Source organism: Microcaecilia unicolor, chromosome 12 (assembly GCF_901765095.1).
Source record: "Microcaecilia unicolor chromosome 12, aMicUni1.1, whole genome shotgun sequence".
NCBI classification, from domain to species: domain Eukaryota; kingdom Metazoa; phylum Chordata; class Amphibia; order Gymnophiona; family Siphonopidae; genus Microcaecilia; species Microcaecilia unicolor.
This window is the reverse complement of record NC_044042.1, coordinates 9,824,263-10,112,620: the sequence shown is the minus strand read 5'-3', so window position 1 is coordinate 10,112,620 and position 288,358 is coordinate 9,824,263. Positions and strand designations below refer to the sequence as shown.

Here is a 288,358-nt window from a genome sequence, read left to right as displayed (position 1 = left end):
AACCTTCCCGAGCCCTTACGCCAAGCCCCCTCCCTGCCCATCTTCAAGTCTTTGCTTAAAGCCCACCTCTTCAATGCTGCGTTCGGCACCTAACTCTTTCAGGAAATCCAGACTGCCCCAATTTGACTGCCCCTATCAGACTAACTGTTCACGTGTCCTTTAGATTGAAAGCTCTTTGAGCAGGGACTGTCCTTCTATGTTAAATTGTACAGCGCTGCGTAACCCTAGTAGCGCTTTAGAAATGTTAAGTAGTAGTAGGACTAGGCTCTGACACCAAGGCAAGTAAGTCTCTGGATGGGCAAACTGGATAGACAGTGGTTCCCAATCCTGGTCCTGGAGGCACCTCAGCCAGGTTTTCAGGATATCCACAATGAATATTCATGAGAGAAATTTGCATGCACAGCCTCTACTGCGTGCAAATCTCTCTCATAAATCTTCATTGTGGATATCCTGAAAACCTGGCTGGCTGGGGTGCCTCCAGGACCAGGACTGGGAACCACTGCCATGTGGTCTTCATCTGCCTACATTCTTCTATGTTTCTATGTTATGTTTCTATAGATTGCTTAAAGTTAGGCGGTGGATGATGTGCGCTAAGCGTGAATTATATAATGGTAATTGTGTGCAGAATCGTCATTATGGAATACTAAAATAAGTGCACAGAGGCATGCCTAAGTTCAATACGAGCACTTACACTAGCTCAATGGCTTGTGTGAATGCACGACCTTAACTGTAAGCCAGGGTTAATCAATTCCAGTCCTTGAGGACCACAGGCAGGAGAGGTTTTTAGGACATCCACAATGAATATACATTTATTAATACAAGGGTTGCATTCATAAGTACATAAGTAATGCCATACTGGGAAGACACAAAGGGTCCATCGAGCCCAGCATCCTGTCCACGACAGCGGCCAATCCAGGCCAAGGGCACCTGGCAAGCTTCCCAAACGTACAAACATTCTATACATGTTATTCCTGGAATTGTGGATTTTTCCCAAGTCCATTTAGTAGCGGTTTATGGACTTGTCCTTTAGGAAACTGCCTAACCCCTTTTTAAACTCTGCCAAGCTAACCGCCTTCACCACGTTCTCCGGCAACGAATTCCACAGTTTAATTATACGTTGGGTGAAGAAAAGTTTTCTCCGATTTGTTTTAAATTTACTACACTGTAGTTTCATCGCATGCTCCCTAGTCCTAGTATTTTTGGAAAGCGTGAACAGACGCTTCACATCCACCTGTTCCACTCCACTCATTATTTTATATACCTCTATCATGTCTCCCCTCAGCCGTCTCTTCTCCAAGCTGAATAGCCCTAGCCTCCTTAGTCTTTCTTCATAGGGAAGTCGTCCCATCCCCGCTATCATTTTAGTCGCCCTTCGCTGCACCTTTTCCAATTCTACTATATCTTTCTTGAGATGCGGCGACCAGAATTGAACACAATACTCAAGGTGCGGTCGCACCATGGAGCGATACAACGGCATTATAACATCTTCACACCTGTTTTCCATACCTTTCCTAATAATACCCAACATTCTATTCGCTTTCCTAGCCGCAGCAGCACACTGAGCAGAAGGTTTCAGCGTGTTATCGACGACGACACCCAGATCCCTTTCTTAGTCCGTAACTCCTAACGTGGAACCTTGCATGACGTAGCTATAATTCGGGTTCTTTTTTCCCACATGCATCACCTTGCACTTGCTCACATTAAACGTCATCTGCCATTTAGCTGCCCAGTCTCTCAGTCTCGTAAGGTCCTCTTGTAATTTTTCACAATCCTGTCGCGATTTTAACAACTTTGAATAACTTTGTGTCATCAGCAAATTTAACTCAATTGTAATTAGTTACACTGTATCAGCTACACATTATTCCAACTAATTGTATGTCATTAAACAAATCACAGTATATATATCTTCAATATTTATTGGTGACCGTATCCTTATTCAAACATATCAAACCTTATATATTTCCTCATCCAGATCTCTCAAACATCAATCATCTGAACCTAATAATCTAGGAATGTCCTGGGTCATATTAAGGTTCATAATAGTTCATTGTGATACCGTTCACCTGATCACTCCACATCTGGTGGTGTTTGAGATCAGAATTACAGCGAAATAATTTCAGTTTGTCATCATTTGAACTGTTACTGTTTGGACAGTGGATTATATGCCTGGGATACATTTAAGGAGCAACAAGTGGAGTGGCTTACATGGTACCGTAAAGGCGATGGCCAATTCCGGTATGAACAAATACAAAGTGATGTAATGGTAAAATAAAGTTCATGTGTGACACACACATTAGGGATTTGTAGAGGGGAAGGGTTAATTTATGTCCAGTACTAGCTTTGGTTTTGGTGTGTTGCAGTTGATCAAGCATTTAAATTGGGTCAGTAGGGTATGCCTTTCTGAACAGGTTGGTTTTTTAGTAATTTCTGGAAGTTTAGGTGGTCATATGTGGGGGTTGTCAGAAAGCCAGGATTGGCATAATCTCCCTCTTGAAAGCTCTGAATTGACACATTTATTGATTTAGATTTGCTCACACCTTTTTCAGTAGTAGCTCAAGGTGAGTTCCATTCAAGTACTCTGGATATTTCTCTGTCCCAGGAGGGCTCACAATCTAAGTTTGTACCTGAGGCAATGGAGGGTTAAGTGACTTGCCCAAGATCACAAGGAGCAGCAGTGGGATTTGAACCGGCCACTTCTAGATTGCAAGACTGGTGCTCCAACCACTAGGCCACTCCTCCACTAGCAACATTCCATCTAGAACCTCAAATAGTAGCAACATTCCAGAATCTCAAAAAGTGGCAACATTCCATGTAGAATCTTCAATAGTAGCAACATTCCATGTATTTATTTATTTAGATTTTGCTCACACCTTTTTCAGTAGTAGCTCAAGGTGAGTTACATTCAGGTACTCTGGATATTTCTCTGTCCCAGGAGGGCTCACAATCTAAGTTTGTACCTGAGGCAACGAAGGGTTAAGTGACTTGCCCAAACTCACAGGGAGCAGTAGTGGGATTTGAACCGACCACCTCTGGATTACAAGACCAGTGCTCTAACCACTAGGCCACTCCTGCACTCCACATTAGAATGCCACTCTTTTCCCATTACTTGCTCTTTGGTTGTGGCCATATTCTTGCTATGAATTTCCAGAGAATAACCCGATGCAGCTAACATAACTTTTGTTATATCTGACAGTGCATTCATCCCGGAGCAAAAGCCTGCATTAGTGGGTAAAGAAGGAGGAAGTGTGAAAGCTGGACAGAAACTGCGGAGACTTGATGTGCTAGAGACAGTGTCTGGTGCCAGGGTGTTGCTGACTCGGTGTAAAAGCTGCAGGGTGTTGTGAGTGGCAGGAGGAAATAAAACAGAATCAGATCATGATTGTGTATTATGGTTCCAACCAGGCTTTGTGTTTCTCTGTTGCCTTAGAAAAGATCACTTTGGGATTAGGATTACCAACCAGTTCAGGGGTGGGCAACCTGCAGCCTGCCATTGAATTTCATGTGGTCCCTTGCTTGAGACCGTGGGAAGTATAAACACAAAACATCACAGACCAGAGTTTTGATGAGTTTAAAGACTGTATTTCACAAACATTTTCGCAAGAGTCATCTAGCTGCTTGTTATATTGTTTTTTTTTAGTTAAATTTGTACTTAATTATTCATTTATCACTGAAGGTCTATGGAACTCTGTGCATTTCCAAGTAATGTTGCAGCCCACCAGGGATAGTACTGACATTCATGCTAGGGTTACCATATTTGCTCCCCCAAAAAGAGATCACTCGGCCCACCCACACCACACACCACCCTGCCTCTCATCACATACCGCCCCCCCCCCCTCCCCATCACACACCCCTAAGGGTGTCCTATCCTCCCCTCCCCTTACCTTACTGTACTGCCCTGGTGGTCTAGTGACCTCTTCGGGCAGGAAAGAGCCCCCTCTTTCCTGCCCCCAGCGCCTGCATGCTGTTCCATGCTGACTCCGGTCCTGGCACCAATTAAAAATGGCTGCCGAGAGTTGAAGTGGCCTCGCGAGACTTCAACTCTCGGTGGCCATTTTGAATCGGCACAGGGATCGGAGTCAGCATGGAACAGCATGCAGGCGCTGGGGGCAGGAAAGAGGGGGCTCTTTCCTGCCCTGAAGAGGTCACTAGACCACCAGGGCAGTACAGTAAGGTAAGGGGAGGGGAGGATAGGACACCCTTAGGGGTGATCACGTGATCTAGCAACCTACATATTACGATACAACATTACGATAATCTATCTGAGATAAGGCAGGGCAGATACTATAAATGGAACCCAAAGTTAGGCGTGGAATTTTGTGCCCGGTCTTTGTTTCCGCACATAATTTAATTGGTCAGTTGGTGCTAAGGATCTATTAATTGGCCTTAACAAACGCTAATTGGAGCTAATTAATAGTTATGCACGGAAATGGCTTACGCAGTGTTCAATAAGAACTGCACTTAACTTCTATGGCTGGCAACTTCAAACTGGGTGCTGCCATGGGTATCTCCCCCTCCCCTCGACTGGTACGGTGCTGCCATGGATGCCCCCCCCCCGACTAGTGCGGTGCTGCCATGGGTATCCTGCCCCCCCAACTGCTGCGGTATTGCTCTTCCTCCTTTCTTCATCCCCTCCCCCTTGCCCACTGCAGGCCTTTGAACTTCCAGGCCTCTGGCAGCGTCAACATCAGCTATGTAAGTGCTTCTTTTGGCCATCCCCAGAAGTAGTCTCTGTACAGCGTCCCACCTATACGGGAAGCTGTACAGAGAAGGCTTTCAGGGCAGGCTGAAGGCAGCGCTTACATCACTGATGCTGCTGGTGGGCTTGGAAGCTTGGAAGCCTGCAGAGAGGGTTGGGTGTGGAGAGAGGAGGTAAAGTGATGCCAGATCACAGGGAAAGGGAAATGGAAAAGGGGTGGAGAGAAGAGGGAAAACATTGCAATGCCAGATCACGGAGGAAGGGGAAACGGGTGGAGAGAGGAGGGAGAGTGATGCCGGACCAAAGGAGAAGGAGGAAGCAAGAGCAAGGATGAAGAGGGGGCGGAGAGATGCCCCCCTTCTTTCTTCCTCTCTCCTGCACTCCCACCCCAGGGCCAGCAACCTGGGAACAGAGGGGGGTGGGGGGTGGAACACAGAGGGCAGATGCTGAACATGGAGGGAATAGGGGCAGGGACACAGAGGAGAGTTTATAGACTGGAATGATAGGGAGCCAGAGGGAATGATGGTGGACATGAAGAGAGAAAAAAAGTCAAATAGGAGAAACTGGAAAGCAGAAGATGGATATGGATATGGACGGAGAACAGAGGAGAGATAAAGATGGAAAGAGGGGGAGATACTGGAATGCATCGTGTAAAAAGGAGAGGGGGCATAGGCTGGATGGGAGGGTAAGAAGGGGCAGGCAGTGGATGGAAGGGGTACAGAAAGCAAGCAGACACCATATGGAAAGGGGGGAGAGGGCAGACAGGATGGAAGAGAGAGAGGGCAGGATAGAAGGGACAGAGAAAGCAGGCAGATGCTAGAGAGAGAGAGGGCAGATGCTGGATGGAAGGGAGTGAGTAAAGAGAAGATGAGGAAAGCAAAAACCAGAGACAGCAAAGGTAGAAATATAGATATAGATTTTATTTATTTATTTATTTATTTTGGCTTTAAGATAAAGTAGTATTGTGGTAACAGAAAATGAAAATAAGGTGATTGTTTTATTGGTCTAATTTTAATACATTTTTCACTAAGTTTCAGAGACCAAAACCCCCATCCTCGGGTCAGGACAGGATACCGTAACAGCAGTACACTGTACTGATCTGAGGAAGGAGGTTGTGGCCTCTGAAAGCTTCTAGAAAAATGTATTATCTTATTTTCCATTTTTTGTTTTATTTTTATTTCTTAATCCGTAAAGCAGTGACTGATATTTGACAGGTTGTTCTTTCTTCAAATTTACAACTGCTGTCTTTGTATTTATATTTTGCAGAGTACTAGGGAGGATGCATCACTGTTTCTGTGGTGTTGCACTGTATGCAGAACCTGGCTTCTTGGGGGGTCAGTTTAATTTTTGTCTATATATTTCTATTTTAGTTTGTGGTTACTTATTCTGTACTGGGTGAGGATATATCTGTGTTCTATGTTTGTGAAAAGGACATGATCATCTTTACTAACCTGGCTTGTTTAATTTTACAATGGGTGTATTGATGTTCTAGTCAGGGACGTAGCTAGTAGATTTGGCCCTGGACCCCCCTGCCGACGACCCTCTTGACCCCCCCTCCTGCCGCCAACCCACCATCAACCCGCCATCGCCATCTGCTACCTTTGCTAGCGGGGGACCCCAACCCCCGCCAGCCGAGGTCCTCTTCTTCCTTTCTTCCGTTTCTGAGTCTGACGTCCTGCACGTACAACGTGCAGGTCGTCAGACTCAGAAACAGATCGAAGGAAGAAGAGGACCTCGTCTGGTGCCAGCAAAGGTAGGTGTCGGCGACGGTGGGGGGAGGGTTGGCGACGGGAGGTGGATCGAGAGGGTTGTCGGCAGGGGGGGGTCAAAGTTGGTGGTGGTGGTGGCGGGGGGGTCGACAATTGGAGGGAGGTTGGCGGCACCGGGGGGGGGGGCTAAAATGTGCCCCCTCGCCTCGGGCTCTGGACCCCCCTCCCGCCAAAGTCTAGCTACGCCCCTGGTTCTAGTGCTCACTGCAATGTTTAAGGTGCTGCCTTTTCCTAGGTGCACCCTTGTTGTGTGACTCATGGATTATTACTAAAAACAATTTCTTCACATAGAGGAGGTGGGTGTTTAAAAAATGATTGGCCCGTCTTCAAATATACTAGGTATGCCACTGCTAGCAACACTGATTTCAGGGACAACAATTACCACACTGCATTGGGATGCAAGCTTAAAACCAGCACTGGCCCACACGTCTGCCTCCTGGAACTGGGTAACTTGGCAGCTCTGATGTATATTTATCTTGCTGGCTAGCATTAAAAGAAAATGATGAGATTATAATTGTCCGGGGGAAAACAAGATGGCTGCCGCACTGGTTGATTGTTGAAGCGCACTGCGCGAGACTGAGCTGAAAGTTTCCTTTTTACTTTTTGAAAATGCCTCATACTAAATGTAAGGGATTGTTGAGGGTAGTGCCTCCACCTAGCTCAACCTCTTCCCCCGCTCAACTGTCGCTGGAGCGCTTCTTCCCCAGTGTTTCCAAGTCTCAACGGGGAGAGGATTCCATAGCGGGGGCTTTCGGAGAAGCGAACTCCCCGCCGGGAGAGGAAGTCTCCCTGTCTCCACCATCTGCAGTGCAGATACCTCCGTGTCTGGCGTCGAGAGCGGCCCTGGCGGGAAACCCCGACGACTCTGATGATGTGTCGGTTGGGGCGTCCGGTGAGGACCCAGGCAAGCAAACGGCGATACGTGGAGCTGAGGGAGGTTTGTCTTCCACAGCAGTGAACTCGGAGGTGACTCTACAAACGCTGAAGGTGATGTTGGACCAGATTACTACCACTTTACAGAAGACGTCAGGTGATGTGCTCAACTTAAATGTTAAGTTTGAAGATTTAAAAAAAACTGTAGACTCTGTTAAATGCGAATTAACTACTCAAGTACAATCTTTGCAAAAAGAAGTGGAAATACTAAATGCCTTTAAAAATTTGGCTAGCAAGGACTCTATGGATATAAGAAGAAAAATAGAGCAAATAGAGAATTTCAACAGGCGCCTTAATCTCCGTTTTTTGAATTTTCCAATTATCGCTGGGGTAACTCTAATAGATACCTTTCATAGATATTTGTCAGAAATTTTGAATATTCCTGCTGAGGCAACCCCACCGGTAAATAAGATATACTTTATTCCTAAACCTAGAGGAGGAGTACAAGGACCTGAAAAGGATATTGCTGACTTACAAAACATTTCAGATATAAAAGAAAATGATGATGCTACCTTGCAGCCAGTCAAGACATTCCCTGAAACTCAGTTTTCATTACAATGTCATTTCCTTAAATAGAACGACAGTCTTAAGGAACTGATTCCTGAAAGAGGAACTGATACTGAAAGAGGAAAAGAAAGGGTTTAATAAAAGCCCCCAAAACTTGGTTTTCCCCTACGTGGAAGTACTTATTAATTAAAAAAACAAAACAAACAAACAAACAAAAAAAATATATATATATATATAATTCAGAAATAACTAGCCAGTTATTCAAGCTTATTCATAACCGAGCATGGAGCCCTTTTACTGGAAAGCTCTGCGTTGGGAAGATTTTTTATGCCTGCGTGGGTTGTATTTTTTGGCTTTGCTTTTCTTAAATGGAAAATACTGCCACTCTGTGGTTGATGAAAGATTAACACAACAGTACCAGTGCCGAGTGCAGACATATCAAAATGATTGGGGGGGGGGGGGGTTGCCAAATACAATACAAATTACCCCTCCCTGGACACAAATGAAGGGGCTTCCTCGATATTGGGAATGCTCAACATGCCCCGTGGAAGTGCTTTTTGCCCTGCGGTAGGCATGAGCTAGTCCCTACTGCGGCTAAGTAAATGAGCCCCAAAATGACTTAATACATCAAGGACCCTGTTTACTAAGCCGCCCTCGAAGTGCGTTAACTGTTAGCATGCAAATCGTGTACATGGCCATAATATTCCTATGAATCTTAATTGACCAAAAAGTTTTTTTTTTTAAAGGAGGGGGCTAACGCTCATAGAACATGAAAAAAGCCCAGCGCCCAAATGTCGATATATTAATAACTCTCAAAATCTAGCAGGCTCATGTAATATTATATTATGACCTCAGCGGCAGCTCATTTAACAAGGGCCACCTCACCCTTGACTTGCCTACCTCCTCATAGGTCCAAGTTTATTTAACACATTTATTCTCAAATTCACTCATTTTTTTCAGGCATATTTTCAAACATATAGTTTTGTAAAATTTATTTATTTATTTATTTATTGCATTTGTATCCCGCATTTTTCCACCTTTTTGCAGACTCAATGTGGCTTACAGAGTTGTTGTCCTATATAATAATTCTCACCTCCAACAGGATGTGCCTGCTGGAAGTGGTCTGCTAGGCAGGCACGCACTGACCTCAGTGACATCAGTGACAGACAATTTGGCAAAGCAAAACAATCTGAGTGCTGGCCATTAGGACACAGGGTTGATAGGAGAGTTTTAAAAGACTGAAGGAACCGAAAGTGTTAAATGGGGGGAGGGGGGAGTTCTGACCAACTGAAAGACATGAACATTTGGGAAAGGAAAACAATCTGAATGCTGGCCATTAGGACACAGGGTAGATATGAGAGTTTTAAAAGACTGAAGGAAAGGAAAGTGTTAAACTGGAGAAGGGGGGGAGTTGTGAATGACTGAAAGACATGCAAATTTGGGACAGGAAAACAATCTCAATGCTGGCCATTAGCACACAGGGTACATAGGAGAGTTTTAAAAGACTGAAGGAACCAAAAGTGTTCGGGCGGGGGAGGGGGGGGGTGGGGGTGGCAAGTTCTGAATGAGTGAAAGAAATGAAAATTTACGAGAGGAACACAATCTGAATGCCGGCCATTTGTACACAGGGTAGATAGGACACTTTAAAAAAAAAATGAAGGACGTGAAAGTATTACATCTTGGGGGAGGGGTGAGGAGGAAAGCGGTGGGGTATCCGGATACTGGGCGTTAGGGCCACAGGGGGAAATAGACTTTTGAAAGCCTTAAGGAACCCAAAGTGTGGGAAGGAGGAGGAAAAGGAGGGGAGGGAACGGGGTGAGGGGCATTAGGAACAGGGGAGGGGGGGCCCCGTCACACACTCTCATTCTCACACACACACTGTCACACAGACAGTCTCACTCTGTCACACACCCGCACATTCACTCTGGCTCTCTCTCTCAAACATACACACTCCCAGGAAAACCTTGCTAGCGCCCGTTTCATTCGTTCCAGAAACGGGCCTTTTTTACTAGTTGTTACATAAAGAATAGCATAATCGAGAGTTAACAAGTGGATGTAAGAAGCAAAACAGTATCGATAATAGGTACAGGTGCCATAGAAGGTCACGTGGTCGAGATTTAAACAAGCAGATATAAGCAAAAACATTGATGATAATCGGTAAGCGTTGATAATGGGTAGGCAAAGATGTCATAGAATATAGCGTGATCGAAGTTCAAATAAACAGATATAGACATACACATTGCTGATAATAAGTAGGTTGTGATGATTACATTTATGTATTTATCTGTTGCATTTGTACCCCACATTTTCCCACCTATTTGCAGGCTCAATGTGGCTTACATAGCACCATGAGGCGTAAGCCGCCTCTGGTGATAAAACAAATACAGAGTGATGTGGTAGAGAATGAGATGTATGTGTTACAGACACATAATAGAATCGAAAGAAGAAGACTTATATAATGTTCGTTGGTTTCGTTGAGTTGCTGAGTCCAGGCACTTAAGTTGGATCAGTAAGGTAGGCCTTCTCGAACAGGTCGGTCTTCAGTGATTTCCGGAAGTTGAGGTGGTCGTGTGTTGTCTTTATGGCTTTTGGTAATGCATTCCATAGTTGCATGCTTATATAGCTTATTGACGATGAATAGTCTTTCATCTCCGGACCGTTAGCCGACATGCGGCATGTTTCGCGAGTCAAGGGTAAGGTAGCCCTTGTGAACAATTAGAAAATAAAGAATTATGTTTTGTGCTGATCCACTGTACATTTGGCCGTCCCTGATCGTATTATCAAAACGAAAGATGGACATCCATCTTGTTTCGAAAATACAGGTTTCCCCGCCCCTGGATGGGGATGTTTTGCGAGGACGTCCCTTTCGATTATGCCCCTCCACGTATGCAAGGGCAGGAGCGATCCTTAATGGATTTCTATAATAATCCCCAGGAGCACAGAAATGCTTATACATAGTAACATAGTAGATGACGGCAGAAAAAGACCTGCACGGTCCATCTAGTCTGCCCAACATTTAAACTCATATGTGCTACTTTATATGTATACCTGACCTTGATTTGTATCTGCCATTTTCAGGGCACAGACCGTAGAAGTCTGCCCAGCACTAGCCCCTGTTGAATAAAAGCATAAAAAAATAGAAGTGGAAAGCTTCAAAGAACATGCAGAGCAAGCTGTTTCAACACTAAATCTCCTGAGACATGAGGCCCACATCAGCCAAAGGCACGGCTCCAGAAAGTCTGGCAAGTAGGGGGAGCAATAACAGAAAGCAGATGTTCTGCACATTTAACAGTTTGTGGTATTCAGAGACTTGCACAGGGATGTTGTATAGTCAGATGCCAAAGACAAATGCTATATAAGACCAATGAGAGATCTGTACCTTAAGCATTCTGACTGCTTTGTCTGAACATGCTTCCTGCATACCTCATTAAAAGGTATGCAGTATAACTGTAAATAAACATTTTATATTGAATATGAAATTCGTCTAACCTTTTCTTCAAAGTGGCGAGCCAGCCAGGAGTGAAGATTTATGCCGCACACGGAAAAGAGAAGGCGAGACGAATGACAAATTAAGTGTTAACGAAGTTTTTTACAGGATTTTGAGAGAGAGCAAGCGTTGTTTACGCCTGATTTCTGTGTACCACGGATTTGGGAGTGATCAACCTATTGACGTGGACATACAGGTGACGACTCCTGGGCTTGCTAAAGAGAAATAAGAAGACGCGTGAGTAAGCTTACATTGTGGACTTATTAGTAGTATATTTGTTTAGCTTTGTAGTTTTCTTTTTTGTATATTTTCTTTGTTTAAGTGCACTAGTATATTTTTGTAGATTGTGGCTTTATAGGAGAAATTTTAATAGTCAGAATAAAATGGAAGGGAAAGGGGCAGAGAAGAAAGAAACTCCTGTATTTACTTTGTATTTAGATTTAGATAGTCAAAAAAAATGCTCCCCTTTGCAGCATGTCATAGAATTATTCCCGTTAGAAAAAAAACAGATTGAAAAAATACATGAGAAATGGGTCAAATATGATGCAAACTGGTCTCAGTATGGATCGTTTGATCGTCCAAAATTATTATCTCTCCTGAGCTACTTACAAGAAAATAAAAATAAAACTAGGCAGAAGAAAAGCTTAGAGAAGCATCTTACAATTTGGAATTTATTTTCTTTAGCAGCAGACCTTTTTCATGCTGATGTAGATAGGATACAAAAAGAGGCAGAAAGAAATAATCCCCCGTCATATGAATCTAGCAGGGACACGTTGTGCCCCATAAGGGCGACTGATAAAATGAAGGAATCAAAGTCAAAGCGCTCTGTGCCATGCGCTGGGTATTCGGCTCTTGATGACCCCCCCAGTGATTCAGAAAGTGAAAAGGGAGGGGATAATGAGGACAGTGATGTGGGGACTGGGGAACAGAAAAAGGAAAAAAAACGGGTGAGACAGAAAGAAAAAGGAAAATCTAGTGCAGAATCAGGCACTTACCCTGATTTGAAAACTTTAATTACATCAGAACAATATGACCTGGCAACACAATTTGAAATTGAGGGACGACTGCGGATGTACTCCGAGCCTCCCATGACCATGTCAACCCCAACTCATAAGCGAACAAAAACTATGCCAACATCTTTAACCCCAGGGCCCCCCAGGCCAATTTTTCGAGGCACGCATGTGGCTGCAGAGCTTATGAGACTCAATAATACTAGATATGGTGAGGAATGGTGGGGGGCTACTAGACACTGGTTAGATGTAAAACGGCTCCCCTTGCCGTGCGATGAAAATGGTCCTAGTACACATGAGGACATTCAGGAATTATTAGAGGTTGTCAACAAAAATTGCCCGGGTATAGGGACTGGAACATTTGTAAAAGAGGGATTGGAATTCTGGGATAATTGGTTCCACCAAATAAAACGTGATTTGGAAGAGGAAGGTAAACAGGAGATTTGCAGCGCTTTAGATAGTAGTGCTTTACACATGCCAGTTATGACGCGCTTAGACGCAGCTGGCAATCGAATACAACAGTACAAACCATACACCCCCGTAGATGTTACAACTTTAGTTGCAAAAATTCCCAGTATAGTGAAAGGAGCTCGTATGTGGTTAGATGGGATAGAACAGGCAACTGCAGGGACTCAATTGACTATTGGAGATTTTAAAGCCCTGTGTGCAGCGTCAGGTATTAGTATTTCTCAACTGGCAGTGCAGTGTGGATATCAGCGCCTGCCATCACATACTGTGGATGGGGATGTATACGCAGGGAATAGTAAGGCTGCTCTTTCTGCAGCTCTGCATGTGATGTATCCAACCCCGATTGATTTTTCAGCCATAACAGCAAATAAATGGGACCCTAAAACTGATTTTTCGGCACATTTGACAAAATGTATAAATTTGTATAAGGCTCAAACAGGGCAAGATGCAGATGTGGATCATAATGTAGCAGTATTTTTACACCTATTTATGTCCACACTGCCTGATAATATGCGTAAAAATTTAGACGCTGTCATTGCCCTGTCCTCAAAGCCATGGCCAGAAATAAGAGAGACATTGATGCATTTTAGTAATGTGCATCGTAAACTGATAGAGACCCCACAAAAAGAACAGGCTAAATTAACTTCTAAGTTAATGACTATGCAGTTAAAAGATTTGGAAAGTAAGGAACAGGATAGAAATAAAAAACAGGAAACAATGGTGATGCCCTCTGCCTCACCTCCACAGGTCATTTACTATGTACAACCGGGATATAGCCGGCCGTACCAACCAAGGGGACGAGGCATGGTTAGAGGCAGGGGTAGAGGTCGAGGGATGCAAGGATCAGGACCATCACCTAATAGAAGGGCGCATGTACAATGTTGGGGCTGTAATCAATTTGGTCACTATGCCTCAGAATGTTATCAGAATGCAGGAATGCCCCAAGTACAAATGCAGACGCAGCAAGGATTAATGCCACAAGTAGTAGGGATACCTGCGAGTGCCCCGCAGACTGCAATACAGCAGCCAGTGACGCAATCACAGGGACCAGGAGCGGCAGTACAGAGACAGGGTACTGTAAATGCTTTTCCAACTTGGCAGAATATTCCAGACCAATGCTATTGACTGGAAGCAAACCTGTGTCAGGAAGAGGGAATGATTTTCAGATTAGACACAAGGGAACCCTTTATTACATTGACAATTGGCAAATATGGAACTCCTGTGAGATTTTTGATAGATACAGGGGCGAGTACCTCTGTGTTATGTGCAAAACCGCAGGGAGTTAAGCTTTCAAATCAGTATAGAACAACAGTGGGATTTACGGGGATAGAACAAAGAAAAAGGCTAACAGAACCAACTCTGGTGCGATTGGAATGCCAACCGCACGGTTCAAGGGAGGCTGTGGTACCCTTCTTAGTGGCACCTGATTGCCCAGTAAATTTGTGTGGTAGAGACTTATTGTCTCAATTAGGATTGTGTTTAGATTTTGGAAATAAAGAAATACCAAGTTTGCTCACTATGGTCCAACAGTTGAATAATGAAAATAAAGTAAGGGTTATGGAAGAATTACCACAACATATTTGGAGTACAAGTGATTCACCATATGGACTAGCCGTAAATGCAAAACCCCATAAGATAGAATTAATAGAAGGGGCAAAGGGGCCGAAGCAAGACCCTTACCCCATACGACCTAAATTAGTATCCAAAACCCTGGAACACATTGGTAAATTATTGAAATGTGGTATTATTGAACCTTCAGTATCCCCGTATAATACCCCATTGTTTCCGGTCCCAAAAGGAGAAAACAATGTAAGGATAGTACATGATTTAAGAGAGCTAAATGAGGTTACAAAAAATCAATTTCCGATTTGTGCAAATCCTGCTACACTTCTGCACACTCAGAATATATATGCATATAACACTGTTATTGACTTGTCTAATGCATTCTTTTCAATACCTCTTCATCCAGAGTCTAGGGATTTGACGTCATTTATAGTACAGAATGAGGCATACAGGTGGACTAGGATGCCGCAAGGCTTTACTGATAGTCCATCGGTATTCTCAAAACAACTAATGATGGATTTAAAGGATTTCAGGAGTCACTTGCCTGACACGGTGTCATTGTTTGTCTATGTAGATGATATTCTACTGTCTGCTGAGACTGAAACAGAATGTCTAGAATGGACTAGAAAATTATTTTTGTTATTAGGAGAGTTAGGATATAAATGTAACAGGGAAAAATGTGTTATAGCTCAGTCTACTGTCACCTTTTTAGGACAAAATGTTTCAGCAGAACATAAGGTCATTATACCAGAAGTTATATCTATTTTAAATGAAACCCCGGTACCGCAAACAGTTACCCAGTTACGTGCTGTTTTGGGAATGTTAAATTACTGCAGACAATACACAAAAAGTAATGAGACTTTATAAACATTTGAAACTGCCCGCAGCCACACCAAAGAATACATTAATTGTGTTGGAAGAGCAGGATAAGATGGTACTGGCTAAGATTGTGAGGGATTTGTTATCCCCAGGACCCTTAGCAGTAATAGATATACAATCACCTGTGCATTTGTGGGTAAAAGACATGGGAAACAGTTGGGCAGCTATGATTAATCAAAATAATGAAGTAAATGCACCAGTAGCTTTTTTGTCAGGCTCTTTTAATCATGTGGAAAAGGGAATGAAAGAAATACCAAAGTTATTGACAGCTATTGTGGCAGCAGTAGGCAAATGGAGAGCACAAATGCCTTTTGTTCCTATTGTAATACATACCAACCACACGATTAAAACGCTGTTGAGCCCTAGCCAGACGGCATTGACAGCCACTAGATTTGGAAAATATCAAGCAGTACTTTTAGGACAAGATATAAGAATAATACCATTAACTAAAGAACAAAGAAATAAGATAGATCTGCTTTTTCCTGTCGATCAAAAGGGTGAGATCGATACTATAGAAATCCCTACATTTCACTGTCTTACTTTTGAACCCTTATCTGATGGATTAATATGGTTTACAGATGGAGCTTGTGAAAGGACTGTTGCAGGCTTTGCCTGCGTGCAGGTAGATGAGAATCTAAGAAAGATAATGCAAGTACAATATAAAACCCCTCCTGATCAGACTGCACAGCATGCTGAACTTTTAGCCGTTATTACGGCCTTACAACACACTGATATGACTCAAAATGTCACTATATATACTGATAGTGGTTACGTTGCAAGTTCACTACAGTATCATATATTAAAATGGCAGCGCAGGGGGATGATAACCAGTGCAGGTAAAAATCTACAACATTACACATATTGGAAATTGCTGTTTGAAATTTTGGCAAGAAGGGAACGTGAAGGTAGAAAAACTGCAGTTGTGTGGACCCCGGCCCACACTGAAAGGCCAACCTTTGAGGCACTAGGTAATGCAATGGCTGATGCAGCAGCAACGGAGGTGGTTAAGCAAAGTGAAAAGATTTTGTATAATACTAGACAGACACAGGAAGGGCCACTTACGAATGTAGATAAGATTGAAATGTAGCAGCCAGAGGGACAGGAAAGTGAAAAATGGTTGAAGAGAGGATGTATGAAATTGGGAAGTGAATGGTTTAATGCAGAAGAAGGATTACCTTGCATGCCAATGAGTCAGGTGATTAAGGTATTGGCTGAGTGGCATGCAACCATGCATTGGAATAAGGAAACAATGAGGCAACAATTTGAGCAAAGATTTTGGACTTTAAAAATTGATAACCTGATTCAACAGGTTGTGCAAAATTGCATGGTATGCAATATTAACATACCTAAACGAGGTCCTAAAATATCACCTGGGACACTTCCAATACCAGAAGGCCCAGCAAAAGAATGGTATATGGATTTCACTGATATGATTGTTCCAGTGCAGGGAAAAAGATATTTGTTAGTTTGGGTGGATGCTTTCTCAAGGTGGATAGAAGCATTTCCATGTAAAAGGGAGACAGCACATGAGGTGGTACAATGCCTGGTAACTCACATTATGCCAAGGCATGGGTGTCCGTCTAGAATAATTTCTGATAACGGGACACATTTTAATAACAGTGTTTTGAAAGAAATGGAAACGATTATGGGTTTAACACACAGAAAAGTATCAGTGTATCGCCCCACCTCCAATGGTTTGGTGGAGCGCTACAATGGTATTTTAAAAACTAAATTGAGAGTATTATTGAAGGCTTTAAACAAGGAAACAGCAGGTAAACCATATACCTGGCTTGATTTGTTACCATTAGCTTTGATGGTTATAAGGGCCCAACCTAATGGGCGTACTAAATTGACCCCATTCCAAATTCAGACAGGACGTCATTTCTTCCCGATGCAGACAGCAAGTACTGATAGCACAGCTCAGTACTGGCAAAAGCTACAACCTATGTTGAACCTGACAAGTGATATGATCCGAACAAATGTAGCATCACAGGCAGGGACTACTAATGATGTTTGTGCTTTTAAAGTAGGTGATTTAGTACTACGAAAGAACTTTACACATAAAACATGGAAGGATCCTGTGTATGTAGGACCTTTTGCTATCACAGCCCTTACTCAGACCGCTGCCCGTCTGGAAGGTCATACTTCTTGGATACATTTATCAGATATTCGACGAACTAATAATATTGAAATGGACAAAGAATAAACAAACATCATGGCCCTAAACATGATGGTATTGGGATGTTGTTGTTTTGTTGTTGTTTGTTAATGGACAATGAACACATATAGACTTGTTACAGCGGCCAAGATGTTGAATTTGACTGATTGTATCATATGTGCCCACTGACTGACATCATCCTTGTCCTTGCCAGCTATGATATATGGGACTACAATGATAAAATCATGTCTGTTATCCCAATAATACCTGTGTAAGGGATGATGGAAACCTTCATTGGACAAATGAGACTATTTATAAGCAAGCCTTGCTTATGGACAAGTACCCACAGACATCATTTTGGTGTCTAATTAATAGTATGACAACTGAAAACATTCCCCTGATAAAGTGCAATTACACGCACAATGTTGTAACAGGTAATTGGTCTATAGAAGGAAGTACAGTGATTGTAAATGTCACAGCCACCAGAGAAAAATGTGGCAATAAAACAAGCTGCAATAAGACTTTAACTCAATGGTATGTAACAACTGATTCAATGAATGTTAATAACCTTGGAATATGCTTTTAATTTGTGTAATTTTTAATGCCACATCAGCTAATGAAAAGTAAGAATGAATGACAGTGTATTCCCCTTTGATGAAGCTCACTGTCCTATAAATTATATACCTCAAGAGATATAAATTTTGTACCCTAGTACAGTTGAATCTGTTTAATGCTGTGTAACATGTGTATTAGCATGTTTGCAAAGATGTGCCAGGATGCTTTTAAAATGACAATGGTAACTGAAATCAAGAATGAATAGAACTTTAATATGTCAGCCAAAAATATTGAAAAAGCGTGCAGAAACTGAATGCCACAAACAAGGGGGGTGGAGATTTAGAAGGGAGGTAAGGAAACAGACTGGAGCTGAAACAGATGTGTGAGGCCTGAAACAATCAGTCCTCAAAGGGAGGATGTTGAATAAAAGCATAAAAAAATAGAAGTGGAAAGCTTCAAAGAACATGCAGAGCAAGCTGTTTCAACACTAAATCTCCTGAGACATGAGGCCCACATCAGCCAAAGGCACGGCTCCAGAAAGTCTGGCAAGTAGGGGGAGCAATAACAGAAAGCAGATGTTCTGCACATTTAACAGTTTGTGGTATTCAGAGACTTGCACAGGGATGTTGTATAGTCAGATGCCAAAGACAAATGCTATATAAGACCAATGAGAGATCTGTACCTTAAGCATTCTGACTGCTTTGTCTGAACATGCTTCCTGCATACCTCATTAAAAGGTATGCAGTATAACTGTAAATAAACATTTTATATTGAATATGAAATTCGTCTAACCTTTTCTTCACCCCGCCGCCCAACCACTAACCTTGCCTCCCCACACCGACTCTGCCACCCAATCTCCGCTAAGCTCCTGAGGATCCATTCCTTCTGAACATGATTCCTTTAGGTTTATCCCACGTATTTTTGAATTCCGTTACCGTTTTCATCTCCACCACCTCCCGCGGGAGGGCATTCCAAGAATCCACCACTCTCTCCGTGAAAAAATACTTCCTGACATTTTTCTTGAGTCTGCCCCCCTTCAACCTCATTTCATGTCCTCTAGTTCTACCCGCCTTCCCATCTCCTTCCCATGTACAAAATTGCACCCGCACCAAGACAGATACAACTTTTCCTGTTTGCTCTCTGTGGATACCTGCATATTTTTTACACTATACTTGCACCTTGCGATTCTGCCCCCAGCTGCACACAAACATTGCGAATAGCACACATGCTATTTTGAAATGGCCCCGAACAAGAGCCATTTCAAAACGCCATTTAGCTAAGTGCATGCACTAACAGATCAATTTGCACCCTTCCTGTGGGGAACAGTATTGCTTCTCTGAATTTCTGTGCCTCTCAGAACCCTTTCCTTTCCTCTGACTGCTGCTGCTCTTTGTCTCAACCCCCCCCCCCCCGCCCTCCACCCTAGAAGCTGTCACCCTAGGCCAGGGGTAGGCAACTCCGGTCCTCGAGAGCCGCAGGCAGGTCAGGTTTTCAGGATATAGATTTGCATACCATGGAGGCAGTGTATGCAAATCAAGTTCATGCATATTCATTGTGGATATCCTGAAAACCTGACCTGCCTGCGGCTCTCGAGGACCGGAGTTGCCTACCCCTGCCCTAGGCGATTTCCTAACGGTTGACAGCCCTGGGGCAGAATGCTTGAAATGGGGAAGGCGGTGCAGGCCAGCACTGTATTTACTCTTTTAAAACTGCTTAAGTACAAACTGTTGGATTATTTGTAGTAAATAATTAGCAGATTTTAGTACACACAGCTTCAGCTTTAGAAATGTTAATTTCTTTCTTCATCTCTCTCTCATTCACCCCTGAATAATTCACTGCTGAGTCACTTTAAAGTTGAAGTAACAAAACATCTGTTTACTCACAGTTTGTAGTTAGATTATAATCAGACAGGCTTATATATACATATTACTATACATTTGTCTTATCAGCTCCTTCCATGTGCTTAGATGGTAATGGATGCTCACACCACCATAGATCCTCTCAGGTTAGGAGAGATCATGAGCTCCATGTGCTCCATGTGCTCCATGTGCTGCATCTGCCGCATCTAACCCCCACAGGAAGTTACATAGCTGTGTGACCTCTCTAAGTAATTTACATCAGAGGTCACAGAGTAATCACAGAGAAATAATAGGTGACAGGCAATGCATGTAAAAAATACAATTACATTCCAACAAACCCCTTCTCATGCATAACTGTCATGCAATTATTTATTCATACAAAGTCCAAGCTTTATACGCAGATTCACAAAATGTTCTCTGGGTAACGGTTTGGTCATGATGTCAGCTGTCATCTCACTGGTGTGACAATAGTGTAGACTGATGACCCCTTCTTTCGCCAACTCTCGCACGTTGTGGTATTTCGTTGCGATGTGCTTGGTGCGTGACTGAACCTTGTCATTCTGTGACAGTCGGATGCAGCTCTGATTATCTTCCATTATCTGGATTGGTCTCTTTTCAGCTATTCCAAAATCCAGCAAAAGTTTTTCAATCCACATCAGTTCTCTGCACGCTTCCGATACGGCCACATATTCAGCTTCTGTAGAAGACAAACTCACAATACTTTGTTTATGACTGGCCCATGAAATTTGTACATTTCCATACATAAACACATATCCACTTGTGGATTTATAATCAGAATGATCCCCTGCCCAATCTGAATCACAGTAACATATTAGTTTTGGATTACTATTGGCTGAAATCTTTAATTTACAATCAATGGTACCCTTTAAATACCTTACCATCCTTTTAACTGCAGTCCAATCTGATTTGGTAGGTGAGCTGACCCTTCTGCTCAAAATTCCTACTGCATTTGCTATATCAGCCCTGTATGTGGTAGCTAGATATAAAAGCTTACCTATGGCTGATCTATATTGGATGTTATCTGGTAAAGGTTCTCTTACTGTTTCATCCTTCAGAAAATCAGTGATCATGGGAGTGCTTACAACTTGGGCATCTTGCATACCTAAACTTTCAATAAGCTCATTTATTTTCTGCTTCTGGCTTAGAAGATAAGAACCATCATTTTGTTTCTCAATTTCTATACCAAGATAGTATGACACATTACCCAGTTCTTTTATCTCAACATTGAGGTTTAAACACTTTACAATGTCCTTGTACTCTTGCTCACTTTTGCTTGCAATGAGCAGATCATCAACAAAAGCTAAAATGTATGCATATTGTCCATTTGTGCACCTAGTGTACAAGCATTTATCTGCTTCACCTTGCTTAAATCCTAAATTTGTCAATATTTCATGCAATTTGTCATTCCAACATTCTGCACTTTGCTTTAATCCACAAAGACCTTTGTTTAATTTACACACTAGCTGTCTTTGTTTTGTATTTATGAAACCTGTTGGTTGTTCCATGTACAAGTCTTCAGTTATATCTTCATGAAAAAACGCTGTTTTCACATCAATGTGTTTGACTTGCATGCCTTTTGAGACTGCAATGCTCAGAAGTGTTCTTATTGTCGTGTGTTTCACTACAGGTGCAAACACTTCATCAAAATCTTCTCCATATTTTTGAAGATATCCCTTTGCCACTAATCTTGCTTTATACCTTTCCACTTTTCCTTGTGCATTCCTTTTTAACTTGAATACCCATTTGCATCCTATAGCTTTCTTGCCAGGAGGTAATTTTGTAAGAATCCAAGTATTATTTTTATCCAATGCATCAATTTCTTCTTGTGCAGCTTTATGCCATTCAGCAGCTTCTTCTGCTGGCATTTTCTCAATCTCATCCCATGTTAAGGGCTCTTGAGCTTCTGCTGACTTTGTTAGGTAAGACAGTCTTGGGGGTGGAACACCTTTGTTTTCCCTGGATGAGCGTCTGACAACAGGTTGGTCTGACCTTTCTGCATCCTCTAAATCTGAGAGTCCTTCTCCAATTGATTCCCCTTCTCCAACTGTACTGTCTTCTTCAATGATCCTTTCTGTGTCTGCTTCCTCTGCCTGTTCCTCGTTAGATACAGGTGAGTTGCTTTCAGACATCTGCCTTGGTATGGCATTTATATACACTGGCATGTCTATTATGGTTCTAGTTTCATATTCTGGATGATAAGGCTCATCTGGGATAATCCAGCCTTTATCAACCCTTTTGTTTTCATCAAAATATGTAACATGTCTTATGCCAACAATGCCAGTTTTCAGATTCAAAATTCTATATCCTTTGTGTCCTGGAGTATAGCCAACTAAAATGCCCCTTTCTGTTGTGGAATCCAGCTTATGCCTTCTTTGCTTTGGTACATGAGCATATGCTGTACTTCCAAATGTTCTTATGTGTGACAGGTTTGGCTTCCTACCATGCCATGTCTCATGTGGTGTGCGCTCAGCGCCTTTAGTTGGCATTCTGTTTTGTAGGTACACTGCTGTGAGAATGGCTTCCCCCCATAGTCTTTTAGGGAGATTGCTATCTGACAGCATACATCTGGTCATTTCCACAAGTGACCTAAATTTTCTCTCTGCAACAGAATTTTGCTCTGGTGTATAAGCTACTGTTGTGATATGCTGAATGCCTTCTTGTTCTAGAAATGTGCGCATGCTTTGTGAAGTGAACTCACCACCATTGTCGGTCTGAAGAACCTTTGGTTTTCTTTCAAATTTATTTCTCACCATGGCTACGTATTTCTTCAGCATGTCTGTGACTTGACTTTTTTCTTTCAGCAAATAGGCCACACAATATCTAGAGAAATCATCCAAGAATATTAGCACAAATCTGTTATTTCCCAATGATGGGATATTAAACGGTCCACATAAGTCACTGTGTATTAAGCCCAGCACTTTATTACTTCTATTTCCTGTGTATGCAGGAAATGAGGGTCTTACACCCTTTTGAGTAACACAGTCTATGCATTTCTCCATTTTACCAGCATCTGCACTTATCTGAATGCCGGTGGCCAGTTGCTTACTGTAAAGATCCTGGATCACCTTAAAATCACGATGTCCCAGGCGGCGGTGCCAGATTTCCAGACTACATTTACCATCATTCTTCCTTACTTGCGCCATATGTGAGGCTTCACCTGAAATGTTCAGCTTATAAACATCATTATGCATAAAAGCTTCAGCATACACTTCATCATTTTTAGAGATTGTGCACTTACTGTTTTCAAAATGAATCACAAATCCCTTCTTATCTAATGTAGATACACTAAGCATATTGCAAACTGCTTGGGGAATATACAAGACATCACTTACAGGAATTTCTTTAACTTCATTAGACACTTTGCATTTTAAGAATCCAATACCTTTTGCTTGGATCTTAGCAGTCCCTGCGTTTGCAGTTTTAAGAATACCTTCCTCTGGACACATTTCCTGAAAGAAATCCTTACAATTGGTTAAATGGCATGTGCTCCCCGAATCCAAAATCCAAGTACTTTCATTTGAATTATTATTTACCATAGTCAAAGATTTTTCTGCCATTAGAAAGCCCTTGTGTTTATCTTTGTCCTTCATACATTTCCTGGTTTGAAAATTCTTTAGTTCCATTGGCTTAGGTGAGCTAGAGGGAGTGTTTTGTGTTTCCTTACACCATTTAGATACATGTCCCTCCTTTCCACATGAGTAGCAAATCAGCTTGCCCTTGGGTGGAGTTTTCCCATAGCTCCGCCTTCCTCTGTTCTTTGCCAAGAAATTTGTTTCATTTCTCTCTGACTGACTTTGAGAACACATCTCCTCAGAATCATTTATTATGCATTCCTGCCTTAGCTTTGATGTTGCCTGTTCAAAAGATTGCCCTTCAATGGCCTCATTTACAGACCTAAAAACATCAAACTTCTTTGATAGTGAGGTAAAAAGAAATGCTCTTTTCAATGCATCACACATGGGAATTCCAGAAAGTTCTAGCTTTTGAAATGAAGACATAAGATACATAATGTGATCATTACATTTACTTTTATCCCTTAATTTGGTTTCATTCAACTCTGCCAACCAAATTGGTTGCTGCTTTGCATATGTAGTTGCATACATAGTTCTCAGTTTATATAAAATGTCCTTTGGTGTATCTTTTCCCTCCACTAATATGGCTTGTTTCTCTGAGAGAGCTTCCAAAAGCATGCACTTCACATAATAGTTTGCATTGTCCCATTCAGCCATATTTTCAGCTGTTCTGTCTTGGTCTAAGCATATATCTAATCTTTTTGCTCGAAGGAAACATATGAATCTTAATTCCCACTGCTGATAATTAAACTCAGTTAATCTAGGCACCTTGAGAGAATAGAACAATGGTGAATTTCTTCCCTCAGCCATTTTCTTAGCCTTCTGTCTGCTGTGTGGGGGGAGAGAGAGACAGACTGAATCTTTCCTTTAAAACTTAAGAGAAAAATGTGGCCTTTTTTTCTGCCTGGTAATATTTCTCTTCTTTTTCAATTCCTGGCCCCTGGGCCCTTAACCTTTTTGTTGGATTATTTGTAGTAAATAATTAGCAGATTTTAGTACACACAGCTTCAGCTTTAGAAATGTTAATTTCTTTCTTCATCTCTCTCTCATTCACCCCTGAATAATTCACTGCTGAGTCACTTTAAAGTTGAAGTAACAAAACATCTGTTTACTCACAGTTTGTAGTTAGATTATAATCAGACAGGCTTATATATACATATTACTATACATTTGTCTTATCAGCTCCTTCCATGTGCTTAGATGGTAATGGATGCTCACACCACCATAGATCCTCTCAGGTTAGGAGAGATCATGAGCTCCATGTGCTCCATGTGCTCCATGTGCTGCATCTGCCGCATCTAACCCCCACAGGAAGTTACATAGCTGTGTGACCTCTCTAAGTAATTTACATCAGAGGTCACAGAGTAATCACAGAGAAATAATAGGTGACAGGCAATGCATGTAAAAAATACAATTACATTCCAACACAAACAGCCTCCGAGGTGAGTTACAACACAATATAGAAGGAAGTGGTAAGAACAGAGCCGATAAGCAGGGTACATGCAATGGTGGGGGAACTAAGGGAAGGAGCTGGCGTTTAGATACAAGAATTTTTATGTTTACTCAAAGAGGTACAGAGCAGAGAGGAGGGCAGTTAGAGAAGATGCAAGGGGGAAGAGCCCCGCTGATGCTCTTTATCTGCTGTACTTAAAGCGAAAAGATAGGCGCAGTGCCCCATAGGTGCACGGAGCCGCAGATAACATGGCGCCGTGCACCGAGGGGCATGCGCGTTCGCGCCAGCGGGGTGCCATGGAAGCAGGGTGGGCTCGTTCCCGCCGCCAAAGGGCACCCCGCTGGTAGGGGAGGAGAGAAAACGGGGTTTAAAAACCCCGGGGCGGTGCCCGGACGACCTCTTCTCGCGTCCGGGCTCCAGGTGCAGCAGCTCATCGGAGATCTCCCCGCAGCTCACCGGCATCGGGCCACCTATCGGTCCAGGCATCCGATCCAGGAATAGTTATGCTTTATTCATTTCTATTCTGCTTAAATCAATGCATGAGCAAACAAACTTCCGAAAATTACTACAAGCCAACCTGTTCAAAAAGGCATACAACAATTGATCCATCCTAAATACCAGACAAGGTAACCGATACTTTCAATACCTGACTACTTCACCTGCACTGTCAATTACTGAACTTGAGCACAATACCACTTGATTTCTTACCCCGGAAAAAACTTTTAACACTTGACTACTTAATTTACTTTGTCATGTACGAGCTTTACTACAATACCACTATGTATTTCTTGATCCGGAATTGGCGATCGCCATTACGGTTACAATGTAAGCCACACTGAGCCTGCAAATAGGTGGGAAAATGTGGGATACAAATGCAACAAATAAATAAATCTAGCCAGATCATACTTTATACTCACATACACCCAAATTCTGGGCTCCTTTTATTAAGCAGTGGTAAGCCCAATGCATGCCTACCGCTCGCTATCCAGGAAGTACAGACAGGCTGCCGCAGCAGCCTAGCAGCACTTCCCACCCCTAGCGCGTCGTCATTTCCGGCGCTACAAAAATGTATTTATTTTTGCAGCGCTGGAGTGTACCCGGCAGTAATCAGTCCGTGCTGCGCGCTGCCCGGTTACCACCAGATAAATGTGAGAACCCTTACCGCCACCTCAATGGGTGGCAGTAAGGGCTCCCACCGAAATGGCCGCGCGGCAAATTCTTTACTTGCCACATGGCCATTTCCTGTAAGCAAGCGAGACTTCCCTTTTACCAGCGCAGGTTCCCTTTTGCCACAGCTTGGTAAAGGGGGCCCTCTGTAAAAATGACATGCCCAATTTGCATGCGCAATTTAATTAAATAACAAGTCAGCTAGTAACATAGTACATGACGGCAGAGAAAGACCTGCACGGTCCATCCAGTTTGCCCAACACGATAAACTCATATGTGCTACTTTTTGTGTATACCTGACCTCGATTTGTATCTGCCATTTTCAGGGCACAGACCGTAGAAGCCTGCCCAGCACTAGCCCCGCCTCCCAACCACTAGCCCCGCCCCAACCACCGCCAATAATTGACTTTTTAACAGGCAATTATTAGCACTAATTAAATTTAATAGGACTTTATGTGCATAAATTTAGGGGTGGGATCCTTGCCTACATTTTATGCCAATTTGAAAAAGGGGGCATGGAAATGGGAGTCACATGGGCAGAACGGGGGTGCGCCTAAAATGAACACGCATTGTCATTTATTTATTTGTTGCATTTGTATCCCACATTTCCCCACCTATTTGCAGGCTCAATGTGGCTTACAATTTTCCGTTATGGCTTACGCCATTCCAGAGTACAGATACAATTGGTATTATATAGAACATGGATGACATAATAAAAGTAAACAATCCGGTACAGGGAGAAAATATTCCAAATATTAAGTAAGTGATGGTGCATTACAGTTCCTATTATGAGTCATTATGGTATGTCTTGTTAAAGAGGTGAGTCTTCAGTGCTTTACGGAAGTTAATTAGGTTGTGTTACAGAATAAAGGGATATGCGTCTAATGTAGGCACCATGTTTCAGTTGGTGCAAATGGCTGTGCTTAAAGGGCTCCTTTTACCGCTCGCTATACATGAAGTACCACCGGTGGTACTTCATGTATAGCGAGCGGTAAAAGGAGCCCTTTAAGCACGGCCATTTGCACCAACTGAAACATGGTGCCTACATTAGACGCATATCGACCATTAAAATTGTATTTTTAACTGGATTTTTATTTGAAGCGTCGTCCCTATTTATTTTTCAGTCATCTTCGTTGTAAAGAACTAAAGCCAGTGTCAGGCAGACTTCTACGCTCATGTCCCGTATATGGCAAGACACTTTAAGATGGGTTGGAGAGGGCTTCACAGGGATCAACCACCAAGGTGGAGAAACTGGATCCACTACGAAAGGAGCAAATTCAACAACAGAGAAGTAGTGTGTGATCAACAAGGCTCTTCCAAAAAGCCAAGGGGTCGGGCTGAAGAGATATTCATTTGGTAATAAGAATGGCACCATGTTTCGACAAAAGCGCCTGCCTCAGGAGTCTGTATATAGTTGTAGCTCGAGAATAAAATTGCATGGATGTACAAAGCGGAAATGAGCCAGATCAAGTCTTTAAAAAGACTGGTGATAGGTTAGGCTGGTGATGCGATACAAAACGGAGTAGAAAAGAAAGGGAAACCAGTCAACTGGGCAAGTATGAACTGGGAGCAGAGCTGGGTAGTTACAAAGTACTTGTACTTCCTTACAGTACGTAAGTACAGTTTGCAGTACTTTTACTTGTAACAAGTTACTTATTTTTTGCGATACTTTTTACTTGTAACTCGTTACAAATAAACTGCACTTTTGTACTTTGTAGCGAAGTACAAGATAAGAGTATTATTTTAAAAAGTATTCTCCCTTCCTCTGCTTGAACCCAGTTGGAAACCGTGGGAACAGGGACTGTGGTATCCAACTGGGTTCAAGCAGAGGCAGGGAAAAGAAAAGGAAGGCTGTCCACTCCTCCCCCTGGCCCTGCCCCCCCCCCCCCCAGGCCTCAGTGTACCCTCCCAGAGTCTACCTTTACCACAGCCTGGTGGTCTAGTGGTCTCTTCGAAGCAGGAAGGAAGTCCACTCCTTCCTGCCTGCTGCCCCTGCCCTCTGCAACCCCACCGCATATTCAAAATGGCCACTGAGACTTTAAGCAGCAGTCTCGTGAGGCCACCGCTTAAAGTCTCAGCAGCCATATTGAAAAAGTAGCAGGCAGGAAGAAGTAGGCTTCCTTCCTGCCCTGAAGAGGCCAGCGAAGCCAGCCAGCCATGCCCACCTGGTAAGGGGAGGGACTGTAAAAAAGAGGAGGTCCAGGGCCAGCAAGCTAGCCAAGCCAAGCCCAGCCAAGCCCATCTGGTGAGTGTGTTGCGTACACCTTGTAGCGCTATAGAAATGCTAAATAGTAGTAGTAGTAGTGTGTGTGGGTGTGGGGGGGGGGGTTATAAAAAGGGGATACCTGATACCAGCCAGTCAAGCCCATGTGTGCAGGAGGGCTGTAAAAAAGGTAGATGGGGTGTCAGTGCAAGGAGGGGGGCTGAAACATTGTGACAGCTGGATGCAGTAGGACACCTTGGGAAAGAGCGGGAACGTCAGGAACGTCGGATGCTACGGGGAGGGAGGGAAGGAAGGAAGCAGAGAGAGAGAGGCCCATTTTGAGCAGCCCACAGTTCTGCCAAAGTGCCCTGTTCCTGTTTCTTTGGTTTTGCACTATATGCAGAGTGTGGCTTCTTGGGGGTTTAGTTTAATTTTTGTCTACCTATTTCTATTTTTAGTTTGTGGTTACTTGTTCTGTACTTCATTAGGGGCTACCTCTGTTCATGTGTGAAAATGGCCGGGTGTTCTGTTAGCATCAAGAGTCTGCGTAGGACTGGTCTGTACTAATTCAGGGCTTAGTGCAGCAGTACTGATTCCCACGCAGCAAATGCGTGGAAATTCAATTCCTGTGGCTGCCTTACATATACCGCGGCTTTTTAAAAAGGAACCCTCGGCTTGTTTTGTTATTAATGTGCTTCTGCCACTGCAGTGTTCAGAGTGTGACCCCCCTGCAAGTGAGCTTGTAAATATACTAGATCCTGTGGTCCAACTTGTTAAGAATACTTTTTACTTTGTAGTAAAAACAAATAAGTAGTTTTAAGAGCTGTACTTTATTACTTTTACTCAGTGGCGTTCCTAGGGTGGCTGACACCCGGGGCGGATCGCCAATACACCCCCCCCCCCCCGGGTGCATTTTTACCTGCTGGGGGGAGCCGCGCGCCTATCGGCTTCGCTCGTTCCATGCTCCCTCTGCCCCGGAACAGGAAGTAACCTGTTCTGGGGCAGAGGGAGCACGGAACGAGCGGAATCGACAGGCGCGCGGCACCCCCCCCCCCCCCAGCGGCGTGCACCCAGGGCGGAACACACCCACCACCCCCCCCCCCTTGGTACGCCACTGCTTTTACTTAAGTTTTTTAGTTTTTTTGGTCAGATTTTTTTTACTTTGACTTCACTACTTTTGAAGCCAGCACTTTTTACTTTTTACTTAAGTACTTTTAAAAAGTAACAAACCCATCTCTGACTGGGAGCCATGGATCAACCACTTCCACGTCACCGCCAACTCCTCATTTTTAAGTGGCAGCCTTTCTCGGCAGATGCAGATCATGTAGGGCATACTCCTACCAGAGAAATGAGCTTCAGGGATACCACATCTTGAGCTGCAGAAGCCTCAAATAACCATTGTTTCTCCCTCTGTAGTTGTCCCCTTACGTTCTCGCCCGTAACCTCCGTTCACAGGACAAATCCCTCCTCTCTGTACCCTTCTCCACCACTGCCAACTCCAGGCTCTGCTCATTCTGCCTCGCCTCACCCTATGCTTGGAGCAACCTTCCTTACGCCAAGCCCCCTCCCTGCCCGTCTTCAAGTCTTTGCTTAAAACCCACCTCTTCAATGCTGCGTTCGGCACCTAACTCTCACCGTTCAGTAAATCCAGACTGCCCCAATTTGACCGCCCCTATCGGACTGACCGTTCACTTGTCTCTTAGATTGTAAGCTCTTTGAGCAGGGACCGTCCCTCTATGTTAATTTGTACAGCGCTGCGTAACCCTAGTAGCGCTTTAGAAATGTTAAGTAGTAGTAGTAGTACTATGGGAGATTCTGTTGCTACTATTTGAGATTCTACATGGAATGTTGCTATTCCACTAGCAACATTCCATTTTTAGATTGTAAGCTCTTTGAGCAGGGACCGTCCCTCTATGTTAATTTGTACAGCGCTGCGTAACCCTAGTAGCGCTTTAGAAATGTTAAGTAGTAGTAGTATACAAATAGTTATCAGGCAATCAGCTTTAGGTAGCTATCGGTCTTTTAATCAATAGCGTGTTAGCTGCATTTCTTGTGAAAGACATGTAATCCTTACTATCTCTGAGCAGAGGAAGTCTGGGTTCCCATGCAGTTATATTCTGTTCTGGTTTCTAGTGTCTGCTGCAGAGCATGATGAGAGCTTCCTTGTAGAAAAGCATCTGGCATCTTTCATAATAGGTGTGGAAACTCCCTCTCAGATCTCCTGGGCTCTGCCGTCCTCTTCAAGATCTGTCAGTGGAACAGTTCCAGCTTTTGCTCTAAAGAAGAAAGACAGGACCCCCCCCCCCGGCTGCAAAACTGCTCTTTGAAATATCAGAATGGGACAATAAAAGCTGTCAAAACTTCTCGCTCTTGGGACTCATTGAAGTTATTGCTTTCCAAAAGATGGATTAAGACCTCCAGACCTTCAGTTTAACCCCAGGCCCGTTGACATTTCTACCAGTGGTCTCCGATGTCTTCTGGAACATGACCAACGACACAGGAGAAGTGATGGATGCTGTTAAAGCGATTTATATCACCATGGAATTGATCATAGCAGTATGTTCAATTATAGGCAATATACTAGTGATATGGGCTGTCAAGCTGAACCCTGGCCTTCAAAACACTACCTGCTACTTCATGGTCTCCTTGGCATTGGCGGATATAGCGGTGGGAGTCCTGGTAGTTCCTTTGTCCATTGTGCTGAGTCTGGAGGTGGAAGCCCCCTTCTATTCCTGCCTCTTCATGTGCTGCCTGCAGGTCGTCTTCACCACGGCCTCCATCCTCTCTCTCTTGGCTATAGCTATAGACCGTTATTTGAGAATTAAAATATCAACAAAGTGAGTTAACGATCATTACTCTGTGTTGTTAATCTTGCTAAGTCTTAACATTTCGGTCTCGGGGAGAAGCTGGGGAGCCAGTGACCGCTGGGTAAAGGAGGAAGCCATGAGACTATTTCACTTTTCTGTGGCTGTTTCACTTGCAGTGTTGGCTTTCGTTGTTCCACTTTTCATCATATTTCTCCAACCTTACGATGTCCTACTTCTCCCTTATATTTTTACACTTCTTTGTAATCAAAGAGCTGCTCTTTTTTCCCTCAAAGTTGCATACCGGTTTTGTTTTGCTTTGGGGGTGGGAGCATGGGAGAGGAAGGTTTCAGTCCCCTTAGTTGATTTATCAGAGTTTCTAGTTTCTGATGGTGGTCAGCAGTGTCTTCAGTTACTTAAATCCATCACTTGAGAAGGGTGAACAGCTAAGGAGAGTTTTCAGATCCATTAGCTATTTCTTCTCAGGAATCTTGATGGGTTTTTTTTTGTGATATTAATTCAATTTAGTTAAATGAATGTGCACTATAATATGCTCCCAGTACAGTCCTGTTACCTTCCATTCTGTAAATGCTAATTTGGAGATTTTAAAACACATGAACTCAATTTAAGTACTGTTGCTTTAATGCAGTGGTGTTAACCCTCAGTCCTCAAGGATTGCCAATAGGTCAGATATTCAGGATAATCCTAGTAAATATGCATGAGGGAGATTTACATGCCTACTACCTCCATCGTATGCAGACGCCTCTCATGCATATTCAGGTCCAAGCAGCCATTTTGAGATTGGAGTTGGCATGGGTAAGAGTGACTAGGGATCACTCCTGCCCTGACCAAGCCACTAGATCACCAGGGCTTCTAAGGAATGCCTGGGGAGGGCCTGAGGGTGTTGGGGGGGGGTCCTTCTTTCTGTTGGGTGATGGGAGGGTGACTCTTTTGCTTGGGGGAGGGGGTGTTTCAGTTTCAGCTAAAAATGTACCAGAATTTTCAACCAAAACTGAAAAATGGCCAAATCCAGATTTTGGGCCAATTTCAGTGCTGAAACTGGAATTCATTTGGCCTCTAATAGGAATGGGTAGCCTTCATGTCATTTCCTGTGTTGTTTCAGAGGCTGTTTATTTAATTCCTTTTTGTTTGGCCGTGTTGTTACTGTAGGAGCAGAGCCATTGAAAGCGCACTCTCTGGAAAACGCACACTATCCCCAAATTCTATCAATGCTGCCTGACGTTAGGTGTGTAATTGTGTGCCCAATTAGAGAATAGAGTCAGTTACACGTGTAACTTTGAGGTCCTTTTACTAAGGTGCGCTGGCAGATTTAGTGTGCGCTAACGATTAGCATACGCTGAATGATCAGATGCCCACAGGAATATAATGCTAATCACTACCGTGGGCTAAATTCATTAGTGTACCTTAGCAAAAGGACCCCCTACTTAGTTAATTGGCACATAATGGGCGATAAGTACAAATAATTGGCATTCATTAGCAGTTACGTGCTTAACTGAGTTATGCCCCTATTCTGTAAACTAAGCACCTAAGTTCTACTACTATTAATCATTTCTATAGCGCTACTAGATGTACACAGGTACTTTCTTTTTCCCTAGAGGGTCATAATCTAAGATTTTTGTACCTGGGGCAACGGAGGTGGAGGGTTAAGTGACTTGCCCAAGGTCACAAGGCCCTGTAGTTGGAATTGAACCCAGGTTGCCAGGCTCAAAGACTGCTGCACTAACCATTAGGCTACTCCTTCACTCCAAGTTCTGTCCTGCATAACTGCAAAGAGGGTGTTAATGTGGGAGGCAAATTGGACCTGCTTTACTTGCTTTTATGCACCCAATTGCCACCTTCAGGTGCCACTATTTACACCGGCCATAGACATGGTGGTTGCGTGTACAGTTTAGCATGTTCCTGCAGACTTACACTAGGATTCTCTGACTGATTTGACATGTAACTGTGCAAATATATAATACTGGCTTAGAGCCTGGTTTTTGGTGCCTAATGTTTACTGCCATTTCTAGAACTGCCCCTTATTTATTTAGATTTTGCTCACACCTTTTTCAGTAGTAGCTCAAGGCATTGGAGCCGACTCTGTGGGTGCTGTGGGTGCTTGAGCATCCCCAATATTGAGAAAATTCCTTGTATGTGTCCAAGGAGGGGTTATTTTCATTGGACTTAGCACCCCCAATAATTTTGAAAAGTTGGCTCCTATGGCTCAAGGTGAGTTGCATTCAGGTACTCTGGATATTTCTCTGTCCCAGGAGGGCTCACAATCTAAGTTTGTACCTGAGACAATGGAGGGTTAAGTGATTTGCCAAGATCACAAGGAGTAGCAGTGGGATTTGAACTGGCCACCTCTGGATTGCAAGACCAGTGCTCTAAGCACTAGGCCACTCCCCACTAGCAACATTCCATCTAGAATCTCAAATAGTAGCAACATTCCAGAATCTCAAAAAGTGGCAACATTCCATGTACAATCTTCAATAGTAGCTACATTCCATATATTTATTTAGATTTTGCTCACACCCTTTTCAGTAGTAGCTCAAGGTGAGTTCCATTCAGGTACTCTGGATATTTCTCTGTCCCAGGAGGGCTCACAATCTAAGTTTGTACCTGAGGCAATGGAGACTTGCCCAAGATCACAAGGAGCAGCAGCGGGATTTTGAACCGGCCACCTCTGGATTGCAAGACCGGTGCTCTAACCACTAGGCCACTCCTCCCCTCCATTATATGCAAAGAAATCGCATTCTGTTCCCAGTAGCGCCCCGCGTGCATAGTATTTGCTCCCAGTTTGTTTTTCGCTTTTGGTTAGGCATATGCTTACTGAATTCTATCTAAGAAAATGCATTTGCTTTCCAACAGGTACAGGATCATCATAACTGCAAGAAGAATTTGCTTGGCCCTTGCGATTTCGTGGGTCACATCTGTCCTCGTTGGAATGGTGCCAATGTTAGGCTGGAACAGGAAAACAGAACACGATGAGGGGCATTTAACGACATTGAAGTGCGGGTTCATTTCAGTCATGAGAATGGATTACATGGTATTTTTCAGTTTCTTTGGATGGGTTCTCCTCCCTCTCTTAATAATGCTCGTTTTGTACATTGAAATCTTCTACAAGATCCGGAAACTGGTGAAAAAAAATGCAATCAAGCTGAGAAAGAGACGAGCTGAGGGGATATTTTATGGCAAAGAGTACAAAACTGCAAAATCATTGGCCCTCGTTCTCTTCCTGTTCGCACTTTGCTGGATACCTTTGTCCTTCATGAATTGTCTGGATTATTTCTACCCACCTGTAGTTCAAATGCATTTCTTCCGCCCTGTTATGTATTTTACCATTCTTTTGTCTCATTCTAATTCAGCTATGAACCCTGTGGTCTATGCTTTTAAAATACGCAAGTTCAAAGAGACCTACATTCATATTTTACGAGCATACGTCTTACACAGGTCAAGCCACTCTGTTAGTTCTAGCTCTGAAGATTCACTGGATCAGCTCCAATGAAGTGTACCTGGGAAAAGAATAAAAGGAACAGGGGCCTGGTTACCTGGTATTCATGAATACCCTCGAACTTAGGAGGAATTCAGTTAATCCAAAAGAACGCAGAGGTTGGCTAGTGAAGTCTCCATAAACAAATACCCTACTACTACTATTTAGCATTTCTATAGCGCTACAAGGCATACGCAGAGCTGCACAAACATAGAAGAAAGACAGTCCCTGCTCAAAGAGCTTACAATCTAATAGACAAAAAATAAAGTAAGCAAATCAAATCAATTATTGTGTACAGGAAGGAGGAGGGTAGGTGGAGGCAAGTGGTTACAAGTCAAAAGCAATGTTAAAGAGGTGGGCTTTCAGTCTAGATTTAAAGGTGGCCAAGGAAGGGGCAAGACGTAGGGGCTCAAGAAGTTTATTCCAGGCGTAGGGTGCGGCGAGACAGAAGGCGCGAAGTCTGGAGTTGGCAGTAGTGGAGAAGGGAACAGATAAGAAGGATTTATCCATGGAGTGGAGTGCACGGGAAGGACGAGTGTGGAGAGATACTGGGGAACAGCAGAGTGAGTACAAGCAAAGTAAGAGTGGAAATGAAACTGCCACAAAAAAAACGCACATCCAATATGAATATAACTTATTAGGGAGAACGGAGAAGACAGAAAAGAAAGACAGCGCCTCGATGCTGTCAAAATGATACTTTTAAGGATTCACTGTGGGGCACATTATCATCAGTGACTGACTCATGGACATCTTTGCTGGCGGAGTAAAGTTTGCAGCACATGAGCACTGATGCAGTCCACACGGGCGAAACTTTGGCAGTTGGCACTGGTGGTTTTTTTGCGAGGGAACGGAGATCTGATTGAAAATTGCATCTTATTCCAGATACGAGGACTTTATTGGGTTTTATTGCCTGCATGTTGTTTGGTGAACTCTATAAGATTTTATGATATGTATGCCGCATGGATTTGAAATTATTCTTTGACAAAACATTAGTTGGACGAACAGAGTTTTTTTGAGGCCAGCGATGGTGCTGTGCCCCACAATGAAGCCTTTACCTTTTTCTTCACTCGACGTGTAATTAAACTCTGGAATTCATTACCAGAGAATGTGGTAAAGGTGGTTAGCTTAGCGGGGTTTAAAAAAAAGGAAAAAGTCCATAGATCATTATTAACTTATGCTATAATTAACTCTATCACTCAGGAACCTCTATGCAATATCAAATTGTCTCATATTTTACCATGTATGCACCTATCAAACGTATGCTATAATTAACTCTATCACTTAGGAACCTCTATGCAATACCAAATTGTCTCATATTTTACCATGTATGCACCTTAAGATAACATCATTTGTAATTCTCGACCCGGAAATGGCGATCGCCATTACGGCATAATGTAAGCCACATTGAGCCTGCAAATGGGTGGGAAAATGTGGGATACAAATGCTACAAATAAATAAAAATAAAATGACTTGGGGAAAATCCACTGCTTACTTCTGGGCTAAGCAGCATAAAATGTACTGAAATTTTGGGGGATCTTGTCAGGTATTTGTGACCTGGATTGGCCACTGTTGGAAACAGGATGCTGGGCTTGATGGACCTTTGCTTTGTCCCAGTGTGGCAACACTTATGTGCTTGGGATTCTGAATGGAATCTTGCTACTCTTTGGGGTTCCACATGGAATGTTGCTACACTTTGAAATTCTGCATGGAATCTTGTTATTCCTTAGAATTCTAGAATCTTGCTATTCTTTGGGGTTCTACATGGAATGTTGCTACTATTGGCTACTTGTGACCTGGATTGGCCACTGTTGGAAACAGGATGCTGGGCTTGATGGACCTTTTGGTCTGTCCCAGTATGGCAATACTTATGTACTTATGGAGGACAAGGTGTGGGCTGGTCGTGTACTGGGAAAGGAGTCAGGAGGACACACAAGGTTGATGGGGACCACCACTGGCCCTGGGGCCTTCAGTGAGAACACTGCTTTCTAGAACACACCTTATCATACACAGTTTCCAGATGTTCCCATGTAGGTGGGAATGTTTCTTCTTTCAGTTATAATATTACCATATACTCCTTCTGTGTCTCTCTAAAATATTAACAGTTCAACAAATTTCCCTGGGGGTTTTAGACATTTTCTTCTTTCCTCCTACTAATATCCCTCCAATTGTTATCTATACCCCCTACTACTCTAGCTACATTTTCAGTAAATTCCCCTTTACAGAGGTTAAATCAAATAACAACATTGATGTATGAGTAATTCTGGTTGCTAGGGTAGGTCTTCAGTAGGAAGAGTAAATCTTAATCCCACTTGGTGATCTTAGTAACAGATGCATCCCTATGGAATCCACTTAGTCTGCAATGCTTTTAACTGAACCAGCATAACCTATGTTGATGTTGAAGCGCTTGGATTTTCAATACTGCATAATAAAATGTTTCACTACCTATAGAATATCCAGTTTTCTCCAAAACCAATATGGCTGCCAGAACAGTACATACCTCTAGTCTATAAGAAACACTTCAGGACAATGAAAATCCAACTTGCGTAGATATGGACAAAGAACGTCAGCACTTTCCAGGAGACTGAAGCTAGCATATGGTTTTAGGGGCCTGTCGCCATCTAACTGGGGTCAGGTGTTCGGTTTTTTTTTTGCAGTGTCGGTTTCAGGCCATTTCCTGTTCTCTAAGATTCTAAAATAGTAGCATAGTAGATGACGGAAGATAAAGACCCGTAAGGTCTATCCAGTCTGCCCAACAAGATAAACACATAGTATAAGGATAGGTATACCTGATCTTGATCTGTCCTTGCCATTTTCGGGGCACAGACCGTAGACGTCTGCCTCGTACTGTCCCTTGTTCTCCAACTACTGACGTTGTCATCGAAGCCCGTCTAAATCTGCCCAGCAACTTTGTTCTTTCTCTTTCCTGTTTTTCTTGTAGTTCTTTAACTTTTAAATTTATAGTAATTTGTAGCACTTTTTTTGTAAACCAGTTTGATAGGACTTTCCAAAGCAGCATGTTGAGTTTGAAATAAACTTGAAACACCATGCTTTATTGAAGCCAATAAATAAAAAAAAAAAAAACAAGATTTATGATCAAGAATGAGAAAAGCCCTACACTGATGCATATCATGTGCCAGGATATCTTGGGGAGGGAAAGAAGAGAGTGTGTTATGATTACAACCATTTATCAAGAAAAAGTCAAGCCTATCTCTACTATCATCTCTCTTCTGAAATTCACAAAACCCACAATACAAACTAAAGATTCTCTGATCAGATATTTGCACAAAATTCATATTGAGCTCTGGAGTGCAAAATGCTTATCCAGTCATATCCACCTCCATTTAATCCATCCACTAACACATTTCTAGATTTTTTTTGTATTTCTTCCTCCTGTTTTCCTCTGCTCTTTTTTGCTTCCAGCTGAATTTGAACGGGTCTCTTTTGGGCTACAGCACCATCAACCTTCATTTATATACAACTACCTGAGGGGGGGGGGGGAGAATTTCACTTATTTTTACATCCCTCTTACAATCCCACGCAGTCAACACAACTTAGTTGTTGGCCGATGGCCACTGACCGTGCCTTGTTCTAAAACCCAACAAATGTAGGCCTTGAGTTGCTGTTGAAACTCATCCTCCCAGGGCTGTGAGCGCTGCTGTTGTGGCATCACTAGGCAGCCCTGAAGGTGGAAACCTGACCTAAGAGTCAGCCTTAGGTCTTCTGCACGGCAGTGTCGACCGCCAAACAAATAGCCAAATGGTCAAAAATATTTAAGGTATTTATAAAATCCCACTTCATGTAAAATTGAGTGGAGGAGTGGCCTAGTGGTTAGGGTGGTGGACTTTGGTCCTGGGGAATTGAGGAACTGAGTTCAATTCCCACTTTAGGCACAGGCAGCTCCTTGTGACTCTGGGCAAGTCACTTAACCCTCCATTGCCCCATGTAAGCCGCATTGAGCCTGCCATGAGTGGGAAAGTAACAAAAAAAAATTCTTTGCTTGTTTTGGCAGCACATATACTAAATTGGAAAATTAAGGCTTGATGCTATGGTGCATTACGCTGATCCATCTGAACCACTACAGGTACCATCCATGCATTGTCCATATACTGTATAGAGCTGTTTGGTTTTTCAGGTCAGACAGCTTTGAATGTAACATTCCCTTATTGTTGATCTAGTAGGGCAATTAGCTAGCTTGTGTCTTGGTTTTCTCACAGACCATAGACAAGCTTGTTTAACCCTAGTGATGGGCTATAAAACAAGTGTCTATTTGTTTGTTTCAAACAGGCTTTGAACATAACACAGGTATATTTTCAGTGAAGGACCACAACGAGTGATAGGTATTCAAGGGTCAGAGGTTACAAAGGGCAAATTATGAATATTTGAGAAAAATACCAAAGAAACAGAATTATGTGAAGGTGGCCTTAGAGGTCAGAGTTGAAGAATACCAGATAAGTAAGAGAGAAAATATAAGGCATTAAGTGATTGCACAAAATTAAGCTTCAGTTTTCAGCCTGGGTACCTTTTGTACTAGGTCAGAATCTGACAGCTTCCGAAGGGAAAACAGAGAGAGAGAGAGAGAGAGAGCGAGAAAGAGATCTTATTTTCCTTATACTGAAATTTGACCTGATATAAATAAGAATTCAATTTTCTGTAATACTGGGATAAAAGAATTTTTATTGTAACCATTTATTTACCCTAATAAATTTTAGCATTATTATAAAAGAGAAAAAACTGAACTCTAAAGTGTTTTTCCTTTGCCAGAAGAGCTTGCTTTTTTCTAGTCCCTTCTGTTCAATACCTTAAACAAACTATGTCTCAGTTTTGGTTCTAGCTCAATCACATATGGCTGTGACTTCATGAACCAATGAGAGCCTCAAATTTGCAAGAACTATTTTCGGAAGCTATTACTTTATCACAAGTAACCACTGTTCCCTCTAAGCTGAACAGGAATCCTCCACCTATAGTTTCACGATCACATTTTCAGAAGTAAGGGACAGGCAAGCTCTGCAGGACCCCAGGAAACCTGGCCCTAGTGATTGAAAACATAATATTGAAGCATCACCCCTATGTAGTTGGAGCAGGGCCGGTCAAACCTGGTAAGCGGGGTAAGCACCGCAGGGGGGCGCCTGCCTTCAAGGGGGCCACTGCGTCGCCATACCACACCGCCCTTGGGGGTTTAAATCTTTTATTGACCTCCGTTCCAGTGGCCGCATCATTTCAAAGCTCTAGCCTTCCCTCCCTTCGTGAGTTCGTTCCCTCAGAGTCCCACCCTCGAAGAAAGAAGAAATGATGTCAGAAGGCAAGACTCTGAGGGAACTCACAAAGGGAGGGAAGGCTAGAGACGGGCAGGGCTTTGAAATGATGTGGCCGCTGGGACAGAGGTAAAGACTTAAACCACGCAAGGTGGCTGAAAGAAAAAGGGGGATGTTGGGGGGAGTCGGAGAAGAGGTGGCCATAAATGGGAGGGGATGGAGGCAAAGGAGAATCGCACTGGGCTGAAAAAGGAGGCAGGGTGGGAGAAAAGGGAGGGAGATGAGAGAAAGGAGATGCTAGATGGGGGGGGGGTGCCAACTGATAGTCTGCAGGGGGGCACCAGAGACCCTAGGACCAGCCTTGAGTTGGAGACCTTCAGCTCAGCTTAGAGGGACCAGTGCAAGTAACCAATAACCTCCACTGGGATTTTGCGCTGTCATCCATCCAACCATTTTTTTTTCCAGGCAAATATAAGATTGAAAAAGGTCTGATAAACAGCAAATAACAACCTGACAACATCAAATTTCTGCTTCTCCACATGCACCAAAGAGTTTAAACAAAGAAATCGCCAACTCACTCCCTACAAACACAAAGATATGACCAACATCCCACTCTTCTTAATGATAAAAGCTTTACTCCCTACAGTCATGCTTCGTTATTATTATATCTTTGAGGAAGGTGCTGTCTTGGTCCACTTGGAATATGTAGAAATGAAAGTCAACAATTTGGAGGTGAAACCTTTCTCTTAGACCAGGTTTTCTCAGTCCAATCCTCAGGACACACCCAGCCAGTCAGGATTTCAGGTGTGCATGAAATAGACTTGCATACAATGGAGGTAGTGCATGCAAACGTATTTCATACATATTCATTGTGGAAATCCTAAAAACCTGACTGGCTGGGTGTCACCTGAGGACCTGGCTTAGACTAACTCAATAAATTTTTGACTAGCAGGCTTATTTTCAAAAGAGAAGGCGCCCATCTTCCGACACAAATCGGGAGATGGGCGTCCTTCTCTCAGGGTCGCCCAAATCGGCATAATCGAAAGCCGATTTTGGGCGCCCTCAACTGCTTCCCATCGTGGGGATGACCAAAGTTCATGGGGGCATGTCAGCACCGTAGTGAAGGCGGAACTGGGGCATGATTAAGAGATGGGCGTCCTCGGCCGACAATGGAAAAGAGAAGGGCGTCCCTGACGAGCACTTGGCCGACTTTACTTGGTCCATTTTTTCTTGCAACCAAGCCATGAAAAGGTGTCCGAACTGACCAGATGACCACCGGAGGGAATCAGGGATGACCTCCCCTTACTGCCCCAGTGGTTACCAACCCCCTCCCACCATAAAAAAAACTTTAAAAACATTTTTTGCCAGCCTCTATGCCAGCCTGAAATGTCATACCCAGCTCCATGACAGCAGTATGCAGGTCCCTGAAGCAGTTTTAGTGGGTGCAGTGCAGTTCAGTCAGGCGGACCCAGGCCCATCCCCCCCTACCTGTTACACTTGTCGTGGTAAATGTGAGCCCTCCAAAACCCACCCGAAACCCACTGTACCCACATGTAGGTGCCTTCTTCACCCCTTAGGACTATGGTAGTGGTGTACAGTTGTGGGGAGTGGGTTTTTTGGGGGGGTTGGGGGGCTCTGCACCCAAGTTAAGGGAGCTATGCACCTGGGAGCAATTTGTGAAGTCCACTGCAGTGCCCCCTTGGTTGCCCGGTTGGTGTCCTGGCATGTGAGGGGGACCAGTGCACTACAAATTCTGGCTCCTCCCATAACCAAAGGACTTGGATTTGGTCGTTTTTGAGATGGGCGTCCTCGGTTTCCATCATGGCCGAAAACCAGGGACGACCATCTCTAAGGTTGACCGTCTCAACATTTAGGTCGACCATCTCTAAGGTCGACCTAAATGTTGAGATTTGGGCATCCCCGACCGTATTATTGAAACGAAAGACGGATACCCATCTTGTTTCAATAATACAGGTTTCCCCGCCCCTTCACGGAGCCGTCCTGCAAGGACGCCCTCATGAAAACTTGGGCGCCCCATTCGATTATGCCCCTCTAGGTTTCCAGAGCTCTGCTTCCTTCAGGTCTAGCTGTGCTTCTTCTTCACTGACCCAATGAATGGAGTCTTGAAAACTAGGTGTACTAGATGTATTGGGTTTGTCCAATAGAAATCCCTCATCTCCAACTAATTAATGCCAATGGTAAGCAGCAAAACTCACAAGCACACTAATCTCTGACAATCACACAGGAACCTGTCAGCCAAGAAAACATGGGTAATGGCAAACCACAGCTGATGTTGTTAATGCCTGATTTAACTCCTTCCTTGCTGGAAGCCCGTGTTGCTTGCAGAGCTGATGCAGCATACGCAGACAGATAATCTGTGTGCTCTCAGCCAAAACACACTTGGCTAAACATTTACAAGCTAGGCTGAATCCAGAACACCTGCAAGTCAGCATGGTAGACATGGGAGAGCTGAAAGCAGGAACTTAACTGAGGCCACTGAATAAAAATGAAAGAGGCTTGGTTGTAGAAGGAGGGGGAGAGCGCTCTCAGGGGATTTTCTGTGTCCCAAAACCATACATACAGTTTCATTTATACTTAGGAAGTTATTCTACGAGAACTTTCCCTCTTCTGAGCCCACAAGAAAAAACTGTTATAAAATAAGACCCGCAGATGTGCCTGCCCACTCCCTATTCAAACTGTAGACACTGCCAAATATCTCTATCTATCTATATCTATATCAATAGATAGATAGATAGATAGATAGATAGATAGATAGATAGATAGATAGATAGATAGATAGATAGATGTAAAGGGGAAATTGCATAATAAACCCCAAGACTGCTGAGTGTCCAGTCTCACATTGATTTAGAAAGGGAAGTGCTGAGTGAAAGAACTTCTTTCAATCAGTTGATTTTTACCCTCCAACCTGCTTCCAACTCCCTTCTGAGACATGAAGTCCTACGCAATTGTTTTAATTCCCTTCGTAGCAGGTAGGAAGCAGGATACAATTCAGGAGTCTGCAATTCTTCATCCGTGGATGAGACAAGAAGTGACAAGAGCTCCATCAGTCCATCAGCTTTGTCTGGACTCCCCTCCTTGTTGCTTGGATGGTGGCTCACTCCAGCTTCAAGCCATCTTCATTTTAGAAAGCTTCCCTGGATTTCTATAACGTGTAGAGTGTTGTATCTTTAGAAGATTCCCAAGGTTTCCTATAACTGTACTGAGCTGTCTAACCTGTTTATGAGGTCCAGAGGTTTCCTATAACTCAGTAGGTCTGCAAAATGTGTTTATAAATTTCTGAGGGTTCCCATAACCTGTGCCAGCTGAGCCTTACGATGTTGTTTTTAAGGCTCAGAGGGTTTTTACAATTGTAAGCAGTTTTCTAAAATGTTTAAAAGATTTTCAAGTTTACCTTTAATTGAATCAAGTTCTATAATTACTTTTGTAGGAGCCAGAGGCTTCCTAAAACTGTGTAGAGCTGCGTAATATATTTATAAGTTTGTGCAGTTTCCTATATACTGTGTTTAATAATATTCTTCTAAGGTCATAAGTCGTCCTTTAAGTGCACAAGGTGACCTTTATAATGTGTTTATAAGGCTCGAGGTTTCTGAAAACTGTACAGACTGAGCTTTATAATGTGTTTTCAAGGCTGTACACAGCTTTCTAAGGTGTTCAGAAGATTTCTGATAACTGTTGCATGCATGTAGACTCCCAAGCTTTCCCATAACTTTATAGCTCGTTATTGTGTTTACAAGGTCCCAAGATTTCTATAACTGAGTATATAGCTTTATATTGTGTTTAGACTGTTCTCAAGGTCCCTGTAGTTTAACTATGTTCTATAAGGCTTTTAGGCTTTTTCTAGTTTGTTTATTTATTTGTTCTGTTTGTTTCCCACATTTTCCCACCTATTTGCAGGCTCAATGTGGCTTACATAGTACCGGAGAGGCGTTCGCCGACTCCGGTATGAACAAATACAAAGTGATGTGGCAAAATAAGGTTCATGTGAACAGACTCATTAAGGAATCGTAGAGCGGAAGAGTTATGTTATGTCTATTACGTGCTTTGGTTTCATTGTGTTGCAGAGTTCAGGCATTTAAGTTGGATTGGTAGGGTATGCCTTTTTAAACAGGTTAGCTTTTAGTGATTTCCGGAAGATTAGGTGGTCATACGTTGTTTTCACGGCTTTTGGTAATGCGTTCCACAGTTGTGTGCTTATGTAGGAAAAACTAGATGCATGTTGATTTATATTTAAGTCCTTTGCAGCTTGGGTAGTGGAGATTTAGATATGTTCGTGTTGATCCTGTTGTGTTTCTGGTTGGTAGGTCTATGAGGTCTGTCATGTATCCCGGGGCTTCGCCATAGATAATTTTATGAACCAGGGTGCAGATTTTGAAAGCAATACGTTCTTTGATTGGGAGCCAGTGCAGTTTTTCACAGAGGGGTTTTGCGCTTTGCAAATCGCGTTTTTCCAAATATAAGCCTGGCTGCTGTGTTTTGAGCGGTCTGAAGTTTCTTTAAGGTTTGTTCTTTGCATCCCGCATAAATTCCATAGTCTACGTGGCTTAGTACCATTGATTGTATCAAGTTGCGAAATGTTTCTCTCACGAAGAATGGTTTCACACGTTTGAGTTTCCACATAGAGTGGAACATTTTCTTTGTTGTGGATTTCACTTGGCTCTCTAGTGTGAGGTTACAGTCCATTGTAACGCCGAGGATTTTCAGGGTGTAATCTGGGGTGTTTATACTTGTGGGGTTGTCCGCACTGTATTGGGATGAGAGGATGAGACAGTGTGTTTTTTCTGTATTGAGTTTTAGTTGAAATGCATTTGCCCATGCGTCCATGATGTTCAAGCTAAGCTTGATTTAGTTGGTGATGTCTGCCAGGTCTTGTTTGTAAGGAATGTATATTGTGACATCTTCTGCATAGATGAAAGGGTTAAGGCCTTGGTTGGATAAGGACTTGGCTAGTGGGGTCATCATTAGGTTGAAGAGGATCGGTGATAGTGGTGACCCTTGAGGTACTCCACAGTCTGCTTTCCACGGTGATGATATGTTTGAATTTGATTTCACTTGATATGTTCTAGTGGTTAGGAAACCCTTGATCCAACTAATTATATTTCCACCAATCCCGAAGTAATCTAGTAGTCTTAGTAGTATATTATGGTTTACCATGTTGAATACACTAGACATGTCTAATTGGAGGAGAAGTATGCTTTTACCTGTTAAGTTATAGAATTTTTTCATAACTTTGCTTGGAAAGAAGTGCACAGATCCTAAGACATCCCTTAAATCAAATCCATGGGGAACGTTACTGGTCTATCCTTAGTGGACATGCGCAGTGCCTGCTGTGTACAGATGTTTCTGCAGTACCATATAAAAAAAAGTCATAGTTTAAAAGATGTGTTAGATGACCGAGTCACATTTATACATGTTAAACTTATTAAAATATATCAGTGAGAGCACAGTGGGAGGTGGAACACCTCCCTTAATTATAAAGGCCAAACAGATTAGAGCTTTTCAGCTTGGAGAAGACCTGACTGAAAGGAGATTGATAGAAGTTTATGAAATGATGAACGGGGTGGAACAGGTAGGGAACCACACTCACACACATGTCATGATGCATACATGCACAAGCCTACCCCCACCCTCAATCTCTTCTGCCCATGGCATTAGATATGCACATCAGACAATAAATTTCGAAGATAGAGATCACTTAAAGTAAGTTCCCACTCAAAACAGAAAATACTGACCACGATATCAGCTGGCGTACTCAGGAGATAATTAAGAGGTAATCAAGCACATCCTTAAGAAGGAAGAAAAAGAGTGCCGAGATCAGGATAAGAATCTTGATGAAAAATTCCTTCAATCAGCTGGATTCTATCCTTGGCTCATATATAAAAAAAACCTCCAAATTTGGATTTATTAGAATAAACAAACCCAGTTAAGTCTTTCTCAGTCTCTTTAAAGCTCATTGTACATGATTTTGAGCACCGTGATTCAAACAATGGATAAGCAACTATGAATATTGCAATGATGCCAATCCATATTAGCTGGTGATATTCAGGTTGATCAGAAAACAATTAGATAAAGCAATGAGTTTCAAATTAAAAGTAAAAAAAAAAGAAACACAAAAAAAAGTAAAAGAACAATTTTGTTTATTCTAATAAATCCAAATTTGGAGGGTTTTTTTTATGAGCCAATGATAGAATCCATCTGATTGAAGGAATTTTGCACCACGATTGTTATCCTGATCTCAGCACCAACTGAGGCTCTTTTTCTTCCTTCTTAAGGATGTGCTTGATTACCTCTTAATTATCTCCTGAGTACGCCAGCTGATATCGTGATCACTATGTTCTGTTTTGATTAGATATGCACATACCGCTAATTCACAGATACATATGCACTCAACGTACACCATCAGTCTCTACCAACATCATCCTCACTCACACTCCCCCTGCTTCCTTACTGAGACACACTTAGCATGGTTATTTCAACTGAGTGCACCGCTCAGACGTGCCGGAGTCTGAAAATGCAGGGAAGAAAAGTGCCGCTATGTCACGCTGAAAGTGTGTGCGCTTTTTGGCTTGTTAAATGATCCTTGCCTCCCTGACTTGGCTCTGCTTCCTTACCTGTAGACTGCCTTCAAATCACAGCTAAGATCAAGGATGTGGTAGAACTTGCAGCCCTGTCCGTCACCTGCACCTATGATCCAGGGTACCAGGACTATGTCAAGTACTGGTGCAAAGGTTATTACAGGACATCCTGCGCCGTTGTGCGTAGCACAGCTGACTCACAGAGTACTGGCCATGTAACCATCCAAGACAAGCGTGCTGAAGGCGAACTGATCATTACCATGAGCAGTGTAAAAAAAGATGATGCTGGGTGGTACTGGTGTGGCATTGAGAGACATCATCTCCTAGACATCATGGATTACATGCACCTTACTGTGTCTGAAGGTAAGGAATACCTTGGTTAACGTGGATCACTTTCCTTTTCAATGTTCCACTTAAGATCATAAATGGCGAACAGTAGAAATCTCTTAAGGCCACACATATGAAACTAGCTGAACACATTAGAGATACAACAATCTAAGACAAAGAGTGCAAAGCCCTCATTTCCCATGAAAACACTCTAAAGTGAGGGGGAAAAATAGAAAGCAGATCATCTTGTTTTTTGGCCACATCAAAGAGAGTTTTCAACATTAAAGCGATACGAAACTGAACAGTTTCAGTGATCTTTCACTGTTTGTACAATATATATTCTTCACGGTCAAATATTTCCAACATTTTGCTAATTACAAAGCATTCAAGATGATTTTTATGTACTCTTTCATTTGCTCTTTGGCATTGCCATTGTACGATATGCTTCTCCTTAATTAAGGCCAGCAAAATCTGAAGAGTAATGTTCTTCATCGGTCTCCTGGAACTCCAAACTTTGCTCTGGAAGGAAGCAAAGTGAAAAGCTGTCACAGAAGGCTGTGAGTTCCTCTAGAAGCGTTCCCGTCATTGTCCCAAGAATGGCATTTCCCGAGATCAGTACATCTTGCCATTTTAAAAAGTCTATGACCAGCGGGGCAAACATTTTCAGTTCATTCTTGGTTCCTTCAGCCTTTTTGGATATTCTCCCAGTTTCTTTTACACATTCATTTTAATATAAATGTTGTAAAACACATTAGAATTTTTTTAGAATTTTATTTTTCTAACATCAATACATAAATTACAATAAATACATCAATTTATGCATCAATTTAATACATCAATTACAATAAATAAATAAAATAAATAAATACAAAGGAAAAACAATATACCATAAATTGTGTGCATTCTCATGCCTCAATTAAACAACTCGGCACTAGCTGTACAAGTAGACCTGCTTTCTCTCTATTAACCCACCATATTTGCAGCCCCTCTTACCCAGAACCAAAAGTCCCAGAACAGTCCTGACTATATTTCACAAAAGGGCCCTTTTACTAAAGGGTTGCCATGTGGCAACCCGGAACTACCGACAGCCCAACGCGGGTGCTGGCAGTGGTTCCACCCCCAGCGCGTGCAATTTCCGGCACAGGGAGTTACCTGGCAGTAATCGGGCAACGCTGTGCACTGCCCAGTTAGTGCGAGAGCCCTTACTGCCACCTCAATGGGTCTCAGTAAGTGCTTCCCCCCCCCCAAAATAAAATGGCTGCATGACAAATGCGAACTTACCACATGGCCATTTCATTTTTGGTTATTTTCTGCTGCGGTAAAAGGGGCCCTGGCTCATGGCAAAAATGGCTGCCGCAGCTTGCGCAAGACCCTTTTTACCGCAGCTTAGTAAAAGGCAGGGGCGTAGCCAGACTTCACGGTGGGAGGGGGCCAGAGCCTGAGGTCGGGGGCACATTTTGAGTGCCGACCCACCGCCACACCTCGCCTCCTGGCCCCCCCCCCCACCATCTTGCCTCACCTCGCCTCCTTGAACTTCCCCTCACCGCCTCACCCCTCGCAAAAACAAATACCTTTGCTGGTGGGGGTCCCCAACCCCCGCCAGCCGAAGCCTTCTTCAGCGCCGGTCTCCGGCGCAGCCGCATTCACTGCCCTGCTCTTTTCTTCTTGCTCCTCCTGTGCACGCTGACGCCGGAGACCGGCGTTGAAGAAGCCAAAGCAGGGGCCCGGACAAAACTTGCGGGGGGCCAGGCCCCCTTGGCCCCCCCATAGCTACACCCCTGGTAAAAGGGTCCCAAAGGCTCTCCAGATCAGATCAAAAACTTGCTACGGTCCTCTCCGTCTGGCATGAAACTTTTCCTTGTCAACTTTACGTATGTTAAACTGTAGGTTAACATATATTAAATTGATATTGTCAGCACTAAGGACTCTGTTTACTAAGGTGTGCTAGCATTTTTAGCGCGTACAGAAAATTAGCGCGCTCTATTGATTAGCGCGTGCTAAAAGCACTAACGCGACTCTAGTGCTGCTTAGCAAACGGGGCCCTATACTTTTTAATAGGGGTCTGCGGCCTGAAAAGTTTTGTTTCATATTGTTTTTCATGTCATTATGTGTGGGAATTTTCGTTTTCTTTAAAGCGTGTGCACTGTTTCAGAAGAATACATAATAGTAAGGCCAGATTCAGTAAATGGCATCGGGATAAATTCACGCTCAGCACTATTCTGTAAAGGCACTCCAGGCTGAGCGATATTTATAGATTAGCATTTAACGTGTATTCTGGCGCCCAACTTAACTGAAACCTGGTGTAAATCCTGGCACACATCTTGGGTGTGCATCCCCCTATTCTATAACACTGCCCATTAATTCCTAGGAATGCCCCAACCTGCCCATGCTCCTCACATTGAAAACAACAGGGTAATCGATCTGCAAACTCCAAGATGGAAAACAGATGAAGCAGATACATACGTGGAAAACAATATTTAATAAATATAGATCAATAAAAAATTAGCAAGCCCGACACAGGCCAGTTGGGCGAAACACAGTCTGTGTCGGGCTTGCTAATTTTTTATTGATCTATATTTATTAAAAATTGTTTTCCATGTACGTATCTGCTTCGTCTGTTTTCCACCATGCTCCTCCCATAGCCACACCCCTTTTGGGTTGCACATGAGAGGATTTGGGCATGGATCTTTATAGAATTGTGTGCAGGTGTAAAACAGTAGAGGAAAAAAAGAACCTCTCGCAGATGGTGTCCAAGAAACTTATATTCCAAAGGTCTTCAAAAACAATAAAAGAGACCCGACATGACCAGAAGCGGAGCCAGGATGAGGCAGGTTGACGGCGCAGAGGGAGGAGCGAGAGCGGACTTCCGCCGGCGCACATTTTCAGTGCAACAGGACGAAAAAAAATAGGCACCGGCAGAACTCCGTTTGGGGGAGTGGCCGCTCCCCTGGTGGCGCCCCACCTAGCTACGCCACTGGACATGACTCATGTTTCGGCCCTACTGGTCTGCATCAGGGGTCTGGAGAAAATACAGAAAATACAATGAAACAAATGCATAATGCATAAAAATGTAAACATATATAAAAATAGATACATAATCATATAAAAACAGTATAAAACAATATAAAAAAACAAAGACCAAAAAAAAAAGGGTGGGGGTTCAAACCTAGGAATTGGTCTTGTCATATGTATTCCCAGAAGAATCATCAAGCAAAAGCCTCCTATTAATAATACGAAACCATGTTTTGTAACTAGAATTGTGTGCGGCCAGATCCGCGAGCAGATCCAGATCAGAGCTGATTAGCATCAATAATTCATTGTTAACAGCTCATTAATTAATTTGCATGCGGATCTCCAGGATCGCATGCAATTTTGGACACCATGTATAGAATCTTGCAGTTAGTCGCATATGATAGAACGCAAAGTTTTGTTGGATTTTTTTTTTCGTGTCATTTAAGGAAAAAAAATTACATGAAACAACAGGGGAAATTCTCCTGTTGTTTCAAATGAATGCACATCCTGCACTTTCATGGTGTGCTCACAAGCAGAATTCACGTTAACAAAAGCGCATCCCTAGACAGAACACAGTTTCTCAGTGCCTTTCATCATTAAACTGATCAAACATTATGTGCTTTAAATTTACAGCTCCTTTGGATACCTTTGAAGAAACAAAACTGTAAGTTTCATTTTTCACATCTGAATTGAATACTGCGAGTGATCTATGAATGATCATAATACTGTCATGTAAATCGAGGAGTAAGGTCGTTGAGCACGTGACCTTTACACAAAAACGTCTGCATTGCAATTTTCAAAACTCAGAATTGGGATGTTTTACTCCGCAGGTCATCTAAGTCACAAGGGTGCGTGTTGGAGGCACGTTTTGGGCGGGACTTAAAATCTGCATTTTTTCAGTGATAATGGAACAGAAAAAAAAAAGTCCAGGGCAAAAAAAGACGTATGTTTTTTTTTTTTTTTAATCTAGACCTGTTTCAGTCACGACTAAGTCACAAAAAGATGCCCTAACTGACCAGCTGACCATCGGAGGGATTGACCTCCCCTCAATCCCCAATCGAAAATAAGCAGGATTCTTGACCAGGCACAACCCCAGGAGGGATAATGTTTTTCTTTTTTAATTTAAAATGTTAAGGAGCTTTTTGACTAAGCTGCATTAGGCATTAACATGTGCTTAATGCATCAAAAATGCCCTAACCTAGGACATGCTAAAGCGTTCTGTGTTAATTATTGCTAAGTGTGAGGCCCTTTTACTAAAAGGTTGCTGCGTGGCAACCCGGAACTTCCGCCAGCCCAAAGCGGACTCAGGTAGTAGTTTCACCTCGAGTGCGCTCCATTTCCAGCGCAACAGAAAATATTTTTGTAATTTTACTGTGGTAATCAGGCAGTGCAACGCGCTTCCTGGTTACTGTAGGGTTACCACGGGAGCCCTTACCATCACCTCAATGGGTGGCGGTAAGTGCTCCCTGCCGCATGGTCATATGGAGGGGCATAATCGAACAGGGGTGCCAGTCTCTAAGGACGGCCCCTTAAAGGGGCGTCCACCCATCTTTCGTTTCAATAATACGGTCGGGGATGGCCAAATCTCAACCTTAGAGATGGCCGCCCTTAGTTTTCGCCGATAATGGAAACTAAGGACGTCCATCTCAAAAACGGCCAAATCCAAGCCATTTGGTCATGGGAGGAGCCAGCATTTGTAGTGCACTGGTCCCCCTCACATGCCAGGACACCAACCGGGCACCCTAGGGGGCACTGCAGTGGACTTCACACATTGCTCCCAGGTGCATAGCTCCCTTACCTTGGGTGCTGAGCCCCCCAAACCCCCCACCAGGTCCGCCTGCCTGAAGTGCACTGCACCCACTACAACTGAGTATGGCATTTGAGGCTGGCAAAAAAGTATTTTTAAACTTGTTTTTTATGGTGGGAGGGGGTTAGTGACCACTGGGGGAGTAAGGGGAGGTCATCCCTGATTCCCTCTGGTGGTCATCTGCTCAGTTCAGGCATCTTTTCACGGCTTGGTCATGAAAAAAAACAGACCAAGTAAAGTCGGCCAAGTGCTCATCAGGGATGCCCTTCTTTTTTCCATTATCAGCCGAGGACGCCCATGTCCTAATCACGCCCCAGTCCCGTCTTCGCTACCCTGCCGACACGCCCCCATGAACATTGGTCATCCCCGCGACGGAAAGCCGTCGAGTGTGTCAAAAAATCAGCTTTCGATTATGCCGATTTGGGCGGCCTTGCGAGAAGGGCACCCATCTCCCGATTTGTGTCGAAAGATGGGCGCCCTTCTCCTTTGAAAATAAGCTGGATGGTAAGAGTAATCTTACGGTACGGCCATTTTTTAAGGGGCTTTTTTTTGCCTGCTGTGATATAAAGGGCCCTGACATGCGGGAAAAGCGGCCTCCGCCACCACCGCAGGACCCTTTTTACCGCAGCTTGGTAAAAGGACCCCTGTGTGCATTAAATACGCGCTGTAAACATTTTGTGGCGCGGGTGGGGCAGGGAGACGGAATGGGCAGAGAGTGGGTGTGGAAGCGGTAACCAGTTAGTTTGTGCAGATTAGCGCATGCTAAACTGGCTCCCACAGGGTTAACGCAGGAGCTATTACTGTCTCCAAAATTGGAGGTGTAAGGAATCCCGTGTCAATTTTTTTAAATGGCTCCACGCTATTGGTAATATGTATGCACGAATGCTGTAAAGGCGAATCTCATCACGCACAATGTGCAGGGTAACAAAATGTGGCAGAAGAGGGGAAAGACCTCAGAAAGGTGACAGGCAGCAAGACTGCTGAAATTATTCCCAAAGGAGTCACCGTACTCTCTTTAATCATTGGTCTTGTCTCCACCTCCTCCCTATATGTGGAAATATCAACAAAAAAATGTTTGTTAATATGTTAAATGTTTGTTACCTACGTTAATATGTTTGCACGGCCATAAATGAAACAAGAAGACAAAAGGCTTTTTTACAGCCACGCTAGAAATGGGTTTAGGACCCTAAGCCCACTTCCGAGCACAGCTTAGTTATAAGGTCTCTAAATTTCTTTTCTTTGACTGGGACAATTTTGAAAACAAGACAAACAAAAAGAAATACAACTTTGCTCTTTTTTTTTTTTTCATTTTTAAAACAAATTGAAATACAGTGAAAAATGTTAACATTTCCTACTTAGTTTCAGGAGTGTGGTAGCCGTGTTAGTCCACTCTTAAGGTTATCAATAGAAATCAAACAAAAGAAAACATGGAAAAGAAAATAAGATGATACCTTTTTTATTGGACATAACTTAATACATTTCTTGATTAGCTTTCGAAGGTTGCCCTTCTTCCTCAGATCGGAAATAAGCAAATGTGCTAGCTGACAGTGTATATAAGTGAAAACATTCAAGCATTACTATGACAGTAAAATAGATACTATTGGAGATTCTACATGGAATGTTGCTATTCCACTAGCAACATTCCTGCGCAGGCTTCTGTTTCTGTGAGTCTGACGTCCTGCACGTACGTGCAGGACGTCAGACTCACAGAAGCAGAAGCCTGCGCGGCCACATTGGTGATCTGCAAGGGCCGACTTCTACATGGAATGTTGCTAGTGGAATAGCAACATTCCATGTAGAATCTATAGAAATCAAACAAAATAAAACATGGAAAAGAAAATAAGATGATACCTTTTTTATTGCACATAACTTAATACATTTCTTGATTAGCTTTCGAAGGTTGCCCTTCTTCCTCAGATCGGAAATAAGCAAATGTGCTAGCTGACAGTGTATATAAGTGAAAACATTCAAGCATTACTATGACAGTAAAATAGATACCATTGGAGATTCTACATGGAATGTTGCTACTATTGGAGATTCTACATGGAATGTTGCTATTCCACTAGCAACATTCCATCTAGAAGGCTGCGCAGGCTTCTGTTTCTGTGAGTCTGACGTCCTGCACGTACGTGCAGGACGTCAGACTCACAGAAGCAGAAGCCTGCGCGGCCACATTGCTGATCTACAAGGGCCGACTTCTACATGGAATGTTGCTAGTGGAATAGCAACATTCCATGTAGAATCTTAAGTAGAGGAGTGTGGTAGCCGTGTTAGTCCACTCTTAAGGTTATCAATAGAAATCAAACAAAATAAAACATGGAAAAGAAAATAAGATGATACCTTTTTTATTGCACATAACTTAATACATTTCTTGATTAGCTTTCGAAGGTTGCCCTTCTTCCTCAGATCGGAAATAAGCAAATGTTGGTAGATGACAGTGTATATAAGTGAAAACTTATTTCCGATCTGAAGAAGAAGGGCAACCTTCGAAAGCTAATCAAGAAATGTATTAAGTTATGTCCAATAAAAAAGGTATCATCTTATTTTCTTTTCCATGTTTTATTTTGTTTGATTTCTATTGATAACATGTAGAATCTCAAATAGTAGCAACATTCCATGTAGAATCTCAAGTAATAGCAACATTCCAGAATCTCAAATAGTAACAACATTCCATGTTCCACTACACTAACCACTAGGCTACTCCTCCACTACCAACATTCCATGTAGAAGTCTGCCCTTGCAGATCAGCAACGCGGCCGCGCAGGCTTCTGTTTCTGTGAGTCTGACGTCCTGCAAGGGCAGGCTTCTACATTACTACTACTACTTATCACTTCTATAGCGCTACAAGGCATACGCAGCGCTGTACACCATACACAAAAGACAGTCCCTGCTCAAAGAGCTCACAATCTAAATATGGAATGTTGCTAGTGGAATAGCAACATTCCATGTAGAATCTTAAGTAGAGGAGTGTGGTAGCCGTGTTAGTCCACTCTTAAGGTTATCAATAGAAATCAAACAAAATAAAACATGGAAAAGAAAATAAGATGATGCCTTTTTTATTGGACATAACTTAATACATTTCTTGATTACTTAGTTTCAAAAAGCGCATCCCCGCTGCGAGGACGCACTGCTGGATACCACGTTAATGTGTGGGAGGCTATTACAGATTTATATCCTTGTAATCCTTTAAAGGGTTGTAATGGTGGCATTTGAAGGATTTGTCTCTAAAATGAAGGCAAAGCCACATCATTGCATCTTCTACACCGAGCTTGTCATATGTCTCTCTAGTCACTCTGCTAAAATCATCCTTCCGCTAGTCATCGTGTCACTTGTGATGTTTCTCGCTGCCATGGCCATCTTGATTGTGATGAGAAGGAAGAAACAGAAAAGAGAAGCTGGTAAGCCAGAGACTGAATTTTCTACAATAAACTGACATTGCATCCAGGGGCGTAGCCAGACTTCGGCGGGAGGGGGGTCCAGAACCCGAAGTGAGGGGGCACATTTTAGTCGTCGTCCCCGGCGCAGCCGCCCCCCCCCCCGCTGCCGCTAACAACAACAACAACTTTGACCCCCCCCCCACTGCCGACAACCCTCTCGACCCCCCTCCTGCCGCCAACTCTCCCCTGCCATCGCCGTCGCCTACCTTTGCTGGCGGGGGACTGCAACCCCCGCCAGCCGAGGTCCTCTTCTTCCTTCGTTCTGTTTCCGAGTCTGACGTCCTGCAAAGGTAGGCGATGGCAATGGCGGGTTGATGGCGGGTTGGCGGCAGGAGGGGGGTCGAGAGGGTCATCGGTAGGGGGGTCCAGGGTCAAATCTATAGGGGCCCAGGCCCCCGTGGCCCCACGTAGCTACGCCCCTGATTGCAACATCTACTGTTAATTTCAATAAAGAGTATTTAATGTTAGTACTTATGTAGGAGACTAGATTTCTATGTAGGATCCATCAATAAAGAGATCACTCTTGAAAAAATCCATTATTTTATTTATTTACTTATTTACTTATTAGGATTTATTTACCGCCTTTTTGAAGGAATTCACTCAAGGCGGTGTACAGTAATAATAGATCAAACATAAGCAACAGACAATTACAGCAGTAAAAATATGCAAATAACAATACAAAGTATGGCCTAGTAGACTACTTACAATGTCAACACAATACGTAACAGAACATTTTAATTGACAGCTTAGGGTATAAGCAAAGATGGAACATATACATATACTGGTCTCCGTATCTCAAAAAAGATATAGTAGAATTGGAAAAGGTACAGCGAAGGGCGACGAAAATGATAGTGGGGATGGGACGACTTTCCTATGAAGAGAGGCTGAGAAGGCTAGGGCTTTTCAGCTTGGAGAAGAGACGGCTGAGGGGAGATATGATAGAAGTGTATAAAATAATGAGTGGAATGGATCGGGTGGATGTGAAGCGACTGTTCACGCTATCCAAAAATACTAGGACTAGAGGGCATGAGTTGAAGCTACAGTGTGGTAAATTTAAAACGAATCGGAGAAAATTTTTCTTCACCCAACGTGTAATTAGACTCTGGAATTCGTTGCCGGAGAACGTGGTACGGGCGGTTCGCTTGACGGAGTTTAAAAAGGGTTAGATAGATTCCTAAAGGACAAGTCCATAGACCGCTATTAAATGGACTTGGAAAAATTCCGCATTTTTAGGTATAACTTGTCTGGAATGTTTTTACGTTTGGGGAGCGTGCCAGGTGCCCTTGACCTGGATTGGCCACTGTCGGTGACAGGATGCTGGGCTAGATGGACCTTTGGTCTTTCCCAGTATGGCACTACTTATGTACTTATGTATGTACATAGGTAAGAGAGTAAGAGAAAATAAGGGGGCCCTTTTACTAAGCCGCGTAAGTGTCTACGTGCGCCCAACACACGCCAAAATGGAGTTACCACCTGACTACCGCGTGGCTCTTGCGGTAATTTCATTTTTGGTGCACTTCCAATACACGTGTCTGAAAACGATTTTTTTATTTTCGGGTGCGCATAACGGACACGCGCCAAGAGGCATTTGACGCGCGTAGGTCATTACCGACCGAATTCTTTACCGCTAGGTCAACGGCTGGCGGTAAGATCTCAGACCCAAAATGGACGCGCGGCAATTTCCATTTTGCTGCACGTCCAATTTCGGCAAAACTTTTAACAAGGTCTTTTTCACAGGCACGCTAAAAAAATGGATCGGCGCGCGCCCAAAACCCGCGCCGACACTACCGCAAGCCATTTTTCAGCTCGCCTTTCTAAAAGGGCCCCGAGGTGACTAATGAGGTCGGAGAGATGGCTAAATATGATCTCAGCTAGGGTAGGAGTGTCACTCCTTGTACGTGTGAGTGACACTAGCATTAATGCTGTGGCTCTTGACCCACAATGAATAGTGTCTGACACAGATTTCCACGTGTAACAAAGAGAGAGAACTAAGCAGAAAACAAAGTCCAAGCGAAAAAACAGCACAAAGAGCCTTTAAAAATGAAAGGGACACAAAAATTATATTGAAAAACCTTTTAATGATCAAATCTGACATGGGCCGTGTTTCGGTGCTACCGCACCTGCATCAGGGGTCTACATAGAACACAATATAATAACATTAAAAATTAAAACATAATCAACTTGGTATATACATATAAATACAAGCATATGTTTAAAAATGTAAATAAAAAGGAACCAAATAATATGCACATTCCTTATGTATCTCCTGAAATCCTGACTGGCTGGGTGTGTCCCACGGACTGGGACTGACAGCCCCGGCTTTAGTCAACCTCTGTACATGGAAACTACAAGATGATATAGTAAGATCTCTGAAGGCTACAGGAGCTGTGCATTCAATTCTGTGAAATTAGATTCTCTGCTCCTCTGGGCTCAGATACCACAGAGCTTCCTGAATTATTTCTGTAACTTAGGAAGTCGGTCCTCAAGAGCGACTGTGTATGTGCCCTGTGTACATTCTCAAGAACACTCTCCTACGCCCATGTGATCAGAGCTTACCACATAACAAGAAGTTCAGACACCACGTAATGTCTGCCGACCCAAAGCTTTTCAGTCACCCAACAGTATAAAAGGAAATGGGACTTGATATACTCCCTTTCTGTGGTATTTTGCAACTACATTCAAAGCAGTTTACATATATGCCGGTACTAATTTTGTACCAGGGGCAATGGAGGGTTAAGTGACTTGTCCAGAGTCACAAGGAGCTGCAGTGGGAATTGAACCCCGTTCCCCAGGATCAGCTGCACTAACCACTAGGCTACTCCTCCACTAGCAACATTCTATGTAGAAGCCTGCCCTTGCAGATCAGCAACGCGGCCACGCAGGCTTCTGTTCCATTACGTTCTTTAGTTTTGTTGTGTTGCAAAGATCAGGCATTTAGGTTGGATCGGTAGGGTATGCCTTTTTAAACAGGTTAGTTTTTAGTGTTTTCCGGAAGTTTAGGTGGTTGTTCGTAGTTTTCAAGGCTTTTGGTAATGTGTTCCACAGTTGCGTGCTTATGTAGGAAAAACTGGACGCGTAAGTTGATTTGTATTTGAGTCCTTTGCAGCTTGGGTAGTGCAGATTTAGGTACGTTCGTGTTGATTCGGATGTGTTTCTAGTTGGTAGGTCGATCAAGTCTGTCATGTATCCCGGAGCTTCACCGTAGATAATTTTGTGAACCAGAGTGCAGATTTTGAAAGCAATGCGTTCTTTGATTGGGAGCCAGTGTAGTTTTCCGCGGAGGGGTTTTGCACTTTCAAATCGCGTTTTTCCGAAGATAAGCCTAGCTGCCGTGTTTTGAGCGGTCTGGAGTTTCTTTAAGGTTTGTTCTTTGCATCCTGCATAAATTCCATTGCATTAGTCTACATGGCTTAGTACCATTGATTGTATCAGGTTGCGAAATGTACCCCTCGGGAAGAATTGTTTCACGTGTTTCAGTTTCCACATTGAGTGGAACATTTTCTTTGTTGTGGATGTCACTTGGCTCTCTAGTGTTAAATTACAGTCCATTGTAACGCCGAGGATTTTCAGGCTGTCTGAGATAGGGAGCGTGTTGATATTTGTGGGGTTGTCCGGGCTGTGTTGGGATGAGAGGATGAGACAGTGTGTTTTTTCTTTGTTTAGTTTTAGTTGAAATGCATTTGCCCAAGAGTCCATGATGTTCAAGCTGATCTTTAAGCTCTGAATATCGGAACTTAACCACATAAGTGATTCCGCCCCTGAACCACACACAAAATGGCCAGTTTGGCCTTAGGTGCTAACTGAGCATATTAGGTGGCACTGTCTGGTTAACTGCTGCCAAATATGCCCAGCTAACCATGGGCAAGCGATTGAAACATCCTAGAGCCTTTCCTGGCTGTTTAAATTGCTTTGAATATCAACCCCATAACTAAATAAGCAGTTAACTGGTTTTGTGGTGAGCCTGCAGTGTTTCACAACTGCTGCTTCGTGAATTCAGGCAGGCACTTTGGAGAAAGGTTTCACAACAGATTCCTTTTCATACCAAACAGCAAACTCCAGAAGTGAGAAGGAACATCACATTCATTATGATTTGACAGAAAGATAAAATGGTGTCAGGGGATTTGGCTTTAGCTTATGTCAAAGTCAGTGGCAGAGTCAGGCTGCATCCTGGGATCTTTCAGCTTTATTAGCTACAAGAGCAGGTCTTGCCCCAGTATAAAAAAAAAAAAAAAAAAACACTTAATGATGGCGGTATGTGAAGTCACAATGGGGCCAATGCAGAAGACCACACATTGAACTGTGCATCAATGGCTTCTAATATGAAAGTACATAAGTATTGCAATACTGGGAAAGAGCAAAGGTCCGTCAAGCCCAGCATCCTGTTTCCAACAGTGGCCAATCCAGGTCACAAATACCTGGCAAGATCCCCAAAATGTACAAAACATTTTATACTGCTTATCCCAGAAATAATGGATTTTCCCCAGTCCATTTAATAACGGTCTATGGACTTTTCCTTTAAGAAGCTGTCCAAACCTTTTTTAAACTCCGCTAAGCTAACCACCTTTACCACATTTTTTACCACATTATTTTATAGACCTCTATCATATCTCCCCTCAGCCGCCTTTTCTCCAAGCTGAAGAGCCCTAGACGCTTTAGCCTTTCATCATAGGGAAGTCGTCCCATCCCCTTTATCATTTTCGTCACCCTTCTCTGCACCGTTTCTAATTCTAGTTTTATTCACTGGTGTAATAAGCTAATCGTTTGCAAACTTGAAGCATGCAGCAGAACTTCCACACCAGGGTTACCAACCTTAGTCCTCGAGACAGTGGCATAGCTAAGGGGGGGCTATGTCAGCCTGGTTCCCCCAAATTGGCTCTGGGGTCCCCGATTTGGCTGGTGGTGGTCTCGCTATATTGGCTACCCTGCTTTTCTCAGTCACACCGTGCACACTCATTTCAGTGAAACTGAGCATGCGCGACACTTCGCGCATGCTCAGTTTCATTGAAATGAGCATGCACAGCGCGACTGAGAACAGGACAGGCAATGTGAGACCAGTGCGGGACAAATGCTTCAGCTGGCCGGGATTGGTGACCCCCGCCAGCTAAGGTACCTTCGTGCAGTGGCAGTGGGAGGAAGCAGCGGGGAGGCGGGCCAAAATGTGCCCTCCCCCCACTTTGAGCTCTGGCCCCCCTCCCGTTCAGGTCTCGAATCGCCCCTGCCTCGAGAGCCACAATCCAGACCGGTTTTCAGGATTTCCCCAATGAATATGCATGAGATCTATTTGCATGCACTGTCTCCATTGCATGCAAATAGATCTCATGTATATTCATAGTAACATAGTAGATGACGGCAGAGAAAGACCTGCACGGTCCATCCAGTCTGCCCAACAAGATAACTCATATGTGCTACTTTTTGTGTCTACCTGACCTTGATTTGTTTCTGCCATTTTCACGGCACAGACCATAGAAGTCTACCCAGCACTAGCCCCGCCCCCCACCCCCACCGGTTCTGCCAATCAATCTCGGCTAAGCTTCTGAGGATCCATCCCTTCTGAACAGGATTCCTTTATGTTTATCCCACGCATGTTTGAATTCAGTTACTGTTTTCATCTCCATCACCTCTTGCGGGAGGGCATTCCAAGTATCCACCACTCTCTCCGTGAAAAAATACTTCCTGACATTTTTCTTGAGTCTGCCCCCCTTCAATCTCATTTCATGTCCTCTCGTTCTACCGCCTTCGTATCTCTGGAAAAGGTTCGTTTGCGGATTAATACCTTTCAAATATTTGAACGTTTGTATCATTTCACCCCTGTTTTTTTTTTTGTTACATTTGTACCCTGCGCTTTCCCACTCATGGCAGGCTCAATGCGGCAGGCAATGGAGGGTTAAGTGACTTGCCCAGAGTCACAAGGAGCTGCCTGTGCTGGGAATCGAACTCAGTTCCTCAAAGTCCACTACCCTAACCACTAGGCCACTCCTCCACTACTTTCTCCTTTCCTCCAGGGTATACATGTTCAGGTCAGCAAGTCTCTCCTCATACGTCTTGATACGCAAATCCCATAACATTCTCGTAGCTTTTCTTTGCACCGCTTCGATTCTTTTTACATCCTTAGCAAGATACGGCCTCCAAAACTGAACACAATACTCCAGATGGGGCCTCACCAACGACTTATACAGGGGCATCAACACTCCCTTTCTTCTGCTTTCCCACTCATAGCAGGTTCAATGCGGCTTACATATTATATACAGATACTTATTTGTACCTGGGGCAATGGAGGGTTAAGTGACTTGCCCAGAGTCACAAGGAGCTGTCTGTGCCTGCAGTGGGAATCAAACCCAGTTCCCCAGGAGCAAAGTCCACCACTCTAACCACTAGGCCACTCCTCCACTCCATCATGACTGCAAATGTCTTACGTTCCTGGATTGTTTAAAAGTTAACTTTTAGTATTTTGACCATAAAAATCATGGATGTATGCCCAGGTGTTGTCCTTATTTGTTATATGCTGTTTGATACAGTGCCAGTGTGAGCCGATTGTCTTTAGCATCTGTCCTGTCTCTCCAATATAGCACGCTTCATATTTTCTGCGATGAATAATAGACATTTGTGGATGAGAATGAGTAGGATCCCTTTATGTTGAATTTTTTCCCCATGTGGAAAACAGTGGGATCCTGAGATCTGTGCTAGCACAATTTGCCATTGGTTATATTACAAGAACTAGTGTCATTCTCTATCTGAGCTTCTGTTGAGAGTTTTTCCACTAATTTTTGCTACATAATTGGCGATTGTCAGAAGGCTAGTATTGGTGGAGGAAGCAATATGGAAATGGTAAATTAGATTTCTATCCCGCTATTACCTCACAGTTCTAAGTGGGTTACAACTATTTAAGAAGCCAGTTTCATTTAACTGGGAAGAAGGGGCATAATAGTAAATTTAGTGATGAAAATAAATTGTAAATCGGTAGTTAGCGTGGGACACATATCTCTTTTAGCAATTCTTTTAGTAGTGGCTGTAAATCTTTTACAATTCTTCTCAGTTTTTCCAGCTTCGGATTGCATATCATTACAAGAGGCAATCTCTCTGAGGTTTTCTTTTCTTTGTCTGGATATGTTAAGCGGTAACCTTCCTTGAGATCATTTTGGGGTTGTAGCCTTTTTGAAGGATTCAGTCAAGATTTTGAAGTGTTTATTTCTGCCTTAGGTCTGTGCATATACAATGGTATTATGTGGCTTGGCTATGCATAACAGACTTTTTTTTTGCATGTGACTATTGGAAGCTGGAAATGTGGAAAGAGCTGCCATCTGTCAGTTGGTTTCTCCCCCTCTATCTTCACATAGAAAGGTCATTTGAGAAGGGAAAATTAGGTTCTTACCTTGGTAATTTTCTTTCCTTTAGTCATAGCAGATGAAGCCATTACGTATGGGCCGTGTCCATCAACCAGCAGGGGGAGACAGAGAGCACCCAACCTTTCAGTGCCCCATGGCCAGCCAGCTCCACCATTAGTACTAATACAGTTCTGATGGTGAATCTTTATGAAGGATTTTTTATATAAGTCTTGTTGAATAACTTAGTTTTCACCGATTTCTGGAAGGCTGTCAGATCATATGTTGATTTTAAGGCAATCGGTAGTGCATTCCAACGTTGCGTGCAGATGTATGAAAAGCTGGATGCATGTAGTGATTTGTATCTTCCACCCTTACAGTTGGGGTAATGGAGGGTTAAGAAAGTGCCTGATGAGCTTATTGTGGTTCTGGCTGGTCAGACATGTATCTCGGGGCCTCTCCATAGATGATTTTATGAGCCAGGGTGCAGATCTTGAATGTAATTCGGTCAGTTAATGGAAGCCAGTGTAATTTTTCTCTAAGGGGCCTGGCGCTTTCATATTTCACCTTTCCAAATTTAGGCATGGATCGGGTATATGCTATAACAGCGCGTGTAAATTTTCAGAACGCCCAAGCCCCTCCCATAGGCACGCCCCCTTTTGAGATCCACACGGTCCGATTTACATACATTGTCTTATAGAATACACTTAGCTAGCTATGTGCGTAAATCCTACTGAGTGCCAATTAGTACCGATAATTGCTTGTTAACATCCAATTATCGGCGCTGATTGGCTTGTTAACCAATTAAGTTCCACGTGCAAAAAGGCTACGTGTGCTGATTTGTGTATGGAACTTTAGTTGCCGTTTATAGAATCCGAGGACTAGCGTGTAAACTACTTTGATGTCTCTGTATGAAGGTAGTCCAGGGGCTCATTCTCAAGGCACTTAGGGGGTCCTTTACCTAAGGTGCGCTAAACAAAGGGCTGCGCTAGTGTAGGCGCGTGTTTTGGCCATGCACAGATCCATTTTTCAGCACGCCTGTAAAAAAGGCCTTGTTTTTTATTTTTTTGCCAAAAACGGACATACGGCAAGATAAAAATTGGGGTGTGTCCATTTTGGGTCTCGTGTTAACCGTGCGGTAATCGCCTATGCGCATCAAGTCAGAGTTACCGCCCAAGTTTCCCAATGCAAATATATTTTCTGGCGTGCATAGCGGACATGCGTCAAAAATGAGATTACCGCACAGGCCACATGCCAGACTGACGTGCATTGGGAGTGCATAGGTGCCTACACGGCTTAGTAAAAGGACCCCTCAGACTTACAAAGTCCCATAAGAACCTATGGAACTTTCTAAGTGCTTTGAAAATACGCCTCATAGTAAATTCAAAACAAGCATTACATAAATACATAAGTATTGCCATACTGGGTCAGACCAAGGGTCCATCTAGCCCAGCATCCTGTTTCCAACAGTGGCCAATCCAGGCGTGGGGTATAAATGTTACAATACAATAGAATACAAATACCTGGCAGAAACCCAAACAGTAGAAAGATTCTAGAATTCTAAGGAATAACAAGATTCCATGCAGAATTTCAAAGTGTAGCAACATTCCATGTAGAACCCCAAAGAGTAGCAAGATTCCATTCAGAATCCCAAGCACATAAGTACATACGTGTTGCCATACTGGGACAGACCAAAGGTCCATCGAGCCCAGCATCCTGTTTCCAACAGTGGCCAATCCAGGTCACAAATACCTGGCAAGATCCCAAAAAGTACAAAACATTTTATGCTGCTTATCCCAGAAATAGTGGATTTTCCCCAAGTCCAATTTAATAATGGTCTATAGACTTTTTCTATAGGAAGCTGTCCAAACCTTTTTAAAACTCTGCTAAGGTAACCGCCTTCACCACATTCTCCGGCAACGAATTCCGTACACATTGATAAACACAAGCACACCAGGCACAAGCTCAGAAGGTTCTACATGGAGGGCAGCAAGTACTATGCACCTGTCTAAGCAAAATAAAAGTGCCAATATGCATTTGTGTGTGCCTGGAATGTTACTGTGTGGATAAACTTGTGGGACCCTTTTACAAAGCGGCGGTAAGCCCAACGCAGGCTTACTGCTCGCTAAAAGGGAAGTATCGCCTGGCTTCCGCAGCAGCCTGGCGGTAGTTCCCACCCCCAGCATGCATCATATCCAGAGCTACAAAATTATGTTTATTTTTGTAGTGCCAATGTGTAGGGTTACCGCTGGGTTAACTCAGGAGCACTTACAGCCACCTCATTGGGTGGCGGTAAGGCAGTGGCGTAGCCACAGGTGGGCCTGGGTGGGCCGGGGCCCACCCACTTAGAGCTCAAGCCCACCCAACAGTAGCACACATTTAGCGGTAGCTGGTGGGGATCTCAAGCTCTGCCAGCTGAAGACTTCCCTCTGATGGTAATGAAAACGGTACTCTCCATGATACCAGCACCTGTGCATGCTCAGTTTTCAGCGCATGCCTGCTGCAGACTGCCATGGTGGAAGGAAGCATTTTCCTGCCAACTGAGATATATTTTTGGTGGGGGGGGGGGGGGGGGGGACAACACTTGGTGCCCACCCACTTCTTGTCTAGGCCCACCCAAAGTCTGTTATCTGGCTACGCCCCTGTGGTAAAGGCTCCCCCTCCCACAAAATGGCAGCCCAGCAAGTGCTTCACTTGCCAAATGGCCATTTCCTGAAAAAAAGAAGGTGCAGAGAAGGGCGACAAAAATGATAAAAGGGATGGAACGACTTCTCTATGAGGAAAGCCTGAGAAGGTTAGGGCTCTTCAGCTTGGAGAAAAGGTGGCTGAGGGGTGATATGATAGAAGTCTACAAGATAATGAGCGGAGTAGAGCGGACAGATGTGAAGCGTTTCTTTACACTTTCAAACAACAACAAAACCAGGGGACACAAGATGAAGCTAGAATATGGTAGATTTAAAACAAACAGGAGAAAGTTTTTCTTTACGCAGCGTGTAGTTGGACTCTGGAACTTGTTGCCGGAGTTTAAATGGGGTTTGGACAGATTCCTGAGGGAAAAGTCCATTGAACATTATTCATTTTTTTTTTTTGGGGGGGGGGGGGGGGGGGGTTTGCCGGGTTCTTGAAGCCTGGATTGGCCGCTGTCAGAGACAGGATGCTGGGCTTGATGGACCCTTGGTCTTTTCCCAATATGGCGGTGCTTATGTGCTTATGTAGCCGCTGTGGTAAAAGGGGGGCTTGGCGCGTCAAAAACACGTGCAGACGCCAAACTCAGGCCCCCTTTTGCCGCAGCTTCGTAAAAGAGGCCCAGTGTGCATAACACAATACCACTCTGTATTTCTTATACCGGAACTGGCGATCGCCATCACGGTACTACGTAAGCCACATTGAGCCTGCAAATAGGTGGGAAAATGTGGGATACAAATGTAACAAATAAATAAATAACATTTTTAAGATGCTGATATTTATGTGCAAAACAACATTTAGATCATGCACAGACCTGTGTGCAGACGCGTCACATTCTGTTTCGTCTTAAAAGTTGTGGGTACTGTTATGCTTGCAACAGAGTGGAGGAGTGGCCTAGTGGTTAGGGTGGTTCACTTTGGTCCTGGGGAACTGAGTTCGATTCCCACTTCAGGCACAGGCAGCTCCTTGTGACTCTGGGCAAGTCACTTAACCCTCCATTGCCCCAAGTAAGCCGCATTGAGCCTGCCATGAGTGGGAAAGCGCAGGGTACAAATGTAACAAAAATAAAATAGATACTATTGGAGATTCTACATGGAATGTTGCTACTATTGAGATTCTGTTGCTACTATTTGAGATTCTACATGGAATGTTTCTATTCCACTAGCAACTAGCAACATTCCATGTAGAAGGCTGCGCAGGCTTCTGTTTCTGTGAGTCTGACGTCCTGCACGTACGTGCAGGACGTCAGACTCACAGAAGCAGAAGCCTGCGCGGCCACATTGGTGATCTGCGAGGGCCGACTTCTACATGGAATGTTGCTAGTGGAATAGCAACATTCCATGTAGAATCTCAAATAGTAGCAACAGTGGAGGAGTGGCCTAGTGGTTAGGGTGGTGGACTTTGGTCCTGAGGAACTGAGTTTGATTCCCACTTCAGGCACAGGCAGCTCCTTGTGACTCTGGGCAAGTCACTTAACCCTCCATTGCCCCATGTAAGCCGCATTGAGCCTGCCATGAGTGGGAAAGCGCAGGGTACAAATGTAACAAAAATAAAATAGATACTATTGGAGATTCTACATGGAATGTTGCTACTATTGAGATTCTGTTGCTACTATTTGAGATTCTACATGGAATGTTTCTATTCCACTAGCAACTAGCAACATTCCATGTAGAAGGCTGCGCAGGCTTCTGTTTCTGTGAGTCTGACGTCCTGCACGTACGTGCAGGACGTCAGACTCACAGAAGCAGAAGCCTGCGCGGCCACATTGGTGATCTGCAAGGGCCGACTTACTACTACTTAGCATTTCTATAGCGCTGTCAGGACTTAGTGGAATAGCAACATTCCATGTAGAATCTCAAATAGTAGCAACAGTGGAGGAGTGGCCTAGTGGTTAGGGTGGTGGACTTTGGTCCTGAGGAACTGAGTTCGATTCCCACTTCAGGCACAGGCAGCTCCTTGTGACTCTGGGCAAGTCACTTAACCCTCCATTGCCCCATGTAAGCTGCATTTAGCCTGCCATGAGTGGGAAAGCACTGGGTACAAATGTAACAACAACAAAAAAAAAGCAGAAACAGGCATCAAAACCTCACAGAGGATCACACTAACCCCTGTATGCCTCCTCTGAGCTGGCGTTTAAACTTCCTGCCTTCTGCTCAGCCTTAAATTCTTCTGGGCACTTCTCTGTATCAAGGCTGAAAGTAACCTCATTAACATTCATTTTAATTTGCTGTGCACAGGGGGTCCTATGTGCAGAGCTACATAGTTTCATCTTCTGCATGGAGCACTTCTCTGCATCACACACCTATACAATTTCACATTAATCCTACACCAATATCTGCACAAGATTTCTGCATTGGTCCCCGTTAATACTACCGTAGCAGGAGGCAGGTTAGGAGAGCAAAAGGTTCTGCTCATGAACATTTTCATTTGTTGAGAAGCGCTTTCAGGGGTGAGCAAAGGAAGCTGTTATCCCGTGTTAATATTTTGTATTTCTCCAGACAGAAACCCACAGCAAGTTTCCAGTTTCAACAGAGTAAAGGCAAAGCAGATCAGCAACAACCCAGAAACATTTACAAAGCTGGTGAGTAATGCAAAAGGACTTGTACCTGCAGGGTCTCCTAGACAGGGCCGTGCCAACACGGTAAGCGAGGTAAGCATGGCAGGAGGGCGCCATCCTCTGGGGGGGGGGCGCCCTGCCGCACCATGCTTAACTCGCCCTCTTCTCCCCAGATCCTTTTCCTTTTTTTTTTTTTTTTTGTTTAAATTTACCTCTGTCCGGCGGCAGCGTAGCGTTAGTGAGAAGGAGGCGGCGCTCCCCCGCCCCGACGTGTCAGTCTTCCCTTCGCTCAGTTCCGCCTTCTTCTGACATCAGAAATGACATCAGAAGAAGGCGGGACACTGAGCAAAGGGAAGACTGACATGTCGGTGCGGGGGAGCGCCGCCTCCTTCTCACTAACGCTACGCTGCCGCCGGACAGAGGTAAATTTAAACAAAAAAAAAAAAAAAAAAAAAGGAAACGGGTCTGGGGAGAAGAGGGCGGGTAGTGTAGCGATCATTTTCGGGGGGGCGGGGCCAACTGCAGGGGGGCGCCGGAGACCCTAGGCACGGCCCTGCTCCTAGACCTTCAAAATAATCCTTTAAAGGGAAGAGTTTGCAGGAGATGGGGAAATATTTCTTAATTCTGCCCTAGACCCACCCAAACCATGCCCTCTTGTAAATCTGCAATACATATATAATGCATGTGTAAATTCCAAGCTTTTTAAAACTGGGGTTTCAATGTTTATTTATAGTGACATAGTATATGTTATATAGTATGTGGGTGAATTTCTTCATAAAGGCGGTTAATAAATCCCAATACATGAATAAACAGCATGACAGATAAAGACCAACGTGTCCTGCGAGGTGGCTGAGCCATACCTGTCACTCTGTCTGTGCAGAATCTGCAGGATGCCACCTCTGTACCTTTGCTTAGGATTCTACCTCTTGCTCTCTGAAGGTTACACCCCTCTTTGTCATTTGCTTTGCTTTAATCCCATTCCCTTGCTATTTAGGGATCTTCTGTGTTTATCCCAATGGCGTACCAAGGGTGCAGAGAGCAGCCGCGCGCCTGTCGGCTCCACTGATTCCCTGCTTCACTTGCCGCACAGCCATTTCCTGAAAAAAAAAAAGTCTTACCCGCTGCGGTAAATGGGGCCTCGGCGTGCGTGAAAAACAGGCGCCGACCCTTTTGCCTCAGCTTGGTAAAAGGGGTCCTGTGTTTGTCCCAGCCACCTTCAACGGGAGGGCGTTCCAGGCATCCACCACCCTGTCAGTGAAAACGTATGTCCTGATGCTGCTTTTAAATTTACCTCCTTGCAGTTTCATTTCCTATCCTCTGGTTCTTTAGTTTCTCCATCTTTGCTCATTAATATCTTTCAAGTATTAAACATTTATATTATACCCCTCCCGGTCCTACCCCTTCTCTCCTCTAGGGTCTATTCTGTACATATTCCGGTCTTCTCTGCTCACACATCTTCTGGCGCAGACCTCATATTATTTTGCTCACCTTTCTCTGAACCATTTTAACTCTTTTTATATCTTTAGCAACATGTGGCTTCCAAATCGGAACACAGTACTCCAGGTGCGGCCTTTCCTCCTATCCTTTCAGCCAAATCACTCAACACAATGAGTCCCAGGACTAATCCCTGTCAGGGACGTAGCCAGACAACAGATTTTGGGTGAGCCTAGGCGAGAATTGGGTAGGCGCCAAGTGTTCTACCCCCACCCCCCCCAAAAAAAATTATCTGAACTGGTGGGAAAACGCTTCTTTCCACCTTGGCAGCAGGAATGCACTGAAAACTGAGCATGCGCAGGTGCCGGTGTCATGGAGAGTAGCGTTTTTGTTACCATCAGAGGAAAATCTTCAGCTGGCCGAGCTTGGGATTCCCATCAGTTACCACTAAACATGTGCTACTGTTGGGTGGGCCTGAGCCATAAATGGGTGGGCCCTGGCCCACCCAAGCCCACCTGTGGCTACGCCAGTGCCCTGAGTCACACCACTGCTCACCCTTCTTTCTTCCAATTGAATTCTATTTACCATCAGCCTCTGTTGTCTGCCAGTCAACCTGTTCACCATCTTGGGAGCCACCCCTGGGCATCCAGTTTCCTTATAAGCCTCTTATGAGGAGCAGTATCAAAGGCTTTGCTGAAATCTAAGCAGAACGCATCAATGGTCAAATTTCAGTTGTAAAGCCAACACTTTATTTCTTCATGTTTCTGTTTTCCAGCCTTCAAATCCCGTGGAAGATGGTGTCACGTACAGCAGTGTGGTACATCATCCAAGCAAATTTACCACGCCCTGCCAGTTTCCTGTCTCCACTGAGTATTCAACGATTTCATACAAACAGGCAGTGTAAACTCATCAGTCCCCTCAGCAGTAACTGCTAACAAAGACCCACTACCCCTCCCACCGCCTATGAAATAAAGTCCATTGTTCTTCATGGGTTGATTATTCACTGAAGATTATTCTTTATTGCAAAGAAGACTGATAGGGGCCCTCTTACTAAGCCACGTCCTACACGCACCCAACGAGTACATAGGTAATGCCACACTGGGAAAAGACCAAGGGTCCATCGAGCCCAGCATCCTGTCCACGACAGCGGCCAATCCAGGCCAAAGGCACCTGGCAAGCTTCCCAAACGTACAAACATTCTATACATGTTATTCCTGGAATTGTGGATTTTTCCCAAGTCCATTTAGTAGCGGTTTATGGACTTGACCTTTAGGAAACCGTCTAACCCCTTTTTAAACTCTGCCAAGCTAACCGCCTTCACCATGTTCTCCGGCAACGAATTCCAGAGTTTAATTATGCGTTGGGTGAAGAAATATTTTCTCCGATTTGTTTTAAATTTACTACACTGTAGTTTCATCGCATGCCCCTAGTCCTAGTATTTTTGGAAAGCGTGAACAGACGCTTCACATCCACCTGTTCCACTCCACTCATTATTTTATATACCTCACGGTATAACGAGCGCCAATTCGGAGTTACCGCCCGGCTACCGCATGGCCCGGGTGATAATTTCATTTTTGATGCGCATCCAAAGAATTATTTTTATTTTTCGATCGGCATTCCACGCACGTAGGTCACGACCACCCGGTTAACGCGTGAGACTTTCCCGCTAAGTCAATGGATGGCGGTAAGGTCTCAGACCCAAAATGGACGCGTGCCAATTTTTATTTTGCCGCACGTCCATTTTCGACCAAAATTGTTTTTTAAAAGGCCCTTTTTTTTTTTACAGGCATGCTGAAAAATGGATCTGCGTGCGCCCGAAACCCACGCCTACACTACCACTAGGCCGTTTTTCAGCGCACCTTAGCAAAAGGACCCTTTAGTCAGCTGCAAGATCCTGCAGGCAGAATAAAACAAAATAAATAGTGGTCAATCTGAAATATTAATAACTAGTAAAAAAGGCCCGTTTCTGGGAGAGATGAAACGGGCGCTAGCAAGGTTTTGGGGCAGGGGGAGATGGGGTTTGTAGGCTGTGGAGGCATGTGCAGTGACGCAGCTGTCCCCGAAGCACCGTGCAGGCACAGGGAGGTAGCGTTTGTAGCCTCGCGACCCGTGTCCCCCGACCCCCCTCGAGGTAGCTGCGAGGTCCGTGATGGTGTTAGATCGCGTTTGTTTAGTTTCCAGCAGTGTGCTCCGCAGATCGCGTGGAGGTCCGTGATGGTGTTAGATCACGTTTGTTTAGTTTGCTGCAGTGTGGTCCGCCCTCCGCCCTCGTCGTCATGACGTCGTGACGCGAGGGCGGGGCATACGGCGCTTCAGAGTTCTGACTTCCGTTTTCGAGGCATGGGCAAACCGGATATCTCTGGCGCCTCACAGTTCCGGCTTTGAGGGGCTTTTGAGGCTTCATTTAGAACGTTGGGGTTGCGAATTATGTCCGGAAGGGGCGTGGCTGAGGGCGGGTCCAGAGTGACAGTGAGTGGTGCAGAGTGAGTGTTGCTGGGAGCCAGCCTAGCCTTCAGTGCTTCAGTGTTTCCCTCCCACAGAGTGAGCCAGGTGAGAATTATTATATAGGATATGCTCAGGGGTTTATTAAAACAGAAGAATACACAGTTGGAGCTTCAGGTCTGCAGACATTTAGCTCTGGGTCGTTCAAGCAGCCACCTGATGAAGCAACTTGCCTAAAACTCAAAGTGGCATAAGACATGTCACCCTCCTGGAGTCCTGAGTCCTAGAAGACAAAAAAAGAGATGGAAGTGATTTGGAGGAGAAGGAGAAACACAATGATGAGAAGAAGTTTGTCAAGTATTCACAATTCTCCATTACACAAGTTGGCAAAAAAGCAAAGTGCAAATGACACTATATTATTATTAATGAATAATAATAATATAATATGTCTGTCTCGCTTAACGTTTCACTTCTAAATGAGTTATATAATAAGAACGTAAGAATAGTCATATCGGGGCAGACCGATTGTCCATCTGGTCCATAAAGGAAGAGTCTATAGACCATTATTAAACTGACTTGGGGAAAATCCACTGTTTATTTCTGGGATAAGCAGCATAAAATGTATTGAGCTTTTTTGGGATCTTGCCAGGTATTGGCCACTGTTGGAAACAGGATGCTGGGCTCGATGGACGTCTGTCCCAGTGTGGCAATACTCAGGTACATCTTATGCACTTTATTGTTTGCTTATAAGCCACATTGAACTTGAATGTATTTCGGGCTAATGTGGGATTTAAATGTCATGAATGAATAAATAAATAAATAAAAAGCCTGCTTCCAGCAATGGCCAAACAAATCAGCACAATATAAGCCCAGGACAGACGCTAGGGAAGGGCCCCCAAAGCTTGCTTGCAAATTGTCCCTCCTTCAACTTCAGGCAGGTTTGGGGTCCCTAGTAACATAGGGGCCCAGGGCAGTTGCCCTGTTTGCCCACCCCTAACGCCGGCCCTGGTGTTAAAGAAGCAACAGCCCTTGCATTTCTAATTATCCATTAGAAGCAGTTATTGGGATTCCAGCACCTGCTATCCGGATATTACTAATGGACAGAACCATCTGGCGATGTTCACCGCACTCTCTGGATAGTCCAACTGAAAATTATTAGTGACCGCCCTGGCACTCTCCAGATAGCACCAGGGCAGCGTGTGGGCAGAGCTGATTAAGGGACCCGTCAGCTGGATATTGTGGTTACTCGTTGCTCCATTCAAGATATTCAGTACTTGACATAATCCAGATACCGACATTGAATGTTCAGATTTTAACCATTTAATTTTAATTAACCATCTCTCTGACCTCATCTACAACTTTCTTTAAATCAGTCACCTTACTTTCTAACTCTTCCATCTTTGCTTTACCCTTCACTATCAATTAAAATGTACTATTACGTATTGTCTATTGCTCATGTTTGATCTATTCTTACTGTACACCGCCTTGAGTGAATTCCTTCAAAAAGGCGGTAAATAAATCCTAATAAATAAAATAAATAAATATTGACCACTGCAGCTAGTATTTAAAAAAAATACCGACTGTGGCAACTTACTATCGGCCTGTTAAGTTTTACATTTAAATTTCCTTAGCAAGAGAGGGATTAGAGGAAAACAGGTTTAATTGGCGTAATGCAGTCAGCGTTTTCCCCTGGACACTGTAGAAGGAGCCTATTTACAAAAGTGAAATAAAGTTTTGCAGTTGCCACATATTAATTGCCTAAACTAATACTTGGTAAAAAAAAAAACAGCACAATGGAATCCGTCACGTTAAAAGTTAACATGTGTAACTACCTCTGCTGAAATTCTTAAGGCACCTTTCCTACCCATTCCCCGCCTCATTCTGCATTAGGCAGTTAGGGCCTCTTTTATAAAGCCGTGCCTACCGATTCTCGGTGCGGCAAATGAGAGGAAGCCCATTCAATTCCTATGGGCTTCCTCTTATTTGCCACACAGGAATTGCTAACATGGATTTGTAAAAGAAGCCCTTAATGTGGGAATTAGCAGATGCTTTCAAGTGGCTGCACTGATACTGCACGTTAATTCATGCGTTAATTGCTTAGCACCAGGGCTTTTTTTGAGGGGGTACTGGGGGTACTGAGTACCGGCACCTTTTCCATTGTCTGCTAAAAATGATCCATGGAACCCAAGTTTTAATGAAAAAGCTCAGGCTCTACACACCAATTCTGGCTTGTCATAGATTCTGTGACTGGTTGCAGGGGGCCTGGCTATTGTGGGGTGGGTCCCTCAGTGATCATCCCACTCCTGAAGGGTGGCCTTAGCATTTGAGTACCAGCACCTTTTTTTGCTAGAAAAAAATACACTACTTAGCACACACTAGTAAATAGGCCCAAAATGGGAAAGCCCCTTTAGTACAAACTCAAAGAGGCCTTGCAGCATAGACAAAATGGAATTCTAAGAGAAAGAAAAGCATTGTGGGATTCTTGAATGGAATGTTATTGTTTCATGATGTCACTTCCTGTCAGACTCATCCTGTAGAAAACAGGAATTTTGACTTGTAAACTGAGCAAATTCAGCCTGTACAAATCACAGAACAGCCTCACATTGTCAGCGACTAATAACTGGAGAATCCCCAAGCTGCAGAGTGCACCGGAACACAACAGGCAACCAGCCCCTACCTTAGAGTCAGCAGTTTGGGTAGACGGAAATCTAGGCGGGTTTCTGCTGCCCTTGGAATGATCTGCAGTTTGTAATGAAGACAAATTCATCTTATATATTAATATTATGATTATGATTAACATTTATTTATATACCGATGGTACCGCAAGGTTCTAAGCATTTTACAATCGGCAAAAAAAAACACAACATAATCACTTAGAAATTACACTCACAAACAAAATATAGGGAAAATATTTTTAAATACAAAATATAAAAACATCATAAAATTCCATTCACATTGAAAATATCTTTTAAATAAAAAAAAAAGTCTTTACATTTTTCCTGAAAGATAGATAAGAATTTGAGTAATTTCCGTCCAAATGTTTGGAGCTTGAAAGGCTAAGGGCCCTATTTATTAAGCTGCGTTAGTGTTTTTAGCGCGTGTGCTAAACATGTAGGCGCCTATAGGGATATTGTAGGAACATACATGGCTAACATTCATACATGTTTAACGAGCGTTAAAAACATTAACTTGCCTATAACGCTGCTTAGTAAACAGGGCCCTAAGAGATTTTCATAATGTTTAAGTCTTTTTTTTCTCTTTCGTTGAAGGAAAGGAGAAAGGGGAATTATTATACAATCTCCTATCCCTATTCTTAATGGAAAATTGAAAGTGGGAAAACATATATCCTGGACAGTCATCATTTCAAACTCTATATAATGTACAAGCAAATTTAAACATGATTCTCGCCTTAATAGGCAGCCAGTGGAGCTTGACATAATATTGAGAGATCCTATCAAATGTGATTAAAGGAAAAAAATTAACCGATATGACGTCTAAGTCCGACTTTAGACGTTTTGCAAAAAACGTCCAAAATCTGAATAGGAAAGAAGTTTGTTTTCAAAAAAAGAAAAACGTCTATCTTTTGTTTTCGAAAATACTGTTTTGTGCTTTCGGCGTTTTGTTTTTTGGTCAATTTAAAAACAAACAAAAAAAAAAAGGTCCAAGTGAAAACCGTAGAAAATGAAGCCATAAGGGATGTAGGAGGGACCAGCATTTTTAGTAGACTGGTCTCCCAGACATCCCAGGAGATAAATGGAGCACCCTAGAGGACTTCAAAAACATGCTTCCAGCTACACATCACACCGCTGCTCCCTTATCTTGTCTGCTGAGCCCCCCAAAACCCACTGCCCACAGCTGTAAAGAAAAGTCCTTATGGGTGAAGGGGGCACCTATATGTGGGTATAGTGGGTTTCTGGAAAGTTGTGGAGGGCTCACAGTTTCCTCCACAAATGTGACAGGTAGAGGGTGATAGAGACCAGAGTCCCCCATGCCATGGTACAATGCACTGCACTGACCACTACAGTACTCCATGGACCTGCATGCTGTTCTAATAGACCTGGCTCTAACATCTCAGGCTGTCATAGAGGTTGCTAAATCATATTTGTATTCACATTTGTGGGAGGGGGTCAATGACTACTGGGGGAGTATTGGGGGGGGGGGGTCACCCCTGATTCCTCTTTAACATTGCTTTTGACTCGTAACCACTTGTAACCACTCGCCTCCACCTACCCTCCTCTCCTCCTTCCTGTACACATTAATTGATTTGATTTGCTTACTTTATTTTTTGTCTATTAGATTGTAAGCTCTTTGAGCAGGGGCTGTCTTTCTTCTATGTTTGTGCAGCGCTGCGTACGCCTTGTAGCGCTATAGAAATGCTAAATAGTAGTAGTAGTAGTCTCTTGTAACCAGAGCTAATATTGTGATGTCATAATGCCTCAGGCCACCAATAAGAGCCAACCTCATCAGTGATGTCACAATGGCTTGATTGTCCTATACTTGGCTCACTTTTATTACATAGCTCTTTGAGCAGGGACTGTCTTTCTTCTATGTTTGTGCAGCGCTGCGTACGCCTTGTAGCGCTATAGAAATGCTAAATAGTAGTAGTAGTAGTAGTAGTAGATTCCCTCCAGTGGTCATCTGGTCATTTAGAACACCCTTTTGTGCCTTATGCGTTATAAAAACAGGTCTAGCTCAAAACGTCTTAGATTTGGTCCTGGACACTTTTATTTTCTTCCATTATGGCTGAAAAACGTCCAAGTGTTAGGAACGCCCAGATCCCGCCCTTAACATGCCCCTGACACGCCCCCTTGTGATCTGAACGCACTTCCGACGGACTTCGTAGAAAAACGTCTAAAAATTGGTCTTGAAAATACCAGTTTGGACGTTTTTCTGAGAAAAAACATGCAAATGCAGATTTATGCCACTGTTTTTCTCTTCTGAAAACGAGCTCCTTTGTGTAGTCTGCAATGTTTGTAGGGCTGGTTTACAGAGCTTATAGTCCGCTATTACCAAATGTAGTTCAAAGCAGATAACAATAAGAGGAACTAGACCCAACATTATCAACGGAGTTATAACTAATTCACTGTATTCAAAACATGGTTCCCACAAAGGTACGTTTTGAGCATCTTCTTAAAGCTAACAAAATTGGACAAAGCTTTAATCCCATTTGGAAGGTATGACCAAAAACATAGTAACATAGTAGATGACGGCAGAAAAAGACCTGCACGGTCCATCCAGTCTGCCCAACAAGATAAACTCATATGTGCTACTTTTTGTATATACCTTACCTTGATTTGTATCTGCCATTTTCAGGGCACAGACCGTAGAAGTCTTGCCCAGCACCAGCCCCGCCTCCCACCACCAGCTCTGGCACAGACCATATAAGTCTGCCCAGCACTATCCCCACCTCCCAACCACCAGCCCCGCTTCCCGCCACCGGCTCTGGCACAGACCGTATAAGTCTGCCCAGCACTATCCCCACCTCCCAACCACCAGCCCCGCCTCCCATCACCGGCTCTGGCACAGACCATATAAGTCTGCCCAGCACTATCCCTGCCTCCCAACCACCAGCCCCGCCTCCCACCACCGGCTCTGGCACAGACCATATAAGTCTGCCCAGCACTATCCCTGCCTCCCAACCACCAGCCCCACTTCCCACCACCGGTTCTGGCACAGACCGTATAAGTCTGCCCAGCACTATCCCCGCCTCCCAAGCACCAGCCCCGCCTCCCACCACCAGCTCTGGCACAGACCATATAAGTCTGCCCAGCACTATCCCTGCCTCCCAACCACCAGCCCCGCCTCCCACCACCGGCTCTGGCACAGACCGTATAAGTCTGCCCAGCACTATCCCTGCCTCCCACCACCGGCTCTGGCACAGACCGTATAAGTCTGCCCAGCACTATCCCTGCCTCCCAACCACCAGTCCCGCTTCCCACCACCGGCTCTGGCACAGACCGTATAAGTCTGCCCAGCACTATCCCCGCCTCCCACCACCGGCTCTGGCACAGACCGTATAAGTCTGCCCAGCACTATCCCTGCCTCCCACCACCGGCTCTGGCACAGACCGTATAAGTCTGCCCAGCACTATCCCCGCCTCCCAACTACCAGCCCCGCCTCCCGCCACCGGCTCTGGCACAGACCGTATAAGTCTGCCCAGCACTATCCCTGCCTCCCACCACCAGCTCTGGCACAGACCGTATAAGTCTGCCCAGCACTATCCCTGCCTCCCAACCACCAGTCCCGCTCCCCACCACCGGCTCTGGCACAGACCGTATAAGTCTGCCCAGCACTATCCCCGCCTCCCACCACCGGCTCTGGCACAGACCGTATAAGTCTGCCCAGCACTATCCCTGCCTCCCACCACCGGCTCTGGCACAGACCGTATAAGTCTGCCCAGCACTATCCCTGCCTCCCACCACCGGCTCTGGCACAGACCGTATAAGTCTGCCCAGCACTATCCCCGCCTCCCAACTACCAGCCCCGCCTCCCGCCACCGGCTCTGGCACAGACCGTATGTCTGCCCAGCACTATCCCCGCCTCCCAACCACCAGCCCCGCCTCCCGCCACCGGCTCTGGCACAGACCGTATGTCTGCCCAGCACTATCCCCGCCTCCCAACCACCAGCCCCGCCTCCCGCCACTGGCTCTGGCACAGACCGTATAAAGTTGATGCTTGATGCATAACAATTGTCTGAAATAATTTCTAATAGCAAACTCCTATAGGACTAGAAAATGTAAAAAAAAAATTAAAATGTCTTACCAGATATATAAGTAAGGGGCCCTTTTACAAAGGCACGGTAGGCTCCACGCACATGCTGCTCGTGCCAAAACGAGACTACTGCCAGGCTAGCGCGCCCTCCTGACAGTAATTTCAGATTTGGCGCGTGCCCATACCACCAGGACAAATTATTTTTCCTGCCCGCTGCTCTGTCTGGCACCGTCGCATCTTCAAAATTGCAGCCGAGACTGCCGAGGCCCACGAGACTCCCCCAGGAAGTCTCACAAGCCATTAGAGTAGAGTAGTGGCAGCGGGCAGGAAAGAGGGGGGTTCTTTCCTGCCCCTTGAAGAGGCCACTAGACCACCAGGGCTCTTCAAGGTAGGCCCGGGGGGGCTGTAGTGTGCAGGGGGATGCTGGAATCCAAGGGGACAATGGTGGGAGCCGGGGGGGGGGTCCAATGACCCTTTCTTCCCAGTAGCCCAGATCAGGGCCCGGGGCAAGGCCGCACCCCCCCCCCCCCCCCAGGATCGCCGCCTCCCCCACCCTTCAATCGCTACTGCTGTTGCCTCCCTCTCCTACTCCCATGCCGCCGGCGCCACAGTTCCCCGTCTCCACCTACCTACCCTCTGCTCCCTTCTGCCTGCCATCCGACCCCTTTCATTTAAAATTTTTTTTTTAAATCTCTAAAGCAGCAGGCGCAGCGCCTTCTCTGCGAAAGCGGCAGATCACCTCGGGCAGGCCTTCCCTCACTGTGTCCCGCCCTCGCAGAAATAGGAAGTTACATCAGAGGATAGCGGGACACAGTGAGGGAAGGCCCGCCTGAGGCGATCTGCCGTTTTCGCAGAGAAGGCGCTGCACTGCTGCTTTAGAGATTTTTTTTTTAATGCAGGAGGTCGAATGACAGACAGAAGGGAGCTGAGGATAGGCAGGTGGAGACGGGACTGCGTTGCCAGCGGCCTGGGAGCAGGAGAGGGCGAGAGACTCCGGGGAATGTTGCTCCCCCTGCCCCCCCTCTCGGCGGCCCTGGCCCAGATCACTGTTCTTCTACCTCTACTCCCTAGTAGTATCTGCATAGTGCCAAGGCAGTCTGTAAGGAAATTCAGAGGCACCATCTGGATAAGTAATTTTAAATATTGACCCACATATAAGAAATGTTTTATTTTGCATAAAGACTCTGATTTCCTTTGCACAACACATACCCCCGTCAGTGCTCTGAGATCCCTGCTGGTACATTTGTTTCTTCCGTCTGCATCTTAGTCTTCGCACGTACAAGACAACTGTGAGTAGCAACAGCGTCAGCAGAACTCCAGAGAAAAAGGCCAAAACGACGTGGAGATATTCAAGGCTATTTGGTTTGAGAAAAAAAATCAAATCCGCCCATTACAAAAAATAATGGTTGGACAACCCTGCTGCCTGTATCTATGAAGCGAACTGTTACCTTTCAGTTAACTGTTCAGTGGAACAGAACGTTATATTCTCGTATCATGGATTACCACACGCAAGAATTTCATAACTATTTTATCAACTCGCAAGTAAATGATTTAAAAAGTTTTGCAGAGGAAGTACAGTACAGTACAACTGTGACATGAGCAGAAGCTCTGCCCAGAACAAAACAGGAGGAATGGAAGGGGGAAGGGGAGTCTATGACAAGCTGAACCACTATACACCATGTACCTGCAAATCGGACTGGACTGGCTTGGTGAAATCACTGGAGTTGCTGTAAAACAGAGACCGGATGTGTAGAGTTCATATTTAAAGAAGCAATCAATCAATACTAACCTTCTCAAACCAATAGGGATACGAATATCTTTTTAACCAATATTGAAATCCTGCCTCTGAGTTACAGGCGCACTATACACTGTAAAAGACACTGTCCCCGGAACGAAATGAAGACCAACCAAACCCAAACAAAATGAACAATGCTGCAAACTCAGGAAATGAAACTAAAAGTTTTGTGCAGCCCAACCCTACTGGATGCTTGAAGCCTGGACTGTGAGAAACAGATCTACTTTTTGAGATCTGCTTGGTAGTTATAACCAGTCCAGTGGCATAGCAAGACCTATCATTTTGGGTGGGCCCACAGTTAAGATGGGTGGTCTATTTATTTATTATTTAAATTTTGCTCACACCTTTTTCAGTAGTAGCTCAAAGGGAGTTACATTCAGGTACACTGGATATTTCTCTGTCCCAGGAGGGCTCACAATCTAAGTTTGTACCTGAGGCAATGAAGGGTTAAGTGACTTGCCCAAGATCACAAGGAGCAGCAGTGGGATTTGAACCGGCCACCTCTGGATTACAAGACTGGTGCTCTAAGCACTAGGCCACTCCTCCACTCCACTAGCACGTTCGCCCCCCCCCCCCTTTTGCCCTGCACCTTCCTCCACCTCCAGCATTTGCCACCCACCCGTGGTCCAGTAAACTCCCCCCCCCCCCCCAGTTTATCTCAGCAGCTTTGATGCAGCAGCAATGCACATCTACTGCCTGTGCCAGCCTCACAGGCTTCTGTCTGCCGCATCTCGCTAGAAAGGAAACAGGAAGTGATATCAGCAAGAGCATGTGGGGTCGACGCAGGCAGGAAATGTGCATCGCTGCTGCACCAGCAAAGATGCTGAGGTAACCTGGGGTGGGGTTAGGACAAATGCTGGATCAGGGGGCAGGAGAAAGGAGAGTGAAGTGGCTGTCACTGAACTCTTTGATGAGGCAGACAGGGTGGGAATAAGCCAAGAATGGGTGGGCCTGTGCTCACCCAGACCCACCCGTGGCTATGCTACTGTTTATAACTCAAGCTGGTCTGACTCAGGTCCAGATGCACTAAACTTAACAAGCCATTAACAAGCAATTAATGAGCCATTAACGAGCAAGTAGTAAACCGTGGCATGCACAAAAGGCTTCTCCGAGCCATTTCCGATCACGGTAGCAGCTAACGAAAACGGAATGCAGATGATCCAAAGGCTATTATAATGAGCTGCACTACCATTTTCCGATCCCCTTACCGTGGAAAACCTAATGGGAGGTCTACACCTCTCGTTGGGGCAAAGGAAAGAATCGGAAGAAAAAAATGTCGTCAGGGACGTCCTTTTTGGACGTCCTTCACTTAAAACAACAACAAAAAAGGACATCGTACTTCTTAATTTTTACTCTCGCTCTTCTGTTTTAAATCTTCCTTTGAGACATTTTTCCCTTCCTCATCGGCAGCTGAAGAGAGGGCTAATGGACGATTGTTAGGCCCCTCCACAGCCTCTCAGCCAATCACAGTGCGTTTAGCTGACACCAGTGACAGCTAAACGCACTGTGATTGGCTGAGAGAGACCTGGAGGAGGGGCATAATCGAGCACCCTTGAAGAAAAGCCCGTCCTGATCGTCAGGGACATCCTTTTTTGGTTTAGTGAAGGACGTCCATGTTAGGCACTTTAGAAGGACGTCCCTGACGAGCAGGACGGGCTTTTCTTCAAGGGTGCTCGATTATGCCCCTCCTCCAGGTCTCTCTCAGCCAATCACAGCGCGTTTAGCTGTCACTGGTGTCAGCTAAAAGCACTGTGATTGGCTGAGAGGCCGGGGGGGGGGGGGCTCACAATTGTCCATTATCCCTCGCTTCAGCTGCCGATGAGGAAGGGAAAATGTCTCAAAGGAAGATTTAAAACAGAAGAGTGAAAATAAAAATTAAGAAGTACGACGCCCTTTTTTTTTTTGCTCATCAGAGACATCCTTTTTTTGTTTGTTTGTTTTTTAGTGAAGGACGTCCATAAAGGACGTCCTTGGCATGCGCAGAGCAGCCAGCATAACGCTTGGCTGCTCTGCGCATGCTCGACCGGCCAACTGGTTTCCGATGGAATAGAGAATGCAAGTGAGCTACAACGAGCAGCTCATTTGCATTCCATTTCCTTGATGCACGGCCGTTCCCTACCGATTCGCTATGGAATCGGTAAGGGAACGGCTCTTCCGAGGACTTTAGTGCATCTAGCCCTCAGAATGGCTTTTTCTTATCTTTTTCTCGAGTCCCATCGCTGCTTCAGATTATACAGACATGCAGGGGTGTTTATGTATCTTCTCGCTCTATCTTCAGATAATAATCATTTGAATTTACTTAGGAGTCATTTTACTAAGCTGCTGCAAGCTGAAGTGTGTGCTTACCACAGGACGCACTGAGGCATCCCATGACAATTTTACAATGTGCGCAAGCAAACTGCGCACTAAAAATTAAATGTATTTTATTGCTGAGGGGGCACGTCCGGGAGGTGGAGAGTGGGCGTTTCTGCACTAATCAGTTAGCATGTCTGCATTCCCACATGCTAACTGGTAAGCGCAGTGTTAGCGTGTAAGCCCATACCGCTTACAAAATAGGTGGTGGTAAGGGCTCCCTGGCTAATCTTTTTTAATGGCCACGTGCTATTGGCAACATTAGCATGCGGCCATTGATTCAGAAAATGGAAAATCAGCCCTTTTCCGGCTGTGGTAAAAATGGCCTACGCGCACGGGAAAGACCTGCGTAAGGTTGCGCTAAGGTCACTTTCTAGCGCAGCTCTGTAAAAGGACCCCTTAGTAGCGTTCAGTCCAACAAGATTGCAGAGTGCTGAAATTGTAGCATTTTGAAAATCATACGTGCGTCAGCCAATCCGTGGGTGGAGGTGCCGGTAGCATAGTCTTGGCAAATGCATTGCGTGGAAGCTTCCAAAGAGGAGGAGATAAAAAGAACAATATTACTCTATGGTTATATTTTGAAGGCCAATCAAATAACTGCAAAACAATTAAATACAGTGGGGGAAATAAGTATTTGATCCCTTGCTGATTTTGTAAGTTTGCCCACTGACAAAGACATGAGCAGCCCATAATTGAAGGGTAGGTTATTGGTAACAGTGAGAGATAGCACATCACAAATTAAATCCGGAAAATCACATTGTGGAAAGTATATGAATTTATTTGCATTCTGCAGAGGGAAATAAGTATTTAATCCCTCTGGCAAACAAGACCTAATACTTGGTGGCAAAACCCTTGTTGGCAAGCACAGCGGTCAGACGTCTTCTGTAGTTGATGATGAGGTTTGCACACATGTCAGGAGGAATTTTGGTCCACTCCTCTTTGCAGATCATCTCTAAATCATTAAGAGTTCTGGGCTGTCGCTTGGCAACTCGCAGCTTCAGCTCCCTCCATAAGTTTTCAATGGGATTAAGGTCTGGTGACTGGCTAGGCCACTCCATGACCCTAATGTGCTTCTTCCTGAGCCACTCCTTTGTTGCCTTGGCTGTATGTTTTGGGTCATTGTCGTGCTGGAAGACCCAGCCACGACCCATTTTAAGGCCCTGGCGGAGGGAAGGAGGTTGTCACTCAGAATTGTACGGTACATGGCCCCATCCATTCTCCCATTGATGCGGTGAAGTAGTCCTGTGCCCTTAGCAGAGAAACACCCCCAAAACATAACATTTCCACCTCCATGCTTGACAGTGGGGACGGTGTTCTTTGGGTCATAGGCAGCATTTCTCTTCCTCCAAACACGGCGAGTTGAGTTCATGCCAAAGAGCTCAATTTTTGTCTCATCTGACCACAGCACCTTCTCCCAATCACTCTCGGCATCATCCAGGTGTTCACTGGCAAACTTCAGACGGGCCGTCACATGTGCCTTCCGGAGCAGGGGGACCTTGCGGGCACTGCAGGATTGCAATCCGTTATGTCGTAATGTGTTACCAATGGTTTTCGTGGTGACAGTGGTCCCAGCTGCCTTGAGATCATTGACAAGTTCCCCCCTTGTAGTTGTAGGCTGATTTCTAACCTTCCTCATGATCAAGGATACCCCACGAGGTGAGATTTTGCGTGGAGCCCCAGATCTTTGTCGATTGACAGTCATTTTGTACTTCTTCCATTTTCTTACTATGGCACCAACAGTTGTCTCCTTCTCGCCCAGCATCTTACTGATGGTTTTGTAGCCCATTCCAGCCTTGTGCAGGTGTATGATCTTGTCCCTGACATCCTTAGACAGCTCCTTGCTCTTGGCCATTTTGTAGAGGTTAGAGTCTGACTGATTCACTGAGTCTGTGGACAGGTGTCTTTCATACAGGTGACCATTGCCGACAGCTGTCTGTCATGCAGGTAACGAGTTGATTTGGAGCATCTACCTGGTCTGTAGGGGCCAGATCTCTTACTGGTTGGTGGGGGATCAAATACTTATTTCCCTCTGCAGAATGCAAATAAATTCATATACTTTCCACAATGTGATTTTCCGGATTTAATTTGTGATGTGCTATCTCTCACTGTTACCAATAACCTACCCTTCAATTATGGGCTGCTCATGTCTTTGTCAGTGGGCAAACTTACAAAATCAGCAAGGGATCAAATACTTATTTCCCCCACTGTATATATATATACACACACACATCATAAAATATATACAAAATATAAAAACATCAAAAAATTCCATTCACACTGAAAATATCTTTTAAATAAAAAAGTCTCTACATTTTTCCTAAAAGATATATAAGAATTTGAGCAATTTCCTTCCAAACGTTTAGAGCTTGAAAGGCTAAGAGATTTTCATAATGTTTAAGTCTTTTTTTTTCCCTTTCACTGAAGGAAAGGAGAAAGAGGAATGAGATATGTAAAATAATGAAAAAGGAATACGACGGGGCTCGTTTTCACAGCACTTAGACTTACAAAATTCCATAGATTACTTACCTCTCCCCCCTTTGAATGGGCTGTGTCAGCATTACCGCACCGGCAGCCGCTAGCGCAGCTTTGTAAAAGGAGGGGGGGGGGGGTGTAAGTAACATAGTAACATAGTAGATGACGGCAGAAAAAGACCTGCATGGTCCATCTAGTCTGCCCAAGACAAACTCATATGTGTATACCTTACCTTGAATTTGTACCTGTCCTTTTCAGGGCACAGACCATATAAGTCTGGCCAGCAGTATTTCCCGCCTCCCAACCACCAGTCCCGCCTCCCATCAGTGGCTCTGGTACAGACCGTATAAGTCTGCCCTCCCCTATCCTCGCCTCCCAACCACCACCCCCTCTCCCATCAGCGGCTCTGGTACAGACCGTATAAGTCTGCCCTCCCCTATCCTCGCCTCCCAACCACCACCCCCTCTCCCATCAGCGGCTCTGGTACAGACCGTATAAGTCTGCCCTCCCCTATCCTCGCCTCCCAACCACCACCCCCTCTCCCATCAGCGGCTCTGGTACAGACCGTATAAGTCTGCCCTCCCCTATCCTCGCCTCCCAACCACCACCCCCTCTTCCCCCCAACTGCTCCGCAACCCAATTTCAGCTAAGCTCCTGAGGATCCATTCCTTCGGCACAGGATTCCTCTATGCATATCCCACGCATGTTTGAACTCCGTTACCGTTTTCATCTCCACCACCTCCCGTGGGAGGGCATTCCAAGCGTCCACCATGGAACTTTGTAAGTCTAAGTGCTTAGAAAATACACCTCTATACTTCTTAACGGGAATATCTGAGCAAAGAATAATCTTCCAGGACATAAAGCCATAAAGGCATCAGAAAAAGAAGACCAAAGCCAAAGCACTGAACAAGCTTATCCAGTCCTGGTTTTCTGACCTCCTTAGGATACATACAGGCAACTTACAAAGTTATGTGGAGGGGCATTTTCGATATGACGTCTAAGTCGGACTTTGCACTTTTCCCGCTAAACGTCCAAAATCCAAATAGGAAATATGGCCCATTTTCAAAACTGCAAAACATCTTTTTTGTTTTTGTTTTTTTTTTTAAATTTTTTATTTATAACCATTTGAATTTTTACAAGCGATAAAACAACTTGCTGGAAATACAGAGAAAGTAATATGTAGGAATTATTTCAGTCAGGTAATTCTATTCTCTTCCTTAGACCACTAAATAGGGAGAGTGAAACAAGATAAGGAGATCAATTAAACAGTAAACAGAAAAAAAAAACCGTGGTATTAACCCGATTATCCACAGATATTACTCGTCTAATTCATTATTCCACATTGATCATCTGGTTGGCTTCTTCAAGGCCAATACGGTGTAAAGTCAAATCATTTCATTGAAAAACATACTTATTGTCCAATATTAGTTAGAAATAATACATCTGATTACATTCTCTCTCTTTTAAAAACCAGAAATTATTTAACAATACATATACTTAAGCCTCTAATTCAAAATCCCACTGATTAAAGTAATCCCACTTTTCACAGGCTTCACTCCTTTTAAAGTAATAATTTGAGGAAATATCTTTTTTTGTTTTGCAAAGTATTGTTTGTAACAAGGTTTTATGCTCTGTGCGTTTATCTTTTCAGGCCATTTTCCAAAAAAAAAACCCCAAAAAACGTACAAGTTAAAAATGTAGAAAATCAAGCCATTGGGATGTAGGAGGAGCCAGCTCCAGACATCTCAGGAGAGCAATGAGGCACCCTAGGGGGCACTGCTGTGGACTTCGTATGAATGCTCTCAGGTACACATCTCGCCATTGTTCCCTTATCTGGTCTGCTGAGGCCTCCAAAACCAACCCAAAACCCACTACCCACAACTGTACACCACTACAATAGTCCTTATGGGTGAGGAGGGCACCTATATGTGGGTACACTGGGTTTCTGGTGAGTTTTGGAGGTCTCACTGTTTCCACCACAAGTGTAACAGGTAGGGGGAGGTATGGGCCTGGGTCCACCTATCTGCAGTGCACTGCACCCACCACTAGACTACTCCAGGGACCTGGCTATAACATCTGGTGAATACTATTTTTGTTCACATTTTAGGGGGTGGGAGGGAGTCAGTGACCACTGGGGTAGTCATCCCTTATTCCTTCTTGTGGCCAACTGGTGTTTTGTGCTTTATTCATTATAAAAACAGGTCTACACCAAAATGCATTTCAGTTTGCTCCATAGCTGTTAAACGTCCAAGTGTTAAGTCTGTCCTAATCCTGCCTCCGTAATGCCCCCCGACACCCCCCCCCCCTTGTGATTTGGACGTACTGCAGACAAAATGCATAGATAACTAGGGTTACCATATTTTGTCCTCTCAAAAAGAGGACACATGTCCCGTCCCCTCTGCCAGGCCCCTTTTGCATCCTCACCCCGCCCCCTGTCACATATTCCCCTTCCCTGCCCCCCCCCCCCCGTCACCTTCCCTCCCCCGGGTCACCTCCCCTCCCCTTACTTACTATCTACTGCCCTGGTGCTCTAGTGACCTCTTCAGGGCAGGAAAGAGCCCCCTCTTTCCTGCCCGGAACGCTGTCCTTGCCGTGCATCCTGTTGTTGTGACAGCCTCGGGATTCAAAATGGCCGCCAAGAGTTGAAGTCTCGCAAGGCCGCTTCAACTCTCGGCAGCTATTTTGAATCCCGACACCGTCACAGCAACAGGATGCACGGCAAGGACAGCATTCCAGGCAGGAAAGAGGGGGCTCCTTCCTGCCCTGAAGAGGTCACTAGAGCACCAGGGCAGTAGATAGTAAGTAAGGGAAGGGGAGGCTAGGATAGGCCCGCCGCCCGCCGGCCCATTTGTCCAGAAATCTGGACAAAAGGGCAGACATGTTCTCAAAAAGAGGACATGTCCGTGTAAATCCGGACATATAGTAACCCTATGGATAACCGTCTGCAAAATCGGTTTCAAAAATACCGATTTGGATCTTTTGAGAAGAAATTTGTCCAAATGGTGCTTTATGACTCTCGTTGGATGTTTTTCTCTTTCAAAAATGAGCCCCGTAGTCACATATGGAACTTCATAAGTCTATGCAATTTGGAAATGAGCCCCCATAGAGATACAGCCCTGAGTTTGTTTCTTAGGGAAATCAACCGCCCTGTGTTTTAGGTGTCTTGCAAATGTTGCACGGATAATCGTGCAGAGCCTTGTTCCCACTTTTACAGGTCCTGCCATTTCACAGAGTTTTGCCTGGTAGAAAGTTTTTCATACTAACATGTTTGAGAGTTTGTGCTTCCCATTGCTGCCTGATCCAGCCCCTGTGAGGAAAAAAAAAAAAGAGCGGATCAATCACGTTTGACTCTCCATTATACCTGTGTTTCACATCTCAGGCTTGACTCTGAAGTACAACCAACATTTATAGATTTCAAAGCATTACTTCGAAGTTATGGTGATGTTCCATTTTTCCCACTCTGACCTAGGGGTGCACCTGGGAAAAAATGTTGTTTATTTCACTTTTTTTTTTGTTTCTTTTTACAAATTCATTGTTCATTTCATTTGATGTATATTTCAGTTCACTTCTTATTTTTAGTAAAGGAACAAAAGGGGGAAATGGGACTTGATATACCACCTTTCTGAGGTTTTTGCAGCTACATTCAAAGCGGTTTACATCTATTCAGATACTTATTTTGTACCAGGGGCAATGGAGGGTTAAGTGATTTGCCCAGAGTCACAAGGAGCTGCAGTGGGAATTGAACTCAGTTCGCCAGGATTAAAGTCCACTGCACTAACCACTAGGCTACTCCTCCACTCATTCCACCAATAAGAGCCAACCTCATCAGTGATGTCACAATGGCTTGATTGCCCGATACTTGGCTCACTTCTGATATTGTGATGTCATAAGGGAAAGGGGGAATGGAAATGGGACTTGATATACCGCCTTTCTGAGGTTTTGGCAACTACGTTCAAAGCGGTTTACATATATTCAGGTACTTATTTTGTACCAGGGGCAATGGAGGGTTAAGTGACTTGCCCAGAGTCACAAGGAGCTGCAGTGGGAATTGAACTCAGTTCCCCAGGGTCAAAGTCCACTGCACTAACCACTAGGCCACTCCTCCACTCAAACAAAATGAAATGAGTTGCCCACCTACCCCCACTGAGTCCCTGCCCAGGCCTTCCCCTATGCTTTCCCACTCCTTCCCCTGGTCCTCACTTACCACGTCTGTGGGGTTACCATAGTTGAAATGAGGCTGAGGCAATCCCCAGCCACTCCTGGCCCACTGCATCCCATTTTTAAAATGGAGCTGAGGCCAGTGCCATTTTCAATTTAGGACCATATGCTGTAACACAGCCATAAAACGGTGGGCAGGAGTGACTGGAGCTCTTTCTGCCCCATTTGAACGACAGTGACCCCAGGATTGGGACTGAGGGTTTCAGGAGGAGCAGGGTCATAAGGAAAAACTTGGGGAGTTGTTTGTTTGTTTTATTTCCCAAATAAAATGTAAGCACACATTTTAGAGGGATTTTGTTTTGTAAGGAAATAAAAGGTTTTCACTGTATCTTCATTTTAACATAACAATTTATTTTAGATTCCGCAGTAAGCCTTACAGTTCTATGCAGATGACAGTGGTGTAGCTACGGGGGGCCACGGGGGCATGGCCCCCACAAATTGGCTCTGAGGCCCCCAAATTGGCTGGTGGGGGTCTCCAATCCCCACCAGCTAAGGTGTTTGGCCCTCGCTGGTCTCACATTGCCTGCCGCCCTGTCCTATTTCATTAAAACAAGCGTACACAGTGACTAAAAACAGGACAGGGTGCCAGGTGGGGGAGGGGGGAAGTAGCGGTGGGAGGTGGTCCCTATAGGCGCCTACATGGTTAACGCGCGTGCTAATTGTAAGTGTGTTAAAAACACTAACGCACCTTAGTAAACAGGGCCCACAATCCAGTTTCATAAAACAGATCTAATTCTTGACCATTAGAAATTCCCAAAACAATTATGACTTAATCTGATGCCTCGTCTAATTTTGCAGCCTGAAAGGAAAGCAGTTTGTCCAATCGCTCCAGTCGTTTCTTACCCCAGATAGTCCCAGATCATCCAATAGGAGCTGCAAAAACAAATCGCCCGATATGCAGCGCTATTTAACCGGCCAGGAGCGGCTCCTGGCCGGTTAAATAGCGCTTAACCGGCTATCCATCAATATTCAGCAAGAGATAGCCAGTTATCTCCCACTGAATATTCGCGGTCAGCGCTTAGGGCTACATTCTGTATGTGATGCCTGAAAAATCTGTGCAGACAAAAATTACGCCTAGGCGTATTCTCTAAACTATGCCTAAATTTGATAGAATAGACTTAAATTTCTGCGCGGTATACAGAATACACGGCACTGAAAACAGGACTGGGTGCCAGGCAATGTAAGACCAGCGTGGGACAAACTCCTTAACTAACGGGGGTTGGGGACCCCGCCAGCGAAACCGAGGGCCCTGGAGCCAATTTTGGGGGGGCCCAGCCCCTCGTGACCCCCCCCCCCCCCCCATAGCTACGCCACTGATGTAGACACTTGGGAGGTAAAGAAGGGTAATGGTAAACATAAGGAGGGGGCATCAGACACCCCTTGGCCAGCCTTAAAAGCACATAATTCTTAAATCTAAAACGTACACAGCATAAAATACAGTCTGTAACATGTATTGCAACATACACAGACACCTTTTGGAAAATATGGATCTATTTTCTTTATGTCTGGGCTGCTCTAGTGCTAACTGAGATCTTTCCTCACCAATCTACTACATATCTTTGAAGGGGTGAACAAACGTGGATAAAGGTGAGCCGGTCGATATTATGTATCTGGATTTTCAAAAGGCATTTGACAATGTACCTCATGAGAGATTCCAGAGGAAATTAGAGAGTCATGGGATAGGAGGTAGTGTCCTACTGTGGATTAAAAACTGGTTAAAAAATATAAAACAGAGAGTAGGGTTACTCAACACCCTCACTTATCACCCCTACCACTGCAGTTTCCCCACCCCTAGCTGTCTGTTCGTCTGTCCAATTTAGATTGTAAGCTCTGTTGAGCAGGGACTGTCTTTTCATGTTAATTTGTACAGCGCTGCGTAAGTCTAGTAGCGCTATAGAAATGTTTAATAGTAGTAGTAGTAAATGGTCAGTATTCGCAATGGAGAAGGGTAGATAGTGGAGTTCCCCAGGGGTCTATGCTGGGACCACTGCTTTTTAACATATTTATAAATGATCTAGAGATGGGAATAGCTAGTGAGGTAATTAAATTTGCTGATGACACAAAGTTATTCAAAGTTGTTAAATATCAAGAGGACCTTACGAGACTGGGAGACTGGGCGTCTAAATGGCAGATGACGTTTAATGTGAGCAAGTGCAAAGTGATGCATGTGGGAAAGAGGAACCCGAACTATAGCTACGTAATGCAAGGTTCCACATTAAGAGTCAAGGACCAGGAAAGGGATCTAGGTGTTATCTCATAGTAACATAGTAGATGACGGCAGAAAAAAGACCTGCACGGTCCATCCAGTCTGCCCAACAAGACAACTCATGTGTGCTACTTTTTGTGTATACCCTACTTTGATTTGTACCTGTGCTTTTCAGGGCACAGACCGTATAAGTCTGCCCAGCACTATCCCCGCCTCCCAACCACCAGCCCCGCCTCCCACCACCGGCTCTGGCACAGACTGTAAAAGTCTGCTCAGCACTATCCCTGCCTCATTGATGATACGTTGAAACCTTCTGCCCAGTGTGCAGAGGCAGCTAAGAAAGTAAATAGAATGTTAGGTATTATTAGGAAAGGAATGGAAAACAAAAATGAAAATGTTATAATGCTTTTCTATCGCTCCATGGTGCGACTGTACCTTGAATACCGTGTGCAATTCTGGTCACCGCATCTCAAAAAAGATATAATGGAATTAGAAAAGGTACAGAGAAGTGCAACGAAAATGATAAAGGGGATGAGATGCCTTCCCTGTGAGGAAAGACTAAAACACCTAGGGCTGTTCAATTTGGAGAAAAGACAGTTGAGGGGAGATATGATAGAGGTCTATAAAATAATGAGTGGTGTGAAATGGGTAGACGTGAATCACTTGTTTACTCTTTCCACAAATACTAGGACTAGGGGGCTCGCAATGAAACTACAAAGTAGTAAATTTAAAATGAATCAGAGAAAATTTTTCTTCACTCAATGTGTAATTAAACTCTGGAATTCGTTGCCAGAGAATGTAGTAAAAGCAGTTAGCTTAGCGGAGTTTTAAAAAGGTTTGGATGGCTTCCTAAAGGAAAAGTCCATAGACCATTATTAAAATGGAATTGGGGAAAATCCACTGCTTATTTCTAGGATAAGCAGCATAAAATGTATTGTACTGTTTTGGGATCTTGCATTTGTGACCTGGATTGGCCACTGTTGGAAACAGGATACTGGGCTTGATGGACCTTTGGTCTGTCCCAGTATGGCAACGCTTATGTTCTTATAAGTTCTGAAAAAATCTGTTTAACTGAAAACGGGACACTGCATCCAGGAAGAATGATGATTTTATTCCTCATGATGAGAAGTATTGAAATTCTATCTCTGCCTAGAGTAATCTCTTGAAAAAGTCCTGACTCTGAAAAGCATGAAAGAATTATAAATCCGTCAGCAGAAAAGGAATATTCAGTCCACCCACAGTCTGGCCATTTGTACCACCTACTGTACTATTACAGGTGTTCTCTGAGCTGAGATCTTCCCCTGCTTTTTCTACTAAGGTCCCTTTGTGTCCGACCATTGGCAGTTGAATCTTCACCCATTTACATCTTAGCTCCATCAGCCTCTGTACAAATACAATCATCTTTTTTACATCCTTAAATACATCAATGATTAAACAGGAGGAGACATTTTATTTTTAAAAAATTTTTTATTTATCATTTTCACATTATTACAAGCATTACTACATGGATAAGAAAAACAGTTAGAAAATCTTCAAATTAACAAAAATCCAGGAAACCATTACAAAACTTGCATTAGACCACCAATTCGGGGCTAAGAGCCGTTAACTTAGGAGAAAGTATATTCAATAAAACACATTTCAGGATGCAATAAAGCGTTAGCAGATTATTATAACCCCCCAAATCATATCATATTGCCCTTTATTTAAATCTTGAAGCTAAACAAGATGGTTTAAAGTCAGCAAGTACTATAATAATTTTTTCTCAGAAATAAATTGTTTTAAATGTTCAGGATTAAAGAAAACATATTTCGTCCCCAAATATTTTATGTTGCATTTACACGGATAATTCAAGTGGAATGAGGCTCCTAAAGACAAACTTTCTGGTCGAAGTGCTAGGAAATCCTTCCTCCTAGTTTGAGTTAGTTTAGTAACATCTGGGAATACCCAGATTTTCCCTCCATAAAATAGAGTTTGTATATTCTTCAAAGCCATTTTCCTGACAAGTTCTAAATCTTGGAGAAATACAAATGAAACCAACAGAGTCTGTCGCTCAAGTTCATCAGACAACGACGTTTCCAACAATTCAGAAGGATTCAATTCTGGTTGTTCCAACCTTTGCCCAGTTTTCTTTATAGGAAGGTAATAAATTTTAGTTACTGGAGGTATACTTTCCGAAGAAAATAGGAGGAGACATTTTAGATGCTTGCTATTATCCAGGATTTCTATATATATATATTTTTTTTTTTAATTGTTTTTCAATTTTCTGGGCCGTCAATGTGTCACTATGCTTATAATCTATTTGAAAAATTAATCTGCAATAAATGACCCAGTACAATTATACCAACTGAGGGGAGATATGATAGAGGTCTATAAAATAATGAGTGGAGTTGAACGGGTAGATGTGAAGCGTCTGTTTACGCTTTCCAAAAATACTAGGACTAGGAGGCATGCGATGAAGCTACAAAGTAGTAAATTTAAAATGAATCGGAAAAAAATTTTTCTTCACTCAACGTGTAATTAAACTCTGGAATCCGTTGCCAGAGAATGTGGTAAAGGCGGTTAGCTTAGCTGGGTTTAAAAAAGGTCTGGACAGCTTCCTAAAAGAATAGTCCATAGAACATTATTAAATTGACTTTGGGGGAAATCCACTGCTATTTCTGGTATAAGCAGCATAAAATGAATTGACATTTTTCAGGATCTTGCCAGGTATTTGTGACCTGGATTGGCCACTGTTGGAAACAGGATTCTGGGCTTGATGGACCTTCGGTCTGTCCCAGTATGGCAATACTTATGATTATTTTAAAAATACCCTAAAACAAAGGGCCATAATAGGACTGAAATCAAACTGTAAAAAAAGAAAAAAAGAAAAGAAAGAAAATGGGCTGTGCTAATCTTACAAAAAACAAGATGCTTCACCATATTGGAACAGTAAAATGGACCTGCCAAATTTACACTGGACTCTTCAAAGTATTTTCCTAAAGTATAGCAAATATTTAGATTACATTATTTTCTTCCTCTATTTACTCGGAAAGGTGATATAAGAAAAACAATCTTACCTGAAAACGTCCTGTCTCGTTTTTTCTATGTTCAGACAAATACAAAATCCACCTCTTCTGTACTGGAAACAGATCACAAGCTTGACCTTGTGGTCTTAACTATGGCTAAGCACATAAAACAAACAAAAAAAACCTATGAATTATGACACTACCTGCTTAAGCAACGAGAAATGAGGATGTGAACGTTTCTGAAGCAAGCACTGCCCTACGGAAGCATCATGAAACTGCTTGCCAAATATTCATTAATGACAACATTGTTCAGCAGAATGTTAACATTAGTTCATAAGAGCCCTATGGCTCAGCTTGCACTAGGAGGATAGTGGAGGACCGTAGCCTCACACTCGAGACCCAAGTTAACTCTACAATCAAGAAAATGTTCTACTCAACGTGGAAACTTAAACGCGTGAAACTATTCTTCCCGAGGGTAACTCTCCGCAACCTGATACAATCAATGGTATTATGTCATGCTGACTATTGCAATGGACTTTATGTGGGATGTAAAGAGCTACTCTTAAAGAAACTACAGACTGCTCAAAACACAGCAGCCAGGCTTATATTTGGTAAATCCCGATTCGACAGCGCCAAACCCCTACGAGAAAAACTGCACTGGCTCCCAATCAAAGAATGTATTACTTTCAAAATCTGCACCCTGGTCCACAAGATTATCTACGGCGATGCCCCGAGTTATATAGCTGATCTCATAGACCTACCAACCAGAAACACAATTAGAACATCACGAACATACCTAAATCTTCACCACCCTAGCTGCAAGGGACTCAAGGACAAATCTCCTATATAAGCACACAGTGGTGTGCTGGAGCAGGCGCTCACAGGCTCTCGAGAGCCATTTGTTAAGTTTTTAAGAATTTTGGGAGCCGGTTCTCCATGGCTACTTTAACAAATGGATCCCAAAATGTGGGCTTGGGCCCCTCCTGAATTCTCTTTTACTTTGCTGGCGAGAGAGAGCCCCCTGTTAACAATTTACCAGCACACCCCTGCACGCAACTATGGAACGTATTACTGAAAGCCATAAAGACAACGCAGGATCACCTCAACTTCCGGAAATCACTAAAGACTGATCTGTTCGAAAAGGCATACACTACTGATCTCTTGATTCTCTAATGTTCTGTAACATCACTCTGTATTTGTTTCATCACCGGAGGTGGCCAACACCTCACGATACTATGTAAGCCTCATTGAGCCTGCAAAGAGGTGGGAAAATGTGGGGTACAAATGCAACAAATAAATAAAAATCAGTAGTCATTAAAAGGGTCATTTTGGGGCCCTTTTACTAAGCCGCGTAAGCACCTACACACGCTCAATGTGTGCCAAAATGGAGTTGCCACGTGGCTCTTGCGGTAATTTCATTTTTCGCATGTGTCCGATACGTGTGTCCAAAAAATATTTTCAGATGGTTGCCAAGTGACATTTGATGCGCGTAGGTCATTACCACCCAGTTACCGTGTGACCCTTTACCGCTAGGTCAATGGCTGGTGGTAAGGTCTCAGACTCAAAATGGACACGCGCCAATTTTGATTTTGCCGCACATCCATTTTCGGCAAAAAAAATTTTAAATGCATTTTTTTTGCAGGCACGCTGAAAAATGGATCTGCGCACGCGCATACACTACCGCAGGATATTACTCAGTGCACCTTAGTAAAAGGACCCCTCTATGCTGGATGTTAGGCACCAATGGGGGCACTCTATAGAGGTCACCAAAGTTAGGCACCAGAATCAAGGAGGTTTTATGACAGAAGATGGCATGAGTCTATCTGGCCCATTCTGTGGGCTGAAGCCAGTGGGCGGAACTTGCCACCACATTGTGTGACCCCCAACATTTGCAGACACTATTGAAAACAATAGCAAACTTGTGAGGTTTATGACTGCCTAAGTGTGTTTTCTTTTTTAATTTGAAAACTTCCCATACGTAACTCAAGGGTTTTTTTAACCTTTGGGGAGGTCCTGGGTGCCGCGGTCCACAGGGTTAAAATGAAGACCTGCCGGACGAGTGGAGGGATCGCTGTGGGGTTTCACGGGGTTCCCCCGTATCCCTGCTTTTATTTAATATATACATGGAACTAGAGAAGCAAGGGGGTTTTTTTTTGTTACATTTGTACCCCGCGCTATCCCACTCATGGCAGGCTCAATGCGGCTTACATGGGGCAATGGAGGGTTAAGTGACTTGCCCAGAGTCACAAGGAGCTGCCTATGCCTGAAGTGGGAATCAAACTCAGTTCCTCAGGACCAAAGTCCACCACCCTAACCACTAGGCCACTCCTCCACTGTTGCTACTATTGGAGATTCTACATGGAATGTTGCTATTCCACTAGCAACATTCCATGTAGAAGTCGGCCCTTGCAGATCACCAATGTGGCCGCGCAGGCTTCTGCTTCTGTGCGTCTGACGTCCTGCACTCACAGAAACAGAAGCCTGCGCAGCCTTCTACATGGAATGTTGCTAGTGGAATAGCAACATTCCATGTAGAATCTCCAATAGTAGCAACATTCCATGTCGAATCTCCAATAGTAGCAACATTCCATGTAAAATCTCCAATAGTATCTATTTTATTTTTGTTACATTTGTACCCTGTGCTTTCCCACTCATGGCAGGCTCAATGCGGCTTACGTGGGACAATGGAGGGTTAAGTGACTTGCCCAGAGTCACAAGGAGCTGCCTGTGCCTGAAGTGGGAATCGAACTCAGTTCCTCAGGACCAAAGTCCACCACCCTAACCACTATGCTGATGACATAACCATTCTTATCCCTGTTCCATTTTCTGTCTTTTTATAAAGTACTATGATTCATAAAGTTATTAATACTATAGAATGCTGGGTGTAGGTGCATAAATTAAAATGAAACACAGAGAAGACAAAATGTTTATTTGTTAACAGCTCCCCTGGTATTAACGAGTCTAGTAGTATAATAAATAATAATAAAAAAAAAGTATCAGTGTTCTTCACTGATACTCTTTTAGTCTAGTCTTTCATTACAACCACAAGTCTTGGATTCTAGTCTTTCATTACAACCAGAAGTATCTATACATCTAGCTTCATCTCTACCTGTTTTCAAATCTATGCTGAAAACCCACCTTTTCACTATTGCTTTTGGCTCCTAGCCGCTACTCAATTGCCCTCCCCCTTGTCCCTTCCTTCCTTCTCACCTTTACTTCTCTCACCCGTAACTGTCTCGTCTGTCTGTATTATTTAGATTGTAAGCTCTTTTGAGCAGGGACTGTCTCTCTTTATGTCAGGTGTTCAGCGTACTGCGTGCGTCTGGTAGCGCTATACAAATGCTAATAATAATAAGTCACTATGATGGTTCAAAGAGCATTTGTACTTCTGCATAAACTTTGCTGTATCTGGAAATAGTTTGAGGAAGAGCCATTTCGCCTAGTTGTGGAGACTTGGCAGCATAATGCGTGCAATTCTGGAGACCGCACCTACAGAAAGATATAAACAGGAATGGAGTCGGTCCAGAGGGCGGCTATGAAATTGATAAGTGGTCTCCATCATAAAACATATAGGGACGGGCTCATGAACCTGAACATGTATACGCTGGAAGAGAGACGGCAGATGATAGAGACGTTTAAATACCTCTGTGGCATTAATGTACAGGAATTGAGCCTTCTTCAAATGAAGGAAAATGCTGGAATGAGAGAGCAAAGGAAGAAAGAGGAAATAGGCTTAGGAGAGATCTAAGAAAATACTCTTACATGGAAAGGGTGGTGGATGCGTGGAATGGCCTCCCAGTGGAGGTCGTGGAGACAAGGACTGTGTCAGAATATAAGAAAGCTTGGGACAGGCACGTGGGATCCCTTAGGAAAAGGAGGAGCTAGTGGTTACTGAGGAATGGCAGACTGGATGGGCCATTTGGCCTTTATCTGCTGTCATGTTTCTATGTTAGTACATGTTATAGAGTAGGGCGTAGGGCAGATCCACATGTAACTCCTCCTGACTGCTAATTGTTTGTTACCACCAGGGGTGTAGTCCAGAGCCCGAGCTGAGGGGGCACATTTTAGCACCCCCCCCACTGCCACCACCACCACCAACTTTGACCCCACCTCCTGGCACCAACCCTCCCCCGCCGCCTACCTTTGCTGGTGGGGGACCCCAACCCCCGCCAGCAGAGGTCCTCTTGTTCAAGTGCAAGGCTTCGTTCTGTTTCTGTGAGTCTGACGTCTTGCATGTACAACGTGCAGGACGTCAGACTCAGAAACATGATAATAGTATAACAAGCAAGTATTATAAGACAGTTCAGAATATATGTGGAGTAATTGTGTATATTCACATTGGTTGATCCTTGTGGTATGCCTTGTTAAAGAGATGGGTCTTCAGTAGTTTGTGGAAGTTCATTAGTTCGTAAATCGTTTTTAAGTTGTGGGGCAATGCGATCCATAGCTGTGTGCCGAAGTTGGTGAAGTTTGACGCGTGCATTAGTTTGTATTTTAGGCCTTTGCAGTTATAACATCTCAGAGTGGCACTAAGAGTTGCTGAAATATTACCATTCAATATTTTTAAAACTAACAATAAAATGTTAAATTCAACACGAAATTTTACAGGGAGCCAGTGCAGTGATTTCAAGATTGGAGTATCATGATCATAGCAAGAACCTCCTTTGATCATTCAAGCTACAGCATTTTGAACAACCTGCAATGTCTTCAGCATAATACCGGTAATCCCCATTAACAAACCATTACAATAATCTAACAATGGGCAAACTACAGACTGGACAATTTTACAAACGTTTTCAGCAGAAACCAGTGATCTAATAAGCCGTACAATCCTTAATTTATAAAATACCTTTGCTATTATATTTCCAACCTGATTTTTCAAAGACAATGTAGTGTCAAGTTGCACCCCCCAAACTTCTAATCTGATGGATAATGGGGATATTAACAGAGTCCATGTTAAAAAGTTTAGGACAATTTACTCCTTTTGTACCAGAAAGATATAACATATCATAACAACCTAATTTATATTCCACTAACACCTTTCACTTCCAAGCGGATTACGGAACAAGAGAACCAGATAAACTTCTTAGAAGATATCTGTTCAAATTAAATACTATTTCCTAGACTGAACTTCTGAAACAGCAGTTTAAACCGTTTTCCAAAATATAAGAGACGAGTTGGAGGATGAAAAAAAATGTAGCAAGTTTCTTGCAAAGTCTAGCAGCTTGAAATGCCAGAGTTAATTTCTTACCTCTAAGTGAAGGAAAGGAAAACAGATAAACATAATTTCATCTTCTAAATATTGAAGAAAATAGCAAACTGGAAATATGAATAGAGTGGCTGATCCATGCAGATTCTTAAATAAGAAACAGGCCAACTTAAAAGAATCCTCACCCCCATGGGCAATACTATCATAGTTGGACAAACCAAAAATTAAACGTAGAGCTGTATTTAGAACTGTAGAAAAAAAGACGGCTGAGGGGAGATATGATAGATGGCTTTCCAAAAATACTAGGACTAGGGGGCATGTGATGAAGCTAAAAAGCTGTACATTTAAAATGAATCAGAGCTCAACGTATAATTAAACTCTGGAATTCGTTGCCAGAAAATGTGGTAAAAGCAGTTAGCTTAGCGGGGTTTTAAAAAGGTTTGGACGGCTTCCTAAAGGAAAAGTGCATAGACCATTATTAAAATGGGCTTGGGGAAAATCCACTGCTTATTTTGGGATCTTGCCAGGTATTTGTGACCTGGATTGGCCACTGTTAGAAACAGAATGTTGGGCTTGATGGACCTTCGGTCTGTCCCAGTATGGCACTACTTATGTACTTATGCACTAGGATTATTGAGCTCAAAAGTGCTTTAAAAAGAGGGATAAAAGAAAAATCAATGGTTGAAAACGTGATGGCCAAAGGGCACAAGTTTGAGGACTTTAAGTTTTGTTCGCTGGAGTGCAATATTCACAGAGCAAAATAAATAGCAATAAACAGCAATGCTATGACAGTTCTGAATAAATCATGGAGAGGTGGCCCACTAGATATTCCATTTTGAAGTTAGAACAAAGATTTATTTTCAAAATAAATGTTATCTCCAGGAGGTTTAAATATGGACACTGATTTGTCAGTTGTTCTATGAATTTTGCGTTTTCATTCAACTAATTCATTCCTTCAATTTAGTTGAGACTGCAATTTCAATGTGCACCACCAGAGGTCCTCAGCTCTTCTCTTTCTTTGTTATAATGGGATTGAAATGTATAAGGCTAGCGTGAAATATATTAGGGATTTTATACCTTTTTTATATGTTTGTTATAATTGATATTTTTAATATGGTAAGCAGGCAGGATTATCAGTATGACGGAACACTGTGTTTATTATATAATGCAAACACTTTATATTAGACTGCAATGTCAATGCACATCACCAGAGGTTGTCAATTCCCCATCTCCTTTTTATATATTGAAGGGAAGGTAAATGGTACTTGATATGCTGCCTTCCTGAGGTTTTTGCAACTACATTCAAAGTGGTTTACATATATTCAGGTATTTATTTTGTACCAGGGGCAATGAAGGGTTAAGTGACTTGCCCAGAGTCACAAAGAGCTGCAGTGGGAATCGAACTCAGTTCCCCAGGATCAGAGTCCACTGCACTAACCACTAGGCTACGCCTCCACTCATTCCACCAATAAGAGCCAACCTCATCAGTGATGTCACAATGGCTTGATTGCCCAATACTTGGCTCACTTCTGATATTGTGATGTCATAAGGGAAAGGGAACTGGGACTTGATATACCGCCTTTCTGAGGTTTTTGCAACTACTTTCAAGCAGTTTACATATATTCAGGTATTTATTTTGTACCAGGGGCAATGGAGGGTTAAGTGACTTTCCCAGAGTCACAAGGAGCTGCAGTGGAAATCAAACCCAGTTCCCCAGAATCAGTCCACTGCACTAACCACTAGGCTACTCCTCCACTAGCAACATTCTATGTAGAAGCCTGCCCTTGCAGATCACCAATGTGCGCAGCCTTCTGTTTCTGTGAGTCTGACGTCGTCAGACTCACAGAAACAGAAGCCTACGCACATTGGTGATCTGCAAGGGCAGGCTTCTATATGGAATGTTGCTAGTGGAGTAGCAACATTCCATATATTTATTTAATTTAGATTTGGCTCACACCTTTTTCAGTAGTAGCTCAAGGTGAGTTACATTCAGGTACTCTGGATATTTCTCTGTCCCAGGAGGGCTCACACTCTAAGTTTGTACCTGAGGCAATGGAGAGTTAAGTGATTTGCGCAAGATCACTTTACAATTTTGTTCCTCCTTATTGCAGTTTTAAAAGGCTTTAAAAAAAAAAAAAAAAAAACACATCTTTTCCTACAGGCTTTCAAGGGAACATAATGGATTTTTTTTGTTCCTGTGGTTATTTTAAAACCGATGAAGGACTATTGAAAAACTTCATGCCTGTGATCAATTTATTATATGTAAATTATTTTATGTGTGTTCGCTTGCTGTGAGCCACTAAGGGCCCTGTTTACTAAGCAGCGTTATAGGTGCATTAATGTTTTTAACACGCATTAACCATGTACGTGCCTACAATATCCCTATAGGCGCCTACATGATTAGCATGTGAGCGCTAAGTGTAGGCACGCTAAAAAACACTAATGCACCTTAGTAAACAGGGCCCTAAGGGACTTGTTTACTAAGCGCGCTAGCATTTTTAGCATGCGCTAAAATTAGCGCACGCTAAATGCTAGAGACACTCGAAGGAATTTATGGGTGTCTTTAGCGTGCGCTAAAAACACCAGAGTGCCTTTAGTGCAGTTTAGTAAACAGGGCTAGTTTATTAGGTGGGGTATAAGTTTTAAAAATAAATGATCACCGTCTGATCCTTCCAAACCTCAAATTCACATACCTCGAATCAACTAGAAACTGTGCCTTCTTTCACCGCACATTTGGAATAATCTCCCATTCTCATTACATAGTAACACCTGATTGAAATGGTTTAAAGCAGAGCTCAAAACCTGGCTTTTCATACAAGCTTTTGGAGTCCCGGACCCATAAGGTTTGCCACCTACCCTTTCCCGTCAGACCTTGCTCGTGTTATCAATACTATCTCACCTTCCTAACCCTTATCCTAATGTTAAATTGTTATTTGATCTTTGTTGTGTGAATGCCCTGCTCGTCCCTATCGAACAATGGAGTTCCTTTTCCTTATATGTACTGTAGATTCTACACTGCTTTGTCCTGTCCCATCAGTCTAAGCGGTATAGTAAGTACCAATACTTCTAGTTATACAACACTAGCAAAACTGCCGATAGAGCATCTTAGCGCTTAACTTCAAGCAGTGTTTTTTTTACAGAATTAGCCCCATAATGTATAGATTTCCCACAGATTTTGCTATGTACAGGAAGAATACGACCATTCAAAAAGTAAACAAGACTGGACGTGAGAAATATTTTTATTAACATTCCATAGAGAGTATAGATTTGTTTAACAAACATCTTAAAATGTGTTCAGTCACCTATAGTAAAAGGCCAAGTTAAGCTCTGGCCTGTGCGGTTTGCGACAGCCTCTTCAGGTCAGAGATACACTTGGCGATACTCTCCTTCTCCTGCGATTAAAAACAAAAAAAAAAAATCACCAGAACATGCATGAGGACAACACACATAATAGCATTAACATAAGACCATAGTCACACTGATACATAAAGAAACAAACATGCTAACTCAAAGCTAAGAAGTTGACATGAGCCAGGCCCTCACTTGCACCCCCCCCCCCCCCCCAAAAAAAAAGAGCAAACCCCAGCTACCTTCAAGACTTTTTTTTTTTGTATTTGTTTTTGTTACATTTGTACCCCACGCTTTCCCACTCATGGCAGGCTCAATGAGGCAGGCAACGGAGGGTTAAGTGACTTGCCCAGAGTCACAAGGAGCTGCCTGTGCCAGGAATTGAACTCACTTCCTCAGTTCCCCAGGACCAAAGTCCACCACCCTAACCACTAGGCCACTCCTCCACTGTTGCTACTATTTGAGATTCTACATGGAATGTCGCTATTCCACTAGCAACATTCCATGTAGAAGTCGGCCCTTGCAGATCACCAATGTGGCCGCGCAGGCTTCTGCTTCTGTGAGTCTGACGTCCTGCAGGACGTCAGACTCACAGAAACAGAAGCCTGCGCAGCCTTCTACATGGAATGTTGCTAGTGGAATAGCAACATTCCATGTAGAATCTCCAATAGTAGCAACATTCCATGTAGAATCTCCAATAGTATCTATTTTATTTTTGTTACATTTGTAACCTGCGCTTTCCCACTCATGGCAGGCTCAATGCGGCTTACATGGGGCAATGGAGGGTTAAGTGACTTGCCCAGAGTCACAAGGAGCTGCCTGTGCCAGGAATTGAACTCACTTCCTCAGTTCCCCAGGACCAAAGTCCACCACCCTAACCACTAGGCCACTCCTGTATTTTACACCTGTATTAAAAAGTTTGAAAATATTTTTTTAATTTTAAGACAAGGAACAGTTCAACCTAGGGATCAGCCAAACTGAATTAACATAATACACATTAAAAAGAGGGGAGGGAGGGGAATAAAAAGTCTGAAAAATCCCAAAACCAGCCCCAGTTAACGGTAGTTCCTTAAAAAGACATGTTACTACTAGAGTTTCTGCCAGGTACTTGTGACCTGGATTGTCCACTATTGAAAGCAGAATGCTAGGCTAGATGGACCACTGGTCTGACCCAATATGGCTAGTCTTATGTTCTTCTGGCTATTCAGTTGGCTGTACCGTTGTTATGAAGTAAGAAAATGAATGTGCTTTTTTTTTTTTTTTTTTGAACGCTTTAATATTAACTTATATTTTGATATTAGTATTACATAACCCTTTCATAGGTTGATAGATGGATAGAAAGTACTGCTGTTTCTTCACGTCTAAGGCTTGTACATGCTACATAACCGATTTTGACTGATAAAAGGCCCATTTGGCTCACCCAGTCTGCTTGGCTAGGATATCAAAAGTGATCTTTTGCTGATTCCCAGCTGTGTCTGGTGTTGGTGTTTACAGCAACAACACTTCCGTCATACTGAATAGCCAGAAGGACATAAAAGTCATACTGGGTCAGACATAGTAACATAGTAGATGACGGCAGAAAAAGACCTACATGGTCCATCCAGTCTGCCCAACAAGATAAACTCATATGTGCTACTTTTTGTGTATACCTTACCTTGATTTGTATCTGCCATTTTCAGGGCACAGACCGTTGATGTCTGCCCAGCACCAGCCCCGCCTCCCAACCACTAGCCCCGCCTCCCCCCACCGGCTCTGCCACCCAATCTCGGCTAAGCTTCTGAGGATCCATTCCTTCTGAACAGGGTTCCTTTGTTTATCCCACGCATGTTTGAATTCCATTACTGTTTTCATGTCCACCACCTCTCTCGGGAGGGCATTCCAAGTATCCACCACTCTCTCCGTGAAAAAATACTTCCTGACATTTTTCTTGAGTCTGCCCCCCCTTCAATCTCATTTCATGTCCTCTCGTTCTACCGCCTTCCCTTCTCCGGAAAAGGTTCGTTTGCGGATTAATACCTTTCAAATATGTGAACGTCAAATAGTAGAAACATGTCTTTTTAGGGAAACTACCATTAACTGGTGGTTCAGAAGCACTGTCCTGATGAATACTGGCTCTTATTTCCAAACTCCAGGTTTTGCTACTTAGGACAGCCTTTTTGGCGAGAAGTGACAGGTGCCTCAGCCAATGACAACATTTTTTGGTCACACTCAAAATTCTAGGAGCCATAACCTGTAGCTCTGCCTCGAGACCTAATATGTGGCAAAACTTCTAAGAGTGGACAAAAGAAAACATACGATGAATGCCAACAGCATGACAGTGCAACGGAAGAGAAATATAAACTATGAAGAGGGAGGCCGTGGCTTACGTTATTTCTACAGACATACACATTTTCTCCAGTACCTGCTGTGCCGTGATACTCTGAATAACGCTCTTCTCCACCCAGTTTATCATGTGATCTTGCTCCTTGCGCCGTTTCAAATGCTGCAGGTCAATCTGATAGTCCAAACGCTTTTTCACCTCATGGTAGACATTAAGCAGCCTTTCCCGGTAATTGGTTTCAAGCAGCATCAATATATTGTTCTAAAAAAAAAGTGAACAGGAAAATATGGCTTGAGAACTGTTAATTGCTCTTTAATATCTTAGGAAATGCAGTGGTGGTAGCAGTTAGATCCTATCAAAGGCTCTTCCCATGACCAAAATCACATCAAAAGTACAAGCAGTATCCAAGATAGCATATAAGGATGGGGGGGGGGGGGGGGGGGGGGGTCATGGATTTCATATACTTTTAACACAATTGGGTTCATTTACTGGTGCAAAATGGATCTTAAACAATCCTAAACATTTTTTTTTAATAGTGTACTGTTCCAGACTTTGAGCTGACACTTAAAGTGCCAACACTTAATACGTACATATGTTCAGCTCTGCTATCCAGATAATTAGCAAAGCTGAGCGTATACGCTGACTAATGACCGTGTTGGCACTATCCGGAAAGACTTAAGCCTGCTTTTGAGCAGGCCTGAATCTATCCGGATAGCAGCTGAAAAGCACTCTTCCTTCGCCTGGCCTCTTTTCTATATAATAAACCGTTCTGCAATTTCAGTAGCTAGACATTATCTGGATAACTTATAAAAATATCTGGCTGGGAGAGTTATGCGTTGGTCACTTAATGGCCAGTGCATTAATTCCCTTTAACTATCGGCCCAACTGAGTTTTAGTAAAGAGGAATTTTTGCAGGTTCTGCTTTCTGTCAGACCAGCACAATGGTTGAGACCTTCTAGTACCCAAATTACAGACAACCTCTCTGTGGAAAAGAGGCCAGGTGAAGGAAGAGTGCTTTTCAGCTGCTATCCGGATAGATTCAGGCCTGCTCAACTGTAAGACACGCAGCTACTCAAAAGCAGGCTTAAGTCTTTCCGGATAGTGCCAACACGGTCACTAGTCAGCGTATACGTTCAGCTTTGCTAATTATTTAGAGCTATGTACGTATTAAGTGTTGGCTCTTTAAGTGTCGGCTCAAAGTCTGGAACAATCCAACTACTGGAACAGTATACTATTAAAAAAAAAATGTTTAGGATTGTTTAAGATCCATTTTGCACCAGTAAATGTACCCAACTGTGTTAAAAGTTAGAATGAAGCCCAGCCAACGAACGGGCCAGGCTGAAATGCCCCATGCCCTTTCCCTTCAACTGCCAGGGAATCAACTGAATAAATGTACCCTCTTGGCATCAAACAGAAAATGGCGGCCTTCCACTCGCCACTGCTCCTTCTTCTCTCCCTCGATGGCTTGCTCAATGCTCTCCATGGCACAGTCTTTCGTTTCCTGAGCATTCGCACGCTTTTCCTGAAATTAATCAACAGAAGGAACTTAGGAGAAAAATTGCTTCCCCTTTGTTTTGGCTCTTGTTGGTCAAGCCAAAAAAAACAAACAAACAAACCCCAATGAGGTCAAGTTTCAATCGCACTTAAAACGTAAGCGGTAAATTCAGTACTCAGTGTAAAAATGATAGCCACTATTGATGTGTACCACTAAGACACAGAACTTTAAAAGCCTACATCGGATGTTGCAAGTTATACTGAAAATTCAGCGGCGCTGCTCAAAACGAATAGCACCACCGATTATACAAATCTGAAACTAAAGGTGTTTCAAATTCTACATTTGCCCCTGAGCTGAATGTTTGACCTTGACATAATAAATACAGCAGGATACTAACACAAGCCTTAGCATGGCACCACAAAGCTACCAGGGTGGAAAAATGCGTCCAACTTCTCTTACATAAGCACGCGCCTGTGGAACGCACTGCCACAAGTGGTGAAAACAACTTACGATCACCTAAAATTCAGAAAATTAGTAAAGACTCACCTATTCGGAAAGGCATATCCGACTGACCCAACTTAAATGACTCAACCCTGCAACACTTCACTATCAAAGATCGTACTGGACATTAACAAACCCTTTTACCTCAAACCCAACTTGATTGAATCTTATCTTCCCTATCCCAATACAACATTTTGTACTTATCCCGTACCGGACTTGGCGAATGCCTTCACGGTACTATGTAAGCCACATTGAGCTTGCAAATATGTGGGAAAATGTGGGATACAAATGTAAAATAAATAAAATAAATGCATTGCGCTATGATGGACTGAAACGGACAAAAGAAAGAAGCACATCAGTGTTTTCCAGTTATACGACTTGTACCTACGAGTACTAGATGCTATCACAGAAAAAGAGACATAGCAAAATATACAGCACTATATGTAGAGTAAGTACAAGTGTCAAAATATTATTTATTTATTATCTCATTTGTACCCCACAGTTTCCCAACAGCGTCAGGCTCAATGTGGCTTACACTGCACCACAGAGGCAGACGCCAATGCGGTAAAAAGAAGCTAATACAGCAGAAAAACCTACACAAGAGATAATGGGGAGGAAGAAGGAGTAGGAAAACCAGGAGAGAGGTGGAAAGGGGAGCGTGTCCAAAATTCTCTCTATTAATTGATGCGCATCCAACAGTGGAGACACATGCTGAGTCCTTGGGATAAGCGTTTCCAAATAACACGGTCTTAAGTGATTTCCTGAAAGTTAGGTGGTTGTTGATGGTTTTTATGGATTTCGGCAAAGAACTCTGCCCCCCCCCCCCCCTCCTGTAACCGCCATGGCACTCCAAGTTTAACAAGTAAAGCGGTTCAGTGGCTTCACCATGATAAAAAGCTCCAAGCTAGGTTTGGTTGAGCAACTGTTCAAAAATGACAAAGACGTACACAAACTGCAACACGTGCGGACGACGTCCATACGATCTGCCAAATCTCTTTTCAGTCTGACTTGAGGATTACAGCTAGAGAAGGTCCTATTTTCCTTACCTCATTCAGCTTATCAGCAAAAGCTGCTACTTGAGGCCCAAACTTCTTAATTCCATAAATGATAACACCAATAATGCAGGCGCCTGCAATGGTTTCATGGTTAACAACGTAGATTTCCTTGGATAAGAAGTAGAGCAGGAGACCGGTGCCTAGCACATAAGGACCTGAAGTGGGAAGAATTAAAAAAAAAAAGAAAAACCCACCACATTATAGGATTCTTTTTTCATATCACGCATTCAGAGTAATACAGTAAGAAACACAGAAACATGAAGGCAGATAAAGGTAAAATGACCCATCCAGTCTGCCCATCCTATGTAACCCCTAATTCTTCCTGTTCGTAAGCGATCCCACATGCTTATCCCATGCCTTTTTAAATTCTGAAACAGTCCTCGACTCCACCGGGAGGCCATTCCACGCCTCCACCACCCTTTCTGTGAAATAGTACTTCCTTAGGTTACTCCTAAGCCTATTTCCTCTTAACTTTGTCATATGCCCCCTCATTCCAGAGCTCTCCTTCATTTGGAAAAGGCTCTCTTCCTGTACATAAATGCCCTTGAGATATTTAAACGTTTCTATCATGTCTCCTCTCTCCCAGCGTATACATGTTGAGGTTCATATGCCTGTCCCTATAATTTTTGCATTCAAGACCGCTTACTAATTTCATAGCCGCCCTCTGGACTGACTCCATCCTGTTTATATCTTTCCGTAGGTGCGGTCTCCAGAACTGCACGCAGTACTCCAAATGAGGCCTCACCAGAGACTTATACAACGGCACTATCACCTCCTTTTTCCTGCTGGTCATGCCTCTCTTTATGCACCCAAGCATCCTTCTGGCTTTGGCCATCGCTTTTTCTACCTGTTTGAAAGCTTTAAGGTCATCAGACACAATCAGCCCCGTCCCGCTCTTCCTTTGCATACTGAAGCACTTCACCCCCTATACTGTACTATTCCCTCGGATTTTTGCAACCCAAGTGCATGACCCTGCATTCTTTGGGATTAAACTTTAGTTGCCAAATATCGGTCCATTCTTCTAGCTTCGCTAGGTCCTTCCTCGTGTCATCCACACCCTCCAGGGTGTCCACCCTGTTGCAGAGTTTAGTATCATCCGCAAAGAGTAAGAGATTGACTATATACATACGGACATGGCCCAACCACTTTATATAATGCTAAAAATAGATTTGAAAAGAGAACAAATACATATTTTTAAACATAATCGGATGAAAACTACTGAAAAACTGGCATACTGGGTCAGACCAAAGGTCCATTTAGCCCAGTATCCTCCTTGCAATAGTAGCCAATCGAGGTCACAAGCACCAGGAAGAATCCCAAACTGTAGCAAGATTCCACGCTAATGACCCCAAAGGTACGCAGTAGCTTTCCCCAGGTCTACTTTAATAACTGTTTATGGACAAATAGTTTTAAAACTACTACTATGTAACTTTATGGTGGGTCTCATTGCCTTCATAGTTTTTGAAAGAGTAGACAATTGATTCATGTTTACCTGCTTTACTCCATTCAAGATTCTGTAGATCTCTATCATATCCCCCTTCACCCGTATCTTCTCTAAGCCAAAGAGCCCTGACCTCTTAAGCCTTTCCTCACATAGTAACATAGTAGATGACGAAAGAGAAACACCTGCACGGTCCATCCAGTCTGCCCAACAAGATAAACTCATATGTGCTACTTTATGTGTATACCTGACCTTGATTTGTATCTGCCATTTCAGGGCACAGACCGTAGAAGTCTGCCCAGCACTAGCCCCGCCTCCCAACCACTAACCCCGCCTCCCACCACCAGCTCTGCCACCCAATCTCCACTAAGCTTCTGAGGATCCATTCCTTCTGAACAGGATTCCTTTATGTTTATCCCACGCATGTTTGAATTCTGTTACTGTTTTCCTCTCCACCACCTCCCGCGGGAGGGCATTCCAAGCATCCACCACCCTCTCCGTGAAAAAATACTTCCTGACATTTTTCTTGAGTCTGCCCCCCTTCAATCTCATTTCATGCCCTCTATTCCTACCGCCTTCCCATCTACAGAAAAGGTTCGTTTGCGGATTAATACCTTTCAAATATTTGAACGTCTGTATCATATCACCCCTGTTTCTCCTTTCCTCCAGGGTATACATGTTCATGTCAGCAAGTCTCTCCTCATACGTCTTGTAACGCAAATCCCATACCATTCTCGTAGCTTTTCTTTGCACCGCTTCAATTCTTTTTACATCCTTAGCAAGATATGGCCTCCAAAACTGAACACAATACTCCTCACCTGAGGAATCCAATCCTCTTACTCATTCTAGTCACCCTTCTTTGCACATTTTCTAATTCCGCTATGGGGCTCATTTTCAAAGCACTTAGGGCCGTTTACTAAGCAGCATTATAGGCACGTTGTTTAATGCACATTAACCGTGTATGTGCCTACAATATCCCTATAGGCGCCTACATGGTTAGCACACACACTAAGTATAGGCGTGCTAAAAACACTACCGCACCTTAGTAAACAGGACCCTTAGACTTATAATGGAAATTTGTAAGTCTAAGTGCTTTAAAAATAAGTTTCTATATCTCTTTTGAGTTGCGACGATCACAACTGCACATAATACACACAAAAAGATCAACACGAACATACCTAAATCCACTACCCAAGCTGCAAAGGACTAGAATATAAATTCTCCTACATAAGCACGCAACATGCTTGTTCAAACATGCATGGGATAAACATAAAGGAATCCTGTTCAGAAGGAATGGATCCTCAGGAGCTTAGCCGAGATTGGGTGGCAGAGCCGTTGGTGGAAGGTGGGGCTGGTGGTTGGGAGGCGGGGATAGTGCTGGGCAGACTTATACGGTCTGTGCCCTGAAGAGGACAGGTACAAATCAAGGTAGGGTATACACAAAACGTAGCGCATATGAGTTTATCTTGTTGGGCAGACTGGATGGACCATGCAGGTCTTTTTCTGCCGTCATCTACTATGTTACTATAAGCACACAACTATGGAATGCACTACCAATCGTCATGAAAACAATGCACGACCTAACAAACTTCCTGAAACTTGTTCAAAAAGGCATACCATAACGATCCAACTTAAACACCTGAACCCTGCAACACAACGAAATCTATACCAGAACTGGACAAAACTTAACTCTCCCTCCTTGATTACCTAATTTACTCTGTCACTCATGGACCTTAACGCAACACCACCCTGTATTTCTCATACCGGAATTAGTGATCGCCATGACGGTACTATGTAAGCCACATTGAGCCTGCAAATGGGTGGGAAAATGTGGGATACAAATGCGACAAATAAATAATACTCAAGTTGAGGTCTAACTATGGAGCGATACAGAGGCATTATAATCATCTTTGTTTCATTCTCTATTCCTTTCCTAATAATTCCTAACATTATTTGCTTTTTTAGCTGCTGCCACACACACCGCACAAGATTTCAACTATTGTCCAGGTCAACACCTAGAGTTGTTTTCTTGGGTGGTGACTCTTCACATGGAACCTAGCATCATGTACCTATAATTTGGGCTATTCTTCTCAATGTACATCACTTTCTCCACATTAAATTTAATTCGCAATCTGGATGCCCAGTTCTCCAGTCCAAGACCATGTGATATAACTATTAATCCACTGTATATACATTGTATGAAAAAAATCATGATCACTGGAGTCAGCAAACATAAGAATAGCCGTACTGGGTCAGACCAATAGTGGCCAATCCAGGTTACAAATACCTGGCAGAAACCCAAATAGTGGCAATATTGCATGCTGCCAATTCCAGAGCAAGCAGTGGCTTCTCCCATGTCTAGCTCAATAGCAGACTATGTACTTTTCCTCCAGGAACTTGTCCAAAACTTTTTTTTTATTAGGACCAAAATATAGAAAAAAAAAAATAGCGAAAAGGAGTTATACCTGTATATCAATGATTGTCACAACCTTATAACCAGCAATACCTCAGTAGAAATTGGCAATTTCTTTACACAAAAAGACACTCCCCCTTTCCCCCTCCCAAACTACCAAACTCTCAATGACGCACTATCCAAGGCCTGGAGTACATATGTTGTTTCTTCATGGTGATCCATACCCCTTTACCAGTTCAGAACAAATAACCCCTTCCCCTCTCACTCCACAAGTAGCCAAACCGTTTTTTTTTTTTAATTCAGATATGCTAACTGCTGTTACCACATCCTCCGCAGTGAGTTCCAGCGATGCGGTGGTGAGCTGGAACTGCTCTCCCAAACGCATATGCAGTTCCAGCTCACCACCGCATCGCTGATATTTGACTACCCCACCACCTGGATGAGCCAAATTCAAGACCCCTGATGACGCTTTTATAGCGAAACATGAGCATGTTGGGTCCTGGTCGTACGGTGGAATACTATAAGAATTGGAGAGATTGAAACTCTAATACAAATGTAACTACATTTTCAAAAAATATATATATCTGGAACACATGATACTGCTAATGGTGAAAATGGACAGTTTTGGATGTTGCTGACTGACATCATCAATGGTTGTTCAAGATTTATCACTAACGTTACAATGGTTTGTTGGAAAAAAGGACAGAACTATTTTACAAGTTGGCGATTCAATGAGTCTGATTTGAAGCAAGGCTGAATCTTGTGGGAGACTCTGGAGCAGGGGCGTAGCCAGACACCCAATTTTGGGTGGGCCTGGGCCCAAGATGGGTGGGCAGAAGAACCTCGCCCCGTCCCACAGGTGATTTGGTCTCTCCTTCTCTCGCCTGCATGTCATATGGTCTCTCAAACATCCCCCCTCTCCCATATACCTTTTAAATAGCAGATTTTCACCAGCAGCGAGCAGCAACTAATACACACTGCTCATGTTGGCCCCACACCCTTCCCTCTGATGCAACTTCCTGTTTCTGCCTAGGCAGAAATACATCAGAGGGAAGGCTGTGGGGCCGGTGCGAGCAGTATGTATGTCACTGCTCACTGCAGGCGAAGATCTGCTACTTACAAGGTATGCAGGAGGGGCACTTGTTGGGAGTTTTCGGCTGGTGGGGCTTGGGGATCCCTGCCAGCCACATCATAGGTATGCTGCTACTGGGTGGGCCTGAACCCAAAGTGGGTGGGACTGGGCCCACCCAAGCCCACCCTTGGCTACGCCACTGCTCTGGAGCAGTGGATTAACACATGACTAAAGAGCTATGATCACACATTGATGTAAAAGATTGCCAGATATATGCTATTTGAATGTGTATTGAAAGAGTATTGTGGAGAATTGTTTGGTTTTAAATGGATTGGTTAATAACTATGGGTTAAGGGAATGGATTTTATTTTAGGAAAATTGTATTGATCTATTAATAAAGAAATATATTTTAAAATGTTAAACAGTTACTAGTGAGTAATTTGTAATATAATGTGTAACTAATTATAGAGTTGAGACCTAGATTGTAATTGTGTTTTCCAAGCTGAAGAGTCCTAACCTATTTAGCCTCTCCTCATGAGAGGAGTTCCATCTCCTTTATCGTTTTGGTCGCTGTTCTTTGAACCTTTTCTAGTTCTGCTATATCTTTTTTGAGATATGGCGACCAGAACTGAACACAACACTCATGGTAAGGTCGCACCCTGGAGCGATACAGAGGCATTATAGTACTTGATCTAATTTACCATCCCTTTCCTAATAATTCTTAACAAAAACAGTCAGATGTGTAGAACAAACATATTAAAATACCACACCTACCCGTGACTCCTGTTTTGGGGTACAGGAACTGGAAAAATTCTTCAGGGACCAGACCAAAGCGCACTTTACCTCCTTTCTCTGGCAGGGGTGGTAAGGGAGCCAGACATGGCTGAGCTGTATGAAAGGGTCTGGATGCATGTAACAAGCTGGCAGAAATAGAAACAAAAGTTTGGTAAGATTGGGCTTCGGTAAAATAGCCACCAATCTGTGGGTTCAGTAGCCGAGTTTCTTTTCTTTGTATGACATGAGCCATTAAAAGATCAAATGCAATCTCTATATGGGGACTAGGTTCATATAAATATAATAAATCTTTCCTCTCCTAAATAAATAAGATGAGCAGTAAAATGTACACATTAAAGGAGAAATCAACTCAATAAAAAGTATGAGGTATAAAATTCTTGCAAGGCCAGTACTTACCCAATACTAAGTGGGGCTGACTTTTTAAGGGCTATGGCTGTATAGGAGAAAAAAGCGCAAAGATACTTTAGGATTAACAAAGATATTCAAAATAATTAGTTTTTAAGACTCATCTCCTGCAACCCCCCCCCCCCCCCCCCAAAAAAAAAAAAAAAAGTTCATCCTTGCAGTTCTATCAAATCGAGCTGCAGAAGGGCTGAATTATCATCATATGCATGGAATTTGGAGATTTAAATCACTCAGGTTTACCTCCGCTCCTGTTCCATACCAGTCACTTTTACAGAGCTGCCAAGTTCCCCAGTTCCAGGACAGAGATCACTGGCCAGCCCTGGTTTTCAATTTGCATCCCAAGGCCTTATGGAACAGTTGCTGTACTATGGATACACTGCTGCTACCCACTGCAAGTGTAAACGACATGAAATCCCATTGGCTCCAAGCCTCCTCCGAGTCAGTGCTTCTGAACCCAGTCCCCCCTCAAGTCACTTCACTGGCTTCCCATCCGTTTCCGCATACAGTTCAAACTCCTCTTAATGACCTATAAGTGCATTCACTCTGCAGCTCCTCAGTACCTCTCCACTCTCATCTCTCCCTACATTCCTCCCCGGGAACTCCGTTCACTGGGTAAATCTCTGTTATCTGCACCCTTCTCCTCCACCGCTAACTCCAGACTCCGTTCCTTTTATCTTGCTGCACCATATGCCTGGAATAGACTTCCTGAGCCGGTACGTCAAGCTCCATCTCTGGCCGTCTTCAAATCTAAGCTAAAAGCCCACCTTTTTGATGCTGTTTTTAACGCCTAACCCTTATTCACTTGTTCAGAACCCTTATTTTATCATCCTACTACTACTACTATTTAGCATTTCTATAGCGCTACAAAGCGTACGCAGCGCTGCACAAACATAGAAGAAAGACAGTCCCTGCTTAAAGAGCTTACAATCTAATAGACAAAAATAAAGCAAGCAAATCAATTAATGTGTAGAGGAGGGTAGTAGGTAAGGGGCGAGTGGTTAAAAGTCAAAAGCAATGTTAAAGAGGTGGGCTTTCCTCACTTTAATATTCCCTTATCTCTTGTTTGTTCTGTCTCTCCTAGTTAGATTATAAACTCTATCGAGCAGGGACTGTCTCTCTATGTTCAAGTGTACAGAACTGCAAACGTCTAGTAGCGCTATAGAAATGATAAGTAGTAGTAGTAGTCTTGGGATTCCGGAATCTTGCTACTCTTTGTCCTTATCTCTTATTTGTCCTGTTTGTCTGTCCTAATTAGATTGTAAGCTCTGTGGAGCAGGGACTGTCTCTTCATGTTCAAGTGTACAGCGCTGCATATGTCTAGTAGCGCTTTAGAAATGATAAGTAGTAGTAGTCTTTGGGATTCCGGAATCTTGCTATTCTTTGGGATTCTTTACAGAATCTTGCTACATTGGGATTCCGGAATCTTGCTACTCTTTGTCATCCCTTATTTGTCCTGTTTGTCTGTTCTAATTAGATTGTAAGCTCTGTGGAGCAGGGACTGTCTCTCTATGTTCACGTCTAGTAGCGCTATAGAAATGATAAGTAGTAGTTTTGGGGATTCCAGAATCTTGCTACTCTTTCTGCACAGAATCTTGCTACACTTTGGGATTCCGGAATCTTGCTACTCTTTAGGATTCCGCACAGAATCTTGCTACTCTTTCAGATTCTGGAATCTTGCTACCCTTTGTCCTTATGCCTTATTTGTCCTGTTTCTCTGTCCTAATTAGATTGTAAGCTCTGTCGAGCAGGGACTGTCTCTTCATGTTCAAGTGTACAGCACTGCGTATGTCTAGTAGCGCTTTAGAAATAAGTAGTAGTAGTCTTTGGGATTCCGGAATCTTGCTATTCTTTGGGATTCTGCACAGAATCTTGCTACATTGGGATTCCGGAATCTTGCTACTCTTTGTCATCCCTTATTTGTCCTGTTTGTCTGTCCTAATTAGATTGTAAGCTCTGTGGAGCAGGGACTGTCTCTTCATGTTCAAGTGTACAAAGTCTAGTAGCGTTTTAGAAATGATAAGTAGTAGTAGTAGGGCAGACTCAGCCATTGGGTTTTCAGGATATTCACAATGCATATGCATGAGATAGTAGACAGCGCGTGCAAACCTCTCATGCATATTCATTGCAGACTCTTTAAAACCGGAGGGGCCGAGTAACTTTCAAAGTCACAAACTTCAGCGGGGACCGGGGGTGGGGGAGGGGCGGCCTTGGTCCCCGGACGGTTCAGGTCTTAGGTCTGCGCTGTCGCTTACCCGAGGCCAGCGCTGCTCTGGATAACATTGGAAGTCTCCTCGGAGTGGCCGACACTGCCGCCACCGCTTCTTCCCGTGCCCTCTACGTCCCTGAGGCTGACAGGAAGAGCACCGGCAGGCAAGATGGCGCTACGCTTCGTTTCGCTTCTCGCGCGACCTAGCAGCTGCGTTTCAACCCTCGCTCTGACGCTGGAACGCGTTCAAAGAACTTCTCTGCCGCCTTTCTCTCCAAGCCTCGTTCCGATATAGAATTTTCACGCTTTCTCTTTGTATCTCTATGATTGGCTCAACGTGGGCCCGCCTTTTTTATCTTAGTCTCCTGATTGGCTGATATTTGACGACTCCACCCCCTGTCCTGGAGTAAGATGGCGCCTCTGTCCCTGTGAGCAGCGTGTGAAAGCCTCGTTCCGATATAGAATTCTCACGCTTTCTCTTTGTATCTCTGTGATTGGCTCAACGTGGGCCCGCCTTTTTTTTTACCCGAGTCTCCTGATTGGCTGATGCTTGACGACTCCGCCCTCGCTCTGTCCTGGAGTAAGGTGTCATGGCGCCTCTGAATCTCTGTGAGCAGCGTGTGCGGGTCTGAGTGGTTCCGGGAGACAGTTAACGTTAACGGAATTTGGCGCAAAAGAAATCCTACAGAGCCCCTGGGGGCCTGGTGTAAGGGAGGCACCATAGGAGACGAGAGGAGAGCAGAGGAAGGAGGACAGGGCGCCGCCATGATTAAGGAGAATGAGTGGAAGATCCCTCCTAATGCCCCGGCCTGCATGGAGCGACACCTAGAGGCGGCGCAGTACCGGTCAGGTGAGCCTCATGGACGGAGGTCATCATCACACCCACTGACCATTTCGGATTCTTTTCCCTCCCCAATTTAGGACCAATCCCAGACCCTTTCATTGCCTGTTCATGACTCCTTCCTCCCACTCCCCCCTGCAGGGTATTTGCTTTCTTAACTGCTTCTTCAGAATGATCCCTTTCCCAATCCTGAAAATCTAAGATTCTCTTCTGCTATCCGAGACTACTACTACTACTTAACATTTCTAAAGCGCTACTAGGGTTACGCAGCGCTGTACACTTTAACATGGAAGGACAGTCCCTGCTCAAGGAGCTTACCATATCAGCCCTCATCCCTCTCGTATTTACTTTCTTAACGGCTTCTTATTCAGAATGATTTCTTTCCCTATCCTGAAGTAGAGAGGTGTGGTAGCCGTGTTAGTCCACTCTTAAAGGTTATCAATAGAAATCAAACAAAATAAAACATGGAAAAGAAAATAAGATGATACCTTTTTTATTGGACATAAGTTAATACATTTCTTGATTAGCTTTGGAAGGTTGCTCTTCTTGGTCAGATCCCTTAGGTTGTAAGCTTTTCTGAGCAGGGACCGTCCTCCGTTAATTTGTACAGCGCTGCGTAACCCTAGTAGCGCTCTAGAAATGTTAAGTAGTAGTAGTAAATCAAAGTAATGCTTTGATGTTTCTCTTATATATACTATCTGCTACCACATTTGCTTATTTCCGATCTGACGAAGAAGGGCAACCTTCGAAAGCTAATCAAGAAATGTATTAAGTTATGTCCATTAAAAATGGTATCGTCTTATTTTCTTTTCCATGTTTTATTTTGTTTTATTTCTATTGATTTCCCTATCCTGAAAATCTCTGATTCTTTTTTTCTTCCCTCATCTGGACCAAGTCCTCCTATTCTAGGCCCCAACCCAATCACTCTTCTTCATCCTCCTCCTCCCCCCACCATACACACACATTCAGGATATTTTCTTTTCTTAACTGCTTCAGAAAGATCTCTTTTCCCATGCTCAAAATATAGAATGATTCGTTCTCATCTTTATCCCCATTCTTGCTTCCATTGAAGCTATCTCTTTCTCTGCTGCCCCAATTTCAGGATCGCATCATTCCTAAATCATTTCATCCAGGATGATTTCTTCCCTTACCCCCCCCCCCCCCCCAAAGCTCATAAGTAGAAATAAAGAAAAAAAAAGTCCCTTTTTTATTGTACTAATGGTTAGTGCAGCGGGCCTTGATCCTTGTGACCTGGGTTCAATTCCCACTGTATCTCCTTGTGACCTTGGGCAAGTCACTTAACCCTCCATTGCCCCATGTAAAGACTGAAGCAAATAATTTATTCTCTCTGCTATGGTCTTGTCCGCCCTGAGTGCCCCTTTTGCTCCTTGATGATCTAACATTCCCACAGGTTCCCTCGCAAGTTTTCTGCTTCTGATCTACCCGAAAAAGCTGTTACCATGTAAGCCGCATTGATCCTGCCATGAGTGGGAAAGCGCGGGGTACAAATGTAACAAAAAAATTACTGTGAGGTTTTTTTTTGTTTTTTTTTTGCCTCTATGGCAAGTTTCTCTTCATTTTCTTTTAGCCTAACTTGCCAGTACTTATTTTGCTTCTTACTTTCTTCATTTGGATCGTTTTTCCATTCTTGAAGGATGCTCTTTTGGCTTTAATAGTCTTTCACTTCACTTTTTAATCATGCTAGTTGTGGTTTGCTCTTCTTTCCACCTTTAATACATGGAATACATCTGGTCTGGGCTTCCAAGATGGCTTTTTGAACTACGTCCATTCCTGATTTAAAGTCTTAGCCTTTGCAGCCAAACCTCTTAGCTTCTTTTTAATTTTTTCCTCATTTTTGTTTTATCAGTTGCCCTTTTGAAAATTAAATGGCGGCTACAGTAGATTTCCATGGTGATTTATAAGCTCAGATTTGATTATGTTTGGTCAGTGTTTCCCAGCAGACCCAACACCTTTACCTACTATGCCCTGCTTTTCACTAAGGACTGAAATAACTCCACCGCTTGTCTGTTCCTGAAACATTTCCCTTTCCCAAGAAGCAGTCATTTATTAGGTTTAGGAATTTTTACCTCTTTAGTGCTCCCTGATGTAACATTTATCCAGTCAATATTGGGGTAATTGAAATCACCCATTATTATAGTGTTGCCCAATTCGCCAGCTTTCCTAATTTCTTTAAACTTTTCTTCAGGTGTCTGTTTGTTCTGTCCCTGGGGACGATAGCACAGTCCGACTAGTAAACTCCTTTGCATCCCACATGGCATTTCTATCCATAAGAATTCCACACTGCTCTGTTTCATGTAGAATATTTGTTTTGTTTGACTCAATTCCCTCTTTAACATATAACAAACCCCTCCCCCCTAGTTTGGTCCACTCTATCATTGTATCATTTTGTATCCTGATAAGAGTCCCACCAGGTCTCTGAGATGCGTATTAAATCTCTATTTGGTGCATTGGTTTCCAAACCTGGTCCTGGAGGCACCCTAGCCAGTTAGGTTTTAAGGATGTCCATACTGAATATGAATGAGAGAGATTTGCATGCAGTGGAGGCAGTGCATGCAAATTTGTCTCGTGAAAATTCATTATGGATTTTCTGAAAAATGATTTAGTGCTATACTAGCCATTGAGCCCGTTAAAACGGGCTACTATTGGAATGGGGGTTTTCCAAGGCCCCCCCCCCCCCCCCCCCGAGGACGCCACTACCGGTACCCCCCCCCCCCCCCTCCGGAGTCGCCGCCGCCACCCCTCCACCCAGCCCGGGCCCTCTGTTCGCTATTAATTCAACTTACATCGCCGCAGCACAGCTGAGCTCCCGTCGGCCTGGCCTTCCTTCCCTGCCTGTGTCCTGCCCTCGTGTGATTTACTGCCGGCGAGGGCGGGACACAGGCAGGGAAGGAAGGCCGACCGGAGCTCAGCTGATCTGCGTGCTACAGCGATGTAAGTTGAATTAATTGCGATCAGAGGGCCCGGGCGGAAGGGTGGCGGCGGCGACCTCGGGGGGGGGGGGAGCGCAGTCTCCACTGCGCATTTGCGAGTGAGTTCGGTCACTCGCCGTTTATATGTTTGATATCCTAACTTTTTTTTTTTTTTTTTGGGGGGGGGGGGGGGGGGGTGTTAGGCTTCTAGCATTTGTGTACTGACACTTCAGATTTGTGCTTTTTCCCTGCACCTACAAGCTGCTTAGAAGTTGACAGGGATAATTTGCTTCCTTTGCTCTGCTCGCCTGCCTTTCTTTCACTATTGTTGACATCTCTGTGTTTAGGATTCCATGAATGTTTTGTTTCAATAGTATCCTTCGAGGGTACTCCACAGTGAACCATGCGCTTCTGGACGACTGTCAGCTCCCCCCCCCCCCCCCCCCCCCCCCAAAAAAAAAAAAAAAATTTTCATTTTAAAAACTATTCTGTCTCCATTTAAAATGTTTGTGCCAGCAGCCTGGGCCTGTCCTTTCGGAATAGGCTCCTCTTTTCCCAGAATGTTGCCCAGTTCCTAACAAATCTAAATCCCTCCTCCCTGCACCATCGTCTCAACCATACATTTTCTTCTCTTCTCCAAAATCTAGATCCAGCTCTTCTTTCTCAATCCAGGAGTATTTTTGCCATTTCTCCCCCCTACCCTGACCTAATCCAATCTATTTTTCTCCTCCCCTCCCCACCCCAAATTCAGGGCCATATCTAGCTTTAGGTATTGTTCGTAAAATCCCTTTTTAACATAGGTTTTCAGCAGTAATGGAAGAAAAAAAGAAAGTTCTTCATTCTGTTTGTTTTCAGATGGGGCTCTGCTCTTGGGAGCGTCTAGCCTGAGTGGTCGATGTTGGGTGGGCTCCATTTGGGTATTCAAGGATCCCAGTATGGCTCCAAACGAAGGTTTTTGCTGCGCAGGAGTTCAGACAGAAGCAGGAGTGGCAAATGCAGCTTGGGTGTCTAACCAAGGGATCCTTGTGGCCTCGGATTCGGGTAGGTAAACTACAGCTTTCCTACTACTACTTAGCATTTCTATAGCGCTGCTAGGGTTACGCAGCGCTGTACAAGTTTAAACATGGGGAAGGACGGTCCCTGCTCGAGAGCTTACAATCTAAAGGTAACAAACTACGTAGTCAGTGTAGGTATCTTGAATGGGGAAGGTGGTTAGGATATTATAATTAGAATAGTAAACAGCGGGGATTAGGGATGTGGTTTGATGTATTGCCTTTCTTTGGTGACAATCAATGCCGTTTACATATTATATACAGGTACATATTCTGTACCTGGGGCAATGGAGGATTACGTGACTTGCCCAGAGTCGCAAGGAGTTGCAGTGAGAATGACACGGGGATAAAATTTGTTCCCGTCCCCCCGTGGGTTCTGTCTCCGTCCTCACCCTGTCCCTGAGTGCTCTGTTCTCATCTGCAGAAGCCTCAAACACTTATGATTTTATATTTAAATCATTTTTTATTAAACTATAAAAAAGGAACAATATGCTGTGCAACTGTTGTGTATAAATCACAAATAGAAAACAATAATAACAGCGAGCATATATAATAACCCTCCTCACCACCACCAACCCCCAAAATAGCTGATTTGTACTACCCCAAGGAATCCTAATCCACTCTGTTAAAATGTTCAGGGGTGCAAAATACAACCCATTGTGTATGCCCTAGAGGGGAGAAATATGACCTATGAAGCCCAGTTATGATTTTTTAATCTGTGGATGAATAGGAAGTCATCAACCATCTCAGGATTCAGTCTAGCTCTTCTGTCTTCCACAGTCCCTCCTGCAGTAGAAGATGATGTCTTAGAAGATGTGCTGGTAGCAGGATGTACAGGATCCCCCCCCCCCCCCCCCCCACCAACGCAAATTTTGCTAGCTGTGGCCAGCACGTTTGCTTGTTTTTCCAAAAAATTAAAAATATTATTTGCATCAATCAAACTTAAATAACAGTCCAGTTCATTAACAGGCTTCAAAGTAGAAAGTGACACGGGGACAAAGTTTGACCCCATCCCCGTGTCCTCTAGTGTCATCCAGGTACATTTAATGGGCAGCTCTTACATGGATCTTACAGTCTACTTATAAAGTATTTAAGTAAGGGGGAAAAGGGGGGGGGAAGGTTCTTCGGGGGGGGGGGGAGGAGAAAGGTTGGGGGGGATATTAATAGAAATAAGTTTTGGTTACCATGTTTCTGTATTCACAATGTTTTCTTTATTCAATAAAAAAGATTAAACATAAAGTATTTAAGTATTTAGTTGTTTCCTTCTGTAGCCACCTGGGAGCAGTGATTTGCATGAACCAAACTTGTTAAGTTTTGAAAGCTAAGTAGGTATAGTGAAAGGTCACAGGCAGTACAGTGAGGATATGATACCTAGAGCTGAACAGAGGATGGGGGAGGGGCAACTAGTGCTACTTTTATACTAACCCGTGAAAACACAAGTCTTGAGATTTCTGACCAAGCATCAAATGGGAATAGCTTAGCAACACTGATTTATGTGGACTCTACGTAATTGACAGATCTGTTTTGAAACGCTGTTGCCTCTTTATCGTTGTTGCAGGTGCTGTGGAGCTGTGGGAGATGGCAGAGAATGAGACTTTAATAGTAAACAAGTTCTGTAAATATGAACATGATGATATTGTTACTACAGTGAGCGTGCTCGCTTTAGACACACAGGCAGTCAGTGGTAGCAAGGACCTTTGGTGCGTTCAGCTTTCCAACTTCTGCAACATACTACAGTCTTATCCTTTAGCTGTGAAATCTTGGGTCTAACTGATCATCTGTTTCTTTTATCCGTAGTGTGAAAGTTTGGGATCTTGCACAAGGAGCTGTACTGAATACATACAGAGGTGGGTTTGGGCACCAGTTCTAACCTATTAATTATTAAAATGCTTCCCCTATTCAAAGCTGTGAATGCTAAAAGGTTAGAAATACAATCTACAACAACAGAATCAAAGCACCCGATCAACAACAAAACCACATCTTGGGGTGCCCCAAATACAAGAATCTGCCTCTCTATCCTGCTGATGAAAGGTGAACGGAGTTTTGGCATAAGGGTGGCAGACAGCTGTGCAGGGTTTTGGGTTGGTTCTTTCCTTTGCTGTTTTTAATTGTGCCAGAAGCACTTGTTGTTTTTTTTTTTAATTTGTGCCCCGCGCTTTCCCACTCATGGCAGGCTCAATGCGGCTTAGGTACTTATTTGTACCTGGGGCAATGGAGGGTTAAGTGACTTGCCCAGAGTCACAAGGAGCTGCCTGTGCCTGAAGTGGGAATCGAACTCAGTTCCTCAGGACCAAAGTCCACCACCCTAACCACTAGGCCACTCCTCCACTGTTGCTACTATTTGAGATTCTACATGGAATGTTGCTATTCCACTAGAAGTCGGCCCTTGCACATCACCAATGTGGCCGCGCAGGCTTCTAGCAACATTCCATGTAGAATCTCCAATAGTATCTATTTTATTTTTGTTACATTTGTACCCTGCGCTGTCCCACTCACGGCAGGCTCAATGCAGCTTACGTGGGGCAATGGAGGGTTAAGTGACTTGCCCAGAGTCACAAGGAGCTGCCTGTGCCTGAAGTGGGAATCGAACTCAGTTCCTCAGGACCAAAGTCCACCACCCTAACCACTAGGCCACTCCTCCACTGTTGCTACTATTTGAGATTCTACATGGAATGTTGCTATTCCACTAGCAACACTCCATGTAGAAGTCGGCCCTTGCGGATCACCAATGTGGCCGCGCAGGCTTCTACATGGAATGTTGCTAGTGGAATAGCAACATTCCATGTAGAATCTCCAATAGTATCTATTTTATTTTTGTTACATTTGTACCCTGCACTGTCCCACTCATGGCAGGCTCAATGCGGCTTACATGGGTCAATAGAGAGTTAAGTGACTTGCCCAGAGTCACAAGGAGCTGCCTGTGCCTGCAGTGGGAATCAAACCCAGTTCCCCAGGACCAAAGTCCACCACCCTAACCACTAGGCCACTCCTTCACTCAGATCTTCAGCTGCTTTTGGTATTGTAATGTCAGCTCTGAGAGTTGGACTGTCTGCTGTTTTTCAGACTACAAGGTTTATTTCTGTTGAACGGACCCAGTCTGCTGTGAGCAAGCTCTGGGGTTTCTGATTTCAGTTCTAAGTTCTACTGATTCAGGATACTACAAATTGCAGGAAACCAATCACTGCAGTTTAACAACGATAGACACATATATTAAATGGCAGCAGGCCGGAGGAACAGTAATCGCGTGTGCATGGAAGTTAATGCATAATTAATAAATGTGTACAAAATTGAGTAACTCCTTCCCAGTGTAGGAAAATTCAGACTGTGCATCACACAGTACGGCTGGGCACAGCGGAAGCAGGCAAAAGTAAGTGCCAGGCAGCCTGAGCTAAATCAGCTGCCATGTGTTCCTGCCTATGTTCATGTCAGCAGGTGGAAGAGGGACCAGGAGGACCCTGGAAGGTTGTCCAAGAGCCGTCTCGAAGGGGAGAAAAGTTGGCTTCTTGCATGTTCTGTGGATCCACCTCACTGCTCGACACTTTTGCCTACTTCACAGTGGAGGAGTAGCCTAGTGGTTAGAGCAGTGGACTTTGATCCTGGTGAACTGAGTTCAATTCCCACTGCAGCTCCTTGTGACTCTGGGCAAGTCACTTAACCCTCCATTGCCCCTGGTACAAAATAAGTACCTGAATATATGTAAACCGCTTTGAATGTAGTTGCAAAAACCTCAGAAAAGCGGTATATGAAGTCCCATTTCCCTTTTCCCTTTTTGACCTTGTTTATTGTATATTCCTGGGGGATTTCTGCACAAAAGTTACGAAAATTCTGTTATTTGTAGTGTGTTTTGCACTGAATTTCTTATTTCCCTCTTCAGACTTCAGGCTCTGCGCCCCCCCCCCCCCCCCCCCCCCCCCAACGTCGTATTCCTGGAGCTGCAGAAATTGCAGAGAGGAGGAGGAAGCAAACTGGTGCACATAGTCACTTCTTTCTCCTCTGCCGGCTTAGACTCGACCACTTATGTGACCTGCGGGATCCTCGCATTCACGGTGTAAGCCAGAAGAGGAGGAAGAAGTGACTCGATGTGCAGCAGTTTTGTTTTCTCCCCCTCCCCCTGATGTGCAATCTCTGCCGGGGGGGGGGGGGGGGAGACCAAATTGCTGGCACAGAGCAGAATTCCGCATAAGAAGTGCCAAATTCTGCGCGTTTTGCAGGGCGGGGGAATTCTGCACTTTGCAGTTGTGGGATGTAGAAAGGTCGAGGGAGAGAGGAGACCTGTTGGGGAAGGGGGATGCCTGATAGGGAAAGAAAAGAGGAGAAATGTGATAAGGAAGGATGGGGACTTGAGGGAGAGCATTTCCTAAAGAGGAAAGGGGTGCCTGAAAGGGAAGGTGGATAATGAGGAGATCCTGATGGAGAAAGGGGGTGAGGAGCAGTATCTGATAGGAAAAGAAGGTGGAGAGGGGGTATTGAGGGAAAAGCCACCATCCTCATGGGAGAAAGGTGAGAGGCTTAGAGGGTGGGAGGGGTACCTTATGGGTAGGGGGGGCCCAGAAGAGGGATATATAGAGGGAGGAGGAGGGGGCCCAGAAAAGGCGAGCATGGGGGTCAGGGAGGGAGGCATGGGAAAAACACGAGCATCATAGGAAAGAGGCAGAGCTCTGGGATCAGGTTGACAGCCTTGGTTTCTGTAGCAACATGTGCCCTGCAACAGATTTAAAAAAAAAAACACACACAAACCCCCCCGACGTGCTGTGTGAAAGTAATGTAACTGTTTTGTTTTTTCTGTTCATATGCCAGTTCATTAAACATTTGGATTCAGGGAGGAACTGTACTAAGTGTTTTGTGTGGTTGCTAAGACTGGCTTTAGCTTCCCTTGTGGTTCCCCGAGCTTATATGCTTATACACTCCTTTCTTAGCACATTCCAGCCAAGTGACCTGTGTTGCTTCCTGCCCTGGGAAAGAGACCATCTTCCTTTCATGTGGTGAGGTGAGTAGGGATTTGGTTTTGAATTTCTCACACCTTTTTCAGTAGTAGCTCAAGGTGAGTCACGCTGAGGTACACTAGGAATTTCCCTGATTCTGGAGGGCTTATCATCTAAATTCGTACCTGAGGCAATAGAGAGTTAAGCGACTTATCAAAAGAGACAAGGAGCTGCAGTGGGATTTCAAGCCAGGCCTCTGTGGCTCTCAGCCCACTGCTCTAAACATTAGGCCTACTCCGCTCTGTAAACGCCTGCAGTATTCTAATAGTCATTAGACAGTCTTCTGTTTTTGGCTGTATTAAGGGAGTAAATCTTTTTGTAGGGGTTTTTTTTTTTTTTTGTACATAAACTGCCTGTTATGCACAACCTGTGGGGTAGTAGTATGCGGTGACAAGAAGGCACCTCCTTTTCTGCGTACCCCTGTGCATGTTTGTTTAGAGGTACAGTTTGGGCAGAGAGCAGCTGTAAATAAACGCAAGTGCATTTTAGCCACTATTCTGCCAGGTAAGCACCTAGAATAGGCGCTTAATTGGAGTCCTAACCTAGATGATATAAATTACCCTCTCTAAACGTAGTATACAGAGTTCATTGTAAATTTAACATTTTGTAGAAAGGGTTCAGTATCCCAACATTATAGAAAGCTATGCATACATTGGATAGTAGACAGACACACCAAATTAATTCATGCTTAAATTGTATTAATTCTAAGGCCTCCTTCAGGGTGATCAGTCATGGATACACACCATTTTTAAAGATCTTGCTAATTTGGCCATTCCTTCTTTGAATTGTTCTGGGCTTGATTACCCAGTAGCTTGGTATGCGCTGCTGATAATGGTTTAATTCAGGTTTCTGTGCAGTGAAGGAAAGTGTCATTTTAATGGAGTCCAAAAGTGAAAACATCATTATTCTTCAGTAGAGGTCCACTGGGCAATTGCATCTCGAGTATTGTGTGCCTGTTTTCAAAGAGGATATAGTAGCTCCTAGAAAAGGTTTCAAGGAGGGTGGTGATTATGATAAAGGGGATGGGAACACCTGCCTTCCAAAGAGAGACTAAACCGGTTACAGCTGCTCAGCTTGGTAATGAGACTTTTAGAGAGGGTATATGAAGAATCATGAGTAAGATTAATTGGGAACGGTGAGTGGATTTTATTTTTGTTTTGGGGGGGGGGGGAGGGTTGTTTGTTTGTTTTTAATCTTTTGGACACAAAAAGAAAAACTACTGATCAGCAAATTGAAAACCGGTCTTAGAAAATTGTTGCAGGATGGCAGTTCGTTTATAGCCTGCTAAAGTTGACAAGCAGTTCTCAGCGGATAACAGATCAAAGATCTAGGATGTAATAAAGAATTGTATATTTTAACCTACATTATAAACAATTCGCCTAGCCAGAATATGTTTAAGAAACAGTTTTGGTTTTTAACACTTTCATGAAGTTTGGAGGTTATCAATAGAAATCAAACAAAATAAAACATGGAAAAGAAAATAAGATGATACCTTTTTTTATTGGACATAACTTAATACATTTCTTGATTAGCTTTCGAAGGTTGCCCTTCTTCCTCAGATCGGAAATAAGCAAATGTGGTAGCAGATAGTATATATAAGAGAAACATCAAAGCATTACTTTGACAGTCTGACAGAGTGGGTGAGTAGGAGGTATGCATGGGGACATCAAAGCATTTCATTGATATTCTAACAGGATGGGTGTTGGTAGGTGAGAGGAGGGTAATAAACAGAGAAATACAACTTTATGGTTTATAATGGGTTAGAAAACCCAGATCCTTATTAAGTCCTGTCTGTTGGGTGTTAAAATATTCAATCATTCTTATTTCAAAGGTCTTACGTTCCTGTATTGTTTTAAAATTACCTTTCAGTATTCTTACTGTGAAATCACTGGTGCACTGTTCTGGTCTTGTAAAGTGTTGGCCCACAGGGGTGGGGGCTTGACTGGCACCGGCTATTTTCATGTGATGTCTGTGCAGATTGAATCTTGTATTAAGTTATGTCCAATAAAAAAGGTATCATCTTATTTTCTTTTCCATGTTTTATTTTGTTTGATTTCTATTGATAACCTTTAAGAGTGGACTAGCACGGCTACCACACCTCTCTACTTATGAAGTTTGGACAAGTTCCTGAAGGAAAAAACATAAATTGTTAGCCAGGTAGACTTGGGAAAAGCTATCAATTTTATCCCTTGACCATAGACATGAAAATTTTGTTCTGTGTTTTTGGGATGTGTCAGGTACTTATGATTTCAGCGTGGGTTTTCTTTTCTTCTGAATGTTACCCTCATCAGTAAAGTCCATAAGGTTTTCTTGTGCAGTAACTGGCTTGTCCACCAGATGGCAACAATCAAATGTTAGTTTCCCTTGTGGAGCACAAATAATTCCGACAGTCCGGTCGCAAAATCAACCAAAGGAACGACTTCTCACCTTCCAACTAGATATCACAGATCTGTTTTCTCATACTTTGTGTCTGCTGCAGATATCATACTGCGGTTAGCCCAGCCGCATCTTGAACAATGTTGGTTGCCAAAAAGGTGCACGATTCCTGAATCTGGGTCTTGTGAAACACTCTGGGTTGATATTCTGTAGTGAGTATAGCCCTATGTAACTTATTTGCAGCTCACAGGTTTACACAGTTTGCTTTAATCTGGAACCTCTGCTGTGTCGGTTTCACCATTTTTATGAATTTTGTGTTCCTGAAGAGGTGTAAATAATGGGTTACTTTTTTTTATTTCTGTTCATACTGCAGGATCATAGAATCTTACTTTGGGACACCAGAAACCCCAAACCAGCTTCTCGGATTGGTGAGAGTTTTTTCATAGTACCAGATTGTTTTCAATGCATAATAATTTGGGAGGTGTGGCAGATCAAGGCGAAAACCAGTCAGCTCATGTAGGCTGCCCGTTTGCTTTGGCAGAGAGGTCCAGAATTAATCTGTTTTGTATAAGTGCTTATTCTTTAACAACTGATAACATCACATGCTATCCAAGTCCATATTATTGTATTTTTTCATGGGCTCTTTAATAAACCTAAGTGTTTTATAGTGCCTGGTTCCTCTCCTTCCCCCTCCCTCCCCCCTGTTTTTTTGCATAATCCTAAGCAGCACCAGAACTTAATGAGGCCTGCTGTTGCAATGTCTGGTCATCTAGGGCCTGTAACCTCATTGGCCGATACCTGACTGGATCTTTCTCTCTGCGAACCCACGTTGTCTAGTGTCCTGTAACCTCCTGGTTTCCAGATCTGTCTTCAGGGCCGCCGGGGGGGGGGGGGGGGGGGGAGACAAAATTCCCCGGGTCCGGGCCTACAAGGTCTCTCTCCTCCCAGGCCGCTGGCACCTCAGTCCCCGGTCTCACCTGCCTGCCCTCGGCTCCGTCAGCAGCCCCACCCCGTCCGCCACCGGGTCCCCTGCATTCAAATCGGCAGCGCCTCACCTCCGTGTGAAAGCGGCAGATCGCCTCCCTTTGGGCCCTCCCTCACGGTGCCCTGCCCTCGCGGAAACAGGAAGTTACATACTGTGCCCCGCCCTCGCGGAAACAGGAAGTTACATCAGACGAGGGTGGGACACAGTGAAGGAAGGCCTGAGCATTACAAGGCATTTCTTGTGGTCTTGGGTTTCTTTGAGAGAGTTGCCCGTCCCAAACAGGGTAACGTAGAAGTAAACAGCTGAGCGGTGGCTTAAGTTTGTAGTAAAGCAGCAGCCAATCCTGAAGACATCGCTCTTAGCTGGTGAGTGCCTATGTTGCTTGGCCGAGCCTGCATCATTCATTCGCTTTGTTTAAAAAACAAAACAAGAGGAAAAAAAACTGCTGCTGTTTGTTCCCTCTTCCCTTCTCTATCGTTGCACGAGAATCGGGTGTGTGGAGCTGATATGCTGTGTCAGAGTATCCCAAGCGTTCAGTCTATTGGGCAGGAAGGGTAGTTACCAGGAGCGGTGATCACCAGGGGTGGATGTGGGGGAGAGGTTACACGGCAGCTTCGTATGGTCTATGTGGTTATCGCAGTGGCCAGTGCAGGCCGCAGGAGGAGAAACTGTTGCAAGGGCCAGGGATAGAAAAGGGGAAAAATAAACGGGGAAAGTAGCCCAGTCATTTCTAGAGGTTCTTGTTAGATTAATTTTCATTATATTCTGTATGCTGCGGTAGATAGATCTTTTGAATAGGTTTACCCCCGAGAGAAAGTGTGTGTGTGTGGCCCTGTCATTGTTGTGGAACATATGTATCTAACCATGGGAGCAGACAAATTTGTGCAATATATTAATCTTTTAAATAGGAGGAAAAAAAAAGCAGGGTTCAAAATTTCTGTTGATTGGTATGTAGAGGTGAGTGTTGCCAGATTATCAATGGGAGGGGGGGGGGGGGGGGGGCTTGCCCCGGGCCCGGCTCAGCCTCTCGGTGGTCCTGTCTGTCTTTAGTTTTGCTTCTCGTCATTTTTGCCAGACTTGGCCAGGCTAATGCCTCTTACCTTTCCCACATTGTAATAGCAGAGCATTTTTGCTTTCCACCCCCTTCATAGCCAGGTAGAACAGAGCTGCAAGGGGTGGCCAGCACATTCTTGACCTCTTTAGCATCTTGAGGGGGGGGGGGGGGAAGGATAGTCGTAGCATTTACTGCTACAGTACCATGTATCAGTCTGATTATTTCTGTACTTGGAAAATGGACCTGTAACAGCTGTAGATGTTCTGGAAAATAGACAAATTTGGTTCTGATGCTCTTAACACGAGCTCTGCATTGGCCATCTGTCCCATCTCCTCTCTCGTGGGAACAAGAAACCATTTCTATTGCATGCTTATTTGATGGCATATTCCAAAGCTATATCCCTTAAAGAGAAGGCGTGGTATGAGATGGGGGTCCCCAAACTTCATCTGAAAGGCCACACAGAACATCTTGGATCAAAGAGAACGTTGGATGAGGGCAGGGTCGTCCTCTGCAGAAGATTTGCTGAGCAATGGAAACATTCCCCCCCCCCCCCCCCCCCCCCCAGCCCTGCCTTTCTTGGCCCATGATCGTAGAGATTGAAGGCAGTTTGCCAGCCCTACCAAAAGGTAAATCTACCCACATTGGGTCACACCAAAGGGTCATCAAGCCCAGTATCTTCTTCCCAACAGTGGCTGATCCAGGTTACATGTACGTGGCAGGACCTCAAAAAGTAGAGATGAACCTGGAAGACCTGGGGAAGCCAATAAGTGTCTGGACTCCTCCATTTGAGACTTGGCCAGACCTTTTCATTCTTTCCAACTCAACCAAAATTAGAAAGAACTACACAAAAGGTTTTGAATGTTTGGGGCACAATTAATTTTCTGAAAACTTAATGGAGTGAGATGAAACTTGGTATGTAGGGAAAACTGGTAAAGACACATTGAGAGAAAATTAGGCCAGATGAGACCAGAAATTCTATAAGAATTCCCCCCCACCCCATACCACAGAAATTTAGGAGCCCTGATACACATCACTTGGAGAATTGCATAAGTACTTCATCCCTTTTGAGGGATATTGAGTCATTCCCTGATCTATATTTCATTTTTTGTTAATTCTAATATGAGTTGTATGGCCTGAATTGTACATACCAACAAAAATTGTATTGCCAATTAACCTGTTTCCATGGGCAGAGCTAGATTAAGGCTTACTTTGGGGCCCAAATGTATGGACGGCTTTGTGAGATGTGCTCAGGACTCAGGAGATTAAGATTTGTCAGTTGTTTGGCTTTTATAGGATTTGTTAGAATTTTGCATTTATGTTAAGATACTTGGTCATCCTTCAACCTTCTGGACACCTTTGAAAGTTTACAAACTTGATCTGCAGTCATCTGATTTACCCCCCTCCCTCATGTGAGAGTCTGGTCCGCCTGCTTCCAGTGTAACTTAGGGGAGAGAGTGGGTAGGATCCAGGCAATGGGAAAACAGTGGGCGCAGAGCACTGGAAAGCAGTCTAGTGAGACTGGGGGGGTAGGATCCAGCCAATGGGGGCAGAGCAGTGGAAGGTGGCTGTAGGATCCAGGCAATGGGAAAACAGTGGGGGCGGAGCACTGACAGGCAGCTCTAGTCACAGGAAGGGAGGAGGAAAGCTGGGGGAGATTCATGAACTGTACTAGTAAGGTTTATATATGGGTGGGGAGAAAGGACCCCCCCCCCCCCCCCCCCCATTGCCCAATGCATTTCTGAGGGGAGAGTGAATGAGGAACTGTACATTTTCAAATAACTGTTCCCTCTCGACTTCTTTAGTCACATAAATGTGGAAAACCAACACGGGTATAACTAATATACATAAAATTATAATGCAAATGTGAAAACGGGCACAAACTGCTGTGTAATATCCACAATATCGCTTGTTACTCTTTTAGGAGAATTGTTAAAGGTTTTGTTTTTACATATCTGACAAGTATTTATATATTTAGAATTAATATAAACTATGATAATCCCTCTTAACCATTATGGAAATGTACTGTTATATCTATTTGGTCTGTGTCTTGATTGTGATCCACCCCAGTAAAGTGGAATAAATGCATGTGTTCGCAGAAGGGTGGGATAGAATTCCATGAGCGATGCTGTGCGTGCTTTCCCTACTTGATTAAACTCGGCTGCGCTAAGATTGTAAGCTCTGTCGAGCAGGGACTGTCTCTTCATGTTCTAGTATACAGCGCTGTGTATATCTAGTAGCACTATAGAAATGATAAGTAGTAATTAAACTCTGGAATTCGTTGCCAGAGAATGTGGTAAAGGCGGTTAGCTTAGCGGGGTTTTAAAAAAAAAAAGGTCTGGACAGCTTCCTAAAGGAAACGTCCATAGACCATTATTAAATTGACTTGGGGAAAATCCACTGCTTATTTCTGGGATAAGCATCTTAAAATGTATTGAACTTTTTTGGGATCTTGCCAGATATTTGTGACCTGGAATGGCCACTGCTGGAAACAGATTGCTGGGCTTGATGGACCTTTGGTCTGTCCCAGTGTGGCAATACTTATGTACTTACAACAATTCTATAAAATTGGAGACGCTCATTTTATAAAATTGTTGTAAGTACATAAGTATTCTGTCTCCGTTAGGTGTGCCCATGCCGTGTGCTGAGCACCAATTCTGTAATGACATCTGTGTGCCAAGATGCTGTTACAGAATACCAGTATTGGCATTGGTGTATTAAAAATGAGGCATGATGATTAACGTCAGTGGCAGGCGTAAGTGGGTGTGCCTAAGACTTCCACGTTATGCCGTTAAATTAGAGCCAAAGAGTGTCGTGCAATCACGGGCCTTCATGTGTTTTTGACATCCTCCTCCATCTCTTGACACTGTCTCGCCTTGTTCCCAGTAGAGGGAAAGGTGAGCCTCGAGAGGGGCTTAGCAGGGAGGGACAGAGCGTGACTGAGGCTGGACTGTGAACAGTTTGCCGGCTGAAAAAGGTAGGGTGCAGTGTAGAAGCCTATAAACCAAAGCACAGCTTGCTGTGAGGGCCAGATCTGATCCATGGAACAGGAATAACATGGACACCAGCAAAACTTTCCCTTCTGGGGCTGTAGTTTGGGGACCCTGTTACGGCACCAGATACTGACATTTATAGCAGCTGTTTTAAGGTACAGATGAACTAAACGGGAACATTCCCCTTGGTGGAGTTAATGACGTCATGGGGTTGGTGTCCAATTCTCTGCAGTAAGCTGGGAGCTAGTTGGCTTGTTAACTTGAAGGCCTAGGGTTAACCTTGGTGAATCAAAACTTCAGAGGTGATCACCAGTAACGTGGAGGAAATGCTGTTTTTTTTTTCTCTATCTCTCTGTCTCTCAACTTTACCAAATCTCTTCCCTCCAGAGATTGGCACTTCCAAGAGCTTTCCTACCTCACTGGCCTGGCACCCAGAGCAGAACGATAACTTTGCATTCGGTAAGGAGCCCGATGCCGCTCTTAAGCATGCCTGCTAGCATTGTATATCTTTTTTTTTTTTTTTTCAATGAAATAATGGGTTGAGCGAATTGTTCAGAATGCTCCTAATTATCCTGTGACAGGCGATGATACTGGAGCCCTTTCCATCGTGGACATAAAGAACCCAAAGGCCTTCGCAACCTCGCGCGCACACTCCAGAAGTGTCACAGGCCTGGCCTTTTCCACGCACAGGTACGTGGTGTGCAGTTTGCCAGATTTGGGAATGGAGTTTGGGGGAGAGAAGTTTGCTATTCCGCTTCTCTTGCATGCAAAATGAAACGGTTTTACGAAATAGAACTGGGACGGTGATTATTTCTTCATCCTTTTAATCTATAGTCACTTTATTTCTGAGCCACTTTTTTCTTGTTTTGATTATTGAATTGATGATACAATTCACAATGGAGGAAAAAGGCATAATACTAAAAAGGAAACAGAACAAAAACAAGTGAGCTGATATTACAGAGAGAAGAGAAAACTATCAAACCCTTAAGGAAACAGAGGGTAAAACCCTTCGAAACTATGGTGCGATAAATCCTCATTTTAAACCCTTAGTTACCCATTAATCCACCTCCACCCATAACGAAATAGAAAAGCAAAGTCCTGATGACTTATCCTGCAGAAACTTCTCAAGCTGCGTTGGGTCTAAAAACCAAATTGTAATTCACAGTACATTTGCAGGGCCAGCGTAAGTAAAGCAACATCCCTGCCGATACATCGGAGATTTATTTATTTATTTCTTTTAGCACGTTTGATATACCGCTGTGGCCCACGCACGGGCATGAAGCAGTTAACAATGAATAAAAACAATAACTCAAGAGGAAGGAGAACCAGAAAAGCCCTTCTGCACTGCTTGAGAAGCAGCCAGAAAAATCAGCAATTTTAAAAGAAAGTTTTAAGAATCGTAAGCATATCCTGTTCCTTAAATGTAAGTAGTAGGGTCAGCAACGACAGCTGAGAAGTGTCCCAAAATGCAGTCAAATCAACCCCCTCCCCCCCCCACACACACAGGTGATGCCAGAGCTGCCAATCCACCACCATCCTCAGCATTCAAAAGAATACTTCTAGGCAGTCAGTAACATCTAGAAATCCCAATCTCATCTGAACTAGGCAAGAGTAGGATTTCTTTAAGCTATTCATACTCTAGAATACAACAAAATTCAAAAATCCATAAATTTTTACATGGGTAACTTTCTCCATCATTTCACACTTTTTCTGTACAAGCGTAAACATGTCCTTGACCCCAGAAACCCCTGTATCTTGAGGGGTTTGTACCCAGGTTTCCAAGGCTGGAGCAACCCTGTTATTTAACTCTGCAATTTTAGAAGTGGAATCCTCGAGAAAGTTCTTGACTGTTGAATGATCCCCTTCCCGTGGGACTTTGTCGTCATCATCTTCCATATGTCAGTTAAAGAAACTGTATTAGAATCTTCAGAGGTAGGGAATGAAACAGCTTGAGCCACATTAACCTAGCTCTCTACTTGAGAAAGACAGAGACAACTCAAACTCGGGTATGCATATAAAGTACCACATAAAATGAGTTGGGCAGACTGGATGGGCCGTGCAGGTCTTTATCTGCCGTCATTTACTATGTTACTCTCTGGGGTTCTACATGGAATGTTGCTACTAATTGGGATTCCGGAATCTTGTAACTCTTTAGGATTCCAGAATCTTCAGAACTTTTAGTACAAGAACAGCGTTGGGCAGACTTCTACAGTCTATGCCCTGAGAAAGGCAAGGACAAACCAAACTCGGGTATACATATAAAGTATCTTGTTGGGCAGACTGGATGGGCCGTTCAGGTCTTTATCTGCTGTCATTTACTATGTTACTCTTTGGGGTTCTACATGGAATGTTGCTACTAATTGGGATTCCGGAATCTTGTAACTCTTTAGGATTCCAGAATCTTCAGAACTTTTAGTACAAGAACAGCGTTGGGCAGACTTCTACAGTCTATGCCCTGAGAAAGGCAAGGACAAACCAAACTCGGGTATACATATAAAGTATCTTGTTGGGCAGACTGGATGGGCCATTCAGGTCTTTATCTGCTGTCATTTACTATGTTACTCTTTGGGGTTCTACATGGAATGTTGCTACTAATTGGGATTCCGGAATCTTGTAACTCTTTAGGATTCCAGAATCTTCAGAACTTTTAGTACAAGAACAGCGTTGGGCAGACTTCTACAGTCTATGCCCTGAGAAAGGCAAGGACAAACCAAACTCGGGTATACATATAAAGTATCTTGTTGGGCAGACTGGATGGGCCGTTCAGGTCTTTATCTGCTGTCATTTACTATGTTACTCTTTGGGGTTCTACATGGAATGTTGCTACTAATTGGGATTCCGGAATCTTGTAACTCTTTAGGATTCCAGAATCTTCAGAACTTTTAGTACAAGAACAGCGTTGGGCAGACTTCTACAGTCTATGCCCTGAGAAAGGCAAGGACAAACCAAACTCGGGTATACATATAAAGTATCTTGTTGGGCAGACTGGATGGGCCGTTCAGGTCTTTATCTGCTGTCATTTACTATGTTACTCTTTGGGGTTCTACATGGAATGTTGCTACTAATTGGGATTCCGGAATCTTGTAACTCTTTAGGATTCCAGAATCTTCAGAACTTTTAGTACAAGAACAGCGTTGGGCAGACTTCTACAGTCTATGCCCTGAGAAAGGCAAGGACAAACCAAACTCGGGTATACATATAAAGTATCTTGTTGGGCAGACTGGATGGGCCGTTCAGGTCTTTATCTGCTGTCATTACTATGTTACTCTTTGGGGTTCTACATGGAATGTTGCTACTAATTGGGATTCCGGAATCTTGTAACTCTTTAGGATTCCAGAATCTTCAGAACTTTTAGTACAAGAACAGCGTTGGGCAGACTTCTACAGTCTATGCCCTGAGAAAGGCAAGGACAAACCAAACTCGGGTATACATATAAAGTATCTTGTTGGGCAGACTGGATGGGCCATTCAGGTCTTTATCTGCTGTCATTTACTATGTTACTCTTTGGGGTTCTACATGGAATGTTGCTACTAATTGGGATTCCGGAATCTTGTAACTCTTTAGGATTCCAGAATCTTCAGAACTTTTAGTACAAGAACAGCGTTGGGCAGACTTCTACAGTCTATGCCCTGAGAAAGGCAAGGACAAACCAAACTCGGGTATACATATAAAGTATCTTGTTGGGCAGACTGGATGGGCCGTTCAGGTCTTTATCTGCTGTCATTTACTATGTTACTCTTTGGGGTTCTACATGGAATGTTGCTACTAATTGGGATTCCGGAATCTTGTAACTCTTTAGGATTCCAGAATCTTCAGAACTTTTAGTACAAGAACAGCGTTGGGCAGACTTCTACAGTCTATGCCCTGAGAAAGGCAAGGACAAACCAAACTCGGGTATACATATAAAGTATCTTGTTGGGCAGACTGGATGGGCCGTTCAGGTCTTTATCTGCTGTCATTTACTATGTTACTCTTTGGGGTTCTACATGGAATGTTGCTACTAATTGGGATTCCAGAATCTTGTAACTCTTTAGGATTCCAGAATCTTCAGAACTTTTAGTACAAGAACAGCGTTGGGCAGACTTCTACAGTCTATGCCCTGAGAAAGGCAAGGACAAACCAAACTCGGGTATACATATAAAGTATCTTGTTGGGCAGACTGGATGGGCCGTTCAGGTCTTTATCTGCTGTCATTTACTATGTTACTCTTTGGGGTTCTACATGGAATGTTGCTACTAATTGGGATTCCGGAATCTTGTAACTCTTTAGGATTCTAGAATCTTCAGAACTTTTAGTACAAGAACAGCGTTGGGCAGACTTCTACAGTCTATGCCCTGAGAAAGGCAAGGACAAACCAAACTCGGGTATACATATAAAGTATCTTGTTGGGCAGACTGGATGGGCCGTTCAGGTCTTTATCTGCCGTCATTTACTATGTTACTCTCTGGGGTTCTACATGGAATGTTGCTACTAATTGGGATTCCGGAATCTTGTAACTTTAGGATTCCAGAATCTTCAGAACTTTTAGTACAAGAACAGCGTTGGGCAGACTTCTACAGTCTATGCCCTGAGAAAGGCAAGGACAAACCAAACTCGGGTATACATATAAAGTATCTTGTTGGGCAGACTGGATGGGCCGTTCAGGTCTTTATCTGCTGTCATTTACTATGTTACTCTTTGGGGTTCTACATGGAATGTTGCTACTAATTGGGATTCCGGAATCTTGTAACTCTTTAGGATTCCAGAATCTTCAGAACTTTTAGTACAAGAACAGCGTTGGGCAGACTTCTACAGTCTATGCCCTGAGAAAGGCAAGGACAAACCAAACTCGGGTATACATATAAAGTATCTTGTTGGGCAGACTGGATGGGCCGTTCAGGTCTTTATCTGCTGTCATTTACTATGTTACTCTTTGGGGTTCTACATGGAATGTTGCTACTAATTGGGATTCCGGAATCTTGTAACTCTTTAGGATTCCAGAATCTTCAGAACTTTTAGTACAAGAACAGCGTTGGGCAGACTTCTACAGTCTATGCCCTGATCATCATGACTGAATAGCTATGGATGGGCTTGAGTGTAAATTTTGAGGGGCTTCTATGTTAGCTTCAGAACTTTTAGTACAAGAACAGTGCAGGGCAGACTTCTACGGTCTGCCCCGAGAAAGGCAAGGACAAATCAAACTCAGGTATAAAGTATCACATACCATGTAAATGAGTTTATCTTGTTGGGCAGACTGGATGGACCATTCAGGTCTTTATCTGCCGTCATTTACTATACTATGTTACTTAAGGAATCGGAGCCATATGCAAAAGATATTTATAAACCCAGTGCTGTGGACCATACATGATTGCTCTGGCTGAGTTGGGGGGGGGGGGGGGATTCCTCATAGTAGAGTTGATAAACCGTTCACAAGTCAGGTTGTGGCCCCCTGCCTGTGGGGCCTACTGTGAGAAGAGGTCAAATGCTTGCTTTTATCTTGCACATACCTGTGTAATCCAACAGGAAGATAAATTCACAGTCCCCTGAAGAGCACGAATAAAATGGCGTTCTCCTGAGCCCTTTGTGTTGGGGAAGAGCATCCCTTTTAGCTCACACCCTGTCGCATTCTGCAGCACGTTGCTGGTCTTACCAGCCCAGCCCCAGTTGATGTGTCAGTGGGGTCATATCAGGCAGGCACGATCTCCGAGCTGACGTCTGCACCAGGACCTCTCCTTTTCCTCCCAAGCCACCTGATTTTTAACCTTAAACATAATGTGCAATACTTTACTGCACATCAGTAACCCTGCTTACCTCCTCTGATTTTTTTTTTTTACCTTTCTGGCATTTCCCCAGCCCTTGCCATTGATTGATTTGTGTTTTGTATGCATTAGACCTGCAAACAAATGTATTGAATGACAGCACTGCTGCTCTTACAAAGATTTAGAAGCTAAAGTACAAGTAAGTTTGAAGCTTAGTGTGTCACACACAGTCAGAATTGGAAAGCACTCTACTGGTTAAAGAATAAGTTGGGATTTATTGACGGCTTCTGAGCCCTGGAAGAATTATGAAATTGTTTTTTTGCCTGTGATTGTGCAGGGCCCACAGTTGCATCCAGCAAGCCATTCACAGGGCCCTGTCTCCGTGCATATCTGCGAAAAATGAAGGTTGGTTGGGGCCTTCAGCTTAACATTTGCCCAATATTTTTTTTTCCTTTTAAGTTCACCCCTTCTGGCCTCCATTAGTGAAGACTGCACTGTGGCTGTTCTTGATGAACACTTTTCAGAGATGTAAGTAACATACCAGCACCGCTTCCTTTTAATTATTGTTTTTGAAGTTTGACTTTCCTGTTAACAGCAGAAGGTACAGTGGTAGGGTAGAGATTGTACAATGTACAGACTGAAACCATGTCGCTCCCAACTTCGCTGATTCGATTTACTTTTGATGGGCGCTGGAGTATTTGTCACCTACAACAGCCAGCGCCAACATCCCTCTCAATGTGTCCAAAGGGCGATGGATTTGGAAGTTAATTCTGCGAGTAGGTGCTGTTTTTCAAAACTATTGTACGCAAATAGAGGGGTCCTTTTACTAAGATGCGCTGAAAAATGGCCTGCGGTAGTTTAGACGCGTGTTTTGGGCGCACACAGAATAATTTTTTTAGCACACCTACAAAAAATGCCTTTTAAAAATTTTTGCTGAAAATGGACGTGCGGCAAATTGAAAATTGCCGTGTGTCCATTTTCAGTCTGAGACCTTACCACAAGCCATTGACCTAGCGGTAAGGTCTCGCGTGGTTAACCGGGCGGTAATGGTCTACGTGCGTCTGAAAATAAAAAAAAATATTATTCAGACGCACGCCAAAATTGAAATGACCGCAAGGGCCACTCGGTAACCGGGCGGTAACTCCAATTTGGCACCCGTTGGACACGCATAGGCGCCTACGCGGCTTAGTTAAAGGGCCCCAGAGTTTGAGATTCTACTTCCCCTCAGGGCTTGCCTGCACATCCTTTGCAGAGAGCTGGTCCATACAGCAAGATTGATCACATATGTATATTTATTTTAACCCCTTCCAAATGTATTGTAGCTACCACAGATGTGTATTTGTTTTTCGTGCCTCCCTAATTTCTAGGATTACAATATGGGGGGAAAATGATATGTTCATGGTCCTGTTATTTTTCAGTTTCAGAAACACCACCCACTGGGACTTTGTTCGGGGATTATCATGGTCACCGCTGGATAAGGCAAAGCTGCTTACTGTGGGTTGGGACCACCAAGTCCTCCATCACAGCATCCCGACAGAGAACAATACAGCATCCGTTCCAAACAGTGCCCAGGAGTGAAATTTTCCTGTGCCTGTGAAACTGTGAAAGGAGAGGTCGCAGGCAGGCGTCCCTTGGTCCAGCTGTGCCTGGGTTGGTCTGGTAGCAGAGTTTGTGTATTCGTAGAGATTTGTTACAAGCGCCAGTGAGGAAACCTCACCCCGTTCCTCTCCTTTGTTACTTTTAAGGTGTATTCACTCCATAGCTCCAGCCTTCCCAACTTCTTTAAAAAAAAAAAAAACCAGCCTGTGTTGTCTGAAAACATGTGTCTTTTAGCTTGTTTTTTGAAAACTTTATCTGAAATAACGTATCGTCATTGAATGTATTGAAGAGAGAGGTGTGGAGGCATTGGATCGATGTGCCAGCTCTCGCCTCAACTTTTGTCTTGTGCTGTGTTGGCAGAAGCGGCTGCTGCTGTGTGGTTGAGCCTTTCTGCAATGTATTTTCTCTCAAACCTTTCTGTTGTCGTGAGTAGAAGTGAGAAGAAATCATAACCTGGCTCTGCGCTTAATTATTACAGGGTAGAGTAGTGATCTGGTTTTGACTGCATCGAATGGGAGCAGTTGCCTTTAAAACTGTGCTCATGTACGGTTTAAGCCAGTGCCTCGCCTGAAGCAGAAGCAGTCAGGGCCTATCTGCTGTGCCTGGTTGAGTATGTATGAAAGAAAGAGTGGATCTGTTCTAGGTTGGTAAGAAAACAACAAGGCAGACCTTGTAAAAAAAACAGACTTTATTAATAGATTAAAAGCTCCCAGAAGTTCAACATAAAATTCCCCGACATGCCCTGCTGTTAGCTGCAGAGTAAGAAAAGGAGCAGGAACAGACATTCAACAGCAGAACATCATTAATAACTCGCTGGAAAGCTCGGACAATGAATTCTTTGACGCACAAGTGACCTACTGTCCCTGATGCAGCAGTTTGTACTGGTGAGACGTGGCCAAGTCGGATCTTTTATGCTGAACTTCTGGGAGCTTTTAATCTATTAATAAAGACGAGGTCTTCCTTGTTGTCTTACCTTCCATATTGGATTTGGCGGACTGCCAGCCTTGCTAGGTTTTTGACTTCTGTCCCGGGTTGTCCTCTGATCAGAAGTATCTCCAGTGTCTCACAAGAGCCAGTAAGAGCAGGGTTGTCCTAATTCCTTATGCTTGTCAGCGGTGCATTGGTGGTTTATATCTTGGTGAATCTGACTATTCTGTGGTGTTCTGTCCTTAAAAGTAGGAAAAGGATTGGGGACTTAATATACCACCTTTCTGTGGTTACAAGCAAGGCAGTTTACTTATTACGTACAGGTACTTATTTTAGACCTGTGGCAATGGAGGCTTAAGGGGGTTGCCCAAAGTCACAAGGAGCGGCAGTGGGAATGGAACCCACTGCCCCAGGATCAGAGTCCGCTGCACTAACCACTAGGCTACTCCTCCACTAGCAACATTCCATGTAGAAGCCTGCCCTTGCAGATCAGCAATGCAGCCGCGCAGGCTTCTGTTTCTGTTAGTCTGACGTCCTGCACATACGTGCAGGACGTCAGACTCACAGAAACAGAAGCCTGTGCGGCCGCTTTGCTGATCTGCAAGGGCAGGCTTCTACTTAGAATGCATGTAGAACCTCAAATAGTAGCAATAGAACCTCAAACAGTAGCCAACATTCCATTTAGAATCTCAAATAGGGGAAGGGAACTGGGACTTGATATACTGCCTTTCTGAGGTTTTTGCAACTACATTCAAAGCAGTTTGCATATATTCAGGTACTTATTTTGTACCTGGGGCAATGGAGGGTTAAGTGACTTGCCCAAAGTCACAAGGAGCTGCAGTGGGATCAAAGTCCACTGCACTAACCACTAGGCTACTCCTCCACTCATTCCACCAATAAGAGCCAACCTCATCAGTGATGTCACAATGGCTTGATTGCCCAAGACTTGGCTCACTTCTGATATTGTGATGTCATAAGGGAAAGGGAAATGGGACTTGATATACTGCCTTTCTGAGGTTTTTGCAACTACATTCAAAGAGGTTTACATATATTCAGGTACTTATTTTGTACCTGGGGCAATGGAGGGTTAAGTGACTTGCCCAGAGTCACAAGGAGCTGCAGTGGGAATTGAACCCAGTTCCCCAGGATCAAAGTCCACTGCACTAACCACTAGGCTACTCCTCCACTCATTCCACCAATAAGAGCCAACCTCATCAGTGATGTCACAATGGCTTGATTGACCAAGACTTGGCTCACTTCTGATATTGTGATGTCATAAGGGAAAGGGAAATGGGACTTGATATACCGCCTTTCTGAGGTATTTTCCAACTACATTCAAAGCGGTTTACATATATTCAGGTACTTATTTTGTACCAGGGGCAATTGAGGGTTAAGTGACTTGCCCAGAGTCACAAGGAGCTGCAGTGGGAATCGAACCCACTGCCCCAGGATCAGAGTCCACTGCACTAACCACTAGGCTACTCCTCCACTCATTCCACCAATAAGAGCCAACCTCATCAGTGATGTCACAATGGCTTGATTGCCCGATACTTGACTCACTTCTGATATTGTGATGTCATAAGGGAAAGGGGGAAAGGGAACTGGGACTTGATATACCACCTTTCTGAGGTTTTTGCAACTACATTCAAAGCGGTTTACATATATTCAGGTACTTATTTTGTACCAGGGGCAATGGATGGTTAAGTGACTTGCCCAGAGTCACAAGGAGCTGCAGTGGGAATTGAACCCAGTTCCCCAGGATCAAAGTCCACTGCACTAACCACTAGGCTACTCCTCCACTTCAGAAGCAGGGTCTACTGACTCCCTGATATCCTTGGAGGAATGATACATCTTTACTGCTAGACCCAGTGCCAAACGTTTGTATGGAGACTAGTGCATGAAAGATATGAGAAAATGAGTTGGTTAATGCATGGATTACTTCCTTTCTGCATTCACTTTTTTTGTCTCCTGAGATGGATTAGAAAGAAGTGACTTGTAATTTGTGCTGCTGCCCAGAGGGTAGGGTTTGGGGGTGTAGAAATTCTGGTGTTTTTTTTTTTTTTTTTAAATTATTTTAGGCCTGAGGTGCACTAGGCATTGGTTTAAAATATATCCATGTTTGCGAAAGAAGAAACCAGTTGTAGATGGGGGAGAGGGTGCCTGTCCAGATATCTCCACTAGGTGGCGGTAGATGGAGAATGAACAATAAGGGTTCATGTGGCAAAGGCCATTTCCCGTGTTGTGTCAATGGTCCTATCATTTTTTAAATAAATCTGTTTTCATTTTTTTTTTCTGTTCATGGTTTTTGTTTAGTTTTTGTAATGCTGAAATATAAGTGCAGAAATGGAAAAGCTTCCAGCTCTTTCACTCGATCTTGGCTCTCCTGTAGCCACTGATGCAACTCTGGGTTTGTGTTTAAAATGTTTGTCTTTTTAATTGGGTACCAGATCAAAACCAACAACAACAAAAAAAAAAACTTGAGCTACTGGCTCTTGCCCCGAGCAGGACTCCCTTAAGCTTATCTTGTTGCCAAAGCTTGGACTTTGGGGTTGAGCACAGACTACAGGTACTAATACTACAAATCACTTTTATAGCACTACCAGTCGTGCGCAGCGCTTTACAATTGAACAGTCCCTTCTCAAAAGAGCTTACAATCTAAATCAGGACAGACAGACAGGACCAAAAAGGATAAGGGAAGGAAAGACAGAAGGACACATAAGGATAACTACCCCTCTCCTAAAGACCCTTCACTGGCTCCCTATCCGTTTTCGCATCCTGTTCAAACTTCTTCTACTAACCTATAAATGTACTCACTCTGCTGCTCCCCAGTATCTTTCCACACTCGCCCTTCCCTACACCCCTTCCCGTGCACTCCGCTCCATGGATAAATCCTTCTTATCTGTTCCCTTCTCCACTACTGCCAACTCCAGACTTCGCGCCTTCTGTCTTGCTGCACCCTACGCCTGGAATCAACTTCCTGAGCCCCTACGTCTTGCCTCATCCTTGGCCACCTTTAAATCTAGACTGAAAGCCCACCTCTTTAACATTGCTTTTGACTTGTAACCACTTGTAACCACTCGCCTCCACCTACCCTCCTCTCTTCCTTCCCGTTCACATTAATTGATTTGATTTGCTTACTTTATTTATTTTTTGTCTATTAGATTGTAAGCTCTTTGAGCAGGGACTGTCTTTCTTCTATGTTTGCGCTGCGTATGCCTTGTAGCGCTATAGAAATGCTAAATAGTAGTAGTAGTAGTAGTAACTACTACTACTTAAGATTTCTAGAGCGCTACAAGGGTTACGCAGCGCTGTACAGATTAAGAAAAGGACAGTCCCTGCTCCAAGGAGCTTACAATCTAATGGGCGAAATGTCAAGTAGGGGCAGACCAGATTTCCTGAATAGAGGTATGGTGGTTAGGTGCCGAAGGCGACAGTGAAGAGGTGGTCTTTTAGCAAGGCTTTGAAGACGGGCAGGGAGGGGGCCTGGCGTATGGGCTCAGGGAGATTATTCCAGGCATGGGGTGAGGCGAGGCAGAAAGGGCGGAGCCTGGAGTTGGCGGTGGTGGAGAAGGGTACCGACAGGAGGTACCACTACTCTTCCATCATGAAACCTGACTAGCACCAGCCACTCATCGCTTATGCTAAAACATATCTGTTCCCACAACCAGTTTCAGCTCCTTCTGGTGGTTTCCTTCCCATTTGAACAGACCATAACTGCACAGAGCAGTAGAATAATTTTACTTAGAAAAATAGTCTGATTGTAGGTAGCTGCTGTACTGGTTAAAACAAAAGGCTCCATCAAGTCCAGTATTGTATTTCTAAAAGTGGCTAATCCAGGTCACATGTACTTGGAAGGATCCCAGAAAGTTATCAGGTTTCCATGCTACTTTCCACCAGTGCTACGCCGTGGCTTTTGCTAAGACTGCCTGAATAATTGAGTGATGGACTTTTCCTCCAGGAACTTATCCCAAGCCATTTTGAAAACCCAGCTATACGGGCTGCTTTTACCACAGCAAAGACTTCAAGAGTATAACTCTAAGGTACAAATTATAATTTCATAGACACCAGTTGCTCTTTTTACAACCTGGGATTCTCAGTGCTTAGGGTTGCAACGCTTATGGGGTTAGAGCCCAGGCCTAGGTCAAAATGAACTGTAAGGTCCAGCGTGCAGCAGGAAGTCATTAGACTCTGACCTCCCCCCCCCTCCATAAAAGTGTTCAGTTTGTGTGAAATGTCTCACAACCTACAAAGTATATGTATAGAATTCATCACTTACTATCAGATAAGACATTTTGGTAATTTTTTGAAGCTTAGGTTAAGTGTTGAACTTTTAAAAAGGAATGAACTAGTTCCAGGAAATGGCAGCCATTTTAGTTTCTGAAAGCCTTAGGCAGTCATGATGTATTGCAAATACTACGCCCCCATCTTCCCTCTCTCCCTGCATTAGAGGCAAGTTATTTTTATTACATTTGTACCCTGCGCTTTCCCACTCATGGCAGGCTCAATGCGGCTTACATGGGGCAATGGAGGGTTAAGTGACTTGCCCAGAGTCACAAGGAGCTGCCTGTGCCTGAAGTGGGAATCAAACTCAGTTCCCCAGGACCAAAGTCCACCACCCTAACCACTAGGCCACTCCTCCACTGTTGCTATTATTTGAGATTCTATTCCACTAGCAACATTCCATGTAGAAGTCGGCCCTTGCAGATCACCAATGTGGCCGCGCAGGCTTCTGCTTCTGTGAGTCTGACGTGCAGGACGTCAGACTCACAGAAACAGAAGCCTGCGCAGCCTTCTACATGGAATGTTGCTAGTGGAATAGCAATATTCCATGTAGAATCTCCAATAGTATCTATTTTATTTTTGTTACATTTGTACCCTGCACTTTCCCACTCATGGCAGGCTCAATGCGGCTTACATGGGGCAATGGAGGGTTAAGTGACTTGCCCAGAGTCACAAGGAGCTGCCTATGCCTGAAGTGGGAATCGAATTCAGTTCCCCAGGACCAAGGTCCACCACTGGGCCACTCCTCCAACAGACACAGGATAGGAAGCAAATATTTCTGGGATCAGACATGCAATAGGAAATGGAGGAATGCACCCGTCTGCTGAGAAAAGAGGTGCAGAGAGATACATGATTCCTCCCTGCTGTGGCCATGGACATCAATAACTACTTTTGTCTGCCTTCACGCAGCAGTGCTTGTGCATTGATGTCAAGGGACATAGCTAGGTGCCACACTGCAGTTCCCTGAGAGAAAGAATTGCACCGACGCTGGAGGCAAGCATGACACAGTAGGACAGGGGTACTCAAACCTGTCCTGGGGGTCTGCAGGCTGGTTGGGTTTTTAGAATATTCCTAATGAATATGCATGAGCAATTTGCATACCTGTCACCTCTATTAAATGCATACGGATCTCATGACCTGTGACCCCCTGCGGTAGGAGGACAGAATGGAATGATTCCAGAGAGTTTTTAGGCTTTACCCCTCACAGCTAAGGATCGTCTCTGCCTCTCCCAGGCTGTGTTCAAGTCTGTCACTGGTTATTGTCTTGGATTAACTTTAGCAAGCACCTATTTCAGACAGGATCACATCCTCACTTTAATATTCCCTTATCTTTTGTTTGTCCTAATTAGATTATAAGCTCTGTGGAGCAGGGACTGTCTCTTCATGTTCAAGTGTACAGCGCTGCGTACGTCTAGTAGCGCTATAGAAATGTTCAGTAGTAGTAGTAGTTAACACTTTCTTACTGGTATCACATAAGAATATAAGTGTTGCCATACTGGGACAGAATAAAGCTCTATCAAGCTCAGTATCTTGTTTCCAGCAGTGGCCAATTCAGGTCACAAGTACCTGGCAAGATCCCAGAACAGTAAAACAGATTTTGTGCTGCTTATCCTAGGCATAAGTAGTGGATTTTCCCAAGTGCATCCTAATAATGGCTTATGAACTTTTAGGAAATTATTCAGTCCTTTTTTTTTTTAAACCTTGCCAAACTAACTGCTTTTACCATATTCTCTGGCAATTAATTTGAGAGTTTAATTACTTGTTGAGTGAAGAAATATTTGTTCCAGTTTGTTTAAAATTTACTACTTAAGTACATAAGTACATAAGTAGTGCCATACTGGGAAAGACCAAAGGTCCATCTAGCCCAGCATCCTGTCACCGACAGTGGCCAATCCAGGTCAAGGGCACCTGGCACGCTCCCCCAACGTAAAACATTCCAGACAAGTATACCTAAAATGAGGAATTTTTCCAGTCCATTTAATAGCGGTCTATGGACTTGTCCTTTAGGAAATCTATCTAACCCCTTTTTAAACTCGTTCAAGCTAACCGCCCGTACCACGTTCTCCGGCAATGAATTCCAGAGTCTAATTACACGTTGGGTGAAGAAAAATTTCTCCCGATTCGTTTTAAATTTACCACACTGTAGCTTCAACTCATGGCCCTCTAGTCCTAGTATTTTTGGATAGCGTGAACAGTCGCTTCACATCCACCCGATCCATTCCACTCATTATTTTTATCACTTCTATCATATCTCCCCTCAGCCGTCTCTTCTCCAAGCTGAAAAGCCCTAGCCTTCTCAGCCTCTCTTCATAGGAAAGTCGTCCCATCCCCACTATCATTTTCGTCGCCCTTCGCTGTACCTTTTCCAATTCTACTATATCTTTTTTGAGATACGGAGACCAGTACTGAACACAATACTCCAGGTGCGGTCGCACCATGGAGCGATACAACGGCATTATAACATCCGCACACCTGGGACTCCCATACCCTTCCTAATAACACCCAACATTCTATTCGCTTTCCTAGCCGCAGCAGCACCCTGAGCAGAAGGTTTCAGCGTATCATCGACGACGACACCCAGATCCCTTTCTTGATCCGTAACTCCTAACGCGGAACCTTGCAAGACGTAGCTATAATTCGGGTTCCTCTTACCCACATGCATCACTTTGCACTTGTCAACATTGAACTTCATCTGCCACTTGCACTTAAAGGGGATGGGATGACTTCCCTATGAGGAAAGGCTAAAGCGGCTAGGGCTCTTCAACTTGGAGAAAAGGCGGCCAAGAGGCGATATGATAGAGGTGGTCTATAAAATAATGAGTGAACGGGTAGATGTGAAGCGTCTGTTTATGCTTTCCAAAAATACTAGGACTAGGGGGCATGCGATGAAGCTACAATGTAGTAAATTTAAAATAAATTAGAGATACTTTTTCTTCACTCAACGTGTAATTAAACTCTGGAATTTGTTGCCAGAGTGCGGAGTTTTAAAAAGGTTTGGACGGCTTCCTAAAGGAAAAGTCCATAGACCATTATTAAATGGACTTGGGGGAAGGTCCACTATTTCTGGGATAAGCAGTATAAAATGTTTTGTACTTTTTTTGGAATCTTGCCAACACAATCTAAACAGGATGCTGGGCTTGATGGGCCTTTGGTCTTTCCAGTATGGCAGTACTTATGTAGCTTTGTTGCGTAGCCCCTGGTCCTAGTATTTTTGGAAAGAGTAAACAAGTGATTCACCTCTACCTGTTCCACTCCACTCAGTATTTTATAGACCTCTATCATATCTACCGTGAGCTGTCTCTTCAAGCTGAAGAACCCTAGCCGCTTTAGCCTTTCCTGATATGAAAGTCATCCCATCCCCTTTATCATTTTCGTCTCCTTCTCTGTACCTTTTCTAATTCTGCTATATCTTTTTTGAGATGCGGTGGCCAGAAGTATACACAGTATTCGAGGCATTGGCATCATGGAGTGATACAAAGGCATTATAACATTCTTATAAGAAGCTTGAGGAGTGGTAAAATGCCTGTCAAGCTGGTATTCAATGGAAAAAGATTACAGTCATGCATTTGGTTCAGAAGTCTAGAGACATGGTACATAATGTGGGGAGAGGAGGAAATTCAGACCTCTAGAACTTCCTATCCGTTGTGAAAGGTGTAATAATGTCTGATGATCTCAGAAAAGCAAAACAGTGTGACTAGGTGGTGGCTAAAGCCAGAAGGATATTGTGATGCAGAGGGAGAGGCATAATTAAGAAACAAAAAGGAAGTGATCATTCCACTGAACATGTCATTGGTGAGGCCTCACCTAGCGTTCTGGAAGCTGTCCATCAAAAGGGATAGGTTAGAAGTGGTCCAGAGAGTCTACATCAGAAATCATATGGATGAAACAGGGAGTTTAAATATTTATTTGTTTATTTTGCACATTTATACCCCACATTTTCCCACAATTTTGCAGGGCAAAGTGGCTTACAATGCACTGAATGGCTATTGCCAGATCAGAGATGATATGGTTACAATAGATAGAATAGTGGAAACAGGGAAAGTAGTTAATAGGGAAAGGGTAAATGAGTCTAAAATGGTCCGTAGATATGCTGGTAGGAAGAACTGCAGGTCATAAGTTGAATCCGGGGAGTAGGCTGAGCCTGTCTGGCTGGAAGAGAGGTAAATCAACTGGACACACCAAGATGACCCTGCTTGATGGAAATGGAGTCCATTAACCACCACTCCTGCTCCCATGGCAACTGGCGCAGCGACCCACACACTCTCCGACCCCTTCAACGATAAACAGCTGAGAGAAAGCGAAAACCGAGAGCATGTCAAATCAGGTCGCCTTCGCAGCTGGGATCGGCAGGGCAGCACCCTCCAAGATGACCCAATGGCGCCGCCACAACCTCCAATGGCCAACAACCCGACCAAGCGGTAGGCCCAGCGATGGGGGAAGAACCACAGCGCCGAAGAAGCCAGCGGCGTGGAGGAAACAGAGAGATGCTAGAAAATATGTTGATGCTAGAGCCATTAAATACCTAATGTGTATTAATAATACAACAGAAGTAACCTTTTATATGGACTAGTAAAAAAGGCCAGTTTCTGACACAAATGAAACGGCACTAGCAAGGTTTTCCTCGGAGTGTGTATGTTTGAGAGAGTGTAATGTGAGAGTGAATGTGCGAGTGTGTGGTGTGAGAGAGAGTGAGTCTAGGATGTGTGGATGAAGAGAGTGTGCAAGTGCGTATGTGAGACAGTGTGAGAGAGAAGAGTGTGTTTCACACAGATACAGTGTATGAGACCAAGAGAGTGTGTGAGTGACTCTGTGACACATAGAGAGTGAATGTGATACAGTGTGAGAGACTGTGTGAGTGAGAGGAGAGAGTGTGTGTGTGTGTGTGTGACAGAGATACCTCCCCCCCCCCCCCCCTCCCTCTCTCTGGTGTCTGAGCGTTACTGTGCAGGACGCTGAGCTCTGGCTGTGCTTCAAGGAACTGACCAATCCTATTTAATAGAATGCACCTCCAACATTCAGAAGCCGAGAAACCGCGTGTGGTTGGTCACTTCTGCTTGTGAGGAACCCGAAGTACGTGATGTCAATTCAGGAGATGGATACAGAGAGCAGGAATGCCTCGGCCATGCAGTCAGCTTCAGAATGTTGCAACCACATTTATCTTATTTATTTATTTTTTGTCTATTAGATTGTAAGCTCTTTGAGCAGGGACTGTCTTCTATGTTTGTGCAGCGCTGCGTATGCTTTGTAGCGCTATAGAAATGCTAAATAGTAGTAGTAGTAGTAATCAGAGGTGATATTGTGATGTCAATATGCCTCAGGCCACCAATAAGAGCCAACCTCATCAGTGATGTCACAATGGCTTGATTGTCCTATACTTGGCTCACTTTTATTACATAGCTCTTTGAGCAGGGACTGTCTTTCTTCTATGTTTGTGCAGCGCTGCGTATGCTTTGTAGCGCTATAGAAATGCTAAATAGTAGTAGTAGTAGTAGGAATGTTGGAGGTGCGTTTTATTATATAGGATTGGATGTTCAAGAACTGGAGAGGGGGTTAACATAGGAAGCTTCAAGGGGGCAAACTCAGGATTAGAAAATATTTAATTGTGGAATGGATGGTGGATGCCTGGGAATTTCCTCCCAGAAGAAATGGTGGAAACAAAAAAAACAGTAGCCTAGGTCTTAAAAAGCATGGGATAAAACAGAGGATTCCTACTGGGAAGAGGATGGAAATGACATACTAGGGTAAACCTGGACAGAGCAGCAGGTACAATTCAGAACAGCAAGATTTCACTAGTGTAACCTATCCAGAGTGGCAATTTCAGCCCAACACAATGTAAAACAGCAAAGATAGCATAGGGGCAGAGGACAACCTGGGCCAGAGTGACAGCTACAACTCAAACAGGAAGACTACGCTAGTGTAAGCAAAACAGAGTGACCATTACAGCCCAGTACAATGAAAAACAGCAGAGGTTGGCAACCTGGACTGAGTTGCAGTTCCAACTAGTGTTGGTCAGGAACAGAAATTTCACCCATCCCCAATGGAGTCTAACCCATACCCACCCCTACCCGCTAAGATTCATTCCATCCCCATAATTAATATCCTCCATCCCTACCTGCAGGAGTGAAAAAAAAAACCTATTATTTACTTCTCACAGCCCTCTGTTTTCTCGGAACCCCAACAGCCTCCTGTGTATTTTTGGATGTCATTTACCATTCAAACAGTGAGTGTCCCTAGCACCTCTCTCGGTGCATTCCAAGCCTCTTTCTGGAGTCGCCAGAAATTTTGACTATCCTCCTGCTAGAATTCCGCTACAACTTCTTCCATCCCCACGGGAATCCCGTGGTAACTTTTTCCATACCTGTGGGATCCCCACAATCCCCATTCACATGCAGTTCTCTAGTTCCAACGCTACAACCAGTAGAATTACATGTAGAGGGGCTAGGGTTGCCAATTAGATCCAGATTTGCTTGACAGGGTTGATCCAGTCCTAGCCTCACCCCATTGCATGCAGGGATGTGGTTCTGATTTCCCTGTTGGCTTCTCTAAGAAAGCCAGGCCACAAGTTCCTGCATGCATTGGGGTAGGCCAGGACTGAATCAACACTGACTGGTGAATCTGGAACTAATTGGCAACTCTTGTGGGGGGGGGGGGGGGGAGCAGGAGCAACCCTGAAATGCAATGGTGCTGCTTTGATAGGTCAGGTGAGGAATCTGGAGGTTGAGATTTTGTATGTACAACTTTCCAAAGGGTTCAAATGGCTGCTGGCAGACTAAATGAGCCATTTTGATCTTTGTTTTCCCATATTTTGCTTAGGCGGCAAACCACTGGTGTAATATTTTTTGTAAAACATTGCACTGGAGCATCCAGTACACACACAGTGAGTACACTGTGGGCACTAACTGAATTTTGTTTTGCTACATAAGGAAAATTAAATCTGTGATTTACCAATCAGTGTGGTTAGGGAAGGCCGTTGCCAAGCATCAGTAAACTGAATTTTAAAAAAGTTCAAATCCCAAGAGTACCACACAGCTGCAGCCTTATGCTTACAAGTGTGTCTAACACAGAAACCTTTCAAACCAAGTCTGGGTTCCTAGCTCTAGAGCAATGTTTTTTTAACCCAGTCTTCAGGTAGTTGGGTTTTCAGGATATCCACCGTGAATATGCATGAGAGAGATTTGCATGCACTGCCTTCTTGGTATATCCTGAAAACCTGACCTGTCAGATGGGCCCTGAGGACTGGGTTGAAAACAACTGCTCTAGAACAGGGGTTTCTCAAACCTGTTCTGGGGCCTACCAGCCAGTTGGGTTTTCAGGATAACCCTACTGGATGCGTATGAGACAGATTTGCATGCCTGTCACTGCCATGTATAGTCGGTAGGGATATCCTGAATACCTGACTGGCTGGTGTTTCCCCCAGGACAGGTTTGAGACCCCAACAATCGAGTGAAACTTTTGAATCCCTGTACCTGTGTTGCAGTGGATATTAACATTATTTAGGCCCTGGGGCTTTAAGGGTCCATGCTGATGTTTTGCTCATCTTTGAGGCAAAGAAACATGTATTGAGGTGTTTTTCCAGTAAGTCCAGCTTCAGCTAAATAGATGTAAATGTCTTTCGCCGTAGGATTCTGACAGGAGATGATTATTTTCTGCCAACCCAACCCCATGTTCCTGCCTTTACTTGTTGTGTTATTTATAAAGCATGAGGTTGCCTCTGACTCACACTTTCCTTTAGTGGTATACTGGTTATTAGTCAGTCACAGTGGCCACGTTAACCAATTTGGCTGGCCTGGGAGGAGTTGATGCTGGCAAAACTGTGCATTCTGCACAGTATAGATGTGAGAAGAGCTCTGACACCCTCATTTATTGTTTTCGTTTCACTCTGGATGTTTCCATCATCCTATTTGTGCTGCTCTCACACTGTCATGAGCATGGCCATGTGGCCAATTTCTGTGGCCATGGCAATGTGAGGATCATTAGCCAATCAGTTTGGTGTGAAAAACCTTTAGCCACCAACATCACCTTAAATATTAACACTCAATACATTACTTGGCCCATAGAGATGGAATGGAAATGCCAAAATCGATGTCGGCTTCAGTAGTTGGAGAATAAGGCCAATGCCATGAAAACGGAAAGGACAAATGAAGATTAAGTAAACATATGTAGTATCTCATCATACCTGAGTTTATCTTGTTGGGCAGACTCGATGGACTGTACAGGTCTTTATCTGCCATCATCTACTATGTTATATTCCTATTGCTGGGAGTATGTCTTTAACTATAGCAGGCAAAGAATTCAAAAATGTTTCAGGCTAAATAGCTCAGAGAGAAAGGATGAGGGTGCGGACCTGTTGTTGCAGGGAAAAAGCACGGTAGCAAATACACTTAGCAACAAGGTGGATAAATGTATTACTGACAATGGTTCTTTCCATATTTACTGTAAGAGCTCTAAACTCTTTGAAAAAAAATCTGACTATAAAGTAAGTTAAATTAACATATTTTGAGGCTAAAAGTACAGTCCCTCCAGAGAGTGAATGAGTATAGTCATAAAGAGATAATTTATGTACTTGTGGGTGTGTTTTAAGGTGTGTGGGGCGGGGGAAGGGTAAAATGCGGGGAGAGAGAGAAGTGAAAAAGTCCCAAAGACTGAGCCCCGAGGTACACCGACTGATAGGAGAAGCCACCACAGCATACACTAGAGGTCATGAACTACGCCAGTGAGCGGAAAGTCTTTAAAAGTGATTCTTTTGGGTGATGGTGGAGTTGGGAAAAGCTGCCTCATAAATCGTAAAATTTCTCACACAAGCGGTGTAGAGATTTTAAAACCGAGACCTGGAGGGAGGTGGGATAGACAGATCTGGGATACTGCTGGTCAAGAAAATGCCTAACCATGGGATTTCAAAAGTATCCGTCCTATTTTAACCCCCCCCCCCCCAACTGTCCACACAAATAGCAAGTAAGTTAACTCTGTCTCTTCATTTGAAACCAGACTTTGAAACTACTAATTTTCAAAATAAAATCATATCTATGGAAAACAAAAATGCTTTTATATACAGTTTATTACAAGGAATACACAGTATTTGACATCCTTTACACAGTGCATAGTTACATTTTTAAAAGCATTGTACCACTGATTTATCTGCTGTGTTTCACAAAACACTTACAACCATATGACACTTCCCTTGATCAAGCTGTTAACAGAAAGGTATGCTTTATAAGGCTGTTTATTTTCCAATGACATTTAACACTGATAATCTCAATGATAAAGCACTTTGTTTCCTGTACAAATGAGTAATTCTGATACAGTATACTGTAATGCATGGCAATGACTTCCCAAATCCATCTGTTTGTCGCACGTGTGATGACTTTGCACGGCCACCACGAGCTGCCAGTTTCATCTCGGCAGGGGCAGAGGTGATGTGGCTTACAGAACACCAGCAACTGGGCATGGGAAATCCTGGGTCCTACGGCAACTCAGTCACTCTGCAAAGTTCCACGACAGCCGATGCGCTAATCAAGCAGTCCGTCTCACAGGGAGTGACAGAATGGGTTTTACGCTGTATTAATACTGTTATGGCTTCACAGATCCCAGAAAGCTATGCCCAGGTCACCGCTAAGCATAAATCCTAGATTGGCCTTTATTGCAAAATTATTAGCCAGCGTCTCTGCTCTATGAAGGCGTAGCCGGCAAGCTTTAATAACAAAAAATAAAAAAGCAGGCTTTAAATTGAGCTGTTGAGTGAGTGCATTGATTTTAATGATGCTGTTTTATGAAAGTTTCATTTTTTATATCTTAGTTTTGATCAACAAGTATGAAGTGAATTGGAGCCTAATTAGTAAGCCTAATACATGTCAAAGGTGAGATCAGCAGACAGAGGGTGGTTTTATAAAGCATTCTAGGCAGGCAAGTGGACTCTGGAACTCATTGCCGGAGAATGTAGTGACAGCAGCTGGCCTTACGAAGCTTAAGGGGGGTTTGGACAGATTCCTGAAGGAAAAGTCCATTGATCATTATTATTTGGGGGGGGGGGGGGGGGGTTGCCGGGTTCTTGAAGCCTGGATTGGCCGCTGTTGGAGACAGGATACTGTCCTTTTCCCAGTATGGTGGTGCTTGTGAGGTCATGCCTAAAGTCTGAATGGCCCAAGCAGCATGGAGAGAGGTTAAGCCATTGCATGGGTATTAGCCATAGTTTACATGCATAATTTTATGTCAGCAACTAAAGTATAGCAAAGTCTGCTCTTAATATGAACCAATTTCAGTAATTATTTAGGTGGAGGAAAGACCAGCAAAACCAGCACTAAAAATAATAGGAGTCAAAAACCTTCCCCGTCCTTTAGTAAAGCGGCTTTGCAGAAGTTGAGGTCATCCGCTTATATTTCAAATTTGATTTTAAGGAAAAAGTTACACATAAAAGTACAAAAAAGTTATTTTAAAATGGAATAATAAAGAGTGGGGGGAGGTTTTTGATTCATGATGTGCTGATAGAGTAGCTATATTACATTTTTGACGCTGGTTCTGCTGAAGTCTTTCCGCCACCTAAATAATTATTGAAGTTGGTGCATAAGTACATAAGTAATGCCACACTGGGAAAAGACCAAGGGTCCATCGAGCCCAGCATCCTGTCCCCGACAGCGGCCAATCCAGGCCAAGGGCACCTGGCAAGCTTCCCAAACGTACAAACATTCTATACAATCAAGCCATTGTGACATCACTAATGAGGTTGGCTCTTATTGGTGGAATGAGCCACTATGACATCACAATAGCTTAAATCACTGCTCTATGTAATAAAAGTGAGCCAAGTAGAGGACATAAGTACATAAGTAATGCCACACTGGGAAAAGACCAAGGGTCCACTGAGCCCAGCATCCTGTCCACAACAGCGGCCAATCCAGGCCAAGGGCACCTGGCAAGCTTCCCAAACGTACAAACATTCTATACAATCAAGCCATTGTGACATCACTAATGAGGTTGGCTCTTATTGGTGGAATGAGCCACTATGACATCACAATAGGTTAAATCACTGCTCTATGTAATAAAAGTGAGCCAAGTAGAGGACATAAGTACATAAGTAATGCCATACTGGGAAAAGACCAAGGGTCCATCGAGCCCAGCATCCTGTCCACGACAGCGGCCAATCCAGGCCAAGGGCACCTGGCAAGCTTCCCAACGTACAAACATTCTATACAATCAAGCCATTGTGACATCACTAATGAGGTTGGCTCTTATTGGTGGAATGAGCCACTATGACATCACAATAGCTTAAATCACTGCTCTATGTAATAAAAGTGAGCCAAGTAGAGGACATAAGTACATAAGTAATGCCACACTGGGAAAAGACCAAGGGTCCACTGAGCCCAGCATCCTGTCCACAACAGCGGCCAATCCAGGCCAAGGGCACTGGCAAGCTTCCCAAACGTACAAACATTCTATACAATCAAGCCATTGTGACATCACTAATGAGGTTGGCTCTTATTGGTGGAATGAGCCACTATGACATCACAATAGGTTAAATCACTGCTCTATGTAATAAAAGTGAGCCAAGTAGAGGACATAAGTACATAAGTAATGCCATACTGGGAAAAGACCAAGGGTCCATCGAGCCCAGCATCCTGTCCACGACAGCGGCCCAATCCAGGCCAAGGGCACCTGGCAAGCTTCCCAAACGTACAAACATTCTATACGTTATTCCCGGAATTGTGGATTTTTCCCAAGTCCACTTTTCCAGGAATAACATAAGAGCAGACTTTGCTATACTTTGTTGTTGACATACAATTTTGTCCTCAAACCAGATAGCATTGAGTATAGTTACCATCATCATGCCTATTTTATAAATTACACACGCCCAAGTGTGCGCTAATATTTGTGCCCACTCAATCAGATGTAATGTTTATACTAGCGGCATACAAACTACAAAATTAATGAGGAAAAGAATCAGATGTTTAACCATATCAATGCAAAGAGATTATTTATATTCTTATCTGCAAGCAATGAGGAAAAAGCCTCAAGAAGCTGATAGCTGAAAGAGCTGGCCTCCTTCATCATTGGCAAAATTAACCTCCCCGGGTTTCATTTCGTTTTGTTAAGCTGCGTCGGGGTCCATCGATCACAAAATGTCAACTCCATTCAAAAAGTCTTCACTTTTTGAACAGAGTTTATATTTTCTGACCTATTGACCCTGCCGCAGCTTAACGAAACGCTGACCATCGTTGGTCATGGTCTGATTTTGCTGTAGCTGGAAGAAAAGAGACTGGAGACTATACAGCCAAGTATTTTAAGCTGTTACTTTTGACAACTTTTGGTCAGTTAAACTTTGCAATCAGTAATTAAATTTACCAGGGAGGTTTTTTGCCAATGATGAAGAAGCCCTGGTATTTTAGCTATTAGCTGAGATCTTCTTGAGACTTTTTCCTCCCTGTTTATTATTAATTTCATTGCTAGCAGATAAGAATATACTAGTGGTATAACCATTGGGGGGGGGAAGGGAGGTCCATGGGGCCTGCCCCCTACTTTGGACTCAGGTCCACTAAAAATTAGCTGTCTCCCTTGTGGCTGGCAGGTATCCCCAAGCCCCACTATCTGATGACCTCCTCCTTTGGTCTAATGGCCAGAACTTCATCCATAGTATCCCCAAGCTGATGCTGCATCCCCCCACACCACCACCACCACACACGCACAAAAAACGAGCAGGTACAGCGAAGGGGGGGGGAGGGCGAAGCAGCGGCTTGAGGACACTGCCACCAGCTGCAGAGTGGCTGCAGGACCAGAGCAGAAGGAGGTCTTTAGCTGGAGGGGCCTGGGGATCCTTGCTAACTCAGGTATTTATATTTTGCATTCAGGCAGGGGCAAGGAGAAAATTTGGGGCCCACCCAAAACAGCACTGGTTTATACCTTCCATCTAGGCTCCATTTCTGCTGGAGTTGTACCAATATTTTATAAAATCACATAGGCACCTATGTGTCTTTATAAAAGACCAGCAAAACGGGCACCTTCCTTTTCACTTAACCCAGGTGGCCCTGTTACAAAACTACTCCCTATGTGGGTTCAGCTGCATGGAATACCTTAAAAAGTCTTTTTCTCCTTGAATTTGGTGGAATAAAAAACCAACACGTGCCAAGATAGTGCAGTGATTACAGAGGAGAAAGCAACATTCTCTTTCCATCAAGATGGAGTCATTTTGCCCATCTGTATATAAAGGAGGTTGGTTTTAATTCTGCTAAAAGTCAGCCCAAGAAACAAGGTCACGGGTGGCAATGCATTGGCATAGATTTGCCAGAATGTGTTAACTTCATTCTTACTGAAGATCACATCGTCCGACCTCAAGAAGACAGGTGCTTGCGTTCAGTTCTGGTCACCATATCTCAAAAAAAGATACAGCGGAATTAGAAAAGGTTCAAAGAAGAGCGACCAAAATGATAAAGGGAATGGAACTCCTCTCTATCAGGAAAGACTAGGACTCTTCAGCTTGAAAAAGAGATGGATGAGGGGAGATATGATTGAGGTCTACAAAATCCCGAGTGGTGTAGAACGAGTGGAAGTAAATCGATTTTTTACTCGTTCAAAAGTATAAAGACTAGGGGACACTCAAGGAAGTTACATGGAAATACTTTTAAAAGAAATAGGAGGAAATATTTTTCACTCCACGAAGAGTTAAGCTCTGGAACTCTTTGCCAGAGGATGTAGTAACAGCAGTTAGCGCATCTGGGTTTAAAAAAAGGTTTGGACAAGTTTCTGGAGGAAAAGTCCATAGTCTGCTGTTGAGACAGGCACAGGGAAGCTACTGCTTGCCCTGGGTTTTGTAGTATGGAGTGTTGCACAATTTGGGTTTCTGCCAGGTACTTGTGACCTGGCTTGGCCATCGTTAGGAAAACAGGATACTGGGCTAGATGGACCAATATGGCTACTCTTATGTTTTTAATTATTATTTTAAAAAATGGAGTTTTCACAGACATTGTCACATCGCTGAATGGGCAGACAGAAGGCCAGATTGAACTAGATTCTAAATCAACGTCTACAAAAAGTGTTAAATATGTATTACAGATACACAGGCCTGCTTTAGATAGAAAAATAAAGGTCTGTTGATATATCAGAAGTGCATCGGTAAAAATCTCTCCTTTATACAATATAGTTAGTGATAACTTAAAATGTACACTTTTCAGTGCACATTTGAGAAAAAAACATATTTAAATCCCTGCAACCAGCAATATGGAACCTACAGCTTTATCTTTAAAGCAGAACAATATGAAAAAAAACCCCTGCTAATTCAATGGCAATGTATTTCAGTATAATTTATTTATTTATTTATTGCATCTGTATCCCACATTGTCCCACCTTTTTGCAGACTCAATGTGGCTTACATTATGCCGTAATGGCGATCGCCATTTCCGGAATGAGAAAGTAGTGTTACATTAAAGATCATAGATGTTAAAAGTAAATTATAAAGTAATTTAGATAAACAGTTCATTTCAGTCTTAAGAGATAAGGGGGCGATGCCTTAATGTTCATTAGTAACAAATTGATTGAAGTAGTCAGGCGTGGAGAGTAAATTATAAAGTAATTTAGGTAAACAGTCAAATTTCAGGCATAAGAGATCATTAAACTTCTGATCATGGACACTGTGTTAATTAAAGGTCTTCCATATAGTACTGCAGATTTTTATATCAACGTAGACCTCAGCAATTGATTTGCTGTTTTATTGCAGTAGCTGTGATTTCAGAACTGCCGAGGAGGCCTGCTTTTTCTGCAGGAGATTTAGAGCATGTCCCCCGGCCCCAGTGTTGCCAATTGGGCGGTTTTCCGCGACCCGCCACGGGAAATTTTTGCCCGCGGCGGGTTGCGGTTTTTTGGGCTTCTTTTTTTTTCTTTTGGGCGGTTTTCGGGCGATTTTTTCGGCCGCGGGGGGCGGGGTTAGTGACGTTTTGGGCGGGGTTAGTGACGTTCTGGGCGGGGCCGATGACGGCGGGGCGGGGTTGATGGGGGCAAGGGTGATGACGTGGGGGTGGGGGTGTCAGGGGCGGGGTTTGAGTTTGGGCAGGTTTTGGGCTGGATTTAGGCTGGTTTGGGTGGGAAAAAATTTTTCCACCTGGCAACCTTGCCCGGCCCGTCCACAGCTCCTCCCCTGAACACACTGATTTACGACCATGGTACCAGAAGTGGCCTCCAGCAGGAGACACCTTAAAACGTCATCTCCTGCTGCTGTGGAACCAGGCCCACAGCTGTTATCGTGAGACCGGGTCCGTAGCACTAGAAGACGATGTTTTGTTAAGGCGTCTCCTGCTGCTACTGGAAGAGGAAATTGCTCAGTGGGAAATCCCAGCTCTTTCGCTGGAGGTGGTCTGTAAAAGTAGAAACCTACCCGCCAAATGCACTAGGCAGATCTGCAATAGTTCCGTGGAGATCCTGTGGACAGAATTTTAGAATAAATGTCTGTTCTTTACTGTGTCACTGGAGACTTTAGGGGTTGACAGGTTTTTTTTTTTTTTTTTAAAGGAGATAACATCATAAGGGGTATTAATACCTCACCAGCCTGTCTTCAGATGGCCATCAACAAGTTTTTTTTGTTTTGTTTTGTTTTGTTTTTTTAAGAAAAAGGATCAGGTTTTTTTTGTTGCCAAAGCTCTTTTCAGTTTGCAATTACCTAGAATTTTCATTCCTCCATATCTTAATTCATGCAGTTGTGATATCGCGACTCGATGACTGCAATGCAGTTTTATTCAGACATTTCTAAAACTTAACTCTGTCACCTTCAGACTCTTCAAAACTCAGCTGCCTGACTGCTCTGCCGAGGCCAGAAACTTGGCCATGCCTCTTCTCTACTTATCAAACTTCATGGTAACCAGTATCAAACATATAAATGGCGAGTGTCGTACTCACTCGCAAATGCGCAGTAGAGACCCTCTCTGCCCCGCCCCCACGTCAATATGTGATGATGGGGGCGGAACAGAGAGGGTCTCTACTGCGCATTTGCGAGGGATGAAACCGCCATTGCTAACGCTCCCTCCAGCCGGCCGGGCCCTCGCTCCGCTATTGAAACAGCGAGGGAACGCAGCACACAGCTCTGCTGAGCTGCCGGCCTTCCTTTTTCTCTGCCTGTGTCCTGCCCTCGACGACGTTACATCACACGAGGGCGGGACACAGGCAGAGAAGAAGAAGGAAGGCCGACGGCAGCTCACCAGAGCTGTGTGCTGCGTTCCCTCGCTGTTTCAATAGCGGAGCGAGGGCCCGGGCCGGATGGAGGGGTGGCGGCGACTTGAGGGGGGGCCTTGCAGCGGCGACGGGAAGGGGCTTTCATCCCCCCCCCTTTCCTATACTAGCCCGTTTTTACGGGCTCAACGGCTAGTTACCCATAAAATGATCCATCTAGGTACACACTAAATCTTTCATTTTCACTAATCCCTTGCACTCTGACCCACCCTCTCAGATCACACGATGCACGTCAACTTGTGTTACCAGTACTAAAAAGAGAACACCATGAAGCCACTGGAAATTCAGCTTTTTTTTTTCCATAGCTCCCAAACTAGGGAATGATTCCCTCCCCCCTTCCATAAGAGGAGAAATTGCATTTCTGAAATTTAAATCCTGCCTAAAACCTCTTTTTTTTTTTTGAGCTGGCCCTTGGACTTCAGGGCAATGGCTAAGAAGGGACTTCTCTTGTGCTGTGAAATGATCCACATTGGCTGATGCCACTGACCTAACTGTAGCCTCTTCTCTAAGGGGCCCTTTTACTAAAGGGTTGCCGCGTGGCAACCCAGAACTATCGCTGGCCCAACATGGGTGCCGGCAGTAGTTCCGCCCCCCAGCAGCGCCATTTCTGGCGCTACTAGAAATGTTGAAACAAATATTTCCGCAGGGGGTTACCCAGCGGTAATCGGCCTGTACTGCACACTGCCCAGTTACCACCGGGTTAGCGCAGGCGCCCCTATCGCCATCTCAATGGGTGCAGTAAATGCCCCCCCCCCCCCCCACTACCAAAAAAAATGGCCGTGCAGCAAGTGCAAACTTACAGTTTGGCCATTTCATTTTTTTCTATTTTCACCCACTGCGGTAAAAGGTGCCCTAAATTTCTACTTCAGTATGTGGTATAAGCAATTCCTGTCCTGTATTTTGGTGCTCGTTTCAAAAAAAAACAAAAAAAACTTTGGTTTTAGTATATAAACTGCCATGACCTGTGCACCAGAAATGACTGTCTATCAACGAACAAAAAGTGGCCAGTTGAGTTCCCCTGGCATGGGTGCCATGCTGAACATACCCTCCCCTGGTTTCCAACACAGCTTTCCTTTTAATTAGAACTACAGATTCGTTGATGACAGCCAACGCCCGCAGTAGGAGATAGAAGGTCTAGGTTTTGACAGCTTCTGAAAGAAGGGGAGGGAGGGTGGGATGGGGTATTGCCTCTGGAGATCTCGGTTGGGTTGTGATACCTTAATAAAAAACATGTTGAATATAATAGGAGAGGGAGGGAAGGGATGTAGGATGGGATGGGGGGGAGGGGGCTACTGTTTAAAACTATTTTATGATATAACCACTATCTTGTATAGGTACGGATGGTTTTGGATACAAATTCTCTTTATTGTCTGAATGCTGACGGTGGTGATTGTTTAATCTGTTCAGTCATCAATGAAAATTGTTGAAACATAAAATGAGAGGGAGGGTCGGGCGAAACTGTTCAAAAAATATTTGATGATGTAACCATTATCGTGTTAGCACTCAGATGGTTTTGTTAACAATGTTCTTTTGTATATTGAATGTGGTGATTGTTCATTTTGCTGAATCATCAATAAAAATTGTTGAAACATAATTAGAACTACAGGGCTCCTTTTATTAAGTGACAGGAAATAACGCTCGCTGTACAGGAAGTACCGCCAGACTACTGCAGCAGCCCGGCGGTACTTCCCACCCCTAGCACACCGTCATTTCCGGCTCTACAAAAATTTATTTTTGTAGCGCCGGAGTGTACCCGGCGGTAATCAGGCAGTGCCGCGCTCTGCCTGGTTACCGCCAAGTTAACATGGGAGCCCTTACTGCCACCTCAATGGGTGGCGGTAAGGGCTCCCCCCCCAAAAAAAATGAACGCACAGAAAGTGCTTTACTTGCCACCTGGCCATTTCCTGTAGGAAAGCGAGACTTCCCTTTTATCAGCTGCGGTAAAAAGGGGGCCTCGGCGTGCGTGTAAAACACGTGCCAACGCCAGCCCCCTTTTGCTGCAGTTTGGTAAAGGGGCCCACATTTTTTAAATGCTTTAGCTATAACTCAGCACAAAAACCTTTGGATGATAAATTTACAAACCAAGTGAATATTTTCAAAACAATACAAGAGACATTGGAAAAAAAAAGGATAAGGCATTTTATGTGCACAAATTATTCGACACTCTCCAATACCAACAGTGGATATAAGTCTAGTCAAGAGCAGTTGAACTGGCGCTAAGATGGATTCTTTCACTTGTCCTGTAATGTTATCATATTTTCCAAAGTAGACTTCCATATTTTTTTTTTATTTGTACCCCGCGCTTTCCCACTCGTGGCAGGCTCAATGCGGCTTAGGTACTTATTTGTACCTGGGGCAATGGAGGGTTAAGTGACTTGCCCAGAGTCACAAGGAGCTGCCTGTGCCTGCAGTGGGAATTGAACCCAGTTCCCCAGGACCAAAGTCCACCACTCTAACCACTAGGCCACTCCTCCACTAGGCAATTTGAACAACTGCAATGCAGAGTTTTACTCCACAATTCTTAATTATTATTATTTTTTTTAATAAATAAGAAATAATTGTACTTACAATTATATACAAGGCATTCAATAACCAATACATTGGTTTAAGTATATATTGCTGACATCAGAAAAGTGCTTTAGATAGAAAAATAAAGGTCTGTTGATATATCAGAAGTGCATCGGTAAAAATCTCTCCTTTATACAATATAGTTAGTGATAACTTAAAATGTACACTTTTCAGTGCACATTTGAGAAAAAACATATTTAAATCCCTGCAACTATTTCATAACTATATAAAAACTATGTTCTGAAATAATGCTCCCTGTGAACATTTTCGTTTATATACCTGTACATTAAAAAAACAAAACATGATCCCTACAAGTGACATGCCTACTGGTGCGAAGAGGAGACTGATTTTTTAAAAAAAAGCATATTGTGAATTGTTTTAAGCAGCTGAACCCCAAAACCACTCATTTCTAGTTTAGTTAGGCTTTGAGCACACGATAGGAACAAATACAGTCTTAGTCAAAGCAGAGTGAGGCGAAACATCCATCCACATATAAGGCCCAACATGCTGGTTTCAGGGTCCATGACGTTCACTTGCCTAATTATTAAGGTTTAATCAGAGTCAGATGTTGAGCCAAGGTCAAGTGTTAAAAAGGTCACATTTTCAATTTTGACAATGAAATCAGGTCAAAGATCCAGTATTCTTTTTTTTTTTTTGGGGGGGGGGGGGGAAAGATGGTGATCTCTGCCTCATATTTATCATAGTAATGACACTATTGGTGCAAAAGTTATTTAGCCATCCAGAAATAGAGAGAAATATATAGCCAGAGACATATGTGGACCGCATGTGTCTGAAACGGTGCAGCTCTTTGGAGGATCTGGGCGGCTTCCTCGACTTTATGACGGCCTTGAAAGGTCCCCGTGCACGAATGGTTCCCATTAGACGGACCTCAGTAAGGATTATTTTGGTGCGAATAAGAAATAGGTTGTCTTGTCCCTGGCCTCACGGTGAAAGTTGTCACTTGGTATGGGGAACTGTGATGCTGTGTTCTGCAGAGGAATAAATTGGATTTGTCAGAACCCAGACACACAAAAAAAACAGAAGATCAAGTCCTGAACAGAGGAAACAATATTGTAGCACCTTACAGAAAAATGGCTGAAATTTGAGCAATCACGCCATCTAGGCAACCATTTAGTGTAACTCTTCAAATATTACACTATTAATATTGCTATATAGGCTATCTTAAATATGTTATTTAACAAAAGTTACATCCACAGACTAATTACAAATTAAGGATATTGTGTACAGCAGGGGCGTAGCCAGACTTTGGCAGGAGAGGGGTCCAGAGCCTGAGGAGGGGCACATTTTAGCCCCCCACCCCGCCATTGCTGACCCCGCCGCCACCAACAACTTTGCCCCCCCTCCTCCCACCGCCAACCCGCCATCGCCTACCTTTGCTGGCGGGGGGACCCCAACCCCCGCCAGCCAAGGTCCTCTTCTTCCCGCACAAGGCTTCCTTCTGTTTCTGACATCCGACGTCAGAAACAGAAGGAAGCCTTGCGCGGGAAGAAGAGGACCTCGACTGGCGGGGGTTGGGGTCCCCCGCCTGCAAAGGCAGGCGATGGCGGGTTGGCGGCGGGAGGGGGGTCAAGAGGGTCATCGGCAGGGGGGTCCAGGGCCAAATCTACGGAGGCCCTGGCCCCACGTAGCTACGCCACTGGTGTACAGTTAGATCCTGAAGTTAGTTATCTACCAATATTCAACTGCAGCAGTATTTTTTTTTTAATTTGTACCCCGCGCTTTCCCACTCATGGCAGGCTCAATGCAGCTTAGGTAATTATATGTACCTGGAGCAATGAAGGGTTAAGTGACTTGCCCAGAGTCACAAGGAGCTGCCTGTGCCTGAAGTGGGAATCAAACTCAGTTGCTCAGTTCCCCAGGACCAAAGTCCACCACCCTAGCCACTAGGCCACTCCTCCACTGTTGCTACTATTTGAGATTCTACATGGAATGTTGCTATTCCACTAGCAACATTCCATGTAGAAGTTGGCCCTTGCAGATCACCAATGTGGCCGCACAGGCTTCTGCTTCTGTGAGTCTGCACGTGCAGGACGTCAGACTCACAGAAACAGAAGCCTGCGCAGCTTTCTACATGGAATGTTGCTAGTGGAATAGCAACATTCCATGTAGAATCTCCAATAGTAGCAACATTCCATGTAGAATCTCCAATAGTATCTATTTTATTTTTGTTCCATTTGTACCCTGCGCTTTCCCACTCATGGCAGGCTCAATGCGGCTTACATGGGGCAATGGAGGGTTAAGTGACTTGCCCAGAGTCACAAGGAGCTGCCTGTGCCTTAAGTGGGAATCGAACTCAGTTCCTCAGGACCAAAGTCCACCACTCTAACTACTAGGCCACTCCTCCACTCTGGCCACCACAGTTTTTATTTAATAGCTGAATATTCAGAGGTCCTTTTACTAAGGTGCACCGAAAAGTGGCCTGCGCTGGTGTAGACGCGTGTATCGGGCACACAGAGGTCCATTTTTCAGTGCACCTGCAAAAAAGGCCTTTTTTTGGGCATAAAATGGACATACAGCAAAATGAAACTTGGCACGCGTCCATTTTGGGCCTGAGACCTTACCGCTACCCAGAGCCGTAGCGAGGGGAGCTGACACCCGGGGCGGGTCGCTGCTGCGCACCTCCCCCCCCCGGGTGCAGCACGGCGCACCCTCCTCCCGCTGGAGCCCCCCCCCCCCCGGGAGCGCATACCTGCGGCGAGGGACGGGCGGGAGGGCCGATCCGCCCCGACTGCACGTTGCTGGGGTGTGTCGGCTCCGCGCTGGTTCACTGCTCTCTCTGTCCCGGAACAGGAAGTAACCTGTTCCGGGGCAGAGAGGGCAGTGCACCAGCGCGGAGCCGACACCCCCCAGCGGCATGCACCCGGGGCGGACCGCCCCCCCCTTCCTACGCCACTGCCGCTACCCGCTGACTTAGCGGTAACGTGTCACGTGGTAATCGTCAGCACACATACAATGCTGATTTCTGCCCGGTTAGTGCCGTGCACCGGAAAATTTCCAGCGTGCGTAAAAAATGAAATTACCGCCCTGGCCATGCAGTAGTTGGGCGGTGGTTCTCAATAGGTGCGCGTTGGGCACGCGTAGGCACCTACACAGCTTCGTAAAAGGGCCCCCCTCCATGCTGACACGAAATATATAGATACTAGTAAAACAGGCCTGTTTCTGACACAAATGAAATGGGCGCTAGCAAGGTTTTCCTCGGAGTGTGTATGTTTGAGAGAGTATGTGTGAGATTGACTGTGTGTGACAGAGAGAGAGTGAGACTGCTGGGTGCGAGTGTGTCTCCTCTGTCCCCCCCCCCCCCCCCCAGCCACCCAGCGATTCTACTTTTTCCCTTGCCCCTCTCCAGCCACCCACCGATGGTCTTCTCTCCCCTGCCCCCCTCCAGCCACCCACCGAGTATCCTCTGTCCCCTGCCCCCTCCAGCCACCCACCGAGTATCCTCTGTCCCCTGCCCCCTCTGTCCCCTGCCCCCTCCAGCCACCCAGTGAGCCTCCTCTGTTCCCTGCCCCCCTCCAGCCACCCAGCGAGTCTCCTCTGTCCCCTGCTCCCCCTCCAGCCACCCAGTGAGCCTCCTCTGTTCCCTGCCCCCCTCCAGCCACCCAGCAATTCTCCTCTATTCCCTGCCCCCCCTCCAGCCACCCAGCGATTCTCCTCTATTCCCTGCCCCCCCTCCAGCCACCCAGTGAGCCTCCTCTGTCCCCTGCTCCCCCTCCAACCACCCAGTGAGCCTCCTCTGTTCCCTGCCCCCCTTCAGCCACCCAGCGATTCTCCTGTGTCCCCTGCCCCCCCTCCAGCCACCCAGCGATTCTACTTTTTCCCTTGCCCCCCTCCAGCCACCCAGCGAGTCTCCTCTGTCCCCTGCTCCCCCTCCAGCCACCCAGTGAGCCTCCTCTGTTCCCTGCACCCCCTCCAGCCACCCAACGATTCTCCTGTGTCCCCTGCCCCCCCTCTGGCCACCCAGCGATTGTCCTATCTCCCCTGCCCCCCCCCCCTCAGCCAATCCTCCACTTTAATCAGCATATATTAAATTCCCCCCATGTGCTACAGAAAAGCACCGAGCACATCCTATATAATAAAACGCACCTCCAACGTTCTGAAGCCGTAGTTCCAGAACGTTGCAGGAATGCTTCAAGGCTTGAAGGCTTCAGAACATTGGAGGTGCGTTTTAATATATAGGATAATTTGGCCACTTTGAGTACCAGCAAAATCCAGACCAGCATCCAGATCAAGGTAGGACAGCCTAGCAGGATACCCAATGAGCAGACTGAATATCATCTCTGACTGGATCAGTGGAAACTCCACCCAAGCTCTGCCCCCCCACTTAGTGCCAAAGTGGTCTATCCAGAGAATACCACTGGAAATCTAGGTATTGACCCGGTGGGCAGGTTTTACCCCAGTAAGTGTCCTTCTATTGGGCTAGGTTCCATTGACTATCAACACTTACTTTAGTTTATTATGTATTTTGATAAGCTGCTTAAAATTTTCACAAAAGAATCTTGAAGTGGTGTACAATCCACAAAAATAGATAACGCGATCAGGGGGGAGGGGAAGTTATCAAGCTGCGGTACGAGGCGGATTTTACCACGGAAGTCAGCAACCTGTGGTATAACAATCTCACAAGATGCCCATTACCGTGGTAAATGAATAACGCTGATTGACAGCCACTTCACAAGCAGCATTATTCTGGAGGACCAGGAACATCAGGCCTCAACGCTGTGGCCCGATGCTCCTGGGCCAGAGCCTAAAGGGGCCGGAACGGACCACAACCATCATCATTGGCCTTATGTGGAAACATAACCCCTAAGCAACAGTAGCACAAGTTTACCACAAGCGGTGAAATTTTGGAGGCAGCCCTGGCAGGCAGGAGCAACTGGAAATAGCTCGTGCCCTAAGACCACTGGACCACTAGGTAAAGGGCTGGTAGGCCCACGATGGTGGCGATGGATGAAACCAGCTTCTTTAGGCTCTGGCCCGGGAGCACTGGGCCACGGCTTTGAGGCCCAATGCTACTGGCATGGTAAAATAACCCAAGTTTTTGGGGCACTGTAAAATAGCCTCTCATTTTATGGCCATAACACAACTTGCAAGTGCCCCCGGTGCACAACACAAGTCAGGTTCTGGTTTTCACATAGTAATTATCTGCTTTACATATATTTGCATGTTTTGCATCTCATTTCTATATAACCCGCAGTGACCTAAATAATATCACACTAAGGCAAGACAAGATGCATTAGAGCACTTTAAGCCACATTAAGGGGCAAATAACGCCATTTAAGGCCCTAACGCAGCTTGATAACTTCTCTCCTCAATAAAGTAAATCAAATTCTTATATAAAATGTCAACATCATAGGTGCTCCTTAGTAAATGCAACCTGAATTGCACTGATTTTGTCTGTATAAACTAATTAAATCCTTGGACTAAAAATTTAAGTCAGTGGTGGTTAAAACATTGAACAGGGAAGACACAGCATCCAGTCTCACCTTCAAGATATACTGTATAACTTCACATGACTCAACTTGAATTATTGGTTCTAAGATTTCCTAACCACTTAACATACCCTGTTAGACTTCTACATACACTAAGAGGACCAAGTAAATAGATGTTATGCAAATAGAATTATCACCTACCTACTCGCCCCTTTGTTGTAGGAAAATTCAGGATAATGCATTTTATGTTTCATCTCATTCATCATGGCACTGGAAGGTATCAACCTTCCAGGGTTCTCTAGTGACATCTTCCTTCCTGGAATGCCACTTCTTGACGCCAAACTAGTCCGCCGAATATCTGTGATCATAGGAGAGCTGTACTGATTCATGTTAGGGTGGTAGGAGGTGGGAGAAGGTAGAGTTCTAGTAGACATTGACATTTTTCCATAAGTTGTTGGCCTCTCTGGCTCAGGAATATATAAACGCTTCTTAATTAGAGTTTGACTGTTTCGATTACCAGAAGTATTGCTAGAATAACTATCGCTTGGGTACTGCCTGTAGCTACTATTAGGAAGTGTTTGCGAAACCATGTAACTCCTGTCATAGACTGGCCTACTGAAGCCTGGGTTCATATCCATGGTTTCACTGTGAACTGGAAATCTGTTTTGATAGGAAGAGTCTCTTTTCTGAATGTTTGAGCTTGAGTATGTTTGCACACTGTTGTCAATGTCATTGCTAAACTCTGGGGGCGGTGGAATTAGTTCATAATTAAAGTCTTCCCGTTTCTGTTCTCCAATTGAATATGGGGTAGGCGTAGCAAATGAAGAGATCTGGAAGTCTGAAGTATCCTTGGCATATGATTGTGTTACATTTCTAGATGGGAGGAGACCTGAAGCAAGACTCGTAGAAACAACATTTTGAGGCTCTCCATTTTTCCAGTCCATTTGGCCCGTTATTGTAATTGGCAAAGGAGAATAGAAAGAAGAAACCTGAAGGTCTGACATATTAGTCAGATATGACTGACTAGCATTACTAGAATTTTTTTCATTAACAGCTTCTGCTAGACCTTGATTTATCCTTGTGATGTCAGACTTTTGAGGCTCTTCATCCTTTCTACTGGCTTTGTTAAAAAGTTTGTCTGGTGTACTGCTACTGAATGCTCCTGGTTTAGTATCTGTATTCCTTCTCTCCAGTGTATCATCTACAGGCCTTTCATTGTACATGGGTGTCCAGCACTCTTTATTGTCATTTAACATAAATTGAGGATCTCTAGCTTGGGGTTTGGGCACAACAACAAAAGAATTTGGATTTGAGTCACTGTACTGCAAAATTGCTGAACTTGTTTCAGACCTTTTCATGCTCAACTTTTCATTAATGCTAGGGCGCTCTTGGGATATGGAGCATTTTCCTTTCTGGGCTCGACTCTTTGCAGCTAAAAGTAGAGCCAAAGGCGTGCCAGCCTCCACCTCCTCGCCAGTCACAGGATGCATCAGTACCCTGTTCTCCCATCGTGATGTAGATGTCGATAATGAGGATGGGTGCTCTGAAGTACGCAACGTAGCTGTCGATAATGATGATGGTTGTTCTGGAGTACTTAATGTAGATGTCAATAACGAGAATGGTTGCTCTGGAGCACGGGATGTAGATGTCAATAACGAGAATGGTTGCTCTGGAGCACGGGATGTAGATGTCAATGAGAATGGTTGCTCTGGAGCACGGGATGTAGATGTCAATAATGAGGATGGTTGCTCTGGAGCACGTGATGTAGATGTCAATAACGAGAATGGTTGCTCTGGAGCACGGGATGTAGATGTCAATAACGAGAATGGCTGCTCTGGAGCACGGGATGTAGATGTCAATAACGAGAATTGTTGCTCTGGAGCACGGGATGTAGATGTCAATGAGGATGGTTGCTCTGGAGCACGGGATGTAGATGTCAATAATGAGGATGGTTGCTCCGGAGCACGTGATGTAGATGTCAATAATGAGGATGGTTGCTCCGGAGCACGTGATGTAGATGTCAATAACGAGAATGGTTGCTCCGGAGCACGGGATGTAGATGTCAATAACGAGAATGGTTGCTCCGGAGCACGGGATGTAGATGTCAATAACGAGGATGGTTGCTCCGGAGCACGTGATGTAGATGTCAATAATGAGGATGGTTGCTCCGGAGCACGTGATGTAGATGTCAATAACGAGGATGGTTGCTCCGGAGCACGTGATGTAGATGTCAATAACGAGGATGGTTGCTCTGCAGGACTATCTGAAGATGCTGGAATGTTGATTGAGGTCTTAGTGGTGTTTATTTGCTGACCTAGCTCTGATGTTAAAGAAACAAGTGATGACACACTGCTAGCAGAGGGTTTCCTATCATGGTGTATCTTGTACTGTGGCACTGAAGTTTGCTGCAGCTGTTGATCTTTGTACTGAGGAGGTGAAACTCCCTCTGATATCTGCAAAGCATTTTCTGTTTTTAGTGTCCGATCTGGCTTTGAGTGCTCATGTTCCTGGTTACTATCCAGAGGCAAATAATCTGGCTCAGGAATTACAATATCTAAAATAGTTTTATTATTCAAAATCTTATCTGGTACAGCTGAATCCATTTCTTTCACTGCATTTTCCCCATTTGGTGGTAAAAGTGGAATTTTCTTCATTACAGCTTTCAGCAGTTCAGGCTCTCCAGTATTTATCTGCTTGCTCTTCACATTTTCAGTGTCTTTCTTTATGTCCAAAACGTGCTTGGAACTAGCAGGTTTTAGTGATGGTTTTTCCTCTTTTTTTGTAGGAGACAAGAGAGCTTCAAGATCATTCTTTAACTTACTAATTTTGTTTTGTTTCTTCTGAGTGGTGTCAGTTGGGCTAGGGCTCACAGTCGTGGGAACCTTTTCTGGGGCGTGAGACAGACTAGACTTTGTGTCCTCCTCCTCCTTCTTTGCACTCCCTCCAGCAGGTAACAATGGAATTAACTTCATACCTGTCTTGGATGGTTTGGAACTATCAGGAATGATTGCATCAACAACACTCCCGTTTCCACTAAATTTATTGCATGCTACACTCCGTTTAAGATTTGGTGGCTCCTCTACTTGTTTCTCTCCTCTCCCCGATAAAAGAGCTGAAAGTTGATTCTGGATTTCTTTGATTTGGTTTGGCTGCTTCTGAATGACATCAGATGATGACACATTAGGTCCTAAAATATCTGGAGAATGGTCATTTATGGGAGACCAATCATCCTCTGGGTGGTCATCTTTCTGCTTAGTTATTGATGATTCAGGCATGAGTGGGATGTTCTTACTTACAGCTTTCAACAACTGAGCTGCATCAGGATTTACAAAGTCACTAGTCATATTTCCCGTAAGTTTATTCACATCTGAACTGTCTCTGGGATTTAAAACCTCTTCATCTTGCTTAACTCTTACTGCCATCACAGCATCAAGTTCTTCCTTGAGCTGATGGATGTTGCTCGTTGGCCTTTGACTGTCTTTGGAAGACAGAGTCCCTGCACTAGGAATGATGATTTCTCCTTTTGTGGGGTCCACGTTTGAGCTTTCACTGTTCCATTGCCTTCCCTCAGTTTCTGGTGATACCGAGATCTGTGGAATGGTCTTCACAGGCTTTGGTGGTATGGGTCCAGGAGAATTTGTTGGATTATTACTACTACTTTCACTAATTTTATTTGAGTCCCAGCTCTGGCTGGGGCTTGTGGGGTCTTCCATGATGATCACAGATTTTCTTTTATTTATTGTGTCATTTGTAGGTTTCAGTTCCTGGGGAGTGGCAGAGAAAACCTTTGCTTCAGCACTTGGATTGAAACTGGAAGGAATAGGAGGTCTGACTGATGTTTGGCTGGAGTTACTACCATAGAAAGTGTCATTTGCCTGGTGGGTTTTCTGCTCTGGATATGGGATGGATGAAGATCTCACAGGTGCTGGAGGAGGAACTTTAAATGACCTGGGAAAAGTCAAGTGTGGGTCAGATTTGTGTGGATGTGCTGGGGAATTGGGAGCCCCAACATACCAAGAATTACGATTTGGGATGGAAGCATGATCGTCTGACTGTACAGTATTCAGTATTGTCTCGGATTTCCATTTTGACACACTTTGGAATGGAGTTCCTGTAGGAGTCGGGAGCAATGCTGCACGTGCTGGAGAGGCACCCAATGGTGGTTCAGGTGGTATAAAATCAGGGGGAGCAGGAGAAACTGGGGAGGATACTGTAGAGGAAGGAAACATCTCTCGAGGCAATGGAGGAGGTGGAGGTGGTGGAGGAGGTGGTGGTGCCACTGATGGTGGTGGCGGTGGTGGTACTGATGGCGGTGGTGGTGGTGGTACTGATGGCGGTGGAGGGATGTCATCTTCCAGAAAATCGTCACCATAACTAATCTGTCGCAGATCTCCAGCAGAACTGTACAGTCTATAATTTCCATTCGGTTTTGGCCCATTCCCTAAAGAAGCAAACACATATTGAAATCCTATGGAAAACCATTCAATGAGATTTGTAGGAGATCAAACAGGCATAAATTGAACCCTTTTGTCAAAAAGGGTTCTAACATCTTGTATCTGCAGACAAAAGAGACCTGTTTATTCCCGCCCCCAAAGCTATCATTACTTTTTTAACGAAATTAGCCAATATTGATGCTCTTAAATTATTCACAATCTTATTCTGACATGTATATTTTACAGGACTGGGCCTAATTTGCTTGAATTAACCAATGACCATCTGTGAATGATTCATATCTATTTAGTGGTGTAGTGGTGCTCATTTCAGCTGCATACTGTGGAAACGTCTGGGTTTTCCTTTTCATTCTGTTTAATAATGTAATAAATCAAACTTGGCTTGACCCCGTCTTCTGCACCACCTCGATTTTCAGACTTCTTAGACCCAGTCACCATTTTGCACCTTCTTTTTTTAGGGGCCCTTTTATTAAGGTGCACTAACAGATTTAACACGCGCTAGATAAGACACCCATCCTACTATATACCGTATTTTTCGGACTATAAGACGCACTTTTTCCCCCCCCCAAATTTGGGAGGAAAATGGGGGGTGCGTCTTATAGTCCGAAGGTAGCGATTTCCCTCCCCCCCCGCCCTCCCCCAGAGTTCGGGATCGCCCGCCCGCCCTCCCCCCGGCCCTGTCACCACTTCTCCCTACTCACGTCACGCGATCTTCCCTGGTGGTCTAGTGACGTCGGGGCAGGAAAGAGCCCCCTCTTTCCTGCCCAGCGCGCTGCTCTCCGTCCTCCTATATGCAGCCTGACGGTCTCGGCGAGATTCAAAATGGCCGCCGAGACTTCAATTCTTGGCGGCCATTTTGAATCTCGCCGAGACCGTCAGGCAGCATACAGGAGGACGGAGAGCAGCGCGCTGGGCAGGAAAGAGGGGGCTCTTTCCTGCCCCAACGTCACTAGACCACCAGGGAAGATCGCGTGACGTGAGTAGGGAGAAATGGTGACAGGGCCGGGGGGAGGGCGATCCCGAACTCGGACAAGACGCACCGGAGCACCTAGGTTTTAGAGGAGGGAAAAAGGAAAATTTTTTTTTTTCCTATTTCCCTCCTCTAAAACCTAGGTGCGTCTTATGGTCCGGTGCGTCTTATAGTCCGAAAAATACGGTAAATGAAGAGTGACTGACATGCCACACATGCGCAGAAGAGCACGGCTTTCCTGGACGGGGGCTCGGCTGCACCCGGCGTTGCTCCGACCGCTTTCTTGCCCGTTTTAATGGGCTCAACGACTTGTTGGAATATAATGGGTGTCTTATCTATCTATTAATACACCTTAGTAAAAAGACCCCTCAATTTACATATTAACATAGTAATATACTAAGTGACAGCAGATAAAGACCTGAATGGTCCATCCAGTCTGCCCAACAGTTATTATTTTTTTTTTAATATTTTATAAATACATATTCTTAGAAAAACAAACGTATTCTATTTTTATTGGCCAAAACTACTCACTTAAAAAAAATCCCTTACCAGAGCTCAATACGTGATTTTTATACTGTGGCAATAGGGCTGCATTTCAATTAAAAATGTAATCACGATTAATTGTGCAATTAAAGGTATTGTTCCCCTCCCCCCCCCCCAAACACTGCAACTCCTTATGACTCTAGGCAAGTCACTTAACCCTCCATGGTCCAGAGTCACAAGTAGCTGCAGTGGGGGGAAAAAAACAGCACACCTTTAATTTCACAATTAATCGTGATTAGAACTTTTAATCGAAATGCAGCCCTAAAAAGTAATAAAAAGAAAGAAATAAAAAAATTCTAGACTTGCTTTCCTGAAGTATGCTGTGAAAACTGTGCAGCTGTGTTTAGCTAGTCTGCATGCTGTTTTAGATTTTTTTAAACTTGTAATTTTTCAAATTTGTATTTTTTAGGGCTCCGTTGTGATTAAAATTTGTCATTGTGATTGATAGAGCTATTAAAAAAAATAAACGCAAAACAGCAAAAGTAGAGGCTGACAAATGCGCAAACCAATAGGGAGATAATATCAAAAAACAGTTTATTCAGAATATTCATATCAAGGACCCGACACGGTCCGTGTTTCGGCGCCAAAACGCCTGCCTCAGGGGTCACAATCAACTTTCTCTGAGAAGAAGCTGATTGGCTTGATTAATTCCTTTATGTATGCAAGTTAATCCACAGAGAGAACAAAAGAACAGCCAACCGATCAGCAAATACCATGCTTTGGCGCCGAAACACGGACCGTGTCGGGTCCTTGATATGAATATTCTGAATAAACTGGTTTTTGATATCATCTCCCTATTGGTTTGCGCATTTGTCAGCCTCTACTTTTGCTGTTTTGCTTTGACTTTCCGTGGAGGCTCCTCCTGTCTTCTTGGATTTGAAAAAAAAAAATAAACAACATACCTTTAATCGCACGATTAATCACGATTAAAATTGTAATCAAAATGCGGTCCTACAAAACGCAAAGTGAAAAATTACAAATTAAAGAATCTAAAACAGCGTGCGGAGTGGAGTAGCTATAAACACCCGTACAGTTTTCACAGCTTGCTTCAGAAAAGCAAGCCTATTTTATACAGATCAGGGTGCAGTTAATGAACTATGGGGTCCTTTAAGAAACGCAAACTGATTTAGCGCCCAGTAACAATTAGTGCGTGCTAAATGCCGTGCATCTCATTACATACCTATGGACTGCATGGCAATTAACGCACACTAATTCATTAGCACACATTAATAAATCCGTTAGCGTACCTTAGAACCCCTATGTGATTTATGGAGCTTAACAGACATGTGAACACAGTAGAGAGCCAAGTATGTTTTGGGGTTTTATTTTTCTTTCATCTCCCCAAGATGAGCAGGCATTATAGGGAAGAAAGACACTTAAGACCAAATTCTATATATGGGAATGGGAAATGGGACTTGATATACTGCCTTTCTGTGGTTTTTGCAACTACATTGAAAGTGATTTACATAGTATATTCAGGTACCTACTTTGTACCAGGGCCAATGGAGAGTTAAGTGACTTGCCCAGAGTCACAAGGGGCTGCAGTGGGAATCGAACCCAGTTCCCCAGAATCAGAGTCCGCTGCACTAACCACTAGGCTACTCCTTCACTAGCAACATTCCATGTAGAAGCCTGCCCTTGCAGATCACCAATGCGGCCACACAGGCTTCTGTTTCTGTGACTCTGACGTCGGCGCCAGGAACCTAGAAATCACTGGGGATAATTTGAGAGTGGGAGACTCGCCAGAGTCGGTGGGAGGAGGATGCTAGTGTACAGCACATGCAGCATGTGCAGGCAGACCTGTGCTGTGCTGAGGGCCGTGGGGTAACCCCAGGTGAGTGGCTAGGCATTTCATGACAGGGTCCTTAGAAAATTGCATGTGTAAACTCTAATTAGTGCAAATTATTGGCGCTGATTGGCTAGTTAAACAGTTACGTTGTGTGCATAATTTGGCCGCACTGCCAAATCGTGCATGCAAGTTTAGTCACCATATATAGGATCCGGGGGCTAAATGTCTAACTGTGGCAGGTTGCAGCTGTTCTTAAGGACTGAGGGATCTTTTTCCTCGACCTAATCATCATCATTTAAACAAACATTCATATGATCATTGATTATTTTGCATTTGTTTATATATTTCAACTTTTTTTATTATGTCAAATCATTGCAATACAATATAAACTTCAAGCATAGTATACACACAATTTGTCTCTCTTATTGTTCTATTTCAAAACAGCAGTTACATTTGACAAGTTTAAGATACTTTGATCCCCTTTTTCCTACTTCCCTCCCACCCTCTTACCCCTCTTCCCTCCCTCCCCCCTCTCATCTCTATCTCTAGTCCCCCCCCCCCCCCCCCCCCCCCCATAATTATTCCATGTTATACTCCACGCACTGTATTTATTATCTATTATTTTATGTTAAGGTGTTGACAATGAGGCTTCGTCCTCTTTGGGTCATTTTATCTAAGTAGCATCCCCATATTTTAAGAAATCGAATTTTCTTTTTGCAATGCCCTTTAGCCTCTTTTGCTTCCCATACCAGTAATTGATGTACTCGGTTGCGCCAATGCCAAAAAGTTGGTGGATTGGCTGCAGTCCAATATTGCATAATACATTTCTTCGCTACAAGACATAATTTTCGATATAACATTATTTTATCAGCATTCAGTCTCGATTTGCATTTGTTTATAAAGCAGAGGTGATTAACTGTAGGCTGAAAAATATCCGCTTGGGAAAATGAATTAAATGTCTCGCTGTCCAGTAAGGAGTGGGATCTCTTTTGGACAAAAACTATGCGTTCCTCTATTTCAGCTGCCCTCCTACAGTCTACCTATTACATTGTTCATAAATCCTACTGGACGCCTGTAAAGCTTGCTAAAGTATACCCGAGTGTTTCAAATCTATGTTGGTCTTGTCAGTCTGGAGTGGGTACCCTAGAACATTTGCTTCTCTCTTGTTGTAACCTTCAGTCGTACTGGAGTGCAGTTTGGGACACTACCCAGAAAATATTTACAATCCAAGACTCTCTTGTCTTTTAAAATATTAATCCTTAAGGCTTCGACTGCTGGCTTGTCCATTCCTCAAAAATATGCCCAACTGTTTAACTTAATGATTTCTCTCGCTCTTCATCTGATTGCATTGTATTGGAAAACTAATCAGCTTGTTTCCTTTCATGAATGGTGGAATCTGCTGTGTTCCTATAGGCGATATGAGGAACTGGCTGCCATGATGAGATTGGGTCACTTCTCATCTTTCCACAAAGCATGGCCGCTGCTAGACGCCTATGTATCTTGTGAAAAGGAATTAATTCTTTAAAGTATGTTGCATATACTGTTCTGTTTTACTCATATCAGCCCACTGACCTTTTAAAATTTTATTCTATTCCATATTATATTTTGCTGTATGTTTTCATAAATACTATGTTGTTTTAAAATTAATAAAGTTAAAAAAAAATATATATATATATATCAAACTGCTTACCTAGAGAAATATTATCAGCGAAGCTCATAGGCACTGAGGGAGTCGGAATAGCCAGTCCATGTGTCTCCTGGTTATTCTGAAAGAAGACCAAGTGAAATAAGTGATAGGGTCTAGTAGCAAAACTGCAGGTTGTTTGGAAAGATGGGGTGTGTGTTGGGGGAGGGGAAGGATTGGGTTTCCTTATGGTCATCAAGGCCAGTGCAAGAATATTTGGTGCCCTCGGCAAACCTTGCATCCCTCCGCACACCCCCTTGTCTAACTCCAGCCCCTCTTTTGAAACCTACATACCTTTGAAACCCTAACCTAAAACTTCCCCCAGTGACTCAGCCCCTGGCAGGAGGCTAGTCTCGCAGTATGAATCATGAAGTTATGGGTCTCAAAGCTCATATTATCAGACTGACTTTGCACAGAAAAGTAAACAGTGCCAGGGTAGGGCTTCTGGAAGGGGCTAGAAATTACTTATTTGGAGTTTGCTCACGCCTTTTCAGTAGTAGCTCGAGGTGAGTTCCATTCAGGTACTCTGGATATTTCTCTGTCCCAGGAGGGCTCACAATCTAAGTTTGTACCTGAGGCAATGGAGGGTTAAGTGACTTGCCCAAGATCACAAGGAGCAGCAGTAGGATTTGAACTGGCCACCTCTGGATTACAAGACTAGTGCTCTAACCACTAGGCCACTCCTCCACTAGCAACATTCCATCTAGAATCTCAAAAAGTGGCAACATTCCAGAATCTCAAAAAGTGGCAACATTCCATGTAGAATCTTCAATAGTAGCAGCATTCCATATATTTATTTATTTTTTGCTTGCACCTTTTTCAGTAGTAGCTCAAGGTGAGTTACATTCAGGTACTCTGGATATTTCTCTGTCCCAGGAGGCCTCATAATCTAAGTTTGTACCTGAGGCAATGGAGGGTTAAGTGACTTGCCCAAGATCACAAGAAGCAGCAGTGGGAATTGAACCGGCCACCTCTGGATGTCAAGACCGGTGCTCTAACTACTAGGCTACTCCTCCACGCCATTGTCACTTCTAAATTCGTGGCACTCTGGGTGACTGCTTAGAAGCACCGACCCTGCTGGTCATATGAAATCCTGGGATTTTAACAAAAAAAACCACCAACACATCAAAAATCCTTGTCTGCAAGGATGCAGTGATTTTCTGTGACATCACATTAGGTCACCGAGTTGGAACCCTCGAACTTGCTTCCTTTTCCCTATTGCAGCTGAAATGAATGCAGCTGTCCTACAGAACAAGAACAAGGCCAGTGCCAGGCAGACTTCTATGGTCTATGCCCTGAAAATGGCAAGGACAAATCAAGGTCAAGTACACATATATAGTATCACATTATACCTTATGCTAGTGGTTCCCAAACCTGGTCCTGGAGGCACCCCTGCCAATTGGGTTTTCAGGATATCCACAATGAATATTCATGAGAGAGATTTGCATGCACTGCCTTCACTGCATGCAAATCTATCTCATGAATATTCATCGTGGGTATCCTGAAAACCCAACTGGGTGGGGTGCTTTCAGGACCAGGTTTGGGAATCACTGCCTTATAATATGAGTTTATCTTGTTGGGTATTTATCTGCCGTCATCTACTACGTTACTGTGTAAATCAGGAAAGGCACAGAAGCCCGTGTTTAGCAGCTCAGTCACGAAAAGTTTATTTCTTGGGAATAAGAGATCCCACTCCTTGTGTTCAGCACTGGTCACTCGTTTTGCAATTCCCTTAGAAATAAGAGTGTGGGGAATTGGGGCTGTACTGATGTACAGTTGATTCCTGTTTGACTTACCCATCGGCACTCCCAACCCCATCGACCCTGCCACCATCAATTGAGATTTTTACACCCCTCCATGTGTGTATCCTGTGCAGTCACAGTGTCACACCATTTGGTTCAGAAGCTGCAAAGAACGCACCACTGTTTTCAAAAGCAGTTTGCTGAACGTTACAAGCTACCGATGTGCTCTCAAGGGGATTCTGGATGCCTGCTCCATTACCTAAGGGTTGGGATTGCCAACTGGTAATATTTTCTTCAGGATAAGTTGATCCAGTCCTGCTTTTACTCTTTCCCCCATATTTATTTATAAAATTCTTATATTCTGCCTATCTAGAAATCAATCAACGGAAAGTCGATCCCAACAATGTGAAAATCTGGCGACACTAACCAGACAGTAGTAGAACACTCCCAACTAACTGACAAAAACAGTCAGATGAATTTAAATAATTTGTTGAATAAATTTGGAGGATTTATCAGAATATTACCACTGGCGTCCTTGAGGAAGACTCTTGAAACGGAAATTTCTGTTGGACGTTTGGGAAGTTACAGTGTATGACCGACGAAAGGATCCAGATAAGTCCGTTCCTGTTTGTTTCTCCATTTCCCAGTGTGGACTTGAGTTAATGAAGTAACAGAATTTCCCTTCACTCATCTTACAGGAGTTTGTTTTGGTCCTCCTCAAGGTGAACTCTGGCGACACTAGACATTAGTAGGACTCTTTATTATTTATTGCACTTGTATTCCACATTTTCCCACCTATTTGCAGGCTCAATGTGGCTTACAGAGATCTGTTATGGCATCACCGTAACAGAGAAGAAATACAATTGATGTTACAAAGGATAAACGAAGATAAGATGATTAGGTTGTGTAGCTATACAGTGAGACGATCTGGATAAAGAAGTGTAGGGGTTGAGTTCTAGTCATTATTGGTTCTCGTGGTAAGCTTTATTAAAGAGATAGGTTTTCAAAGCTTTGTGGAAGTTAGTTCCATTTGGTAGTGACTTCACTTTGCACTTCACTTAATTGAAAATTTGGGGTGTTGTTTGGGGAGTGTCCCATGATGTCTAGAGCTTTTCATGTGAGCGCTCATGTGGCAGTTTGACTTACTGAAGTTTTGCTCGGCTGTATTACAGCCTATACTGAACTCTCCTCTTCACTTCTTTAAAATTTATTCAACAAATTATTTAAATTCATATGACTGTTTTTGTCAATTAGTTGAGAGTGCTCTACTACTGTCTGGTTAGTGTCGCCAGATTTTCACATTGTTGGGGTTGACTTTCCGTTGATTGATTTGCTTTTGTCTCTCACTTGGGATTTCTCTAGTTGTTATTGATTTGTATCTACAAATCTAAGCAGCAATCATATGGACATTATAGCTCCAATTTCAAGTTTCCATATATAGCGGGGTAAATTCCAATCAAAATGATGCCAGCTGGCCACCTTAATCGCAAGAAGTGTGCGACACAAGCCTCCCTCCTCCAATCCATTCTAGGTAATAGATGAGTTGTGGCACTGATTGAGAGACTGCACAGAATTTTGAGCACATTACTCTATGTTTTAAACATAATGTCCAGGAAAAGCTAAAATATTACTATTTCTAACCCTCTGTAGCAGATCAGAGAATTTTATTCAAGCATTAGGATGTAAACTCTTTGCTCTAAAACCCTACTATTCAAACTGGTTTAGGGAAGACGCCCGCTTCCAAATCCAGGTAGGTTTAGGTCCCAGTCTTGACGTGTTCCTGTAGTGGGGTAATTATCCACTTTCTCTCTGAAGATAATGGGTTGTCCAGGAACTAGCGGCCAGGAGAGCAGAGGGTTTCTACTTACACTAGAGGAGAACGGTAGGAAGGGTCGGACCCTAGGTCGGTTTCTGAGCGTTGCCGTTCCAGAATCATCATCAGCAAACGAAAACGATGCAAACGGTGTATCTGTGTGACCAAAACAAAAACATTGAAAAATTAAGTAAAAAGAAAGGCAGAAACTGCAAGTTTATGAACATTGTTTAACCTCGTTTTCACCGTTTATTAGTCTTCTAGTGATACCAATTGCATGTTCTCCCCTTTTTTACCTGATTGTTCATTATATCATCCATGTTTCTATATATATTACCAATTGTATCTGTACTCTGAAATGGCATAAGTCATGACGGAAAATTGTTAGCCACATTGAGCCTGCAAATAGGTGGGAAAATGTGGGATACAAATGCAACAAATAAAGAAAATATGCAAAGCTGTAACCACTTTGTTGGTCCTTCCCCTCCCCCTCCAGGGGAACCATCTCTTCTCCTCTCTTCTCCCCTCCCCGCTATGGGCACCATCTCATTTTTCCTTTCCTCTCCTCTCCCTGTATAGGCACAATCTTCTTTCTTTTCTCTTCTCTTCTCTTACTACTACTATTTATCATTTCTATAGCGCTACAAGGCATACGCAGCGCGCTGTACACCATACACAAAAAAGACAGTCCCTGCTCAAAGAGCTCACAATCTAAATATGGAATGTTGCTAGTGGAATAGCACAGTCACAAAAGAGAGGGAAAACAGCATACAAGTACAACAAAGCAAACAAAAAAGAAGCAAAAAACTGGGCCTTCAGGATTGAGAAAAAATGCAGAGCTCTCAGGAGAAATCTGCTGCAATGCTTCAGGGCACAACCTGACAATGAAACAGCAGATGAAACTAGCAGAGCTTCATGCAGGCCTGACCTCAATCAGGGATTATTCTCCTGAGAGCTCTGTTTCATTGAAGCCTGCTTCCAAACCTTGGAGTCCAGAGAGCTTCTTGCCCTTCAGCTGAGTCCCCAGTCGTCCCAGTGAGTCCCTGGTCGCTGGCTGCAGATTCTTACCCCGATCGGTTTACTTACCTTTTGTGCTTCAGTTTGCAAGCTGACCGATAGGAGTTTATTGACCCCTGATGCAGGCGTTTGTACGCCGAAACACGGCCCGTGTCGGGTATTTATGATATTAAAGGACTGCATTTTTTCTCAATCCTGAAGGCCCAGTTTTTTGCTTCTTTTTTGTTTGCTAGTGGAATAGCAACATTCCATGTAGAATCTCAAATAGTAGCAACAGAATCTCTAATAGTAGCAACATTCCATGTAGAATCTCAAGTAATAGCAACATTCCAGAATCTCAAATAGTAACAACATTCCATGTTCCACTGCACTAACCACTAGGCTACTCCTCCACTACCAACATTACATGTAGAAGCCTGCCCTTGCAGATCAGCAACGCGGCTGCGCAGGCTTCGGTTTCTGTGAGTCTGACGTCCTGCACGTACGTGCAGGACGTCAGACTCACAGAAACAGAAGCCTGCGCGGCCACGTTGCTGATCTGCAAGGGCAGGCTTCTACATTACTACCACTGCTTATCACTTCTATAGCGCTACAAGGCATACGCAGTGCTGTACACCATACACAAAAAGACAGTCCCTGCTCAAAGAGCTTACAATCTAGATAAGACAGGTAAACAGACAGAACAATTAAGGGTAGGGGAATAAATAGGCGAGGTAAAAGGACAGGGCAAGTGAGTAGTGGTTAGGAGTCAAAAGCAGTGGTAAAGACTTTGAAGATGAGTAAAAATCGGGAGGACATGAAAGAAGTGTTAGTGGTGCTCTTACATGGAGCGGAGTAGTCTTCTGGTTTTTAGCATTTTCTTAGAGGTCCTTTTACTAAGCTGCAGTAAAAATAGACTTTAGCGTGCCCTTACACGGGTCTTTCCAGCACGCTAAGACCATTTTTACCATGGCCATAACAACCTTGATTTTCTTCCCCCCCCCCCCCCCCCCCCATTAATGGCCATGTGCTAATGTTCCTCTTCCCTTCCCCTGTCCTCTCTCTTCCCTTCCCCTGTCCTCTCTCCTCCCCTCTATGGCTATTTCCCCCCCCTCCCCCCCCCCCCGGGCACCATCTCTTCCCTTCTCCCTTCCCTTCAGTCTCCCATTTCCTCCCCTCCATAGGCCCCATCTCCCTTGTTTTGTTTATCCCATCCTTTATTTCATATCCTGGCATCTTTGCCTGGCCTTGTCGCATCTCCCCTCCCCTTTGCCTGCACTCTGGCATCTTGCACTCTCCTTCACCCCCACCACCCACCCCACAGTCTCTCATTTCTCTGCCTCTCCTCTCCCCCTGCACTCAGGCAACCTGACTCTCCCCAACTCTCCCTGCTTGCCTTTACTGTCTACAGCACTAGACAAATGCTGCTTCTCTCGAGATGGGAGTCCTCCCTCTGTAGCATCCCGCCGAAAGGAAACAGGAAGTTCTATCAGAGGAAGTGGAAGCAACAGAGGGAGGGCTTCCGGCCAAAGTTGCCAGATGGGCGGTTTTCCGCGACCCGCTGCGGGTTGCGGTTTTTTGGGTGGCTTTGATTTTTGTTGGGCGGTTTTTATTCTTCGTCCGGTTGTGGGTTTTTGACCCCTTTTCGACCCGTGGGAGGCAGAGTTAATGACATCGGGAGCGGGGTCGATGATGTAGGGGGCGGGGTGGAAAGAGGAAATGATGTCAGAAGGCGGGACTGAGGGAATGAACTCACGAAGGGAAGGCTAGAGACGGGCAGGGCTTTCAATGATGCGGCCACTTCGACGGAGGTAATAACAAAGATTTAAACCAACTGTGGCAGGAAGAAAAAGGGGGATGTTGGGGGGAGAAGAGGGCGGGTAGGTGGATATGAATGAAAGGGGAGGATGGGGGCAAAGGAGAATCGCTGGACATGGATGGTTGGAGGGGAGGCGGGGGAGAGAAGAGAATCGCTGGGTATGGATGGCTGGAGGGGGGGCAGGGGAGAGAAGAGAATCGCTGGGTATGGATGGCTGGAGGTGGGGCAGGGGAGAGAAGAGAATCTCTGGGTATGGATGGCTGGAGGGGGGGCAGGGGAGAGAAGAGAATCGCTGGGTATGGATGGCTGGAGGTGGGGCAGGGGAGAGAAGAGAATCTCTGGGTATGGATGGCTAGAGGGGGGGCAGGGGAGAGAAGAGAATCTCTGGGTATGGATGGCTGGAGGGGGGGCAGGGGAGAGAAGAGAATCGCTGGATATGGATGGATGGAGGGAGGGCAGGGGAGAGGAGAGGAGAGTTGCTGGACATGGATGGAGGAGAGGGAAGGGAGCGAGAAGAAATGCTGGACATGGATGATATCACATCGTACAATTTCTTTTGATGAGGGTACAGATAGTGATGATCCTTGAGAGGACCTAGTTCTAAGTGGTTTACAAACTAAAGAAGCCAAGACAAACCCTCAGGAATTACAGAGTTATCAGCTAGTTTCATAAAACAGCTACAGTTAAACAAATCTTTTAAAAAGAAGAGTTTTAAGATTTTTCCTACATAGAGGATAGTTAGTCATTGTCAGAACATGGCATTAACTTTTCCCATATCTTTGGTGCTTGAGACACCATCAATTTTCAAATAGATTGATTCTTTTTATACCCTTAGGTGACAGAGAAGAAAACTGTGAATTATAATTCAATCTTCTACTCCTATTGGGAATAGTAAATTCTAAGTGAGGCAATAGATACTCTGGACAGTCACCATTTAAGACCCTGAACACCACGCAGGAAAATGTATACATAATTCTGGCCTCAATGGGTCACCAGTGAAGTTTTTCATAGCATTTAGGGACCCTTTTACTAAGCCGAGGTAGAGCTAACACGCAGTTAGCGAGCGCCAAATCAACACTACCGTTAGGGTAAAGCAGAAACCCGGCAGTAATTCAGAAGTTGGCGTGTGCTGTTTCCCACAGTAGAAAATAATTTTCTATTTTCTACCACAGGGGGTGTTCCCGGTGGTAATCGGCAGCGTGGCCACATTGCCGCGCACTGACTGATTACCGCAGGTAAATGGGCGGTGGTAAGGGCTCGGGCAGTAAATAGCTGCACGCTACTTTTAATATTAGCGCACGGCCATTTACTGCCCCATTAAAAAAAGGCCTTTTTACCCACCACGGTAAAAAAATGGCCCAGCGCACACCAATTTCATGCGTCAAAATTAGCACAGGCCACTTTTTACCACAACTTAGCAAAAGGGCCCCTTAGTGATTCAATCATGTTTCTGTAAAGAAAAAAAAAACCATCAATCACACCACCATATTTTGGATCGATTGTAACTTTTGTAGAGTTTGTTTAGATGCCCCCAAATATAAAAGATTACAATAATCCAATTTAGATAACAATAAAGATTGAACAAGTAGTCTAAATTCATTGAATTCAAAAAATTTTCTAATACGTCTTAAGATTCTTCATCACCATTATCACCAATACTCTTCAACATGATGATGATTCCACTGGCATAGTCCTTATCCAACCGAGGCCTTAACCCATTCATTTACGCAGATGATGTTACAATATACATCCCCTTCAGACATGATCTCACAGAAATAACCAACAAAATCAACGATAGTCTGAACATCATGGACACCTGGGCAAACTCATTCCAACTGAAATTGAACACCGAAAAAACACATTGCCTCATCCTCTCCTCTCCATGTAACAAATACAAACCCACAACCATAAATACTCCATGTCATACCCTCCCTACCTCGGTCAGTTTGAAAATACTCGACATCACACTCGATCGCAACCTTACCCTCGAGAGCCAAGTAAACTCTGTAACAAAGAAAATGTTCTATTCAATGTGGAAGCTCAAACGATTAAAACCTTTCTTCCCAAGAGCAACTTTTTCGATACCTAATACAATCAATGGTCCTAAGCCATGCAGATTATTGCAACGGAATCTAAGCGGGCTACAAAGAACAACTCATAAAAAACTCCAGACCGCCCAAAATACAGCAGCAGCCAGGCTGATATTCAGCAAAACACGCTTCGAAAGTGCCAAACCCCTCCGAGAAAAGTTGAATTGGCTCCTAATCAAAGAACGGATCATCTTCAAAATCTGCACCTAAGTCCACAAAATCATATACGGCGTAGTCACAGAATACATGACAGACCTCATAGACTTACCAATAACAAACAAAGTCAGATCATCAAGATCCTTCCTAAACCTACACTACCCAAATTGCAAAGGACTGAAATACAAAACAACTTACGCAGCCGGCTTCTCCTACATAAGCGCATAACTATGGAATGGGATCCCAAAAGCTATGAAAGCAATCCACGACCACTTGAACTTCAGGAAATCACTAAAAACCAACCTCTTCAAAAAGGCCTACCCCAACGACCCCATGTAAACCTCTTCACCCAGCAACATAGCATGACTATGATTGAACAGGACAACAAGCAATCTTCATCCATTCCGACCCTCCACTTATACCTCATACGATCACTATACAACTTTGTATTTGTTATCCACCGACTGGGCAAACGCCTTTGACGGTACTATGTAAGCCACATTGAGTCTGCATATAGGTGGGAAAATGTGGGGTACAAATGCAACAAATAAATAAATAAATAAAAGGAGCTTTGGATAATACTTACGTCAATTCTAAAATAGCTGGCATGAGCTTAAAGTAACCCGTTAGGCTATACTTAAGTTTCTTATGAACAGACTTTGCCCATTTCTGCCTATGAATTGCTCCATCTTAGCTCCACACCATTTTTCCACCACCGAACTTCCACAGAATGGTCTGCTGATATTCAGAAAAGTTCTTAACCCCAAGAGTGAATTATCGCAATGGATGCAAGTTAACAAGACTGCTACAGGCACAACTAGATGGAGAAACCTTTGACACGGCAGCTTGGTATTGAGAATTCACGTTCCCAAAATGTTCAGAAATTGCAAGGAAACCAACAAGACCAAAGCATCCACCTCCCTGTCTAGTCAAGGCTCATAAACCAATCAGGCAGACTGGACAAAAAAAGATGCAGGAGAAGGGAATGCTGATAAAACACCAGTAAAATACATTTTGTCAAAGTGAACATCTATATTACAAAAATCTCCAGGGCACGTTAAAGTAATTTATTTCAAACATTTATATTCTGTGGACCAAGCTAGTTCTAAGCGGATTACAAAACCTTTACAAACACCCACCCAGTAGATCGTTTTCACAATCAGACTTCCGCATAACTCCATGCAATCTGTACATAAGGGGCACTTGACCTCCTACCTGGAAGGGCTATGTTGCCTTAGCGTTTTTTACTTTGAAGACACGCAGAAAATGTAAGATTTTTTTTTTTTTGGCACAAGAAACGTATTCCAAAAGCAATGCCAAAGCTATGCACAGCAAGCAATTGTGATCACTTATGTCTCTCTAAATCACCCAGTAATAAGACCACACATTGTTTGAATCAAATTAAACAATGGTTACATTTGAAGGTGGCTTTTGGCAGAGCTACCCTCAGTGAGGCGGAAAAGCAGGAGAGATAAGGGGAACTGAGTGTTCTTCTGAGACTTATGAAATATTTTCCCTAATCTCCTCTTCAGATGCTATCGGTGTTGTTCAAAAAACAAAGCTTTCTTTGTATGAGTGTATGGTGCAAGTGAACGAAAATAGTGCAGTGGCCTAATGGTTAGAGCACTGGTTTTGCAATCCAGAGGTAGCTGGTTCAAATCCCACTGCTACTCCTTGTGATCTTGGCCAAGTCACTTAACCCTCCATTGCCTCAGGTACAAACTTAGATTGTGAGCCCTCCTGGGACAGAGAAATATCCAGAGTACCTGAATGTAACTCACCTTGAGCTACTACTGAAAAAGGTGTGAGCAAAATCTAAATAAATAAATATTGAAGAGTCTACATGGAATGTTGCTACTATTCTACATGGAGATTCTACATGGAATGTTGCTACTAGTGGAGGAGTGGCCTAGTGGTTAGAGCACTGGTTTTGTCATCCAGAGGTGGCCAGTTCAAATCCCACTGCTGCTCCTTGTGATGTTGGGCAAACCACTTAGAGCCTCTTTTACTAAGGCGCGCTAGCAATTTTAGCACGCGCTAATATTTAGGGCACACTAAGGGGTCCTTTTACAAAGGCACGCTGAAAAATGGCTTGCGGTAGTGTAGGCGCAGGTTTTGGGCGCACGGCGATCCATTTTTCGATGCACCTGTAAAAAAGGCCTTTTTATTATTATTGTTGCTGAAAATGGACATGCGGTAAAATGAAAATTGCCGCCCGTCCATTTTGGGTCCGAGACCTTACCACCAGCCATTGACCTAGCGGTAATGACCTACTCATGTCAAATGCCACTTGGCGCGCGGCCGAAAATAAAAAAAATATTTTTCGGACGTATCGGATGCGCGCCAAAAATGAAACTACTGCAAGAGCCACGTGGTAGCTGGGCAGCAACTCTATTTTGTCACACTTTGGGCGCGTGTAGATTCTTACGCGTCTTAGTAAAAGAACCCCTTAAACCTCCATTGCCTCAGGAACAAAATTAGATTGTGAGCTCTCTGGGGACAGGGAAATACCCAGTGTACCTGAATGTAACTCATCTTGAGCTACTACTGAAAAAAAAAAGTGTGAGCAAAATCCAAATAAATACATGAAGACTGTCCACGCAACATACCATGAATGCCTGAATTAGTACAATTTCTCTTGGCTGTAAAAATTCCTCCTTATGTTATCTGTACATTTGCAAGGGCACTTGCTAAAGACATCAACTGTTCCTGTTGGCCCTGTAACTGACCACAGTAAACATGTCACCATGTGTTGTTCCGGTTCTAAACAGAGGGCAGTGGCAGCTAACAACTTGAGAGGTCAAGCAAAAGAGATGCGGAGAGGGACGGCGAGCGTCGGGTAGTTGTACCTCTGAATTCTCATAGGCAAATCTCAACTGGGCAGACTGGTGGACCAAATTGGTCTTTATGTTTAAATCATCTTTATTGGTAGCAATAAAACACTTTAACAGTACTTAAAAAAAATGGTAATATTCATATACATAGAAACTTCTGCATACGATTCTAGCTCCCAGCATTTAATTTCCCCCCCCCCTCCCAACTTCACTACCCTACCCCAACGGTAATGCCTATTTCCGTAGTGGACTTTGCCATTATTTGTGCTTATCCATTCCTTTTGCAAAATAAGGCCTGCAAGCCACATTATACAACTAAGAAGCTCTTCATCTATAGCATAACAGTCATTATATGATCCCTAGCCCTCCCCCCCCTCCCCCCCCTCCCCCTTTCTATTGCTAACGCCCCAATTTAAGCAAGTGATTTAACAACCAAACCCCAATAATATATCCCTAATTGAAGAGGACACATTTTATGCAACACCTAGTTCAGTCATCTCCTCTATCAGAAATTCAGTATAAAGCTTCGTCCTCCCGGGGGAAGAGTTAACCACAAAGGTTCCCACTGCTTCCAAAACTGTTCCCCAGGTTCACTGTCCCACGTTTTGACCTGACATCGGTCCAGTCTCATTTGTGTGATCATTTGGGATCTCCAATAAGTTAGGGAGGGTTCCCTCTCCGAAATCCAAAATTTTAGAATGGTGGCCAGCCCAAAATAAACGGCCATCTTTATGTACCCCTTGAAACCTGCTGGCGGCGAAGAGGAGTAGCTGTATTTATGAAATATGATAAGGGGATCCCTCAACAGAGTACAACCCCATTGGCCCTCCACCGCTTGTAACATCCCCTCCCAAAACCGCTGCACCCACTGACAGTGCCAGAACATATGGCCCAAATTCGCATTAGCTATACCACACTTCGGGCATGTACCGTCACACCGGGCGACGAACTTAGCAGCCCTCCTCGGGGCTATATACATTCTAAGTAAAATTTTGTACAGTCGTTCCCGTTGTGGGATCGAAAGACTCATTTTATACAATTGTTTTATTAGGGATTGACATGCCTCTACTGTCACTTCACATTCCAGGTCTTCTGTCCACCCACGGGCCAAGCGCGCATAGTCTATCTCTGTAGCTGTGTCCCTCAACTGTTGAAGATGAAATTTAAGTGGCACCGACAATTGTGCTCCCAAGGTGTACATTTCCGCCAAAACCTCCTGCACATCTTCCGTGAGGTCTGTCCAGCAGAGGGAGGCAACATAATGCTGTAGTTGAAGATGTGCAAACTGATGACCCGCGCCCGTTCCTATTAATTCTGTTAGCTCTGTGAAAGACCTCACCCTCCCCTCCCCCGTGAGCACCTGAGACAAGTAAATTACCCCCTTTCCCGCCCACCTCGTAAAAATACTTCCGCCCTGACCTGGTGGAAAATCCGGGTTATCGCAGATGGGCAGGAGGGGAGTCACCCGTGCCGTGAACTGGTGTCTCCTGCATATCCATCTCCAGGTAGCCCGGAGGGCCGATAACATGGGATGAAGCCGGAGCGCCCCCCGTGGCATCCCCCGTCCCCCATGCAGAAGGCAACTAAAATGCCACCCCGGGAACCACGATACCTCTACAGGGGTCAGGGAAAACTCAGATGTGCCTCTAAACCAATCGTTTATATGTCTCATCCCACAGGCCACGGAGAGGAGCTTTATACTAGTTAGTCCCATCCCGCCGCTCTCCCGTGGTGTGACCAGTGTCGACATCGGAAGGCGAGGTCTTTTCCCCTGCCAGAGAAACTGTTGTAACAGCTTGTTTAGGCCCTTCTCCTCCTTGCCTTGGAGGAATATCGGCAATTGTTGGAATAAGTATAACCATTTAGGGGCTAGCAACATATTGACCCTATCCTCCCCCAGAGAGACAAGGGCAGCGCCTGCCAGAGTGACAGTTTCTGTTTTGTCAGTTGCACCAAGGGTTTGACATTACATGAGTATAACACTCTTAGGTCTCTAGGAATCAGGACCCCCAAGTATTTCAATTGTCCCTCCCATCTCAAAGGAAAGTCCCCCCTCCATTTATGTTGTATTGTCTGATCTAAAGCCATGGCGCAGGATTTTTGAATGTTTAATGAGAAGCCAGAGAGTCTCCCGTATTCCTTAATTACAGATAGGGCCTTCTCCAAAGAGGGTTGCGGATCTGTCAGAGCAATCACAATATCATCGGCATAGGCCAATGTTTTAACAATTTCAGATCCAAGGTTCACCCCTTTTATCTCGTTGGAGCCATTCAAAAGTCTGAGTAAAGGCTCTAGGGAGAGGTCAAACAGCAGAGGTGACAGGGGGCACCCCTGCCGTGTCCCTCTATAGATAGGGAACCGTTCAGATCTGCCCCTATTAACAGCGATCCTTGCTCCCACATCAGTATATAAAACTTGTATGAATCTTCTAAACCCTCTCGGCACCTTCATCCATTCCAACACATGAAAAAGGAACTCCCATGACACGCGGTCAAACGCCTTAGAAGCATCCAAACTGGCTAGTATCATGGGATCTCCCTTGGCTGCACACTGCGCCATGGCCAAGAGTATTCTGCGCACATGTAACACCGAGTGTCTCTTCGGTATGAACCCCACCTGCGCCTGGCCCACTACCTCTGGAATATGCCTAATCAGTCTATTTGCCATCACCTTAGACAGCAGTTTAATATCCACGTTAATGAGGGAAATAGGCCTATATGATTCGGGATCCTCCGCCAGTTTCCCCGGCTTAAGGAGCATTACTATTAAAGCCGTGTTCTCGTGTTGTGGGAACTCCCCTGTGTCCAACACTGCATTATAGTACTCTAGGAGTGATCCCATGATGGGAAGTTGCATTGCTTTGTAAAATTCCCCAGAATATCCATCCATCCCCGGCGCAGAATTCAATTTTAGTCCCTTTATTGCCTTCTGTAATTCCCTAGGGTGTAGGGGGGCGTCCAGAAAATCCTGCACCTCGTTAGAAAACTTCTCCAACCCTGCCCTGTCCAAAAGTGCAGTAACTTCCTCTCTGTCAAGGGAACTCCCACTAGCATACAATTGTTGAAAGTGCTCTTGAAATATTTTCAGAATCTCCTGTGTTTGGTTTGTGACCTGACCATTATCCCCTTTCAAGGCAGCTATAGTCCTATTACCCCCCCCCCCCCCCCGACTTTAACCATTTTTGCCAAGAGGCCACCTTGACGGTGCCCATATCTATGAAACCTATAATTCTGGAAAACTAGCTGTCTTTTTGTTTGTTCGTGTAGCAAGGAGTTAAGTGATGCTTGTATAGATAGGTAGTTATCCTTTGTGTTTTGTGTTGGAGACGTCAGCATTGCGCGCCTGGCCCGCCGTAGATGACCAGACAGATTTAAAATATTAGCCGCCAATTTTTTGCGCCTTGTGACTGTATATTGTATAATATCTCCTCTCAAGACGGCCTTGGCAGTACACCAAAACAGCTTTGGGTTTGTCTTATGTTGCCCATTATTGTGCAAGAAATCCTCCCACCTCTCTTTCAGAAATTTAATAAATTCAGGGTCTTTCACTAAATAATTGGGAAATCTCCATTGTCTCACTGTGGGACTACCCTCTGGGGCCTCTAGTTCCACCCAGATCGGCGCGTGATCTGAGACCACCACTTGTTCTATTTTTGCCTCTGTTACCCCAGGGAAGAGCGAGGGAGAGACAAACACGTGATCGAGTCTCGCCCAAGACCCATGCGCCCTGGATCTGTGTGTGAAATCCCTATCTTCAGGGTGTAACAATCGCCATGAGTCCATTAATCCCAGAGATGTGGCAAATGTCGATAACACCTCTTCACCGCCCTTTCTCCTTGTCCCCGTGTTCCTACTACCCGTGCAGTCCACTTCAGGGTCCATCAAGGCATTCATGTCACCAGCTAGTATTAGATGTTTGCCTTGATATGGAAGCAGTTCCTTTAAAAGATGAGAGAAAAAACCCGGGACCTGAGGGGTAGGGCCATATACAGACAATAGATAAACCTCCCTTCCCTGGAGACATATCTTTAGCAGGAGATATCTTCCTTTGTCATCCTGAAGAATTTTTTCAGCTGAGTATACTAAAGAGCGTCTAAATAGGATCGTCACCCCTCCTTTGCGTTCTCCCGAGGAGGCCCATTCTACCCCTCCTACCCACATTCTCTTTAACTTCTTATGCTCTGCCTCTGACAGTCTTGTCTCTTGGAGACAGGCCACATCAGCTTTGAGCCTGTTCAAATGGGTCAAAATTTTTGTTCTCTTTATCGGAGAGGAGATCCCCCCCACATTCCAGGAAACTACCTTACAAGACTACTTGGTCTTATGCTCCATAAACCAAAGATCTTACTTATATGTATGGAGACTAGGGGCCCAGCCCTCCCCCCGTCCTCCAGATACCCTTTTACTTGATCCCACAAACAGAATTGGCCTCTCCGTCTAGTTTTAAGACACTTGCTCTTATAATGCCCACCCGCCCAGTCCTCCCTTCCCCCCTCCCTGCCCAAGACCCAGACCCTTTGTTTTACGCAATTTCCTCTAGCCTCCCCCCTCCCCCCCTTCCTTCCCCCCTTCTGCAATTTATAAACCAATGGTGAGCCTATGCCCATCTTAGAAATCACCTTAATGCAGAGAGCCCCCGCTCCCTCCCTTCTGGATCACAACCATCCCAATTATAACATTACTTAATATACAAACTTATAAACCTTGACCTGTCATACATCACTGCATGCATCTTAAGTCCTGTGCACCAGATTGATACGCCATCAACGACCTGCACCCACTATCTCAATATCTGCTCCACTTCTTACTCATTCATGATGGGTCTGCTTTGTCCTCTGTCATCTGATTAACAAACTCTGAGGCCGTCTTGATCGAGTCAAACACCCTCCATCTGCCATCTCTATGTATCTTTAGCACTGCCGGGTAGATTAGTGTAAAACGGATCTTTTTCTCCACCAGCTTAGTGCACAGGGGATGAAATCGTTTCCTCTTCTCCTGGACGCCCGCAGAGTAATCCGGGAAAATCAGCACTCTATGCCCATCATATTTCAAAGAGTCTCTTTTTTCTTTAAAGCCACGCAGGATCTCCTCCTTGTGTAGGTAATTATGAATTTTTATGATGACTACGCGTGGTTTAGGCTGCTCCACGTGCTGCCTGCCAATCCTGTGTGCACGTTCCAAACATAAAGCTCCGTTGCTGTCAGAGAGAGCAAATTCTTGCTTTAGCCAGCCCTCTAGAAGTGGCCCCAGGTTTCTCTCCGCAACAGACTCTGGGAAACCCACTAGCCTCAAATTTGAACGACGGGCACGATTTTCCAGGTCCTCGAGTTTATCGTTTTGTTGTTGTAGTTTAAGCTCCAAGTCTCGCAGTCTGGGCCCAGCCGTGCTCCACGTGTCCTCCACCGCCGATACCCTGCCTTCCAGATCCAGCGTGCGCTTCGCCAGTTCGGATATAACCGTATCCATCTTATCAAACTTGCCTGCCAGCACTGCCAGTCTCGGCTCCAAGGCCAGCCCCACCGCCGCCGATATTTGCTCCAGCTGTTTCTCAGAGAACTCCGATTGAGTTCCCGCCATGCCGCCCGCCATCTTAGCGTCCGCGTTTAGCGGCGCGGTTTTTTCCTTTTCCATCTTTTGGTTTTTTCGAGTTGCGCCTGATGGCATCTGGAGCACAGCCTGCGTCGACCACTATTTAGCTGTCAAGGTCAAGGTTCCCCGGCGTTTAAGGATTCATTTTCACTAAGTTTTTAACGGAAAGGAGCGAGGGGCTCAGGAGCACAGTTACGATGCAACCGTTGCCCTCAACGCATCACGTGATCTCCCAAATTGGTCTTTATATGCCATCATTTACTATGTTACTGTGGAAACTATTGGTTAACTGGTCTAAAATGGCAGGATACAATTCAACCAACTAACCAGCTTGTACACCAACTCCTGCAATGTTATCAGCTGGTTCTCAATTCAGGGATCTGTCTTTTTAATAATCCAGTTTCACCGTAACAATATTACCCTTCAAAGTTGGCATATCTAATGATCAAATCCAAGAAGAAAGGAGGAGCCTCCACGGAAAGTCAAAGCAAAACAGCAAAAGTAGAGGCTGACAAATGCGCAAACCAATAGGGAGATAATCTCAAAAACCAGTTTATTCAGAATATTCATATCAATATCAAGGGTCCTTGATATTGATATGAATATTTTGAATAAACTGATCAGGCATGGGAAAGATGCAGTGGAAAATCCGAGTGATCCATGATACGCCTAGTTCCTCAGGCTGTAATACTACATTATGGACATTTATTTATTTTAAGTTATTTATTAAGATTTATTTACCATCTTTTTGAAGGAATTTACTCAAGGCGGTGTACAGCAAGAATAAGTCAAACATAAGCAGTAGACAATTTATCAAACAGTACAAGGTATGGCATAGTATATTACATACAATGTCAGCACAATACGCAATAAAACATTTTAATAGACAGCATAGGGTGTAAGCAAAGATAGAGCAGTAAGAAAATAAGCGACTAGTTTCAAGAAAGTTGCAAATGAGGTCAGAAAGGTGCTTGAATATTATCTTGGCTAGGGTAGGAGTTGATAAACATGTCCTGCTACATTATGTGCATCCGGTGTCATTTACTTCTTTCATTAAAGGCCTGGTTGAAGAGCCAAGCTTTCACCTGCTTCCTGAAGTACAGATAGTCTTGTGTTAAGCAAAGCCTTTCAGGGAGTGCATTCCAGAGTGTGGGGGCTACTCTGGAGAAGGCTCGCTTGCAGGTTTCACATCATGTCATGCCCGTTGGAGAGGGTGTGGTTAGGGAAACTCCTTGGGAGGACCTTAGTGAACTTGAAGGTGTGTAGTGGGAAATCCTGTTCTTCAAGTGCTCTGGGCCATTTCATTTAAGGGCCTTGAAGGTCAAACATAGAGTTTTAAATTTGGCTCTGTATAGTACAGGTAGCCAGTGAAGTCTATGCAACATTCTGAATCAACTGGAGCTAATGCAAACCCTTTGTATTCAGACCAGTGTACAGCGCATTACAGTAATCCAGTCTTGATGTTATCATGGCGTGCACAACTGAGACAAGGCTTGCCTTCTCAATGTAAGGAGAGAGGTAGCATAGAAGCTGCTCTTGAAGGTTGCTTGGATTTGGGGGTTCAGAGTAAGTGTTGAATCGAGCTGTATTCCAAGGTTCCTGACTTGTGATTTGAGGGGGAGTTCATATTTCCCAAAAGAAATTTTTGTCAGGTATGTCCCCACATGTGTTAGGGACCCATAGAAGCTCGGTTTTATGTGGGTTCAGGCAAAGTTTGTTGTTTGTAGCCAATTCTTGAATTGATGTTAGCCAGGTAGTTAGCTTATTCAGGACCTTGGGTAAGTCAGGTTCAATGGGTATGAGTAGCTGCACGTCATCTGCATAGATGTAGAACCGAGTGTCCATTGACCGAATCAGCTTGGCAAGTGGCTTCCTAACAATAGAGTTTTGCATCATGGAAGACAGAAAACATTAAACAGAAGTAAAAAAGAAGAACCTGAAAAACTAACAGTGATTTTTGAGACAGAAAGAAGTTTCTTAGGAAACCACAACCATAATAAACGGGAAAAAAGGGGGTTCCTTAGCGAAGGCATCAGCTGAGGGGTAGAAAATTAAAATAAAGCATGGAAATGCAGCAAAAAGAGATCATGAAGAAATACAGACACTTGAAAAGAGGTGCTATGGGAGAACTGTGAAGAGCAGCTGGACAGACGAGATCCCACATGAAAGTCACTTAATAAGATGGGAGAAGACCTGCAGCCTTATTTTTGAAAGAGAAAGACACCCATATTTCGACCCAAATAGGGAGATGGGCGCCTTTCTCCCGTGGGCGCCCAAATCGGTATAATCGAAAGCCGATTTTGGGCGTCTTCAACTGCAATCTGTCGCGGAAACGGGCAAAGTTGACGGGGGCGTGTCGGAGGCGTGGTGAAGGCAGGACTGGGGCGTGTTTATCGGCCGAGGAGAGATGGGCACCTTCGGCCGATAATCGAAAAAAGAAAGGCGTTTTTAGCACGAATTTGGGTAATTTTTTTGGACCCTTTTTTTTTCACGAACAAGTCCCAAAAAAGTGCCCTAAATGACCGCCGAAGGGAATCGGGGATGATCACCCCTGACTCCCCCAGTGGTCACTAACCCCCTCCCACCATAAAAAAACAAACCTTAAGAACATTTTTTTCCAGCCTCAAATGCCATACCCAGCTCCATGTCAGCAGTATGCAGGTCCCTGGAGCAGTTGTTAGTGGGTGCAGTGGACGTCAGCCAGGTGGACCCAGGCCCATCCCCCCACTACCTGTTACACTTGTGGTGGTAAATGGGAGCCCTCCAAACCGCCCCCAAAACCCACTGTACCCACATGTAGGTGCCCCCCTTCAGCCATAAGGGCTATGGTAATGGTGTAGAGTTGTGGGCAGTGGGCTTGGGGGGGGGATTTGAGGGGCTCAGCACCCAAGGAATGGGAGCTATGGACTTGGGAGGTATTTAATTTTTTTTTTACTTGTTACAAGTGCCCCCTAGGGTGCCCGGTTGGTGTCCTGGCATGTGAGGGGGACCAGTGCACTACGAATCCTGGCCCCTCCCACGGCCCAATGCCTTGGATTTGTTTGTTTTTGAGCTGGGCGCCTTCGGTTTCCATTATTGCTGAAAACCGATACCGCCCAGCTCAAATCTGCACAAATCTGATGCATTTGCCGGGCACAAACTGTATTATCAAAAAAAAAGATGGACGCCCATTTTTCTCAAAAGTACGGTCTGTCCTGCCCCTTCACGTACCCGTTCTCGGACATAGACGCCCATGGAGATGGGCGTTCCGTTCGATTATGCCCCTCCTGGTCATGTACATAGAAGCTGTAGTGCCAAACTGGATACTTTAGTACTGTAGATAAGAAGCAACAGTAAAGAGACCAGACTGCAGTGATGACATTAAAACAATAGACAAAGAGCTGGAAATGAGGACAAAACAAAGTGGAAAGCTGAGCACAGACAGGACCTGACGCTTCATAATTGCCACCTTTCATATCAAACGTGAAACTCGATGCGGAACAAATGAAAGGTAAAAGGTAACATCCTGGAACTGAAGTCAAAATTATCTATGTAAGGGAGAAAAGGCCAAGACATCATTATGCAGTTTTACAAGGGTGATCAAGACTGCTGAGTTTAATAATCAAAATCTATGTGGGGGAGGGGCTGGGGACGGAAATTCCAATTGAGGAAGACAAAAGAATGAAGATTTGACTAAGCTCACTGCCATGCGTGTATGTTTACATTCACTTCGCATTGTACTGACAGCAGCTTACATATAATGTAAGATACTTCCTGCTTGGTCCTTTATTGTTTATGCTCCAAGGCCCACGACAAAGAAAATGTTCTACACAATGTGGAAACTCAAACGCATAAAACCTTATTTCCCCAGGGACACATTCCGCAGCATGATCCAAACAATGGTGCTCGCCTACTGCAATGGAATCTACGCGGGATGCAAAGACCAAGTCATGAGAAAACTACAGACAGCACAAAATACAGCAGCAAGACTTATCTACGGAAAAATACGATTCGAAGGCACAAAACCCCTCCTACAAAGTCTACACTGGCTACCAATTAATGCGCGCATAGCCTTCAAGATATGCTCGATCGTACACAGAATTATCTACGGACTTCAACGAGGCTACATGACCGAACTAATTGATCTATCAATAAGAAACACAATGAAAACAGCGAGATCATATCTAACCCTCCACTACCCCAAATGCAAGGGCCTGAAATACAAATCATCATATGCTTCCAGCTTCTCCTTCATAGGCACCCAACTCTGGAACTCATTGCCAAAAGACCTGAAACTCACGAACAACTACTTGAACTTCCGAAAAAGCCTAAAGACCAACCTTTTCAGGAAGTTCTTCCCTTCTGCGTCTGCCTAATTTTCGAGACCACCGAAAACCACCCGGAGTACCCACACAAACGGACAACGACACAACCCTCAATTTCACCAATTCAGCCCGTTCCGCCCCACACATATTGTAAATGTAGACTAAGCAATTGCCGATCTATTGTACTAAGTGCTCTACATCAAACTAATCGGAAACATGTAACCGTCTCTATTGATACATGTAAGGCACACTGAATCTACCAATGGGTGGGCAAATGTGGGATACAAATGCAATAAACTATTCCTCCTTCGGTCACTCCCACCCCCTTATCCCTTGCTCATTTCAACCTTCCCCCTCCTGCCTCTCCTACCCCTTTCTTACTTGCCCATCTCACCTATCTGCATATCTCCATCATTATTCTTGTACTCTCTCTGCTATACCTTGTAACCCCTATTACTATGTAAGCCGCATTGAACCTGCCTCGAGTGGGAAAGCGCGGGGTACAAATGTAACAAAAATAAAATAGATACTATTGGAGATTCTACATGGAATGTTGCTACTATTGGAGATTCTACATGGAATGTTGCTACTATTGAGATTCTGTTGCTACTATTGGAGATTCTACATGGAATGTGCAGGACGTCAGACTCACAGAAACAGAAGCCTTTGCGGCCACACTGGTGATCTGCAAGGGCCGACTTCTACATGGAATGTTGCTAGTGGAATAGCAACATTCCATGTAGAATCTCAAATAGTAGCAACAGTGGAGGAGTGGCCTAGTGGTGGACTTTGGTCCTGGGGAACTGAGGAACGGAGTTTGATTCCCACTTCAGGCACAGGCAGCTCCTTGTGACTCTGGGCAAGTCACTTAACCCTCCATTGCCCCATGTAAGCCGCATTGAGCCTGCCATGAGTGGGAAAGCACAGGGTACAAATGTAACAAAAATAAAATAGATACTATTGGAGATTCTACATGGAATGTTGCTACTATTGGAGATTCTACATGGAATGTTGCTACTATTGAGATTCTGTTGCTACTATTGGAGATTCTACATGGAATGTGCAGGACGTCAGACTCACAGAAACAGAAGCCTTTGCGGCCACACTGGTGATCTGCAAGGGCCGACTTCTACATGGAATGTTGCTAGTGGAATAGCAACATTCCATGTAGAATCTCAAATAGTAGCAACAGTGGAGGAGTGGCCTAGTGGTGGACTTTGGTCCTGGGGAACTGAGGAACGGAGTTTGATTCCCACTTCAGGCACAGGCAGCTCCTTGTGACTCTGGGCAAGTCACTTAACCCTTCATTGCCCCATGTAAGCCGCATTGAGCCTGCCATGAGTGGGAAAGCGCAGGGTACAAATGTAATAAATAAATAGGCTAAATGTCAGTGTTCTTGAAACCTGATTTGTTCATACCTCAGCCAAGTCAAACCTCTAACCCTGTTTGTCCAATCCAGACACTGAGCACTTTGGGCAGTCCCCCCCCCCCCCCCCCCCCCCCCCAGAAAAGTCTTAATCTTGGCTTCAACACAGCAAGGCAAATCTCACAAGTCTCTTCTCTCCTTTTTCAACCCAAATCCATCATCCTTTTTAGCAATTAAAGATTCAGAAGTTCACCTCCCATTTATTTCCCACTGGGGTCATTCAACCAATTATCAGCCCCTCCTGCCAGTGGCTGCGGAACTGCGACAATTAATTCGGACAGGCTCTGCCACACTGATTTCAAGGATCTTCATACAAAATCTCTTGATTTTACTTTTGTATTCAGTTGTTGAAAAACTAACACCCCCCCCCCCCCCCATTTACAAAGTCACGCTAGCGGCTGCCACGCGGCGATGCTGACACAGTCCATTCAAAGCATTAGCCTACCGGCAGCTGCTAACACGAGATTGTAAACAAGGGGATAAAAGTTTGAGTCTCATCTAAGAACATTGGATTGATTTAGTTTTCTCGTCTAATATTTATTTATTTATTTATATTTTGCTCACACCTTTTCAGTAATAGCTCAAGGTGAGTTACATTTAGGTACACTGGGTAGTTCCCTGTCCCTGGAGGACTCACAATCTAATTTTGTACCTGAAGCAATGGAGGGTTAAGTGAGTAGGCCAAGATCAGAACGAGCCACCTCTGGATGTCTCCACTTCCCTAATTGCAAGGGCGTGAAATACAAGACGCTACACGCGTCAACCTTTTCTCACATGAGCGCGCAGCTTTGGAATACACTGCCGCGCAACTTAAGAACGATTTACAAACAAGCTTCCTTCCGCAAATTATTGAAGACCCATCTGTTTGAAACAATTTACGGAAAGAGCCAAAACACATAGAGTCCACACTCACTGTTCATCAATGCATCATACATCCACTTATGATCTCCCATCCCCCATAATTCCACATCACTCATACACTTACTCACAGAATTATGTACACCATATGTCTTAGTGTCTTAACACTGCCCTTTAAGCTTCCCACTGTCTCTTTCCAATGTTTCTATGTTGATGTCCCATTGTTATACTCCTAACGATACTTCGATGGTCTCGCATAACTTGTACAATGTAACCCATAACCAAGTTGTAACAAATGTATTTCCATTATTCATATCTTATTGTAAGCCACACTGAGCCCGCAAAGAGGTGGGAAAATGTGGGATACAAATGCAATAAATAAATAAGATGGGTGCTCTAACAACTAGAGCAGTCCTCCAGTAGGAGAAATACTGGCAGAGGACCGAAAAGCACAAAAAAAAAAAAAAAAAGGTGTGTGAAACATATTCTGTAAGAATTTGCAGTTAAAAGTGATGAAAAATGTAATGTTTTGCAGGGCCTTGCAAAGGTAAGGGATTTGACATACTATCTTTCTGTGGTACAACCAATGCAATTTACATATTATATATACATCAAGAAAAGTGGAAGGATATTACAATAAAAGGCACTGAAAAAAAGAAAAAAAAATATTGTGCAGTTTTAGTAAAACTCTCCTCTGTTAAGAAAATCCAGTAAGAACTTTTATGAAGATTTAAAGCAAGCATATGAAATATTAGGAAAAAAGTGGGCTTGAATAGGATTTCTCAGAGAAACACAGGGCAGCATTTAGGGCTGATGAACAAAGCAGTAGCTCGGCTTTCAACCAGTTTTACTGTGGGTTTTACTGGCCGAGCAATGCTCAAATAGTTTCAGAACAGGTATTTACTTGTTTGAAAAGTATTACATGCATATAGATATGGTCATTTAGTATTTCCCATGTTACAGAAAAAGTGGGAGAGCGACCAAGGATGCCAGAAACTGGAGGATGTTGAATGATAAACAATTTTATTGATAAATTTGGCATCCTTGGTCGCTCTCCCACTTTTTCTGTAACATTGTCTTTACCGTGGGGTGTTTGAGTTCTCCGCTTTTCTGGCGGATCTTCTCCCACATTTAGTATTTCCCAGCCATGCTTTATAAAAGAAAAAAAAAGTTTCTCATGCACATTTAGCACAGGAAACTTTTCATCAGATCTGGGGAAGTGTAAAAGGGTTGGTTGAGAGTCGCATGCCTACCAGCACCTCTTCTCTCCCTCCAGCCAAACCACCCTGCCCTGACTGCTTCGTGTACCAGCTCCAGGCTCCCTCCTTCTCTCTCCCCAACCCCAGCTTAAAAATTCCACTCCCTCCCCTCCAACTAATTTCCGACCTGACCCCCTTCCACTTCCCTGATATTTGATCCCTTGTGGTCTAATGGGCCCCCCTCCCCCAACCCAATCCCCCTTCCCCTAATGTTAAAAAAAAAATTCCCTGGTGGTCTAGTGGCTCCTCCGGCCCCTCCTCTCCACTTCCCCAGTCACAAAAACAAACCCTGGTAGTCTAGCAAGAGCCCACCCATCCCCATACGCTGCTCTGTCGCCGACACTGGCATCTCCTCTGTACTGCAGCCCTGCCTCCCAAGGAAACAGGAAGTTACATCAGAGAGGCAGGCCACAGTACAGAGGAGATGCTGGTGCCAGCGGCAGGTCAATGTACGGGGATCGCTACCACTGCCGACTTTAAAAAAAGAAGGTAGGCTGGGGAGGGGAGTAGAGGAAGGAAGGGGGGAAAGATGCCGCTCCATAAAGAGTGCCGCCTGAGGCCCCCACCTCAGTCAGCCTAATGGTAGAGCCACCACTGTACCCAGCAGTAGTACCTGTGGCCTAAAACCATTGATAGACGCTGCTTTTCGAACCTTCCAAGAACCCCTAATTAGCTGGAAAATAAAACATCCAGATTCACAGGGCCGGATTCAGTAAATGGCCCTCAAAATTCAGTGCTGAACGGTATCCTAGAACCGGAGTTCCAGGATCAGTGCCTTTTACAGAATATCACGTAGCAACGAGAACTTTCGGCGCAAGGAGTTACAACAACTGAAACAAGGTGTAAATCCTAGCACGCAAGTTGGGTGCAGATCTACATGATTCTATAATATCGTGCACATTTTAAAGGGACCACCCCTGCCCCGCCCTTTGGTGATCCACATGGAAACAGGTGCTGTTCAATAAGAATAATGGTGTTTTCGCACGGATCTGCCGTTTGTGCCCGGTTTCAGTACCTTGTATTCGTCAGAACACTTTTCAGCGCCAAAAACATTTGCCCCCAGATTCTATAAATGGTGCCTAAAAATCTGCACGGAAACCGAAGCGTATTATATAACAATGCGCATTACTTAACTGGTTATGTTAACAAGCAATTATCAAACTAATTGGCATTGATATTTACGGGCACAACTCACTAAGTGTATTCTGTAACATGATGCGCCTAAATTCTAAGTTGCATAGTTGAAAAGAGGGGTGTGGCCATGGGCGGGGCATGGGCATTTCTAAAATCTATGTACATTATTATAGAATACACCCAATCTGCGCCTAACTTGGACTTCGGGATTTACACCAAGTAAAACGTGACCTAAATGGACAAGACCAAATTTGGTTGCAAGGCAAAGCCTGCGTGGAAATGTAAGCTTATTCTACAAATTTAGGCATACTTTAGAGAATACTCCTAGGCGTAATTTTTTCCCGTACGGAATTTTCAGGCGCCATATATAGAATCTAGCCCTTGGTGCAGAAGTAGTGCCAAACATTCAGTGTCATATGTAGAATTCTCTCAACAGCGTACAAACATGTAAGAATAGAAGCAGGGGCGACCTGACCAATAGATCACCTGAGGTGGGGGCCTCAGGTGGCACTCTAGGACTGGCATCTCGGGGGGGGGGGGGGGAGTCTTTGCAGTGTTTTACCAGGTCATGGTGACTTTCCAAACCCGGTAGCGGCAATGATTCCCATACGTTGCCCTGCCGCCGCCGGCACCTGCCTCTTCCCTTTGCTGCGGCCACCTGAAGTAACTTCCTGTTTCGCTCAGGCAGCCGCAGTAAAGGGAAGAGGTGGGTGCCGGCAGTGACGATCCTAGGTCTGCTGCCACTCGGGGCAGATCGCCGATGGGAACCCCCCCCCCCCCGGCGGCAGCACGACACCCCCCTGGTGTAGTGACACCCCCGCCCCCCCCCACCCCGGTTCATTCTTAGCTGCTGGGAGCAGCCGTGCAGCTCTCAGCTCTGTTGGCTCCCTGCTCCCTCTGCCCCGGAACAGGAAGTAACCTGTTCCGGGGCAGAGGGAGCAGGGAACCAGCGGAACCGACAGGCACGCAGCTGCTCTCTGCACCCCTCCAGCAGCGTGCACCTGGGGCAGACCGCCCCCACCGCCCCGTCCTTGGTACGCCGCTGGTGGCAGGGCAATGTATGGGAATCACTGCCGCTACCAGGTTTGGAAAGTCACTGTGACCAGGTAAAACGCCCGGGGGGGGGGGGGGGGGGGGCAGCATGCAAGCTCCACCTCAGGCCGGCCCTGATAGAAGTCCTAACTATAATGAGAGTCCCTGATACGGGAGGTGGTGGAGATGAAAACGGTAATAGAATTCAAACATACGTGGGATAAACACAAAGGAATCCTGTTCAGAAGGAATGGTTCCTTGGAATCTTAGCGGAGATTGGGTAGCAACACTGGTAATTGGTTAGCTAAACCAGTGCTGGGCAGACTTCTACGGTCTACGCCCTGATCGTGACTGAATAGATATGGATGGGCTGGAGAGTAAATTTTAAGGGGCTTCTATGTTAGCTCCAGAACTTAGTACAAGAACAGTGCTGGGCAGACGTTTGCGGTCTGTGCCCTGAGAAAGGCAGGGGCAAATCAAACTCGGGTATAAAGTATCACATACCATGTAAAATGAGTTTGTCTTGTTGGGCAGACTGGATGGACTGTTCAGGTCTTTATCTGCTGTCATTTACTATGTTACTCTTTGGGGTTCTACATGGAATGTTGCTACTAATTGGGATTCCGGAATCTTGTAACTCTTTAGAATTCCAGAATCTTCAGAACTTTTAGTACAAGAACAGTGCTGGGCAGACTTCTATGGTCTGTGCCCTGAGAATGGCAAGGGCAAATCAAACTCGGGTATAAAGTATCACATACCATGTAAAATGAGTTTGTCTTGTTGGGCAGACTGGATGGACTGTTCAGGTGTTTATCTGCCGTCATTTACTATGTTACTATGTACACTGAGAGTCACGCTCCTGGAATAGGACTGTACCCACATGTCAGCACCCAGGCATTTCGTCACCCAATTTGCATCCTGTCACCAAGTGATTTCAGTCAAATGTTAGGCGTACACATCTACACCCTCTGAATTGCTGACAAGGGTGTACGGATGAGCTTCAGATAATAAGCTCAAGCCAGTGATTTACAATGTCATAATTGCAGCGGCTGAAAGGGATGGAGCAGAAGAGCAAAGGTTAGAGATGCAACTGATCAAAGTAGGAGCGGGACTGAAATGATTCATAGAGTGAGTATCCCAAACCATCCTACGCTGAAATAACCCTTCTACCCCACCCACCTCCATTTTGCATTACGTTTCCCAAGGATGGATAAGTGTTTTGCCATTATTCTGCTGGCTCCTCCGACATAGGTGGCCTTACTATTAGGAAATTAACCGTAGTGATTTATTTATTTTTGTTACATTTGTACCCCGCACTTTTTCCCACTCATGGCAGGCTCAATGCGGCAGGCAATGGAGGGTTAAGTGACTTGCCCAGGGTCACAAGGAGCTGCCTGTGCCGGGAATCGAACTCAGTTCCTCAGTTCCCCAGGACCAAAGTCCACCACCCTAACCACTATTCCATCCTGACCATCAAATATACTGTAAAATACACCAAGCGGGCAGGTAAGAGGAGAGACTTATAAGATAGGGGTCTGACCACAAACAAATAAAAAAAAAAAAATTTTGAACTTTCACAAATTAGAAAGAAGATTAAAGAAAGTTGATCCTCCAAGAGAGATTAAAGCAGTGGACCAAGAACCAGGGAAACCGGTGTTCAAATCCAACCGCTGTTCCTTGTGACCTTGGGCAAGTCACTTAGGGGTCCTTTTACTAAGGTGCCCCGAAAAATGGCCTGCGCTGGTGTAGACGTGCGTATTGGGCACACGCAGGTCCATTTTTCAGCGCACCTGCAAAAAAAAGGCCCTTTTTTTTTGGCCAAAAATGGACGTGCGACTAAATGAAATTTGGCGCTTCCATCTTGGGCCTGAGACCTTACCTCCACCCTAGAGGTAAGGTCTCACGCATTAACCGGGCAGTAATGGTGTACGCACGTAGAATGCCGATTACTGCCGGAAATTAAAAAAATATTTTCCGGCACACGTAGCGGATGCTTGTCAAAAATGAAATTACCGCCCGGGCCACGCGGTAGTTCAAAATTGACATGCGTAGGACACATGTACGCGCCCATGTAACCTACTAAAAGGACCCCTTAACCCTCCACTGACTCAGGTACAAAGCTAAGATTGTAATGCACCTGAACGTAACTCACCTTGAGCCACTAGTGAAAAAGGTATGAACTAAATCCAAATCTTAATTGCACAAGGGCCCACGTACTCTGCATTCCCCCCCCCCCCCCCCCCACAAAAATGACAGAAAGCCTATAGTACAGGCCTCTCATTGACTAAAAAGAGAAGAAAATCGGACACACATTCCCCCTTTACCCACTCACTCCGCCTACTCCCACCCCACTTTGATGTACATTGTGTTAAAAGCGGTAAATTAAGTGATAAATAAACCACAAACCCTCGTGCATCAGCCCTATACCACCATTTCCTGAAACCCCTTTACCAAGCTGGGAACATCACAGACAGCGAAAACAGAGTCCAGCTAGATCAGATGATCTTTGTCTTGGCAAACAGAGGTCTTTCAACTCACCTGACAGCTGTGCAAGGAGGAGAATTATCACAGTACAGTGTATACAAGCAAAAACCACAACCACCAACTAACTTTCACCTCACAGCACAGTTCATGTTTATATACAGTACTGGCCTTCGGCAAGAAATGTTAGCAACAGATCCTCTTCTCATTTGAGGCTGTCTCTCTTAGCCCTTCAACTTTCACAGAAATTGCAATGGATTTGGGACAGCGTTTTTTTTTCTTGTCGGCACCCCGAAATTAGTAGGGACCGAAGGAGACTGCTGAATGGAACAGGAATCTCCATACTGGGAGGCACCCCCTAAATCACCAGAGGGGCTAAGCAGATTTAGCACAGGCTGTACTTTCCACAGCAGCACGTGGTTCACCTAGTCAAACCTGTCCGAGACAGTTCCTCAGGCAGAACCACTCATCTGCAGCAAGGATAAACCAGAAGGAGAGAGAGAGAGAGAACAGTGGAAAAACCTGACCTCACATATGTTCCTACCTTAAACATGCACTGACTCAACAGAAAAGCAGGGCTGGAGTTATGCACGGGCCCAGAGCTGAAACTGGAAGGGGGGGGGGGGGTGCGACTCCAAAATCTGCAGACTGTGCTTCCGAGGGTTCTTGTGGCATGGGGTTCCAGGCTCAGGAGTATACTTTTTCACAGAAAGGCCAGTGGACATGGAATCACCTCCCAGTGGAAGTGGTGGAGACAAGGACTGTGTCTGAATTTAAGAAAGCTACCCATTCCACGCCATTATTTTATAGACCTGTATCATATCTCCCCTCAGCCGTCTCTTCTCCAAGCTGAAGAGCCCTAGACGCTTTAGCCTTTCCTCATAGGGAAGTCGTCCCATCCCCTCTATCATTTTCGTCGCCCTTCTCTGTACCTTTTCTAATGTCACTATATCTTTTTTGAGATGCGGTGACCAGAATTGAACACAATATTCGAGGTGCGGTTGCACCATGGACCGATGCAAAGGCATTATAACGTCCTCACTCTTGTTTTCCTTTCCTAATAATACCTAACATTCTATTTGCTTTCTTAGCCTCTGCAACACACTGAGCAGAGGGTTTCAACGTATCATTAACGACCCAGAGATCCATTTCTTGGTCGGTGACTCCTAATGTGGAACCTTTCATTACGTAGCTATAGTTCAGGTTCCTCCTTCCCAAATGCATCACTTTGCACTTGCTCGCACTAAACATCATCTGCCATTTAGACACCCAGTCTCGTAAGGTCCTCTTGTAATTTTTCACAATCCTCCCGCGATTTAACAACTTTGACTAACTTTGTGTCATCAGCAAATGTAATTACTTCACTAGTTACTCCCATCTCTAAATCATTTATAAATATGTTAAAAAGCAGCGGGCCCAGCACAGACCCCTGGGGAACCCCACTAACTACCCTTCTCCATTGAGAATACTGACCATTTAACCCTACTCTCTGTTTTCTATCTTTTAACCAGTTTTTAATCCACAATAGAACACTACCTCCTATCCCATGACTCTCCAATTTCCTCTGGAGTCTTTCATGAGGTACTTTGTCAAACGCCTTTTGAAAATCCAGATACACAATATCAACCGGCTCGCCTTTATCCACATGTTTGTTCACCCCTTCCAAGAAATGTAATAGATTGGTGAGGCAAGATTTCCCTTCACTAAATCCATGTTAGCTTTGTCTCATTACTCCATTCTTTTTAATATGCTCTGTAATTTTGTTCTTTATAATAGTTTCTACCGTTTTGCCTGGCACCAATGTCAGGCTCACCGATCTATAATTTCCCAGATCCCCCTCTGAAACCTTTTCTAAATATCGGCATTACATGGGCTACCCTCCAATCTTCTGGTACCATGCTCGATTTTAAAGATAATTTACATATTATTAACAATAGTTCTGCCAGTTCATTTTTCAATTCTATCAGTACTCTGGGATGAATACTATCCGGTCCAGGAGATTTGCTACTCTTCAATTTGTCAAATTGCCCCTTTACATCCTCTAGGTTTATAGAGATTTCATTCAGTTTCTCTGACTTGTCAGCTTCGAATACCATTTCTGGCACCGGTATCACTCCCAAATCTTCCTCGGTGAAGACCGAAGCAAAGAATTCATTTAATCTCTCCGCTATGACTTTGTCTTCCCTGATCGCCCCTTTTACCCCTCGGTCATCTAGCGGTCCAACCATTTTTTTTTTTGCCGGCTTCTTGCTTTTAATATACCTTTAAAAAAATTCTTACTATGTGTTTTTGCCTCCAACGCAATCTTTTTCTCGAAGTCCCTCTTTGCCTTCCTTATCAGCGCTTTGCATTTGACATGACGTTCCTTATGCTGTTTCTTATTATTTTCAGTCAGTTCCTTCTTCCATTTTCTGAAAGATTTTCTTTTAGTTCTAATAGCTTCCTTCATCCCACTTTTTAACCATGCTGGCTGTAGTTTTCCTCCCTCCTTTTTTAATACACGGAATATATTTGGCCTGGCCTTCCAGGATTGTAGTTTTGAACAGCATCTACGACTGATGTAAAGTTTTGACCCTCGCAGCTGCTCCTCTAAGTTTTTTTTTTCACCGTTCTTCTCATTTTATCATAGTCTCCTTTTTGAAAGTTAAATGCTAATGTATTGGATATCCTGTGTATACTTACTCCAAAGCTAGTTATCAATTTGATCATATTATGATCACTGTTATAAATCCCATCACCATTACCTCTTTGTATGAAGAAATGGACCTAGTTAACCTTTTCTAATTTCACGATATCTTTTTTGAGATGTGGTGACCACAATTACACATAGTATTTGAGTTGCGGTCACACCATGGAGCGATACAAAGGCATTATAACATCCTCATTTTTGTTTTCTATTCCTTTCCTAATAATACCAAACATTCTATTTGCTTTCTTTGCCATTGCCGCACACTAAGCAGAGGGTTTCAACGTATCAACGATGACACCTAGATTTTTTTCCTGGTCAATGACTCCTAACGTGGAACCTTGCATCATGTAACTACAGTTTGGGTTCCTCTTTCCCACATGCATCACTTTGCACTTACTTACACTAAACATCAGCTGCCATTTGAATTCTCAGTCTCGTAAGGTACTCTTGTAATTTTTCACAATCCTCTTGCGATATAACTTTGAATAAGTTTGTGTCATCAGCAAATGTAATTACCTCAGTAGTTATTCCCATCTCTAGATCTGGTGGGCTGGTCCTGGCTGCAGGATTACTTCTAGCTTCACCAGGGTGATGATCTCCTTTTAGAAGATCTCCCTCCTCCAAAACAGCACAGGGGCTGCCAAACTAGAGGTGGGACTTCTCTACAATGTCCCTGTAGTCTCCTCTATGGACCTCTCTGTCTCCCTCAGTTCCTCCAAGTCTGCTACTCTAGCCTCAATCCGTTCTCTGAGAGCTAGGAGCTCTTTGCATCGAACATACACATATAACCTATCACCAACTAGGAGATAATCATACATGTGACAGTCAATGCAAAAGACTGGACAGCACCCTTCTTGCTGTTGGACTGCTGTCTGCATCTCAGTATTATAGAGTTGTTTAATTAAAACTTCTTAAGGTACTAGGGATATTTTATTTTTGTTACATTTTTACCCCACACTTTTTCCCACTCATGGCAGGCTCAATGCGGCAGGCAATGGAGGGTTAAGTGACTTGCCCGGGGTCACAAGGAGCTGCCTGTGCCGGGAATCGAACTCAGTTCCTCAGTTCCCCAGGACCAAAGTCCACCACCCTAACCACTAGGCCACTCCTCCACTCTAAAAAGGAGAATAAGGAGCATTAAGATTATATGGTATAATATATAATTTATTTAGTGTTTGCTTCTCAAAAACTAATTACATGTAATTAAAACTCTAGTGAAAACTCTTCTTGTCCTAGTTAGAATAATTGACTATAAATGAAGAGTTGAGCTAGGGGTGGGTGGGAAAGAGGACTGAATTAGGCCCTGCTGTGCCATCTAGAGTATCTGTTAATGCTGTGGCAGAAAATTCAAGTTTTAAAACTATGGAGAAAAGGGTATGGAGACTAGTTAATAAAGTTTGCTTCTCCTTTTTTTTTTAATTCTGTATTTATCAATAACCTACAATTCCTTTTTAAACCCAATCTTCAAGTTACCAAGCACAGAGAAACTAATGTCACTTACCCAGAGAAATGTCCTCCTCTCTCAGAATTTCTCAGACGATGTAAGAGATCTACCTATACCAGAAATGGTTTACAAGGGTGAAAATATGGTGGAACTGAAAGAAATCTTGGTGAACCCGGAAGATGTACTGAGCCAAATTGAAAAATTAAAGAGAAGTAAATCATCTGGACCAGATGGTATGTACCCCAGGGCGCTGAAAGAATGCAAACCTGAAATTGCTGATCTGCTGAGTGATCCGTAGCCTGTCATTAAAATCGTCCATAGTACCTGAAGATTGGAAGGTGGCCAATGTAACGCCAATTTTTAAAAAGGGTTCCATGGGTGATCCGAGAAATGACAGGCCGGTAAGCCTGACTTCAGTGCTGGGCAAAATACTAAAAACCATTATAAAGAATAAAATTATGGAGCACAAAGAGAAACATGGTTTAATGGGACCGAGTCAGCATGAATTCAGCCAAGGCAAGTCTTGCCTCACCAATTTGCTTCATTTCTTTGAAAATGTGAATAAACATGTGGATAATGTGAGCCAATTAATGTAGCGAATCAAATTTTTCAGAAAGCTTTTGACAAGGTTCCTCATGAGAGACTCCTGAGAAAATTTAAAAAAAGTCATGGGATAGGAAGCAATGTTTAGGTGTGGATTAGGAATTGGTTATTGGACGGAAAACAGAGGGTAAGGTTAAATGTGAGGAAAGGGGGAGTAGGAGGAGTAGGCTCTTGAACAACACTAGTAGGCGACAGAAGTGCAATTGAATACGCTGAGCTTTTTTTCCTGCATCGGCAGTGGATTACAATTGTAGCAGAAGCCTTGCTTTCATTCTCTTCGAGCTTAATATTCGTGTATTTATATATCACAAGACTCCTGAAGAAGGTGTCTGTAGCGCCGAAACACAGCTGTGTTGAGTCGAGTGTATATTTAAATAAAGAGATTGTTCCTAATCTACGTCGCCTACTAGTGTTGTTCAAGAGCCTACTCCTCCTACTCCCCCTTTCCTCAGATGCTACGTTTCGTAGGAATTTGTGTACCTCCACCCTTGTGGTGGTTTGGCTTGCTGGTAAGATTAAATGGCCACTTTTCTCAGTGGAGGAGGGTGAATAGTGAAGTGTCACTGGGATCTGTACTGGAACCAGTGCTATTTAACTTATTTATAAGTGATCTGAAAATCAGAACAAGTGTGGTGATTAAATTTGCAGAGGACATAAAACTATTCAAAGTTGTTAAAACACACATGGATTGTGAGAAATTGCAGGAAGACCTTAGGAAATTGGAATAGTGGGCATCCAAACAGCAGATGAAATTTAATGTGGACGAATGCAAAGTGATGCAGATAGGGAAGAATAATCGAAATCATAGCTACTACTACTTAACATTTCTAAAGCGCTACTAGGGTTACGCAGCGCTGTACAATTTAACATGGAAGGACAGTCCCTGCTCAAAGAGCTTACAATCTAAAAGGTGTACAATCTAGAGACAAGTGTACAATCTAAAAGACAAGTGTAGAGTCAATCTGATAGGGAACACTATATTTCTCGAAAGGTTAGGTGCCAAAAGCAGCATTGAAGAGGTGAGTTTTAAGCAGAGATTTGAAGATGGGTAGGGAGGGGGCTTGGCGTAGGGGTTGAGGAAGATTGTTCCAGGCATAGGGTGAGGCAAGGCAGAATGAGCGGAGCCTGGAGTTGGCAGTGGTGGAGAAGGGTACTGAAAGGAGGGATTTGTCCTGTGAGCGGAGGTTACGGGCGGGAACAAAGGGGGAGATGAGGGTAGAGAGGTAGTGAGGAGCTGCAGACCGGGTGCATTTGTAGGTTCTGAACGGATTGAAGGGGGGGATAGATGGCTAAGGGGGAGGCCGGTGAGGAGTAAGTTGCAATAGTCAAATGCTACCCAATGCTAGGGTCCACCTTAGGAGTCAGCACCCAAGAAAAAGATGTAGGTGTCATTGTAGACAGCAAGCTTAGATCTTCTGCCCAGTACGTGCCAGCAAACAGGATGCAAGGAATTATTAGGAAAGGGATGGAAAATAAGACCAAGAATATTATAATGGCTCTGTATCGCTCCATGGTGTGACCTCACCTTGAGTACCATGTTCAGTTCTGGTCACCGTATCCCCCCCCCCCCCCCCCCCCAAAAAAAAGAGATAGCGGAATTAGAAAAGGTTCAAAGAAGAAGATGAACCAAAATGTTAACGGGAATGAACACCTCTCATATGAGGGAAGGCTAAAGAGGTTAGGACTCTTCAGCTTGGAAAAGAAAGACGGCTGAGGGGGATATGATTGAGATCTACAAAATCCTGAGTGCTGTAGAATGGGTAAAACTGAAATCAATTTTTTTCCTGTTTCAAAAAGTACAAAGACCAGGGGACACTTAATGAAATTATATGGAAATACTTTAAAAATAACTAAGAGGAAATATTTTTTCACTCAATGAATAGTTAAGCTCTCAAACTTGTTGTCAGAGGATGCGGTAACAGCGGTTAGCATATCTGGGTTTAAAAAAGGCTTGGAAAAGTTCCTGGAGGAAACGTCAATAGCTTCCTATTGAGACAGACAAGGTGGAGGCCATTGCTTGCCCTGGATGGAATGTTGCTACTGTTTGGATTTCTGCCAGGTCCTTTCCTTGTGACCTGGATTGGACACTGTTGGAAGCAGGATACTGAGCTAGATGAACCACTGGTCTGACCCATTGTGGCTATTCTTATGTTCTTATGTAATAGGGCAGACTGACAAACTAAAGAGTAACTAATAACCTGGACCAGATGGTATATATTCCTCAATACCAACAGAACTAAAAAAATGAAGTTGCAGCTCTATTTTTCATAATTTGGTACCTGAAGATTGGTTAATGGCCAAAGTAATGTTAATTTTTTAAAAAGTGTTCCAGAGGTGACCCAGGAAATTGATCGGTGAGCCCGACATTGGTGCTGTAGAAAATGGTAGAGACTATTATAAAAACAAAGGGGATCCTTTTACTATGCAGTAGTAGGGCTACCACCGGGTTTATCTCCAGGCTCGCTCAGGATCCCGGTGATAAGTTTCATCTTCCGCTGTGTGCTGTTTCCGGCGCCCGGAAATTTTTTAAAATATTTTCTAGCGCTGAGCCAGCAAATGGCCATGCAGCAAACCGTGGGTGCAGCGCACAGCAATCCTGTGCGCCAACTCTACCGCAGGCCATCTTTTACCGACATTCGGTAAAAGGACCCCGAAAGTACTGAACACATACATAGTCATGGATTAACGTGACAAAGCCAATGCAGATTTAGGCAAGGGAAATCTTGCCTCACCAATCTGCTACATTGTTTTGAAGTGGATTAAGGTGAATTGGTTGATATTATGTATCTGGATTTTCAGAAAGCATTTGACAAAAGTACCTCATGAGCAACTCCCGAGGAAATTAAAAAGTCATGGGATAGGAGGGCAGTGTCCTACTGTTTTTTTTATTTATTTATTACATTTGCATCCTGCGCTTTCCCACACATGGCAGGCTCAATGCGGCTTAAGTAGTAACAATATAAAGAATTACAGATTTGTAAAAAAGAATACACAGTTTGTAGTGAACACAAAATTAATGGGGTTAACGGATAAGTAAATTGAACATAAGAGGAATTGGGCGCAGAAGGAATTGGGCATTGGGAGGAAGGTGTAGAAAGATGGAAAGGAATGGATATGGGGTAGCAATAAGGATAATGGGAACGTGGTCAATTAAGAACTGGTTAAAAAGAAAGAAAACATAGTAACATAGTAACATAGTAGATGACGGCAGAAAAAGCCCTGCATGGTCCATCTAGTCTGCCCAAGATAAACTCATATGTGTATACCTTACCTTGAATTTGTACCTGTCTTTTTCAGGGCACAGACCATATAAGTCTGCTCAGCAGTATTTCCCGCCTCCCAACCACCAGTCCCGCTTCCCATCATCGGCTCTGGTACAGACCGTATAAGTCTGCCCTCCCCTATCCTAGCCTCCCACCCACCAACCCCTCTTCCCCCCACCTGCTCCGCCACCCAATTTCAGCAGACCGTAGGATTAAATGGTGAATATTCTCAATGGAGAAGAGTAAATAGTGGGGTTTCCCAGGGATCTATGCAAGGACTGCTGCTGCTTTTCAACGTATTTATAAATGACCTGGAATGACTCATTAGTCAATGAGTGATCAAATTTGTTGATGACACACAGTTATTCAAGGTTGCTACATCTCAAGAGGATTGTGAAGAAACTGAAAGAGAACCTTAGGAGACTGTGAAGCCCGGGCATCCAGATGACATTTAACATCAGCACGAGCTATGTAATAAGCAGAGGGAAGAGCAACCTGAACTGTAGCTCCATGATGCAAGGTTACACGTTAGGCGTCACCGCCCAGGAAAAGGATCTGCGAGTCACTGTTGATTATACGTTGAAACGCTCTGCTCAGTGTGCAGAGGAGGCCAAGAACGTAAATAGAATGTTAGGAATCATTAACAAAGGAATGGAGAATAAAATAGAGATTATTATAATGCCTCTGTTTTACTCCATGGTACAACCACACCTCGAGTATTGTGTGCATTTCTGGTCACTGGATCTCAAAAGCTATACCCCCGAATTCTATATAGCGAGTCTAGAGATCCGTGCTGAAATCCAGGCGGATTCTATAACAGTGCGCAAATGTTAGTTAGCTTAATATGCTAATTTGTTTTGATAGCAGCACTTAAGCAATAACGAGCACTAATTGGCAATAATTAGAATTTACATGCACAATTCGCTAAACGTATTCTGTAATGAACTGCGCTTAATATCTAACACGCACATACAAATAGGGGCATGTTATGGATATCTCGTGAGCATTCTGAAATTTACACACATAGTTATAGAATATGACCTTCTGCGCTTTAATCTACGTGCCAGGACTTACACTACGTTTTCACTGTAAATGGACGCATGCAGCTTTAGGCGCTGGGATTTTAAGCATATTCTTACTGCGCCTGAATCTAGGCACCACATATAGAACACACACAGGCAAAAAATGTTTTCCCCACCAATTTTTTTAGGCACCATATATAGAACCCCTCCCCCCCCCCCCTCCCCATAGCGGAATTAGAAAAGTTACAGAGAAGGGCGACCAAAATGATTAAGGGGCTGGAACAACTCCACTATGAGGAAAAGCTAAAGAGATTAAGTTCTGCTTGAAGAACAGATGGCTGATGGGAAATATGATAGAGATCTACAAAATAATGGGTGGAGTGGTTGGGTAGACTTGAATCGCTTGTTTATTCTTTCAGAAAATAAAAAGGATTAGGGGCAGGGAATGAAGTTACTACGTACATTTAGAACAGATTAGAAAAATATTTCTTTAAATCACTGTATAATTAAGCTCTGGAATTCATCGCCAGAGAATGTAGTGAAAAGGGTTGGAGCAGCAGGATTTAAAAAACAAGTTCCAGGAAGAAAAGACTATAAACAAGCTTTATTAAAGGCTTGCTATCTTATCAGTGCAAAAGAAAGTACTTGGGGGAAAAAAATCAAGAGCTTAGTCTTGGGATAAGCAGCATTCAATCTATTTACTCATTTGGGATCTTGCCAGGTATTTGTCTGGGCTTGACGGACCTTCAGTCTGTCCCAGCACGGCAACACTTATGTTTTTAAGTGTGTAGACAGTCTGCACACATCCTATGAAACAAAAGCAGAGGATCTACAATAAGCAAATAGTTTTTTCAGTGGAGAGGCCAGGAAGGGGGCAGCCACAAAAAAGGTGACAAAATTCAAGAAAACATGTGATAAGCATGGAGAAGCCTTAGCTACAAAGATGCGATGATAAAGCTGCAAGTCACTATGCCAGGAGAGACTGGGTGAGCCCTATAGTCATAAGTACATAAGTAATGCCACACTGGGAAAAGACCAAGGGTCCATCGAGCCCAGCATCCTGTCCATGACAGCGGCCAATCCAGGCCAAGGGCACCTGGCAAGCTTCCCAAACGTACAAACATTCTATACATGTTATTCCTGGAATTGTGGATTTTCCCCAAGTCCGTTTAGTAGTGGTTTATGGACTTGTCCTTTAGGAAACCGTCTAACCCCTTTTTAAACTCTGCTAAGCTAACCGCCTTCACCACATTCTCCGGCAACGAATTCCAGAGTTTAATTATGCATTGGGTGAAGAAAAACTTTCTCTGATTTGTTTTAAATTTATTACACTGTAGTTTCAGCGCATGCCCCCTAGTCCTAGCTGTCGTGCTTTTACGTTTCAAGCAGCAGCTCTAGATGTTTTGTGTTCATTGATTTTATGGTTGTAGTGCTTTTGATTTGGTTCATTTTATTTTTACGTTGATTTTATTGTATCTGTTTTGATTTTGTTACATGTGTTACTTGTAACCTGTTGAGGCTTTAAGATGCGGGATATAAAACAATAAAATAAATAAATGGATTCCTCAAACTGTACGTTTGTTTCTTGGCATAAAAACATAAGAGTAGCCAGACTGGGTCGGACCAGTGGTCCATCTAGCCCAGTATCCTGTTTTCCAAACAGTGGCCAAGCCAGGTCACAAGTACCTGGCAGAAACCCAGATAGTAGCAACATTCCTTGTAGAACCCTAAAGAATAGCAAGATTCTGGAATCCTAAAGAGTAACAAGGTTCCGGAATCTCAAAGAGTAGCAACATTCCATGCTACTAATCCTGGGGCAAGCAGTTGCTTCCCATGTCTGTCTCAATAGCAAACTATGGACTTTTCCTCCAGGAATTTGTCCAAACCTTTTTTAAACCCTGATATGCTAACCGCTGTTACCACACCCTCCGGCAAAGAGTTCCAGAGATCGAACTGCGCGATGGTATCACAACCTGCTGTCGATGCCCCACGCTCAGGTGCATGGTGTCATGAACAACTTTTTCCACGTGACCTGTCCTGACCAGCATCACAGTGTTTCCACCTCTTCAACATGAGGTGAGGAGAAAAAAGCTCGGGGCACCTCTTTTTGAATTAAAAGTGCATTACCTCACACAAGTTAAGGTGCTCCTACTTGAGCACGCAGCTATGGAACGCTCTACCTACAGACCTGAAAGCTACTGACGATATAACAAACTTCCGCAAATCTCTGAAAGACACATCTCTTCCAAAAAGCCTATAAAGAAAACACATAACCTACAAACTACCTGAACAATCCATACAATTAATACAGCTCTCCTCTATCCTACCTAACACCTTCCTCTATCTTCCCTCACCTAACCTTCAAACTTTAAGAATTGTTCCCGTTATCATGAAGCGATTCTGTTGACCCTCCCTTACCTAATCCTCAAACCCTAAGAACCATACCTGTTATCATGAAATGAAATGATTATGTCATTACCATACTCTGTAAGCCACACTGAGCCTGCAAATAGATGGGATAATGTGGGATACAAATGCAATAAATAAATAATAATCCCTTCAAATGAGAAAACCAGACACAGTCAGGTGACAGAGACACTTCATGGAATCAGCAATCTCTATTCCTACCAGCAGACACAGTAAAACGCTGATGACCCAACACAGCCGTGTTTCAGCAAAAAGAGAGCCCGCATGAGGACTCTGACAACAGACTATCCCAGTCTACGATACTGCTGCAATTTTGCGCTATTACGAAGCATTTGTCCAAACAGTGTTCTTTCATTGTCAAGGTGACATTGAAAGGTGGATATTTGAAGCGCTGTATGATTGTGATTGCTGTCCTTTGTCACCAGCTGTCCATGTTGTCAGACCCCTGATGCAGGCTCTCTTTTGCCGAAACACAGCCGTGTTGGGTCATCAGCGTTTTACTGTGTCTGCTGGTTCCATAAAGTGTCTCCATCTCCTCACTGTGTCTGATTTTCTTGATTTTCCTCGTGAGGTTTGTGGTCCTTCTCTGCTGTTGGCATCCCTTCAAAATGAGCCATGGAAAGCCAGACTGACTTTTGGGGATGGGCCAGGTATTTGTCATCCAGGATGCTGGTGTTCGTGGACCTTGGTCTGAGCAAAGCACTGTATTATGTTTATGATTCCGGGGAAAGCACGGGGTATTTCAGAACACAGCCGGGAGAGCTTTTCATAAGTTTCCTACAAAACCTTTGCTCTGTCAACAAAATTTTTTTTTTGTTTGTTTCACATAGTGAAACAAGGAAATCTCATAGCACCAAAAAAAAAAAAAACCACCACCACAAGACGTAGTTGGATTTAAAAATTGAAACAGCTCATCTTGACGACATTTAAGTGGAGGAGTGGCCTAGTGGTTAGGGTGGTGGACTTTGGTCCTGGGGAACTGAGGAACTGAGTTCGATTCCCGGCACAGGCAGCTCCTTGTGACTCTGGGCAAGTCACTTAACCCTCCATTGCCCCCCGCATTGAGCCTGCCATGAGTGGCAAAGCGCAGGGTACAAATGTAACAAAAATAAAGTAGATACTATTGGAGATTCTACATGGAATGTTGCTACTGTTGGAGATTCTACATGGAATGTTGCTACTGTTGGAGATTCTACATGGAATGTTGCTACTATTGGAGATTCTACATGGAATGTTGCTATTCCATGTAGAAGGCTGCGCAGGCTTCTGTTTCTGTGAGTCTGACGTCCTGCACGTACGTGCAGGACGTTAGACTCACAGAAGCAGAAGCCTGCGCGGTCACATTGGTGATCTGCAAGGACCGACTTCTACATGGAACGTTGCTAGTGGAATAGCAACATCTCAAATAGTAGCAACAGTGGAGGAGTGGCCTAGTGATTAGGGTGGTGGACTTTGGTCCTGAGGAACTGAGTTCAATTCCCACTTCAGGCACAGGCAGCTCCTTGTGACTCTGGGCAAGTCACTTAACCCTCCATTGCCCCATGTAAGCCGCATTGAGCCTGCCATGAGTGGGAAAGCGCGGGGTACAAATGTAACAAAAATAAAATAGATACTATTGGAGATTCTACATGGAATGTTGCTACTATTGCAGAATCTAATGTTGCTACTATTGGAGATTCTACATGGAATGTTGCTATTCCACTAGCAACATTCCATGTAGAAGGCTGCGCAGGCTTCTGTTTCTGTGAGTCTGACGTCCTGCACGTACGTGCAGGACGTCAGACTCACAGAAGCAGAAGCCTGCGCGGCCACATTGGTGATCTGCAAGGGCCGACTTCTACATGGAATAGCAACATTCCATGTAGAATCTCAAATAGTAGCAACAGTGGAGGAGTGGCCTAGTGGTTAGGGTGGTGGACTTTGGTCCTGGGGAACTGAGGAACTGAGTTCGATTCCCGGCACAGGCAGCTCCTTGTGACTCTGGGCAAGTCACTTAACCCTCCATTGCCCCATGTAAGCCGCATTGAGCCTGCCATGAGTGGGAAAGCGTGGGACACAAATGTAACAACAATAACAACAATACATGATTCAGCTCTGTAAAGGAATCCAGAAATAAAAAATAAAAGTATCATTTGCCCTTTATGAAGTCAATTAATATGGTTTACAATTCAGCAAAACAATATAAAAGGTAAATACAAAAACAGATTAATAAATAATATTTATTTTTATTTATTTATTGCATTTGTAGCCCACATTTTCCCACCTCTTTGCAGGCTCAATGTGGTTTACATTACATTATCAATAGTGGAAATACATTAGAAAATAGACATTTAGTGCTACAGAAGGATCTTGGGCAGCATGATAATGATGAAACATAATAGCAGAATAACAAGCAGATATTGTAAAACCAATAGGCTCAATCGTTCAGCGCTGCTTAACCAGGTAGGTGAGGTTCCACTGGTTAATAATGCCACTGTTGTGCTAGAGTGGAGGAGAGGCCTAGTGGTTAGAGTGGTGGACTTTGGTCCTGGGGAACTGGGTTCGATTCCCACTGCAGGCACAGGCAGCTCCTTGTGACTCTGGGCAAGTCACTTAACCCTCCATTGCCCCATGTAAGCCGCATTGAGCCTGCCATGAGTGGGAAAGCGCAGGGTACAAATGTAACAAAAATAAAATAGATACTATTGGAGATTCTACATGGAATGTTGCTACTATTGGAGATTCTACATGGAATGTTGCTATTCCACTAGCAACATTCCATGTAGACGGCTGCGCAGGCTTCTGTTTCTGTGAGTCTGACGTCCTGCAGGTACGTGCAGGACGTCAGACTCACAGAAGCAGAAGCCTGCGCGGCCACATTGGTGAACTGCAAGGGCCGACTTCTACATGGAATGTTGCTAGTGGAATAGCAACATTCCATGTAGAATCTTAAATAGTAGCAACAGTGGAGGAGTGGCCTAGTGGTTAGGGTGGTGGACTTTGGTCCTGAGGAACTGGGTTCGATTCCCACTTCAGGCACAGGCAGCTCCTTGTGACTCTGGGCAAGTCACTTAACCCTCCATTGCCCCATGTAAGCCGCATTAAGCCTGCCATGAGTGGGAAAGCGCGGGGTACAAATAAAAAAACAAAACAAAAACGTAATTAATTACAGTTACTAGTTACTTCTCAGCTTGAAATAATTAGGTACAGTAATTACATTACTCATTTAGGAAAGTAATTGATTACTGATTACAGTTACCTGCTTAAAGTGACTTAATTACTTTTCCTTTCCCAAAACCACAAACAAGAATACTTATGGTAAAAGCCTTATGGTACGTGAAGAGGTACCAACTTATACGCAACCGCAATGTGAATATTGCATAACTTGATCTCTTGATGCTTATTTGAAGGAGGTTTGACTAACTCATGCCAACCACATCCTCTGTCACGTCAAAAGTTGTTCAGTTACTCTTCAAAAATAATTACAGTTACTGGGATAATGAATAAGTAGTTAACTACTTTATTGATTACGGCAATAAAGTAATTAACTATAGTAAGTAAATTACTAGTAACTCAATATCGCAGAACATTGAGTAATATTAACCGTGTGATCCCCAGATTTTACATAAGTACTTAAGTATTGCCATACTGGGTCAGACCAAAGGTCCATCAAGCTCAGTATCCTGTTTCCAACAGTGGCCAATCCAGGTCACAAGTACCTGGCAAGATCCCAGAACCCCTTATCCTAGAAAGAAGAAGTGGATTTTTCACGTCCATCTTAATATTGTAATAGCTTATGGACTTTTAGGAAACTATCAAAACCTTTTTTTTAAACCTTGCTAAGCTAACTGCTTTAACCACAATCTCTGGCAATGAATCCCAAAGTTTAATTACACGTTGAGTGAAGAAATATTTTCTCCAATTTGTTTTAAATTTACTACTTTGTAGCTTCATTGTGAACCCCCTAGTCCTAGTATTTTTGGAAAGAGTAAACAGACGCTTCACATCTACCCGTTCAACTCCACTCATTACTTTATAGACCTCTATCATATCTCCCCTCGGCTGTCTTTTCTCCAAGCTGAAGAGCCCTAGCCACATTAGCCCTTCTCATAGGAAAGTCGCCCAATCCCCTTTATCATTTCCATTGCCCTTCTCTGTTAGAACTTAACATACACTAATTGACTTAACATACATCCATTCATTCATAGGTAAATGTGTGTTAAAAAGGTTTTACACATACCAAGTGACCAATAGTCAAAGGATTTATGCTCCTTAATTGTCCTCTTTGAAAATTTACTACGACTCAGTGCCTAACCTTATACTAAAATTTCACCGAGCCTCCTAAATTTGGGAGCATAACAAGAGGGTGTTTGATTTGATGCTCAGTTTGAATTGTAAATTGGTAATGTTGGAAAACCGGTTGAGAGACCGTGAGCTGATTCTAAATGTTGATAAATCTGTTGCTATGTGGTTATCTCAGAAATCTAAACCACTTGTTACTCAGCCAACGATGCAGGGTAAATGGATTCCTCTCATTGCGATAATGCTTTGAATTTTGACATTAGTAATGTTGTAAGCTCATGCTATTTCCAAGTACGGCTGATTCATCAGTTGAAACCTTTCCTGACTCAGTCCAATCTGGTCAAAATTGTTCATGCAACGTCAAGAAATTTGACCACATTAAATACTCTACTAGGATATCTTGATTTTATGCATGCTTTTTTAAGGCTTTTCATATGGGTGTACCAGGATATCTTTCTGGAAAAAATGGCTCCTCAAGAACATTCAAAATTCTTACAATCTTGCAACTTCTGTCTTTAAAGACGGTTAAATTGTTATCGATTAGGAACTGGCCTTTAGTTATGCAAGTCGATTCTTACGGAATTCTTTAGCTGATGTGGTTAGCAGTTTAGGGGTCCTTTTAGAAAGGCGCAGTGAAAAATGGCCTGCGGAAGTGTAGATGCGTGTTTTGGGCGCGGGCAGAATCATTTTTCAGTGCACCTGTAAAAAAAAAAATGCCTTTTCAAAATTTTTGCCGTAAATGGACATGCGGCAAAATGAAAATTGCCGCGTGTCCATTTTGGGTCCGAGACCTCAGCACCGGCCATTGACCTAGCGATAAAGTCTCATACGGTAACTGGGCGGTAATGACCTACGCATGTCCGATACGCATGTCTGAAAATAAAAATTATTTTTGGACGCACGCCAGAAATGAAATTACAGCAAGAGCCACATGGTAGTCTGGTGATAACTGCATTTTGGCGTGCGTTCAGCACGCATAGACGCTTACGCGGCTTAAGAAAAGGGCCCCTTAAGTAGCTACTTCAGTTTTCAAAAAGCCTTGAGAACTTGGTTGTTTCAAAATACCTTTGGCAATTTTTAAATTTACTCGTAGGGGAATTCTGCGCAGCACATAAATCTGCATCAAATTCCTCCCCTCCCCTTTCCCGTGCAGAATTCTCTGCAGTCTGCTTTTGCAGGTACAGCGGCACAGATACCCCTAGCAGTAAAGCGTCTGTTACTTCCTCCCTCCCTCCCTGCGCACTCACCGGTCCGGTGGAGGAACTGCACAGCCGAGGGTCGGGCTGCTTCCCCCTCTACTTCCGCGGTTCCTTTAAGCCGCACGGCTGTATGGAGGACCATGTGACTCAAAGGAATACTCGGGCCCAGGACAGCAGAGGAGCAGAAAGCAGCCTGACCTGGGGCTCCGCAGCTCCTCCTCCTCCTACATCACTGGACCGGTGAGTGTACAGGAGGGAGGGGGAGGGGCTCTGGAAAAATGTGGAGTGGGGGGTGCAAGGAGGTGGACTGGAATTAAAGGTGAGTGCAGGGAGGGGAACTGAGAAAAAAAGGTGGATGATGGGTGGGTGCTGGAAAAAATATGGATGGGATGTGTTTGCTGGAGGGGCCTGGAAAAAGGGTGGATGAAGTGTGTGTGCGGGGGGGGGGGGGGGCTGGAAAAAATATGGATGGGGTGTGTTTGCTGGAGGGGCCTGGAAAAAGGGGGATGGAGTGTGTGTACGGGGGGGGGGCTGGAAAAAAGATGGATGGAGTGTGGATGCAGGGAGGGGGCGGAACAAAAAGGTGGATGAGGAGTGTGTGCTCACCATGGGAATGGAATGGAAGTCTGCATGAAAGTGCATGGAAAACTGTGGAGGGGTTGATGGGTATTTCATGCCGAGAGGTGATGGCAGTCCTTATAATAGGGGAATTCTGCACACAAAAAAATTACGAAGTGTGCAGAATTTTCAAATTTTTTTGCACAGAATCCCCCTGGAGTATTTCATTATGAATATTGATGGGTGGGATTTAATTTCAGTTGTCTTATCTGTTGATTGTATTATGTTTTTTGTTATTGTAAACCACTTTAAAACTTGTGTTTAAGGTGCTATATCAAATTATTAAATCAAATGAAATCCCCCATTCCCCAGGGCCATAACTAGATGATGAGGAGCCCAAACTGATGAGTCAGGGATTATAGCTACTGATTGGAGAATAATATTATCTACTTGGAATAAGACACAACGTTATACAGGTGGGAAAGAGGAACCCGAACTACAGCTACGTGATGCAAGGTTCCGCATTAGGAGTCACCGTTGATGATACTCTGAAACCCTCTGCTCAGTGTACTATGACAGCACAGAAAGCAAATAGAATGTTAGGTATTATTAGGAAAGAAATGGAAAATTAAAATGAGGATGTCATAATGCCTTTGTATTGCTCCATGGTTCGACCGTACCTTGAATACTGTGTGCAATTCTGATCACCGCATCTCAAACAAGATATAGTGGAATTAGAAAAGGTACAGAGAAGGGTGACGAAAATGATAAAGGGGATAGGATGACTTCCCTATGAAGAAAGGCTGAAGCGGCTAGGGCTCTTCAGCTTGGAGGAAAGACAGCTGAGGGGAGATATGATAGAGGTCTATAAAATAATGAGTGGAGTGGAACGGGTAGACGTGAATCACTTGTTTACTCTTTCCCAAAATACTAAGACTAGGGGGCACGCAATGAAGCTACAAAGTAGTAAAATTTAAACAAATCAGAGAAAATATTTCTTCACTCAACGTGTAATTAAACTCTGCAATTTGTTGCCAGAGAATGTAGTAAAAGCAATTAGCTTAGCGGGGTTTTAAAAAAGACTTGGCTAATTTCCTAAAAGAAAAGTCCATAAGCCATTATTAAGATGGCCTTGGGGAAAATTCACTGCTTATTTCTAGGCTAAGCAGCATAAAATGTATTGAACTGTTTTGGGATCTTACCAGGTACTTGTGACCTGGATTGGCCACTGTTGGAAACAGGATACTGGGCTTGATGGACCTTCAGTCTGCCCCAGTATGGCAACACTTATGTTCTTCCTTTCCTCTATTACCAACCCCCTGAATAGAGTATAGGAAACACCATGCTACCAACAGAGCCAGTGCAAAACTATTTGATGACCCTTCAGCTTCACACCCCCCCCACAATTAGCTTTCATGTCCCTAGACTATGGACTCTCCCTCCAACATTTCAATAATTCAACTCTGCAGTCATGATCACCCTACAACAATTCTATAGAACTGTATAATTGGACATCATGCCTTTGCTGTTTATTACAAAATACTAAACTTTGTTATGATGTTGGTTCTTTGTTTGAGTGGCTGTCAGGACTTACTATTTTGCTCCGACTGCAGCAGATTTTGCTGCACCCCAGAAGTTGCCACCCCAGGCAACCACCTAGTCCTGCCCTGGCTGCCAGTATTGTAACCTCTTGTAGGAAATGTTAAATTCTATTCTCATCGAATCTGAAGGTTCAGAGCACAAGGGCATTACTGAAGCACCTCTTGGAACTGATTGGTCAATATCAGTTCTCATGTCCCTGTGGTGGAGGGGTAACCTAATGGTTAGAACAGTGAGCTGAGAACCTGGGGAACTGGGTTCAATTCCCACTGTGGCTCCTTGTACCTCAGGTACCCCCCCCCCCCCCCCAAAAAAAAAAAAAAAAAAACCAACTTTGATTGTGAGCCCACTAGGGACAAAGAACCTGTATGTAATTTGTAAACCACTTTGTGCCACAGAAAGGCAGTATATCAAACCCATGACCCCTGCCCCCCCCCCCCCCCCCGAAAAAAGAGCAATATCACAAAAGGGCAGCCAATGTGCCTTTATGCAGGATGAGTTTCTTGTACTCACTGCTTCCACCTGAAATCAAGCAGAGATTGCTGTGCTGAGTGGGACCTCGATTTTGTGGCTAAGATCCTGTTTAGCTTATGAAATTAAAGATTTATTTATTTAAAATATTTATTAGCTACACAATCTCATCGTACTTGGCGGGGAACAAACTAAGATAAAATTCAACTTAAAAACAAACAAACATAAAATACAAAACAAAACAACACATCACATCATTGTGCCTTATAGAGACAATTTCCTTCAAAGTGATCAAACAAAATAAAACATGGAAAAGAAAATAAGATGATACCTTTTTTATTGGACATAACTTAATACATTTCTTGATTAGCTTTCGAAGGTGGCCCTTCTTCCTCAGATCGGAAATAAGCAAATGTGCTAGCTGACAGTGTATATAAGTGAAAACATTCAAGCATTACTATGACAGTCTGACAGGGTAGGAGGATGGGGGTGGGTCGGAGGTATGCATGAAGTCAGAATGATTGAATATTTTAACACCCAACAGAAAGGACTTAACAAGGACCTGGGGTTCCTAAACCATAAAACTGTATGTCTCTGTTGATCACCCTCCCCTCACCTATCCACACCCATCCTGTTAGAATATCAATGATATGCTTTGATGTCCCCATGCATACCTCCAACCCACCCCCATCCTCCCACCCTGTCAGACTGTCATAGTAATGCTTGAATGTTTTCACTTATATACACTGTCAGCTAGCACATTTGCTTATTTCCGATCTGACGAAGAAGGGCAACCTTCGAAAGCTAATCAAGAAATGTATTAAGTTATGTCCAATAAAAAAGGTATCATCTTATTTTCTTTTCCATGTTTTATTTTGTTTGATTTCTATTGATAACCTTAAGAGTGGACTAACACGGCTACCACACTCCCCTTCAAAGTGAGAAACTTAGCAATACACTATGGGCCCTGTTTACTAAGCCGTGCTAAGGGCGACCTAGCATTTTTAGTGCTCGCTAATGATTCGCATGCAGTAAATGCTCTCGCCTATAGGAACATATGGGCGACTCTAGTATTTAACACGCGCTAATTTTAGTACATGCTAAGCCATGAGTCACCTAACATCCAAATGTTTGTTGAAACAGGAATGTTTTTAAATTTTTGTTTAAAATCAGTACAATTCTGTAGACCTCTCAACAAGGGTGGCAGTCCAATCTAGAGTTTTTGTCAGTGGCGTACCGAGTGGGGGTGGTCCGCCCCGGGTGCACGCTGCAGGAGGGGTGCGGGGAGCAGCTGTGCGGCTGTCGGCCCCGCTGGTTCCCTGCTCCCTCTCCTGTTACTTCCTGTCCCAGGGCAGAGGGAGCAGGGAACCAGCGAAGCCGACAGCCACGCGGCTGCTCCCTGCACCCCTCCTGCAGCGTGCACCCAGGTGGTGGGGGCTTGGAGGTGATGCTGCACCCGGGGGGGGGCGTGCTGCACCTGGGAGGGGGGGATGCGCAGCGGTGATCCGCCCCGGGTGGCATACAACCAAGGACCGCCACTGGTTTGTGTCCCAACACTTTGAACATAGCGGTCTGATACTCCACAAGTCTGATTTGCTTAAAAGATGGTATTTCTATCAAGTTTAAATTAGCTGACCTCAGTGCTCTGGGTTGCTAAACTCTCAATGTAGAAGCAAAAACCAGAGAGAGTAATTTATTAAGTACTTTGAATGCCAACATTAATATTTTGAAAGTTATTATTTGCTCACTCGGCAACCAATGAAATTCCCTCTAAATCGGGGGTAATATGGCAAGATCACGGCGAACCAGAAACAACTCTTGCCGCAGAAATTCTGCGCAATTTGCAAAGCTTTCAGCCGATTCTTGTTCAAACCTATCAGTAAACCACGACAACATGGCATCAGCATGTTTTGTATAACCAACCTAAAATTGGAAAAAAAAACCTGATGGAATCACAAAACCTTCTATTTTTAATGCCAAAAAGACTTATTTTACAACATGCATAACCCGCGGTCTCACAGAGAGAAGAGTCACGTAGGTACCCCCCAGATTTTGAATAGTGTCAACAATTGGAATCGTAACATCATTAATTATAAACTCTGAAGGTACGTCATCACATGAGTGATTAGAAAGTAAGAGAATTTGAGGTTTTTTTTACCATATTGAGCTTTAAATGATCCCATGTGCTGGCATATTTAATCTTAGGATTTCTATGCTCTTTGCAGGGCCGCGGAGGGGGGGGGGGCAGGGGGAACAAAATTCCCTGGGCCCGGGCTTTCAAGGGGGGCCCGGCACTGCAGTCTCCTCCACCCAGCCCCCTCCATCCACCACCGGGCCGGGCCCCACTGAATTCAAATCATAGCGCCTCACCTCGACCTCGCTCCGCGTGAAAGAAGCGCAGCAGCGGCAGTCTGCACAACGCCTCCCTTCGGGCCTTCCCTCCCTGTGTCCCGCCCTCGTCTGACCTAACTTGCGCGAGGGCGGGACACAGGGAGGGAAGGCCCGAAGGGAGGCGATCTGCAGACTGCCGCTGCTGCAATTCTTTCACACGGAGCGAGGTCGAGGTGAGGCGCTATGATTTGAATTCAGGGGGGCACGGCCCGGTGGTGGATGGAGGGGGGCAACGATGACCTCGGGGGGGGGGGGCCGGGGGCGGCCTTGCCCCTGGCCCGGCCCAGTCTCTCGGCGGCCCTGGCTCTTTGGAAACAAAAATATTGTGAAACTTGTATTAATCCTAGACCTCTTTGCTTTTAAAAAATGTCTTTTTTCCAAGTCAACCCAGAGCAGCTCATCCAGATCCGGTTTTGGCTGCTTTTCATCCTTGAACTTGTGGTTTTCTGCTTTTCTTGCTATAACCAGGGCATAATGACCACAAACTTTGGGATCATAGTAACATAGTAGATGACGGCAGAGAAAGACCTGTACGGTCCATCCAGTCTGCCCAACAAGATAAACTCATTTTACATGGTAAGTGATACTTTATATGTATACCTGAGTTTGATTTGTCCTTGCCATTCTCAGGGCACAGACCGTAGAAGTCTGCCCAGCACTGTTCTTGTACTAAAAGGTCTGAAGATTCTGGAATCCTAAAGAGTTACAAGATTCTGGAATCCCAATTAGCAGCAACATTCCATGTAGAACCCCAAAGAGTAACATAGTAACATAGTAAATGACACCAGATAAAGACCTGAACGGTCCATCCACTCTGCCCAAGAAGATAAACTCATGTGCTGCTTTACGTGTATACCTGACCTTGATTTGTATCTGCCATTATCTGCCATTTTCAGGGCACAGACCGTAGAAGTCTGCCCAGCACTAGCCCCGCCTCCCACCACCGGCTCTGCCGCCCAATCTCCGCTAAGCTTCTGTGGATCCATCCCTTTCACTAAGCTGCAGGGAAAAGGGCCCTGCGGTAGTGGCGGGGGAGGGGGACCTTTTTCACCACGTGGTCATGCGGTGAGCAGCACTTACTGGCACCCATTCAGGTGGCGGTAAGGGCTCCAGCGGTAACTGGGCAAAACATGGCGATGCCCAATTACCACCGGGTTTGCGCCACACTAGACCAAAAAAAAAAAACTTTCCAGGCAGCGCCAGAAATGGCGCGCACTTAACCTGGAACTACCGCCGGCGGCCGCACTGCCTCAGTGGTAGTTCAGTGTTAGCGCGCAGTAAGCGTAAGATAAAATCAATCTGCAGTAAATTAAGCAGAAGCCAGCAATCATATGAATAGTGTCCACAGAACACAAAATCCAGAGGGAAGGGATCAGGACTACATTTCCATCCATGCACTGGGCCAAAGCCAGGACTGGCTCAGCCACTTTAGGTTGATCTGGGTCAGGTGACAACCTCAAGGTCACTGTTTAGCATTTGTGTTTTATGTGTGCAAAGTTGCCAAGTTATCTTTTGGCCAATTCTGCTTACATCCCAAAGCAGTGTGGGATTTGTAGTTCCCAGTCCTAGAATATCTCAGGATGGGGCTGTCAGAAATCCAGGACTGACCTGGATATGTGTGCGCGATGCCTGTAAGGCTGCTGATTTTGAACAGTGCAGCAACCCCTTCCTAGTTATTTTTAGGGAAAGGGGATCATGAGATTCCTTCCTGTGGTTACAATCAAAACATAGTAACATAGTAGATGACGGCAGAAAAAGACCTGCACAGTCCATCCAGTCTGCCCAACAAGATAAACTCACATGTTCCATTTTTTGTATATAACTTACCTTGATTTGTACCTGTCTTTTTCAGGGTACAGACCGAATAAGTCTGCCCAGCACTATCCCCGCCCCCCAACCACCGGCTCTGGCACAGACCGTATAAGTCTGCCCAGCACTATCCCCGCCTTCCATTATATACAGGTACTTATTTCCTATCTGGCCCAGAGTCACAAAGAACTGCAGTGGGGAATTGAACCCAGTTCCCCTGGTTCTCAGGCCACTGCACTAACCATTAAGCTACTCCACTCCTTTCATTTGTACTAACAAAAGTGGATACAGTAGTGCAGAAGGTAAACCGCTTTGACTGTAACCGCAGAAAGGCCGTATATTAAAATCCCAAACCCCTTTCCTCCGGTAAGCTAATCCAATAAACAGGTTTCACCATACAATTTATTCCACCCAGTGAAATTGCAAACTTCAGTTCATTAAGGTAAAGCGCTTGCAAGTTTGCACTTTTTTTTATCTGCTGAATTTCTTAATTAAGTGTGGGATTAGCAGCTCCAAGCTTCCTTGAAGGTCACACCAGCCTGGGGCCCTGACTGCTCCTAAGAACATGTTACAGCGCTGTTTTTTTCCGCTTACTTACACACCAGTGGGTTCTGATTTTTTTTCCCCTGCTGTAGATTGTCAACCTAGGAGCCAGCTCTGTGAGTGCAGTGGGTGCTTAAGCCCCACCCCCAATGGTCAGCTAACCCCTCAACTTTGTCCAGGAAGGAGTGATATTTATTTAGCACAGCACCCCCAAATCGTTTTGAAAAGCTGGCACCTACGATTGCCAAGACTCCCAGATTTTTAGCTGGGTTTTTCTTCCCCCTGCTTCATGGTGTCCAGTGGTTCCCCCCAGCCCCAAACTACATTCAGCATTTTGAACCAGTGCAATAGCTGGACGACCGTGCTCATGTTACCAGACTAGTCCGGACAGAGAAACCCAAATTCCTAAGTCCTCTCGGAACTTTCCTAAAAAAGTGAATTACTCCCCCCCTCCCCCTCCCCTTCACATATACTCTCCGGGACTGGTATAAAAAGTGCTCGTCCCCTGCACCTCCCCCACCCAGCAGAAAGCAGCCATACTGACCATGTTCCTCCTTGGAAGCCCCTCGCTTGGAGGTCTGGGGTAAGATCCAGGGAGGGCTGTCCACGAACAGGGAATTGTCCTGCTGTTTCTTGCCGAACAGGCGAGTTAAAGTCCCCGGCTTGGAGTGGGTTTTCTTCATGCCTGTCTCTTTAACACATGCTGTGACCGTGTGTCTGCAGCAGCCCCAGTCCTTCCTGACACAGGGAGAGCTGTGGGGTGAGAGACAGCTGAGTTCCTGCCCAAACCACACCCCACACAGTACCTGCAGCAACTGCTCCGGTCACATTCCTGCCGATCTCCCAGCCCAGGTACAATGAGACATTGTTCAAGTGGGCCACCAAAAGATCCAGCCCCAATTCTACCGGGTAAATATCTGCAGAGGAGCCCAAAGCTGCCCCACTCAGGTGTATAGGACATGGCAAGTCTCCCCAGCACTGCTTCTCCTTCGGAGTTTTTCCTTAAAGCTGCAGGTCCCTTTTGTTTGGGGACACAGTCACCGCCTCTGGTGGGCTTGTTTCTTCCTTCTTTTTGTCTCGATGACATAGAGGATTTATTCAGAGCACAAATGTTGCATGACTTTCCCTAAATTTCCTTCTTCTGTTGTCTGTGCTGTATTCATGGTTTAGGTACATCAGTGGGATTCCTGTATGGGACTCCGATGAACATCTGCTCATCAGCTGTCTGTGCTGTATTCACGGTTTAGGTAGTACATCAGTGGGATACCTGTATGGGACTCCGATGAATATCTGCTCTCCAGCTGTCTGTGCTGTATTCACGGGTTAGGTGTGTGATGCCTGCCTGGGGCTCTGATGAGCACCTGCTCTTCAGGTGTTTGTGCTGTATTCCCTACTTTAGGTTATTGGTTCCCAAATTTTCTTGGTTCACGGTGCCCGTGGTGTTTAAGGGCTCCTTTTTACTAAGCCGTGGTACTGATTCTTTGAGCCGCAAATGCAAGAAAAGCCCGTTCAATTCCTTTGGGCTTTGTCGCATTTGCTGCGCGGAAATCACCACCACAGCTTAGTAAAAGGAGGCCTACGGAATTTTTTTCACAGCACCCCTAGGCCACACATTTCCTCTAAGGTCTTCTCCTCCTCCCCCCCCCCCCCCCCCCCCCCCCCCACAGCAGTGGTGATAACAGTGACAGTGATGTGGAAGCCTACCTTTGTTGGCCAGGATGACCAAGCCCTGCCAGCTGAAGCGGTCCACTGTTTGAGATCCACTTTGCCACAATTTTGAAGGGGGTCTTAAAATATGCTGTGGTTCCCCTGTAAGTTCACTATGGCACACAGTCTGGGAATTACTGGTGTAGGTATGTCAGTGGGATACCTGTATGAGACCCTGATGAACACCTGCTGTTCGTGCTGTATTCATTCTGTATAATATGTATCAGTGGAACTTAGGAACATAAGAGTAGCCATACTGGGTCAGACCAGTGGTCCATCTAGCCCAGTATCCTGTTTTCCAAACAGTGGCCAAGCTAGGTCACAAGTACCTGGCAGAAACCCAAATCGTAGCAACACTCCATACTACAAATCCCAGGGCAAACAGTTGCTTCCCATGTCTGTCTCAATAGCAGACTATGGACTTTTCCTCCAGGAACTTGTACAAACCTTTTTTTTTTTAACCTAGATACTCTAACCGCCATTATCACATCCTCCGGCAAAGGGTTCCAGAGCTTACCTATTTGTTGAGTGAAAAAAATATTTCCTCCTATTTGTTTTAAAACTATTTCCATGTAACTTCCTCGAGTGTCCCCTAGTCTTTGTACTTTTGGAACGAGTAAAAAAATCGATTTACTTCTACTTGTTCTACACCACGCAGGATTTTGTAGACCTCAATCATATCTCCAGGGCCGCCGAGAGGAGGGGACAGGGGGGACAAAATTCCCGGGGCCCAGTGCCGCAGTCCCACCCGCCACTGGGCCCCTTCCACCCGAACCCCCGACAGCAGAAGTGCTGTCTTCTGACTCCGGCGTGCGCAGCCCACACAGACGCGCTCCTCTCAGCTGATCTTCGCTGTACTCTGCAGGGCTTCTGTGCGTCTGAGTACACCGAAGATCAGCTGAGAGGAGCGCGTCTGTGTGGGCCGCACACGCCGGAGTCAGAAGACAGCACTTCTGCTTGTGGGGGTTCGGGTGGAAGGGGCCCGGCCTGGTGGCGGAGGCGGGTGGGACTGTGGTGCCGGGCCCCCCTCAGAGGGGGTGGCGACAACCTGGGGGGGGGTGGCATTGGGGGCCGGGGGCCCAGCCCAGTCTCTCGGCGGCCCTGTATATCTCTCCTCATCTCTCTCTTTTCCAAGCTGAAGAGCCCTAACCTCTTTAGCCTTTCCTCATATGAGAGGAACAGTGAACTGAATGTTCTGTTGACAAGCTGCACCTCATTGTTTTAGTTAAATTCGTAATAAAACAGGCAGAAAAGAGGAAACTTCTGAAATTCCTTTAAACACTAGTGATACAGGCCTACAATTACAATTTTGCTAGGATATTGTGAAGAAAACAAATGTAGTCAGAAAAAAACAGGATAATACCATGTAAAGTTAATAATAACAAAACAAGCAACTAAGTTAATACTGTTTTTGTGTCTTCCTTGTGCTGGAACACTTTTGACTTAATGATTCTTAGGTTTGCACGCATAACAAATTTATTCTGACTCAGATTGCCGGTGGCACAACTTCTGCCCAGGCAGTTCTGGGAACCCACTTTGGATCTCTTGATGTTGGCACCTCTGCTGTGGGAACCGTTTTCAATGTTGTTGCCTGGCCGCCCTTAATCTGAGCTTATGCCTCTCGTAATTTCTTATTTTAAAAATGATAAACTGGGGCTCAGTTCCTGGAGTCTACTCATGCTGACTGCTTCAGGGTGGAGAGCAGAGTGCATAAACAGTTCTTTTTTAAATATTAGTACCTTTCAGTGGGTGCGGTCACTCTAGGAAGGGCTTCTATTCTTAGGTGCTTAGAATTTGTAAATTTAAGTGTTTGTTTTCCAGATAATTAGGGGTTATTTGCAGGCACAAAATGCAGTTATTTATTGATACTTCTGTCATTTTTGCCAGTTCAGCACAGAGGGTGTTTCCCAGTTCAGTCCTGGAGTACCCCATTGCCACTCGGGTTTTCAGGATATCCACAATGAATATGCATGATATTGATTTGCATACACTGCCTCCATTATATGCAAATCTCATAGAACGTAAGAACATAAGCAGTGTTATACTGGGACAGACCGAAGGTCCATCAAGCCCAGCATCCTGTTTCCAACAGTGGCCAATCCAAAACACTACAATACATTTTATGCTGCTTATCCTAGAAATGAGCAGTAGATTTTCCCACGTCCATCTTAATAATGGCTTATGGACTTTTCTTTTAGGAAGCTATCCAAGCCTTTTTTAAACCCTGCAAAGCTAACTGCTTTTACCACATTCTCTGGCAACGAATTCCAGAGTTTAATTTCTCGTGGAATGAAGAAATATTTTCTCCAATTTGTTTTAAATGTACTACTTTGTAGCTTCATTGCGTGCCCCCTAGTCCTAGTTTTTGGAAAGAATAAACAAGCGATTTACGTCTACCCATTCCATTCCACTCATTATTTTATAGACCTCTATCATATCTCCCCTCACCCGTCTTTTCTCCAAGCTGAAGAGCCCTAGCCACTTTGGCCTTTCCTCATAGGGAAGTCGTCCCATCCCCTTTATCATTTTCATCGCCCTCCTCTGTACCTTTTCTAATTCCACTATATCTTTTTTGAGATGTGGTGACCAGAATTGCACACAGTATTCAAGGTGTGGTCGCATCATGGAGTTATACGAAGGCATTATAACATCCTCATTTTTATGCTCCATTCCTTTCCTAATAATACCTAACATTCTATTTGCTTTCTTCACCGCCGCTGCACGCTGAGCAGAGGGTTTCAACATATTGTTAGTGATGACAACTAGATACTTTTCCTGGTCGGTGACTCCTAATGTAGAACCTTGCATTACATAGCAAGTGGAGGAGTAGCCCAGTGGTTAGTGCAGCGGCCATTGTTCCTGGGGAACTGGGTTCAATTCCCACTGCAGCTCCTTCAGGCAGATGATCAAAAGCCCTGCGCTGTTCCAAACAGCACTCTAAAATAGACCTGTGATCAGAGATAATGCATGCAAATTTAAGCAGCGCAATTATCTCTGCTGATGGGGTAGAAGTGCGGGAGAATTGTGCCTGAGCATGCGCTCAGCACAATCCTCCCGCACTTGTTTGACAGGTCTGAGCTGGAGACCAATGAAAAGAGAAGGACGCCCATCTTTAAATCGGAAGATGGACGTCCTCAACTGCCCAGTTGCAGGGATGGCCAAATTTCAAGGGGGTGTCAGAGGTATAGCGACGGGGCAGTTGAGGACGACCAAAATTTGGACGGTTCCGTGACGGGGCAGTAGAGGACGTCCAAAATTTGGACGTTTCTGCAATGGGCAGTTAAGGACGTCCAAAATTAGATGTTTCTATGAGAAAGACGTCCTTAACTGCCCATTGCAGAAACGTCCAAATTTTGGATGTCCTCAACTGCCCTCACCGGCAGGTTTGCTGTAGGCGGAATGGGGGCCTGCGGACAGGGCTCACCATTCCTCCCCAATGATCTGCAAACCCTAACACCAGCTCCGAGCTGGCGTAGGGTTTGTTGCGGCCAGCGACCAAATCTTTATCGCGCTGGTCGCTGATCATTGGGGATGAATGTGTTAAGTGCTGATTAGCATGCATTTGCAAGCTACTTGCGCTAAGAGCCCTCGAGCACATTGTTTCACGCGCTCAAGGGCTACTACTACCTACTACTACAAATCATTTCTATAGCGCTACCAGTCGTACACAGCGCTTCACAATTGAACATGAAGAAAAAGACAGTCCCTGCTCAAAAGAGCTTACATTCTAAATCAGGACAGACAGACAGGACAGATAAGGGATGAGGGTAGGACAGACAGATAGGGCACATAGGGAAAAGGGACTATTGAAGAGAGGAAGACAAGATAAGGTTACGAGCGGGTGACAAGTTAGGCATTAAAAGCAGCATCAAACAGGTGGGCTCTGATCAAGGGGTGGTAGCAAACGCCGGCGCTAGTATGGCGCTAACAGCCTCTAGCGCCGGCGTTTGCTTTTGATCATCTGCCTGCTTGTGACTCTGAACAAGTCACTTAACCCAGGGTGGAAGCAAGACCAAGTCCAAATGACCAGCCCAAACAAAAAAATAAGAGCATCAAGCCTAGTTTATTAGGATCCTACACGGTCCGTGTTTCAGCAGCAATCCTTCCTCAGGGGTCTCAAGTTACAGTGGAGGCAAGCCTGTGCTTTCACTGCCACCGCCGCTGCGACTTGAGCCCCTGAGGAAGGCTTGTTGCCGAAACACGGACCGTGTAGGGTCCTAATAAACTTGGCTTGACGCTCTTACTTTTTTGTTTGGGCTGGTCATTTGGACTTGGTCTTGCTTCCACCTCTGGTTGCTGTGCTTGCGTTTCTGTGGAAGGTGCGGATCTCCTTTTGTTTCCTGAAGTCACAGAAAGGCCCATCCCCTTTCCCTTTACAGCCAAATTCTAGAAAGGGTGCTAAATATTGGGTTTGTTATTGAGTGTGTAGGGACCATTTACGCTTTGGTGCTGAATTGGCATTAAATACCAATAATTGATGTTGGCGAGCACTGATTGATACTAATTTGTAGTTTTGCATTTAAATGACTTCCATGCCTATTCTATAACCGTAGTGTCTACTTTCTATGGCACCCGTCTCCAAGGGGTGTGGATGTGGGAGGGACATGGGCAGGTCAGGGGTGTAGATGTGAGAGGGACATGGGTGGGTCAGGGGTATGGATATGGGAGGGGCAGGTCAGGGGCGTAGATGTGGGAGGGACATGGGTGGGTCAGGGGTGTGGATATGGGAGGGGCAGGTCAGGGCTGTGGATGTGGGAAGGGCATGTGCGGGTCAGGGCTGTGGATGTGGGAGGGGCATGGGCAGGTCAGGGGTGTGGATGTAGGAGGGGCATGGGCAGGTCAGGGGTGTGGATATGGGAGGGTCATGGGTGGGTCATAGAAAACTGTCAGTTATGTGCCAGTATTTGGGCTCAAACATTTACAAGCCATTGACATGGCATAAGTGCTCCTGCCTAGAGTTAGGAGTCAAAATGCGGATTTAACCTGGAGGAGTGGCCTAGTGGTTAGAGCACTGGTCTTGCAATCCAGAGGTGGCCAATTCAAATCCCACTGCTGCTCCTTGTGATCTTGGGCAAGTCACTTGACCCTCCATTGCCTCAGGTACAAACTTAGATTGTGAGCCCTCCTGGGACAGAGAAATATCCAGAGTATCTGAATGGAACTCACCTTGAGCTACTACTGAAAAAGGTTTGAGCAAAATCTAAATAAATAAATATATGGAATGTTGCTATTATTGAAGATTCTGCATGGAATGTTGCCACTCTTTAGGATTCCAGAATCTTGCTATTCTTCGGGGTTCTACATGGAAAGTTGCTACTCTTTGAAATTCTGCATGGAATCTTGTCACTCTTTAGCAGGGCTTTTTTTGAGGGGGTACTTGGGGGTACTGAGTACAATCACCTTTTCCACTGTCTGCTAAAATTGACCCATGGATCACAAGTTTTAATGAAAGAGCTCAGGCTCTACACACCAATTCTGCCTTGTCATAGATTCTGTGACTGGTTGCAGGGGGCCTGGCTATTGTGGGGTGGGTCTCTCAGTGATCACCCCACCCCTAAAGGGTGGCCTAGCATTTGAGTACCGGCACCTTATTTGCTAGAAAAAGCACACTGCTAATAGTAAATCTAGTCCTTAGATTGTAAACTGCTTGGGTAAGGGATTTATCATACTGTTAATAATGGGCTCCTCCTTACTACTTTAGGATTAGCACTGCAGGGGCGTAGCTACGGGTGGGCCCAGGCCCATCCAATTTTGGCTCAGGCCCGCCCAAGCGCACACACTGCAGCAGCCTTTTTTCACATGTTTTCTACTGTGTGAGTCATCGCGTAGCGTACCATGGCAGATGGCACCCGCTCAGCTGATCTCCAGGCTCCAGCCCACCTACCTTTCGGGCTTGCAGAGGCAGACTTGGCAGTCGGCGGCGAAATGCAGGTCACATCGCATAGCTCGTTGTTCCATCCTACGCGGTATGACCGTATGACGTGGCTGTGCGCGGCGGCGTGCTCAGCCTCGCTCTCGCTCCGCTCTGTTCGCTCCAGTGTCTAGCAGCAGCGGTTCAGGAACAGTGCCCAAGAAGTAAGCTCGTTAGGCGGGAAGGAGGTCTTCAACTGGCGGGGCTTGGAGGTACCCATCAGCTCGGGTATTCCATTTGATTTGGGAGGGAGAGAGAGAGGGCACTGGGAGAGGAGGCGGAAGTCAAATCTGGGATTTACTTTGAGAGAGTGGAGGCAGCAGCAGCAGACATGAAATTTTTGGCCCACCCACTTTGATCTCTGGCCCACCCTAAATTGGCTGTCTGGCTACGCTACTGTATCACTGTCTTTCCACTTACACTCCAGTGTCCCAAATATCCACTACTTAGTATTGTGGAGTGCTGACAGACCAGTGGTGCTTAGTATTTTTACCACCTCTCTAAACTTGCATATATAATATAACGGCTTTAGAGAGATAAAATGCAAGGCCACATGTATGAGAAAGTGAAGTTAGAGATTTTATTACTCACCAAGAGAAAGTTACAATTACAAATTTTAACTTCTCATGGGGGGGGGGGGGGAGTCACAGAGCAACAACACAACCGTGATACTTGAATCTGAGACTCCCCCAGATAAGATCTATTACATGCAGTTTTATACAGTTAATTCATATTATAATGCAGTGGTTAATACCTATTGGATAGTATAATATCATAGTTTTTACTAGGCTAATATGTTGGTTATTATTTCTGAGAAAGTCTAAATTAGCTTTACTGTTCCTAGTAAGCACTGTCATCTTTCAGGGGAATTTCCCAGTTCTGCATTTCTCCGAAACACCTGCACCACCAGGTTGCCACACAAGGCTAATTTCTACTTGCAGGCCTTGTACCTTCAAACCCCCCCCCCCCCCCCCTTCCTCATTCTCATCACCGCAAGGGTGTCTCAACTCTTTCCATTGCTGGAGTTCAAGTTAGTGTCACTTCAGACTTTGGCCTGTCAGTTCTACTGTCTTTTTCATACCCTGAACCAAAGTGTAGAGAATGGTTCATAATATACAATACCCGACTACTTATCACTATTATATACAGCTGTGTATGTCCAACGGTGAATAAACGTGAGGAGTCGTAACTGAAGGCCAGAGCTTCATGTTCCCAAACAGTAGAGGTGTAATGGGTCTGTTCCACCCTTCACTGTCCTCCTCCCGGGGCCCTTCATGCCCCGTGTACTGTTTGTGAACTGCAAACATGAGCAGTTCCTACCTGGAACCAGCACCAAACCAGGCTGTAGGGAAGACACCATCATCCACAGAGAGGCAGGGGTGTCTCCCTTGCAAAGGGCAGATGGAAGCACTGGCGCCTTGGAGACATAAATACAAAACCTGTTTGTCGACTTTTCACTGACGTTTGGGGATGTTTCCCAGTGCCTGGTTCATTTTCTTGAGGCTGCTTGCGTGGCATAACAACTCTGCCTGCCTTTCTGGATGGCTTTAAGTCAGGCCGCAACCATGTGGTTTGTGGACGACGGTGCTTCTTTAAGTGCCTTCTCACTAGAGAATGACACGGGGACAAAATTTGTCCCCGTCCCCGTGGGCTCTGTTCCGGTCCCCATCCCCACCCCGTCTCCGACCCCACCCTATCCCCACAGGCCCCTTCCATCCCTGTCCCGGCCCTGCAGGATCTGTCCCTGTCCCCATCCCCGCAGTTACTGCAGGTCCCCATCCCCCATGTCATTCTCGCACCACAAGAGAGAGAAAAACGCGGCCCTGAGGAAAGATTCAAGCAATCGTGCTCACGTGGCTTCTATGCACATTTGCTAGTGAACACGGGTATCTGTTAATGGTGGACTTTGCTCTTCGAAGTATTTGCCATTTTTCAAGATCTCATGTAACACTTTAGTGTGCAGTCCGCCGCCATTTTGTTTACGAGGGAGGCCATTAAGAGCCCTGGGTGCACTCTCAATTGTAAGCTCAGTTAACGAGCAGATTTAAATGAAAGCTGAAATAGTAATAGGTAAAGGAAGTCCCCCAAATAAACACCATTCCCTTCTGCCATCTCCATGCAGAAGGAGACATGATATCCATTCTCTGTACACTGCTTTCTAAGTCTGGTTCTCTTTACTAACTTGACTGCATTTATTGTGTGGAGCCTTCAAAATGGTGGGTTGGGGCTCATATGACAGCTGGCCTGGATTTTTTTTTTTTTTTTAGGAATTGGAGTGACTAGAAGCAGGGCTTTTTTTGAGGGGGTACTTGGGGGTACTGAGTACCGGCACCTTTTCCAGTTGTTTGCTAAAATTGGCCCATGGTCCCCAAGTTTTAATGAAAGAGCTCAGGCTCTACACACCAATTCTGCCTTGTCATAGATTGTGTGACTGGTTGCAGGGGGCCTGGCTGTTGTGGGGTGGGTCCCTCAGTGATCACCCCATCATCCCTGAAGGGTGGTCTGGCATTTGAGTACCAGCACCTTTTTCGCTAGAAAAAACACACTGCTCTTTAGGATTCCAGAATCTTGCTATTCTTTGGGGTTCTACATGGAATGTTGCTACTCTGAGATTGTGGAATCTTGTCACTCTTTAAGATTCTGGAATGTTGCTATTCTTTGGGGTTCTACATGGAATATTGCCACTCTGAGATTCTGGAATCTTGTCACTCTTTAGGATTCTGGAATGTTGCTATTCTTCGGGGTTCTACATGGAATGTTGCTACTCTTTGAAATTCTGTGTGGAATCTTGTCACTCTTTAGCAGGGCTTTTTTTGAGGGAGTACTGGCACCTTTTCCATTGTCTGCTAAAATTGGCTCATGGTCCCCAAGTTTTAATGAAAGAGCTCAGGCTCTACACACCAATTCTGCCTTGTCATAGATTCTGTGACTAGTTGCAGGGGGCCTGGCTATTGTGGGGTGGGTCTCTCAGTGATCACCCCATCATCCCTGAAGGGTGGCCTAGCATTTGAGTACCAGCACCTTTTTCGCTTGAAAAAAACTAACTGACTAGAAGATATGTTATAACTGAATGTTCTGACATAGTTCTGCAAAATTCTGCACCCTGATGGGGAGACAGAACTGGGCAACACAGCGGCATTGCATGAAGGCCAGAGGTGGGCTCAGGACGTCCTCTGCCTTTTATCCCGTACAAGTTAAGAACGTTTCCAAACTGTGAAGCTACTTGAATCTCACCAAACATCAAACAAAATACCAATTAGTGCAGGTGACACGAAAGAAAATATGAGCTCAGGTTTCTGTTTATTACATGAAAAAGGCATTTGAAACAGTTTGTTGCTTTCAGTGGCCCTAAGTGCTTTCTTGTAAATAGAAGAAAAAATTCTACCACTTGTGTCAAAAACAAAAGCCCCAAACAGCACCCTGGGCCCTTCCGATTCACAAGCTCAGTTTTAAGCTGAATGGGAAGTTAATTTGATCTTAACTTAGGCCTTTGCCTGCCATCTTGTCCCAGGATTCTGTGTTTCTAGAAATTCTGTGTTCCCAAATTATGCATCAGGGCTAAGTTCTTGAGAATCTAGAGGGCAGTAGAAAAGGAGCAGAAAAAGAACATTTCTCCCCCCAGTCTCAGAAATTTCCCCCTCAGCTCATTGTACACGGACTGCGCATCATTAGTGCACGCAACGTGGAGGAGTGGCCTAGTGGTTAGGGTGGTGGACTTTGGTCCTGAGGAACTGAGTTCAATTCCCACTTCAGGCCCAGGCAGCTCCTTGTGACTCTGGGCAAGTCACTTAACCCTTCATTGCCCCATGTAAGCCGCATTGAGCCTGCCATGAGTGGGAAAGCGCAGGGTACAAATGTAACAAAAATAAAACAGATACTATTGGAGATTCTACATGGAATGTTGCTACTATTGGAGATTCTATATGGAATGTTGCTATTCCACTAGCAACATTCCATGTAGAAGGCTGCGCAGGCTTCTGTTTCTGTGAGTCTGACGTCCTGCACGTACGTGCAGGACGTCAGACTCACAGAAGCAGAAGCCTGCGCGGCCACATTGGTGATCTGCAAGGGCCGACTTCTACATGGAATGTTGCTAGTGGAATAGCAACATTCCATGTAGAATCTCAAATAGTAGCAACAGTGGAGGAGTGGCCTAGTGGTTAGGGTCCTGGACTTTGGTCCTGGGGAACTGAGGAACTGAGTTCAGTTCCCACTTCAGGCACAGGCAGCACCTTGTGACAGTGGCGTAGCTACGCAGATTCACCCCAGGACCCCCCTCCCGGCGAACCCGCCCCCGCCGCCGCCTACCTTTACTTTTGCTGGCGGGGATCCCACTCCCTGCCAGCCGACGTCTTCTCAGTCCTTCCTGCACTTCAATTTGTTTGCTAACGTCCTGCACGTAATTATACGTGCAGGACGTCAGCAAACAAATTGAAGAGCGGGAAGCGACTAAGAAGAAGACGTCGGCTGGCGGGGAGTGGGATCCCCGCCAGCAAAAGTAAAGGTAGGCTGCAGCGGCGGCGGGTTCGCGGCGGGAGGGGGGCGGCAATGTCGGCGGTGGGCGAGCGGCGCCGGGGGGAGGGCTAAAATGTGCCCCCTCCCCCCGGGCTCGGACCCCTCTCCCACGGAAGGCTGGCTACGCCCCTGCCTTGTGACTCTGGCAAAGTCACCTAACCCTCCATTGCTCCATGTGAGTCGCATTGAGCCTGCCATGAGTGGGAAAGCGCGGGGTACAAATGTAACAAAAAAATACATATGTAAATTTGAGGTAGTGTGAGCCTTTTAGTACCTTCTGACACCACAAGAGAGAGCATAAGGTGTCCCTCAGGAGAGATGTGAGCATGGCTTGTTTGTATGCGTATTCTTGTATCTGTCAAAGGGTGGGACTTACTGTACCGTAGGAAGTCTGAAATACTTTTTAGTCTTTTTCTTCCTTCATTTTCATTTACTGTTAAACTTGCACAAGGGATCCTAATCACAGAAGTTTCAATGAATATTAAAAAAATAAAATAAAATCTCTCCTGATAACTGAATCTTCTGGTATATTCAAGTTCTACCATCCTTAGCTCATATTGTACTGCTCTAAAAGGACTGGAGGGTAAAAGGTCACTCGAGGCTGCTCCTCCTTCTGTCTCCGCAGAGATGAGGAAGCCTGTGTGTTCTTAATTAAAGTATACAGAATCTTTATCAGCGAAACCTATCTAGAATTCAATAATAAGCTGAAAAGCACTTAGTGATTGTAACTCTGTCCCTATTCACCAAATGATATCCTGATAACTCTTATTAACTGGAAAGGAGGAAAAGACCTCAAAAGTCCTCGCTCAGCGGCAAGCGTAAAAACTTAATGCCGGCTCATTCTGGACTAAGATCATATCATTGGTCATTGCTTCCTTAGAAACTGGAGAGCTCCCGGTGGACTGGAGAAGGGCAGATGTGGTTCCTTTGCACAAGAGTGGAAGTAAGGAGGAGGTTGGGAATTACAGAGCTGTCAGTCTGACCTCGGTGGTGAGTAAGCTAGTGGAAACACTTCTAAAGAGGAGGATTGTGAGATTTCTTGAACTGTTTTTTAACATATTTATAAATGACCTAGAGATGGGAGTAACTAGTGAGGTAATTAAATTTGCTGATGACACAAAGTTATTCAAACTCGTTAAATTGCGGGAGGATTGTGAAAAATTACAAGAGGACCTTACGAGACTGGGCCTCTAAATGGCAGATGACGTTTAATGTGAGCAAGTGCAAGGTGATGCATCTGGGAAAAAAGAACCCGAATTATAGCTACGTCGTGCAAGGTTCTACGTTAGGAGTCACGGACCAAGAAAGGGATCTAGGTGTTGACGTTGATAATACGTTGAAACCTTCTGCTCAGTGTGCTGCTGCGGCTAAGAAAGCAAATTGAATGTTAGGTATTATTAGGAAAGGAATGGAAAACAAAAATGAGGATGTTATAATGCCTTTGTATCGCTCCATGGTGCAACCGCACCTCGAATATTGTGTTCAATTCTGGTCGCCGCATCTCAAAAAAGATATAGTGGAATTAGAAAAGGTGCAGAGAAGAGCGACGAAAATGATAAAGGGGATGGGATGACTTCCCTATGAGGAAAGGCTAAAGCGACTAGGGCTCTTCAGCTTGGAGAAAAGGCGGCTGAGGGGAGATAGAGGTCTATAAAATAATGAGTGCAGTTTAATGGGTAGATGTGAAGCATCTGTTTACGCTTTCCAAAAATACTAGGACTAGGAGGCATGCGATGAAGCTACAATGTAGTAAATTTAAAACGACTTGGAGAAAATGTTTTTTAACGTGTAATTAAACTCTGGAATTCGTTGCCAGAGAATGTGGTAAAGGCGGTTAGCTTAGCGGAGTTTTAAAAAGGTTTGGATGGCTTCCTAAAGGAAAAGTCCATAGACCATTATTGAATGGACTTGGGGAAAATCCACTATTTCTGGGATAAGCAGTATAAAATGTTTTGTACTTTTTTGGGATCTTGCCAGGTATTTGTGACCTGGATTGGCCACTGTTGGAAACAGGATGCTGGGCTCGATGGACCTTTGGTCTTTCCCAGTATGGCAATACTTATGTACTTATGTAAATAGAATGCAGGACCTGAGGCAGCATGGCTTCACTAGTAGCATGTCATGTCAGACGAATCTGACTGTCTTCTTCTACTGTGTGACCAAACAGTTGGATGTGGGAGGGGCACTTGATGTGGTATACTTGGATTTCAGCAAAGCCTTTGACACGGTTCCGCACAGGCGACTGATAAATAAATTGAGTGCCTCCGGTATGGGACCTAGAGTAACTGATTGGGTTAAAACTTAGATGAATGGTAGGAGACAGAGGGTAGTGGTAAATGGAGCTTGCTCCGAAGAAAAAGATGTCGTTAAAAAGAGCCGGCCCTAGGACCGATCCCTGCAGTACTCACTGCAGGGATCGGTCCTAGGGCCGGCTCTTTTTAACGTCTTTGTGAGCGATATTGCGGAAGGACTGTCTGGTAAAGCTTGTCTCTTTGCGGATGATACTAAACTCTGCAACAGGGTGGACACCCTGGAGAGTGTGAATGACATGAGGAAGGACCTAGCAAAGCCAGAGGGATGGACCGATATTTGGCAACTAAGGTTTAATCCCAAAAAATGCAGGGTCATGTACTTGGGTCGCAAAAATCTGAGGGAACGGTACAGTATAGGGGTTGTAGTGCTTCAGTGTGCGAAGGAAGAGCGGAACTTGGGGGTGATTGTGTCTGACGACCTTAAAGCTTTTAAACAGGTAGAAAAAGTGACGGCCAAAGCCAGAAGGATGCTTGGTTCTTAACTGGTCCATTCATTCTGCCCCAGCCAGTCAAACTGTTTATTGGTTTTTGTCTTTCAACAGGTGCAAAGGTTTTTCAGGACTATCTTCCCAAGTTACTGGGAAGGTTCAACACAAGCTCAAGACCCTGTGTATAAAGTCTCTCCGTTGCTTTTGATTCTTCCTATCAGTTGCTGTTAGACATTTTCTTCCAGTCTCCCTTTGCCTATCTAACCATTTTTACTTTTCTTGTGGAGGAAATGATTTATCAGCGTAGTTGGAGGAATCCTGTGGATTAGGTGCAGGAATTTCCTTGAAGTTGTGTTCTGATGATTCTATACCATCATTCCCTGCTGCCTATTTGGTATTATATGATCTCAAAGAAACGTATGTCACAGTAAATGTGGCTAATCTCTCCATTGTGTGGTTGATAGGCTTATGTATAAGTTTAATAACAACAGGAAGTTGCATCAGAAGGCGGGGTTCCAGCAGAGAGAAGGCTCTGGAGCAGGCCTGTGGAGATTGCTGTCGGCTTAGCTGTCTGCTGCATAAGAGAGCTACTGTTCTTGTAAAGGGGAAGGAAGACAAAAGTGCCGGACCCACAGGGGAGTGCTGGAAGTGTGGAAGGGGGGCTGCTGGACCCAGATAGAAGGGGGCACTGGATATGCGAGAGGGGGGCTGCTGGACCCACAGATAGGGTTACCATATGTCCGGATTTACCCGGACATGTCCTCTTTTTGAGGGCATGTCTGAGCAACCGGGCGGGTTTTGCTAATCTGCCCATTTGTCCAGAAATCTGGACAAATGGGCAGATTGCTAGCCTCCCCTCCCCTTACTTACTAGTGCCCTGGTGGTCTAGTGACCTCTTCCGCTTTCGGGGCAGGAAAGAGCCCCCTCTTTCCTGCCTGGAGCGCTGCCCTGCATGCATCCTTCCTGTTGGTGATCCTGGACACCGATTCAAAATGGCCACCGAGAGTTGGTGACCTCGCAAGACTTCAACTCTCGGCGGCCATTTTGAATCGGCGCCGAGGATCACCAACAGGAAGGATGCATGCAGGGCAGCGCTCCGGGCAGGAAAGAGGGGGCTCTTTCCTGTCCCGAAGAAGTCACTAGACTACCAGGGCAGTAGTAAGGTAAGGGGAGGGGGTGACAGGGAGGGGGGGGGCGACGGGGTATGTGACAGGGGGAGGGGAAAATGTGACAGGGGGCGGAGTGAGGGTGTGAAAGGGGGCAGGGCGGGGTGTGAAAGGGGCAGGGCCAAGTGTGTGGTGGGGGTGGGGCATGTGTCCTTCTTTTGGGGGGGACAAAATGTGATAACCCTACCCATGGAGAGAGAGAGGGAGGAGGCTGCTGGACCTGAAGGGGGAGCTGGAGGGAAGGAAGTAAGATGCTGGACCCATGGGGAGAGGGCTGGAGGGAAGTGCTGGGCCTATAGGGGGACTGGGGGCAGGGAGAGAGGTACCGGACCTGTGGGAGGGGGGGTTGCTGGAGGAAAGGGACAGAGGTGCTGCAATGTCAGGCCCAGGCTCCACCTCCAGACCATGAAGGTCGGAAAAGAAAGAGACTTTCTCAATGAGAAACTTCAGCCACAACAATACGTTTTTGGCAGCCCTGTTTGGGCAGGGAAAATTTGTTGACCGATCCAGGCATCTTATTTGCATAGTTTCATAGCTCAGGATTAAATATTATGTTAAAAAAAAGAGATAAAGAATGGCATGCTGAGATCAGGGATAAAGGCTGGGCAGCATTCCTGTGCTAACGAAAGGTAAATTGTGCGTGGAATGATGATATGCTGTTTCTAGACGGCATTCCATCAAGGGTTGTGAAAGATGGACTTAGAACAAAATTTATTGACATAACCAGGGCAGGGAAAACACGGTGGCATAGAAGAATGCTTGGAAACAGAACTGAAGCAAGGAGTTCCACCCAAAAACCTGCTTTTTGAGAGGCAAGCTTGCGTCTGCAGCCTGTATATACGCATCAGAGTCTTCATGTCCTCCCTGAGGTGCTGAGAAACTCCAAACCAAAACGTTATCAGACGTACTCTCATAAACCTGACTCTTCTTTAGAAAGTGATAGGATTACAGTTTTCAGAAAATCGCTGTCCAGTTGTGGATAACCCTTATTCTCGGACTGCAGATTTTTGAAGATGTAACCAGGGGCGTAGCCAGACTTCGGTGGGAGGGGGGTCCAGAGCCCGAGGTGAGGGGGCACATTTTAGCCCCCCCCCCACCCACCATTGCCGACTTTGCCCCCCCCCCCTCCCGCCGCCAACCCACCATTACCTACCTTTGCTGGCAGGGGACCCCAACCCCCGCCAGCTGAGGTCCTCTTCTTCTCGCAAAAGGCCCAGGTCCCCCCAGGCCCCACGTAGCTACGCCACTGGATGTAACAAATCTCTCACCCAATAAACAGGAGTGTAGTCAGACCTGCCATTTCGGGTGGGCCCTGAGTTAAACTGGGTGGGCTTTTCCCAACCCCGTACATACATACATACATTTTTTAAAGTTTTTCCCTCTGCGGACCATCTCTCCCTTTTTCTTCCCATCCACCCCCTCTGCACCTACGCACATATCGTTATCTTTCTCCTCCGCAGCCCAGCATCTGCCCCTCCCTGCCCCGCTCGGCATCTACCTCTCTCTCTCTCTCTGAAATTCCCTCCCCCCAACAGCCTACCTCCAAGCCCTCACCGGCAGCGATTCCTGTAGGCAACCTGCACCAGCCCTGCAGGCTTCGCTTCACTGCATCCACACCGGTGAGGAAACAGGAAGTGACATCATTGAGGGTGGGACACAGTAGAGAGAAGCCTGCAGGGCCAACGCAGGTTGCCTACAGGAATTTCTGCAGGCAGCAGCTCGAAGAGAGAGACGAGCAGATGCCATGCCGCCAGCGGAGAAGAGAAAGAGAGAGGATAGGGTGTTTTGGGGGCCACTAAAGTGGGTGGGGGCCTGAGGCAAGAATCAGTGGGCCTGTGCCCACCCAGGCCCACCCATAGCCATGCCACTGCCAATAAGCACAGACAGACAAATCCCACCGCTGAGCTTTGGGCATGAAAATTTACAGCAACTGAAACCTGGTGTAAATCGCCTATAAATTAGGTGCACATCCTCTGAATTCTATAATACTGCATGCCCCTGACACGCCCGTGTCTCTCCCTTTCAGTTTCACACTAAGGTGCCGACGATCAGAAGCAAATGCAAGCTCTCCCACCATGATCTGAGCTGGTGAGCACATGAAACAAAGGTGGCAGGAGCTTTCCCTGCCACTGGTCCTGGTCCCTTCTCTCTACTGCGGGCGCCTGCCTCTGAGGAAATAGAAAATTACATCAGAGAGGCGGCCTGCACGCAGTAGAAAGAAAGACCCAGGACCAGCATCAGAGCAGCCTGTAGGAGTTGCTGCAGCCGCCTTCTTTTGAAAAAGAAGAAAAGAATAGAAAAGGTAATTTCGAGGAAGGGGGTTGGGGAAGGTAGAGCAGGGAGATCAGCAGTGGAGGAGCCAGGGTGGCAGCTGATTTTCTGCCTCAGGTGGCAGATTGTTTGGGCCACCCCTGGTTCCGTAAGGCATTTGGACCTTAGACACCAAGTGCTGCTTTTCTGGGTATTGGGTGTTGGATTCAGTTCTTGTCCTGCTTTTTCTGCATGCAATGAAGCTATAAAGTAGTACATTTAAAGTGAATCAGAGAAAATGTTTCTTCACTCAATGTGTAATTAAACTCTGGAATTCATTGCCAAAGAATGTGGTAAAAGCAGTTAGCTTAGCAGGGTTTAAAAAAAAAGGTTTGGATAGCTTCCTTAAAGAAAAGTCTATAAGCCATTATTAAAATGGAGTTGGGAAAATCCATTGCTTATTTCTGGGATAAGCAGCATTAAGTGTATTGTACTGTTTTGGGATCTTGCCAGGTACTTGTGACCTGGATTGCAGAGCTGCCAAGTTACCCATTCCAGGAGGGAGACTTTTTGGCCAGTCCTGATTTTAAACGTACATCCCAGAGCAGTGTAGTAGTTGTAGTCCATGATTCTAGCCATTGAAATCAGTGCTGCAGGTCCCATAATGCACCAGGATGAAGTTGGCAGAAATCCAGGACCGGCCAAAAAAGTCTCCCTCCTGGAATGGGTAATGTGGCAGCTCTGGGATTGGCCACTGTTGGAAACAGGATACTGGGCTTGATGGACCTTCGGTCTGTCCCACTATGGAAACATTTGTGCACTTATTTTAGTTATTATTATTATTATTATTTATTACATTTGTACCCCGCGCTTTCCCACACATGGCAGGCTCAATGCGGCTTACATAGTAACAGTATAAAGAATTACAAAGTCGTAAAAAGAGTAAGTAATATGTCGTAAACACAATATTAATGGGGTTAACGGATAAGTAAATTGAACATAGGAGGAATTGGGTGCAGAAGGAAATGAACGTTGGGAGGTAGGCGTAGAAAGATGGAGAGGAATGGATATGGGGTAGCAATAAGGATAAAGGGAAACATGGTTAATGTATAACAATCGTCAATAAGAATCATGTGGGCAAGTTTTGGTTAGGTTGAATCGTTAGGGTAGGCTATCTTGAAGAGATGGGTCTTCAGTGCTTTTCTGAAGGGCAGAAGGCCGTTGATGGTACGGATGGGTCTTGGTAAAGCATTCCAAAGCTGGCTACCTGAAAAGGAAAAATTGGATGCGTAGAAGGATTTGTACTTAAAACCTTTGCAGTTGGGGAGGTGTAGGTTAAGTACGGGAAGACGTCAACCTGTTCCTGGTTGGGAGGTCGATAAGGTGATTCGTGTAGGTGGGGGCTTCTCCGTGTAATATCTTGTAAATCATTGTGTGGACTTTAAAGGGAATAGAGGTTAATTACCAAAATCTTGGGGTGGGGGTGGGGGTGGGGGAGAGTTTAATACACTAAAGACATGAAAATTAATATGGCTGTCTTGAACTGGGTATACAGGGGTGGGGTCATAATATCTTGATTAGGGATGCAGGAAGATTGTGGTGTTTTCACTAGGGGGCGGGCGGGGTCTGCCAGGTACTTGTGACCTGGAAGCTGGACACTGGGCTAGATGGACCATTGGTCTGACCAAGTATGGCTATTCTTATTAGTGTAATGATTGGGTGATATCGGAGGGGTTCTAAAGAGCAATAGAGGGAAGGGGAAAGAGCGCCACCGCATCAGACATTACAGCTGATACAGCGCCACGTTACATGCAGAGTCAGGTAGCGCAGTTCCAGATGCGCTACCTGCAACTGAATGTAAGTGCCTTTTTCTTGGTTTTCTCTTTGGAATGTTTTGATACTGTTACTCCAAAGCGGTATATTAAGCTTGAAACTTGATTTTGATAAAGCAGCTTTTTAGAATATTCATGGTAAGGAGGCAAAGGAATTTTGGATTTTCTCGGGCCTTTTCAAAGCAAGGTGCATAGAAGTATAGCAGGTACCAATCTAAGTTAACACCTGAGACCCTGGTGGAGGGGGGATGGGGGACATGGAGTTGGCTTGCCCAAGATCACAAGGAACGTCAGTGAGATTTGAACCCTGGCTCTCCGCCCGCTGTATTAAATCAACAGGAATAAGAGCACAAGTAACCCCACCCATGCCGCAGAGAGAAAAGAAAGGGCGTTTCCAGAGATGCTGAGAGGGGCTGGATCAGAGAGCAACACCTCAAGAAGAGGAAAGTAGAATTTGCCTCCCTTCTGTTTGGGAAACAGGATGCACTCAGGTGGCAGATCAGGGGCTCCTCCCTTGAAGGAGAATCCCTTGTCTCTACCGCTCCCCTATGGGGTAGGCGTTGGAAGGATTTGTGGTGAGAAGAGTCCTGTCTGCACATGTATCCCGTCTGCAGTTGCTAGTATGGTTCCTGCAGAGCGTGTCTACATAAAATACAGACTCAACATGTGTCTCCACTACTTGATTCATAACAATATAGCGATAATTTTGGACACATCCACCCTTCCCTTCCCTTCTCTCCCCTGATTTCCCTGTTCCTTTCGTTTCTTCCCCATTCTCTGCTTTATTTCTTATGTGGGTTATATGATGTATTAGCTTAATTTACTGTATTGGCGGCCGCCTTTGCAGTGTGATGTAAGTACTACTACTACTACTACTACTATTTAGCATTTCTATAGCGCTACAAGGCGTACGCAGCGCTGCACAAACATAGAAGAAAGACAGTCCCTGCTCAAAGAGCTTACAATCTAATATACAAAAAATAAATAAAGTAAGCAAATCAAATCAATTAATGTGAGCGGGAAGGAAGAGAGGAGGGTAGATGGAGGCGAGTGGTTACAAGTGGTTACGAGTCAAAAGCAATGTTAAAGAGGTGGGCTTTCAGTCTAGATTTAAAGGTGGCCAAGGATGGGGCAAGACGTAGGGGCTCAGGAAGTTTATTCCAGGCGTAGGGTGCAGCGAGACAGAAGGCGCGAAGTCTGGAGTTGGCAGTAGTGGAGAAGGGAACAGATAAGAAGGATTTATCCATGGAGCGGAGTGCACGGGAAGGGGTGTAGGGAAGGACGAGTGTGGAGAGATACTGGGGAGCAGCAGAGTGAGTACATTTATAGGTTAGTAGAAGAAATTTGAACAGGATGCGAAAACGGATAGGGAGCCAGTGAAGGGTCTTGAGGAGAGGGGTAGTATGAGTAAAGCGACCCTGGCAGAAGATGAGACGGGCAGCAGAGTTTTGAACCGACTGGAGAGGTGACTAAGTGGGAGGCCAGCAAGAAGCAGATTGCAGTAGTCTAAACGAGAGGTGACAAGGGTGTGGATGAGGGTTTTGGTAGAATGCTCGGAAAGAAAGGGGCGGATTTTACGGATGTTGTAAAGAAAGAAACAACAGGTCTTGGCGATCTGCTGGATATGAGCAGAGAAGGAGAGAGAAGAGTCAAAGATGACCCCAAGGTTTCGAGCTGAGGAGACAGGGAGAATGAGAGAGCCATCAACAGAAATAGAAAACGGGGGGAGCGGGGAGGTGGGTTTGGGCCTGACACAGTTGGGAAAATGTGGGGTATAAATGAGATAATAAATAAGTAAATAACTATTCAGCTGGTAGCACTCTGAATTCTTTTTTCTTAAATGCTTTATTTATTTATTGCACTTGTATCCCACATTTTCCCACCTATTTGCAGGCTCAATGTGGCTTACAAAGACCTGTTATGGCGTCTCCATTCCAGGTAAAAGATACAATTGATGTTACAAAGAGATTAAGGATATCAAAAAGAGAACTAAGCAATCAGTCATAGAAAGATGAGAGTCAAAATAAGGGTGTAGTAGCGATGTGTTATAGTTGGGCTATGGGTTCTCTTGGTAGGCATTGTTGAAGAGAGAGGTTTTTAGAGATTTGCGAAAGTTAGTTATTTCATTAATTGTTTTCAAGTTAGTTAGTAGTGCATTCCACAGTTGTGTGCTCATGTAGGAAAAGCTGGTCGCATGTGTTAGTTTGTATTTTAATCCTTTACAGCTGGGGAAGTGTAGGTTGAGAAATGTGCGGGCAGATCTTTTAGCATTTCTGGGTGGCAGGTCCACGAGGTCTAGCATGTAGGTCGGGGCATCTCCGTAAATGATTTTATGAACAATCATGCAGATCTTGAACGCGATACGTTCTTTAAGTGGGAGCCAGTGTAATTTCTCTCTTAGGGGTTTTGCATTTTCATATTTTGTTTTTCCAAATATGAGTCTGGCTGCGGTATTCTGGGCTGTTTGGAGTTTCTTTGATAGTCTGTTCTTTACAGCCAGCGTAGAGTGCATTGCAATAGTCCAGGTGACTTAGTACCATTGATTGTACCAGGTTGCGAAAAATGGCCCTTGGAAAGAACGGTTTTACTCTTTTGAGTTTCCACATGGAGTGGAACATCTTCTTAGTTGTATTCTTCACGTGGTTATCGAGTGTGAGATTTCGATCATTGGTGACTCCAAGAATTTTCAGAGTGTTTGAGACGGGAAGGGTAAAGTTTGGTATAGTTATGGTGGTGAATTTACTTGTGTTATGTTGCGAGGCAAGTATATGACATTGTTTCTTTTTCTGCATTAAGTTTTAGCTGAAATGCATCCGCCCAGGAGTGCATGATTTGGAAGCTTTGGTTGATATCGTTGGTGATTTCCTTTAGATCATGTTTGAACGAGATGTATATTGTGACATCATCTGCATATATGTAAGGATTGAGGTTTTGATTGGCTAGTAGTTTGGCTAAGGGTATCATCATTAGGTTGAAAAGGGTTGGTGAGAGGGGGGATCCTTGAGGAACTCCACATTCAGGTATCCATGGGTCTGATGTAGCCACGTTAACTGTTACTTGGTATGATCTTGTGATCAGGAATCCTTTAAACTAGTTAAGAACGTTACCTCCAACTCCAAAGTATTCTAGGATGTGTAGTAAAATTCCTTGGTTGACCATGTCGAAGGCACTGGACATGTCAAATTGTAAGAGAAGTATGTTGTTGCCAGTTGCAATTTTGTTTAAATTTATTCATTAAAGTCACTAGTACTGTTTCAGTGCTGTGGTTCGAGCGAAATTCTGATTGAGATTCGTGTAAAATTTGAGTATTCGTTTAGGTAGTTAGTGAGCTGTTTCGTCACTACGCCTTCCATAAGTTTGGTTATTAGCCGGATAGATGCTACTGGCTGTTAGTTGGTTAAGTCACTTGTACTTTTCTTTGCATCTTTAGGTAAAGGAGTAAGTAGAATGTTTCCTTTATCCTTTGGGAAGAGACCATTTTGTAGCATGTAGTTCAGGTGTCTCCTGAGGTCTGTTTTGAGTTGTTGAGGGGCGGATCTTATAAGGTTATTAGGGCATATGTCTAATTTGCATTGTGACTTACCGTATCTTTTAAGCGATTGGGAGACATTCTCGATCGAGAGTGTGTCAAAGTTGGTCCATGATCGGTCTGCTGGATGTTCACCAGGTATTGGATCTAAACATTCAAGGAGGTTTACATAATCAATTGTGTTGATAGGTATCATGAGTCGTAACTTTATAATTTTCTCTTTAAAGTAATTCGCAAGATTGTTTGCTGATGGGGTGTCTGTGTTGTTAGAACTAGCCGGTGTGGTATTTAGTCATTTGTTTACTAGTTGGAAGAGTTTATGTGTATCCTTGTAGTCTGGTCCGATTTTGGTTTTATAATATGATCTTTTAGTTTGTCTGATGGTGTATTTGTATTTTCTTTGTAGTAACATCCAGTCGTTGAGTGCAGATTTGTCTTTTTTCTTATTCCATGCTCGTTCTAATCTTCTAACTTGTGTTTTTAATTCTTTCAATTCTTCATGGAGTTTTTTCTATGTGAGGTTCTGGCTGCTGCCAGCTGAATTGTGCCTGGATATTGTAAATATAGAGAAAAAAATTTCATTTAAATTACCTCGCCCCCACCCCCCCCAAGGGAGGGCTGTTGCTGGCATCAGGAGGATGCTGGAGGCTCCAGGAGGCAGCGTAAATATCTTTGAACACTAGCTGGAATTTTAACATCTCCAGTTAGAACCCATGAGGCATATTTTCAAAGCACTTTGGGAGGCTAAGTTCCATATGTTTCTATGGAACTTTGGGAGGCTAAGTGCTTTGAAAATAAGCCTCCATGTGTTACATGTTTTTTTTTAATTTATCAAACTTACTAGTCCATAATAAATAACATATATTTTCTCCTTGTCAAATCCCATGTCTGAGTGGAGTTTATTTGGGGAACCTGTTTGAGCCATGACAGGTCTGTAAGCGCAAGTGTAATACACTATTCCACCACTAGGGGATTTACAATATTCTGTGCCAACACTTATCTAGGTACTAGCACTCAAGCACTGAACATCTGGGCAGTGGTTACCGGACACCACCGATATTCAGTGGCAGTATCTGGATAACTACTTAAGAGCTTTTTTTGCTAAGTTAACCCGATAGCTCTCCAGGTACTACCACTGAATATCGGTGGTAACTCCCAGCTCCAGTGGCGTACCAAGGGTGGGGGCGGTCCGCCCTGGAACAGGTTGTTCCAGGGCAGAGGGAGCATGGAACAAACGAAGAACAGGCACGCGTGGCACCCACCCCAGCGGCATGCACCCGAGGGGGTGTCCTTTCACCGGGGGGGTGCTGCACCCAGGGCTGCACTGGGGGGGGGGCGCTGCACCCGGGGGGGCGTGGCACATCGGCGATCCGCCCCGGGTGTCAGCCCCCCTAGGAACGCCACTGCCCAGCTCTGCCTTGTATCTGCCCCAAGACCACCCTGGCACTAACAGAATAACTCTGTGGTGGTCTAATTGGATTTTTAGAGGCACTATCCATTTTTCTGCATCTGAAAATCCAGGTACCACCCAGTCAGCAGGAGATAACTAGGTAGAGGTTTCTCCTACCTGTTTATAATATGTAAACCACGTTGGTTGTACCATAGAAATACAGTATATTTTATTTTATTTATTTATTTATTTATTGCATTTGTATCCCACATTTTCCTACCGTATGGCAGGTTCAACGTGGCTTACATATTGCTAAAAAGGCAGTTACAAAATTTAGATTTGTAGAAGTCAAGCACATAATACAGAAGTACAATAAACGCTTAGGTTGATATATTAGCATATTGTGAGAGAGGTTAATATTCTGAACTTTTCGTGATGTATGGTGGTGTGGGATTAGACAGATCCAGGGGGGAAAGAGTTCTTGAAAAGATGTGTTTTCAGATTTGTTTTCTAAATTGTAGGTAGTTTTCTGTGAATTTCAGGTCTTTGGGTAGTGAGTTCCAAAGTTGTGTGCTTATAAAGGAGACGCTGGTGACATATGAAGATTTGTATTTTATACCTTTGCAATTGGGGTAGTGAAGGGTTAGGTAGGTTCTTGCTGTTCTCGTCACGTTTCTTATTGGTAGATCGCTAAGTTCCGTCATGTAATCTGGTGCGAGTCCGTAGATGATTCTGTGGACTATTGTGCATATTTTGAAAGTTATGCGAGCGTTAATAGGAAGCCAATGTAAGCTTCTTAGGAGGGGTTTTGCGCTTTCGAAGCGTGTTTTTCCGAAGATGAGTCTGGCAGCCGTGTTTTGTGCTGTCTGTAGTTTTCTTATGATTTTGATCTTTGCAGCCTACGTAGATACTATTGCAGTAGTCTACATGGGTTAGCACCATGGTTTGGATCATGTTGCGGAATGAATCCCTGGGAAAGTAAGGTTTTGTACGTTTGAGCTTCCACATAGTGTGGAACACTTTCTTGGTCGTGTTCTTAGCTTGGCTTTCTAGCGTTGCGGTCAATTGTTATGCCTAAGATTTTCAAGTGGTTGGAGATTGGATGAACCCTGTGCGTTAATTGCTGAGGGGGGGGGGCATTATTGTATTGGGATGAGAGAATGAGACATTGGGTTTTATGTCTATTGAGTTTTAACTTGAATGCCGATGCCCAGGATTCCATGATGGCCATGCTGTTTATTATTTGCTTGGTGATTTCTGTGGGGTTCTGTTTGAAGGGAATATAGATGGTGATGTCATCTGCGTAGAGAAATGGATTGAGGCTTTGTTTGGATAGAAATTTAGCCAGTTGTGTCATCATTACGTTGAATAATATAGGCGAGAGCGATGATCCTTGTGGTACTCCACATTCTGCTTTCCAAGGTGGAGATATATCTGAGTTTGATTTGACTTGGTATGTTCTGGATGTCAGAAATCCCTTGATCCAGGAGAGTACTTTTCCTGTAATTCCTATCTTGTTGAGAGTTCTCAGTAATATGTGGTGGTCAACCATATATGCCAAACGCCAAACACAGCAATACTTGAAAATGTACAGTTTGTAGATTAATTTGATAGAGATCAAGGTCCATACATGAAATCTTCTAATAAACTGCATTACCCTTACCTGGTTATCTACCACTGAATATCGGTCCCAAAAGTTATTGGGAGTGGGAGGAAAACAGAGATAAACACACTCACCTTCACCCCCAAACACACAGATACACACCCATACCCTTCCCTTTCCCCCAGATTTGCTGATCCCATAAGCTTCCTTCCCTTTACAGTGTTGCTGCTGAGGGTCTCAAAGATAAGTCACAACAGGCTACAGCAAGGACTTTTGAGTAGCTGTGTGTCCTGATTGTAATCCAGACAGACCTAGGTTTAGTTCTAAAAATACCTTTCTTGCCAGAAATCTCAATTCTACTTTCGGGTCCCAGTTTTGACTGTAACCAGACTTTGTTTGCCAGAACCAACAGAGCAGCCGAGAAAGCTGCTCAAGCCTTTCGTTTTGCTCTTGGCTTTATTTGTATCACTGTCACAGGTTTGGGCTCCATCTAGTGTCGTGTCCCCAGAAGTGGGTGCGTGAATGCGTGTGTGTTGCAAATGCTGGAAAAGAGAGAAAGAATCTGAGAAATAGAGGTCCAATATTACCTCTATCCCACCTGTCTTTTCCAGGGTGATAGAACCAGTGATGACCATGAAATGGATGGTAACTTGGCAAGGATCCAGTCTAAACATTCATTAGACAGGGGACACATCATGTAGGAATTCTAAAAGGAAACAGGAAGACACGAGAATCTGTACAATCGGCATGTCTGAATGATTAATAAAAATACATCACCCTTCCTTCATTAGAATGATAGACTGCATTCCCAGCATTATCTGTTCTGAATGCTCAATGCAAATGCCATTGGGTTTAAGCCAGAGGGAGAAATACCTGATAAGCTGAAGAAAGCAGATTGATTAACATCAGGTCCATATAGGAGCCCTTTTACTAAGCCGCATGGAGGGTCATAATCGAATGGGGGCGGCCATCTCTAATGACGGCTCCGTAAAGCGGCGTACCCAACCGTATTATCGAAACAAGATGGACAGCCATCTTTCGTTTCAATAATACGGTCGGGGCCGGCCAAATCTCAACATTTGGGCCGCCCTTAGAGATGGCCGACATTGGTTTTCGCCGATAATGGAAACTAATGGCGGCCATCTCAAAACCAGCCAAATCCAAGCCATTTCGTCGTGGGAGGAGCCAGCATTTGTAGTGCACTGGCCCCCCTCACATGCCAGGACACCAACTGGGCACCCTAGGGGGCACTGCAGTGGACTTCAGAAATTGCTCTCAGGTGCATAACTCCCTTATCTTGTGTGTTGAGCCCCCAAAACCCACTCCCCACAACTGTACACCACTACCATAGCCCTTAAAGGGTAATGGGGGCACCTAGATGTGGGTACAGTGGGTTTCGGGTGGGTTTTGGAGGGCTCCCATATACCACCACAAGTGTAACAGGTAGGGGGGGATGGGCCTGGGTCCACCTGCCTGAAGTGCAGTGCAGTACCCATTAAAAACTGCTCCAGGGACCTGCATAGTGTTGTCATGGAGCTGGGTATGACATTTGAGGCTGGCAAAAAAATGTTTTTTATTTTTTTGGGTGGGAGGGGGTTGGTGACCACTGGGGGAGTAAGGGGAGGTGATCCCCGATACCCTCATCTGGTCAGTTCGGGCACCTTTTCAAGGCTTGGTCATGAAGAAAAAGGGACCAAGTAAAGTTGGCCAAATGCTCGTCAAGGCCGGCCTTCTTTTTTCCATTATCGGCCGAGGCCGGCCATCTCTTGACCACGCCCCCCCACCTTTGTACACTGCCAACACGCCCCCTTGAACTTTGGCTGGCCCTGCGACGGAAAGCAGTTGAAGCCAGCCAAAATCGGCTTTCAATTATACTGATTTGGCCGGCCTTAGGAGAAGGCCGGCCATCTCCCGATTTGTGTCAGAAGATGGCCGCCCTTCTCATTCGAAAATAAGCAGGATAGGCGCTTATGAGCGTCCAATGCACATCAACTTGGAACTACCGCCTGGCTACCACTTGGCCCAGGCGGTAATTTCATTTTATAAGCGCGTCCAATACACGTGTCGGAAAATATTTTTAATTTTCTGGCGTGCGGCAGTAACCGGGCGGTAATTGGCAGTGAAAGCGCACTGACGATTACTGCCCGGTTAACACGTGACACCTTATCGCTAAGCGAATGAGTGGCGGTAAGGTCTCAGACCCAAAATGGATGTGCACCAATTTTTATTTTGCCGCACATCCATTTTCGGCCAAAAGAAAAAGGCCTTTTTTGCAGGCACGCTGAAAAATGAATCTGTGTGTGTCCAAAACTCGTGCCTACACTAGCGCAGGTCATTTTTCAGTGCACCTTAGTAAAAGGACCCCACAGAGTATAAATAAAATAAATTTGTATCCGTAAAGGAACTGACTGCAGGATGCATCAGGCTGCAAAGAAAGCGGGGCTAGCCCGCACAGACGGCCATGTTTACAAACTTAACATCTACAAGTATGGGGTGGCCAGATTGCTTGGACAACAGCCCCACTAATTTTGGTAGCTGTCTGGAGTACTGGTGCTCAGACATAGGAAGAATTCAGGGTGTTTGATTAATAATTCTTGTGAGCCCCAACTAGGAGGATGACAAGGTCTATAATAACCCACCGGCAGAGGTGATGGAAGCCAGCAAGATAAAAGAATTTAAGCACACTTGGTACAGAAATAGAGGGCAGAATCAAGGTTCGTTTGCGGATTGCCTTCCCAGATCCATTTGTTCTATTAAAGACTACCTACCCTTCTTTTTTTTTTTAACAGTGGTTGCATTAACTGAACTATAAATTTCCTTTAGCATAGTTTGATCATAAAAAAATAACAGTTTATGGAATCTGAATTTCTTCAAGCTTTCTAATTTGAGAATAAATAGTTGTTGTTTTTTTCCTGGTGGACGAGACAAAGACCTAATAAAGTTCTACAGGACTGTAGTAACTTACGTTCTCTGAGTTAAAACAAAAAAATTCTTTACTGACGAGAAAAGGGCTAGTGTTGAAGAAATGAAAATGGGTCTGTGGTAAGACTCATTGCAAATTCTGAAAACTGCTAAAAAGGAGTATAATCCACACAGATGGAGAATAAAACAAAAGTTAATTAATGTTGGTTTTTATCGTCTAGCTTTGTACCTTCAGAGTACACTCTCATGGTTCGTCCTCCACCCCTATCCCGCTCTCTGTCGGAGTCCCCCAGGGATCTGTCCTTGGACCCCTCCTTTTTTCAATCTACACCTCTTCCCTGGGCTCCCTGATCTCATCTCATGGCTTCCACTACCATCTTTATGCTGATGACACCCAGCTTTATCTCTCCACACCAGAGATCACTGCGGAAACCCAGGCCAAAGAATCGGCCTGCTTATCCGACATTGCTGCCTGGATGTCCAACCGCCACCTGAAACTGAACATTGCCAAGACCGAACTTATTGTCTTCCCACCCAACCCCACTTCTTCTCTCCCTTCACTCTCTCAGTTGATAACACCCTCATCGTCCCAGTCTCATCTGCCCGTAACCTCGGTGTCATCTTTGACTCCTCCCTCTCCTTCTCTGCGCATATCCAGCAGATAGCCAAGACCTGTCGCTTCTTCCTCTATAACATTAGCAAAATTCGCCCTTTCCTCTCTGAGCACACCACCCGAACTCTCATCCACTCTCTCATTACCTCTCGCCTTGACTACTGCAACCTACTCCTCACTGGCCTCCCACTTAGCCATTTATCCCCCCTTCAGTCCGTTCAGAACTCTGCTGCACGTCTTATCTTCCTCCTGGACCGATATACTCATATCACCCCTCTCCTCAAGTCACTTCACTGGCTTCCGATCAGGTACCGCATACAGTTCAAGCTTTCCTACTAACCTACAAATGCACTCGATCTGCAGCCCCTCCTTACCTCTCTACCCTCATCTCCCCTTACGTCCCTACCCGTAACCTCCGCTCTCAAGACAAATCCCTCCTTTCAGTACCCTTCTCCACCACTGCCAACTCCAGGCTCCACCCTTTCTGCCTCGCCTCACCTCATGCGTGGAACAAACTCCCTGAGCCCATACGCCAAGCCCCCTCCCTGCCCATCTTCAAATCACTGCTCAAAGCCCACCTCTTCAATGTCGCCTTCGGCACCTAACCACCACACCTCTACTCAAGAAATCTAGACTACACCAACTTGACATTTTGTCCTTTAGATTGTAAGCTCCTCTGAGCAGGGACCGTCCTTCTTTGTTAAATTGTACAGCGCTGCGTAACCCTAGTAGCGCTCTAGAAATGTTAAGTAGTAGTAGTAGTAGTTTTATGGTTTATTGTTATGAATGTAATCTCTGTAACTCATTCTGGGCATTGTCAGGAGGACAGACTGAAAAATCAAGTAACTAAATAATCATAATTTTTTTTTCTGTTAGTGTACTGCACTATTTAACCCATTAGTGCTCAATGTTCCCATACGTCGTCTCGTACCCACCTCAATTTACACCTCCCCAATTGCAAAGGTATTAAATATAAGACCTTCTATGCATCCAGTTTCTCCTTCTTGGGCAGTCAGCTTTGGAACACTCTGCCAAGATCCATCCGATCAATCGGCGACCATTTACCCTTCAGGAAAATGCTGAAGACTCATCTCTTCAAGACAGCCTACCCGAATGACTCTACTTAACTTTTAAACCCTTCCTCTTAATCCTGGTCCTGATGATTACTATACCTTAGACTATATCTCCCAATCTCCTTATGCTCTTATCTTTTTCCTTCCATCCTTTGCCCTTTATCTTTCCCTCTCCATCCTTCCTCTCCTCACTCCTCCCAGTCTCTTTTCCTTTTGCTTATCCTACCTTTGTTTACCTTTGCATACTCAAGTTATTCTCAAAACCCCACTTTCACTGCTTATAATATTCTCCTTAAGACCTTGCTATTGTAATTGTATTAACTACGTAAGCCACATTGAGCCTGCAATGTGTGTGTGGGAAAGCACGGGGTACAAATGTAATAAATAAATAAATAGTTTTCTATGCTGAATTTGTTATTGGGTCTGGATTGCCATTCTAGTGCATGTCCATCCTCAGTGGAGCGCTGTGAGATCTTGGTTAGCTTCTTTATGGAAAGATGTGAGCCAGGGGCATAGACTTCGGCGGGAGGGGGGTCCAGAGCCCAAGGTGAGGGGGCACATTTTAGCCCCCCTCCTGCTCCCGAACCACTCCCTCCCCCCCCCCCCCCGCCATTGCCGACTTTGCCCCCCTCCCGCCTCCGACCCTCTCGACCCCCCTCCTGCTGCCAACCCGCCGTCGCCTACCTTTGCTGGCAGGGGACCTCAACCCCCACCAGCCGAGGTCCTCTTCTTCCAGCAAAAGGCTTCCTTCTGTTTCTGACGTCCTGCACGTTGGTGGCAGGAGGGGGGATCAGGCGGGTCATCGGCGGGGGGTCCAGGGCCAAATCTACGGGGGCCCAGGCCCCCCGTAGCTATGCCAATGATATGAACTTGATCTAAAATTAGTTAGTGGCTCTGGGTCCCTTTTACTAAGCGGTGGTAAGCGTAATGCGGGTTTACCGCTAACTAAAGTATCACCGGGCTACCACAGCAGTCCAGCGGTACTTCCCACCCCTAGTGTGCTGTCATATCCGGCGTGTACCTGGTGGTAATCAGGCAGTTCTGTGCACTGCTCGGTTACCACAGGGTTAGTGCAGAAGCCCCAACAAAATGGCCACGCAGCAAGTGCTTCACTTGTCGCATGGTCATTTCCTTGCAGGAAAGCGAGACTTCCCTTTTACCCGCTGTGGTAAAATTGGACCTCGGCATGCCTGAAAAACATGAGCCAACACCAACGCAAGCCCCCTTTTGCCACAGCTTGGTAAAAGGGGCCCTTTGTGAATGAGACAATACATATCTGTGTTTCAAATACTAAGGGCTAGAGTTACCGAAGCACATACCACATTAACACTCGTTATCCATTACATGCTCATATTGCTTTTAACTCATAACCGCCTATTCACCTGTTCATCATTGTTTTAATCATTCCCACAATAAATAACTCAATAATCCCTTATTTGCCCTGTTTGTCTGTCTAGAGTGGATGGTAAGCTCTGTTGAGCAGGGACTGTCTAGTAGCACTATAGAAATCATAAGTAGTAATAGAAGCATTGCATAAAATGAGTCTGCAGTAAAAGTGCACGTTAGTGACATGATAGTGAATATTAGTGGCGTGGAGGAGTGGCCTAGTGGTTAGAGCACCAGTCTTGTAATCCAGAGGTGGCCGGTTGAAATCCCACTGCTGCTCCTTGTGATCTTGGGCAAGTCACTTAACCCTCCATTGCCTCAGGTACAAACTTAGATTGTGAGCCCTCTTGGGACAGAGAAATATCCAGAGTACCTGAATGTAACTCATCTTGAGCTACTACTGAAAAAGGTGTGAGCAAAATCCAAATAAATAAATATATGGAATGTTGCTACTATTGAAGGTTCTACACGGAATGTTGCCACTTTTTGAGATTCTGGAATGTTGCTACTATTTGAGATTGTAGATGGAATGTTGCTAGTGGAGGAGTGGCCTAGTGGTTAGAGCACAGGTCTTGCAATCCAGAGGTGGCCAGTTCAAATCCCACTGCTGCTTCTTAGATTGTGAGCCCTCCTGGGACAGAGAAATATCCAGACTACCTGAATGTAACTCACCTTGAGCTACTACTGAAAAAGGTGTGAGCAAAATCTAAATAAATAGTAATTCCAACCCTTAAAAAATGTCATCTGGGTTGGCAATAAAGGAGTTGGAAGGGATTTTAACATCTACGCAGGTTAGGATGAGCCCACAAAACTCCTGCCTGTCTTTATTGCTGAAGTAAGCCAGATTAAACATAACATATGAGTAAGCCATACTGGGTCAGACCAATGGTCCATCTAGCACTGTTTTCAAAAGTGGCCAAGGCAGGTCACAAGTAGCTGGCAGAAACCCAAATTGTGGCAACATTAAAACCCCAAAGAATAGCAAGATTCTGGAATCCTAAAGAGTGACAAGATTCCATGCAGAATCTCAGAGTAGCAGTTGCTTCCCCATGTCTGTCTTAATAGCAGACTATGAACTTTTCCTCCAGGAACTTGTCCAAATCTTTTTTAAACCCTCCTAATTGTTTTCAAAGTATTTCCATGTAACTTCCTTGAGTGCCCCCTAGTCTTTGTACTTTTGGAACAAGTAAAACATCAATTTACTTCTACTCATTCTACACCACTCAGGATTTTGTAGACCTCAATCATATTCCCCTCAGCCGTCTCTTTTCCAAATTCCCTATCTTTGCCGGTTATGTTGGTTCTGGGGGGTTATTTCCTCATAAGTCTGTCGCCATCTGGCCCTTGCTTACAAAATCCAGTTTAGATGCAGAAAATGTTAATGAGTATTGGGTGCTAAGCTTCCCTTTCTCAAGAGGAAACTGACAGGGTGGCAGTGGCTCAACTAACAAGCATTTTGCAGAAAAAATACTTTCATGAGGAAAATGAAACAGAAGCTACTTTGTTGGCCCTGTCTGTCTAATGACCTTCATGGTAACTGCAACACTCAACCAATTCCCCACTTCCCTACCCCCAACAAGAATGGGAACAAAAGAAATGATAATATGCTGATTATATTAGACCTTTCTGATGTTATTTATTTGGATTTTGCTCACACCTTTTTCAGTAGTAGCTCAAGGTGAGTTACATTCAGGTACTCTGGATCTTTCTCTGTCCCTGTAGGACTCACAATCTAATTTTGCACCTAAGGCAATGGAGGGCTAAGGGGCCCTTTTACTAAGCTGTGTAGGCGCCTATGCGCGTCAGTTTTGAGTTACCACCCAGCTACCGCATGGCCCTTGTGGTAATTTCATTTTTGACATGCATCCGCTAGGCGCACCAGAAAATATTTTTATTTTCTGGTGCGCGAGCAGTAATTAGGCGGTAATCAGTATTCTACACGCATAGACCATTACCACCTGGTTACCGTGTGAGACCTTACCGCTAGATCAATGGCTGGCAGTAAGGTCTCAGACCCAAAATGGACACGCGTCAATTTTCATTTTGCTGCACGTCTATTTTCAGCAAAAATGTTAAAAAGGCATTTTTTACAAGTCCACCGAAAATTGATTCTGCCCAAAACATGCATCTACAGTACCGCAGGCCATTTTTCAGCATGCCTCTGTAAAAGGGTCTCTAATTGATTTGCCCAAGATCACAAGGCACAGCAGTGGGATTTGAACTGGCCACCTCTGGATGGCAAGACTGGTGCTTTAACCACTAGGCCACTCCTCCACTAGCAACATTCCATCTACAATCTCAAATAGTAGCAACATTCCAGAATCTCAAAAAGTGGCAACATTCCATGTAGAATCTTCAATGGTAGCAACATTCCATATATTTATTTATTTAGATTGTGCTCGCACCTTTTTCAGTAGTAGCTCAAGGTGAGTTACGTTCAGGTACACTGGGTATTTCTCTGTCCCAGGAGGGCTCACAATCTAAATTTGTACCTGAGGCAATGGAAGGTTAAGTGATTTGCCCAAGATCACAAGGAGCAGCAGTGGGATTTGAACTGGCCACCTGTGGCTGTCAAGACTGGTGCTCTAACCGCTAGGCCACTCCTCCACTCTATTATTGGACCACCAGATTCTGTTAGAATGTTTGACCTCATTAGATATCGGTGGGGAAAGTCTTTAGTTTGTGTATTCCTTTTTTTGTTCTACAGGACACAGTTTGTCACAATGGATAACTGATTCTAAATCCTACCCTATGCTTTTGGGCAACCCCCAAGATTCTATCATTTCATGGTTCCTTGTTAATTTGCATCTATTTCCCCTGGGCCAGTTAATCAGAAACTCTAGGTTAGATATTTCCTATACACTAATGACCTGCAACTTTTCTTTAATATGTGATGCAAGGTTCCACATTAGGAGTCACAGCTCCCTATCCGTTTCCGCATTCAATTCAAACTTCTCTTACTGACCTATAAGTGCATTCACTCTACCACTCCCCAGTACCTCTCCACTCTTGTCTCTCCCTACTCCCCCCCTCGGGTACTCCGTTCTGTGGCTAAATCTCTCTTGCCTGTCCCCTTCTCCTCTACTGCTAACTCCAGACTCCGTTCCTTTTATCTCGCTGCACCTCACGCCTGGAATAGACTTCCCGAGCCTGTACGTCTAGCCCCGCCTTTGGCCGTTTTCAAATCCAGGCTAAACGCCCACCTCTTTAACGCTGCTTTTGACTCCTAACCACTACTCACTTCCCCTGTACCCTTTTATCCCCACCTCTTTAATTCCACTTACCTCTTAGTTGTTCTGTCTGTTTGCCTGTCCTATTTAGATTGTGAGCTGTTTGAGCAGGGACTGTCTTTTCATGTTTGGTGTACAGCGCTGCTTATGCCTTGTAGCGCTATAGAAGTGATAAGTAGTAGTAGTAATGTAGAAGCCTGCCCTTGCAGATCAGCAATGCGGCCGCGCAGGCTTCTGTTTCTGTGAGTCTGACGTCCTGCACGTATGTGCAGGACGTCAGACTCACAGAAACAGAAGCCTGCGCGGCCGCATTGCTGATCTGCAAGGGCAGGCTTCTAGATGGAATGTTGCTAGTGGAGGAGTAGCCTAGCGGTCAGTGCAGTGGAACATGGGATGTTGTTACTATTTGAGATTCTGGAATGTTGCTATTACTTGAGATTCTACATGGAACGTTGCTACTATGGGAGATTCTGTTGCTACTATTTGAGATTCTACATAGAATGTTCCCTTACCTCTCAGTTGTTCTGTCTGTTTGCCTGTCCTGTTTAGATTGTGAGCTCTTTGAGCAGGGACTGTCTTTTCATGCATGGTGTACAGCGCTGCATATGCCTTGTAGCGCTACAGAAGTGATAAGTAGTAGTAGTAATGTAGAAGCCTGCCCTTGCAGATCAGCAACGCGGCCACGCAGGCTTCTGTTTCTGTGAGTCTGACGTCTGTCAGACTTACAGAAACAGAAGCCTGCACGGCCGCGTTGGTGATCTGCAAGGGTAGGCTTCTAGATGGAATGTTGCTAGTGGAGGAGTAGCCTCGTGGTTAGTGCAGTGGAACATGGAATATTGCTACTATTTGAGATTCTACATGGAATGTTGCTATTACTTGAGATTCTACATGGAATGTTGCTATTCCACTAGCAACATTCCATATTTAGATTGTGAGCTCTTTGAGCAGGGACTGTCTTTTCATGTTTGGTGTACAGCGCTGTGTATGCCTTGTAGCGCTATAGAAGTGATAAGTAGTAGTAGTAGTAGTTCCTGATCTAGATGTCATCGTTGATGATACTTTGAAACCTTCAGCTCAGTGGTCAGCGGCGGCTAAGAAAGCAAATAGAATGTTAGGTATTAGTAGGAAAGGAATAGAAAACAAAAATGAAGATGTCGTAATGCTTTTCTATTGCTTCATGGTGCGACCACACCTCGAATACTGTGTGCAGTTCTGGTCACTACATCTCAAAAAAGATATAGCGGAATTAGAAAAGATACAGAGAAGGGCGACAAAAATGATTAAGAGGATGGGACGACAGGAAAGGCTGAAGTGGCTAGCGCTCTTCAGCTTGGAGAAGAGCCAGCTGAGGGGAGATAGGATAGAAGTTTATAAAATACTGAGTGGAGTGGAACGGGTAGATGTGAATCGCTTGTTTACTCTTTCCAAAAATACAAGGACTAGGGGGCAACAATGAAACTATTAAGGAATAAATTTAAAACAAACTGGAGAAAATATTTCTTCACTCAACATGTAATTAAACTCTGGAATTCGCTGCCAGAGAATGTGGTAAAAGCAGTTAGCTTAGCAGGGTTTAAAAAAGGTTAGGCTACTGTCCTAAAAGAAAAGTTCAAAAGCCATTATTAAGATGCACTTGGGAAAATCCACTGCTTATTCCTAGGATAAGCAGCACAAAATCCGATTTACTGTCCTGGGATCTTGCCAGGTACTTGTAACCTGGATTGGCCACTGTTGGAAACAGGATACTGGGCTTGATGGACCTTCAGTCTCTCCCAATATGGCAACACTTATGTCCTTATGATGGACTCTAGTTTTATTTTAAGCTTAATGAATCATATAACTGTGTTGTGTACAATAGTGTGGACTGGCTGTTCATGTTTTCTGTAGTTTTTATCTATTCTCTGTTCCAGGCTATTAGGGCAAGTGACAGAAAGAATTATGAAATAACAGCCAAGGAATTCATGGGCCTGGTTTTGGTGATATGGAGGGGCATAATCAAAAGAGGCACCCAAGTTTTCCTGAGGACGTCCTTGCAGGACGTCCCAGTGAAGGGGCAGGGAAACCTGTATTATCGAAACAAGATGGGCGTCCATGTTTTGTTTCGATAATACGGTCGGGGACGCCCAAATTTCAACATTTAGGTCGACCTTAGAGATGGTCGTCCTTAGAGATGGTCGTCCCCGATTTTCAGCGATAATGGAAACTGAGGACGCCCATCTTAGAAATGACCAAATCCAAGCCATTTGGTCGTGGGAGGAGCCAGCATTCGTAGTGCACTGGTCCCCCTGACATGCCAGGACACCAACCGGGCACCCTAGGGAGCACTGCAGTGGACTTCAGAAAAAGCTCCCAGGTGCATAGCTCCCTTACCTTGTGTGCTGAGCCCCCTAACCCCCCCCCCCCCCACAAAAAAAAAACCCACTCCCCACAACTGTACACCACTACCTTAGCCCTTAGGGATGAAGGGGGGCACCTGGATGTGGGTACAGTGGGTTTTGGAGGGCTCGCTGTTTCCTCCACAAGTGTAACAGGTAGGGGGGGATGGGCCTGGGTCCACCTGCCTGAAGTGCATTGCAGTACCCACTAAAAACTGCTCTAGGGACCTGTATACTGCTGTCATGGAGCTAGGTATGACATTTGAGGCTGGCATAGAGGCTAGAAAAAAATGTTTTTTAATTTGTTTTTTTGGGGGTGGGAGGGGGTTAGTGACCAATGGGGGAGTAAGGGGAGGTCCTCCCCGATTCCCTCCGGTGGTCATCTGGTCATTTAGGGCACCTTTTTGAGGCTTGGTCATAAGAAAAAATGGACCAAGTAAAGATGCCCAAGTGTTCGTCAGGGACACCCTTCTTTTTTCCATTATAGGCCGAGGACGCCCATCTCTTAATCATGCCCCAGTCCCGCCTTCGCTATGCTGCCGACACGCCCCCGTGAACTTTGGTGGTCCCTGGGACAGGAAGCAGTTGAGGACGCCCAATATCGGCTTTCGATTATGCCAATTTGGGCCACCCTGAGAGAAGGACGTCCATCTCCCGATTTGTGTTGAAAGATGGGCAACCTTCTCTTTCGAAAATAAGCCTGATGGTGTTTTACCACTTTTGATATGCTCATATGGAAAAAAGTGGCAATGCAGTCTGTATTAATGGGACACCCAGGCTTGGCTCTTCCTATCTTGAACCCCTGAAATGAAGCAGCAAAATTCTCTTTTGATTAGAGATAGGCTGAAAAATTGTGATCTATAAGCACAAAGTATTATATCTCTATTCCCAAAGGCCCTTCAAGTGTATTTTCATCTTTACTAGGAAAATTTGAAATAAAACTAAAGAGAAAACAAAAATCAGTAATCTTAAAGGTTGGGGTAGGATGGGGACTGTTGCCGGAGCATTTGGTAACAGCAGTCAGCAAGTTTGGGTTTTTAAAAAGATTGGACAAGTTCCTGGAAGAACAATCCATTATCTGCTATTAAGATAGTCATGGGGAAAGCCACTGCTTTTCCCAGGGATTGGTAGCATGGGACCTCGTTACTATTTGGGATTCCAGAATCTTGCTACACTTTGGGATTGTACATGGAACCTCGTTACTATTTGGGATTCCAGAATCTTGCTACTCTTTGGGATTCTACATGGAACCCCGTTACTATTTGGGATTCCAGAATCTTGCTACACTTTGGGATTGTACATGGAACCTCGTTACTATTTGGGATTCCAGAATCTTGCTACACTTTGGGATTGTACATGGAACCTCGTTACTATTTGGGATTCCAGAATCTTGCTACACTTTGGGATTGTACGTGGAACCTCGTTACTATTTGGGATTCCAGAATCTTGCTACACTTTGGGATTCTACGTGGAACCTCGTTACTATTTGGGATTCCAGAATCTTGCTACACTTTGGGATTGTACATGGAACCTCGTTACTATTTGGGATTCCAGAATCTTGCTACTCTTTGGGATTGTACATGGAACCTCGTTACTATTTGGGATTCCAGAATCTTGCTACACTTTGCGGTTCTACAGGAATCTTGTTACTGTTTGGGATTCTGCCAGGTACTTGTGACCTGGATTGGCTACTGTTGAAAGCAGGATATACTGGGCTAAATGACCCAGGATAACTATCCAAAAATGACCAGTTCTGAGACCACGGTAGGAAGAGCACCAAACAAAAGTTTATTGGGACCCTACATGGTCCGTGTTTCAGCTAAACAGCCTTCATCAGGGGTCTAAAAACATAAAATCAATTATGGAAATGATGCCATTTTGTTCCTGTAAGCTCACCCATGGGGGAAATCCTCATATCAGAGGCAAAGGCTTGTCTTCTGATCCTTGCTGGCAGTTTTTCAATTCATCTGTACTTCTTATTAAAAAAAATTCCTAATGTTGTCACCTTTGTAAGGGAAACAATTGTACAACATTGTGGTGTCCAGTCTCTTCAGCAGTTAAGAATCTATCTAATGTAGTCAAGATTCCTACAAAATCTTCTGGAAATCCTTGACACAGCTAAACAAGACTGGAAGTCAGTGATGAGCACTGTCCAGACAGGGTTGTGGTGCCCTCTGGAGGATCATGCAAGACCAATTTTATTTATTTATTGGGATTTATCAAGCGCCTTTATGAAGAGATTCGCCAATAAAGTTATAGGCCTATGTACAGGGACATCCTATCTCTGCACATTATTTTCCTAGGAGAATTCTGTGCAAACTGACCCCCCCTGTGTAGTAAAGCTTAGCTCAAGGTATCTGCAGCAGGGCCCATTTTATTCCTTACAGGCCCTGCTGCAGATAACTCGAGCTAAGCTTTACTAAACAACCCCCTAAAAGTTCTGTGCACAATATCTGAAAATTCTTCATTTGTCATTTTTTTGTACCGAATTTGCAGGAGCTACACAGGGCACAAGGTATGTAAAAATTGCTTCCTGTCCATTGTCTCCTCTGTGGTGGCTGCGGTGCAGTAGGGAGAGTGGGGGCGCTGGGGGCATGTCACATAAGATGCGATTCCAGCTCGGGACACTCCTGCACTAAAACACAAGCCCTCATAGTACTAAAAATCTCTTGATATGATGACTCTACAATTTCACCAAAACCAAGTCAACTGTTGCCAGATTAAGAGAGTAGATGGCAGTAGAAAACAAAAAAAGACCAATCCACCCATCCAGTTTACCCAGTCATTCTATCCACTGAGGTAGCCCAGCGGTACTTCCTGTTTAGCGAGCAGTAAACCCACGTTGTGCTTACCGCCACTTAATGAAAGTGGCCCTGACAGTGGTGATCCTAGGTCGGCTGCCACCAGGGGCGGATCGCCACTGCACACTCCCCCCCCCCCCCCCCAGGTGCAGCAGTGTCCATCCCCCCAGGGTGCAGCACGACACCCCCCCCCCAGCGCAATGACACTCCCTCCCCAGCGCCTCAAGCCCCCCCAGCGCAATGACACCCCCCCCTCCCCGGCGCATCAAGCCCCTCCCCAGGTGCATTCTTGGCTGCTGGAAGGTGCAGAGAGCAGCCACGTGCCTGTTGGCTCTGCTGGCTCCCTGCTCCCTCTGCCCCAGAACAGGAAGTAACCTGTTCTGGGGCAGAGAGAGCAGGGAACCAGCGGAGCTGACAGGTGCGCGGCTGCTCTTTGCACCCTCCAGCAACGTGCACCCAGGGCGGACCGCCCCCACCGCCCCGCCCTTGCTACGCCACTGGGCCCTGAGTGATCCACCACATAGAACCAATACAAGAGTGAGAAACCCTTCACTAAAGTGTGTTAAACAGCGTGCAAATTAGTGTCCAGTAACTGTTACCATGGTGTTCACATATTGAGTAATTCTCTAAATGGCTCTCACAAATGGACACCAGAAAAGATCAGTGCTGAGCCCTATTCTCGGGGCACCAGACTTGTGCTCTGCTCAAACATGATATACATCTTGATGGCCTAGTTGGGCGTGGAGAACCATAAATTCGCCGATGACACAAAATTATTCAGGGTCGTCAAGTCGCAGGAGGAATGTGAACGATTACAGGAGGACCTTGCGAGACTGGGAGAATGGGCGTGCAAGTGGCAGATGAAGTTCAATGTTGACAAGTGCAAAGTGATGCATGTGGGTAAGAGGAACCCGAATTATAGCTACGTCTTGCAAGGTTCCGCGTTAGGAGTTACGGATCAAGAAAGGGATCTGGGTGTCGTCGTCGATGATACGCTGAAACCTTCTGCTCAGTGTGCTGCTGCGGCTAGGAAAGCGAATAGAATGTTGGGTGTTATTAGGAAGGGTATGGAGTCCAGGTGTGCGGATGTTATAATGCCGTTGTATCGCTCCATGGTGCGACCGCACCTGGAGTATTGTGTTCAGTACTGGTCTCCGTATCTCAAAAAAGATATAGTAGAATTGGAAAAGGTACAGCGAAGGGCGACGAAAATGATAGTGGGGATGGGACGACTTTCCTATGAAGAGAGGCTGAGAAGGCTAGGGCTTTTCAGCTTGGAGAAGAGACGGCTGAGGGGAGATATGATAGAAGTGTATAAAATAATGAGTGGAATGGATCGGGTGGATGTGAAGCGACTGTTCACGCTATCCAAAAATACTAGGACTAGAGGGCATGAGTTGAAGCTACAGTGTGGTAAATTTAAAACGAATCGGAGAAAATTTTTCTTCACCCAACGTGTAATTAGACTCTGGAATTCATTGCCGGAGAACGTGGTACGGGCGGTTAGCTTGACGGAGTTTAAAAAGGGGTTAGATAGATTCCTAAAGGACAAGTACATAGACCGCTATTAAATGGACTGGAAAAATTCCTCATTTTTAGGTATAACTTGTCTGGAATGTTTTTACGTTTGGGGAGCGTGCCAGGTGCCCTTGACCTGGATTGGCCACTGTCGGTGACAGGATGCTGGGCTAGATGGACCTTTGGTCTTTCCCAGTATGGCACTACTTATGTACTTATTATTCTCTGACCAGCCCATAACCCTCCCATGGTCATGGCCCCTTTTGGGTTGCACGTTATGGTTTATTTAGTCTTGCTAAAGCGCCCAAACTGACAGGCAGAACTAGGAAGTAAAAATGATCAGAAACAGAAAGGAACTAGAACATAAGAATAGTGGAGGAGTAGCCTAGTGGTTAGTGCAGTGGACTTTGATCCTGGGGCAGTGGGTTAGATTCCCACTGCAGCTCCTTGTGACTCTGGGTGTCACTTAACCCTCCATTGCCCCTGGTACAAAATAAGTACCTGAATATATGTAAACCACTTTGAATGTAGTTGCGAACTCCAGGAACTTGTCCAAACCTTTTTTTAACCCAGATACGCTAACTGCTGTTACCACATCCTCTGGTAACAAGTGCCATAGCTTAACTATTCTTTGTGTGAAAAAAAGATTTCCTCCTATTTCTTTTAAAACTATTTCCATGCAATTTAATTGAGTGTCCCCTGGTCTTTGTACTTTTTGAATGAGTGAAAAATAGATTCACCGCCATCAGCTCCACACCACTCAGGATTTTGAAGACCTCAATCATATCCCCGTCAGCCGTCTCTTTTCCAAGCTGAAAAACCCTACCCTCTTTAGCCTTTCCTCGTATGGGAGCAGTTCCATCCCGTCTATCATTTTGGTCGCTCTTCTTTGAACCTTTTCTAATTCCACTACAATATTTACAGGGTAGAACACACACACACACAACAGGATAGACTGTAAATAAACAAGCAAAATTAAATTTAAATCAAAGAATGGCTGTTGAGGGTACAATTCAAAAGAGGAAGATAATCACACACATTATAAATCAAGCATCAAACACCTGTCCAAAAAGCCACATTTTTAATGGTGTTTTGGGATTTAAGTGTCCAGTGTTACAGAAGAGCCTGCATCCAGATGCGTGCGCAAATCCTAACTGGTGCTAATTAACATCAGTAATTGGTCGTTAGCATCCTATTATTAATGGTTAACAGTACATTAGTCAATTAAGTTGCACACACATCTTGGAAGCATGCCCAAATCTAGACGCAATATATAGAATGCGAGATAACTGTATGATCTCTTAGGAGGTGAGAACCTGGTAGATTATAGGCAGAGAATGGAGATTCAATGCAGCGGCATAACTACTGTAGTTGCCACCCTTGGCGGAGCATCAACCCCCCTAGGCCGAGCAACCCCTCCTCCAAGCAAGGGGGTGTGTTGAGCAGTCATGCAGCTGTCGGCTCTGCCGGTCCCCTGCCCCAGAACAGGAAGTTGACACCTGAGGGGTCAGGGGACCGGCAGAGCAGTCATCATGTGATTGCTCATTGCATCCCCTTGCTGCCTGCACCTGGGGCGGAACACCCCCACCACCCCACCCTAAGTACACTAGAGTTGCAGTGCACATTGCAGTTAGTACTCAGTATTTAGTGTGGGTACTTGCTGCATCCGCAAGAGATGTTAAGTGCAGTCATGCTAATTTCAAACAGGCAAACTGCACTTCAGTGCGGTACCTGCAGAGGGCATGCTGGACACATCTCCACCAGTTATCGTCCAGCCTGTGCACTTAATGCACATCCATGATACTAAAGCACGGTAAGTGCAAAACTTACCATACTTTAGAAAAAGGGCCCCTTAATGGAGTGGAGGAGTAGCCTAATGGATAGTGCAGTGGGCTTTGATTCTGGCCACCTGGGTTCAATTTCCACTGCGGTTTATGACCTTGAGCAAGTCACTTAGGAGTCCTTTTACAAAAGCGCGGGAGAGTCTACGCATGTCCAGTGCATGCCAAATCGCCATTACTGTCCAGCTACCCCGTGCCTCAGGCAGTAATTACAAATTTGGCACCCACCAAAAACACGCAGTAGCAAATATTTTGTATTTTCTACCGCAGGGCGCCTACTCAGCGGTAAATGGCAGTTGGCATGTGCTGCATGTTTACCGCCCAGGTAGCGCATGAGACCTTACCGCTAAGTCACTAGGTGGCGGTAAGGTGCATGTCCATTTTCCAGCTGAGTTTAAAAAAATACCTTTTTTCCAGACGTGGTACAACAAGGGTCCGGCATGCGCCAAAAACACATGCCCACACTGCCACAGGACAGTTTTTGGTAGGCCTTTATAAAAGGGCCTCTTAGCCCTCCACTGTCCCAGCTACAAAAAGTTAGATTGTGAGCCCTCTAGGGACAGATAAAATACCTGCACATACCCCCAGATTCTATATCACATGCCTGGAGCTCCGCACAATTCTGCGCATAAATCTAGGCACATTCTAGAACTACACATGTAGGTTAATTTGTTTAACTGCTGCCAGATTGATATTCAATAAAACGAGATATGATAGCGTTATATCTCTTTGTCGGATGCTACACTGGCTCCCAATGGATCAGAAGGAATGGATCCTAAGGAGCTTAGCCGAGATTTGGGTGGCAGAGCCGGTGGTGGGAGGCGGGGATGATGCTGGGCAGACTTATACAGTCTGTGCCAGAACCAGTGGTGGGAGGCGGGGCTGGTGGTTGGGAGGCGGGGATAGTGCTGGGCAGACTTATACAGTCTGTGCCCTGAAAAGGACAGGTACAAATCAAGGTAAGATATACACAAAAAGTAGCACATATGAGTTTATCTTGTTGGGCAGACTGGATGGACCGTGCAGGTCTTTTTCTGCCATCATCTACTATGTTACTATGTAATTATGGACCGTATTACTTTCAAGCTTTGTACTCTGGTCCACAAAATAATCTATGGTGAAGCCCCGGATTATATGATTGATTTACTTGATCTTCCGGTGAGGAACAGAAACAGATCATCTCGTAATTTTATGAATCTTCATTATCCCAGTTGCATTGGTCTTAAATACAAAACCACCTACACATCTAATTTCTCCTACTTAGGAACGCAGATGTGGACTTGCATTACCGAACTGTGTGAAAACGCTGCATGATCATCAAGACTTTAGGCACTCTTTAAAGACCTATCTCTTTTGTAAGGCCTACCCTACTGATGCTACTCAATAGACTCGACATTATTTTGCCTCAATGGACCATTTTATTCTTGGGCGATCCAAGATGGCGTTGGAGTAGGAAGCAGGAGAAGGACGCTCTCCGCTTTAAATTGAAAGTTACCTTATTTCCTACGATAGCATGCCGAAGAGAAAAGGCAAGCCTAAGGTACCTTCCCTCCCGAGGCTAGAGTCCCTCTCTTCGAGACAACCTTCCATCTCCTCCTTCATGGTGTCCACACCGACGAGCGTATCCTTGACTGAGACGGGGAAGAGTCCAGGTCTGGAGAGCGAATTTTTGCTCAGCCCACTAGGTCCGGCAACCCCCCCCCCCCCCCACCTCCACAACCAGACGGAGCCAGAGTTCCGAGCCTGAAAGAGAACGGCTCGAAGGGGAGGCAGACCCCGTCTAAGGAAGTGGCGTCAGCGTCTACCCCAGTGGAGGGAGTGAGCTCATCAGGTATGGCGGGAGGAGAAACTGTAACGAAGGGGATCCGAATTGCTGACATCGGAGAGGAAAACTCGTTACACGCTGAAATACTACTACCCCTGGTGAGACCCCAAGAGATATCGTTGGAGTCTATTTGGTCGGCTCTTGAGGTCCTACACAATGTTTGTACTGCCTTCGTATCTGTCTCATTGAACAATGCAAACCAGATAAAAGAGATAAAAGAAAGTCTTGAAAATATTTCTACTAAACATAAAGTGCTGGATGGAGACTTGGTTAAAATACGGGAGCAGCAGTCACTAATGGCAGTGGACCGTTTGATAGTATATAGGAAAATTGAAAACGTAGAGAACTTTACAGGAATTTAAATCTTCGAATATTAAACTTTCCTCAAACTAATTACATCTCTGCTAGAGATATGTTTAATAAATTTATTATAGAGATATTTGAATTCCCAGAACAATCTCTCCCTCCATTGCAAAAAATATATTATCTTGGAGGAAAAAAGAAATCCCAACAAGAAGTTTCTACGCAACAGGATCCTCCATCAGAGACATTAAACCTTACAGGATTCCTAGAACACTCTCAAGAAGAAATTAAAACATATGTTTGTATTCTTGCAAGATAAAGAATCTTTGCTCCGTTTATACTTTAAAAATATTCAACCAGAGTTCCTGGGGAATAAAGTCCTGATTTTTCCAGACATTTCTCGTTGGACACAGCAAAGGAGGAAGAAATTCCTGGAGTTAAAACAAAGAGCCTTGTTGATTATAGCTTCCTTTCAACTGAGATTTTATCTCTCCACACCAGAAATCACTGCAGAAACCCAGGCCAAAGTACTGGCCTGCTTATCCGACATTGCTGCCTGGATGTCCAACCGTCACCTGAAACTAAACATGGCCAAGACGGAACTTATTGTGTTCCCACCCAAACCCACTTCTCCTCTCCCTTCACTCTCTATCTCAATTGATAACACCCTCATCATCCCTGTCTCATCTGCCTGCAACCTTGGTGTCATCTTCAACTCCTCCCTCTCCTTCTCTGCGCATATCCAGCAGATAGCCAAGACCTGTCGCTTCTTCCTCTATAACATTAGCAAAATTCGCCCCTTCCTCTCCGAGCACACCACACGAACTCTCATCCACTCTCTCATTACCTCTCGCCTTGACTACTGCAACCTACTCCTCACTGGTCTCCCACTTTGCCATCTATCCCCCCTTCAGTCCATTCAGAACTCTGCCGCACGTCTTATCTTCCGCCTTAACCGATATACTCATATCACCCCTCTCCTCAAGTCACTTCACTGGCTTCCGATCAGATACCGAATACAGTTCAAGCTTCTCCTACTCACCTACAAATGCACTCGATCTGCAGCCCCTCCTTACCTCTCTACTCTCATCTCCCCTTATGTCCCCACCCGTAACCTCCGCTCTCTAGACAAATCCCTCCTTTCAGTACCCTTCTCCACCACCGCCAACTCTAGGCTTCGCCCTTTCTGACTCGCTTCACCCCATGCTTGGAACAAACTCCCTGAGCCCAAACGCCGGGCCCCCTCCCTACCCATCTTCAAATCATCGCTCAAAGCCCACCTCTTCAGTGTCGCCTTCGGCACCTAATCACTACACCTCTTCTCAGGAAATCTAAACTACCCCAACTTGACATTTCGTCCTTTAGATTGTAAGCTCTTCTGAGCAGGGACTGTCCTTATTTGTTAATTTGTACAGCGCTGCGTAACCCTAGTAGCGCTCTAGAAATGTTAAGTAGTAGTAGTAGCTTCCTTTCAACTGAGATTTCCATGTAAATGCTTGATTTCCTTTAAAGAAAATAGATTTATTTTCTATGAGCCAGAACAGCTATCTAAGTTCTTGGATGTGCAGGACAGCAAGAAGCTTTGACTAAATAGAGATTGCGGGACAATTTAGAAATAGGATACCGACTACTCAATATTTGCTTTAATATATTTGTGTTGTTAAATTGCCAAACTTCCCATGGTTTAAACTTGGATTTCCTCTTATTGTGGACTATTTAGCCAATGATTTTCTTTATTATTTTCCTTTAAACTATACGTAAGAATATTGTAGGAATTATCATTGGCGTATGCCTCAAAGATGATTCATCTTTGTATAATTAAAATCAATAAAGAAATTGAAATTAAAAAGGAAGGCAGTGGCGGGGGGTGTCGTCTCATATACCATTCAAAGAAAATGCCATTAAAGTCCTATTTAGGTGGTATATGACACCAGAACGTTTACAACGTATTTATCCTACCTTGTCTGGTCAGTGCTGGAGGGGATGTGGTGTGAAGGGATCCATGGGGCACATTTGGTGGAACTGTAGGAAAATCAGGGCTTTCTGGAAAGCGGTTTGTAGTAGACTGCAGGTATGGTTGGGAACTTAGATTCCATGGCACCCCGCCATCTTTTTGTTCTCAACAAAAGTAGCGGGTCTCTCACCTACTCAACAAACTTTGGTGCGCTATGCCACCTGTGCAGCTCGAATTGTTATAGCGGCCTGTTGGAAACAGACTACGATTCCACCATTAACTCGGTGGCTTCGAAAACTGGGATATGTCTGTGAGATGGAAAGGCTTTTAACTGAGCGGAGCAACCATACAAATAGATGGCACCTGACTTGGGGCCCCTTTCTCCATCATACATAATTCAGAAGCTGATTCATACAACCAGTCCGTTTGGGACGAGGGAGGAGGGTGGGGGGGGGGGAGTAATAGCTTCAGCTGTGGACAAACAAGCTTTTCCGGAAGGATGTATCCATCCGGTAGAAGTAGAGATACACCCTGTATTTTTCCAGATTGCTTGCTCCAATGGTGTGGGGGGTAAAATAGTCTGGGCAGTACTTTTACCAGTGCGTGTAACAACCATGCATAAGGGAATAGCCTGAGAACTAACAACTTCCGTAGCTGCTGTATCAGCAAGCTGATTACCACGGGCTTCAAAACTGTTAGCACCTGTATGTGCGGGGACCCAAATAAAAGCTGTCTTAACCCCTAAAGCCTCACGAGCCTGAAGTAAATCAAAAAGCAATTCCCAATAACGGAGGTGCTGTAAAGTTTTACCATTAAAAACCAATTTTTTATGGTATCCCACCATGACGTGTCCAATATCCCTTCATAATCACTTACTTGAATTCTTGCTAGAGAAAGAATGCGCTGCATTGCATTTTTCACAATTATTGATTGATTTCTAACAACTGCACAACATGATGTATCATTCACTATTCCGCATACTCCTCCAGATTGTGCTAACATGAAATCAACTGCCATGCGTGTGTGCATTGCATATCTCGCTGTATCATCAATTTCATCTTGAATTGCTGTTATAGCTATGTCTAATTCATGTGTTACAACATGTAATAGTGATTGTAAATTGTCCTAATTCAGCAGTGGCAGCTGGTTCTGCAAAAGGTATCCAAGAGGGGGAAGGGGGGATATGTTCAACTCCTAATGTAAAAGTTCTCAAAAAATTTGAACTTCCGAAAGGTTCGATTCTTATTTCTCTCTCTGTCCTGGTGTGGAGGTAACTTGGTGACTGACTTGGATCTCCTACGATAGTACTGTGATTTTAGTTATGTTTGGAGAGGCCTAATATGTAACTTAAGACTTCTGTTACCATATTCTGCTTTGGTGTAAAGATACCTTTGTTTGATCTGTTGGAAGAATGTATCATAAAGACTTCATACAAATAAAAACAATAAAAAAAAGGAAGGCAGCACTGAAAATGTACCAAGGAAATCCATCACATTCATGGAAACGTCAACCTTTAGGTTATATCCAGTCTGTCCCAGCTTCCTCCGTGCTGCCTATGGGCTTCCTTTAGAAAAAAGCACTTTTTCCTTTGTTCATGAATCCACCCTCCATCTGTAGCATCTTCTTCACCCACTTGTCCTTCCATGCTCCATCAATGAACTCATCCAGGGACAATTGCCCTGGTAGAAAAAGCAGGAAAGAGAAGCAGCAGGTGTGTTGCATCCTACCAGCAGGCAAAAAAAATATGACCTGAGCAGGGACGATGCAGACCTGGATCAGAACCTGGAACTGTTCCTGTTATTCACCTCTCTGTACATTGTTATTTTGTTTCACTGTTGTTACTTTTACTTTGTAAATTATTTCCTTCTGTCTTTTTTTTCTCTTTCCTTCTTTAAACTTAACTTATAAATGTATTACTTTTATAACCCGCCTGAAAAGAGTGCTCTGCTTTACAACAGGAAGCAATCAGAGATAAGTTCAGAGCGTAATACTGCAAGCAGTGCTCTGCTGAAGGGTTGCTTTTGGGGCTCCTCTTCCCTGTTGGGCTCATGTACCCTTCTGGCTTCGTCCTTTTCTAACCCACCACTTGTGATGGTTCTGTCTGCAAGTCACTGGCACCTGCTATTCTGGTCCCTCTGCCTCATAAAGGGCCAACTCGATTGATTGGGAGGCTTGGCTTTGGTACAGAGGGCATATTATGAACATCAGCCCTCTTATTGTCATGATTTAGTGATTCCATATATGCCCATTTGTGCCTTAAGATCTTTGCAGGATAATAGATTGGTGCTACCTCGTGGTTCAAGAGTCAATTGGGAATCCACTCGTGTAAAAGCAGGGTTTTTTTGGCTGGCACCATCTATGTGGAATGTCTTGCCTAAAGAGTTACGTGCTGAAGCTAATTTTAAGAAATTTAAGGTTTTATTGGAGATGTTATTTTTTAAAACAAGCTTTCAATCTTGAGATGGAGGTAGAGAGAAGGATTCATTAGGTTCTTTGCGGGATACGATTGCGATATGATTGGTCTCCATGGACTCATGGGCAAATTCATTTCAACTGAAAAAACACACTGCCTCATCCTCTCATCTCAACGCAATAAGTACAAACCCACTACCATAAACACCCCCAGACCACACCCTCCCTATCTCAGATAACCTAAAAATACTTGGTGTTATAATCGACCGCAACCTTACTCTTGAGAGCCAAGTAAACTCCACAACAAAGAAAATGTTCTACTCAATGTGGAAACTTAAACGCATAAAACCTTTCTTCCCGAGGGAAATATTTCGCAATTTAATACAATCGATGGTACTAAGCCATGCAGGGTACTGCAACGGAATCTATGCGGAACAACTCACAAAGAAACTCCAGACCGCTCAAAAGACAGCAGCCAGGCTGATAGTCAGTAAAACACGATTCGAAAGTGCCAAACCCCTCCGAAAAAAACTGCACTGGCTCCCAATCAAAGAACGTACGTATCACCTTCAAAATCTGCAGTATGCAGGTCCCCGGAGCAGTTTTAGTGGGTGCAGTGCACTTCAGACAGGCGGACCCAGGCCCATCCCCCCACCTACCTGTTACACTTGTGATGGTAAATGTGGGCCCTTCAAATAGATAATAAAGTTTTTGGAATGGATTGCAGGACCTGTGGCAACATGATTTCACTAGAGGCATATCTTATCAGACATATCTGATTAATTTCTTTGACTGGGTGACCAGAGAGTTGGATCAAAGAAAAGCAGTAGATGTGGTGTATTTAGATTTTAGCAAAGCATTTGACACAATTCCACATAGAAGACTAATAAATAAACTGAGTGCCCTCGGATGGGTCCCAAACAGGCTTTTTTTCGAAAGTGATCGCCGGTGATCTTCCGACATAAATCGGGAGATGGCCGGCGAGCTCTCAAAAGCAGCGAAATCCGTGTAATCGATAGCGGCTTTTTTGACACCATCGCCGCTTTCCCAAGGGGGCGTGTCGGCGGTGTAGCGAAGGCGGGACATGGGCGGGCATGGGCGTGGCTCCCAGATGGCTGGCTTTCGCGGATAATGGGGAAAAAAAGCGGCGTTAAGCAGTATTTCGCCGGGTTTACTTGGTCCTTTTACTTTCACGACTAAGCCTCAAAAAGGTGCCCCAACTGACCAGATGACCACCGGAGGGACTGGGGGATGACCTCCCTGTAGTCCCCCAGTGGTCACCAACCCCCTCCCACACTAAAAAAATAAAAATAAAAACCTTTTTTGACCAGCCTGTATGCTAGCCTCAAATGTCATACCCAGCTACCTGACAGCAGTATGCAAGTCCCTGGAGCAGTTTTTAATGGGTACAGTGCACTTCAGGCAGGCAGACCCAGGCCCATCCCCCCCCTACCTGTTACACTTGTGGTGGTAAGTGTTGAGCCCTCCAAACCCCCCCAAAACCCACTGTACCCACATGTAAGGGCTATGGTAGTCGTGTAGAGTTGTGGGGAGTGGGTTTTGGGGGGGGATTTGGGGAGCTCAGCACCCAAGGTAAGGGAGCTATGCACCTGGGAGGTATTTATATACTTTTTAAAAATATTTAGAAGTGCCCCCTAGAGTGCCCGGTTGCTGTCCTGGCATGTCAGGGGGACCAGTGCACTACAAATGCTGGCCCCTCCCACGACCAAATGCCTTGGATTTCGCCGGGTTTGAGATCGCCGGCATTTTTTTCCATTATCGCTGAAAAACAAAAACGGCCATCTCAAACTCGGCGAACTCTGGCATTTGGCCGGGTTAAACCGTATTATCGAAAAAAAAAAGATGGCCGGCCATCTTTTTTGATAATACGGTTCCGGCCAGCTGTTGCACCGCCGCCAAAATAGATCGCCAGCGACGTTCGATTATGCCCCTCAAAGTGACTGACTGGGTTAGGAACTGGTTGAGCGGAAGATGACAGAGGATAGTGTTAAATGAAGCTTATTCTGAGGAAAAGGATGTTACTACTGGTGTGCTGCAAGGTTTGGTTCTTAGGCCGGTTCTTTTAATATTTTTGTATGCGATAGTGCTGAAGGGCCATCGGGTAAGGTTTGCCTCCTTGCGGACGATACTAAAATCTGCAACAGGGTAGACAGCACCGATGGTTTGAATAACACGAGGAAGGACTTAGTGAAGCTAGAAAAAGGGTCCGGCGGTTAGGTCTCAGATCCAAAATGGACGCAAGGCAATTTTGATTTTGCTGCACGTCCATTTTCGGGGGGGAAAAAGGCCTTTTTTACAGGTGTGCTAAAAAATGGATCTGTGCGCACCCAAAACCCATGCCTACACTACCACAAGCCATTTTGCAGCGCTTGTGAGGCCTTTACTAAAGGGTGTTAAATCCATAACGCATGGTTAGAGAATGTTGACAGGCTACCACAGAAAGCGTTTTACCTATTTTTAAAAAATATATTTTTTGAGGGGCATGTCATGGGCAAAGAGTGGAGTATTCCCGTGTTATCCAGCTAGCGTGTTAGGATTAGCGTGTACTAATTGGATAACACAGGGTTAACACGGAAGCACAGGAGGAGATTCTATATATGGCGCCTGGAAAATCCGTGCGTAAATAATTTTCATCTAAATGTATTCTATAAGATTTAGGCGGGGTATATATAATAAGCTTAGTTCATATCCCAGCGCCTAAAACTATGTGCACCCATTTATACCAACGAAAATGTGGCGTAAATCCCTGTGTGTAGATTCACGCAGACTGGGCCATATTCTATAACAATGCATGTCAATTTGGGAACGCCCGTTTCCCACCCATAACCATGCTTCTTTTTGGATGTGCGCATTATAATTTAGGTCCAGTGAGTTACAGCAAACGCATAGCGAGTTATGCGTGTAAATTCTAATTATTGCCAATTAGTGCTCATTATTGCTTGTGAAGTGTTATGAAATACGCTTAGATTTAGGAGCAGAACGCCAGGCGCGATATATAGAATCCAGCAGTTAGGGCCTCCTAAATAGGAGGTGGGTAATGCAAATATTGCATTACCTGGAAAAATCTGGGGTTAGTGCATGGGAAAGTCCCAGATCTTACTGTATCTTAGTAAAGGAGCCCTTTGGACTGTGAGCTCTCCAGGGACAGGAAAATACCTAGTGTACCTGATTATACACCTCGTCACTGCTTTTCAGGCAGTAATAAAAAAATAAAAATAAAGCATAACTGTATCTCAGTAAAAGGAACAACAAAACCTGGCCACTAAAATTTAACCTGTTAGAAAAAAATATGCAATGCAAACCTCCATTCAGTAATTCTCTTTTTACTGAGATGATTAAAGTGCAGATGAGCGGGGGTGGGGGGGAGGTGGGAGGGGATTGCAGATTTGGAAGCTATGAATAGGGGACATTATAAGGGTACATTCCTTAATCTTCATTTTCCCAACTGTAAAGGTCTAAAATACAAATTAATGCACGCATCTACCTTTTCCTATATGAGCACGCAACTCTGGAACGCATTGCCACGCAACCTAAAAGCGATCTATGAACTGACCAACTTCCGCAAACTACTGAAGACCCATCTCTTTGACAAGATATACCACAAAGATCAACACGTGTAAAATTCTCCACATATATCCAGAAATGTCTTATAATGTCTTCTGCTATACCACTATCATGCAACCCAAAATCCTTCTGTAACACCAAATGTATATTCTCTTCTTATT

The 288,358-nt window shown here is 44.5% G+C and overlaps 5 protein-coding genes across 6 annotated transcripts; 2 read left to right on the top strand and 3 right to left on the bottom strand.

Annotated features, from left to right (window-relative positions):
* Window positions 1-30,576: 30,576 nt before the first annotated feature.
* On the top strand, window positions 30,577-70,008 carry LOC115482073 (adenosine receptor A3-like). The gene is made up of 8 exons (XM_030221637.1): window positions 30,577-31,137; window positions 33,976-34,602; window positions 38,730-38,746; window positions 46,485-46,805; window positions 50,415-50,445; window positions 54,877-54,986; window positions 67,528-67,610; window positions 69,796-70,008. Exons 1-8 carry the CDS (start codon window positions 30,785-30,787, stop codon window positions 69,922-69,924), a joined length of 1,671 nt encoding a protein of 556 aa, XP_030077497.1. The 5' UTR covers window positions 30,577-30,784; the 3' UTR covers window positions 69,925-70,008.
* A 1,521-nt stretch (window positions 70,009-71,529) lies between these two features.
* Window positions 71,530-94,385, bottom strand: LOC115482147 (transmembrane protein C1orf162 homolog). The gene is made up of 7 exons (XM_030221719.1): window positions 94,273-94,385; window positions 88,057-88,099; window positions 82,783-82,848; window positions 79,858-79,900; window positions 79,383-79,528; window positions 74,140-74,201; window positions 71,530-71,745 (listed from the first exon to the last, which is right to left on the bottom strand). The coding sequence occupies exons 2-7, from the start codon at window positions 88,079-88,081 to the stop codon at window positions 71,596-71,598; spliced, it is 492 nt and encodes a 163-aa protein (XP_030077579.1). The 5' UTR covers window positions 88,082-88,099; window positions 94,273-94,385; the 3' UTR covers window positions 71,530-71,595.
* Window positions 94,386-102,651: 8,266 nt separating this feature from the next.
* On the bottom strand, window positions 102,652-129,735 carry ATP5PB (ATP synthase peripheral stalk-membrane subunit b). 2 transcript variants are annotated; one of them, XM_030221047.1, is made up of 8 exons: window positions 129,731-129,735; window positions 116,528-116,560; window positions 114,267-114,303; window positions 113,850-113,995; window positions 108,141-108,304; window positions 106,495-106,620; window positions 105,180-105,359; window positions 102,652-102,822 (listed from the first exon to the last, which is right to left on the bottom strand). In XM_030221047.1, exons 2-8 carry the CDS (start codon window positions 116,553-116,555, stop codon window positions 102,751-102,753), a joined length of 753 nt encoding a protein of 250 aa, XP_030076907.1. In that variant the 5' UTR covers window positions 116,556-116,560; window positions 129,731-129,735; the 3' UTR covers window positions 102,652-102,750. The 2 variants fall into 2 exon arrangements, with proteins under 2 accessions (XP_030076907.1, XP_030076906.1); XM_030221046.1 differs by lacking the exon at window positions 129,731-129,735 and having other exon boundaries at window positions 116,528-116,668.
* WDR77 (WD repeat domain 77) lies at window positions 117,033-141,700 on the top strand. The gene is made up of 10 exons (XM_030221045.1): window positions 117,033-117,331; window positions 121,108-121,293; window positions 122,863-123,004; window positions 123,102-123,151; window positions 126,221-126,291; window positions 129,036-129,090; window positions 134,079-134,150; window positions 134,273-134,381; window positions 139,889-139,957; window positions 140,848-141,700. The coding sequence occupies exons 1-10, from the start codon at window positions 117,247-117,249 to the stop codon at window positions 141,005-141,007; spliced, it is 999 nt and encodes a 332-aa protein (XP_030076905.1). The 5' UTR covers window positions 117,033-117,246; the 3' UTR covers window positions 141,008-141,700.
* A 23,657-nt stretch (window positions 141,701-165,357) lies between these two features.
* LOC115481560 (uncharacterized protein C6orf132 homolog) lies at window positions 165,358-234,438 on the bottom strand. The gene is made up of 5 exons (XM_030220796.1): window positions 234,261-234,438; window positions 183,496-183,596; window positions 179,892-179,967; window positions 170,650-174,889; window positions 165,358-165,990 (listed from the first exon to the last, which is right to left on the bottom strand). The coding sequence occupies exons 1-5, from the start codon at window positions 234,397-234,399 to the stop codon at window positions 165,891-165,893; spliced, it is 4,656 nt and encodes a 1,551-aa protein (XP_030076656.1). The 5' UTR covers window positions 234,400-234,438; the 3' UTR covers window positions 165,358-165,890.
* Window positions 234,439-288,358: the final 53,920 nt, after the last annotated feature.

Bases quoted from the DNA above. Each gene is read 5' to 3' on its own strand.
- WDR77 (XM_030221045.1), top strand. From the start codon at position 117,247: ATGATTAAGGAGAATGAGTGGAAGATCCCTCCTAATGCCCCGGCCTGC. The intron at 117,332-121,107 runs GTGAGCCTCATG...GTTTGTTTTCAG, and splicing joins GGCGGCGCAGTACCGGTCAG to ATGGGGCTCTGCTCTTGGGA. The intron at 139,958-140,847 runs GTAAGTAACATA...GTTATTTTTCAG, and splicing joins GATGAACACTTTTCAGAGAT to TTTCAGAAACACCACCCACT.
- LOC115482147 (XM_030221719.1), bottom strand. From the start codon at position 88,081: ATGGGAAGCACAAACTCTCAAACAT. The intron at 82,849-88,056 runs GTTAGTATGAAA...CCTCTTTGGAAG, and splicing joins AAGCACAAACTCTCAAACAT to CTTCCACGCAATGCATTTGC. The intron at 71,746-74,139 runs GTAGGGGCTGGT...TTTGTCTTCTAG, and splicing joins CCCAAACTGCTGACTCTAAG to GACTCAGGACTCCAGGAGGG.
- LOC115481560 (XM_030220796.1), bottom strand. From the start codon at position 234,399: ATGAAGAAAACCCACTCCAAGCCGGGGACTTTAACTCGCCTGTTCGGC. The intron at 183,597-234,260 runs GTCAGTATGGCT...TTGGTCACACAG, and splicing joins GGCTTCCAAGGAGGAACATG to ATACACCGTTTGCATCGTTT. The intron at 165,991-170,649 runs GTAGGTGATAAT...ATTCCTCTGCAG, and splicing joins TACAACAAAGGGGCGAGTAG to AACACAGCATCACAGTTCCC.
- ATP5PB (XM_030221047.1), bottom strand. From the start codon at position 116,555: ATGTTATCCAGAGCAGCGCTGGCCTCGG. The intron at 113,996-114,266 runs GTAAGTACTGGC...TATTTCTGCCAG, and splicing joins TCAGCCCCACTTAGTATTGG to CTTGTTACATGCATCCAGAC. The intron at 102,823-105,179 runs GTACTGGAGAAA...TTTTAATCGCAG, and splicing joins AGAGTATCACGGCACAGCAG to GAGAAGGAGAGTATCGCCAA.
- LOC115482073 (XM_030221637.1), top strand. From the start codon at position 30,785: ATGACCAACGACACAGGAGAAGTGATGGATGCTGTTAAAGCGATTTAT. The intron at 31,138-33,975 runs GTGAGTTAACGA...GCTTTCCAACAG, and splicing joins AGAATTAAAATATCAACAAA to GTACAGGATCATCATAACTG. The intron at 46,806-50,414 runs GTAAGGAATACC...TTAAATTTACAG, and splicing joins GCACCTTACTGTGTCTGAAG to CTCCTTTGGATACCTTTGAA.